Genomic DNA, 288,358 nt, shown 5'->3' with positions numbered 1-288,358 from the left:
AGCCCTTCTTCCTGGAGCTCAGCCTGCCTTACTCCATCGTCAGGGGAGAGACATTTGTTCTGAAGGCTACCGTCTTCAACTACCAGTCCAGCTGCATCATGGTTCGTTCGTTCTGCCTGCAGGATTTGAGGCTATAGGAGTAGATGTTTTTGTCACTTTGTATCCACAATGCCACATCATCGCCTAGCACGCTTTGCTTGTCTTATTTTGTCGTGATTTACTATATATTTATGGTTGTTATTTTAGCACTGAATGCTCATTGACTGCTGCTTCTCTTCATGGTTGTATTTTATCTTGGTTTTGTAAAGCACTTTGTATTCACTGAATAGCGCTTTGCAAATAAAATGTATTTGTATTTGTATTATTAATTATCCTCCACTCTTCCCTCAGGTGAGTGTGACTCCCAGCCCCTCATCAGATTACACTCTCTCAGCCATCCCTGATGAAGAGTACTCCTCCTGTGTCTGTGCCAACGGCCGCAAGACCTTCCGCTGGACTATGGATGCCTCTGTCCTGGGTGAGACCTGCGCTCTATGCCTTTATCTTGTACTACAGTTTGTCACATTCAAACCAATAGAATTATATAAGATGTTTATTACCCACACTCATGGAAACGTCGCCTTCGGGTTCGTGTGACACATAATCAACCCCCACATGACACAAGGACAGTAGTCTTCTAGTACTATTATTATTATTATTTCCTGACCCCTATCTGCATACTGTATTATCAGATATGCTGACTGTTGGTTGTGGATGTTTTCCAGAGGTTGTCAACGTGACTGTGAGCGCTGAGGCGGTGTCGTCCCACGCATCGTGTGACAACGAGATAGTCAGCGTGCCAGAGAGAGGCCGCATCGATGTCGTCACGCGCTCTCTGATCATCAAGGTATAGGCGGAAGTTGTGAAAGAACAAAACCCAAAGAAAAACCTAGAATTGTAATCAATGGCTCTGAAATTTGCCAGGTTCCACATACTAAATTCTAGACGAACATTTAAATTGGAAACAACATATTGATGCTGTATGTATGAAGTCTATGAAGATGCTTGGTATGTTGAGAAAAATCTGCCCTTTTGTTCTTCCTTCATGTCATTTAACACTCTATTATAGCTTAATTTTCCCTCATATTAATTACTGTAATATTGTCTGGGCTGCTACATATTCAACACATCTCACTAAATTACTGAGAATGATTTCACATTCAAATCGGTATGAGCCGTCTGCCCCGCTCTTTATTAAATATTCACTATTACCCATTGACAAAGTAAACGTTTTTCAGACCTGTTTATTTATGTTTAAATTAAAAAAATGCATACAAGACATTCCGTCTTCTTTTTACAATTTCTTCCGTGTTACTTCTGACATTCACTCCTACCCCACAAGGCAAAGAGATCATTTTGAATTACCATATTGTCGCACTTCCAAACATCAATCTTTCATCAAATTTAGAGGCCCTCATCTATGGAACTGCTTCACTTAAATCCTCATTATCCTTGCCAATATTCAAAAAACCTCTAAAGAAATATCTTATTTCTTCCTCTCTGTAGATTACATGTTTTACTTTGATGCGTTATATTTTCGTTTGTTGTTGTATTGTTTATTTCGTTTTTCGTGCAGTCTGTGTTTTTATTTATTTATTGCACAGCTGCCCCCCTTTGCCTTGTAGTCTTTTGTACTGTTCTGTATGAACTTTTAATCTGTTTAAACCAATGACCTCTTCCTACAGGAAAGGATTCCAAATAAGCCTGCTGGCTTCTTCCCTTCCTTGCATTGTATTTTTGTTCTTTGATATGTTATTGTCTATTTTTTGTACTACGTACGTGCTAAATAAATAAACCTAAATAAATAAACCTAAACCTTGTGACAGTTGTGAATGTGATTTATAATCTAGTTTTTTATTATAGGCTTAATTCCCTTTTTTCCCCTTCTTCTTCTTCTGAATGAACTGAAATCCTTTTCTGCCTTCCTCTCCTTGCAGGCAGAGGGAACAGAAGTGACTCAGACCTACAACTGGTTGCTGTGTCCAAAAGGTGAGTGTGGATCGAGTGTACAGTACATGAAGGGTAAGTACCATTTATGGTACAATCCAAAGTTTATGTGCCTAACGTGATTATTTCATATCTCTATATCCCTGTCTTAGGAGAGACTTTGACAGAGGAAACCCAGCTCCAACTCCCTGATAACGTGATCGTGGGATCTGCCCGTTGTTCTGTATCCGTCCTGGGTAAATAGACTTGTGTTTTCTGCTCTTTTGTATTCAGTGCATTTCCTCTTTAATGTCTTTATCACAAACTACAGTGCAAGGACGGGTTAGAGAAAGGAGATTACCAGCTATGACATAATTTACAAGCAAGATTCAAACCTCCCGTCATTGCAACTATAGGTCTCAGCTATTGTCTGTCCCTCCTATGCTGTCTCCCTTTCATCTGTCCTATTGTCTCTCCTACAGTGTCTCTTTCATATCTTCCTGCTGTCTGTCTCAACAAGTTGTCCTTATATATATATATATATATAGCATGTGTGTGTGTGTGTGTGTGTGTGTGTGTGTGTGTGTGTGTGTGTGCGCGCGTGCACGTGTGCGCGTGTGTGCGTGTGTGCGGTCTCTATACTGCCTCCCCCTGGAATAACATGTTTCTTCCACACTCTACATGTAGACAAAACGGGAAAGGGTGCACACCAGTGTTGGTGAGGTGCTGGCCTAAGACAGTAAATAAGTAAAAAAGAGAAAAAGGCTGCACACTCGTATAGCCACACTGCTGTATATTTATTATTATCCAACGTTTCGACCTTTCGGCCTTCTTCAGGCCTAAGGCCTGAAGTCTAAAATAATCAGTCTAACAGCCTCTCTCTCTCTCTCTCTCTCTCTCTGACGACAGGTGACATCCTGGGCCGTGCCATGAAGAACCTGGATGGACTGCTGAGGATGCCGTATGGATGTGGGGAACAGAATATGGCGCTCTTAGCTCCCAACATCTACATCCTGGAATACCTGAAGAACACAAACCAGCTGACAGCGGCCATCAAGGAGAAGGCCTTTCCCTTCCTGGTCAGCGGTGAGTCCAACTCTCCTTTATCTGGATTGTTTTCATTCGTTATGTCAACCAGAGCCATAGAGAAAGAAAGACAAGAGTTACGACATTGAGGGGGCAGAAAACCTGAGCGCTCGAGCGCTGTTCATGCAGCCCTGGAGAGTGACAAGCTGGAGTTTGAAATACATTGTTTTCAACGAGGGCGGCGCAAATATCAGCAAAATACTGTTTTAAAGTATTGTACAGTGATTGTACAGTGGGCTGTTGCCTGAGTCCAGTGCATTCTGCCAACTTCCGGACCAGGTCCAGGACATTGTCACTCTTCGCCATAACACTTCTCCAATTATGTAGAAGAGCGGCCATTGGACTGGCTGAAGGGAACGTAGCTCTGTGTTTCTCTACGGCTCTGATGTCAACTATCAACTTTACTTCCAGAGTGTGATGTCGGCAATCTATTCCCACAACAACAACATTCTGGAGATTATATATTTGTCTCTTATCATCACCCTTCTTCAGCACGGCATAGCTCGCCCACAATGTTGTGTATTTAACATGACTTTATATAATTGCCATGAAGTAAACTAAACCCAGGACTTTAACAATAACCATGAAGTAAACTACATGCAGGCTACCAGAGTTTGGCAACCGTTTCTAACCTACTTTGCGGTAGTATTTTCTACATAGTCATTGGCCATCCCCCCCCCCCCCCCCAGTTCAGTTATTGTTGATGTCATTAATGTACAATTTATTTTTTATTATTGTATTTCAGACTTTTATATTTTTTACATGGATGTTGAGTACTGGTGTTGTTGTTGTTGGTTTGTCCTGTGTCTGTCATGTATCTGTTGTCTGTCCTGTCTTATGTACAAAGAACTTCAATAAAAATACTTGAATAAACTACATGCAGGCTACCAGAGGCAACTAAACTACAAGCACCGTGGAGCCTACAGCACGTTTGGAACTGGACCAGGGAACACTTGGTGAGAACCCTGTATAATGAATGCCTGCTGGGTGTGTGGGTGGACCGTCAAATGCACATTTATGGACTCAAATGCCCAAATAGCACATATACAACTTGAGCATTACATAATGTAGTGAACGTGTGTTTGTCCATCATCAGGTTGACTGCATTTGTCCTGAGAGCTTTTGTCCAGGCGAAGTCTTTTGTCTTCATCGACCAGTCCAACATAGAGCAATCAAAGACCTGGCTGGAGAGTAAACAGCAGGACAACGGCTGTTTTGAACAATCTGGAAAACTCTTCAACAACAGAATGAAGGTACGAGTGAGGAGGGATTAGGTCTATGGTACACACAGCGTAAATAATTAGTGTATCACCTTCATAATGTCATATTAAGAGAAGAGGTATTGGGGAATAATATATCTCTGCTGCAGTGTCGGAAGAAATCACAAAACCTTTCAGGAAGTGAAACATATGCATTTTTCAGGAAATTAAGAAAACCTTTTATTTTGAAAACAAAGCAATACTGCCTCATCAAAGTTGCTATTGGTATAATATGACTTATATTATTATCAGTTACTTGCATGAGAGGGGGAGAGGTGGTGGAGTTAGCTGCTTTAGCAGACAGTTTGGTGTCCTCCTGACAGCAACCATATGTAAATGTGTGTTTTAATGCAGGGTGGAGTGTCGGATGAAGTGACTCTCAGTGCTTACATCACTGCTTCGTTCCTGGAGATGAATTCGTCACCTACAGTAAGTCATGTCATGCCTACACATACAGTAAGTCATGTCATGCCTACACATACAGTAAGTCATGTCATGCCTACACATACAGTAAGTCATGTCATGCCTACACATACAGTATGTTAATCTCATGCCTACACATACAGTAAGTCATGTCATGCCTACACATACAGTATGCTAATCTCATGCCTACACATACAGTAAGTCATGTCATGCCTACACATACAGTATGCTAATCTCATGCCTACACATACAGTAAATCATGTCATGCCTACACATACAGTAAGTCATGTCATGCCTACACATACAGTATGCTAATCTCATGCCTACACATACAGTAAATCATGTCATGCCTACACATACAGTATGTTAATCTCATGCCTACACATACAGTAACTCATCTCATGCCTACACATACAGTAAGTCATGTCATGCCTACACATACAGTAAGTCATGTCATGCCTACACATACAGTATGTTAATCTCATGCCTACACATACAGTAAGTCATGTCATGCCTACACATACAGTAACTCATCTCATGCCTACACATACAGTAAGTCATGTCATGCCTACACATACAGTAAGTCATGTCATGCCTACACATACAGTAAGTCATGTCATGCCTACACATACAGTATGTTAATCTCATGCCTACACATACAGTAAATCATGTCATGCCTACACATACAGTATGTTAATCTCATGCCTACACATACAGTATGTTAATCTCATGCCTACACATACAGTATGTTAATCTCATGCCTACACATACAGTATGTTAATCTCATGCCTACACATACAGTATGCTAATCTCAATTAGAACCCACGATGTCCCTCATGCTCAGCTGTGCTTCACATCCACATACGTCGTTGTATGACAGCGTCGTGCAAACGTTTTGAAAGGTTCACAATCTATCGCGAGTTGCTATTTTCACAAATTCTGCCCCTAAAAAGCAATACTTTGTATTTGTCTGTAATGCCTGTCTGTGTGTCTCTCTGTAGGATCCTGTGGTGAAAAGCCTGTCTTGTCTGAGGGAGGCCATCGGTGAGTCCATGAAGACCAACACCTACACCACAGCTCTGCTGGCCTACGTCTTCTCTCTGGCGGGGGAAACGGAGACGCGTGCACTGCTCCTACAACACCTGGACAAGATTGCATCACAAGATGGTGAGAGATAGAAAGACGATGCGTTTAAATGATTACTGCATTACTGCTGCATGTTGTCACTGTGCATTTACCAGTAAAGGTTGGTTTTGACGAATGCTTGTTTTGTTTGTTGGTTCCCCAGGAGGGTTCCTGCATTGGTCTCAGACCTCCGCCGAGACTTCGGCCTCTCTGTCCGTAGAGATCACCTCCTACGTGCTGCTGGCCAAGCTTGCCAGCCCTGAACCTAGCGCTGCAGACCTGGGTGATGCTGCTCGCATCGTGAGGTGGTTGGCCCGCCAGCAGAACTCCTACGGTGGCTTCTCCTCCACACAGGTTCGGCTCAAATAATAATATGTCCCACGATACAGTATCTGTCTTAGAAGTGTAAAAGACAGATACAGTATCTGTCTTAGAAGTTCCGGGCGTTTGCGGGGCACGGTGGCACAGTTGGTAGTGCTGTCGCCTCACAGCTAGAAGGTCCTGGGTTTGATTCCCGCTCGGGGCGCTGTGGGTGCTGGCAGCGTGTTTCCTCCTCCGCGTCATCAGTGCCCATACCCGAAGGTGGGGTTGGCGAAAGGGCCTTTCTGTGTGGAGTTTGCATGTTCTCCCCGTGTCCCCTAGGGTAGATACCCTCACAAAAACATGCAGTAATCCTGGTCTCTAAACTGCCTCCCCCTGGCCAGCCGGGGCGCCTGATGGAGGGGAAAGGAACTGGTTGGAATAACGTATTCCTTCCACGCGCTACGTCCAACCAGGGAAACTCCCCCCTGTTAGGTGTAAAGGAGCAACTTGGACACTCAAGCATGAAGGAAGCATGAGTTAAGTCCGTTGCTCTCCCCAGGTTGGCGGAGGGTGTGTAGAGCCCAGGATCACATTAGATGATTGACACAGGGGTGAAAAATGGGTTACAAAATCGTGGGATAAAAAATATATTTAAAAAAAATAAGTTCTGGGCGTTTCTGTAGATGGGTGCTGTGGTTAAAATGCTCACCTTTGAGTTTGAACCGCTCAAGGGCCCCTTACTGGTCTTTCTTTCTTTTCAAAATCTTTTTATTTTCGTTTTATAACAGTATGGGTGTCAAGTCACAGATTCATAGAAAAAAAAAAAATATATATATATCAGATTTTAGTATCAGTGACTGGGGTAAACAAACGTACTGTATGATCGTGGGCAGACATAATGAAAAGACTGTTATTATGCAAAACATGGCCCTTCAAGACAAAAGAAAAAAAAATTCTCCCCAATTTAGTATAGCCAATTCCCAATTCCCCGGACTCTCTACAAGTACTCCATCTCTGCTAACCCCCACAGTCAGTCATTGGGAGGGTGAAGAAACTTCATGTACTGTAACTCCTTTTCGTCCCTGTTATATAGTCTGCATGCTTTACTGGTCCGTCTAGATGTCATGTCATGCCCCCATGCTATATAAATAAAGTTTATTCATGGTTTGTGTGCTCTGTAGGACACCGTAGTGGCTCTGCAGGCTCTGGCTCGCTACTCCACTCTGGTCTTCAGCCCAGAGGGCTCCAGCACTGTGACGGTTAAATCCTCCCAGGTGGACCAAGTCTTCCAGGTGGATCAGAGCAACAGACTGCTTTACCAGGAGAGGGCGCTGCAGGACGTGACGGGGAAGTACAGCCTGGAGGTCAAGGGCACTGCGTGTGTCTCAGCGCAGGTCAGCTCACTATCTGTTCAAATGTCATAAGTAATAATGTCATTGTGACCTTGATAGACTACAGGCTTGTAATGGAATCACAGTTTGATAAACATACCGATGTGGGGGGGTGCATCTCTTTGGTCCGATGTACTAACAGTCCCCGACACGCAATAGTCCGACACCCTACCCCAATCCCTAACGGCACGTGGAAGCCATGGGTGAGTCTTAACCGGAGCCTTAGATATAGACAGAGTTACGCGAACTGCGTTCACTTCATGGGGCTTCAGTCCAATGGCGGCTCTTCTACATTGAGAATGCGGGGACAATCACCTGGGACCGGACCGGAAGTAGGCACACATGCATTGGACTCAGGGCAACAGCCCAGCTTTATTGATCTTAAATCCCTTTATTTTAGATAGTTTTGTAGTAATCGTACAACATAAACATTAAAGAGACTTTAGTTGTTACTGTGCAATGCTTTAAAACAGTTGTCATGTCGCACACGTTGCTTAAAATAGCTCTTATTTTGCGTTGAAAACAATTTATTTCCAGCTCCAGCTTTGTCTCACTTCAGGCGCTCGAGCGCTCGGCGTCTGCCCCCTCAATATTGTAACTCTTTTATTAGATGGCTCTGGTCTTAACCAGCCACGCATGTTGGACCACTGGTATGTCGGATCAACGGATGCCCTGTAACAATACTTTGTAGCAGCATAATACCACTGTCTACTGGATTGTGGTATACAGTATGCTATATGCTTTGGGTATAGAGCGTTTCAGAACAACGAGTGGCCCAGGAAATGAATCTCAATGCATTTTTCCCATAGGCATTTCTTAAAGTATTTATTTAAAGACGGTTACGCCGCGGACAAAGCCAACTCGCATCGTGACAAATCATGGGCCGATCAAATCATTAGAAAGAATAAAATAAAGGCAGGAGACAACCCTATTTGTTTTGTTTTTCTCCTTATAAATTATTTGATCGGCCCAAAACATTGTGTTCATTGTCATGATTTGTCACGATTGGAGTTGGCTTTGTCCGCGGCGTAACTGTCTTTAAATAAATACTTTAAGAAAAGCCTATGGGGAAAAATGCATTGAGATTCATTTCCTGGGCCACTCGTTGTTCTGAAAGGGGGAGGGACTGTGACGCTCTATATGCATAGACAGATAGATGCCTCCTGTGGCTCTGGGGCGTCTGTACTGTATATGTGATGCTGTACGGTATATGTGATGCTGTATATGTGACAAAATGTTCCGTCATGTTCCTTCCTTCGGACGGAACAAACAAATGCCACTTTACTCTTCGGATCTGATCGTACAAATGAAAACTCTATACTTCTGTTTCCTCAAGATGTCTCTTAACTACAACATCCCGACACCAGTTGAGGAAAGCAGTTTGTCCATCAAGGTCACACCCGAGGCCGAATGCAACAGCAACTCTCTGACACGGACGATGACTCTGAAACTACAAAGCCTGTAAGGATCACCTGTAGACACAGACAATACAGCCATGTCAATGACGCATGTTTTCATACACAACAAACGCACGCAAAAAAATAATAATAATCACACTAAATATGAAATAGTTCACGTTACAACAGAATATACCAAAAAAATGAGATTCTTGTAAAATACATTATCAAATATTTTATACCTACAGATATACTGGAAATGAAGCAACAACAAACATGGTGTTGGTTGATGTAACGATGCTTTCTGGATTCATCCCAGACCCAGAGTCTTTGAAAAAGGTGAGATATTGTAAACATTTAGTGAGAGAACCTTTTAACAGTATGTTGTACTGTACATGTTTCTATTTGAGTGCAGAGTTCACAGATAACCAGATCAATGTGATGGTTTCTTCACAGCTGAAGATGGCGCCGCTGGTGGATCGTGTGGAGCAGAAGGACGACCACGTCATTATGTATTTCAAAGAGGTGAGAGACCAGTTCACACCAACACATTATTGTTCAATACAAAACCCATTCTGACCTGAGATCAGATTCTAAAAGCTATGTTTCTATGTCGTCGTTCTTCGATTTTTCAAAAATTGCAAACCTACAAGCTCGTAGCGCGCCACTCGGTGCTTGTAGATCTGCTATTTTTCAATAGCTAAAGCATGACATAATGCACCAAAACGGGTTTCCGGTTAATTCCAAGGGTGAAAATCTAACCTTACAGGTAGGCTAATCTATAGGAACATACTCTTGATCATCTACTGTACATTTCTGCCAACAGTTAACACAAGGAATAGCCATCGACCACGTCTTAGAGCTCATACAGGAAGTCCCAGTTCAGAACCTGAAGCCAGCACTGGTCAAGATCTATGATTACTACCAGCCAAGTGAGTACATGTGTAACGCCCGGGATTCGAACTCGTGCCTCCCACGTGAAAGTCCAACATCTTAACCATTGGACCAAAGGGATATCCCTCTGGACTGGGGGAGATATTAGACTTTTGTGGCCATCAGGCAGAGGCTCTGTGCCACTCTGCTACACATGTACAGTACAGTACAGTACAGTACAGTACAGTACAGTACAGTACAGTACAGTACAGTACAGTACAGTACAGTACAGTACAGTACAGTACAGTACAGTACAGTACAGTACAGTGTTACACAACCTCTCCTGTGGCTATCTGCATAGACTACAACACTACACTACACAACAGTGCTCCTCCTTTTCTCATAGGATTCAATCTACAAAAATACACATTTAAGCATTTTTTTTTTAACTCTTTATTTTCTTGAATATGCAAGACGAGACACAAAAGACAAACAACTTGGCATGTAAATAAAACAAAAACATCAACAGAAAAAACAGAATAAAAAACAAAAACATCATGGGATGTACAGCAACAAGCAACAACAATACATATTACATTTAAGCATTTTAACAACACAAATCATGTCCCTGGCATGCATTTCTGATGTGGGTCCATGGTCAAATACGCATTCATTTGGGGGTCCTTGACATGAAAAGATTTGAAACCACATGCTGCATTATTATTATTATTTCAGTTTATAAGACTAATCAGTTTAGACTAATAACAGTCTAAGAAGTCCATAGTTTATTCTGACCCCTCCACATTTATACATGATGGATAAAGACTGTTATTCGTCTCAACTGCTCATATGTTCATGCTGAAACTGACTATAAACGAACATTGGACTAAAATGCAGTGGTGTTTTTGTATCACGCAGGTGACAACATGGAGACAGAATACAGCTATCCTTGTGATTCACAGTAATGGTCATGCGCGTCATAAGCCAGCCGTTCAGCAGGTATTGCATCATGTGAAGAATCTTACCATTTCATTGTGTTCCTGTTCTATACTGTATGTGCAGTGTGAGGTTTTGAGTGTATCTAAACTTATCTGATCAAAATGATCTAATTATCTGTACTTTTAAATGCTACAGTATATACAATCATATATTAACCCCCCACCCCCTTAAATAATTATATCTTAAAGGACCAATTCACCACTTTTCAACCTATCTTCATATAATAGGTCTTCACTAATAATTATGATAAAATGGCACAATTCTTTCCTCAGTCTGTGTCTCATAGGAGGGCTGTGGGCAGTTCAGAAACCCGTCCACCAGTGACATCATCAATGGGGAATCCAAGCTAATAGAAACTGCAGGCTTTCTAGTCCTGAAAAGTTGCAATGCGAAAATGGAAGACATTATTCTCACGATAATACAAATCTGACATTTTTTGTAAAGAAATCATCCTAACGATGATGTCACTGGTGGACGGGTTTCTGAACTGCCCACATCCCTTCTATGAGACACAGATCGATCTCAGGCTGTCGAAGTGTCCTTGAGCAAGACTCTGAACCCCTGTGTGTGTGTGTGTGTGTGTGTGTGTGTGTGTGTGTGTGTGTGTGTGTGTGTGTGTGTGTGTGTGTGTGTGTGTGTGTGTGTGTGTGTGTGTGTGTGTGTGTGTGTGTGTGTGTGTGTGTGTGTGTGTGTGTGTGTGTGTGTGTGTGTGTGTACAATCTATATGTAAAGCGCTTGGATACAAGCACTATATAAATGCACCATTTACTATATGTAAAATTACCCCTTTTGAATAAGAAAATACAAATGTAATGTATAGATTCAGAACTGACCTCAATGTTTAGTAGTTTCTTTTAAATATTCCCTTTCCCCCCCATCCAACAGATGTTTCAAAGAGAACCATCACCAGAACTCATTCTTCAGCCTCATTTGTTGAAAATACACCCGATTAGCATGGAAAATAATACATGTGTGTTCTTCGTGTATGTGTTTGTGTATATTTACATCACGTTTGCATAATGTATTGTGGGTCTCACTGTACTACGTCATATATAAACGGTTTAATAAGCACAGCATTTGTACAGTCTTTAGTGTAGGCCTATAATACAAGAAGTACTCCTGACTGCAATCTGAGGCAAGGCATGGTTGGTTTGACTTCAGCCCTGCCCATGGCATGCACCTTCTCACAAGCAGGACTTTAATTAATTAACTTTAATGAAACTGGGGGTCCTTGAAATATGTTTCGGAATCACTGCTGGAGCCGTAAAAATCCTCCCTTATCGGGGTCACTGGCATATGTTTTCAAATGGGGGGTCCGTGGCCTAATAAATGTTGATTTGGGGGTCCTTGACATGAAAACGTTTGGGAACCACTGCCCTAAGGAGGTCCTCGATGCACATCCAACTGGAAGGAGACCCCCGGGCAGACCAGGATCAGATGGAGGGATCACATATCTCCAAGATGGTCTGGGAACGCCTCAGGATCCCCCAGAAGTATAGTTACTAACGTTGGTGCTCTGGAGAGGGAAGTCTGGAGCTCTCTGGTGGAGCTGTTGCCCCCGCAACCCGACTATACGGATAATAAGCGGTTGATCATGGATGGGTTGTGATAATAAATCTTTTCAGTAATGTCAGCAATGTTAAACAACATTTCAGATGCAATACTGCAATATGCTATGTTTGAGTGGAAAAACTGTAGATGATTGCATAATATTTAAAAGTGCAGATAATTAACTCTCCACAAATATAAATATACACTTATTTATAGGCATGAGACTTCTAGTGATACATTTAGATTATATTCAGATACATTTATAGACATGCCAGCTATAGGGAGTCTAAATAAAACTCAAATAACAAATGCAGTCACGAGTTTGTAAAAGCATGCAGGTTCAACAGTCGGTAACTATATAAATGTAACTACATCCTTTTATGATTTTGATACCAATTTCAAATCTGTTTAACCCTCAACCTGGGTGATTTTCACCCGGACAATTATGTGGATGTGGTTTTTCATAATGTCACTGAGGTCTCAGAGATGGGTGGGTCACTGTGTAGCCTCAGTGACATTTGATTGATTGATAACAGTACAGCAGAATTACAGTACATTTCAAGTACAACTCAATACAAAAACAGTTAACTGTGAGTGGACGACACCATAAAGCATTACACTTGTTTACAATAGGGCACACCATTTTCTACCAGCACATATTTGGATAAATATCACCTGGGATTAGTGATGTATAGGATTAATACAAAGGAAAAGTATCCCAGCTCCATTATTTTTTAAGGAATATTTTTAATACCCACATTTCCCCCCCTTTATCATAGCCATATATAGGGCCTGTGATCTTTTTTCCGTTTTTTTCTGACATTTCATGTTTAAATATTAAAGAAGACTACCTCAAAATCAAATTGCCTTGTATTGCTAATTTGCTATACTTTAATATATTTTGAAATATTTGTTTTATGCACTACAATTACATTGGGTAAAATATACCAGGCTTTAGTGATGGTGTAACACAAGTTGGGTTTAATGTTCTATACAGTTAGGCCTATAGGATTTATATTTCATAGGCTATATTTAAAACAAGAAATTAGCAATACATTTTGTGAATGTATTTTATTATGTAGATTTTCTTTACATTCAATTGATTGATTGAAGTATTTATTGACAGTTTGCAGAATGACAGTACATTTCAAGTACAACTCAATACAAAGACTGTTAACTGTGAGTGGACGACACCATAAACCAAAGCATTACACAGTATGTTTACAATAGGCCCCACGTACCATTTTCAATTCATCAATGTTAGTATCCACGATAAATATATAAAACTATATTTATTTATTTAATTTTACTTTTTTATTTGTTTGTGGAGTCAGAGTCGTCTAGACCTAAACACATATTTGTGAATACTTGCAATACTCAATTCTTTAATTTCGAAACTGGTCTAATTACCGCCACCATCTGGCGAAGTCAGGTTAAGTCTCACAATGTGTCCCTGTTCTGTCAGAAGACGTTGAGGGGTGATTTCACCCTCCTGCCACAAAGCACAGCCAGCCCAGTCTAATTAATTTGACTCAGGTCAGGTGTGCACTCGTCTCAGGCAGCTTAAATCAGCGTTCACCTCCACCACAGGCATTGTTGCTCACTCACTGCTGTGTGAGTGTATGTAGCAGGCAGCAGTAGAGACAACTGATTCTGTATCCCTCAGTCATGGCTCTCTCTAGGATTCAGACATGGACATGGATTCTGTCTGCCTGTTTAACCTGGATTTGTATCAGTCAAGCAGCAGCAGGACCGTAAGTACATAGAGCTACACTCCACAGCTCATTTGAATGTCTGTTTGGTTATATTATTTTGTTCTTGAAAGTTGGAAGAGTACATTTTAGTTTACAGTTTAGGCTTTTAGCAAATATAACGATGTATGTATGAACATTTCCATGATTTTATAGGCAATACATGGTGACCATTCCTGCAGTCATCCAAGCCGGCTCTGAGACCATGTTCTGCGTGGATTTTATGAAGCCCAACGAAAATCTCAACATCACCATCTTTCTAGTTTACCCTAACTCGAACAAAACGATCTTCCAGAAGACTACAGACAAACCATTCCTCCACCGTGGTCTATTCCAGGTCACCTCTGGCACAGAATAAAGTTGATTTCACTTGGTTTTGTTGTTCCCATTTCAACATAATGCTAACTTTTCCTGTATCCACCACAGGCTTGTCCACTAGTGACGAATGAACTGGTGCTGAGTCTTGTTGTGGTGGTGGAAGGACCAACATTCCTATCCAGAGAAGTCAGGAAAATAATGATCAAATCCTACAAAAACATTACTTTCATCCAAACTGATAAACCAATCTACCTCCCTGGACAAACGGGTAAATGCTGTCTCATGAGATTTAACTACATTTGCACAATTTGAAAATGAAGTTGAGTAAGTTTTATAAACTACTAAGTTGGAGAAAGGAATGTCATCAGTTGTGAGTCGACAGCTGTCCCATTTAGCATTTATTCAATCAATTCCTTTGTAGATAATTTTATCCAATGTCATGTCTTTCAGTGAAATTCAGAATCTTTACCATGAATACCACGTTCGCGCCTGTCAATGAGCTGGTGAGTGGTTGCTACTTGTATTACAAACGTGTGTGTGTGTGTGTGTGCAGTTCAATATTTTCTGGAGAAAATGTAGGCTATATGAAAACTAGAAAAGGGCTCTGGAGTGCAGGTATTCTGTCCAATCGGCAGATGGCTGCTCAGATGGCTGACGAGACTACTCACAAGGGGGAAAATCAAAAATGCCATCTCCCCTCTGTACTAGCCTGGCTAATAAGCCAGACCGAATCAGCTGAAAAAAAGAAGTGTGATTTGAGTCTGGCTTATTAGCCAGGCTACCTCTGTTCTGTCTGCTATTAAGCTAATGTGGATATAAATGTACATTTGTGACGACTACAGTATATAAATGTTCAGAGTGTTTGATAGTGAGACTGATACAGATGATAGTTTCCTGTTTAACAGAATTGTCTCTTTTTTTCCTATCTTTCAGTACAAGATGGTAGAGATTGAGGTAAGACTCACTGCGTTTGACATATAACGACATGCACCGCATATAATTACCAAATCAGATGTCATACGACTACAGATGAGATTGTTTGTGAGATGATATGGTTGTCCGTTGCCTCTTCTCTCCACAACTCTCGTTTGACCAGGATGCTCATGGTAACCGCATTGCACAGTGGTTGAACCAAATGTCTAATGAGAGCATTGTGGAGCATTCTTACCCATTGAACCCTGAGGCCCACGAAGGACCCTACAGAGTCATTGTTCATGTTGACGGCATGGTACTGGATCATTATTTCAAGGTGGAGAAATACGGTAAGGGTTCATTTGTTGGTCTCTCTACACTACAGCACGCCCAAGCTGATCCGACGAGTGTTCACTTGGGTTGACGTCTGGACTCGTTTTATTTAGCTGTGTTGCTCAGTCCATGAATGTCTGGTCCTTACAAGCTGTACCTCATTGAAAAGGTGACTAATCAATGATAAAAATACAATAAGAATTGGTATTAAAGGGGAGAAATTATCTACCCAAAGTTAAACTTTCAGAACTTTTTGTGAAGAGTTTAATTCAAGAATCTAGAATTTCTATATTATGACAAGTCTCACCTATTATCTAAACATTAAGCATGCATGTGAAAATGGTTATCTCTTGTGCGGCATCTACTTTCATGTCATGACAAATGTGCAACAATTGTCCACAGTTTTGCCAAGATTTGAAGTCAAATTGGAAGTGGATGACAAGCTGAGCATTGAACAAAAAGAATTTACAGCTAAAGTTTGTGCAACGTAAGTAATCTTGGCTTTTATGTTCCTGTGGTCTTTGTCTACACTTAACACATTGTGGTTTCCCACAGAAAATAAACATGTCATTTAAACGTTATAATTTACAGCAAGCCTACTTTCCTGCATGGAAAAAACGCCTTAAAATGTTATGTCTGCTATGGGTGACTACCTTTTAGAGATTAGTTTGTACATCTCTTCATCAGGTACACCTATGGACAGCCTGTGCCTGCTACGATAGAAGTGGAGGTCTGCCGACCACTTGATCGATACAGTGTTCCTGTTCCTGGCATGACTGTGCCCTGTCATAAAGAGAGTAAACGGGTAAATATTATCTATTATAATGTGTGTGTGTGTGTGTGTATATATATATATATATATATATATATATATAAATTGTGCAGTGAAAAAATTTAACATTTTGCAACGCTGGTACTAGATTAAAGGCAATTGGTTTCTCAGTTGCCACTACTGACTGACTTCGTTCATTTGGATTACATATAAATCGGCATGGCTTCCTTGGAAGAATGTTATGCAGCTACACTCCCAAAAATTGACACACTTTACTAGTTTTGAGATGGTCAGGGTAGAAGACTGTGTTAAGCAGTTTGAGATGGCTCAGGGTAGAAGACTGTGTTAAGCAGTTTGAGATGGCTCAGGGTAGAAGACAGTGTTAAGCAAAGCAAATATCAATGAGATTGTATTTGAAGATGGCCAAAGAAACGGTGACCTCAATCCCCTCATACCTAGACTATTGTGTTATCCCTTTTAGCCTTAATGCACTAAAGTATCTTCAATACAAGGTTTGGCTGTGGCTACCAAAACATTTTACATATTGTACTAAATGTCTATGAACACTGTTTCACAAATTGCAGAATAGGTCTTGGCCAACGCTTTGCCTGGCTTTGGCTTTTGCTTTAATCCATGACGTTATGTGCCTAAATGCCCTCATCAACTTTATGGCAATCTATAACCATTGGCTTCTGAGGTCTATCTGGTGCACAAGAGGAATAGAAGGGGAGAATCTCAGTCAATCACACATTATGTATTTTCTTTTCCTCTTGTACACAGACGTCTGGGAAGGGCTGTGGAACTTTCACTTTCAATATGACAACTTTCACCACACCTGCCCAAAAGTCTCTTGATGATAAACTGCAACTCATTGCAAAAGTAGAGTCTCTTGATGATAAACTGCAACTCAATGCAAAAGTAGAGGAAGATGGAACAGGCAAGTCTTCATACTGTTGGAACCGTTTCAAGCAAAAATGAAGCCATGAGCTTATAGTAGCTCATCAATGTTTCTAACACTGAAATGACATGGGGTTTTCTCCACAGGTATTGCACTGTCTGCACAAGAAAAGGTGGTCGCTCTTGTTTATTGTGTTGGATCTCTTTCCTTCATTGACACACCCATGGTGTATAAGGACCAATCGGTGATTGCAGGAAAAGTAAGTCCAAATGCTTCATAGTTATAGTTGTACACATTTGGCCATATTATTATGCACTCTGTATAATCTGTTTATTTCCGACAGGTCAAAGCACGTTACTTGAATAACGCACCCATTCCTGACATGACGGTGTACCTGTTTGAGGGTCAAATGCGGTCAACGGCGCATACAATATTGACTGTCAAGACTGACCGCAGCGGTGAGGCCAGTTTCTCATTCAACACGACAGACTCCAAAGACCCTGCAGGACAGGACATCTTTCTCACAGTAAGTCAGCCTTGGTTATGTAATTTCCTGCACGAGAAGGTTGTCATTTTAGAAAGGTGAAGGCACAGACTGGCACTCAAAACTATGCGTGTATTGTGTACAGTATGAGCCTTAACCCAGTCTCCCAGGAGTCTACATTGAAGTCCATTTTTCACGTCACACCAAATCTATGAAAATGGCAGCTCCAAGGTTATGCTTGTCAGATCATAGGGAACAAGAGTTACAAAATGTTGCTGAAGCATCACCGGAAGTCTAAAAAGGGAACGTATACAAACTAATATTCTGGTTGACTGACTTTAATTTAACCTCTCTCATCAAGGCTAGTGCGACAACAGAGTTGCAGTACCATATGTACAGAGTGCCACACATTGAGGAGGGGAAACATCAGCTGTCCCTGGTCCAGGAAGGCACCGTTGACCCCAAAACCGTGAGCTCACTGGAGGTGAAGAGGACCTGGAACCCACTGATCTGCAATGGAGAAAACGACATCACCGTCCATTACACTGTAGTTGGAGAGACTGCAGGCCGCGTGGACCTGGTCTACCTGGTGAGTAGTACCACACTGCTTGGCTGGGCACGCCGGCGAACTCAATTAATTGGCATAAAGTTTACTGGAGACATTGGGGAAACCTGGGACTACGGTGTCTGTGGGTGAGGAACCATACCGCCTATAAAGTCCTGCAGCATACAATAAGCAGGTATCCGCTTTCTTAGAAAATCTTCGAGGTGCATTAACTGCCGAACGGAAGTTCTTACTGTCATTTTGTTCTCCAGAAATAATGCACCCTTTACAGGTTGTTTACATGGCTGTTTAGCAGAGCTGAACTAAGGTGCTATTTACACGAGGATGGTGTTCATATAAAACGTCAAAATAAAGTATCGTTTGCTGCTGTCATTTAGTCGAGAACCGTGTTCTCATGAGGTGAAAACGCAACAAAGTGAAACCACCTTCCAGAGTGGAAATCTGGTACAATGGTACACATTCAGTACTTCTATTAACTAAATGTGCAGTTGACTAAACGTATCTACGTGTATGTATCATCGGCATAACTCCATTTTGTCTCTAGATTTTATCCAGAGCAGCCATTCGCCACCAAGGACTAGTAACTATTGATGTGCTGTGTAGTTCAAGTAAGTCTACACAGGACGTAATTGCCCTTGTCTTTTGTTAAGCTTCCTGTGTTTCATTTGACATTAAACTGTAAATTTAGTTTGAGAGCTATAAGGTTATTAAAATTCAGAAAAATAAGCAGAAATGTTTATAAGCTGCAGCAGTAATATACATTCATATTCGATTAAGCTATACTGCAGCTACAGTTTACTACCAATTTCCTTACCTGCTGTGTTTCCAGTCAACGATGGCGAGATCTCCTTCAAGTTGGACGTCACCCCAGTAATGGCTCCATTGCTCCAGGTGCTTGTGTACGCCGTCCTCCCCAGTAAGACGGTCATTGCTCACAGCGCAGACTTCACCACAGAGAAATGCTTCCATAATAAGGTCAGTTTAAGTTTGGCCTCTGCTCTCTTTTGTGCCATGGTATCTGGGTAACCTTGTCTGGTCACTGTGGAGTCAGAAGACTCTTCAAATGTGAGTGGGGCTAACCTGGAGCTTGACACATTGCACGTGTCAAGGTCTGCATTCATGGTGATGTTTTGTTTTACAATCTAGGTGTTTCTGGAGTTCTCTCCATCCACGGCGATCCCCGGAGAGAAGAACACACTGCAGGTGTCGGCCACGTCAGGCTCGCTGTGTGGCGTCAGTGCCATCGACAAGAGTGTTCACATCAAGGCGCCAGGGAAGCGGCTGGATGCAGACAAGGTGAGACTTTCTTATTCCCTGACATAATCGTTTATGGCCTTTAATTTGTTTCTGATACAGTACCTATAGTAAAACACCATGGCAGTTTCTGTAAATGTATATAGTCTTTTCCTGTCTTCATTTATACGCTGTGCGTACAGCCTTGCTTGCGCATAGTACTGGGTCCAGTAATTTTGCATTGTTGTTGGACCTTGTTTGTTTACCCCAACCACCCTGTAGTTTACAAAAGACTCGGGTCATTTTCACCTCAACCTCTTTTCTTTTGAACAGATATTTGACCGGTTGCCGGTCAAGATGGCCTACTCTATTCCATTTGACCTTGACGATGCTGTGCAGCCTGTACAATGTTTGCCTGTGAGACAAAAAAGAAGTGTTTTTGGTCACGTTGGACGTGATGAAAGAAAGGATGCTTTCACAGTGTTTAAGGTATCTCTTTGTAATAATATCATTTCAAAATGTATAACTTTTACATTTCTAAAGGATAATGTGTACAGTATATATATATATATATTCTTTTGAGGTCTGTTGAAGGATGCACTCCCAATTTATTAAGTATTAATGTTTTTTTTTCTAGGACCTGGGACTGAAGATGGCAACAAATTTGCGTGTCAAAGCACATTCCTGTGTCCTCTTCAAGGGAAGAGAGTACTACAAACAAGTCCCAAGTAAATTTAACAACCGTGACATTAGTTGATTTCAGTGTGCTTGTGTTTGCATTCATGAATAGTGATTTATTTATTTCCCCCTCAGTGCCCATGATGAGGGGAACAGGCGCCTTTGCTAGTGGTGGTCTAGGATCTTCCATACAGACCATCCGCTCCTTCTTCCCAGAGACATGGATATGGGACCTGGTGGCAGTGGGGTGAGTGCACAGAGCTACAACACGAGCGTTAAACGGCCTATTCTTTGAAATGGAATTTGAGTAGTTCAAGATTCACTGTATTTATGAGGTTTGTGTCTTTACAATCCAACCTCATAATTACAGAGGGGGGAGAACTCGTTCTCATAAGCCAGTATGTGCTTGATGTCCAATAGTTTAATATTTGCCTGTCTGTCCTTCCATGCAGGACCTCGGGAAAAGCGGACGTGTCCCTCACTGTCCCAGACACCATCACCACATGGGAGACGGAGGCTTTCTGCTTGTCCTCCAGTGGCTTCGGTCTCGCTCCTCCCAAGGAGCTCAAAGTCTTCCAGCCCTTCTTCCTGGAGCTCAGCCTGCCTTACTCCATCGTCAGGGGAGAGACATTTGTTCTGAAGGCTACCGTCTTCAACTATCTGTCCAGCTGCATCATGGTACTTGTTGTTGTAAATGCCAGTACATTTGTGGCAACTTTTGGTACATTCTGTAACCTGTGTAGACCTATTTACAATAGTCATTGGTGGCTAACTCAGGCTGAAACATTGCCCAAATATTAAGTCTAAGTCATACTGTAGAAATCATATGAAAATTATAGGTTGGCCAGATGACTAGGAAGCTACACTGTAGTTGGAGCCCTGTCTTATATTTTAATGGAATACAAGTATGGTTGAATCATCTCATTTCACTTTGTTTTTTTATTCCATCAGGTGAGGGCGACTCCCAGCCGCTCATCAGATTACACTCTCTCAGCCATCCCTGGTGAAGAGTACTCCTCCTGTGTCTGTGCCAACGGACGCAAGACCTTCAACTGGACTATGGATGTCTATGTCCTAGGTGAGACCTGAACTCTAGCACAGTTTAAATCTTTCAATACCATGCAATAACGTTGTACCAACACTTGGCTTCCCTATGGGACAAGCTATGACACATAATCAAACGGCACATTGCCCACGGAAGGCGGCTTCCATTACTTCCAGTCCATTTTCAAGAGAACCTTCTGATCTCCATGTTATCAGAGATGTTTGTCATTGCTAATGTATGTTTCCAGGCGTTGTTAATGTGACTGTGACTGCTGAGGCAGTGGCGTCCACTGTATCGTGTAACAACGAGGCGGTCAGTGTACCCGAGAGAGGTCGCGTTGATGTCATCACTCGCTCTCTGATAATCAAGGTAGAGTTGTAACGGTCCTAAGATTTTAAACCCACAATCAATAGTTATTTGTTTATGCAACGATTTACAAAGAGTCACATGTCCAATCTGGTGTACCCTCTGCTCCAAATAACTTTAATAAAATTAATTGGAGTCCAACTTTTCTAAATTCACTTTAGTTATTGGCCCCACTAGGGGTGTCTGGCCAGTTATAGTCCAGCACTTTTGAAAGTGCAATTTGCTTTACTCGATGACCGATGTACATTTGGCCGATACTGGATTGAATTGTCTGCCTTTCTCCCTTTTCAGTCGGAAGGAACGGAAGTAAGACGGACCTACAATTGGTTGTTGTCTGCTAAAGGTGAGTACTGGCAGAACTAACACAGGGTGGATGGTTTCAAGGCAAAGATTATTAAAAAGATATATATATATATATATATACTTATGATATGACTAATGATATAAAACAGGACCACTGAAATCACTATTTATTTTTGACGGCGGCCATTGCTACGGTAGGCAACTCCTTGCTCAGAGCTCCCGGACACAGCCAAATTCACTTGTTTACGGGCAGACACTACTTTCTCTAAATCTACGATGCTCAACATGGTTTTGATCAGAACGCCGATGTTCTGTCCTAATTTCTGACTTAACCTGAGCATCTCGTTTGGTATATTAACACTTCTAAAGAGACCAGCGTGGGCTAGTAATCTTTTCACCTGCTGGGGTGGGGGGGGGGGGGGATGGAAAATTTCCCAGGCAAAAGTAGTGTTGACTGACTTTTTAAATGTACTTTGTTCCTGTTTAATATTGTGACATGGCCATTAACGACTTAAACCAACTAAACTAACCCTATCTCATTTTTGGGCATGCCATTATAGGCAAAATTGATTTTTTTTCAAAAGTATAGAATCCTGCAGTGCGACGTGCTGTGAAATGTTTGGTTCTTTAGGGGGTGGTTCAGTGGTTGACAACACCGGGCGGGACCTAATAATAATGCCCGTTTCCAGAGTCTTGTGACTGAGGTGAATGTTTCATTTCTGTTCCTCGAGTTCATGTTTTGTTCAAAGTTAAATCTTTTTCCTCTGTCTAGGATATGTCGGAGAGACTCTAACAGAGGACTTCCAGCTCCAACTCCCTGATAATGTGATTACGGGATCTGCCAGTTGTTCTATATCCGTCCTGGGTAAGGATGCCTGTTTTGTTTTTACTCAATTTCAAGGTTTTCTGTTTATGATGCGTAGCTTGCGGAGGCAGTTCAGTCAAAAACTCGCGTGGCTTCATGCTATGCTCGCGGGTCATACATGTACTGGAGGGGTTAATATGCTGCATTACTATGTGGGTGTATACAGTGTTTGCAACTAGACTCTCATTGAAAGGAAAGGGTAACTAGACTAAGCTTAAGAACTTGTTTACAGCCAGGCCCTGCTCATAGAACATTTCATGGTAGAAGTTCAATGCCTTGTCCAAGGGCACTTCAGCGGTGGTAATTTTAACGCGCCGGTCCGGGGATACGAACTAGCGACCTTCCGATATCAAGACCGCTCTGCAAACCGTTCGGCCACGGCTGCCTCAGCTGCTTGCTGATGTGGCAGTCAGCTGACCAATTGGGCGGGGTATATGGGGCTACATTTTCGTCACCGCTAAACCCCTTATCCCTACACTTGTCTTTTCTTTTTTTTTTTTACTATTTTGCAACGGAATTAATTCTGTACTGGCCATATAAGGAGCATGTCTTGAGTGTACAGCGTGTAAATTCACAATACATTTAGGTTAAATCTATTTGTGAGTTATCTGACTGAAATGACTTATTTCAAGGACTGTCTAATACCAAAAAATAAAATAATCTTCTGAACATTTGTATTACTCATTGACCGTTTATTAAACGAGCATAACCCAGACCCTTCCCTTAATTCATAACCTCACATTTTCTCTGGAACACATCATCTTGTTTCCATAGGTGATGAACATTTTAAAATATTAACTTGTACATACTGCCAGTAATTTACAAGAGATTTTTAGACTGATAGGCCAACATTGCTGTCCTTGGAGCCCCTTTGCTGTTACAGTTTCAATCTAGTATCTCTTTGACGACAGGTGACCTCCTGGGCCGTGCCATGAAGAACGTGGCTGGACTGCTGAGGATGCCGTATGGATGTGGGGAACAGAATATGGCGCTCTTAGCTCCCAACGTCTACGTCTTGCAATACCTGGAGAACACAAACCAGCTGACAGCGGCCATCAAGGAGAAGGCCCTGCCCTTCCTGGTCGGTGGTGAGTCAAGTGTCTGGATTGTCTTAATTTAGTAAACTAGCCCTTACCCGTTGTGAGATATTTGCCCCCCCCCCCCCCCCCCCCCCCCCCCTTGTGGCCGCGGGGGGTACTGCGCCCGGTTGTGTTTTCACACTTTTAATTCATTATTAATCATTAATATGTCAAATCGAAAAAAGGGCTTCGTTAAGACCTCCATATTATTATGGTCAATGCCTGTGGGAGCGCTTGGTGCAGGCAGTGAAGAGCTACGGCGGTGTTTCTGACACGCACACAGACACACGGACATTGACTGAATTATAGGCTTGGGCGATATTGATTTTTTGATATCGGTATTTATACCGTGAATAATATCGGTATTATCGATTATCAGCCTTTTTAATTTGTCTGGAACCCGAAATGCTGCAAAACATCAGTGTTTTTTTACGAACCAACTTGCTAGGACTTGTTACTCTCACCGGCGCCATGTTTTGTTTGCTTTCCTGGGCGGAGGCGGTTCCGACAATGCTGCTGTCGCCTCGTCACCGTAATTCAGCGTCGGTGCCAGTCAATGCATGGACACTACGTTTTTAAGCAAATTATAGTTGTTTAAAATGAATTACTTGTAAATTCATCACACAGACACACACATACAGTAATGTAGATGTTTATTTAAAAGAAAATCCATATTTACATGACGGTAAAATTACAATATTGGGTATTATCGGTATTAAATTACTATATTACGGTATTATCGGTATTCAATATTATTTATATACTCCACGATATTACCGATATTGATTTCAAATATCGCGATAAACGGTAATATCGATATATTGCCCAAGCCTACTGAATTATAGTATGATGATATGTTTTTCAAGGGCCAGCAATCGAGTGTCTCCCTCCCAACACACCTTTACCTCACCCACAATGCTGTGTTCCTCTGTATTTTTCATGACTTTATAATAATGAATAATCTAAATGCAGGCTACCACAGACAACTACTCTTCAAGCACAGCAATGGTGCCTACAGCACGTTTGTAAACGGTGAAGAGAACACTTGGTGAGAATATTATTAAATGTGTATAACAAATGCTACAGTATAATTTAGTTTGAGGTATGGGGATATAATCATTCCTCAACTAATGTCTTGATAACACACACGTGTGTAAATATCTTTGTCCAGGTTGACTGCATTTGTCCTGAGAACTTTGGTCCAAGCGAAGTCTTTCTACAACCCCCTCGACCAGTTGAACATACAGTCGACCATAGAACAAGCCAAGACCTGGCTGGATAGTAAAAGGAAACCCGATGGCTGTTTTGAACAATCTGGAAGACTCTTAAACAACAGACTGAAGGTACAGAGAGGACCAATTGGAGTCGGGTACACACTAGTGTTGTGTTCGTCGACTAAAACTAAGACTAAAAATGAATCTATGATGACTAAGACTAAATATACTGACAATTTCGTCAACGAATAAAAACTAGACTAAAATGTTAGGAAGGGACTAGTGGACAAGAGATCCAGTTTTATGCTGGGTTTCATGCTGAAAATAGCAGATATACAATCTCACGAGATTGTATATCTGCTATTTTCAGCATGCAACCAAAGTGTAAAATATGTCATTACAACGATATCAAGGCCTGTCAAAACACATTTTAGTCGACTAAATAAACTGTAGATTTAGTCGACTAAAATCATATGACATTTAGTCTAGTTTTAGTAGACTAAACACTAGAACATTCCAGGTGACTAAAATGTGACTAAAACTAAGTGAAAACTATTCAAGAGACAACGACTTAAACTAAAATAGAAATTTGCTGCCAAAAACAACACTGGTACACACTCTGTAAAGGAGTTTAGTGTAGCATGTTAATGTTTCTAAAATATATTTTGGAGTAAAAACTCTAAAATATATTTTAGAAACATAATGGGAGACTGTAACATGTCTTTGTATTATTGCTCTCCTCTGCAGGGTGGAGTGTCGGATGAAGTGACTCTCAGTGCTTACATCACTGCTACATTCCTAGAATTCGGTATCGATGTCAAGGTAACTGTCCTGGGAATTTTGAGTTTTGCTGCAATAAGATTCAGAGAATGCTGTGGTGCCATTATTCAAATGAAGCACATTTGCCTGGAGAAGGCTAGCTTATGTCACTGGTATAAGGCCTACTTGTCTCTCTGTAGGAACATGTGGGGAGTCTGTCTTGCCTGAAGGATGCCATCAATGTGTCCATGGAGACCAACACCTACACCACAGCTCTGCTGGCCTACGTCTTCTCTCTGGCGGGGGACACGACTGCAAGCTCACAGCTCCTTAATCGCCTGGACGAGATTGCATTGGAAAGCGATGGTGCGACTGAAAGCATTTAGATACGATTGTTATCAAACTGTATTTACTTGAGACTAAAATTTACTATATTCGCAGCCATAAAGCATTACTGTGTGTGTATATACATTAGAGGTTATGCGGGAGTGACAAAAAAGACTTTATGGCCATGACAACCCATAATGTACAGTACATTCAAACATTAGACTATGTTAAACTCTTCTACTCTGCACTCACTTTATTGTGCATTTACCAGTAAAGTTGATTGATTTTTGTGTCTTGGTGCTTCCCCAGGAGGTTTCCTGCATTGGTCTCAGACCTCCGACGACACTTCGGCCTCTCTGTCCGTAGAGATCACCTCCTACGTGCTGCTGGCCAAGCTTGCCAGCCCTGAAATTAGAGCTGCAGACTATACTCCCATCGCGAGGTGGTTGGCCCGCCAGCAGAACTCCTACGGTGGATTCTCCTCCACACAGGTTTCGGCTCAAATCTTTCTATCGGATGAAATGCTGCCTACTGAACGTCCACAGACTCCACACCTTGTTGCACTGTTTGCGAGAGTTCGTCTTTCTTAAGCTCTAAACGGCAGGTCCTTAGATCTCTGACACTTTCTTATGCTCTCCTTAGATCTCTGAAACCGCACCTCTTTGTAACTATGATGTTTCTCTGCCCTCCTATAGTCTCGCTTTCACGTAATACACGGTAGTAAAACATAAAAGCCATTGCAACATCTCTTATCTGTGATGCTGCAATATTATACATTGATTTTGGCCAGTGGCATGGGTAGGGAGGAGGTTCTATTGAAAAATAATACGGTGGTAATAATAATGAAGAGAATCAGACATTTATTTGACAACTTTGTTCAAAATTGTGAAATATGAAATGGTTCATTGTTGACACCCTTAACGCACAGAACAAAGTTCACCGTCCTTTCAATTGGTAACGCCCAGGACTATGTTTGCTCAAAAAGACAGAGTATTTATATCCAAACCCATCGCATCGCTCCACAGGCTGGGAGCGCCTGTTGCGCAACATTCAGTGGGACGTCATCTAAAATGTTCCCCTGCTTTTTTACACGAGACTGAGAATCGTAAATGTTAACTCTTGATCTAATTCTAAGAAAAGATGTCTTAGAAGGCCCACCGCGGTCCCGTCGCTAGTCGCGGTAGATTTAATCATAACTCCCGTTGTTGTCGATCGCCTCTAGAGTGTTTTGGCTACAGCCACATCTGGGATAACCTCAGGAACACTGAACTGATCAGCTTCTTGCATAATATGCCCTTGCTGGTGTATCCCTATGGCGACTTCCTCCCGCTTCCCCACTGTTCCGTTAGTCAGTAAACACAGATGGCGAAGATGTGGTGAATTAAACTGTTCCAGTCAAACGTAGAAGTAGGCTTGTAGACGGATCAATCCCACCACACGGCCTGTCTGGTGACTTGCATCAGAACATCACCAGACGAGCACTGTTCAGCTGGTCAGCAAGCTCTGTACGTGGCAGACTGATTTTCAGACGTGGTTTGTGTGCTTTGTAGGACACGGTAGTGGCTATTCAGGCCCTGGCTCGCTTCGCCGATCTGTACTTCAAAGCGTACTACGACCCTGAGGACTCCAGCACTCTGACGGTCAAATCCTCCAGCGGTGAAGAGGTCTTCAATGTGAACATGGCCAACAGACTGCTCTACCAGGAGAAGGCGCTGCACATTGTCAGGGGAGGAGTGTACAGCCTGGAGGTCAAGGGCACTGCATGCCTCGCAGTGCAGGTCAGCTCACTATCTATAAAGTTGTATATTAACCGTCCTATATGTAATTACAAATGGCCTTTTTCTTAAAAACAAGCCATGTAGAATTAAGCCATTTACTCTTCATGACTGTAGAAATGAAATTCCTCTTCCGTTTCCTCAGATGTCTCTCAAGTACAACATCCCGACACCCGTTGAGGAAAGCAGTTTGTCCATCAAGGTCACGCCTGAGGCCGACTGCAGCAGCCACTCTCTGACACCGACGATGACTCTGAAACTACAAAGCCTGTAAGGATCACCTGTAGAGACGGAACCACAACCATGTTAAATGTACCCATTATTGACGACAAAGAAATCCCCACTAAATATGAGAATTGTGAACCAATTAATATTATTGTATATTCAAACAGCCAAAAGCTTCCCAAAACCTCCCCCCAAAATGCTTGAATTAGAAATGATGTTTTAACGTGTTGTACCCACACAGATATACTGGAAATGAAACCACTTCCAACATGGTGTTGGTTGATGTAGCGATGCTTTCTGGATTCATCCCACACCCAGAGTCTTTGAAAAAGGTGAGTTATAAACATTTTTGTCTTGGTGAGAACTTTTAATTTGTAGATGTTAACGTTCCAACACATTGGTTATCATCCATAACCTCTGTATTGGTCGTCATATTTTACCTGTTTAATATGACTAGCCCTTACCCGTTGTGAGATATTTGACGGGGTACTGCGCCCGGGTGCGTTTTAATTCACTAATGCATTCATTATTAATCATTAATGTGTCAAATCGAAAAAAGGGCTCCGTTAAGACCTCCATATTCATATGGTCAATGCCTGTGTGAAAAGTGGGAGTGATTGGTGCAGGCAATGATGAGAGAACGCGCTGTTTCTGACACGCAGACAGACAGAGACTGAATTATAGTATGATTAGAATACAGAGGTAATGGATGCTTAATATGGTTTCTTCACAGCTGAAAATGGCTCTGCTGGTGGATCTTCTAGAGCAAAAGGACGACCACATCATTCTCTATCTAACAGAGGTGAGAGTTGGGGATAATTAAGGTCTAGGTGGTCACATTGTAGGGATAATTCAGACGGGGCGTTTATAACCACCGATGTAAAGCGTCACCCTGAAGGTGAATTATATCCTACAATGACCACCTAGGCAGACATTATTACACGGCTACTTAATACATTAATGAATTGTTGGAAAACGGCAGTAAATCAGCGGGGTGCAGCAGGTGCTCCCGAGGCTTTGATTAGACGTCGGCCTGTTATAGAGTGGAGCAACAGTCCTAGTGGTCCTGGTACAATGGAAAGACCAAGGAGGACTATTGGGAACCACTTGGCATGAGTATTACATTTATGACAATATATAGTGATGGTGTGGTATGGTGAACTACATTTCTGCCAACAGTTAACACGAGGCACACCTATCAACCACACCTTGGAGCTCATACAGAATGTCCCAGTTCTGAACCTGAAACCAGCACTGGTCAAGATCTACGATTACTACCATCCGAGTGAGTACATAATGTGTGACTAAACCCTGAGTGAGTACATGTGTGACTGAACCCTGAGTGAGTACATGTGTGACTATAAACCCTGAGTGAGTACATGTGTGACTGAACCCTGAGTGAGTACATGTGTGACTATAAACCCTGAGTGAGTACATGTGTGACTGAACCCTGAGTGAGTACATGTGTGACTGAACCCTGAGTGAGTACATGTGTGACTGAACCCTGAGTGAGTACATACATGTGTGACTGAACCCTGAGTGAGTACATGTGTGACTGAACCCTGAGTGAGTACATGTGTGACTGAACCCTGAGTGAGTACATGTGTGACTGAACCCTGAGTGAGTACATGTGTGACTATAAACCCTGAGTGAGTACATGTGTGACTATAAACCCTGAGTGAGTACATGTGTGACTATAAACCCTGAGTGAGTACATGTGTGACTGAACCCTGAGTGAGTACATGTGTGACTAAACCCTGAGTGAGTACATGTGTGACTGAACCCTGAGTGAGTACATGTGTGACTATAAACCCTGAGTGAGTACATGTGTGACTGAGATATAGGAGAGGTTTAACACTGTACTAGTATTTGAGGATGTGCATGCATTTTACAGTAGATTATTGTACTATTCTGACGGTGTTGTAGGCAAATTGACAATACATGCACTTTGCTTTTATGTGTGCCGCATACAAGTATATCGGCCATTTCCATATTTGGGCACGGTTTGAGCCGATACTTCCATTATGAATAACTAATAATAAAACCTGTGGAAGGAGGTCTGCAGGTACTACTGTATGTTGTCCTACTGGCACGACATTTATTTGGCAACGGCAGATTGCAAGATTAGCTCTGGGGCAAAGACACTCCTGGAGAAAATCAAATGGTTTGATTATAGTTGCATGCAGTTTATTATACATTTACATTGATTAAAATGGTGATTAAGCTGTTGGTCAATCTGCGTTTTGAGTTGTTCCAATATCTGATTAACGGACACCAAATGGAGGACTCTTCTGTCCTGTTGCTCTGAAGTAAACTCTCATGGTCTTGTTTTCACTCAGGTGACAACATGGAGACGGAATACAGCTATCCTTGTCATTGCCAGTAACCATGCATGATGTAGCCAGCAGGTACAGACTATTTTACTAATGATTCCTCAATGTGTGTTTACAGTAAGTGTACCTGTATCTTCTAAATGCATCCCTTTTTATATAATTTATTGACCAATGAGTATCAATGTACATGGCATGCTCTACAGTGCTTCCCAAAATGGGGTCTGGGGTCCTTGAGGCAGTTCCAGGGGGTCCCCAGCTAAATGTTTGGAACCAAATGGACCCTTATGGGGGTCCATTTCTATTTGTACACTCTCAGAGTTAAATTAACATCGATTTTACAATATAAATCGGGGGTCCGTAGCCTAATGCAGGTAAACTGGGGATCCTTGAAATTAACCGGGTTGAGAATCACTGCTGGAGACGTCAAAATCTGCGCTCATGGCTGGTCTATAATGTCAATGTGGGGGTCCTTGACAGGAAAAGGTTTGGGAACAACTTTGTAGTAGAGCAGTGGTTCCAGAACAGTTTTTGTTTTTACTCTTAAATCCATCAGATGTCCCGTCCCATGCCTATTTAAATACTGGGCAATTCTATGAACTTTTCCTCAAAATGTTCTTATTGCAGTACAGCACTGTATCGACAAAATGAGTAATGGATCATATGGTAGATGTTTGCTTAACCCCTTTTTATAAATGTCAATATTTAGAATTGCTCACAATGTCGTCTTATATATATATAATATATCAAATGTTTTAAATTTACAGGTGGAGTACTTGAAGAGAAACGTCGTCTCAACTTCAACCTATAATTGATACGTGTATAATTGGAAATGTATCAAAGATAATAAAGTTGTGTTAACATGGAAGGTAGTGAATGTCTCTTTGTGCATATATACAGTACCTCACGTCACGTGTACACAATTTGTACAGTAACACGTTTGCATTAAATTAAGTTGGTCTATGTAGTGTATAAATGCATGGCATATACAGTAGTTGGGATGAATTGCATGATGGCTTTTAAAAATTGCTGTGGCATTCCTTCAAACTGTCATCCATTTTCTCTAAATGTTAATCAGACATGAACGTTTAAGCTTACTGTAGAACTGCATTAGAAAGGAGGAAAAAAAGCATAGTCCTACATGAATTCTGCAGTTGGCCTAATTATATTCTAAAGTTCCATTCTCAGCCTCAAGTCTAATGTTTCTAACCCACATTGTGCATATGATATTTGTATAATAATGAACTTGACAAGACAAAACTTGACTTGGGTTTTGGTGACACAAATGCTTGAAAATAACTTCTAATGACAAACTGCATAGCCTGCCCTACAACTTTAATAGTTTAGTACTTCCACCTGCCCAGCTAACATGTCCATCTGGGCCCCACTTGGGTTTTGACATGGGCTATGGGCATGGGTTCCGAGTGGGCCGTGCACCCAGTTTTCACAAAGGGCCCACCCGTGTTAGCCCATATGGGCTTATGCAGGTTTCTAAGTGGGTCTTAGGTGGTATCCAAATGGGCCATTTTATTTCAGTTTGCCTATATGCGTTTGAACTGGGATCTGATTGGGCCTTAAGTGGGTACCAGCTGGGCGAATTATATGTGACCCATGTAGGCCACACTTGTGTCTGCCCTCATTGTCTTCCGTCCTGTTTCTGTTTTCCCCTGCTGTCGATTGTTCATTCCTACAGATAGGATGCAGTGTTTTCTGTAGTAGTTTCTTCAAGTGTTAAAACTTTATGACTGGATAGCACTTGATCTGTAGAGTCCTACATTACTATCTCCTACGATCAAGGGTTAGGGTTAGGGTACTGTAGCATGCTGTTTTTCATAATTTGAGGATTTGAAAAAAAGACAAATCACTCCGAGACCATGGCCTGTAAAAACGGGGATTTGTAAAAAAGACAAAATCACTTCATCATTTTTTACCATGGATTATAGCCGGGTTGGGTTTAGGGTTAGGTTCCACGGGCTAATAAAGTGTAAATCCTTGACAAGAGAGGGTTTGGGAACCACTGTTGTAGAGGGTAGCAGCCTCTCATAGAGCTTGTAGGTGATGCAAAGGAGGGACATGGGTCGGTAGCTCTTTGGGGATGATGGGTCTTTGCCAGGTTTGTGGATTGCAACCACTTTGGCCTTTTTCCAGACAGAAGGGATGGTTTACTGTGCCATGCATGTGTTCAGCATCCCCACGAGCCAGGTCTTTGCGTTAGGTTCCAGGTGCTGTATAATTTCTGCCAGTATGTCATCAATCCCTGCTGCTTTTCCGGGTTTCAACTTTCCCATTGCAATTCCGAGTTCTTCTAGGTCGAAGGGTTTGGTTTGAGGGTTGGCTGATTGTGGTTGGTCTGATACCACTGTGCGATGGTATTCTCCTGTGGGTCGGCGGCGGTGTTGGTTACGACTGTTGGCCACCAGTTGTGATGCAACAGAGTTCGCTGTGACCGTTGTGAACTATGGGTGGCTCCCAGAGGTCCTTGATCTCCATGGGGTCCAACAGTGGTCATTGAAGCGTGCACACACAAATGCACATATGGACCTACACACGCACAGGCGCACATGTGTATGCACACCTGGACCTGTAAATTAACAACACAAAAACTAAGGCACTGGTGTCGGACTTCTGGTTTACCGGAACGGGGTTCAACTCCCTGCAGTGCCCTGCTCAATGTGTTGTATTTACATGGTTCATTGGTCCATGGTCTCAGGTCATTGAGCGGCGCGCTATATAGACAACGCTATATACTGTTATTTTTCATGTTGGTGTTCTCTATATCTTTTCGTCCTGGGCATGACGTTAAACTGTTCCGTTCGAGAGGCGACCCTCGAATTTAAACAGCCACGAAAGGAGTTGTTATTTAGGGCTGTGTCGACCAATTTGGTGTGACGTGATCGGCTCCAGCTTGAGCAGGCATACTCTGCTGTAGAGAAATACAGGGCCATGGCAGTTGCACTGATTGTTTGTGGGTCTGCGTCCCACTTGGAGTTCACTAGTTTTCACAGGATGTTATTGTGGGTGTTGACCGTGGATTTTGTGTTCTCCAGGTGTTCTTTTTTGGAGAGTTTGTGATGCTCAGTTCTTTTTTTGCATACTATAGCACGCCGTTTTTCATCATTTTTGACGATTTGACAAAAATGACAAAATGAAAAAAAACGATGGGTTATAGCCCATGTTTTTTGAAATTTTGAAAAAAAAAAGTTATCCTCGTTTCTCATCATTTTGGACCATGGGCTATAGCCCATATGGTACGGCATACTATAGCACGCCGTTTTTCATCATTTTTGACAATTTGACAAAAATGACAAAATGAAAAAAAACGATGGGTTATAGCCCATGTTTTTTGAAATTTTGAAAAAAAAAAGTTATCCTCGTTTCTCATCATTTTGGACCATGGGCTATAGCCCATATGGTACGGCATACTATAGCACGCCGTTTTTCATCATTTTTGACGATTTGACAAAAATGACAAAATAAAAAAACCGATGGGTTATAGCCCATGTTTTTTGAAATTTTGAAAAAAAAAGTTATCCTCGTTTCTCATCATTTTGGACCATGGGCTATAGCCCATATGGTACGGCATACTATAGCACGCCGTTTTTCATCATTTTTGATGATTTGACAAAAATGAAAAAAAACGATGGGTTATAGCCCATGTTTTTTGAAATTTTGAAAAAAAAAGTTATCCTCGTTTCTCATCATTTTGGACCATGGGTTATAGCCCATATGGTACGGCATACTATAGCACGCCGTTTTTCATCATTTTTGACGATTTGATAAAAATGACAAAATGAAAAAAACGATGGGTTATAGCCCATGTTTTTTGAAATTTTGAAAAAAAAAGTTATCCTCGTTTCTCATCATTTTGGACCATGGGTTATAGCCCATATGGTACGGCATACTATAGCACGTCGTTTTTCATCATTTTTGACGATTTGACAAAAATGACAAAATGAAAAAAACGATGGGTTATAGCCCATGTTTTTTAAAATTTTGAAAAAAAAAGTTATCCTCGTTTCTCATCATTTTGGACCATGGGCTATAGCCCATATGGTACGGCATACTATAGCACGCCGTTTTTCATCATTTTTGATGATTTGACAAAAATGAAAAAAACGATGGGTTATAGCCCATGTTTTTTGAAATTTTGAAAAAAAGGTTATCCTCGTTTCTCATCATTTTGGACCATGGGCTATAGCCCATATGGTACGGCATACTATAGCATGCCGTTTTTCATCATTTTTGAGGATTTGACAAAAATGACAAAATGAAAAAAACGATGGGTTATAGCCCATGTTTTTTGAAATTTTGAAAAAAAAAAGTTATCCTCGTTTCTCATCATTTTGGACCATGGGCTATAGCCCATATGGTACGGCATACTATAGCACGCCGTTTTTCATCATTTTTGACGATTTGACAAAAATGACGAAATGAAAAAAACGATGGGTTATAGCCCATGTTTTTTGAAATTTTGAAAAAAAAAGTTATCCTCGTTTCTCATCATTTTGGACCATGGGTTATAGCCCATATGGTACGGCATACTATAGCACGCCGTTTTTCATCATTTTTGACGATTTGATAAAAATGACAAAATGAAAAAAACGATGGGTTATAGCCCATGTTTTTTGAAATTTTGAAAAAAAAAGTTATCCTCGTTTCTCATCATTTTGGACCATGGGTTATAGCCCATATGGTACGGCATACTATAGCACGCCGTTTTTCATCATTTTTGACGATTTGACAAAAATGACAAAATGAAAAAAACGATGGGTTATAGCCCATGTTTTTTAAAATTTTGAAAAAAAAAGTTATCCTCGTTTCTCATCATTTTGGACCATGGGTTATAGCCCATATGGTACGGCATACTATAGCACGCCGTTTTTCATCATTTTTGACGATTTGATAAAAATGACAAAATGAAAAAAACGATGGGTTATAGCCCATGTTTTTTGAAATTTTGAAAAAAAAAGTTATCCTCGTTTCTCATCATTTTGGACCATGGGTTATAGCCCATATGGTACGGCATACTATAGCACGCCGTTTTTCATCATTTTTGACGATTTGACAAAAATGACAAAATGAAAAAAACGATGGGTTATAGCCCATGTTTTTTAAAATTTTGAAAAAAAAAGTTATCCTCGTTTCTCATCATTTTGGACCATGGGCTATAGCCCATATGGTACGGCATACTATAGCACGCCGTTTTTCATCATTTTTGATGATTTGACAAAAATGAAAAAAACGATGGGTTATAGCCCATGTTTTTTGAAATTTTGAAAAAAAGGTTATCCTCGTTTCTCATCATTTTGGACCATGGGCTATAGCCCATATGGTACGGCATACTATAGCATGCCGTTTTTCATCATTTTTGAGGATTTGACAAAAATGACAAAATGAAAAAAACGATGGGTTATAGCCCATGTTTTTTGAAATTTTGAAAAAAAAAAGTTATCCTCGTTTCTCATCATTTTGGACCATGGGCTATAGCCCATATGGTACGGCATACTATAGCACGCCGTTTTTCATCATTTTTGACGATTTGACAAAAATGACGAAATGAAAAAAACGATGGGTTATAGCCCATGTTTTTTGAAATTTTGAAAAAAAAAGTTATCCTCGTTTCTCATCATTTTGGACCATGGGTTATAGCCCATATGGTACGGCATACTATAGCACGCCGTTTTTCATCATTTTTGACGATTTGATAAAAATGACAAAATGAAAAAAACGATGGGTTATAGCCCATGTTTTTTGAAATTTTGAAAAAAAAAGTTATCCTCGTTTCTCATCATTTTGGACCATGGGTTATAGCCCATATGGTACGGCATACTATAGCACGCCGTTTTTCATCATTTTTGACGATTTGACAAAAATGACAAAATGAAAAAAACGATGGGTTATAGCCCATGTTTTTTAAAATTTTGAAAAAAAAAGTTATCCTCGTTTCTCATCATTTTGGACCATGGGCTATAGCCCATATGGTACGGCATACTATAGCACGCCGTTTTTCATCATTTTTGATGATTTGACAAAAATGAAAAAAACGATGGGTTATAGCCCATGTTTTTTGAAATTTTGAAAAAAAGGTTATCCTCGTTTCTCATCATTTTGGACCATGGGCTTTAGCCCATATGGTACGGCATACTATAGCATGCCGTTTTTCATCATTTTTGACGATTTGACAAAAATGACAAAATGAAAAAAACGATGGGTTATAGCCCATGTTTTTTGAAATTTTGAAAAAAAAAAGTTATCCTCGTTTCTCATCATTTTGGACCATGGGCTATAGCCCATATGGTACGGCATACTATAGCACGCCGTTTTTCATCATTTTTGATGATTTGACAAAAATGAAAAAAACGATGGGTTATAGCCCATGTTTTTTGAAATTTTGAAAAAAAAGGTTATCCTCGTTTCTCATCATTTTGGACCATGGGCTATAGCCCATATGGTACGGCATACTATAGCATGCCGTTTTTCATCATTTTTGAGGATTTGACAAAAATGACAAAATGAAAAAAACCATGGGTTATAGCCCATGTTTTTTGAAATTTTGAAAAAAAAAAGTTATCCTCGTTTCTCATCATTTTGGACCATGGGTTATAGCCCATATGGTACGGCATACTATAGCACGCCGTTTTTCATCATTTTTGACGATTTGACAAAAATGACAAAATGAAAAAAACGATGGGTTATAGCCCATGTTTTTTGAAATTTTGAAAAAAAAGAGTTATCCTCGTTTCTCATCATTTTGGACCATGGGCTATAGCCCATATGGTACGGCATACTATAGCACGCCGTTTTTCATCATTTTTGACGATTTGACAAAAATGACAAAATGAAAAAAACGATGGGTTATAGCCCATGTTTTTTGAAATTTTGAAAAAAAAGGTTATCCTCGTTTCTCATCATTTTGGACCATGGGCTATAGCCCATATGGTACGGCATACTATAGCACGCCGTTTTTCATCATTTTTGAGGATTTGACAAAAATGACAAAATGAAAAAAACGATGGGTTATAGCCCATGTTTTTTGAAATTTTGAAAAAAAAAGTTATCCTCGTTTCTCATCATTTTGGACCATGGGCTATAGCCCATATGGTACGGCTGTGACAGCTGTTGGCTGTTTTGATTATGTTTGATTAATGATTATTTAATATATATAGAGCTGATGCTATCATATCTCTATATATTTATTAGTATGCTTGTTTAGCAGGTACTAGGTTATAGGAGGAGCGCCTATTATGTTGCCTGGTACTGGTTGTTGCTTCTGTCCCCTGCAGGTGCTGAGCATTATTGTCCCTAATGTGTTGCCGTCCTGAGGAGGGCCTGGCTTGGAGCCTGATCAGCCCTCGGATTGGTCCTGTGGCAGCTCAGGCCTTGCTTCCTGGACTATAAAACTCACTCTCTGTCTGGACTTCGGGGTGGGAACACTGCTGCGTGTGGTGTGGGAGCACTTCAGCGTGTGGCCTTCCCTCCAGCCGACTGCTTATGTGTTTCATGTCAGGTTTAGTTGTAGTTCCATTTGTCTGTGTGTTAGGTTGTGTCGTTTGTTCATCCATCATGCAAGTCATTCTATATATTCTACATTCTATTCTGTTTATCATTCTGTCCGCCATTTTGTCATGCACTAAGCCACTTTGTTATTTATTCTGAATTGAGTATTAAAGCCAATACTCTTTTATGAGCCGTGTTGTTCTTTCATACATGTTACGGGCAGTAAAACCCCTAGACTTGAACCGTTTCGTAACAACGGCATACTATAGCACGCCGTTTTTCATCATTTTTGACGATTTGACAAAAATGACAAAATGAAAAAAACGATGGGTTATAGCCCATGTTTTTTGAAATTTTGAAAATAAAGGTTATCCTCGTTTCTCATCATTTTGGACCATGGGCTATAGCCCATATCGTACGGCATACTGTAGCACATACGGCATACTATAGCACGCCGTTTTTCATCATTTTTGAGGATTTTAAAAATAATTTAAAAAATAAAAATAGCCCATGTTTTTTGAAATTTTGGAAAAAAATCCAGGCCCATTAGAGGATAAAGCTCACATGTTACCCAAATAGTTGAATACACAAAAGCTAAGGCACTGGTACTGGTACTTCTGGTTTACCGGAACGGGGTTCAACTCCCTGCAGTGCCCTGCTCAATGTGTTGTATTTACCGAAAAAATTTGCGGTGTTGCGGAGGATGAGAAACATTAGCAAATTGCGGAGTGTTTAAAAAAAGAAAAAATTGGTGGAGTATTGCGGAGGAGTTGCGGAGTGTTGCGGAGAAATTTCTTAGTATTCGGAAAAATTGCGGAAAAAACAATGGGTTATAGCCCATCTTTTTTTTGTTTTATTTTAAAAAATTGCGGAAAATTGCGGAGGAATTGCGGAATTATTGCGGGAAAATTGGAAATTGAAAATTGCGGAAATTGGAAATTGCGGAAATTGTGGAAATTGAAAATTGCGGAAATTGCGGAAATTGCGGAAATTGCGGAAATTTGAAATTGCGGAAATTGCTGAAATTTGAAATTGCTGAAATTTGAAATTGCGGAAATTTGGAAATTGAAAAAGCGGAAATTGCGGGAATTGCGGAAATTGCGGCAATTGAAAATTGCGGAAATTGCGGAAATTTGAAATTGCGGAAATTTGGAAATTGAAAATTGCGGAAATTGGAAATTTGCGGAAATTGTGGAAATTGAAAATTGCGGAAATTGTAAATTGCGGCAATTGAAAATTGCGGAAATTGCGGCAATTTGAAATTGCGGAAATTGGAAAGTAACGAGTGTGTGTTCTGGTCTTGTTGATTGAGCTGAGCAGGAGCCAGGTTTCTAGGTCCTGCTCGGCTCAATCAAGAGGACCAGAACACAGGTGCGGCTCCCAGGATCACATCCAGCCAGAGTTCTTACTAATGATCATACTATTAGGAATGGGACATTAAAGGAGGTGTTTTATTTTTATATATTCAACAGTTGGCTTGTATTTTTTTTTTACAAACGTTGAGTTTGTTCCAAAATACTTTTACATGTCCTGAAATTAATTCAGTTTACAAATAATATGCATTAAACGGCAATGTACTGGTTTCAGAAAATTAATCCAAAATTAACATTGATAACTCAAAAACACCAACACATGGGCTAAATAAAAGTTAGAATGACATTTCCAGAGGGTTGGATGGTTGATTGTCATAAATGTGATGTCATAAATGTTCACACCATGTGTTACAAATGTTATGTATGTAATGTTTATTTACATTTTTTCTTTATTTTTATTTTTTACAGTATCTGCTTTATATTTGGTCCTACTTGAACACTAGTTGAATGTCATCAATGCATAGTAAAATACTCAGTGTACGAATGGAACCAAATGGTAAAAGTCACTGTGTGGAGAAACGTGAGGCACTTTTCATAATCTCAGACTGACTGACAAGAGGATTTTTCACATGCTACAGTATATCCTTCACAAAAATGAAAACTTAAAAAGTAGCATATTGTCACAGCCAGCGTCTCCTGTGAGTAATGTTAGTAGTCAGAGGCGTAGTCCTTTACGCAGACACAAATCTTCTATTTCATAATGTCATTTTGGTTGCAAAATGACATCAATATAAGGCAATGTGCCAAACTGAGCAGTAACCTGTCACAGTGAATGTGTCTGGACAAAATCAAATATCACAAAAAAAAATTCTCGTTTTTTTAACAGATATGGTGACGATGACATTGAAGAATTTAAAGAACATAAAAAACGAAAATACCTTTTTTCAAGAACATAAAAAACATACCTTTCAAAAAGATCTAAAAACGACACATTGTGTGTAGATCTGCCATTTTTTGCTATTTTTGACCATTTCTGAAAATATAAAATGATTAAAACCAGGAAAAGACAACACTTACCATATCATCCCGGACCATATCTAGTCTCATATATAACGATGCTGATATTATTTCCGAGCCCTATCAGGGATCCAACTAAAATAACTAAAGTAACTCCTAATAAGGTAGCCTGTCATGTCTTGACTCATGTTCTGCATGAGCCAATAGTCTGTCTGCCTTATTATTATTCATCATCAAAAACAAAAACAAATACAAAAACATTGTCAGTCATAAAATTGTCCTTCAATACAAACAAATAAAATGACAACATTAATATAACCCTCGGGTATAAGGTCTTATACAAAAAATAAATAACAGCAACTACAGTGTCATACATAGACTTTCAACAAAAAAAAAAATTAGCCAAAAGTATTAAATGGATCAAACTATTAAAGAAAATAAAGAGTAGGCCTACTAACTTATCATTACTTAAGCCTATAACCTACAACAATACGGTAATCAATAACTTTTCAATAACTGTAGGCTAATAAGCTGAAAAAACACACTAACTGAAAGAATAATAAATCAAACAATCTATAATAGATCTATAAACAAAAAAACTAAGGAAAGTAAAAACTACTGAAACATTAGACAAACCAACAAACGGATCATATAACCTAAAACATATGCAGAAATGTACAATTGAAAGTAGTGAAAAAATTATACACCCCATCCACACATCTACATCTTAATGGAAAACTCTATCAAATAAATGTAAGCCAAGTAAGTCAAAACAGGCCTAAACTACAATACAACATTAAATAAATCGATTACACTTACACAATTGAATGAAAAGTAGCAAGATTGCTATTTGTAAGTTCTTCACTTTGTTTTCTGTGCTGTTTGTTTGCGCTCCTGCCTCCATTGACAAAACATAAATTGTAGACGTGGCAGACGGCCAGATTTATCTTCTTCCTTTGGGCATTGAAAATCATTGCAAGTGACAACCGACAGGGGCGCTGAGGTGCAGTTGAAACCGAAAGGCGGAAGTTGAAGGCAAAAACGGGCAAAACACAGAAATGACCGGACAAAAATACTTTTTATTAAAGAACGCGGAATGCAGCAGTGCTAGCGATTGGGCTGCTACTAGCTAACACCCGTGAGACAAAATGTGAGTACTTTATATTTGAAATCTGAATGTTTATATATACGGAAAGTTTGTAAATGCAGCAAGTGCCAAAAATAGGGTGAAGATTCGTCATGACTGTCATGATAATCATCATGGCAGTCATGTTTCAGGGCTAGCTAACTCACAGCTTGAAAAATTATAACAGCATGTAAAATGTACGTGTGCAGTATCACTGGATTTGATTTGAACGCGTGCTGACTTGGATATCTTGTTCTATAAGCGTAAATTGTAGCCTGCAGTAGGCTACTGCACGTCGTACATAGGTCCAGTCTTAAAACATTATACAGTAGACATGATACAAGCACTCATTTCATCCTCTCTCCATCCAACTACCAAACATGTCTGCCATGTTATTTTCCAAGTGTGGTCACCCCTGCCCACTTTGACAGGCTGGAATGGCTTAGGGTTGACGACTTGTATTGGTAACTTTGACTGTTGCTCTGATCCACAAAGGATCAGAGCAACAGACTGCTTCACCAGGAGAGGGCGCTGCCGCACTGCAGGACGTGACAGAAGTACAGCCTGCAAGTTAAGGGCACTGCATGTGTCTCAGCTCAGGTCAGCTCCTATCTGTTCTATAAATACAATTCAATTCAATTCAAAGGGCTTTATTGGCATGAGAAAACATACGTTTACATTGCCAAAGCACAATACATCAATACAATCAAAACAAAGATTATGTACATTTGAAAGTCAGAATCTTCAATAGATCAATTTCTATATGTACCAAGATCACTGGATGCAGGTACAGTGCAGGAATATACACAATGATTAGTGGTTGTGTTCCGTTTGATATCCTTCTCCTATCACAGCAACTCACGAATCTTGCTGCTGTGTTTGCACATTGTTGTACTTCGCCCAGCAGATATGGGAGTTTTTTGTCATTGGTCATGTTTTCAAAATCTCCGTGTGTGGTTGTAATCTGTGATGTATGTGTAATGTGTCTCTGATGTCTTGGTACAATGGACAGATGGTTGGGAAGTGTAGCTCGGACCGGTTTCCACTTCATGTTGTGTGCAGTGGGTAAATACAGTAGGCCTACTTACCCTGAACGTATTCGCCATGCCATGTAGTTGTAATGATGTAAGAAAAGGGCTCTTTACTCTTCATAATTGTAGAAATTAAATTCCTCTTCTGTTTCCTCAGATGTCTCTTAACTACAACATCCCGACACCAGTTGAGGAAATCAGTTTGTCCATCAAGGTCACACCACACAGGCTGCAGCAGCAACTCTCTGACACGGACAATGACTCTGAAACTACAAAGCCTGTAAGGATCACCTGTAGAGACAGACATGTGAATGACACAATAAACTCAATGTGCCGCACAGAAAAATGAAATCCACACTAAACATGAAAAAATAAATTAAATATATGCTACCAAATACCAACGATATTGGAAATAGCTTTTGTGAATTCTTGTAAATAATGTAAAATATATTTTCAGATATAAATGAATGATACTAGAAATGAAGCCACAACAAACATGGTGTTGGTTGATGTAACGATGCTTTCTGGATTCATCCCAGACCCAGAGTCTTTGAAAAGGGTGAGTTATTGTAAACATTTATTGCCCGAGTGAGAAACTTTTATTTTGTAGATTTGAGTTACAGAGTTCACAGATAACCAGATCAATTTGATGGTTTCTTCACAGAAAGGGGCGCTGGTGGTGGATCGTGTAGAGCAGAAGGATGACCACGTCATTATGTATTTCAAAGAGGTGAGAGACCAGTTCACACAACAACACATTATGTTTAATACAAATAAGACCACCTCACACGAAAAGATGAAATTATCTATAGGTTCCATCCTGGAGGCTAATCTTTCCGGTGATAAAATGGCCACCAACGTAATCAAAAATGTCAACCAAATAACAAGATTCCTGTTTACAGGATCTCCTCACTGGTCAACAAAAACACCTTGAAGACCCTATCCCTTGTACAAGGTTTCTTCGACTATGCATGCACCTCTTGGTACCACAGCACCTCAAAGGCCCTTAAAACAAGGCTCCAGACCTCCCAAAACAAACTGGTCAGGCTCCTACTTGGCCTCACCCCCCGAACCCACCTCACCCCTGCCCACTTTGACAGGCTGGAATGGCTTAGGGTCGACGACAGAGTACAGCATCTTGCAATGGGTCTGGTCCACACGATTCGATACACCACCAAGATACCCATGTACCTGTCTAAATGAATGTCAACGAAGTCCACACCCACAACACCAGAGGGAGTGCAACAAACCATGTGCAACCCATATTCGGCACAAACAAGGGACTAAATTATTTTCACTCCTATGCCACCAAAATGTGGAACGCCCTAACAACAGTCATTAAGACATGCAAATCCCATGACTACTTCAAAACAGCTCTCAAAGGGCACCTACGGAGTACGGACGGCTGCAAGTCGAAACTGGCCCCAGAGATTGTGCATTACATTCACCCATTCATTCACACACCGATGCCGGAGGAAACCATGCAGGGCAGTGAGGGCACCAACCAGCACATCGGGAGCAATTAGGGGTTCAGAGTCTTGCTCAAGGACACTTCGACGCTAACTCTGAGGGAGCCCACAGGGTTCGAACTGGGAACCTTGCAGTTGCCATCCGGTGACTCTATACCCCTGAGCCACAGGGTCAGTGATGTTACCCATGTTTTAAATGGAGAGTTTGTACTTCTGCCCTCTGGGAGAAGAAGGTACAAAGAACCAAAGTGGAAGTACATCAGGTTTAAAAAGTCGTCAACTAAAATGTTGAGCGAGGCTCTGAAACAGTAGTGTTAGAAACAGTAGAAAGGTCAGATTAACCACACGATGTACACTTGTGTAATGTTGTGTCTCTGTTATGTGTTTTTGTTTGTCACATGATGTTTTATGTGTGGCTGGCTGTCTGGCTGGCTGCAGCAGCAGGGGTGTAATATCTTGTGTTTGTGGGTTAGTTCAATGAGGCAACGTTCTTGAAAGAGTAGACGTTATTTACTTAAAGAATAATTATGAGGCAAGTTGCAAACCGGAGAACAACAGGTCCTGGCGGGCTCTGTATTGAGAATGCAAGAACAGCACCCTGGGAAAGCTGTGTGTAGTCTATAGGCATTACTAGGCAAACTCTGCAGTGATCAAGACGGATCAATACAACACAGACATGAATAGTCAATTAAGCAAATTTTCTCATATCATCACAGTCTCCATTTTACGCACGTTGACGCAATGCATAGACAGGAGTTTATTGCACCTTGTCCCTTCCCCCTGTGTGTGGGGGGAGGGGGGGGGGGGGCGGGTGTAACAGTATCTATTTAATAGAGATGATCACTGAGTCTGTCCCCCCTCAGTAGTCATGGCTTTCTCTAGCGTTAAGACGTGGACATGGATTTTAGCTGCCTGTTTAACCTGGATTTGTATCAGTCAAGTAGCAGCAGGACCGTAAGTATACATAGAGCTCCACTACTCATAGCTTTAAAACAATAACAGCCTGTTAAAATGTAGGTCTGCAGTATCACTGGGTTGGATATTCTTATTAAAAACAGTATGTATTAGCATTTATTTAACATTACAATTTAGGCATTTACTGTAACAGATAATCAGTAAATCCATGAACATGTTTGTATATAATATATATATATATAATATATATATATATATTTTTTTTTTTACAATTTTAGGCAATACATGGTAGCCATTCCTGCAGTAATGGAGGCGGGTTCTGAGGCCAAGTTCTGTGTGGATTTTAAAAAACCCAACGAGACTTCGACCATGACCATTGTGCTGGTCTCTCAGGAAACGAACAGAACAATCTTCCAGAAGACCTGCGACACACCGTTCTTCGAATGTGGACTATTCCAGGTCACTTTTGTTCAAAAATAAATGATAACTCTTTGTATAATGCATCACTTCTGCAATTTGTCACGTTTCAAATAGTTCAATATCGGTGGATTTTTGCAACGTGAGCGATGACTTCTCAGAGAGATTTTTGAGGTGTCAATCTTTATGTGACTTCTGTATCCATCACTGCAGGCTCCAGCAGAAGAGAATCGGATCTGGAGTGTGGAGGTGGTGGTGAAAGGACAAACATTCCTATCCAGAGAAGTCAGGAAAATCAGGTTCAAATCCTACAAACCCATGACCTTCATCCAGACAGATAAACCAATCTACCTCCCTGGACAAACGGGTAACACTGTCTTTGTTAATATGACATCTTTATTATTTATAACATGAATGAAAGGATAGGCTTAACATCAGTGTTGTTTTCGTTGACTAAAACTAAGACTAAATATACTGACAATTTCGTCGACAAATAAAAACTAGACAAAGAATGTTAGGAAGGGACTAGTGGACAAGAGATCCAGTATAAGTCATTTTACACTTGGTTGCATGCTGAAAATAGCTGATCTACAAGCTCACAACGCGCCGCGACGCAACGCGTTGTGAGCTTGTAGATCGGCTATTTTCAGCAAGTGTAAAAACACTCATTACGACGGCATCAAGACCCGCCAAAATACATTTTAGTCGACTAAATCAACTGTAGATTTAGTCGACTAAAATCGTATGACATTTAGTCGACTAAAACTAGACTAAACACTAGAACATTCCAGGTGACTAAAATGTGACTAAAACTAAGTGAAAACTATTCAAGAGACTATGACCAAAACTAAAATAGAAATTTGCTGCCAAAAACAACACTGCTTAACATTTAATTCAATGACAATCTTAGATGTCAAATAAATTAAATAATGGAAGGGTTACAGAAACCATCGGTTCTGAGTCGACAACAACAGTCAATTCCATTTATTAATGCCGTTCCTATTGATTCCTTAGTGTGTCGTAGATGATCTTTAACTAATCTAATTTATTTATTGCAGTGAAATTCAGAGTTGTTACCATGGACAGCAAGTTCACACCTGTCGATGCAGGGTTGGTGAGTCATATCTACTTAATATCCACAATATACCTAGAGAATACAGAGAAGAAATACATGTAATATGGTTCAATGTGTTTGAAAATAGATTTCCACAGTCAAATATGTTGTCGGATATACTTTTTCATTAGTTTTTGTTCATTTTTGGGTGAAATATATATTTTTCTTTTATCATGGAACAACACAAAGAAGATTATAGCCACTATTTGATTACGTTGGTACTGTAAATGTAACTTTATAGATGTTTGGAGTGGCTAAGACTCGGTGATCATAAAGCTGTGTTGTACGTTATGTGTTATGTTAGTGTTTTTATGTACTACGGTTATGTGGGAGCTCCAGAGAAATTTCGTTGTATGCTCAGTGTATGCTTTGTGTGCAATGACAAATAAAAGTCTATTCTATTCTATGATAACTTACAGTATAAGACAGTAATGGCAGATGAACCAAACCTGCAGCAGTGCATATGTGCTCTTTGACATGCCTCTTGTGTTTAACCAGGCTGGACAAACAGCTCAATGTGGAGCCTCTCTGTTGAAGGTCTTATACGTGTGCATAACATAAATGTTTTAGGGGTTTGTAGATGACAAAAAGGTGCTTTTAGTTTAAATATAGTCTACAACAAGCAAAGAAAAGTTACTATGAAACTTAATCAGTCAGACTGTGAATGTGGACTCCTTCATGTCCTTTGAGTGCTTTGGTTGTATATAGTGAGACTATGAATCAGAGAATGGTTTCCTGTTTAACAGATGTCCTTTTTGTTTGTTTTTTCTTCTTGCAGTACAATGTTGAACTGGAGGTAAGACTCACTGTATTGCGTACAGTAACACTATCTACAACACATTTAACTTGATGTTCAGATCCACACAGTGAATGAATAGTGAATGTTACAGCACGTTAAAGGCACCTGGGAATAGTTTTTTCTACAGTGTATTCAGACAATCTTAAATTTCCTCACAGAAAATAATTCAGATAATTCAGACAATCTTAAATTTCCTCACAGAAAATAATTCAGAGAATTCAGAGAATCTAACATTTCCTCACAGAAAATAATTCAGATAATTCAGAGAATCTTACATTTCCTCACAGAAAATAATTCAGAGATCAGACAATCTAACATTTCCACAAAGAAAATAATTCAGATAATTCAGACAATCTAACATTTCCTCACAGAAAATAATTCAGATAATTCAGACAATCTAACATTTCCTCACAGAAAATAATTCAGAGAATCTTACATTTCCTCACAGAAAATAATGTCCTGAGCAAATCACAGTTTGTCTTCCTACCAAACAGACCACATTTTCACTGTTCTCCTGCTTTGTCGACTTGAGGCATATGGAAAGTGGCATTGGGGGGAAACTCACATCATAAAATCAATGTACACAAACAACACACAGACTTCTTTCACCAAAGCCGAGGTGAAAAGAGTTAGGCGGGGATGCAGCCTGAGTCAAAGTGTCCAATTAACCCATAGAACGGTCAACAACACCAGGCATCCCGCTAGCGGACACAGAAGTCAAATGCCTATATACTGTTTGCAGATGAAGCTGGTGTAACTGTCTCCTACTAAAGAAGCACTTTGCACAAATGCTCACAGGCCTGCAGGGCCCTGACAGTAAATCTAGCCAAGACAAAAAATTGTGATTAAAAAAAGACACTCTCTTAATTGACTTAATCTTGGGGTTATGAACACCCTCCTCTCCTCTCCTCTCCTCTCCTCTCCTCTCCTCTCCTCTCCTCTCCAACATGTATGTTTGAACAGGATGCTAGTCACAACCGGATTGGACAGTGGGTGAACCAAACAGCCCATGGAAAGATTCTGCAGCTTTCTTACTCTCTGAACCCAGAGGCCCGTGAAGGAAACTACAAGGTTCTTCTGTTCTTCTGTGCTCCTCTGACGGCCTGTCATCAGCACGTTCGAGATAGCGACTGGGAAATATATCATCACTTCAAGGTGGAGAAATACGGTAAGATTTCTTATTCAGAGTGGCCAAACGGTATGCATGTACTGTATGCTACAACAATATTACAATTATTATCCAAGGGGACTGGCCAGGAGAAGAGATATGTTTTTTTTTTTACCCCGTATTTTAACATATTTCTAAATAAAAAATAACCACAGTAAAAGTAGATCATAAATCAGTCCTTCTTCCATAAATGACAACTGTAAATTGTTCCCAGTTTTGCCAAAATTTGATGTCAAAGTAGAAGCACCCGAGTTGATAGGCATCAATCAAGAGGAATTCACAGCTGAAGTGTGTGCAACGTAAGTATAGAATGACGCGTCAACTTCTCTTGATCATGTTTATATAGTATATAATAATAATATATAGTATATTATATAGTATGTACGTAAGTCTTGAGAGTTTTTGGTCATCAAACATTGAGTTATGGCCAATTTGGCCAAAGATATACGTATTTTGAGTAGTAAATGTTTTGTAGATTGTATTTTATTGTATGGGTAAAAAGGATGAAATAAATGGAGGAGACAAAGACATTTTCACATGTAGGCGCCTATATGCTCCTTATCCCATTCTGACCTGAGATCAGATTCTGAAAATGTCTTCTACATCCTGACAGTTTCTATGTCAGTCGTTCTTCGATTTTTCAAAGATAGCAGACCTACAAGCTCTGCTATTTTTTTTATAGCTAAAGCATAACATAATGCTAACACCAAAATGGGTTCCCGTCAAAAATGGGTTATGTTATCAGGTATACAGTGGACAGCCTGTGTCTTATTCTCTGTATGTTATCAGGTATACCTATGGACAGCCTGTGCCCGGCAAGGCAGAAGTGGAGCTGTGCCGACCTCTACAGAGTAACATCGGCATCCCCTTTAGTATCACCCCAGAACACCCAGCGGGTGTCGCTGACCTTGTTGCGCCCTGTCATAAAGAGAGTAAACAGGTGACGCATGGACATGATGTTAATTCATTAATGCACCAATTATGTACTGGCCATATATAGAGCGTGTCTTGAGTGTACAGGGTTTGATGAGGCCAGATCAACATATGGAATGTCAGAACAGGTCAGCTCCATATATGGAGATCTGAGGGTCACAGTGTAACACACCATTGTCCAGAACCAGCACAAACTCCTCTGGACAGGGCTCAAATCACAACCGACCACCCCTAGATCTCCTTATAGGGAGCTGGCCTGTTCTGACATCACAATGGTGTTCTGACATCTGCATAGACTCCATATTCATGGGCAATGGCATGCATGACAAAGAACTCCATATATGGGCATAAAATGGACACAGACATAATAACTGGCTGGATGCATTTCCATCGTTGCAACGGGCACTGGCCTACTTGGACAGTTTGTAATAGTAATTATAGTTTGTAATAAAATTCTAGTTTGTAATAATATACAATTCTAGTTTGTAATAATAAATAAATGTTGAATGATACAGGGGTCGAACTTTTCAACTTATCTTCATGTAATTGGTCCTCACTAATGTTCATGATAAAAAATAGCAAAACAAAAACAATCTACTCAGTCTGTGTCTCTTAGGAGGGCTGTGGGCAGTCGAGGAACACGTCCACCAGTGACATCATCGTTAGGCAGATTGTTATATTTAGAATTGTATTATCGTGAGAAGGATGACTTCCATTATCGTATTGCAACCTTTCAGGAATGGAAAGCCTGACGTTCGTATTGGCTTGGATTCCCCATCGATGATGTCACTGGTGGACGAGTTTCTGAACTGCCCCACAGCCCTCCTATGAGACACAGACCGAGTAGAAAAAAAAACTGTGCTATACTTTTATTTCAATATACCTCATCATTTTTGAGTGTTTTCTCTCTCTCTCTCTCTCTCTCTCTCTCTCTCTCTCTGTTGAACAGACGGACAAGACAGGCTGCGCCACCTTTACTTTCAAGATGTCAACCTTTACCAGGATTGCCCAAAAGGCTCTTACTGATATGCTGCATCTTAATGCCAAAGTAGAGGAAGATGGAACAGGCAAGTCTTACTGATATAATACTGCATGCATCTTGATGCTAAAGTAGAGGAAGATGGAACAGGCAAGTCTTACTGATATAATACTGCATCTTGATGCTAAAGTAGAGGAAGATGGAACAGGCAAGTCTTACTGATATAATACTGCATCTTGATGCCAAAGTAGAGGAAGATGGAACAGGCAAGTCTTACTGATATAATACTGCATCTTAATGCTAAAGTAGAGGAAGATGGAACAGGCAAGTCTTACTGATATAATACTGCATCTTGATGCTAAAGTAGAGGAAGATGGAACAGGCAAGTCTTACTGATATAATACTGCATCTTAATGCCAAAGTAGAGGAAGATGGAACAGGCAAGTCTTACTGATATAATACTGCATCTTGATGCTAAAGTAGAGGAAGATGGAACAGGCAAGTCTTTGATACGTTTCCAGAAATAACTATACGATTCAGTGGCTCATCATCGTTTAGTGTATAATGACATTTTTCTAACACTGAATTACTAACCATTTTGACCTGCATGGGAACGATTCTGCAAATGTCTTCTGAATCCTGACTGTTTTCTTGAATGTCAGTCGTTCTCAAACACTTTCATGTCACTTTTCACGATTCTTCAAAAATAGCAGACCTACAAGCTCGTAAGCGCGCCACTCGGTGGTGCGCTATGAGCTTGTAGATCTGCGATTTTTGAGTGGTGCAACCACTCCAAGGAACAGCAATGTCCGTGTTCACCTATGTGCCTATGTGACGTTAATGAGCACATGAGCACCAGTAAAAGACTGAGTACCAGTAGGGGGCGCTGTTTTGCCAGAAACAGAGAGAGGGAAAGTGCTGCACTGTTGCCTGCTAATGAGAGAGAGAGAGAGAGGGGGGGGGGGTGGGGGGGGAGTTGCACCACTCAGTTCACACGGGTGTGATTTTTCAATAGCTAAAGCATAACATGATGCTAACACCAAAAGGGGCTCCCGCCACCAAAATGGGTTAAATGACATGGACGTTCTTTTCTCCACAGGCACTACACAGAAACAAGGGAAAGGAATCTCTGTCTCATATGTTATTGGAAGACTTTCCTTTATTCAAACACCCAAGGTGTATGAGGCCCGATCAGTGATTGAAGGAAAAGTAAGTCCAAATAATAATGGTTTCACAATTAGCTGCTTCAGACTATAGTACAGTTCTATATATGCATCTGACCATAATGCATTCCGTATAATAATGTTACTTTGTATTTTTCCGACAGGTCAAAGCCGTGTACTTGAATGACACGGCCATTCCCGACACCATGTTGTACATGTTTGAAGGTAAAAGATGGTCACCGCGTAGCACAGTGAACGTCACCACTGACAGTGACGGCGTGGCCAGTTTCTCATTCGACACGTCGTCCACTTCCCGAGGAGAGATCTTTCTCAGAGTAAGTCTTGAGGGTTTCTTTTTGTTGTTTTTAACCACCTGCATGCATGGAGCATGCATTCACAATTAGTGAAGTACAAAGTACAAAACATTGGTTACCTTAACGAGCCAAAACGAGCCAAAAATTCAAAGGCGACCGGGCTTTCTCAGTAATTGCCCCCAAACTCTGGAATAGTCTCCCACTACATATCAAATCCAGCCCAACCATCGACAGTTTCAAATCCTCCCTAAAAACTCACCTTTTCTCCATTGCCTTCAGCTCCTAGTCCTGTGAATGTTTTAAACATTTTTGTTGTTATATTGTATTTTTCTTATACTATGAAGTATTGCTAAACGTTTATTTTAATTTTGTATTTTATGATGTAATTTTAATATGGAAAGCACTTTGGGTCAACTTCTGTTGTTTTTAAATGTGCTATATAAATAAAGGTGACTTGACTTGACTTGACTTGGTTATAATAAATCACATATTTTTCATTTTACCTTTTGCTGTGGTGATAAAGGCTAGCGTGCTACCAGCGATAGAACACCATGGACACAGAACACCGCACTATCAAAATGCGGAACATCAGATGTCCCTGGTCCAGGAGGCCACCGTCGACACCAAGACCGTGAGCTCACTGGAGGTGAAGAAGACGGAGAACCCACTGATCTGTAATGGAGAAAACCACATCACCGTCCACTACACTGTAGTTGGAGAGACTGCAGGGCCCGTGGACCTGATGTACCTGGTGAGACGCACGCACGCACGCACGCACGCACGCACGCACGCACGCACGCACACACACACACACACACACACACACACACACACACGCAGTGTCAACCTAACCTACGCCTACCTATTTAGATCTGATCTGGTGACCTCATTGTGTCCACTTTCATAATAATAATAAACTTTATTTGCATAGCACCTTTCATGTACATAAATGCAACTCAAAGTGCTTCAGGGCAGAACATAACATACATGCTGTTGTTTATTACTGGTTTCACTTGTAATTAATTGGCATGCCACAGTCTGCTGGAAAATTCAAATGAAGTCTGTTAATCCAATACCGTTTAATAACTTTTTGATAACCATATGTCTCTGTCTGTAGAATGTGCACCAGTCAACAAAAATATGTTCTGAGCCATATGTGCTGTATATCTATGTGTATAATGTAATTTATATTTGCACTGTGCTGATGTTATGAACCATAAGTCTACTGTACTAACTCAGCTATAGCTTTATGTTGTCTGAACAAACGTTAAAAATCACACCCGTGTGAAGTGAGGGGCGCTCTTATCATCTTACAACATGATGATCATGTAAACTCCCTTTATTGTCAATGACGTTTTTAAAACAAACATTAAACTTCCTTTATTGTCAATGACTTTTTTTAAACAAACATTAAACCTGTATATCAAAAAATGCCATTGACAATGAACGGAGAACTAATGTTTGTGTTGTCTGAACAAACATTAACATTGACAATGAACAAAGAATTTACGTCATATAGGGCTGTATTTTGTGTGTCTTAAGTACCAGGTCTTATTCCCTAACTTGAGTAAACTAAAGACCTGGAGGCGTGATCAATGCCATTTGGCTATTCTGAGTGGCCAAAGAGCATTGATCACGCCTCCAGGTCTTTAGTTTACTCAAGTTAGGGAATAAGACCTGGTACTTAAGACACGCAAAATACAGCCCATAGTGTCTGAGCAAATCGGCATATGCATGTCTGTGGGAACCCTTGGCCAATAAGGGACCACCATTCTTGATGATGTACAATGATTAGAGCGCCCCACACTTCACACGGGTGTTCTTTTTACAAAATATGCATATACTGTACATGACCATGTACATTTACATAAGAGAGCTTATTTCCATTCTCCTCTCCTCATTCTGTCCTTTCTGTGTCAATAGATTTTATCCAGAGCAGCTATTATAAAGGAAGGACTTGTAAGCGTTCAGGTGCTGGATTCTCCAGGTAAGTAATCAACAGCAACAAATACAACAAGCACTGATTATCTCTAATGTACCAATACATAACACTTAGATTAAAGGAATATAAATAAAACATTCTAGCTGATACATGGACAAACTTCTAACTGCTGTGTGTTTCCATGCAGTCACCGATGGCGAGATCTCCTTCAGGTTGGATGTCACCCCAGAAATGGCTCCATTGCTCCAGGTGCTTGTGTACACCGTCCTCCCCAGTGAGAGAGTCATTGCTCACAGCGCAGACTTCGCCACAGAGAAATGCTTCCGTAATAAGGTCAGTTCAGGTCTCTTTTGTGCCAATTAATGTTCATGTGATCTCAAGGGATCCCGGTAACCTTGTCTGGTCACTGTGGAGGATGAGGTGTCAGGAGAAGGGTTTTTTTGTGAGTGGGGCTAACATGATTTATTGCAGGTGTCGAGGTCTGTATTCAAGGAGATGTTTTGTTTTACATGTCAGGTGGTTCTGGAGTTCTCTCCATCCACGGCGATCCCCGGAGAGAAGAACACACTGCAGGTGTCGGCCATGCCAGGCTCGCTGTGTGGCGTCAGTGCCATCGACCAGAGTGTTCACATCAAGGAGCCAGGGAAGCGGCTGGGCGCAGACAAGGTAAGTACCTTCCATTCAATGCAGACAAGGTAGTTAAAAAGGTCCTTCTTCACACTTACTTCAAGGACCGGTGCGTATAGGAGCAGGCAGTCAATGCATGAACAGACTGGCTTTACTTACAGCAAGTATGTATTGACCAGTAAGACGCGCTGAAGGCGAGAAGCTGGAACAACAGGTCAGGCGCCGGGGCCTCCGTCCAGTTAGGGCCCAGGTACGGCCGGGCCTTAGTTTTCGTTCCTGTTCCTAGTTTTCGCTGGCTGCGATAATAACTGAACTCTGACCGGGGAGGGAGTCTAGGAGGTACAGTAGGTGGGTTATTTCCTGAATATTTCAAAAGAAGTTGAAAAAGGTTGTTTTATTTGTGGAAAATCTGAATCTGTTGGAAATATCAATGTGGTGTTAGATAAATGGCACACTATCAAGAAAATATTAACATGGCTGCTACGAACTGTTCTAAAGTCTACTAGGGGTTTTACTGCCCGTAACAGGTATGCAAGAACAACACGGCTCATAAAAGAGTTATCAATACTCAATTCACGATAACTTATAAAGTGCATAACGAATGATGAACAAAATGGCTCTGTGAGCCCAGAATGAATACGGAATGACTTACATTACATGAGGTTCAGGCATCTGTCTAACAAAAGAACCAACCTAAGACATAAGTAGACCGGCTGGAGGGAAGGCCACACGCAGCAGTGTTCCCACCCCAAAGTCCAAGCAAAGACTGAGCTTTATAGTCCAGGTAGCGAGGCCTGAGCTGCCACAGACAGGACCAATCCAGGGGCTGATCAGGCTCCAAGCCGGGCCCTCCTACTTCATGTCAAACAGGTCTACTGTATACCATCATGATTTTGGCTCTAAACTCTTGTCTTTGAACAGATTTTTGCCCTGTCGCGAGTCAAGAAATCATCCCCTATTCCACAAACACTTGAAGATGCTCAAGCATGTTTTCCTGTGAGATCAATAAGATACGTACTTGGACGTCACCGCGATAATGACAAGGACGCCTACACTGTGTTTAAGGTATACCGTATATATGTGCCTCAATTTAAAGTAAAATGGTCAAGGATACATTATTTCTGCTTTTAATTTCGTTATCGCTGAAATACATTGTATACGGCTACTTTCTACTTTACCGTGACATGTTTTTGTGTCAATTTAATCTAGAATCTGGGACTGTGGATGGCAACAAATTTGCTCACAAGAACACCTGCCTGCATCATGTTCAGAGGAAAAGAGTACTACAATCAGAGAAGTAAGATCCAGATACACATTATTATGTACAGTAAGAAGCATGAATTCAGCTGATTTCAGTGTGTTTGCTATCATTGTCTGAATTCTGGGTGAATTTTTGAAGCGCTTCCAAAGTTACAGATTCCAGACCACACCCATTGTAGCTGTCGCAGGTTAAATGGAATGTCCACGCGTCACACAGATGTCTAATTTGGTTTTATTTTGACATGCAACTCCTCCAAACAGTCACCAAAGACACTGTGAAAACTACAATAAAGAAACAAAGACATTTTGTTCAGTTGAGTCCATAGTACACATGAAGCAGAGAGTCCTCTAGTTAGTGAGACCAATTTAACAAACAAAGTCTGCAGTTACACAATAAACAATATATACCGTGTGTGCGCCTTTGAATGTGTGCAGATTAACTAAATATCGTCTCTCTCTGACGTTCCCAAAAAAATGCTAGGAACTCAGTTCAACCTCTGACCCTTACTGACAGGTGACGGTCTGGTCATGTGACTCACTCCTTTTGCCTTGTGATATAGCCTTTTAACATATTTATTGTCGTTTTTTAATTCTATTTATTACTTGCGCAAGCAGAGCGCGCAAGTAATCATTTCGCTTGGTCTCTTCGAAGTGAAGCCAAGTTTTCTTCAACCGTAAGTCTGTGCCTGGTTTGCTGGGACTAGTTACAAGTTACAACATTACGTCATATACACACCATGTACTCTGGTCCCAGTTCTCAACGATGACGTAATGTTGTAACTGGTCCCAGCAAACCAGGCACAGACTTACGGTTGAAAAAAACTTGGCTTCACTTTTTGGAACCAAGTAACCACAGTATACTGCTAATCAAATTACAACTACATACTCTGTATGTAGTTGTAATGTGATTTGTAATTTGTAAATCTGTGCCTGGTCTGCTGGGACCAGACTACACAGATGACTATATCTCTTACGTCATCACTGAGAGCTAGTCATACATATACCATGTACTCTGGTCCCAGTTCTCAACGATGACGTAATGTTGTAACTGGTCCCAGCAAACCAGGCACAGACTTACGGTTGAAAAAAACTTGGCTTCACTTTTTGGAACCAAGTAACCACAGTATACTGCTAATCAAATTACAACTACATACTCTGTATGTAGTTGTAATGTGATTTGTAATTTGTAAATCTGTGCCTGGTCTGCTGGGACCAGACTACACAGATGACCATATCTCTTACGTCATCACTGAGAGCTAGTCATACATATACACACCGTGTACTCTGGTCCCAGCTCTCAACGATGACGTAATGTGGTATCTGGTGGGACCAGATTACACAGATGACCATTTCTCTTACGTCATCACTGAGATACAAATCCAACTACAGATTTCGGAAGTATTTTAGATCATGTATATTTCAACAAATTTGAAAGTATTATTACAGAAATTGAAGTTAGAGACACATATTACTCTGATCATGATTTAGTATTAATATCACTATAGTACAAAATGAAATACATTTAAAACTAGAACTGCACTCTGCCGAGTGCATACTTGCTTGTTGCACACTAGTAGGCCATAAATGGCCTACTAGTGCGCAAGCAGAGCGCGCAAGTACTTTCGACCGCTGGAAACTATCACATCTCAGTATCTCTGTGAAGGAACGTTTGAAATGTATAATCATTACGTGTAACTATTTGCTACCTAACTACTTTTTTACAGAAAAATGAATCATTGATATGTGATGAAAAAAAAAAGGTATATAAACTGAATTAAAATATATTATACAGTATAATTATTTTATTACTTATTGTAAATTGTCAATTGTTTTAAATGTATTTCATTTTGTACTATAGTGATATTAATACTAAATCATGATCAGAGTAATATGTGTCTCTAACTTCAATTTCTGTAATAATACTTTCAAATTTGTTGAAATATACATGATCTAAAATACTTCCGAAATCTGTAGTTGGATTTGTATCTCAGTGATGACGTAAGAGAAATGGTCATCTGTGTAATCTGGTCCCACCAGATACCACATTACGTCATCGTTGAGAGCTGGGACCAGAGTACACGGTGTGTATATGTATGACTAGCTCTCAGTGATGACGTAAGAGATATGGTCATCTGTGTAGTCTGGTCCCAGCAGACCAGGCACATATTTACAAATTACAAATCACATTACAACTACATACAGAGTATGTAGTTGTAATTTGATTAGCAGTATACTGTGGTTACTTGGTTCCAAAAAGTGAAGCCAAGTTTTTTTCAACCGTAAATCTGTGCCTGGTTTGCTGGGACCAGTTACAACATTACGTCATCCTTGAGAACCGGGACCAGAGTACATGGTGTGTATATGACGTAATGTTGTAACTTGTAACTTGTAACTAGTCCCAGCAAACCAGGCACAGACTTACGGTTGAAGAAAACTTGGCTTCACTTCGAAGAGACCAAGCGAAATGATTACTTGCGCGCTCTGCTTGCGCAAGTAACAATTGACAATTTACAATAAGTAATAAAATAATTATACTGTATAATATATTTTAATTCAGTTTATATACCTTTTTTTTCATCACATATCAATGATTCATTTTTCTGTAAAAAAGTAGTTAGGTAGCAAATAGTTACACGTAATGATTATACATTTCAAACGTTCCTTCACAGAGATACTGAGATGTGATAATTTCCAGCGGTCGAAAGTACTTGCGCGCTCTGCTTGCGCACTAGTAGGCCATTTATGGCCTACTAGTGTGCAACAAGCAAGTATGCACTCGGCAGAGTGCAGTTCTAGTTCATAATGAAATGAACCCAAAATATGCATGAACTTACATAAGCAAATCCACCTTAATATTATTTATATTTATAACTGAAAACACTGTCTCTCTCTCTCTCTCTCTCTCTCTCTCTCTCTCGTTCTGGGACAGTTAGACCTAATAGACCCATGGCTAACTGTCTGTTATGCAGTCATGGTTACGAAGGAGAAGTATGGATGTCGATGCAGCTGGTGGTGGCTGGTGGTGCAGGCCGTGCTTCAGTTCCTCCGCCCATACAGACCATCCGCTCCTTCTTCCCAGAGACATGGATCTGGGACCTGGTGGAGGTGGGGTGAGTACAACATGAGCATTAGACATTCTCTTTTTTTCTTTCTTTTCTTTTCCTTTTTTTTATCCCACGATTTTGTAACTCATTTTTCACCCCTGTGTCAATCATCTAATGTGATCCTGGGGGACTAGGTTGGTGGAGGGTGTGTAACGGGGAGAGCAACGGACTTGAACTCATGCTTCCTTCATGCCTGAGTGTCCAAGTTGCTCCTTTTACACCTGACAGGGGGGAGTTTCCCTGGTTGGACGTAGCGCGTGGAAGGAACACGTTATTCCAACCAGTTCCTTTCCCCTCCATCAGGCACCCCGGCTGGCCAGGGGGAGGCAGTTTAGAGACCAGGATTACTGCATGTTTTTTGTGAGCGTACCTACTCTAGGTGACACGGGGGGAACATGTGAGGGTACCTACCCTAGGGGACACTGGGAGAACATGTGAGCGTACCTACCCTAGGGGACACGGGGAGAACATGTGAGCGTACCTACCCTAGGGGACACGGGGAGAACATGTGAGCGTACCTACCCTAGGGGACACGGGGAGAACATGTGAGGGTACCTACCCTAGGGGACACGAGGAGAACATGTGAGGGTACCTACCCTAGGGGACACGGGGAGAACATGTGAGGGTACCTACCCTAGGGGACACGGGGAGAACATGCAAACTCCACACAGAAAGGCCCTTTCGACATTCTCTTTTTTTACCCGTACTGGGCGGGAACCCCTTTTGGTGTTTTTAGCAATATGTTATGCTTTAGCTGTTGAAAAATAGCAGATCTAACAAGCTCATATAGCCCGTAGGTCTGCTATGTTTGAAAAATCGTGAAAATGAGGCGCAAATCATTGAATTATATTCTTTCAGAGCGAACTTTTTTTTTAAGATATTTTTTTGCGGCTTACGCCTTTTATTGATTTTTTTTAAGGGACAGACAGTAGGCTGACAGGAAACGGGAGAGAGCGAACGTTTTTAACTCAGATCTTTGCTTCTGGGGAGGTCCCTGAAAACAACATATTTTCAGATGGGGGGGGGGGGGGGGGGGGGGGGGGTCTGCAGCCAAATGCAGATAATTCTGGGGCTCCGTGACATGAAAAAGGTTGAGCACCACTGACATAGAAACATAGGTTTATCAGAAAACTGTCAGATACTAGAGGTTTTTAGGTACATAGGCCAGCTTGTAAATGGTGTGTCATTTGATACGCTAATCACAGAACAGGACGTTTGTAACACACAAAGTCCCTTCAATATATTGTGTTATATCTCTTATGGTTTTATTAGCTTTAGCTCTAGTCATTTTATTTCATGTTAATTTGAAGTAAAGATACTTTATCAGAAAGGAAAAAACCTATAGCACATGATCATCTTAAACAATAGTAACAGATTTTATTATTTACCTGTCTGTCTGTCTGTCCATCGTCCTTCCATGCAGGACCTCTGGAAAAGCGGACGTGTCCCTCACTGTCCCAGACACCATCACCACATGGGAGACGGAGGCTTTCTGCTTGTCCTCCAGCGGCTTCGGTCTCGCTCCTCCCAAGGAGCTCAAAGTCTTCCAGCCCTTCTTCCTGGAGCTCAGCCTGCCTTACTCCATCGTCAGGGGAGAGACATTTGTTCTGAAGGCTACCGTCTTCAACTACCAGTCCAGCTGCATCATGGTTCGTTCGTTCTGCCTGCAGGATTTGAGGCTATAGGAGTAGATGTTTTTGTCACTTTGTATCCACAATGCCACATCATCGCCTAGCACGCTTTGCTTGTCTTATTTTGTCGTGATTTACTATTTATGGTTGTTATTTTAGCACTGAATGCTCATTGACTGCTGCTTCTCTTCATGGTTGTATTTTATCTTGGTTTTGTAAAGCACTTTGTATTCACTGAAAAGCGCTTTGCAAATAAAATGTATTTGTATTATTAATTATCCTCCACTCTTCCCTCAGGTGAGTGTGACTCCCAGCCCCTCATCAGATTACACTCTCTCAGCCATCCCTGATGAAGAGTACTCCTCCTGTGTCTGTGCCAACGGACGCAAGACCTTCCGCTGGACTATGGATGCCTCTGTCCTGGGTGAGACCTGCACTCTATGCCTTTATCTTGTACTACAGTTTGTCACATTCAAACCAATAGAATTATATAAGATGTTTGTTACCCACACTCATGGAAACGTCGCCTTCGGGTTCGTGTGACACATAATCAACCCCCCACATGACACAAGGTCTTCTAGTACTATTATTATTATTATTGTTATTATTTCCTGAGCCCTATCTGCATACTGTATTATCAGATATGCTGACTGTTGGTTGTGGATGTTTTCCAGAGGTTGTCAACGTGACTGTGAGCGCTGAGGCGGTGTCGTCCCACGCATCGTGTGACAACGAGATAGTCAGCGTGCCAGAGAGAGGCCGCATCGATGTCGTCACGCGCTCTCTGATCATCAAGGTATAGGCGGAAGTTGTGAAAGAACAAAACCCAAAGAAAAACCTAGAATTGTAATCAATGGCTCTGAAATTTGCCAGGTTCCACATACTAAATTCTAGACGAACATTTAAATTGGAAACAACATATTGATGCTGTATGTATGAAGTCTATGAAGATGCTTGGTATGTTGAGAAAAATCTGCCCTTTTGTTCTTCCTTCATGTCATTTAACACTCTATTATAGCTTAATTTTCCCTCATATTAATTACTGTAATATTGTCTGGGCTGCTACATATTCAACACATCTCACTAAATTACTGATCATTTCTGAGAATGATTTCACATTCAAATCGGTATGAGCCGTCTGCCCTGCTCTTTATTAAATATTCACTATTACCCATTGACAAAGTAAACGTTTTTCAGACCTGTTTATTTATGTTTAAATTAAAAAAATGCATACAAGACATTCCGTCTTCTTTTTACAATTTCTTCCGTGTTACTTCTGACATTCACTCCTACCCCACAAGGCAAAGAGATCATTTTGAATTACCCTATTGTCGCACTTCCAAACATCAATCTTTCATCAAATTTAGAGGCCCTCATCTATGGAACTGCTTCACTTAAATCCTCATTATCCTTGCCAATATTCAAAAAACCTCTAAAGAAATATCTTATTTCTTCCACTTATTTCTTCCACTCTTCCACTATTTCCCTAACCCAGATTACATGTTTTACTTTTATGCGTTATATTTTCTTTTGTGTGTTTGTTGTTGTATTGTTTATTTCGTTTTTCGTGCAGTCTGTGTTTTTATTTATTTATTGCACAGCTGCCCCCCTTTGCCTTGTAGTCTTTTGTACTGTTCTGTATGAACTTTTAATCTGTTTAAACCAATGACCTCTTCCTACCGGAAAGGATTCCAAATAAGCCTGCTGGCTTCTTCCCTTCCTTGCATTGTATTTTTGTTATTGTTATTGTCTATTTTTTGTACTACGTGCTAAATAAATAAACCTAAATAAATAAACCTAAACCTTGTGACAGTTGTGAATGTGATTTATAATCTTTAAAAGTTTTTTATTATAGGCTTAATTCCATTTTTTCCCCTTCTTCTTCTTCTGAATGAACTGAAATCCTTTTCTGCCTTCCTCTCCTTGCAGGCAGAGGGAACAGAAGTGACTCAGACCTACAACTGGTTGCTGTGTCCAAAAGGTGAGTGTGGATCGAGTGTACAGTACATGAAGGGTAAGTACCATTTATGGTACAATCCAAAGTTTATGTGCCTAACGTGATTATTTCATATCTCTATATCCATGTCTTAGGAGAGACGTTGACAGAGGAAACCCAGCTCCAACTCCCTGATAACGTGATCGTGGGATCTGCCCGTTCTTCTGTATCCGTCCTGGGTAAATAGACTTGTGTTTTCTGCTCTTTTGTATTCAGTGCATTTCCTCTTTAATGTCTTTATCACAAACTACAGTGGGGAAGGACGGGTTAGAGAAAGGAGATTACCAGCTATGACATAATTTACAAGCAAGATTCAAACCTCCCGTCATTGCAACTATAGGTCTCAGCTATTGTCTGTCCCTCCTATGCTGTCTCCCTTTCATCTGTCCTATTGTCTCTCCTACAGTGTCTCTTTCATATCTTCCTGCTGTCTGTCTCAACAAGTTGTCCTTATATATATATATATATATATAGCGTGTGTGTGTGTGTGTGTGTGTGTGTGTGCGCGCGTGCACGTGTGCGCGTGTGTGCGTGCGTGCGTGCGGTCTCTATACTGCCTCCCCCTGGAATAACATGTTTCTTCCACACTCTACATGTAGACAAAACGGGAAAGGGTGCACACCAGTGTTGGTGAGGTGCTGGCCTAAGACAGTAAATAAGTAAAAAAGAGAAAAAGGCCGCACACTCGTATAGCCACACTGCTGTATATTTATTATTATCCAACGTTTCGACCTTTCGGCCTTCTTCAGGCCTTCTTCCCTGAAGAAGGCCTGAAGTCTAAAATAATCAGTCTAACAGCCTCTCTCTCTCTCTCTGACGACAGGCGACATCCTGGGCCGTGCCATGAAGAACCTGGATGGACTGCTGAGGATGCCGTATGGATGTGGGGAACAGAATATGGCGCTCTTAGCTCCCAACATCTACATCCTGGAATACCTGAAGAACACAAACCAGCTGACAGCGGCCATCAAGGAGAAGGCCTTTCCCTTCCTGGTCAGCGGTGAGTCCAACTCTCCTTTATCTGGATTGTTTTCATTCGTTATGTCAACCAGAGCCATAGAGAAAGAAAGACAAGAGTTACGACATTGAGGGGGCAGAAAACCTGAGCGCTCGAGCGCTGTTCATGCAGCCCTGGAGAGTGACAAGCTGGAGTTTGAAATACATTGTTTTCAACAAGGGCGGCGCAAATATCAGCAATTTTAGGCATGTGTGCAACATGACAACTGTTTTAAATTATTGTACAGTGATTGTACAGTGGGCTGTTGCCTGAGTCCAGTGCATTCTGCCAACTTCCGGACCAGGTGCAGGACATTGTCACTCTTCGCCATAACACTTCTCCAATTATGTAGAAGAGCGGCCATTGGACTGGCTGAAGGGAACGTAGCTCTGTGTTTCTCTACGGCTCTGATGTCAACTATCAACTTTACTTCCAGAGTGTGATGTCGGCAATCTATACCCACAACAACAACATTCTGGAGATTATATATTTGTCTCTTATCATCACCCTTCTTCAGCACGGCATAGCTCGCCCACAATGTTGTACTATTTAACATGACTTTATATAATTGCCATGAAGTAAACTAAACCCAGGACTTTAACAATAACCATGAAGTAAACTACATGCAGGCTACCAGAGTTTGGCAACCGTTTCTAACCTACTTTGCGGTAGTATTTTCTACATAGTCATTGGCCATCCCCCCCCCCCCCCAGTTCAGTTATTGTTGATGTCATTAATGTACAATTTATTTTTTATTATTGTATTTCAGACTTTTATATTTTTTACATGGATGTTGAGTACTGGTGTTGTTGTTGTTGGTTTGTCCTGTGTCTGTCATGTATCTGTTGTCTGTCCTGTCTTATGTACAAAGAACTTCAATAAAAATACTTGAATAAACTACATGCAGGCTACCAGAGGCAACTAAACTACAAGCACCGTGGAGCCTACAGCACGTTTGGAACTGGACCAGGGAACACTTGGTGAGAACCCTGTATAATGAATGCCTGCTGGGTGTGTGGGTGGACCGTCAAATGCACATTTATGGACTCAAATGCCCAAATAGCACATATACAACTTGAGCATTACATAATGTAGTGAACGTGTGTTTGTCCATCATCAGGTTGACTGCATTTGTCCTGAGAGCTTTTGTCCAGGCGAAGTCTTTCGTCTTCATCGACCAGTCCAACATAGAGCAATCAAAGACCTGGCTGGAGAGTAAACAGCAGGACAACGGCTGTTTTGAACAATCTGGAAAACTCTTCAACAACAGAATGAAGGTACGAGTGAGGAGGGATTAGGTCTATGGTACACACAGCGTTAATAATTAGTGTATCACCTTCATAATGTCATATTAAGAGAAGAGGTATTGGGGAATAATATATCTCTGCTGCAGTGTCGGAAGAAATCACAAAACCTTTCAGGAAGTGAAACATATGCATTTTTCAGGAAATTAAGAAAACCTTTTATTTTGAAAACAAAGCAATACTGCCTCATCAAAGTTGCTATTGGTATAATATGACTTATATTATTATCAGTTACTTGCATGAGAGGGGGAGAGGTGGTGGAGTTAGCTGCTTTAGCAGACAGTTTGGTGTCCTCCTGACAGCAACCATATGTAAATGTGTGTTTTAATGCAGGGTGGAGTGTCGGATGAAGTGACTCTCAGTGCTTACATCACTGCTTCGTTCCTGGAGATGAATTCGTCACATACAGTAAGTCATGTCATGCCTACACATACAGTAAGTCATGTCATGCCTACACATACAGTAAGTCATGTCATGCCTACACATACAGTAAATCATGTCATGCCTACACATACAGTATGCTAATCTCATGCTTGCCTACACATACAGTATGCTAATCTCATGCCTACACATACAGTAAGTCATGTCATGCCTACACATACAGTATGCTAATCTCATGCCTACACATACAGTAAGTCATGTCATGCCTACACATACAGTAAGTCATGTCATGCCTACACATACAGTATGCTAATCTCATGCCTACACATACAGTAAGTCATGTCATGCCTACACATACAGTATGCTAATCTCATGCCTACACATACAGTAAGTCATGTCATGCCTACACATACAGTATGCTAATCTCATGCCTACACATACAGTAAGTCATGTCATGCCTACACATACAGTATGCTAATCTCATGCCTACACATACAGTAAATCATGTCATGCCTACACATACAGTATGCTAATCTCATGCCTACACATACAGTAAATCATGTCATGCCTACACATACAGTATGCTAATCTCATGCCTACACATACAGTAAGTCATGTCATGCCTACACATACAGTAAATCATGTCATGCCTACACATACAGTATGTTAATCTCATGCCTACACATACAGTAAGTCATGTCATGCCTACACATACAGTATGCTAATCTCATGCCTACACATACAGTAAGTCATGTCATGCCTACACATACAGTATGTTAATCTCATGCCTACACATACAGTAAATCATGTCATGCCTACACATACAGTATGCTAATCTCATGCCTACACATACAGTAAGTCATGTCATGCCTACACATACAGTATGCTAATCTCATGCCTACACATACAGTATGCTAATCTCATGCCTACACATACAGTAAGTCATGTCATGCCTACACATACAGTATGCTAATCTCATGCCTACACATACAGTAACTCATCTCATGCCTACACATACAGTAAGTCATGTCATGCCTACACATACAGTAACTCATCTCATGCCTACACATACAGTAAGTCATCTCATGCCTACACATACAGTAACTCATCTCATGCCTACACATACAGTAAGTCATGTCATGCCTACACATACAGTATGTTAATCTCATGCCTACACATACAGTAACTCATCTCATGCCTACACATACAGTAAGTCATGTCATGCCTACACATACAGTATGTTAATCTCATGCCTACACATACAGTAAGTCATCTCATGCCTACACATACAGTATGCTAATCTCAATTAGAACCCACGATGTCCCTCATGCTCATCTGTGCTTCACATCCACATACGTCGTTGTATGACAGCGTCGTGCAAACGTTTTGAAAGGTTCACAATCTATCGCGAGTTGCTATTTTCACAAATTCTGCCCCTAAAAAGCAATACTTTGTATCTGTCTGTAATGCCTGTCTGTGTGTCTCTCTGTAGGATCCTGTGGTGAAAAGCCTGTCCTGTCTGAGGGAGGCCATCGGTGAGTCCATGAAGACCAACACCTACACCACAGCTCTGCTGGCCTACGTCTTCTCTCTGGCGGGGGAAACGGAGACGCGTGCACTGCTCCTACAACACCTGGACAAGATCGCATCACAAGATGGTGAGATAGAAAAAGACAGATGCATTTAGATCAGAAATTAGATAGTTAAAACAGTTTAAGTGCCATTAAACGTTAAGACGAGTTGAATCCAATTATGCACTGATTGCCATGGACGATAAGACGATTTTTTTTTTTTTTTATCCATATTTTGAACATTCCTCTAATTTGGTGTACAGGTGATGACACACATTATGCACATTACATGCATAATATAATTACATTTTCTTTCTTTTTTTTAATAATGGGCTGATTGGCAACCAAAGCCTAAACTGGTGACCACCAGTTGGCGCTGAAAGATATGACAAAACAAAATCCACTTTTTTAGCACGAATAAATGATTACTGCATTACTGCTGCATGTTGTCACTGTGCATTTACCAGTAAAGGTTGGTTTTGACGAATGCTTGTTTTGTTTTGTTTGTTGCTTCCCCAGGAGGGTTCCTGCATTGGTCTCAGACCTCCGCCGAGACTTCGGCCTCTCTGTCCGTAGAGATCACCTCCTACGTGCTGCTGGCCAAGCTTGCCAGCCCTGAACCTAGCGCTGCAGACCTGGGTGATGCTGCTCGCATCGTGAGGTGGTTGGCCCGCCAGCAGAACTCCTACGGTGGCTTCTCCTCCACACAGGTTCGGGCTCAAATAATATGTCCCACGATACAGTATCTGTCTTAGAAGTGTAAAAGACAGATACAGATACAGATACAGTATCTGTCTTAGAAGTTCCGGGCGTTTGCGGGGCACGGTGGCACAGTTGGTAGTGCTGTCGCCTCACAGCTAGAAGGTCCTGGGTTTGATTCCCGCTCGGGGCGCTGTGGGTGCTGGCGGCGTGTTTCCTCCTCCGCGTCATCAGTGCCCATACCCGAAGGTGGGGTTGGCGAAAGGGCCTTTCTGTGTGGAGTTTGCATGTTCTCCCCGTGTCCCCTAGGGTAGATACCCTCACAAAAACATGCAGTAATCCTGGTCTCTTAACTGCCTCCCCCTGGCCAGCCGGGGCGCCTGATGGAGGGGAAAGGAACTGGTTGGAATAACGTGTTCCTTCCACGCGCTACGTCCAACCAGGGAAACTCCCCCCTGTTAGGTGTAAAGGAGCAACTTGGACACTCAAGCATGAAGGAAGCATGAGTTAAGTCCGTTGCTCTCCCCAGGTTGGCGGAGGGTGTGTAGAGCCCAGGATCACATTAGATGATTGACACAAGGGTGAAAAATGGGTTACAAAATCGTGGGATAAAAAATGTATTTAAAAAAAAGAAGTTCCGGGCGTTTCTGTAGATGGGTGTTGTGGTTAAAATGCTCACCTTTGAGTTTGAACCGCTCAAGGGCCCCTTACTGGTCTTTCTTTCTTTTCAAAATCTTTTTATTTTCGTTTTATAACAGTATGGGTGTCAAGTCACAGATTCATAGAAAAAAAAAATATATATATATATCAGATTTTAGTATCAGTGACTGGGGTAAACAAACGTACTGTATGATCGTGGGCAGACATAATGAAAAGACTGTTATTATGCAAAACATGGCCCTTCAAGACAAAAGAAAAACATTTTCTCCCCAATTTAGTACAGCCAATTCCCAATTCCCCGGACTCTCTACAAGTACTCCATCTCTGCTAACCCCCACAGTCAGTCATTGGGAGGGTGAAGAAACTTCATGTACTGTAACTCCTTTTCGTCCCTGTTATATAGTCTGCATGCTTTACTGGTCCGTCTAGATGTCATGTCATGCCCCCATGCTATATAAATAAAGTTTATTCATGGTTTGTGTGCTCTGTAGGACACCGTAGTGGCTCTGCAGGCTCTGGCTCGCTACTCCACTCTGGTCTTCAGCCCAGAGGGCTCCAGCACTGTGACGGTTAAATCCTCCCAGGGGGACGGGGACCAAGTCTTCCAGGTGGATCAGAGCAACAGACTGCTTTACCAGGAGAGGGCGCTGCAGGACGTGACGGGGAAGTACAGCCTGGAGGTCAAGGGCACTGCGTGTGTCTCAGCGCAGGTCAGCTCACTATCTGTTCAAATGTCATAAGTAATAATGTCATTGTGACCTTGATAGACTACAGGGTTGTAATGGAATCACAGTTTGATAAACATACCGATGTGGAGGGGTGCATATCTTTGGTCCGATGTACTAACAGTCCCCGACACGCAATAGTCCGACACCCTACCCCAATCCCTAACGGCACGTGGAAGCCATGGGTGAGTCTTAACCGGAGCCTTAGATATAGACAGAGTTACGCGAACTGCGTTCACTTCATGGGGCTTCAGTCCAATGGCGGCTCTTCTACATTGAGAATGCGGGGACAATCACCTGGGACCGGACCGGAAGTAGGCACACATGCATTGGACTCAGGGCAACAGCTCAGCTTTATTGATCTTAAATCCCTTTATTTTAAATAGTTTTGTAGTAATCGTACAACATAAACATTAAAGAGACTTTAGTTGTTACTGTGCAATGCTTTAAAACAGTTGTCATGTCGCACACGTTGCTTAAAATAGCTCTTATTTTGCGCCGCCCTCGTTGAAAACAATTTATTTCCAGCTCCAGCTTTGTCTCACTTCAGGCGCTCGAGCGCTCGGCGTCTGCCCCCTCAATATCGTAACTCTTTTATTAGATGGCTCTGGTCTTAACCAGCCACGCATGTTGGACCACTGGTATGTCGGATCAACGGATGCCCTGTAACAATACTTTGTAGCAGCATAATACCACTGTCTACTGGATTGTGGTATACAGTATGCTATATGCTTTGGGTATAGAGCGTTTCAGAACAACGAGTGGCTCAGGAAATGAATCTCAATGCATTTTTCCCATAGGCATTTCTTAAAGTATTTATTTAAAGACGGTTACGCCGCGGACAAAGCCAACTCGCATCGTGACAAATCATGGGCCGATCAAATCATTAGAAAGAATAAAATAAAGGCAGGAGACAACCCTATTTGTTTTGTTTTTCTCCTTATAAATTATTTGATCGGCCCAAAACATTGTGTTCATTGTCATGATTTGTCACGATCGGAGTTGGCTTTGTCCGCGGCGTAACTGTCTTTAAATAAATACTTTAAGAAAAGCCTATGGGGAAAAATGCATTGAGATTCATTTCCTGGGCCACTCGTTGTTCTGAAAGGGGGAGGGACTGTGACGCTCTATATGCATAGACAGATAGATGCCTCCTGTGGCTCTGGGGCGTCTGTACTGTATATGTGATGCTGTACGGTATATGTGATGCTGTATATGTGACAAAATGTTCCGTCATGTTCCTTCCTTCGGACGGAACAAACAAATGCCACTTTACTCTTCGGATCTGATCGTACAAATGAAAACTCTATACTTCTGTTTCCTCAAGATGTCTCTTAACTACAACATCCCGACACCAGTTGAGGAAAGCAGTTTGTCCATCAAGGTCACACCCGAGGCCGAATGCAACAGCAACTCTCTGACACGGACGATGACTCTGAAACTACAAAGCCTGTAAGGATCACCTGTAGACACAGACAATACAGCCATGTCGACGCATGTTTTCATACACAACAAACACACGCAAAAAATAAATATGAAATAGTTCATGTTACAACAGAATATACCAAAAAATGAGATTCTTGTAAAATACATTATCAAATATTTTATACCTACAGATATACTGGAAATGAAGCAACAACAAACATGGTGTTGGTTGATGTAACGATGCTTTCTGGATTCATCCCAGACCCAGAGTCTTTGAAAAAGGTGAGATATTGTAAACATTTAGTGAGAAAACCTTTTAACAGTATGTTGTACTGTACATGTTTCTATTTGAGTGCAGAGTTCACAGATAACCAGATCAATGTGATGGTTTCTTCACAGCTGAAGATGGCACCGCTGGTGGATCGTGTGGAGCAGAAGGACGACCACGTCATTATGTATTTCAAAGAGGTGAGAGACCAGTTCACACCAACACATTATTGTTCAATACAAATCAGACCACCTTTAAAACCCATTCTGACCTGAGATCAGATTCTAAAAGCTATGTTTCTATGTCGGTCGTTCTTCGATTTTTCAAAGATTGCAAACCTACAAGCTCGTAGCGCGCCACTCGGTGCTTGTAGATCTGCTATTTTTCAATAGCTAAAGCATGACATAATGCTAACACCAAAACGGGTTCCGGTTAATTCCAAGGGTAAAAATCTAACCTTACAGGTAGGCTAATCTATAGGAACATACTCTTGATCATCTACTGTACATTTCTGCCAACAGTTGACACAAGGAATAGCCATCGACCACGTCTTAGAGCTCATACAGGAAGTCCCTGTTCAGAACCTGAAGCCAGCACTGGTCAAGATCTATGATTACTACCAGCCAAGTGAGTACATGTGTAACGCCCGGGATTCGAACTCGGGCCTCCCACGTGAAAGTCCAACATCTTAACCACTGGACCAAAGGGATATCCCTCTGGACTGGGGGAGATATTAGACTTTTGTGGCCATCAGGCAGAGGCTCTGTGCCACTCTGCTACACATGTACAGTACAGTACAGTACAGTACAGTACAGTACAGTACAGTACAGTACAGTACAGTACAGTACAGTACAGTACAGTACAGTACAGTGTTACACAACCTCTCCTGTGGCTATCTGCATAGACTACAACACTACACTACACAACAGTGCTCCTCCTTTTCTCATAGGATTCAATCTACAAAAATACACATTTAAGCATTTTCTTTTTTAACTCTTTATTTTTTTGAATATGCAAGACGAGACACAAAAGACAAACAACTTGGCATGTAAATAAAACAAAAACATCAACAGAAAAAACAGAATAAAAAACAAAAACATCATGGGATGTACAGCAACAAGCAACAACAATACATATTACATTTAAGCATGTTAACAACACAAATCATGTCACTGGCATGCATTTCTGATGTGGGTCCATGGTCAAATACGCATTCATTTGGGGGTCCTTGACATGAAAAGATTTGAAACCACATGCTGCATTATTATTATTATTTCAGTTTATAAGACTAATCAGTTTAGACTAATAACAGTCTAAGAAGTCCATAGTTTATTCTGACCCCTCCACATTTATACATGATGGATAAAGACTGTTATTCGTCTCAACTGCTCATATGTTCATGCTGAAACTGACTATAAACGAACATTGGACTAAAATGCAGTGGTGTTTTTGTATCACGCAGGTGACAACATGGAGACAGAATACAGCTATCCTTGTGATTCACAGTAATGGTCATGCGCGTCATAAGCCAGCCGTTCAGCAGGTATTGCATCATGTGAAGAATGTTACCATTTCATTGTGTTCCTGTTCTATACTGTATGTGCAGTGTGAGGTTTTGAGTGTATCTAAACTTATCTGATCAAAATGATCTAATTATCTGTACTTTTAAATGCTACAGTATATACAATCATATATTAACCCCCCACCCCCTTAAATAATTATAGCTTAAAGGACCAATTCACCACTTTTCAACCTATCTTCATATAATAGGTCTTCACTAATAATTATGATAAAATGGCACAATTCTTTCCTCAGTCTGTGTCTCATAGGAGGGCTGTGGGCAGTTCAGAAACCCGTCCACCAGTGACATCATCAATGGGGAATCCAAGCTAATAGAAACTGCAGGCTTTCTAGTCCTGAAAAGTTGCAATGCGAAAATGGAAGACATTATTCTCACGATAATACAAATCTGACATTTTTTGTAAAGAAATCATCCTAACGATGATGTCACTGGTGGACGGGTTTCTGAACTGCCCACATCCCTTCTATGAGACACCGATCGATCCCAGGCTGTCGAAGTGTCCTTGAGCAAGACTCAACCCCTGTGTGTGTGTGTGTGTGTGTGTGTGTGTGTGTGTGTGTGTGTGTGTGTGTGTGTGTGTGTGTGTGTGTGTGTGTGTGTGTGTGTGTGTGTGTGTGTGTGTGTGTGTGTGTGTGTACAATCTATATGTAAAGCGCTTGGATACAAGCACTATATAAATGCACCATTTACTATATGTAAAATTACCCCTTTTGAATAAGAAAATACAAATGTAATGTATAGATTCAGAACTGACCTCAATGTTTAGTAGTTTCTTTTAAATATTCCCTTTCCCCCCCCATCCAACAGATGTTTCAAAGAGAACCATCACCAGAACTCATTCTTCAGCCTCATTTGTTGAAAATACACCCGATTAGCATGGGAAATAATACATGTGTGTTCTTCGTGTATGTGTTTGTGTATATTTACATCACGTTTGCATAATGCATTGTGCATGGGTCTCACTGTACTACGTCATATATAAACGGTTTAATAAGCACAGCATTTGTACAGTCTTTAGTGTAGGGCAGGCCTATAATACAAGAAGTACTCCTGACTGCAATCTGAGGAAAGGCATGGTTGGTTTGACTTCAGCCCTGCACATGGCATGCACCTTCTCACAAGCAGGACTTTAATTAATTAACTTTAATGAAACTGGGGGTCCTTGAAATTAATATGTTTCGGAATCACTGCTGGAGCCGTAAAAATCCTCCCTTATCGGGGTCACTGGCATATGTTTTCAAATGGGGGGTCCGTGGCCTAATAAATGTTGATTTGGGGGTCCTTGACACGAAAACGTTTGGGAACCACTGCCCTAAGGAGGTCCTCGATGCACATCCAACTGGAAGGAGACCCCCGGGCAGACCAGGATCAGATGGAGGGATCACATATCTCCAAGATGGTCTGGGAACGCCTCAGGATCCCCCAGAAGTAGTTACTAACGTTGGTGCTCTGGAGAGGGAAGTCTGGAGCTCTCTGGTGGAGCTGTTGCCCCCGCAACCCGACTATACGGATAATAAGCGGTTGATCATGGATGGGTTGTGATAATAAATCTTTTCAGTAATGTCAGCAATGTTAAACAACATTTCAGATGCAATACTGCAATATGCTATGTTTGAGTGGAAAAACTGTAGATGATTGCATAATATTTAAAAGTGCAGATAATTAACTCTCCACAAATATAAATATACACTTATTTATAGGCATGAGACTTCTAGTGATACATTTAGATTAGATTCAGATACATTTATAGACATGCCAGCTATAGGGAGTCTAAATAAAACTCAAATAACAAATGCAGTCACGAGTTTGTAAAAGCATGCAGGTTCAACAGTCGGTAACTATATAAATGTAACTATATCCTTTTATGATTTTGATACCAATTTCAAATCTGTTTAACCCTCAACCTGGGTGATTTTCACCCGGACAATTACGTCGATGTGGTTTTCATAATGTCACTGAGGTCTCAGAGATGGGTGGGTCACTGTGTAGCCTCAGTGACATTTGATTGATTGATTGATAACAGTACAGCAGAATTACAGTACATTTCAAGTACAACTCAATACAAAAACAGTTAACTGTGAGTGGACGACACCATAAAGCATTACACTTGTTTACAACAGGGCACACCATTTTCTACCAGCACATATTTGGATAAATATCACCTGGGATTAGTGATGTATAGGATTAATACAAAGGAAAAGTATCCCAGCTCCATTATTTTTTAAGGAATATTTTTAATACCCACATTTCCCCCCCTTTATCATAGCCATATATAGGGCCTGTGATCTATTTTTCGTTTTTTTCTGACATTTCATGTTTAAATATTAAAGAAGACTACCTCAAAATCAAATTGCCTTGTATTGCTAATTTGCTATACTTTAATATATTTTGAAATATTTGTTTTATGCACTACAATTACATTGGGTAAAATATACCAGGCTTTAGTGATGGTGTAACAAAAGTTGGGTTTAATGTTCTATACAGTTAGGCCTATAGGATTTATATTTCATAGGCTATATTTAAAACAAGAAATTAGCAATACATTTTGTGAATGTATTTTATTATGTAGATTTTCTTTACATTCAATTGATTGATTGAAGTATTTATTGACAGTTTGCAGAATGACAGTACATTTCAAGTACAACTCAATACAAAGACTGTTAACTGTGAGTGGACGACACCATAAACCAAAGCATTACACCGTATGTTTACAATAGGCCCCACGTACCATTTTCAATTCATCAATGTTAGTATCCACGATAAATATATAAAACTATATTTATTTATTTAATTTTACTTTTTTAATTGTTTGTGGAGTCAGAGTCGTCTAGACCTAAACACATATTTGTGAATACTTGCAATACTCAATTCTTTAATTTCGAAACTGGTCTAATTACCGCCACCATCTGGCGAAGTCAGGTTAAGTCTCACAATGTGTCCCTGTTCTGTCAGAAGACGTTGAGGGGTGATTTCACCCTCCTGCCACAAAGCACAGCCAGCCCAGTCTAATTAATTTGACTCAGGTCAGGTGTGCACTCGTCTCAGGCAGCTTAAATCAGCGTTCACCTCCACCACAGGCATTGTTGCTCACTCACTGCTGTGTGAGTGTATGTAGCAGGCAGCAGTAGAGACAACTGATTCTGTATCCCTCAGTCATGGCTCTCTCTAGGATTCAGACATGGACATGGATTCTGTCTGCCTGTTTAACCTGGATTTGTATCAGTCAAGCAGCAGCAGGACCGTAAGTACATAGAGCTACACTCCACAGCTCATTTGAATGTCTGTTTGGTTGGATGATATTTTGTTCTTGAAAGTTGGAAGAGTACATTTTAGTTTACAGTTTAGGCTTTTAGCAAATATAACGATGTATGTAAACATTTCCATGATTTTATAGGCAATACATGGTGACCATTCCTGCAGTCATCCAAGCCGGCTCTGAGACCATGTTCTGCGTGGATTTTATGAAGCCCAATGAAAATGTCAACATCACCATCTTTCTAGTTTACCCTAACTCGAACAAAACTATCTTCCAGAAGACCACAGACAAACCATGCTGCATTCCTCCACCGTGGACTATTCCAGGTCACCTCTGGCACAGAATAAAGTTGATTTCACTTGGTTTTGTTGTTCCCATTTCAACATAATGCTAACTTTTCCTGTATCCACCACAGGCTTGTTCACTAGTGACGAATGAACTGGTGCTGAGTCTTGTTGTGGTGGTGGAAGGACCAACATTCCTATCCAGAGAAGTCAGGAAAATAATGATCAAATCCTACAAAAACATTACTTTCATCCAAACGGATAAACCAATCTACCTCCCTGGACAAACGGGTAAATGCTGTCTCATGAGATTTAACTACATTTGCACAATTTGAAAATGAAGTTGAGTAAGTTTTATAAACGACTAAGTTGGAGAAAGGAATGTCATCAGTTGTCAGTCGACGGCTGTCCCATTTAGCATTTATTCAATCAATTCCTTTGTAGATAATTTTATCCAATGTCATTTATTGCAGTGAAATTCAGAATCTTTACCATGAATACCACGTTCGCGCCTGTCAATGAGCTGGTGAGTGGTTGCTACTTGTATTACATGTAATTTACATCCGTGTGTGTGCAGTTAAATATTTTCTGGAGAAAATTTATATGAAAACTAGGGGGGGGGAGTGTGATTTGAGTCTGGCTTATTAGCCAGGCTACCTCTGTACTGTCTGTTTGCTATTAAGCTAATATATATGTATATATGGATATAAATGTACATTTGTGACAACTACAGTATATAAATGTTCAGAGTGTTTGATAATGAGACTGATACAGATGATAGTTTCCTGTTTAACAGAATTGTCTTTTTTTTTTTATATATCTTTCAGTACAAGATGGTAGAGATTGAGGTAAGACTCACTGCGTTTGACATATAACGACATGCACCGCATATAATTACCAAATCAGATGTCATACGACTACAGATGAGATTGTTTGTGAGATGATATGGTTGTCCGTTGCCTCTTCTCTCCACAACTCTCGTTTGACCAGGATGCTCATGGTAACCGCATTGCACAGTGGTTGAACCAAATGTCTAATGAGAGCATTGTGGAGCATTCTTACCCATTGAACCCTGAGGCCCACGAAGGACCCTACAGAGTCATTGTTCATGTTGACGGCATGGTACTGGATCATTATTTCAAGGTGGAGAAATACGGTAAGGGTTCATTTGTTGGTCGCTCTACACTACAGCACGCCCAAGCTGATCCGACGAGTGTTCACTTGGGTTGACGTCTGGACTCGTTTTATTTAGCTGTGTTGCTCAGTCCATGAATGTCTGGTCCTTACAAGCTGTACCTCATTGAAAAGGTGACTAATCAATGATAAAAATACAATAAGAATTGGTATTAAAGGGGAGAAATTATCTACCCAAAGTTAAAGTTTCAGAACCTTTTGTGAAGAGTTTAATTCAAGAATCTAAAATTTCTATATTATGAAAAGTCTCACCTATTATCTAAACATTAAGCATGCATGTGAAAATGGTTATCTCTTGTGCGGCATCTACTTTCATGTCATGACAAATGTGCAACAATTGTCCACAGTTTTGCCAAGATTTGAAGTCAAATTGGAAGTGGATGACAAGCTGAGCATTGAACAAAAAGAATTTACAGCTAAAGTTTGTGCAACGTAAGTAATATTGGCTTTTATGTTCCTGTGGTCTTTGTCTACACTTAACACATTGTGGTTTCCCACAGAAAATAAACATGTCATTTAAACGTTATAATTTACAGCAAGCCTACTTTCCTGCATGGAAAAAACGCCTTAAAATGTTATGTCTGCTATGGGTGACTACCTTTTAGAGATTAGTTTGTACGTCTCTTCATCAGGTACACCTATGGACAGCCTGTGCCTGCTACGATAGAAGTGGAGGTCTGCCGACCACTTGATCGATACAGTGTTCCTGTTCCTGGCATGACTGTGCCCTGTCATAAAGAGAGTAAACGGGTAATATGATCTATTATATATATATATATATAAATTGTGCAGTGAAAAAATTGAACATTTTGCAACGCTGGTACTAGATTAAAGGCAATTGGTTTCTCAGTTGCCACTACTGACTGACTTTGTTCATTTGGATTACATATAAGTCGGCATGGCTTCCTTGGAAGAATGTTATGCAGCTACACTCCCAAAAATTGACACACTTTGCTAGTTTTGAGATGGCTCAGGGTAGAAGACTGTGTTAAGCAGTTTGAGATGGCTCAGGGTAGAAGACTGTGTTAAGCAGTTTGAGATGGCTCAGGGTAGAAGACGGTGTTAAGCAAAGCAAATATAAATGAGATTGTATTTGAAGATGGCCAAAGAAACGGTGAACTCAATCCCCTCATACCTAGACTATTGTGTTATCCCTTTTAGCCTTAATGTCTTGCACTAAAGTATTCAATCAATGATCTTGGATATTTCATAAAAGCAACGGTCAAACTATCTTCAATAGCTATGGCTTCCAAAACATTTTACATATTGTACTAAATGTCTATGAACACTGTTTCACAAATTGCAGAATAGGTCTTGGCCAACGCTTTGCCTGGCTTTGGCTTTTGCTTTAATCCATGACGTTATGTGCCTAAATGCCCTCATCAACTTTATGGCAATCTATAACCATTGGCTTCTGAGGTCTATCTGGTGCACAAGAGGAATAGAAGGGGAGAATCTCAGTCAATCACACATTATGTATTTTCTTTTCCTCTTGTACACAGACGTCTGGGAAGGGCTGTGGAACTTTCACTTTCAATATGACAACTTTCACCACACCTGCCCAAAAGTCTCTTGATGATAAACTGCAACTCATTGCAAAAGTAGAGTCTCTTGATGATAAACTGCAACTCAATGCAAAAGTAGAGGAAGATGGAACAGGCAAGTCTTCATACTGTTGGAACCGTTTCAAGCAAAAATGAAGCCATGAGCTTATAGTAGCTCATCAATGTTTCTAACACTGAAATGACATGGGGTTTTCTCCACAGGTATTGCACTGTCTGCACAAGAAAAGGTGGTCGCTCTTGTTTATTGTGTTGGATCTCTTTCCTTCATTGACACACCCATGGTGTATAAGGACCAATCGGTGATTGCAGGAAAAGTAAGTCCAAATGCTTCATAGTTATAGTTGTACACATTTGGCCATATTATTATGCACTCTGTATAATCTGTTTATTTCCGACAGGTCAAAGCACGTTACTTGAATAACGCACCCATTCCTGACATGACGGTGTACCTGTTTGAGGGTCAAATGCGGTCAACGGCGCATACAATATTGACTGTCAAGACTGACCGCAGCGGTGAGGCCAGTTTCTCATTCAACACGACAGACTCCAAAGACCCTGCAGGACAGGACATCTTTCTCACAGTAAGTCAGCCTTGGTTATGTAATTTCCTGCACGAGAAGGTTGTCATTTTAGAAAGGTGAAGGCACAGACTGGCACTCAAAACTATGCGTGTGTGTGTGTGTGTGTGTGTGTGTATATATATATATATATATATGTACAGTATGAGCCTTAACCCAGTCCCCCAGGAGTCTACATTGAAGTCCATTTTTCACGTCGCACCAAATCTATGAAAATGGCAGCTCCAAGGTTATGTGTGTCAGATCATAGGGAACAAGAGTTCCAAAATGTTGCTGAAGCATCACCGGAAGTCTAAAAAGGGAACGTATAATACAAACTAATATTCTGGTTGACTGACTTTAATTTAACCTCTCTCATCAAGGCTAGTGCGACAACAGAGTTGCAGTACCATATGTACAGAGTGCCACACATTGAGGAAGGGAAACATCAGCTGTCCCTGGTCCAGGAAGGCACCGTTGACCCCAAGACCGTGAGCTCACTGGAGGTGAAGAGGACCTGGAACCCACTGATCTGCAATGGAGAAAACAACATCACCGTCCACTACACTGTAGTTGGAGAGACTGCAGGCCGCGTGGACCTGGTGTACCTGGTGAGTAGTACCACACTGCTTGGCTGGGCACGCCGGCGAACTCAATTAATTGGCATAAAGTTTACTGGAGAAATTGGGGGAAACCTGGGACTACGGTGTCTGTGGGTGAGAAACCAGACCGCCTATAAAGTCCTGCAGCATACAATAAATTGAGCAGGTGTCCAGTTTCTTAGAAAATCTTGGGGTTCATGAACTGCCGAACGGAAGTTCTTACTGTCATTTTGTTCTCCAGAAATAATGCACCCTTTACAGGTTGTTTACATGGCTGTTCAGCAGAGCTGAACTAAGAGGGAGCATCTTCTTCCCAATGAAACTCTTGTCTGCTATATAATGGTGGTGACGTGTGTATTAGAGGCCATGTGGTTGTCTACACCCTGACAATAGTACACATTCAGTACTTCTATTAACTAAATGTGCAGTTGACTAAACTTATCTACGTGTATGTATCGGCATATCTCCATTTTGTCTCTAGATTTTATCCAGAGCAGCCATTCGCCACCAAGGACTAGTAACTATTGATGTGCTGTGTAGTTCAAGTAAGTCTACACAGGACGTATTTGCCCTTGTCTTTTGTTAAGCTTACTGTGTTTCATTTGACATTAAACTGTACATTTAGTTTGAGAGCTATAAGGTTATTAAAATTCAGAAAAATAAGCAGAAATGTTTATAAGCTGCAGCAGTAATATACTTCATATTCGATTAAGCTATACTGCAGCTACAGTTTACTACCAATTTCCTTACCTGCTGTGTTTCCAGTCAACGATGGCGAGATCTCCTTCAAGTTGGATGTCACCCCAGTAATGGCTCCATTGCTCCAGGTGCTTGTGTACGCAGTCCTCCCCAGTAAGACGGTCATTGCTCACAGCGCAGACTTCACCACAGAGAAATGCTTCCATAATAAGGTCAGTTTAAGTTTGGCCTCTGCTCTCTTTTGTGCCATGGTATCTGGGTAACCTTGTCTGGTCACTGTGGAGTCAGAAGACTCTTCAAATGTGAGTGGGGCTAACCTGGGGCTTGACACATTGCACGTGTCAAGGTCTGCATTCATGGTGATGTTTTGTTTACAATCCAGGTGTTTCTGGAGTTCTCTCCATCCACGGCGATCCCCGGAGAGAAGAACACACTGCAGGTGTCGGCCACGGCAGGCTCGCTGTGTGGCGTCAGTGCCATCGACCAGAGTGTTCACATCAAGGCGCCAGGGAAGCGGCTGGACGCAGACAAGGTGAGACTTTCTTATTCCCTGACATAATCACTTATGGCCTTTAATTTGTTTCTGATACAGTACCTATAGTAAAACACCATGGCAGTTTCTGTAAATGTATATAGTCTTTTCCTGTCTTCATTTATACGCTGTGCGTACAGCCTTGCTTGCGCATAGTACTGGGTCCAGTAATTTTGCATTGTTGTTGGACCTTGTTTGTTTACCCCAACCACCCTGTATTTTACAAAAGACTCGGGTCATTTTCACCTCAACCTCTTTTCTTTTGAACAGATATTTGGCCGGTTGCCGGTCAAGATGGCCTACTCTATTCCATTTGACCTTGACGATGCTGTGCAGCCTGTACAATGTTTGCCTGTGAGACAAAAAAGAAGTGTTTTTGGTCACGTTGGACGTGATGAAAGAAAGGATGCTTTCACAGTGTTTAAGGTATCTCTTTGCAATAATATCATGTCAAAATGTATAACTTTTACATTTCTAAAGGATAATGTGTACAGTATATATATATATATATATATATATATTCTTTTGAAGTCTGTTGAAGGATGCACTCTCAATTTAGTATTAATTAAGTATAACAAGAGTATTAATGTTTTTTTTTCTAGGACCTGGGACTGAAGATGGCAACAAATTTGCGTGTCAAAGCACATTCCTGTGTCCTCTTCAAGGGAAGAGAGTACTACAAACAAGTCCCACGTAAATTTAACAACCGTGACATTAGTTGATTTCAGTGTGCTTGTGTTTGCATTCATGAATAGTGATTTATTTATTTCCCCCTCAGTGCACATGTTGAGGGGAACAGGCGCTATAGCCTTTCCTAGTGGTGGTCTAGGATCTTCCATACAGACCATCCGCTCCTTCTTCCCAGAGACATGGATATGGGACCTGGTGGCAGTGGGGTGAGTGCACAGAGCTACAACACGAGCGTTAAACAGCCTATTCTTTGAAATGGAATTTGAGTAGTTCAAGATTCACTGTATTTATGAGATTTGTATCTTTACAATCCAACCTCATAATTACAGAGGGGGGAGAACTCGTTCTCATAAGCCAGTATGTGCTTGATGTCCAATAGTTTAATATTTGCCTGTCTGTCCTTCCATGCAGGACCTCGGGAAAAGCGGACGTGTCCCTCACTGTCCCAGACACCATCACCACATGGGAGACGGAGGCTTTCTGCTTGTCCTCCAGTGGCTTCGGTCTCGCTCCTCCCAAGGAGCTCAAAGTCTTCCAGCCCTTCTTCCTGGAGCTCAGCCTGCCTTACTCCATCGTCAGGGGAGAGACATTTGTTCTGAAGGCTACCGTCTTCAACTATCTGTCCAGCTGCATCATGGTACTTGTTGTTGTAAATGCCAGTACATTTGTGGCAACTTTTGGTACATTCTGTAACCTGTGTAGACATATTTACAATAGTCATTGGTGGCTAACTCAGGCTGAAACATTGCCCAAATATTAAGTCTAAGTCATACTGTAGAAATCATATGAAAATTATAGGTTGGCCAGATGACTAGGAAGCTACACTGTAGTTGGAGCCCTGTCTTGTTATATTTTAATGGAATACAAGTACGGTTGAATCATCTCATTTCACTTTGTTTTTTTATTCCATCAGGTGAGGGCGACTCCCAGCCGCTCATCAGATTACACTCTCTCAGCCATCCCTGGTGAAGAGTACTCCTCCTGTGTCTGTGCCAACGGACGCAAGACCTTCAACTGGACTATGGATGTCTATGTCCTAGGTGAGACCTGAACTCTAGCACAGTTTAAATCTTTCAATACCATGCAATAACGTTGTACCAACACTTGGCTTCCCTATGGGACAAGCTATGACACATAATCAAACGGCACATTGCCCACGGAAGGCGGCTTCCATTACTTCCAGTCCATTTTCAAGAGAACCTTCTGATCTCCATGTTATCAGAGATGTTTGTCATTGCTAATGTATGTTTCCAGGCGTTGTTAATGTGACTGTGACTGCTGAGGCAGTGGCGTCCACTGTATCGTGTAACAACGAGGCGGTCAGTGTACCCGAGAGAGGTCGCGTTGATGTCATCACTCGCTCTCTGATAATCAAGGTAGAGTTGTAACGGTCCTAAGATTTTAAACCCACAATCTATAGTTATTATTTGTTTATGCAACGATTTACAAAGAGTCACATGTCCAATCTGGTGTACCCTCTGCTCCAAATAACTTCACTTTAGTTATTGGCCCCACTAGGGGTGTCTGGCCAGTTATAGTCCAGCACTTTTGAAAGTGCAATTTGCTTTACTCGATGACCGATGTACATTTGGCCGATACTGGATTGAATTGTCTGCCTTTCTCCCTTTTCAGTCGGAAGGAACGGAAGTAAGACGGACCTACAATTGGTTGTTGTCTGCTAAAGGTGAGTACTGGCAGAACTAACACAGGGTGGATGGTTTCAAGGCAAAGATTATTAAAAAGATATATATATATATATATATATACTTATGATGCTAAGGACGTGTGTACAAGTTTTCTATTTAATGATATAAAACAGGACCACTGAAATCACTATTTATTTTTGACGGCGGCCATTGCTACGGTAGGCAACTCCTTGCTCAGAGCTCCCGGACACAGCCAAATTCACTTGTTTACGGGCAGACACTACTTTCTCTAAATCTACGATGCTCAACATGGTTTTGATCAGAACGCCGATGTTCTGTCCTAATTTCTGACTTAACCTAAGCATCTCGTTTGGTATATTAACACTTCTAAAGAGACCAGCGTGGGCTAGTAATCTTTTCACCTGCTGGGGGGGAGGGGGAATGGAATAATTCCCAGGCAAAAGTAGTGTTGAATGACTTTTTAAATGTACTTTGTTCCTGTTTAATATTGTGACATGGCCATTAACGACTTAAACCAACTAAACTAACCCTATCTCATTTTTGGGCATTCCATTATAGGCAAAATTGAATTTTTCAAAAGTATAGAATCCTGCAGTGCGACGTGCTGTGAAATGTTTGGTTCTTTAGGGGGTGGTTCAGTGGTTGACAACACCGGGCGGGACCTAATAATAATGCCCGTTTCCAGAGTCTTGTGACTGAGGTGAATGTTTCATTTCTGTTCCTCGAGTTCATGTTTTGTTCAAAGTTAAATCTTTTTCCTCTGTCTAGGATATGTCGGAGAGACTCTAACAGAGGACTTCCAGCTCCAACTCCCTGATAATGTGATTACGGGATCTGCCAGTTGTTCTATATCCGTCCTGGGTAAGGATGCCTGTTTTGTTTTTACTCAATTTCAAGGTTTTCTGTTTATGATGCGTAGCTTGCGGAGGCAGTTCAGTCAAAAACTCGTGTGGCTTCATGCTATGCTCGCGGGTCATACATGTACTGGAGGGGTTAATATGCTGCATTACTATGTGGGTGTATACAGTGTTTGCAACTAGACTCTCATTGAAAGGAAAGGCTAACTAGACTAAGCTTAAGAACTTGTTTACAGCCATGCCCTGCTCATAGAACATTTCATGGTAGAGGTTCAATGCCTTGTCCAAGGGCACTTCAGCGGTGGTCATTTTAACGCGCCGGTCCGGGGATACGAACTAGCGACCTTCCGATATCAAGACCGCTCTGCAAACCGTTCGGCCACGGCTGCCTCAGCCGCTTGCTGATGTGGCAGTCAGCTGACCAATTGGGTGGGGTATATGGGGCTACATTTTCGTCACTGCTAAACCCCTTATCCCTACACTTGTCTTTTCTTTTTTTTTTTTTTTACTATTTTGCAACGGAATTAATTCTGTACTGGCCATATAAGGAGCATGTCTTGAGTGTACAGCGTGTAAATTCACAATACATTTAGGTTAAATCTATTTGTGAGTTATCTGACTGAAATGACTTATTTCAAGGACGGTCCAATACCAAAAAAAAAAAAAATCTTCTGAACATTTGTATTACTCATTGACCGTTTATTAAACGAGCACAACCCAGACCCTTCCCTTAATTCATAACCTCACATTTTCTCTGGAACACATCATCTTGTTTCCATAGGTGAAATATTAACTTGTACATACTGCTAGTAATTTACAAGAGATTTTTAGACTGATAGGCCAACATTGCTGTCCTTGGAGCCCCTTTGCTGTTACAGTTTCAATCTAGTATCTCTTTGACGACAGGTGACCTCCTGGGCCGTGCCATGAAGAACGTGGCTGGACTGCTGAGGATGCCGTATGGATGTGGGGAACAGAATATGGCGCTCTTAGCTCCCAACGTCTACGTCTTGCAATACCTGGAGAACACAAACCAGCTGACAGCGGCCATCAAGGAGAAGGCCCTGCCCTTCCTGGTCGGCGGTGAGTCAAGTGTCTGGATTGTCTTAATTTAGTAAACTAGCCCTTACCCGTTGTGAGATATTTGCCCCGCGTGGGGTACTGCGCCCGGTTGTGTTTTCACACTTTTAATTCATTAATATGTCAAATCGAAAAAAGGGCTTCGTTAAGACCTCCATATTATTATGGTCAATGCCTGTGGGAAACGTGGGAGCGCTTGGTGCAGGCAGTGAAGAGCTACGGCGGTGTTTCTGACACGCACACAGACACACGTACATTGACTGAATTATAGTATGATATGATGTTTTTCAAGGGCCAGCAATCGAGTGTCTCCCTCCCAACACACCTTTACCTCACCCACAATGCTGTGTTCCTCTGTATTTTTCATGACTTTATAATAATGAATAATCTAAATGCAGGCTACCACAGACAACTACTCTTCAAGCACAGCAATGGTGCCTACAGCACGTTTGTAAACGGTGAAGAGAACACTTGGTGAGAATATTATTAAATGTGTATAACAAATGCTACAGTATAATTTAGTTTGAGGTATGGGGATATAATCATTCCTCAACTAATGTCTTGATAACACACACGTGTGTAAATATCTTTGTCCAGGTTGACTGCATTTGTCCTGAGAACTTTGGTCCAAGCGAAGTCTTTCTACAACCCCCTCGACCAGTTGAACATACAGTCGACCATAGAACAAGCCAAGACCTGGCTGGATAGTAAAAGGAAACCCGATGGCTGTTTTGAACAATCTGGAAGACTCTTAAACAACAGACTGAAGGTACAGAGGACCAATTGGAGTCGGGTACACACCAGTGTTGTGTTCGTCGACTAAAACTAAGACGAAAAATGTTCATCGACTACCTTTTTCACTGACTAAAACTAAATAAAAACGAATCTATGATGACTAAATATACTGACAATTTCGTCAACGAATAAAAACTAGACTAAAATGTTAGGAAGGGACTAGTGGACAAGAGATCCAGTTGTATGCTGGGTTTCATGCTGAAAATAGCAGATATACAATCTCACAAGAGATTGTATATCTGCTATTTTCAGCATGCAACCAAAGTGTAAAATATGTCATTACAACGATATTAAGGCCTGTCAAAACACATTTTAGTCGACTAAATCAACTGTAGATTTAGTCGACTAAAACTAGACTAAACACTAGAACATTCCAGGTGACTAAAATGTGACTAAAACTATTCAAGAGACAACGACTAAAACTAAAATAGAAATTTGCTGCCAAAAACAACACTGGTACACACTCGGTAAAGGAGTTTAGTGTAGCATGTTAATGTTTCTAAAATATATTTTGGAGTAAAAACTCTAAAATATATTTTAGAAACATAATGGGAGATTGTAACATGTCTTTGTATTATTGCTCTCCTCTGCAGGGTGGAGTGTCGGATGAAGTGACTCTCAGTGCTTACATCACTGCTACATTCCTAGAATTCGGTATCGATGTCAAGGTAACTGTCCTGGGAATTTTGAGTTTTGCTGCAATAAGATTCAGAGAATGCTGTGGTGCTATTATTCAAATGAAGCACATTTGCCTGGAGAAGGCTAGCTTATGTCACTGGAGGTATAAGGCCTACTTGTCTCTCTGTAGGAACATGTGGGGAGTCTGTCTTGCCTGAAGGATGCCATCAATGTGTCCATGGAGACCAACACCTACACCACAGCTCTGCTGGCCTACGTCTTCTCTCTGGCGGGGGACACGACTGCAAGCTCACAGCTCCTTAATCGCCTGGACGAGATTGCATTGGAAAGCGATGGTGCGACTGAAAGCATTTAGATACGATTGTTATCAAACTGTATTTACTTGAGACTAAAATTTACTATATTCGCAGCCATAAAGCATTACTGTGTGTGTATATACATTAGAGGTTATGCGGGAGTGACAAAAAAGACTTTATGGCCATGACAACCCATAATGTACAGTACATTCAAACATTAGACTACGTTAAACTCTTCCACTCTGCACTCACTTTATTGTGCATTTACCAGTAAAGTTGATTGATTTTTGTGTCTTGGTGCTTCCCCAGGAGGTTTCCTGCATTGGTCTCAGACCTCCGACGACACTTCGGCCTCTCTGTCCGTAGAGATCACCTCCTACGTGCTGCTGGCCAAGCTTGCCAGCCCTGAAATTAGAGCTGCAGACTATACTCCCATCGCGAGGTGGTTGGCCCGCCAGCAGAACTCCTACGGTGGATTCTCCTCCACACAGGTTTCGTCTCAAATCTTTCTATCGGATGAAATGCTGCCTACTGAACGTCCACAGACTCCACACCTTGTTGCACTGTTTGCGAGAGTTCGTCTTTCTTAACCTCTAAACGGCAGGTCCTTAGATCTCTGACACTTTCTTATGCTCTCCTTAGATCTCTGAAACCGCACCTCTTTGTAACTATGATGTTTCTCTGCCCTCCTATAGTCTCGCTTTCACGTAATACACGGTAGTAAAACATGAAAGCCATTGCAACATCTCTTATCTGTGATGCTGCAATATTATACATTGATTTTGGCCAGTGGCATGGGTAGGGAGGAGGTTCTATTGAAAAATAATACGGTGGTAATAATAATGAAGAGAATCAGACATTTATTTTACAACTTTGTTCAAAATTGTGAAATATGAAATGGTTCATTGTTGACACCCTTAACGCACAGGACAAAGTTCACCGTCCTTTCAATTGGTAACACCCAGTGCCCAGGACTATGTTTGCTCAAAAAGACAGGTTATTTATATCCAAACCCATCGCATCGCTCCACAGGCTGGGAGCGCCTGTTGCGCAACATTCGGTGGGACGTCATCTAAAATGTTCCCCTGCTTTTTTACACGAGACTGAGAATCGTAAATGTTAACTCTTGATCTAATTCTAAGAAAAGATGTCTTAGAAGGCCCACGCGGTCCCGTCGCTAGTCGCGGTAAATTTAATCATAACTCCCGTTGTTGTCGATCGCCTCTAGAGTGTTTTGGCTAAATTTAGCTGCTACAGCCACATCTGGGATCACCTCAGGAACACTGAACTGAGCTTGGTGGTGTGAAATTACACTGATCAGCTTCTTGCATAATATGCCCTTGCTGGTGTATCCCTATGGCGACTTCCTCCTGCTTCCCCACTGTTCCGTTAGTCAGTAAACGCAGATGGTGAAATGTGGTGAATTAAACTGTTCCATTCAAACGTAGACGTAGGCTTGTAGACGGATCAATCCCACCACACGGCCTGTCTGGTGACTTGCATCAGAACATCACCAGACAAGCACTGTTCAGCTGGTCAACAAGCTCTGTACGTGGCAGACTGATTTTCAGACGTGGTTTGTGTGCTTTGTAGGACACGGTAGTGGCTATTCAGGCCCTGGCTCGCTTCGCCGATCTGTACTTCAAAGCGTACTACGACCCTGAGGACTCCAGCACTCTGACGGTCAAATCCTCCAGCGGTGAAGAGGTCTTCAACGTGAACATGGCCAACAGACTGCTCTACCAGGAGAAGGCGCTGCACATTGTCAGGGGAGGAGTGTACAGCCTGGAGGTCAAGGGCACTGCATGCCTCGCAGTGCAGGTGAGCTCACTATCTATAAAGTTGTATATTAACCGTCCTATACGTAATTACAAATGGCCTTTTTCTTAAAAACAAGCCATGTAGAATTAAGCCATTTACTCTTCATGACTGTAGAAATGAAATTCCTCTTCCGTTTCCTCAGATGTCTCTCAAGTACAACATCCCGACACCCGTTGAGGAAAGCAGTTTGTCCATCAAGGTCACGCCTGAGGCCGACTGCAGCAGCCACTCTCTGACACCGACGATGACTCTGAAACTACAAAGCCTGTAAGGATCACCTGTAGAGACGGAACCACAACCATGTTAAATGTACCCATTATTGACGACAAAGAAATCCCCACTAAATATGAGAATTGTGAACAAATTATAGGCAATATTATTGTATATTCAAACAGCCAAAAGCTTCCCAAAACCTCCCCCCAAAATGCTTGAATTAGAAATGATGTTTTAACGTGTTATACCCACACAGATATACTGGAAATGAAACTACTTCCAACATGGTGTTGGTTGATGTAGCGATGCTTTCTGGATTCATCCCACACCCAGAGTCTTTGAAAAAGGTGAGTTATAAACATTTTTGTCTTGGTGAGAACTTTTAATTTGTAGATGTTAACGTTCCAACACATTGGTTATCATCCATAACCTCTGTATTGGTCGTCATATTTTACCTGTTTAATATGACCAGCCCTTACCCGTTGTGAGATATTTGCCTCCCCCTTGTGGTCACGGGGGATACTGCGCCCGGGTGTGTTTTAATTCACTAATAAATTCATTATTAATCATTAATGTGTCAAATTGAAAAAAGGGCTCCGTTAAGACCTCCATATTCATATGGTCAATGCCTGTGTGAAAAGTGGGAGTGATTGGTGCAGGCAATGATGAGAGAACGCGCTGTTTCTGACACGCAGACAGACAGAGACTGAATTATAGTATGATTAGAATACAGAGGTAATGGATGCTTAATATGGTTTCTTCACAGCTGAAAAAGGCTCTGCTGGTGGATCTTCTAGAGCAAAAGGACGACCACATCATTCTCTATCTAACAGAGGTGAGAGTTGGGGATAATTAAGGTCTAGGTGGTCACATTGTAGGGATAATTCAGACGGGGCGTTTATAACCACCGATGTGAAGCGTCACCCTAAAGGTGAATTATATCCTACAATGACCACCTAGGCAGACATTATCCCACTTATTACACGGCTACTTAATACATTAATGAATTGTTGGAAAACGGCAGTAAATCAGCGGGGTGCAGCAGGTGCTCCCGAGGCTTTGATTAGACGTCGGCCTGTTATAGAGTGGAGCAACAGTCCTAGTGGTCCTGGTACAATGGAAAGACCAAGGAGGACTATTGGGAACCACTTGGCATGAGTATTACATTTATGACAATATATAGTGATGGTGTGGTATGGTGAACTACATTTCTGCCAACAGTTAACACGAGGCACACCTATCAACCACACCTTGGAGCTCATACAGAATGTCCCTGTTCTGAACCTGAAACCAGCACTGGTCAAGATCTACGATTACTACCATCCGAGTGAGTACATAATGTGTGACTAAACCCTGAGTGAGTACATGTGTGACTGAACCCTGAGTGAGTACATGTGTGACTAAACCCTGAGTGAGTACATGTGTGACTGAACCCTGAGTGAGTACATGTGTGACTATAAACCCTGAGTGAGTACATGTGTGACTATAAACCCTGAGTGAGTACATGTGTGACTATAAACCCTGAGTGAGTACATGTGTGACTATAAACCCTGAGTGAGTACATGTGTGACTATAAACCCTGAGTGAGTACATGTGTGACTATAAACCCTGAGTGAGTACATGTGTGACTATAAACCCTGAGTGAGTACATGTGTGACTGAAAAAGGAGATGTTTAACACTGTACTAGTATTTGAGGATGTGCATGCATTTTACAGTAGATTATTGTACTATTCTGACGGTGTTGTAGGCAAATTGACAATACATGCACTTTGCTTTTATGTGTGCCGCATACAAGTATATCGGCCATTTCCAGATTTGGGCACGGTTTGAGCCGATACTTCCATTATGAATAACTAATAATAAAACCTGTGGAAGGAGGTCTGCAGGTACTACTGTATGTTGTCCTACTGGCACGACATTTATTTGGCAACGGCAGATTGCAAGATTAGCTCTGGGGCAAAGACACTCCTGGAGAAAATCTAATGGTTTGATTATAGTTGCATGCAGTTTATTATACATTTACATTGATTAAAATGGTGATTAAGCTGTTGGTCAATCTGCGTATTGAGTTGTTCCAATATCTGATTAACGGACACCAAATGGAGGACTCTTCTGTCCTGTTGCTCTGAAGTAAACTCTCATGGTCTTGTTTTCACTCAGGTGACAACATGGAGACGGAATACAGCTATCCTTGTCATTGCCAGTAACCATGCATGATGTAGCCAGCAGGTACAGACTATTTTACTAATGATTCCTCAATGCGTGTTTACAGTAAGTGTACCTGTATCTTCTAAATGCATCCCTTTTTATATAATTTATTGACCAATGAGTATCAATGTACATGGCATGCTCTACAGTGCTTCCCAAAATGGGGTCTGGGGTCCTTGAGGCAGTTCCAGGGGGTCCCCAGCTAAATGTTTGGAACCAAATGGACCCTTATGGGGGTCCATTTCTATTTGTACACTCTCAGAGTTAAATTGACATCGATTTTACCATATAAATTGGGGGTCCGTAGCCTAATGCAGGTAAACTGGGGATCCTTGAAATTAACTGGGTTGAGAATCACTGCTGGAGACGTCAAAATCTGCGCTCATGGCTGGTCTATAATGTCAATGTGGGGGTCCTTGACAGGAAAAGGTTTGGGAACAACTTTGTAGTAGAGCAGTGGTTCCAGAACAGTTTTTGTTTTTACTCTTAAATCCATCAGATGTCCCGTCCCATGCCTATTTAAATACTGGGCAATTCTATGAACTTTTCCTCAAAATGTTCTTATTGCAGTACAGCACTGTATCGACAAAATGAGTAATGGATCATATGGTAGATGTTTGCTTAACCCCTTTTTATAAATGTCAATATTTAGAATTGCTCACAATGTCGTCTTATATATATATAATATATCAAATGTTTTAAATTTACAGGTGGAGTACTTGAAGAGAAACGTCGTCTCAACTTCAACCTATAATTGATACGTGTATAATTGGAAATGTATCAAAGATAATAAAGTTGTGTTAACATGGAAGGTAGTGAATGTCTCTTTGTGCATATATACAGTACCTCACGTCACGTGTACACAATTTGTACAGTAACACGTTTGCATTAAATTAAGTTGGTCTATGTAGTGTATAAATGCATGGCATATACAGTAGTTGGGATGAATTGCATGATGGCTTTTAAAAATTGCTGTGGCATTCCTTCAAACTGTCCATTTTCTCTAAATGTTAATCAGACATAAACGTTTAAGCTTACTGTAGAACTGCATTAGAAAGGAGGAAAAAAAGCATAAGTCTACATGAATTCTGCAGTTGGCCTAATTATATTCTAAAGTTCCATTCTCAGCCTCAAGTCTAATGTTTCTAACCCACATTGTGCATATGATATTTGTATAATGAACTTGACAAGACAAAACTTGACTTGGGTTTTGGTGACACAAATGCTTGAAAATAACTTCTAATGACAAACTGCATAGCCTGCCCTACAACTTTAATAGTTTAGTACTTCCACCTGCCCAGCTAACATGTCCATCTGGGCCCCACTTGGGTTTTGACATGGGATATGGGCATGGGTTCCGAGTGGGCCCTGCACCCAGTTTTCACAAAGGGCCCACCCGTGTTAGCCCATATGGGCTTATGCAGGTTTCTAAGTGGGTCTTAGGTGGTATCCAAATGGGCCATTTTATTTCAGAACCATGTGTGCGCCACCTGTGTTTGCCTATATGTGTTTGAACTGGGATCTGATTGGGCCTTAAGTGGGTACCAGCTGGGCGAATTATATGTGACCCATGTAGGCCACACTTGTGTCTGCCCTCATTGTCTTCTGTCCTGTTTCTGTTTTCCCCTGCTGTCGATTGTTCATTCCTACAGATAGGATGCAGTGTTTCCAGTTTTCTGTAGTAGTTTCTTCAAGTGTTCAAACTTTATGACTGGATAGCACTTGATCTGTAGAGTCCTACATTTCTATCTCCTACGATCAAGGGTTAGGGTTAGGGTACTGTAGCATGCTGTTTTTCATAATTTTTGAGGATTTGAAAAAAAGACAAATCACTCCGAGACCATGGCCTGTAAAAACGGGGATTTGTAAAAAAGACAAAATCACTTCATCATTTTTGACCATGGATTATAGCCGGGTTGGGTTTAGGGTTAGGTTCCACGGGCTAATAAAGTGTAAATCCTTGACAAGAGAGGGTTTGGGAACCACTGTTGTAGAGGGTAGCAGCCTCTCATAGAGCTTGTAGGTGATGCAAAGGAGGGACATGGGTCGGTAGCTCTTTGGGGATGATGGGTCTTTGCCAGGTTTGTGGATTGCAACCACTTTGGCCTTTTTCCAGACAGAAGGGATGGTTTTCTGTGCCATGCATGTGTTCAGCATCCCCACGAGCCAGGTCTTTGCGTTAGGTTCCAGGTGCTGTATAATTTCTGCCAGTATGTCATCAATCCCTGCTGCTTTTCCGGGTTTCAACTTTCCCATTGCAATTCCGAGTTCTTCTAGGTCGAAGGGTTTGGTTTGAGGGTTGGCTGATTGTGGTTGGTCTGATACCACTGTGCGATGGTATTCTCCTGTGGGTCGGCGGCGGTGTTGGTTACGACTGTTGGCCACCAGTTGTGATGCAACAGAGTTCGCTGTGACCGTTGTGAATTATGGGTGGCTCCCAGAGGTCCTTGATCCCCATGGGGTCCAACAGTGGTCATTGAAGCGTGCACACACAAATGCACATATGCATTATGCACCTACACACGCACAGGCGCACATGCGTATGCACACCTGGACCTGTAAATTAACAACACAAAAACTAAGGCACTGGTGTCGGACTTCTGGTTTACCGGAACGGGGTTCAACTCCCTGCAGTGCCCTGCTCAATGTGTTGTATTTACATGGTTCATTGGTCCATGGTCTCAGGTCATTGAGCGGCGCGCTATATAGACAATGCTATTGTTACTACTGTTATTTTTCATGTTGGTGTTCTCTATATCTTTTCGTCCTGGGCATGACGTTAAACTGTTCCGTTCGAGAGGACCGGCGACCCTCGAATTTAAACAGCCACGAAAGGAGTTGTTATTTAGGGCTGTGTCGACCAATTTGGTGTGACGTGATCGGCTCCAGCTTGAGCAGGCATACTCTGCTGTAGAGAAATACAGGGCCATGGCAGTTGCACTGATTGTTTGTAGGTCTGCGTCCCACTTGGAGTTCACTAGTTTTCACAGGATGTTATTGTGGGTGTTGACCGTGGATTTTGTGTTCTCCAGGTGTTCTTTTTTGGAGAGTTTGTGATGCTCAGTTCTTTTTTTTGCATACTATAGCACGCCGTTTTTCATCAATTTTGACGATTTGACAAAAATGACAAAATGAAAAAAACGATGGGTAATAGCCCATGTTTTTTGAAATTTTGAAAAAAAAAGTTATCCTCGTTTCTCATTTTGGACCATGGGCTATAGCCCATATGGTACGGCATACTATAGCACGCCGTTTTTCATCATTTTTGACGATTTGACAAAAATTACAAAATGAAAAAAACGATGGGTTATAGCCCATGTTTTTTGAATTTTTAAAAAAAAAAGTTATCCTCGTTTCTCATCATTTTGGACCATGGGCTATAGCCCATATGGTACGGCATACTATAGCACGCCGTTTTTCATCATTTTTGACAATTTGACAAAAATGACAAAATGAAAAAAACGATGGGTTATAGCCCATGTTTTTTGAAATTTTGAAAAAAAAAGTTATCCTCGTTTCTCATCATTTTGGACCATGGGCTATAGCCCATATGGTACGGCATACTATAGCACGCCGTTTTTCATCATTTTTGACAATTTGACAAAAATGACAAAATGAAAAAAACGATGGGTTATAGCCCATGTTTTTTGAAATTTTGAAAAAAAAAGTTATCCTCGTTTCTCATCATTTTGGACCATGGGCTATAGCCCATATGGTACGGCATACTATAGCACGCCGTTTTTCATCATTTTTGACGATTTGACAAAAATGACAAAATAAAAAAACCGATGGGTTATAGCCCATGTTTTTTGAAATTTTGAAAAAAAAAGTTATCCTCGTTTCTCATCATTTTGGACCATGGGCTATAGCCCATATGGTACGGCATACTATAGCACGCCGTTTTTCATCATTTTTGACGATTTGACAAAAATGACAAAATGAAAAAAACGATGGGTAATAGCCCATGTTTTTTGAAATTTTGAAAAAAAAAGTTATCCTCGTTTCTCATTTTGGACCATGGGCTATAGCCCATATGGTACGGCATACTATAGCACGCCGTTTTTCATCATTTTTGACGATTTGACAAAAATTACAAAATGAAAAAAACGATGGGTTATAGCCCATGTTTTTTGAAATTTTGAAAAAAAAAGTTATCCTCGTTTCTCATCATTTTGGACCATGGGCTATAGCCCATATGGTACGGCATACTATAGCACGCCGTTTTTCATCATTTTTGACAATTTGACAAAAATGACAAAATAAAAAAAACGATGGGTTATATCCCATGTTTTTTGAAATTTTGAAAAAAAAAGTTATCCTCGTTTCTCATCATTTTGGACCATGGGCTATAGCCCATATGGTACGGCATACTATAGCACGCCGTTTTTCATCATTTTTGACAATTTGACAAAAATGACAAAATGAAAAAAACGATGGGTTATAGCCCATGTTTTTTGAAATTTTGAAAAAAAAAGTTATCCTCGTTTCTCATCATTTTGGACCATGGGCTATAGCCCATATGGTACGGCATACTATAGCACGCCGTTTTTCATCATTTTTGACAATTTGACAAAAATGACAAAATGAAAAAAACGATGGGTTATAGCCCATGTTTTTTGAAATTTTGAAAAAAAAAGTTATCCTCGTTTCTCATCATTTTGGACCATGGGCTATAGCCCATATGGTACGGCATACTATAGCACGCCGTTTTTCATCATTTTTGACAATTTGACAAAAATGACAAAATGAAAAAAACGATGGGTTATAGCCCATGTTTTTTGAAATTTTGAAAAAAAAAGTTATCCTCGTTTCTCATCATTTTGGACCATGGGCAATAGCCCATATGGTACGGCATACTATAGCACGCCGTTTTTCATCATTTTTGACGATTTGACAAAAATGACAAAATAAAAAAACCGATGGGTTATAGCCCATGTTTTTTGAAATTTTGAAAAAAAAAGTTATCCTCGTTTCTCATCATTTTGGACCATGGGCTATAGCCCATATGGTACGGCATACTATAGCACGCCGTTTTTCATCATTTTTGACGATTTGACAAAAATGACAAAATGAAAAAAACGATGGGTAATAGCCCATGTTTTTTGAAATTTTGAAAAAAAAAGTTATCCTCGTTTCTCATTTTGGACCATGGGCTATAGCCCATATGGTACGGCATACTATAGCACGCCGTTTTTCATCATTTTTGACGATTTGACAAAATTTACAAAATGAAAAAAAACGATGGGTTATAGCCCATGTTTTTTGAAATTTTGAAAAAAAAAGTTATCCTCGTTTCTCATCATTTTGGACCATGGGCTATAGCCCATATGGTACGGCATACTATAGCACGCCGTTTTTCATCATTTTTGACAATTTGACAAAAATGACAAAATAAAAAAAACGATGGGTTATAGCCCATGTTTTTTGAAATTTTGAAAAAAAAAGTTATCCTCGTTTCTCATCATTTTGGACCATGGGCTATAGCCCATATGGTACGGCATACTATAGCACGCCGTTTTTCATCATTTTTGACAATTTGACAAAAATGACAAAATGAAAAAAAAACGATGGGTTATAGCCCATGTTTTTTGAAATTTTGAAAAAAAAAGTTATCCTCGTTTCTCATTTTGGACCATGGGCTATAGCCCATATGGTACGGCATACTATAGCACGCCGTTTTTCATCATTTTTGACGATTTGACAAAAATGACAAAATAAAAAAAACGATGGGTTATAGCCCATGTTTTTTGAAATTTTGAAAAAAAAAGTTATCCTCGTTTCTCATCATTTTGGACCATGGGCTATAGCCCATATGGTACGGCATACTATAGCACGCCGTTTTTCATCATTTTTGACGATTTGACAAAAATGACAAAATAAAAAAACCGATGGGTTATAGCCCATGTTTTTTGAAATTTTGAAAAAAAAAGTTATCCTCGTTTCTCATCATTTTGGACCATGGGCTATAGCCCATAGTGTACGGCATACTATAGCACGCCGTTTTTCATCATTTTTGACGATTTGACAAAAATGACAAAATGAAAAAAACGATGGGTAATAGCCCATGTTTTTTGAAATTTTGAAAAAAAAAGTTATCCTCGTTTCTCATTTTGGACCATGGGCTATAGCCCATATGGTACGGCATACTATAGCACACCGTTTTTCATCATTTTTGACGATTTGACAAAAATTACAAAATGAAAAAAACGATGGGTTATAGCCCATGTTTTTTGAAATTTTGAAAAAAAAAGTTATCCTCGTTTCTCATCATTTTGGACCATGGGCTATAGCCCATATGGTACGGCATACTATAGCACGCCGTTTTTCATCATTTTTGACAATTTGACAAAAATGACAAAATAAAAAAAACGATGGGTTATATCCCATGTTTTTTGAAATTTTGAAAAAAAAAGTTATCCTCGTTTCTCATCATTTTGGACCATGGGCTATAGCCCATATGGTACGGCATACTATAGCACGCCGTTTTTCATCATTTTTGACAATTTGACAAAAATGACAAAATGAAAAAAACGATGGGTTATAGCCCATGTTTTTTGAAATTTTGAAAAAAAAAGTTATCCTCGTTTCTCATCATTTTGGACCATGGGCTATAGCCCATATGGTACGGCATACTATAGCACGCCGTTTTTCATCATTTTTGACAATTTGACAAAAATGACAAAATGAAAAAAACGATGGGTTATAGCCCATGTTTTTTGAAATTTTGAAAAAAAAAGTTATCCTCGTTTCTCATCATTTTGGACCATGGGCTATAGCCCATATGGTACGGCATACTATAGCACGCCGTTTTTCATCATTTTTGACAATTTGACAAAAATGACAAAATGAAAAAAACGATGGGTTATAGCCCATGTTTTTTGAAATTTTGAAAAAAAAAGTTATCCTCGTTTCTCATCATTTTGGACCATGGGCAATAGCCCATATGGTACGGCATACTATAGCACGCCGTTTTTCATCATTTTTGACGATTTGACAAAAATGACAAAATAAAAAAACCGATGGGTTATAGCCCATGTTTTTTGAAATTTTGAAAAAAAAAGTTATCCTCGTTTCTCATCATTTTGGACCATGGGCTATAGCCCATATGGTACGGCATACTATAGCACGCCGTTTTTCATCATTTTTGACGATTTGACAAAAATGACAAAATGAAAAAAACGATGGGTAATAGCCCATGTTTTTTGAAATTTTGAAAAAAAAAGTTATCCTCGTTTCTCATTTTGGACCATGGGCTATAGCCCATATGGTACGGCATACTATAGCACGCCGTTTTTCATCATTTTTGACGATTTGACAAAATTTACAAAATGAAAAAAACGATGGGTTATAGCCCATGTTTTTTGAAATTTTGAAAAAAAAAGTTATCCTCGTTTCTCATCATTTTGGACCATGGGCTATAGCCCATATGGTACGGCATACTATAGCACGCCGTTTTTCATCATTTTTGACAATTTGACAAAAATGACAAAATAAAAAAAACGATGGGTTATAGCCCATGTTTTTTGAAATTTTGAAAAAAAAAGTTATCCTCGTTTCTCATCATTTTGGACCATGGGCTATAGCCCATATGGTACGGCATACTATAGCACGCCGTTTTTCATCATTTTTGACAATTTGACAAAAATGACAAAATGAAAAAAAAACGATGGGTTATAGCCCATGTTTTTTGAAATTTTGAAAAAAAAAGTTATCCTCGTTTCTCATTTTGGACCATGGGCTATAGCCCATATGGTACGGCATACTATAGCACGCCGTTTTTCATCATTTTTGACGATTTGACAAAAATGACAAAATAAAAAAAACGATGGGTTATAGCCCATGTTTTTTGAAATTTTGAAAAAAAAAGTTATCCTCGTTTCTCATCATTTTGGACCATGGGCTATAGCCCATATGGTACGGCATACTATAGCACGCCGTTTTTCATCATTTTTGACGATTTGACAAAAATGACAAAATGAAAAAAACGATGGGTAATAGCCCATGTTTTTTGAAATTTTGAAAAAAAAAGTTATCCTCGTTTCTCATTTTGGACCATGGGCTATAGCCCATATGGTACGGCATACTATAGCACGCCGTTTTTCATCATTTTTGACGATTTGACAAAAATTACAAAATGAAAAAAACGATGGGTTATAGCCCATGTTTTTTGAAATTTTGAAAAAAAAAGTTATCCTCGTTTCTCATCATTTTGGACCATGGGCTATAGCCCATATGGTACGGCATACTATAGCACGCCGTTTTTCATCATTTTTGACAATTTGACAAAAATGACAAAATGAAAAAAACGATGGGTTATAGCCCATGTTTTTTGAAATTTTGAAAAAAAAAGTTATCCTCGTTTCTCATCATTTTGGACCATGGGCTATAGCCCAATTATGGTACGGCATACTATAGCACGCCGTTTTTCATCATTTTTGACAATTTGACAAAAATGACAAAATGAAAAAAACGATGGGTTATAGCCCATGTTTTTTGAAATTTTGAAAAACAAAGTTATCCTCGTTTCTCATCATTTTGGACCATGGGCTATAGCCCATATGGTACGGCATACTATAGCACGCCGTTTTTCATCATTTTTGACGATTTGACAAAAATGACAAAATGAAAAAAACGATGGGTTATAGCCCATGTTTTTTGAAATTTTGAAAAAAAATAGTTATCTGTCATGGTCTGTCTCCCTACAGACCATGTTTCCTTGTCAGCCACTCCCACATTACATGCTTCTCTCAGTCCTTGCCACACACCTGCTCACACTCTCATTATCCCCACAGTGATTATGGTAAACTGTTTTGGACATTACTACCTTGGCCTCGTGTAAGGTTTGCTTTTTGAACTGTTTTGCACCCCTGCTTTGAGTGAACAGTTTAGCGTTTGTGTCCCTGAGTTCTGCTTGCAACTTGTTGTATTTTTGTGTAAGCTTACCTTTTTTTGGAATTAATAAAGAGTTTATTTGAACTTCTCTGCTTGTGGCTCTGCGCTTGGGTTCTGTCTCCTGCCGATCGTGACGGAATGTACTGGCCACATTGAACCCAGCAGAGCCAAGCTTTTTCTTAGATCTCACCAGTCTGAACCCAGTGCTTAGTTTAGTTTTTGGACTTTGAAGCTAGTTTGAACTGGAGAGGCCAGCCATGGCACATTATACCTGCTTTCCTTTTTCTTGGGAGGATTTTGGAGTCACTAGGGAAGATTTTTACGAGGACCCAGTGTTTCTTAATTCCCTAGCCATTTATTGGAAGAAGGACCCTGAGTTTGCCAGACTGGTGGCAAAGACAAGATGGGAATATAATGTTGGCCGCCCTCCTAAATCTGCTCCTCGTCAACCCACTTGCACCCAGCCTGCTTTCCAGCCTGCTCACAAGCCTGATATCCAGTCAATCAGGCTTGGGTTTGTTGGCCTCCAGCCTGTCGGTCCAACATCACCCTCCTCTGATGACCTCACGTTCCCTGAGCCAGCCTACGCTGACAGAGCTTCAGCCCTAGACCCGTATTTTGGGTCTCGCTTGGCAATCTTCAGTGGGAACAGGTCGAGGGGGCGTCATCGCCATGGCTTCCAACAACGCCAACGCCTGCCCGGCCCTCCGCCGCCCAGCCTGCCTGGCTCTCTGCTGCCCGGCTTTCCGCCGCCCAGCCTGCCTGGCTCTCCGCCGCCCAGCCTGCCCGGCCCTCCGCCGCCCAGCCTGCCCGGCCCTCCGCTGCCCAGCACTCCTCCGCCTGCAGCCCCGGCTCCTCGACCTGCAGCCCCGTCTGCAGCCCCAGCTCCTCGACCTGCAGCCCCGTCTGCAGCCCCGGCTCCTCGACCTGCAGCCCCGTCTGCAGCCACGGCTCCTCGACCTGCAGCCCCGTCTGCAGCCCCGGCTCCTCGACCTGCAGCCCCGTCTGCAACCCCACGTCCTGAGCCTGCAGCCCCGTCTGCAGCCCCACGTCCTGAGCCTGCAGCCCCACCTCCTGAGTCTGCAGCTCCACCTGCAGCCCCACCTTCTGAGCCTGCAGCTCCACCTGCAGCCCCACCTCCTGAGTCTGCAGCTCCACCTGCAGCTCCACCTCCTGAGCCTGCAGCCCCACCTCCTGAGCCTGCAGCTCCGCCTGCAGCCCCACCTCCTGAGTCTGCAGCTCCACCTCCTGAGCCTGCAGCCCCACCTCCTGAGTCTGAAGCTCCACCTGCAGCCCCACCTCCTGAGTCTGCAGCTCCACCTGCAGCCCCAGCTTCTGAGCCTGCAGCTCCACCTGCAGCCCCACCTCCTGAGCCTGCAGCCCCACCTCCTGTGTCTACAGCTCCGCCTCTGTCTGAGGCATCCCCGGCGTCTCCTCCAAGGTCCTACGCATGGTCCCAGCTCCACGACCATCCTGCAGACCGCGTGTCCTCTGCCTCGTCCCGCCCACCAGATGACTCATCGGCTCAGCCCCCAGGCCGTCTGCCTAACGCCTGGCATCAGCGTCCTGGCCGCCCACCTGACGTCACCTGCTCAGCTTCAGTCTCCCTCCTCCAGCTCCCCTCCGCCCACCCTGCTCTGTGTTCCGGGCCAGCGTGGTGGGACGTCTGGAAGCCGTCCCTTAAGAGGGAGGTACTGTCATGGTCTGTCTCCCTACAGACCATGTTTCCTTGTCAGCCACTCCCACATTACATGCTTCTCTCAGTCCTTGCCACACACCTGCTCACACTCTCATTATCCCCACAGTGCCATGCCCCTTTCACACCTGAGGACACTTCTCCAATCATCCTGCTCCCCATAAGACTGGACTCATTCCACACAAACATTGCCAGTACATACATTCTGTTCCAGTACATACACTCTGTTCCTGAGGTGTTCCGTGCAGTCCTGCCCTCTTCGTGTGTCTCTGTGAGATTATGGTAAACTGTTTTGGACATTACTACCTTGGCCTCGTGTAAGGTTTGCTTTTTGAACTGTTTTGCACCCCTGCTTTGAGTGTGAACAGTTTAGCGTTTGTGTCCCTGAGTTCTGCTTGCAACTTGTTGTATTTTTGTGTAAGCTTACCTTTTTTTGGAATTAATAAAGAGTTTATTTGAACTTCTCTGCTTGTGGCTCTGCGCTTGGGTTCTGTCTCCTGCCGATCGTGACAGTTATCCTCGTTTCTCATCATTTTGGACCATGGGCTATAGCCCATATGGTACGGCATACTATAGCACGCCGTTTTTCATCATTTTTGAGGATTTGAATTTTTTTTTTAAACGATGGGTTATAATTATAGCCCATGTTTTTTGAAATTTTGGAAAAAAATCCAGGCCCATGAATTAGAGGATAAAGCTCACATGTTACCCAAATAGTTGAATACACAAAAGCTAAGGCACTGGTACTGGTACTTCTGGTTTACCGGAACGGGGTTCAACTCCCTGCAGTGCCCTGCTCAATGTGTTGTATTTACCGAAAATTTGAGGTGTTGCGGAGGATGAGAAACATTAGCAAATTGCGGAGTGTTTAAAAAAAGAAAAAAGTATTGCGGAGGAGTTGCGGAGGAATTTCTTAGTGTTCGGAAAAATTGCGGAAAAAACAATGGGTTATAGCCCATCGTTTTTTTATTTTTTTTTGGAAAAATTGCGGAAAATTGCGGAGGAATTGCGTATTGTTGCGGGAAAATTGCGGAATTGCGGAAATTGCGGAAATTGTGGAAATTGCGGAAATTGTGGAAATTGCGGAAATTGAAAATTGCGGAAATTGGAAATTGCGGAAATTGTGGAAATTGAAAATTGCGGAAATTGGAAATTGCGGAAATTGTGGAAATTGGAAATTGCGGCAATTGAAAATTGCGGAAATTGCGGAAATTTGAAATTGTGGAAATTGCGGAAATTTGGGAATTGAAAATTGCGGAAATTGCGGAAATTGCGGAAATTGGAAATTGCGGCAATTGAAAATTGCGGAAATTGCGGAAATTTGAAATTGCGGAAATTGAAAATTGCGGAAATAGGAAATTGCGGAAATTGTGGAAATTGCGGAAATTGGAAATTGCGGAAATTGCGGCAATTGAAAATTGCGGAAATTGCGGAAATTTGAAATTGCGGAAATTTTAAAGTAACGAGTGTGTGTTCTGGTCTTGTTGATTGAGCTGAGCCAGGTTTCTAGGTCCTGCTCGGCTCAATCAAGAGGACCAGAACACAGGTGCGGCTCCCAGGATCACATCCAGCCAGAGTTCTTACTAATGATCATACTATTAGGAATGGGACATTAAAGGAGGTGTTTTATTTTTATATATTCAACAGTTGGCTTGTATTTTTTTTTTACAAACGTTGAGTTTGTTCCAAAATACTTTTACATGTCCTGAAATTAATTCAGTTAACAAATAATATGCATTAAACGGCAATGTACTGGTTTCAGAAAATTAATCCAAAATTAACATTGATAACTCAAAAACACCAAAACATGGGCTAAATAAAAGTTAGAATGACATTTCCAGAACAGAACATGCGGGTTGGATGGTTGATTGTCATAAATGTGATGTCATAAATGTTCACACCATGTGTTACAAATGTTATGTATGTAATGTTTATTTACATTTTTTCTTTATTTTTACAGTATCTGCTTTATATTTGGTCCTACTGAACACTAGTTGAATGTCATCAATGCATAGTAAAATACTTAGTGTACGAATGGAACCAAAGGGACCTGTAGGTAAAGTTACTGTGTGGAGAAACGTGAGGCACTTTTCATAATCTCAGACTGACTGACAAGAGGATTTTTCACATGCTACAGTATATCCTTCACAAAAATGAAAACTTAAAAAGTAGCATATTGTCACAGCCAGCGTCTCCTGTGAGTAATGTTAGTAGTCAGAGGAGTAGTCCTTTACGCAGACACAAATCTTCTATTTCATAATGTCATTTTGGTTGCAAAATGACATCAATATAAGGCAATGTGCCAAACTGAGCAGTAACCTGTCACAGTGAATGTGTCTGGACAAAATCAAATATCACAAAAAAAAAATCTCGTTTTTTTAACAGATATGGTGACGATGACATTAAAGAATTTAAAGAACATAAAAAACGAAAATACCTTTTTTCAAGAACATAAAAAACATACCTTTCAAAAAGATCTAAAAACGACACATTGTGTGTAGATCTGCCATTTTTTGCTATTTTTGACCATTTCTGAAAATATAAAATGATTAAAACCAGGCAAAGACAACACTTACCATATCATCCCGGACCATATCTAGTCTCATATATAACGATGCTGATATTATTTCCCAGCCCTATCAGGGATCCAACTAAAATAACTAAAGCAACATGTATCACTCCTAATAAGGTAGCCTGTCATGTCTTGACTCATGTTCTGCATGAGCCAATAGTCTGTCTGCCTTATTATTATTCATCATCAAAAACAAAAACAAATACAAAAACATTGTCAGTCATAAAATTGCCCTTCAACAAAACGTTTTGTTTCACATACAGTCAAAAGCAACAACAAAACTACTGTTTCACAAAACAACACAAATACATAAAATAATAATTACAAATAAATCAGTGCACATGGAAGTTACAATTCTTTGGGACAAAGGGGTTTCCCTAATTCTTAAAACTGAATTCATAAGGCTACCTGTACATGAAACTAGAGTGGTGGCGATGCTCTACCTGATTATGTATATGCTACAGTACAGTATGTTGAATCTTGTGGATGACAGAAGAAAGAAAATGATTAGATATAAAGTATGACTTCAAGAAACAATAAGTCCTTCTAAACTAACAAAAAGGCAACCGTGAATACGCAATTCACTATTCTACTCTAGAATAGTCTACAGAAATGACCATTCCACAAAATAATCTTTATTTCCCATAATAATAACAAAAGCTAGGGTCAGGTACTGAATGAGCATTTTGTATGAACGGATAAAGAAAACCTACCAGTATCAGCAAAAAATATGATTTTTTCAAACAAAACATCAGAAGCAGGTGATTGGGCTGCAGGAGGCAGTATTCCCCTACAGGGGGCAGCAGACTCCCAGGGTTACAGTGTATACAGACTTAAGCCTCATCTAAACTTTGATATGGTGTTACTCACTGAAAATCAGCGATCTTTGGTGTAAATTAGTCTTTAGGCAAAGCAGAAACCACGACTGACCAAAGCACAAGGGTTTGGGCACAATAGCTAAGTATCTTGCTCTGTAAAGAGCACTGGAACAAAAACCCTCTATAGTCTGACCTTGTATTTACTTTCTTTCTTTTTTTTTAGGTTATTTTAAATAAAGACAAATATGGTATGTATATATACAAAGAATAGAATATATGTACATAATAAATAGCCATTTAAGGCCACTCTTCAGTGATCGGTGTGCCTGAGGTGGCAGTTGATTGGCTATAAAAACAGTCCCTGGTCAGAGTTAAGCTTAATATATCGAACCTACTCCATCGCACGATGGTGTCGATACCCGACAAGAACAGATCTACAAGCTACAAACACGTCACAACGAGACGCATTGTTAGCTTGTAGATTTATTCATGTCGTACTACGGAGTATAAATTATGCTTATAATTAAGTGACATTATGGTTCTATGGATGATCAGCAGTTTACGGGGCTCGCATGTTAAGTCCTTGGAGCTGTGACGGAGGTCGGTGCGGCAGAGTTATGTCATGAAGCGCTCAAATCCTTTCTCACACAATGTCCATGGAGCTCGAGTTGCATAGCAACGAAAATATGTTCCAGGATATACAATAAGTAAGCCAAAGCTGAAATAGGGAAGGGTGCTATTGTTGTTGGTGGTGTTGTTGTTTTGGTTTGACTAGTTGAGAGCCATTAAATAACAGAAAACCAAGGCTGTCCATGACATAATTCCACATTCAAACATAAAATAAAAATGTCTCTAGAGGTGGGCTTGAACGCATCGTCAGGCCTGAGCCTGAAAACAGACAGAGAACAGACAGGACAGGAAGTGATGGGACAGGAACAGGACGTGTCTGTCTGTCTGTCTGTCTGTATAGCTGTCCAGTCTTCGTCCACAGCCTCTGCATGTACTCACTTCTGCACGTCCAGATATTCATTACTCTTTACTCCAGAGGTAAAACAAAAACATACAAACGGGAAAGAGAGGAAGGGAAAGAAGAGATATAACGGGAGAAGAGGGGGAGTGGGAAAGAGAGGGAGGGATGGGGGGGGGGGGGGGTTAATGATACTGGATCAGTGGACATTAAGCACACACATGGTTTCCACATTGATATTGTCAGCTAATCAGCTAATGTCTCACACATTGAGGTTTTTTTTGTGTGCCGTTTCATGCTCTCACACCTTGAGTAAAATGAATTCCTGCAGGTCCTACATACTGGCAATATAGTGACACTGACATGATACTGACCAGATACTGACATGATCCCGAACATGATGATACTGACCATGATACTGATAAGATACTGACCATGATACTGATAATATACTGACCATGATACTGATAGGATACTGACATAATACTGACACAATACCGACCATGATACTGACACAATACCGACCATGATAGTGACATCCTATTGTCCTTGATACTGACATTGTTACTGCCATGATACTGACCATGATACTGACATAATACTGACCATGATACTAGCATTTCAAAGAGTCCTTTTCAGGCAAACATGTCCATGTCCAACAGAGCTTTTTCAGCATCACCTGAGCATCACCCCGAAGTTATCCTCGTTTCTCATCATTTTGGACCATATGGTACGGCATACTATAGCACGCCGTTTTTCATCATTTTTGACGATTTGACAAAAATGACAAAATGAAAAAAACGATGGGTTATAGCCCATGTTTTTTGAAATTTTGAAAAACAAAGTTATCCTCGTTTCTCATCATTTTGGACCATGGGCTATAGCCCATATGGTACGGCATACTATAGCACGCCGTTTTTCATCATTTTTGACGATTTGACAAAAATGACAAAATGAAAAATACGATGGGTTATAGCCCATGTTTTTTGAAATTTTGAAAAAAAAAAGTTATCCTCGTTTCTCATCATTTTGGACCATGGGCTATAGCCCATATGGTACGGCATACTATAGCACGCCGTTTTTCATCATTTTTGACGATTTGACAAAAATGACAAAATGAAAAATACGATGGGTTATAGCCCATGTTTTTTGAAATTTTGAAAAAAAAAGTTATCCTCGTTTCTCATCATTTTGGACCATGGGCTATAGCCCATATGGTACGGCATACTATAGCACGCCGTTTTTAATCATTTTTGACGATTTGACAAAAATGACAAAATGAAAAAAACGATGGGTTATAGCCCATGTTTTTTGAAATTTTGAAAAACAAAGTTATCCTCGTTTCTCATCATTTTGGACCATGGGCTATAGCCCATATGGTACGGCATACTATAGCACGCCGTTTTTCATCATTTTTGACGATTTGACAAAAATGACAAAATGAAAAATACGATGGGTTATAGCCCATGTTTTTTGAAATTTTGAAAAAAAAAAGTTATCCTCATTTCTCATCATTTTGGACCATGGGCTATAGCCCATATGGTACGGCATACTATAGCACGCCGTTTTTCATCATTTTTGACGATTTGACAAAAATGACAAAATGAAAAATACGATGGGTTATAGCCCATGTTTTTTGAAATTTTGAAAAAAAAAGTTATCCTCGTTTCTCATCATTTTGGACCATGGGCTATAGCCCATATGGTACGGCATACTATAGCACGCCGTTTTTCATCATTTTTGACGATTTGACAAAAATGACAAAATGAAAAAAACGATGGGTTATAGCCCATGTTTTTTGAAATTTTGAAAAACAAAGTTATCCTCGTTTCTCATCATTTTGGACCATGGGCTATAGCCCATATGGTACGGCATACTATAGCACGCCGTTTTTCATCATTTTTGACGATTTGACAAAAATGACAAAATGAAAAAAACGATGGGTTATAGCCCATGTTTTTTGAAATTTTGAAAAACAAAGTTATCCTCGTTTCTCATCATTTTGGACCATGGGCTATAGCCCATATGGTACGGCATACTATAGCACGCCGTTTTTCATCATTTTTGACGATTTGACAAAAATGACAAAATGAAAAATACGATGGGTTATAGCCCATGTTTTTTGAAATTTTGAAAAAAAAAAGTTATCCTCGTTTCTCATCATTTTGGACCATGGGCTATAGCCCATATGGTACGGCATACTATAGCACGCCGTTTTTCATCATTTTTGACGATTTGACAAAAATGACAAAATGAAAAATACGATGGGTTATAGCCCATGTTTTTTGAAATTTTGAAAAAAAAAAGTTATCCTCGTTTCTCATCATTTTGGACCATGGGCTATAGCCCATATGGTACGGCATACTATAGCACGCCGTTTTTCATCATTTTTGACGATTTGACAAAAATGACAAAATGAAAAATACGATGGGTTATAGCCCATGTTTTTTGAAATTTTGAAAAAAAAAGTTATCCTCGTTTCTCATCATTTTGGACCATGGGCTATAGCCCATATGGTACGGCATACTATAGCACGCCGTTTTTCATCATTTTTGACGATTTGACAAAAATGACAAAATGAAAAATACGATGGGTTATAGCCCATGTTTTTTGAAATTTTGAAAAAAAAAGTTATCCTCGTTTCTCATCATTTTGGACCATGGGCTATAGCCCATATGGTACGGCATACTATAGCACGCCGTTTTTCATCATTTTTGACGATTTGACAAAAATGACAAAATGAAAAAAACGATGGGTTATAGCCCATGTTTTTTGAAATTTTGAAAAACAAAGTTATCCTCGTTTCTCATCATTTTGGACCATGGGCTATAGCCCATATGGTACGGCATACTATAGCACGCCGTTTTTCATCATTTTTGACGATTTGACAAAAATGACAAAATGAAAAAAACGATGGGTTATAGCCCATGTTTTTTGAAATTTTGAAAAACAAAGTTATCCTCGTTTCTCATCATTTTGGACCATGGGCTATAGCCCATATGGTACGGCATACTATAGCACGCCGTTTTTCATCATTTTTGACGATTTGACAAAAATGACAAAATGAAAAATACGATGGGTTATAGCCCATGTTTTTTGAAATTTTGAAAAAAAAAAGTTATCCTCGTTTCTCATCATTTTGGACCATGGGCTATAGCCCATATGGTACGGCATACTATAGCACGCCGTTTTTCATCATTTTTGACGATTTGACAAAAATGACAAAATGAAAAATACGATGGGTTATAGCCCATGTTTTTTGAAATTTTGAAAAAAAAAAGTTATCCTCGTTTCTCATCATTTTGGACCATGGGCTATAGCCCATATGGTACGGCATACTATAGCACGCCGTTTTTCATCATTTTTGACGATTTGACAAAAATGACAAAATGAAAAATACGATGGGTTATAGCCCATGTTTTTTGAAATTTTGAAAAAAAAAGTTATCCTCGTTTCTCATCATTTTGGACCATGGGCTATAGCCCATATGGTACGGCATACTATAGCACGCCGTTTTTCATCATTTTTGACGATTTGACAAAAATGACAAAATGAAAAAAACGATGGGTTATAGCCCATGTTTTTTGAAATTTTGAAAAACAAAGTTATCCTCGTTTCTCATCATTTTGGACCATGGGCTATAGCCCATATGGTACGGCATACTATAGCACGCCGTTTTTCATCATTTTTGACGATTTGACAAAAATGACAAAATGAAAAATACGATGGGTTATAGCCCATGTTTTTTGAAATTTTGGAAAAAAAAAGTTATCCTCGTTTCTCATCATTTTGGACCATGGGCTATAGCCCATATGGTACGGCATACTATAGCACGCCGTTTTTCATCATTTTTGACGATTTGACAAAAATGACAAAATGAAAAAAACGATGGGTTATAGCCCATGTTTTTTGAAATTTTGAAAAACAAAGTTATCCTCGTTTCTCATCATTTTGGACCATGGGCTATAGCCCATATGGTACGGCATACTATAGCACGCTGTTTTTCATCATTTTTGACGATTTGACAAAAATGACAAAATGAAAAATACGATGGGTTATAGCCCATGTTTTTTGAAATTTTGAAAAAACAAAGTTATCCTCGTTTCTCATCATTTTGGACCATGGGCTATAGCCCATATGGTACGGCATACTATAGCACGCCGTTTTTCATCATTTTTGACGATTTGACAAAAATGACAAAATGAAAAATACGATGGGTTATAGCCCATGTTTTTTGAAATTTTGAAAAACAAAGTTATCCTCGTTTCTCATCATTTTGGACCATGGGCTATAGCCCATATGGTACGGCATACTATAGCACGCCGTTTTTCATCATTTTTGACGATTTGACAAAAATGACAAAATGAAAAATACGATGGGTTATAGCCCATGTTTTTTGAAATTTTGAAAAAAAAAGTTATCCTCGTTTCTCATCATTTTGGACCATGGGCTATAGCCCATATGGTACGGCATACTATAGCACGCCGTTTTTCATCATTTTTGACGATTTGACAAAAATGACAAAATGAAAAATACGATGGGTTATAGCCCATGTTTTTTGAAATTTTGAAAAAAAAAGTTATCCTCGTTTCTCATCATTTTGGACCATGGGCTATAGCCCATATGGTACGGCATACTATAGCACGCCGTTTTTCATCATTTTTGACGATTTGACAAAAATGACAAAATGAAAAATACGATGGGTTATAGCCCATGTTTTTTGAAATTTTGAAAAACAAAGTTATCCTCGTTTCTCATCATTTTGGACCATGGGCTATAGCCCATATGGTACAGCATACTATAGCACGCCGTTTTTCATCATTTTTGACGATTTGACAAAAATGACAAAATGAAAAATACGATGGGTTATAGCCCATGTTTTTTGAAATTTTGAAAAAAAAAGTTATCCTCGTTTCTCATCATTTTGGACCATGGGCTATAGCCCATATGGTACGGCATACTATAGCACGCCGTTTTTCATCATTTTTGACGATTTGACAAAAATGACAAAATGAAAAAAACGATGGGTTATAGCCCATGTTTTTTGAAATTTTGAAAAACAAAGTTATCCTCGTTTCTCATCATTTTGGACCATGGGCTATAGCCCATATGGTACGGCATACTATAGCACGCCGTTTTTCATCATTTTTGACGAGTTGACAAAAATGACAAAATGAAAAAAACGATGGGTTATAGCCCATGTTTTTTGAAATTTTGAAAAACAAAGTTATCCTCGTTTCTCATCATTTTGGACCATGGGCTATAGCCCATATGGTACGGCATACTATAGCACGCCGTTTTTCATCATTTTTGACGATTTGACAAAAATGACAAAATGAAAAATACGATGGGTTATAGCCCATGTTTTTTGAAATTTTGAAAAAAAAAGTTATCCTCGTTTCTCATCATTTTGGACCATGGGCTATAGCCCATATGGTACGGCATACTATAGTACGCCGTTTTTCATCATTTTTGACGATTTGACAAAAATGACAAAATGAAAAATACGATGGGTTATAGCCCATGTTTTTTGAAATTTTGAAAAAAAAAGTTATCCTCGTTTCTCATCATTTTGGACCATGGGCTATAGCCCATATGGTACGGCATACTATAGTACGCCGTTTTTCATCATTTTTGACGATTTGACAAAAATGACAAAATGAAAAAAACGATGGGTTATAGCCCATGTTTTTTGAAATTTTGAAAAACAAAGTTATCCTCGTTTCTCATCATTTTGGACCATGGGCTATAGCCCATATGGTACGGCATACTATAGCACGCAGTTTTTCATCATTTTTGACGATTTGACAAAAATGACAAAATGAAAAATACGATGGGTTATAGCCCATGTTTTTTGAAACTTTGAAAAAAAAAGTTATCCTCGTTTCTCATCATTTTGGACCATGGGCTATAGCCCATATGGTACAGCATACTATAGCACGCCGTTTTTCATCATTTTTGACGATTTGACAAAAATGACAAAATGAAAAAAACGATGGGTTATAGCCCATGTTTTTTGAAATTTTGAAAAACAAAGTTATCCTCGTTTCTCATCATTTTGGACCATGGCCTATAGCCCATATGGTACGGCATACTATAGCACGCCGTTTTTCATCATTTTTGACGATTTGACAAAAATGACAAAATGAAAAAAACGATGGGTTATAGCCCATGTTTTTTGAAATTTTGAAAAACAAAGTTATCCTCGTTTCTCATCATTTTGGACCATGGGCTATAGCCCATATGGTACGGCATACTATAGCACGCCGTTTTTCATCATTTTTGACGATTTGACAAAAATGACAAAATGAAAAAAACGATGGGTTATAGCCCATGTTTTTTGAAATTTTGAAAAACAAAGTTATCCTCGTTTCTCATCATTTTGGACCATGGGCTATAGCCCATATGGTACGGCATACTATAGCACGCCGTTTTTCATCATTTTTGACGATTTGACAAAAATGACAAAATGAAAAAAACGATGGGTTATAGCCCATGTTTTTTGAAATTTTGAAAAACAAAGTTATCCTCGTTTCTCATCATTTTGGACCATGGGCTATAGCCCATATGGTACGGCATACTATAGCACGCCGTTTTTCATCATTTTTGACGATTTGACAAAAATGACAAAATGAAAAATACGATGGGTTATAGCCCATGTTTTTTGAAATTTTGAAAAAAAAAGTTATCCTCGTTTCTCATCATTTTGGACCATGGGCTATAGCCCATATGGTACGGCATACTATAGCACGCCGTTTTTCATCATTTTTGACGAGTTGACAAAAATGACAAAATGAAAAAAACGATGGGTTATAGCCCATGTTTTTTGAAATTTTGAAAAACAAAGTTATCCTCGTTTCTCATCATATTGGACCATGGGCTATAGCCCATATGGTACGGCATACTATAGCACGCCGTTTTTCATCATTTTTGACGAGTTGACAAAAATGACAAAATGAAAAAAATGATGGGTTATAGGCTTATAGCCCATGTTTTTTGAAATTTTGAAAAAAAAAGTTATCCTCGTTTCTCATCATTTTGGACCATGGGCTATAGCCCATATGGTACGGCATACTATAGCACGCCGTTTTTCATCATTTTTGACGATTTGACAAAAATGACAAAATGAAAAAAACGATGGGTTATAGCCCATGTTTTTTGAAATTTTGAAAAACAAAGTTATCCTCGTTTCTCATCATTTTGGACCATGGGCTATAGCCCATATGGTAAGGCATACTATAGCACGCCGTTTTTCATCATTTTTGACGATTTGACAAAAATGACAAAATGAAAAAAACGATGGGTTATAGCCAGAGTTGGGGTCCGTTACTCATAAAAGTAAGGCACTACATATTACATATTACTTTTGAAAAAAGTAATGCCTTACATTACTTTATTACTCCCTGGAGAAAGTAACTAGTTACATTACTCGTTACATTACTTTTGCGTTACTCCATAAAATCGCCTGAGATGCATTGTCAAATAATTTGCACTGAACTCAACTGCCACACAACAATATAATATTTAGTTTGGGGTCTGTGAGGCCAAATCTCATCAAATGGTGGTCCATGGCTAAAATGCAGAATACATACTGGACCTTGATATGAAAATGGTTGAAAACCACTGTACCACGTGGTTCTAGGCAAATATTTCCCAACAATATATATTCAAATAAAATAATGAGACTGAGATAAATCAGTAGACTATAATTATGTTCAAAGTGCTTTAGGATCCCTTTCTTTATGATGTGGAGTCCCTTGCTCCATTGCTCATTAAATGTAGTTTTTCATTTCGGCATATTTGGTTTATTTATCTCTACATTAACTAACTAGTGATTGTGAGAGCACACGTTCTACAACAAACAAACAGACCCTCCCATTGGCAGTGTTGCCAGGTTTTAGAAGAGAAATAAGCAGCCATGTCTATGAAAACAGCCCAAAAGAAGCCTGACTGGGCTATCATAAAACAAGCCCAAAGTCGCTTGTAATAAGCGGACATGGCAACACCCCAACGCCTGCTCTGTCTCTGTGACAGTGGGGAGACTGGGAGCTTTCTGTGCAGCGGAAAAGTGCTACGGAGATTTTAATACAGAGACGACTTAAATGACAGTTATGACACAAGCACTGTAGGCTATATCACAAAAAAACGGACAATGATGTGTCCGGCCAGAGGTTGAGTTGGGAGGAGGAAAGGTGGGTCTAAAACCGGACGTCTGGCCACCCTACGAGTCCACGACAGTAACGAAAAATGCCGTGCTGCTGATGATCTGACACCGGTTTGACATGTTCTAGTCCGTACTGCGTACTGCGTTGCCAGCGCACCATTAGTGTTCATGTTCAACTCATCTCCGTTGTGTGCATTATTCTCTAAAGCAGCACTGCTGAAAGCAGCCACATGACGCAAGTAGCGAGTAACGGCAGCGCTAAAGCGACCAGTAACTGTAGTGTGATTATCAATTTTGGAGGAGTAGTGTCGTTATATTACTCGCTACCGACCAAAGTAGTGTCGTTACAGTAACGATATTTTCCGTTACTCGTTACACCCAACTCTGGTTATAGCCCATGTTTTTTGAAATTTTGAAAAACAAAGTTATCCTCGTTTCTCATCATTTTGGACCATGGGCTATAGCCCATATGGTACGGCATACTATAGCACGCCGTTTTTCATCATTTTTGACGATTTGACAAAAATGACAAAATGAAAAAAACGATGGGTTATAGCCCATGTTTTTTGAAATTTTGAAAAACAAAGTTATCCTCGTTTCTCATCATTTTGGACCATGGGCTATAGCCCATATCGTACGGCATACTATAGCACGCCGTTTTTCATCATTTTTGACGATTTGACAAAAATGACAAAATGAAAAATACGATGGGTTATAGCCCATGTTTTTTGAAATTTTGAAAAAAAAAGTTATCCTCGTTTCTCATCATTTTGGACCATGGGCTATAGCCCATATGGTACGGCATACTATAGCACGCCGTTTTTCATCTTTTTTGACGAGTTGACAAAAATGACAAAATGAAAAAAACGATGGGTTATAGCCCATGTTTTTTGAAATTTTGAAAAAAAAAGTTATCCTCGTTTCTCATCATTTTGGACCATGGGCTATAGCCCATATGGTACGGCATACTATAGCACGCCGTTTTTCATCATTTTTGACGATTTGACAAAAATGACAAAATGAAAAATACGATGGGTTATAGCCCATGTTTTTTGAAATTTTGAAAAACAAAGTTATCCTCGTTTCTCATCATTTTGGACCATGGGCTATAGCCCATATGGTACGGCATACTATAGCACGCCGTTTTTCATCATTTTTGACGATTTGACAAAAATGACAAAATGAAAAATACGATGGGTTATAGCCCATGTTTTTTGAAATTTTGAAAAAAAAAGTTATCCTCGTTTCTCATCATTTTGGACCATGGGCTATAGCCCATATGGTACGGCATACTATAGCACGCCGTTTTTCATCATTTTTGACGATTTGACAAAAATGACAAAATGAAAAAAACGATGGGTTATAGCCCATGTTTTTTGAAATTTTGAAAATAAAAGTTATCCTCGTTTCTCATCATTTTGGACCATGGGCTATAGCCCATATCGTACGGCATACTATAGCACATACGGCATACTATAGCACGCCGTTTTTCATCATTTTTGAGGATTAAAAAAAAATTAAAATGGGTTCATGATACTGACCATGATACTAATCATGATACTGACCATGATACTGACCATGATACTGAAAAGATACTGACCATGATACTGACAAGATATTGACCATGATGCTGGCACGATATTGACCATGGTACTGACCATGATAGGAAACCAACATTACAAAAAAAACATAATTTAAACATTTAATTTGTCAACTTTCCAACCCCATCTCGTCACTGACCCTTATTTACCTGAAATGGTTATATGAGTGGGTTTTAATAAAGTGTATAGGTACAGTAGGCTATATCTACCTGCAGTGGTAACAGTGTATGAGTTTAAAAAGTGAGTTGGTAAGTGAGTTAGTAAAGAGTACATATCTACCTGGTAACAGGGGAGTGAGTTGATAAGTGAGTTAGTAAAGAGTACATATCTACCTGGTAACTGGGGAGTGAGTTGGTATGTGAGTCAGTAAAGAGTACATATCTACTGTACCTGGTCACTGGGGAGTGAGTTGGTAAGTGAGTTAGTAGAGTACATATCTACCTGGTCACTGGGGAGTGAGTTGGTAAGTGAGTTAGTAAAGAGTACATATCTACCTGGTCACTGGGGAGTTTCTTGTCACCGTTGACTCCTAGGAGCACGGCCTCCTCTGTGTTGTCACTCTTCATCTCCACTACGATGTTGTCCTTGTTGTTCTTCTCCTTGGTGCTACAAAGACAGGACGAGGTGAGGTCACAGTGAGTGACATCAAGCCGTACATTACACACAATATGAGTAAACTGTCCGGACATGACGACAATCATGACCTTTATACTATCATACAGTAATAATAATGACTGTTCTCTTGATCAATTTCAAACTGGCATATGCATTTTGTGCACGTCAGTATAGGCAAGATGTTATTGGTGGGGGATAATTTTTTTTAACCTTTTTGTTTGTTGTGACCAGTGCTTGTTCATTGTTTTATAAAAGCTTTAACCTCAATCAATCAATCAATCAAGTTTTATTGTCACATCCACAATACACACTATAGGCAGGTGAGCAAAATACGGTTCTTAACTCATGGTGCTTCACATTGAAAAACAATGTGTGTTCAGGGTTCTGATGGTTTGGGGGGGGGGAAAGCTGTTGGACGAGAGATTGCAGGAGAGTTCAAACAGATCAAAGATGTGCACTTACAGGTCCTGCTTGCCAGAGCGGCCACATATCTTGCCCTTCTTGTAGAGGAAGTAGAGGACGCTGCCCAGGATTGCCAGGAGCAGGATACAAATGATGATGACCGCGATGATCACACCACTGCCCTCTGGTGGGAGAGAAGTACAAGCACAGCCACAGGTTATTAACTTGACTCCCAAACAGGACTGAACTTGCAGGCTAAGGGAGGAGGACTGGTGCACAGCAGAGTGTAGAAGACAGGCAGCAGGAGAGAAGAGATGTTTTCACTGACACTGACTACATTGTGACTATGTGTCCCTGACTGTGGTGCTCTGGCATGCCAGATACTCTGACAAGCAGCCAGCCAGACATACAGTGTCAACGTTTTATTCATGTGTTAATATATCAAATTATTAATTAATTAATTAATTAATTCACTCACTCACTCACTCACTCAGTAATTATTTCATTTTTTATTTTTACTAGAAACATTAAAGACGTGATCACGATCATTTACTCTAGGAAAGACAAAGCACACAATATATAAATTACATATGTGTGGTGGGTAGTAGTGTACACATGTGCTGTATGGCTACTGTACTGTATGTCAATTTGAATATTAAGTGACAAAGGATTTTTCAGACATTTTATTTAATTTCAGAAATTCAGACCATTATTTTTTACCATCTAAAATATGCCATGTTTATATGAATATGTTCCAACCGTTTTCTTGAAATCCTTTACATTTTAAAGGGCTTAGAGCAAATACTGAACAATTTATACAAGTTTTCTTGTGTGCTTTGTAACTCCCAAGGGCAACAAGAGGAACGTGGACATTTCTAATAAAGACAAACAAACAAATAAAACGTTGACAATGTCCCCTAATGACTTGCCATAAGTCGCAGCTGGCTTCTCTCTCAACCGTCTGCTGACTGGAGTTGCCACAGACGGCATTAGGCAACACCGAGCGTCGCCATGTGGTCAGTGTTGCAACAAGATTTCGTCTTTCCTCTCATACAGGCTGCGAGCAGCAGGGTTGTGCAGTGCATTGGTGCGTGTGGTGGTGCAAACAGATCATTAACTTAGACTGTCAATAGCACCGTGAAGAAAGGAAAAGTATGCAGTGAAAAGCGTGATTTATAATCCACTGCACGATGGTGTAACTTGTAGAATTGACACTGTCGTGCAATGGAGTATTATACTGTAATAAATCCAGTCTTCTACAGGAGAATAGCGTACTGTAATAGCGTGACATGCACATAATGATGATGATGAGCAGGAACGGTGGGCGGGGCAGAAGGAGGGGGGGGGGGTGCTGTGGAGAGAAAGAAGGTGCGGCCGTGCTTTTGTCTTCGACAGGAAACGGAGAGATTTTCAACGGCTCAACAAACCTTTCTTGACCTTTTTCGGCAAAACGGTTGGCGTTTTGACTGAAACGGTGGGCGTTTTGACTGAAACGGTCGGCGATTTTACCGAGACTGTTGGCGATGTGACTGAGACTGTTGGCGACGATGTGACTGAGAAAAACCACAGAATTACACTGTCAGTGAGCCAGCAGGGATATTTAATGACTCAAATGTATTGAGGCATAATTTATATGGATAATAAAAAAAAAACACATAAAAAAAAAACAGCCACAGAAACTCTATACTGATCTGACCTCCCAGGGCGCTATACAGCTGGTCCGCTCCATTTCTCCACACTACACAAAATCATCTTAGCCAAAAAACAAACAATCTGCAAGATCACAACGTCTTGTGTGGTGCGGCGTGGTGAGCTTGCAGATCTGCTATTATTGCTGAACCCCAGAATAGGGACACTATAGGGTGCAGGTGTTTTTTGTTTGTTTGTTTTTTAATGAGCTTAATCGTAGTCTTTTAGGATACAATCTAATCAGTGATTGGAGTGTAATGGTTCAAGATGCTGGCCAGTAACACCATGGTCATTTCCAGGAGCAGGCCAACCGACTGAGCCCGTATAATCTCATTGGGAAGAAACAACAACCTCAAATGTGTGTGTGTGTGTGTGTGTGTGTGTGTGTGTGTGTGTGTGTGTGAGAGAGAGAGAGAGAGAGAGAGAGAGAGAGAGAGAGAGAGAGCACTGGCCGTAATGGGAGTCAGGAGACTTTCTGTGAGTGCATTTTAAACGTCAGCTGCCTTCTACAGTTTCACTCATATACGTGTGTGTGTGTGTGTGTGTGTGTGTGTGTGTGTGTGTGTGTGTGTGTGCTCTCATTCCATTGCATTATCGGTAAATCATAACACTCTCCTCTGAACTCGCAGGAAGGAACACAAACAACATGAGAGGCAACATGTTGTAGTGTTGCCCTTCATTCATTCTACTCATTTCTTCTATTTAGTCACTTATTGTCTCCTCCAGGCAATAATAATGCAGCTGCTATGGAATGAGAGCACACGCACGCACACACGCACGCACACACGACGAATCTCTTTTTGGCAAAGACACTTTAGTGTAGAGGGCCAATCTTCAACCCATCTTCATATAACTTATATGCCCATTTCTGTCTACTCACTCTGAGGAGGGAAAGTTCAGAAACGTGCCTACCAGTGACATCATCAATGGGGATTTCAAACGAATGGAGACAACAATCTCCCTTTAACGGCAGGTTGAAATAGAAGCCATTGTCATGGCTGACCAAAAAAGCCTAATCTCTCCCCTGGCCATGGGGGAATTCCCCTTTAGGCTAGTGGGTAAGCTGTCGGCTTTCCATGCGGGAGACCCGTCTTTGAACTCCCACTGTTAACAGACCTCGATCATCAACACAACACCTAACAGCTACTGTATACAACTTACAAGACATTGTCACTGGAAACCCAGCTGCACATGTGTTGGTTTCAATTAGTCTAAAGCTCAGCCACAGCGTAATGTCCTTTCAATGATGTCACAATCATAATTGCTTAAGCCAGCTGGGTTATTCTCTCAGCCATTCTTTCAGCTTGACTCATAGAAAAACACAGCAAGTGGATACATTGAAGGCTTTAAATCACCTAATAAGGGTGCTATGGTTAAGCTTAATGAACAGCATTATCCATTTCCCACTAGTCAGAACTAAGGCTACTGCACTTTGTGTTTCCTGGGATTTAAATTATTTGTTCACCTTTCATTTGTGTGTTTCGAACATAGACTGTAAAAAATATGGACAAAGCGTTCCCCGGGTCTAACATGAACATAAAATGAAGCCTGTCAGTCCTTGCAATGGAAGTCGCCATCTTTCTAGATCGGTTTTGGTCCAGCTGGCCATTGGCTGGCCCAGACAACGAGGCGGGACTTCCCCCCTTCTTCTCCGTTGGTTTTTATTTTGACTCGAGTGGGAGGGGAATCCCTATCATAGACTGTAACGGTAGCCACGCCCCTCAGAACATACAAGACTTTATGGTCATTTTTTAAATTAATGGGACCATCATTTTCCAAAAAGAATATTATGACATTAGAAATGAGACTTTAAACTAGTGACTGGAAGAAGAAAGTATTCATGACCATGTTTATTAAGGTAATACAGTCTAGGTGAAGTTGGGCCCAAATGCATGGACTTCTATGGGGCTATGGGTTTTTCTGGGTCCAATGACAGCGCCACAACAGGCCATTATATGAACTTTCATTTCCTTAGTGGCTTCACAAAATATCTGTCCGACTGCCCACCCCTGGTTTCGAAATAAGTTCATTAACAATGTAAGTTGTAATTTCATATAATCCTTTGGTTGATTTTCATGCATATGCCATGGACCTGCCCGTCCAATTCTCAAAATAGCGAAATACGAAATTGTGTGTTTGCATATTATGTGATTCCATGGCCACAGGGCCAGACCTCTAAACACATTTAGCATCGATAAACAACTCAACCCACTGACTGATCTAAAATGTGAGCATTACATTAAAAACATCTACAGTTAAAATAGCAACATTTAATGTTGGGCCGCAAAGGGTCAACAGTGCTACAGACAACATGCAGGCACTTGACGTTGCACTACATTCCACATCACCTCTGTGGCATAAGGTTCCTTATTTCCCTGAGACGCATTACAAGGCAGCACTTGTGCAGTTTCAGTTTGCAACCATTTTAACACAGCGCCTGCTTCCAAGCATCACCAAAAGGGTAAAAAAGCACCATGCATGGACTGGACATAGCCCAAGATTTAGACTCTCGCAGATGTACGGTATTTTATCGATACTGACATTTTCAATCTCCGAGAGTCTAACCCTTAGACTCTCGGATATTTCCTGTCTACCGAACTATGGGGCGAGAGACCTTAGACTCTAAGGTCTCTCGTCCCATAGCGGGTAGACAGAAAATACACTAGAATAGAGCCCTGAGGGACTCCTCGGGATCAACCACAATGGTTAAGTTGAATTGCCCATGATTAGATAGCTCAAAAAACCTCTAACTTGTTTTCTCTGTCAGACTGTTGTTATTGTACTCTGTGCCAGCTTGTGTAACCTTGTTCTGTAACACACTGTGTAGCAGTGCAACACAAATTAACTCATTGTCATTGAATTCATTATAACGTATTCTACGGTGTATGTGTACCGTGTATATATATATATATATATAAGCGAGGACATGCAGGCTGGCAGCGCAGGGCGATAAGGGGCCTTACCTGTGGCGGTGGAGGTGCTGCTGGTTGTACTAGTAGTGGTAGTGGACGCTGGTTTGGTGGTAAGTTTAACTATGAATGGGTAGAGGGAAAACAACACAAAAAGGACACGGGGAACTTCATGTTAGGAACACGAGGGTTGGTACAGTAGGGGAACTTCATGTTAGGAACACCAGGGTTGGTACAGTAGGGGAACTTCATGTTAGGAACACCAGGGTTGGTACAGTGGGGGCAGAGTAATATAGTAAGAGAGTGCTGACTCCCATTGTAATAATGGAATGAGGAAGTGCTCAATGGGATAGTTCCAGCCATAGGAGCAATGTTTGGAACTATAGCCCATAGGCTCAACGCTTTGCAGCGAGATCAAAGTGTGTCGCTACTCTCCTACTCTACACGCTGAGTAGGGGAACACCAGGGGTGGTACAGTGAAACGCCATTCTCACATCATTCATTCTCATACGTCCAGAGGAGTGGTTCCCCAACCGATATACATGGGTCATTATTGGTCATTGCAGTTTATTGTGCAAATTAGTGAAAAATAGTCAAAGCTTTTTTTTTTTTTTTACTATTTGCTAAAGTACGGTATATAGGTCTCGTGGTGGTGGTTATTTGTTTGAAAAAAGTGTCTGTGTGTGTGTGTCTCTGTTCATGCGTGCGCTCAAGTTTGTGCGCACATGCACGTGTGGGGGGGCCACTCTCAGGGGGGTTGGGAACCACTGCTTTTAGAGAAGTATTTTAGTGCAGATCTCTATAGATAAAGATGAGAGGGAAAGGAAGGGAGATGAAGACAGGCACGCACGCACACACACACACACACACACACACACACACACACACACAGGAAGAGCATACAGGAACTCACTGGCTTTGATGCTGAAGGAAACGGCTTCAGAGCCGTGGTCGTTGGAGGCGTTGCAGAATGCTGTGATGTCAGACGTGACCTTGACACTGACCACGCTGTGGATGGCGTCCTCCGTCGCCTTGTGGGACACCGACTTGAGGACCTGACACATTCACACGCACACGCACACGCACACACACACACACACACACACACACACACACACACACAGTTACAAAACCATAATGTCTAGGGGTAAAAGGCAATGCAACATATGGAGGAGAAACGGAAAACCAAGGTCTTAATACAAGAATTTATTCAGAAGTATGATGAATAAATTAAGATAATCGACAAGTTTACAAATGAATGGCTCTTAACTCAAAAGGAAATACAATAAACGGATCTCAAAACAAAATTCCTTTCCGAAGGGAAATAACGTCTCTAAACAAATGTTCAACTTCACAAAATAAGGCAAAACTGTTGGATGCGACAGTAGTACGACGGATGGGGGAAAGACCCTGGAAGATGTTTCCCCAGTGCCTGTCTGGGGGTGAATGGGCTTAGTAGTGTGATAGCTACGGCCGTTAGCTCCCTCACGTGACCGTCAGCCAATCAGAGAGGATGATCAGGCCTCCACTGTCATGGCCAACAGGAGTACCCCAGACACACAGCTGATGACAATCATTCTGTCTGATTCATTCACTCTGCATGGGAGGAGAGGTAGTCTAATACAGGTTCATAACGTAACTGCTGCTCAGGTATATATATATATATATATATATATACTATAACAATACCACCATATATATATATATAATATTAGCAATAAACATATAATCCAAAATAACACTCATAATTAATCATAGCCACACACGACCATAGTCGTGACAACACATACACACGATATAAGCGGCTTCTTCATTCATTGATTCATTTGGGCTTTGTTGTTGTCCGACTGACGGAGCTGTGGAGTGCTGCTGTGCAGACGTGCAGCAGCCTATTCAGAAACACGCCCAGTGAGAAACGTTCCACGGTTAAAACTAAGGTGCGATTAAATGCGTAATTCTTTTTAGCTTTTCTTTAGCTAGTGCTAAAGGTATTGCTAGAAGACAACCAATAAGTTGTCAAAGTGAGGTCCAGGGACCCTCAGGGCTCCTTGACCGGGGTTCCAAATGGACCCTTACAGGTCTGTAACTCAGAGGGTTATGGGGGTCCAAGGTTTGAGAAGCGTGGGCTGCTATAGAGCTGTACCTGTGCATCAGAGGAGCTCCAGGAGATGCTGGGGACAGGGTAACCCCTGGCATGGCAGCTCAGGTTCACCGTCTTCTCCAAATGCTCCTCGATGGGCGTGTTCTGTGGCTCCCTGATCTCTGGAGGACCTGGAGGGAGGAGGCAGGAGAGAGGAGTTAGCGAGAGACCCTACGGTTGTGCCCTTTGTGAGCACTGACCAGCTTGTAATTATCTGAAAACCCCTTACTTGTATTGTAAATAAGATAAGCTGATTGACCCTACGAGGGTGCTGTTTGTGGAACAGGCTTCTAAATGATCTGAAACCATTAAAACAGTTTGACTGGTTTAAACGCGTAACCCACATTTTAATCAACTACCCTACGCTGCCGAGATTGTTGTATTACCTTTAGAGCATACGCTGAATTATTTGGGCTTTTAATCTGTGAAAATCCAGCGAAAACAGGTTCCTCGGTTTGTTATGATCCGATCGCACCATCCACCATCTTGGTGCACCCGGAAGACGCACACAAGACCCGTCTCCATGAGGCGTTGTACCCATTCATTTGCATTGGCCTCAATTTCCCAGAAGCCCTAGCAGCCCACAGCATGTGACGATTTCCGGTTTCGTCATCAAAACGAAACCATCTAGTCTCTATCTCCGCGGCAAAGGCAGAGTTTCTTTTTATTTATTACGCTCAAACTTTCTTCTTTCCTTTCTATTATTTTTCTTGGAAAAAGAACGGGAACAATATGCACATACATTTCACCCACTTTTTTACATGTAAAACTGTATTGTGACAATAAAGAAGATTCAGATTTTGATTAGCAAAGGTGAGAGGGTTGTCAGGGAGGGAGGCTGTTTTAACTACAGTACTGACGTTCTACTTTACACTTTCAAAAATTGCAAAAGTAGCTAACAATGCATTGCGTTGTGTCGTGTTGGGAGCTTTTAAGCCCTGACCACACCAAAGGGTCGAGACGGTTTCACCGTTGTCCCTGCGGTGTGATATGTCCTGTTGCACGTTGACGCACGTTGACCCACGTCGTCCCGAGCGATTCAACGCATGGAATTCAATGGCCCCAAACCGCACCGAAGGGTCAACATGCAACTCCTCGCAAATCGTTTGGACCCAAGGTGTTGCATGGCGTGGTCAGGGCTTCAGATCTGCTATTTTGACTCCTCACACGCAGCGGTCCTCAAGCCAGTTTTATAGAGAAAAATGAAATAAAAACGAACAAAGGAACACACAGATATTGTGCATGAAAACTCACCCTGTACAAACACACGGAGGGTCCCACTGGTCTCCATGCTCTCCATGCTGGAGACAGTGATCACACACACATAGGTCCCTGCGGTGTCAAACATGGCGTTCTTCAGTGTCAGAGTGTGGCCTTTGTGAACCTGCTGTCCATTCTACACACACACACACACACACACACACAAAATCACATTTTACATTTAATACATAATACGTCTGGAAACGATTGGAACCGAGAGGTGCCTTCGACGTCTATGGACGTCCTAGCGACGTCCAAACGACGCGGGGCGAGATAATAATATTCAGAATTATTCCTATTTCAGTCAACTTTTTTAAGAAAGTATTTCCGGTTCATGGCTTTCAAAATAAAAGCGACTACTCTGGCGCAAGCAGCGCCTTTATTTTGATGCAGTTCCGGTACTAAATGTGTTAAAGATGGCCTGCCGTGGGGGGGTTTTTCACCCTAAAACATGATCATCAAGTATTATTATTATATAAGTAGGGGAAAAGTGTACAGTATTTGTTAACATTTTGTTTTTATGTGGACACGCCCACCAGTTCATTATGCCTGGGTTGCCTGGTGGGTGGTGATGGGCGATGATCCACCTGAACTGAAGCAGCACCCACAGCTGTGGTTGTATGATGAAGGGGGATGGGTTAGGGGAGGGGATGATATTGTGATGTCACTATATCACAGTTTTTTCATTGGCACGTTTGACTGGCACATAACAACCACACCAAGAGGTCTAATGAAGTACTGTCACCTCATAAACACATGCAAAACCGAAGAAAGAAAATACAAAAATCACTGCACTATCAATCTTTAACATTTGAGGTTGAGAAAAACAAATGCCTTTTCCGACTGGCAAAGTAATTGTTTTTCAACGAGAGGCGAGCGGACGAGATATCTCGTCATTTATTTTCCATCGATTACGTTAGATCGAAAATCAGCATCCGTGCGCTTATGCTTGCACGTCTGGTATAGGTTTCAAAACAAGAGAACAAGTGAATGTAAACCTGGAGATGTCACCCAGTGTGTGTGTGTGTGTGTGTGTGTGTGTGTGTGTGTGTGTGTGTGTGTGTGTGTGTGTGTGTGTGTGTGGTCACTAACCTTAAACCAGGCAGTTTTAGTATGCAGAGAGGAGAGGGCGTTACAGGTTGCCGTCATCCCCTCACCCAGGGACAACGTGCGAACTTCAGGATCCACCACAGCAGGATCCAAATCTATACATTATACATGTAAACAAGAGAGAGAGAGAGAGAGAGAGAGAGAGAGAGAGAGAGAGAGAGAGAGAGAGAGACAGACACTCGAGTAAAAAAAAAAAGCTTGCGCCACGTTGTGCACTTGTAGATTGCTATTTTCACTAGTTTGAGTCTCGGGCAAAATTTGTCTAATCTCTCTTTTGGGTTTCGATATGAACAGCTTGGGAACCACTGGTCTAAATGGCGGATAGGGAGACCATCTCCACCCACTGCCTTGCTAGTGCAAGTGGGTGGACCCAAAACAGTGGGTCGGGGGGGACCCACCACTTTATTTTTCGTTTCCTATACATTTAGTTTTTAATCATTGTTTAATCATGTTCATTTAAAAAAAACATGCCCAAAAAAAGCAAAATCGTTCAGTCATTTTGTGGAGAAATCAAAGAAAAGTCAAACAAATTCCATACATTTGTAGTGAAAGTAGTGAAAATCGATCTATCTACAGATAACTATCTATTTTCACTAGTTCGGGCCCCGGGCCTAAACGTCTAATCTCTTTTTTGGGTCTCGACCTGAAACGTTTAGGAACCACTGTGCTAGTAGCCTCGGAAACCCAGACGTTTTTATTTCCAGGGAGAAAGAAAAAGTCTGGGTCTGAGTCCACTTCAATTCGGCATAGAGTAGCGCAAACATTGCTCACTCTCTGCTGATTTCTGATTGTCTGCACCTTTGTAAAATTGACATACACACGCACACATGTACACACACAAACACACGCTCCTCTCTCTCTCTCTGTCGCTCTAAGTAATTAGTCTCATGTCGCGCAGCTGCGCATATATTCTCCCGGCGGATCCTGCCGGGAGCTGCCTATGCCATAAAAAGCATAGGTGAGTTCCAGGCTACTGTGCTAGTGACTACACTAGTTATATTGTATTAACGTAGTGCTTTATTCATTCAAATAAGTCCCAGTTTGTAGCTTTAATTAACTGTATGTAGATTAAAAGGCGTATAAGCAACAGTCCTTACAGTTGACCATCAGCGTGGTGTTTCCCATGGTCTGGACGTCGGTGTCGAAATCCCACGACTCACACTTGTAGGTGCCGCTGTCTGCTCTGGACGCGCCCTTCAACACCAGGACGCCGTTAGAGTCCGCCGTCTTCTCCTCCTAAAAAGTGACCCGTGACAAACAAGCAGGCCTTGTTTAGTCTTTGAACATACAATATCGTCACTGGAATGTGACATTGCTGTTCCTTGGAGTGGTTGCACCACTCAATAAATACAACTATTGTAACACAATGTTATTTTTGTTTACTTTTCCTTGTTTCGATGACTTTTTTTCCCCCTCCCCCTGTAGAGAGGGAACACCCATTAAGACCTGAGGCCGATTCTACAGATGCCTTCTAAATAAGTAGTTCTCCCACTTTATAGCAAAAATAGAGCAGATGTACAAGCTTGCAGCACGGCACGAAGTGACACGCTGTGAGCGTGTAGATCTGGTATAGCCACCGCATAAATCTAAAATGGCACGGATGCGGTTCGTTTTGTAGCTTTGTAATTGCAAGTGTGAAGTTGAAGTCAGCTCAATTAGATTTTGTAGCTTTTTGTACGCCAGTGTGTATCTTCATGTAGCTGGCTTCTATTGAAATGTAAATTGTAGCTTGAACACAGCATAAAAGTGTGTTAATTGATTTGTTTACAGAGTGCCATGAGCTGGGGGGGAAGGGGACACACAGAACAATACAATCGATAATAAATACATTCATACACTTTCCAACATACAAGGCAAAGGAAATAGAAAAAGCCAGCACGGGCACTGCTAATGAAACCTGCTACAACTCAACTACCCAACTGCTCAACTACCCAAATGCTCAACTACCCAACAGCCGTATAACGGTGTCGCTCAGCGAATACAGCCGATCTACGGCGTGTCACAGATGTGGCAGATGCTACAAGCAGTAGGCTTATACTAGCATCTGCAGTAGGCTTTGTAGCGTCAAAACGGGCTTTAACCCATTATAGGCTTGAGACCGGGATAGCATCTGTGTCATTTCTCAGATATTTTATACTTCTACAGATCTACAAGATCTTGTACAATGAGCTATAGTATATCTGCAATTATTGCAAATCTTTACTTCTGGGCGGGGGTGGGGGGAGTGTGTTCATTTTGGTGGCGTACTTGACGAGAAACGGTTGTGAGGACCAGTGATACAGCAACATACATTTTTCACGCGCACACGCGCACACGCCCACACACACACACACACACACACACACACACACACACACACACACGCGCACACACACACGTCTTACGTCTCCATGATAGAAGGACAGGGGGGGCTGGGGGTTCCCGTCACCGCGACACTGAAGCTCCACCGTGTCACCTTCTTTGACGTCCCCTTTGGGGGACTCCACCCACACGCTGATGGACGTAGTGGGAACTGTATATATAATATATGGTCAAATAGCACACGGTTACGGTTTCATAGTGTTCAGTGATATGCATACAAGACACAGTATACAGACAAATGTACAGTATATAGACTGACGCTTTGTATGATGTTGTAATATTAAAGACTCAAAGTACACAGTGATGTTTATGTTACTGTATGTTGTAATGTAAAGACTGAGTGTATACACAATGGTGTTAATACAAATTAAAATAATACTTTTTAATACAATTATTGATTTTCTTTTCTTTCTTTCTTTCTTTCTTTCTAAAGTTTAAAAAACAATTAAATATATTAAAATAACTGATCTACAAACAAACAAACAAACAAACATTTAAATAATACATTTTAATACAATTATTGATTTTCTTTTCTTTCTTTCTTTATTTCTAAAGTTTAAAAAACAATTAAATATATATATATATATATATATATATATATATATATATATATATATATATTAAAATAACTGATCTACAAACTCGTGGAGCTTATAGATTATAGGTATTATTCACACTTTTGTACGATGAAATACGCTTAAATGATTCATCTGACCAGGCACAACTATCCAAGAATGCCTTTTGCTGGTGTTTGTTGGTGTCCATGTCGATTCAATGATAAATGACAGTTGCAGCCCTATCACAGTACACAGTGATGTAGTAATGTAAAATGGTAAATGGTGCATTTATATGGCGCTTTTATGTACCTCTTGAGCCACAGTCGCCCCACAAAGACTCACAGTACACAGTGATGTAGTAACATAGACTCACAGTACACAGTGATGTAGTAACATAGACTCACAGTACACAGTGATGTAGTAACATAGACTCACAGTACACAGTGATGTAGTAACATAGACTCACAGTACACAGTGATGTAGTAACATAGACTCACAGTACACAGTGATGTAGTAACATAGACTCACAGTACACAGTGATGTAGTAATGTAAAGACTCACAGTACACAGTGATGTAGTAATGTAAAGACTCACAGTACACAGTGATGTAGTAATGTAAAGACTCACAGTACACAGTGATGTAGTAATGTAAAGACTCACAGTACACAGTGATGTAGTAACGTAAAGACTCACAGTACACAGTGATGTAGTAACATAGACTCACAGTACACAGTGATGTAGTAACATAGACTAACAGTGCACAGTGATGTAGTAACATAGACTCACAGTACACAGTGATGTAGTAATATACTCACAGTACACAGTGATGTAGTAACGTATAGACTCACAGTACACAGTGATGTAGTAACGTAAAGACTCACAGTACACAGTGATGTAGTAACGTAAAGACTCACAGTACACAGTGATGTAGTAACGTAAAGACTCACAGTACACAGTGATGTAGTAACGTATAGACTCACAGTACACAGTGATGTAGTAACGTAAAGACTCACAGTACACAGTGATGTAGTAACGTAAAGACTCACAGTACACAGTGATGTAGTAACGTAAAGACTCACAGTACACAGTGATGTAGTAACGTAAAGACTCACAGTACACAGTGATGTAGTAACATAGACTCACAGTACACAGTGATGTAGTAATGTAAAGACTCACAGTACACAGTGATGTAGTAATGTAAAGACTCACAGTACACAGTGATGTAGTAATGTAAAGACTCACAGTACACAGTGATGTAGTAATGTAAAGACTCACAGTACACAGTGATGTAGTAACGTAAAGACTCACAGTACACAGTGATGTAGTAACATAGACTCACAGTACACAGTGATGTAGTAACATAGACTAACAGTGCACAGTGATGTAGTAACATAGACTCACAGTACACAGTGATGTAGTAATATACTCACAGTACACAGTGATGTAGTAACGTATAGACTCACAGTACACAGTGATGTAGTAACGTAAAGACTCACAGTACACAGTGATGTAGTAACGTAAAGACTCACAGTACACAGTGATGTAGTAACGTAAAGACTCACAGTACACAGTGATGTAGTAACGTATAGACTCACAGTACACAGTGATGTAGTAACGTAAAGACTCACAGTACACAGTGATGTAGTAACGTAAAGACTCACAGTACACAGTGATGTAGTAACGTAAAGACTCACAGTACACAGTGATGTAGTAACGTAAAGACTCACAGTACACAGTGATGTAGTAACGTAAAGACTCACAGTACACAGTGATGTAGTAACGTAAAGACTCACAGTACACAGTGATGTTGATGCGGGGGGTCTCCGTCATGCGGGTGCCTCCAGGGACCAGGTAGGTAACCTCGCAGTAGAACTCTGAGTCCTTGTCCTCCTTGGTCACCATCATGCTCAGGTCACTCTTCACAGAGTACATACCGCTGGCCTCCATCGTGACCAAGGAAAGCATGTTCACCTCTGGGAGACACACACACACACACACACACACACGTTTTTGTATTAATATTACCAGTAAGACGCCTGAGGGCGAGAAGCGACCTCGCCCCCACGTGCACGCATCTGCCTCGTTGACGGCAGACTGCTGGGCGAGTGCTGGCGCTTTGGCATGGGGGGGCGGATCAACATGGAATGAATTCTGTACTGGCCATATAAGGAGCATGTCTTGAGTGTACAGGCAGGGTTTGATGAGGTCAGATCAACATATGGAATGTCAGAACAGGTCAGCTCCATACAGTATACGGAGATCTAAGGGTGGTAGCGGGGGACATTCTCTTGAGTGTACATGGTTTGACGAGGGCCCAGGTAGGGCCGGGCCTTAATTTTCGGGCCTGTTGAGAACTCTAGTTTCCGCCGGCTGCCGGGCGCGGCTGCACTCATAACTTTGGGGCAGACCCGTCACCCGTCTAGAGTTTGAATGGACAGGTGGGCCTGTTGAGAACTCTAGTTTCCGCCGGCTGCCAGGCGCGGCTGCACTAATAACTTTGGGGCAGACCCGTCACCCGTCTAGAGTTTGAATGGACAGGTGGGCCTGGTGAGATCTCTAGTTTTCGCCGGCTGCCGTAATATCTTCACACTGTGGAACTACAGCCTTCATCATCCTCATCCATCATGTTTATATGCATGCCATTCATTCATCATCAATCAGTGATCACGCCATAAACCCACGCTCAAATTTAAGGCAGAATTTACACTCCATTGATACATGTCTCTCTTTTTATGCGGCCATGGCATAAGTGTGATAGTGCATGAGGAGGACAACTCCTCATGCATTATTATCACTTACTCATCTGAACACAAACAGTGTCAGTCTGTTTCATTCATGCTGTGGTTTTACCATTTGCAATGTTCTGCAGCGGAGTGTTGTCTCTGTACCAAGTGATGTTGGGTCTGGGGAAACCATTCTTAGCCTCACAGCTTCCAATCTGAGGAGAGGAGAGGAGAGGAGAGAAATAAATACATAAAACAACTGTAATTATTGTGTGTATATATATATATTATATATAATATATACATACACACACACACACACACACACACACACACACACACACACACACACACACACACACACACACACACACACACACAAATGATGCCACAACTGTGAAGAGACTTCAAGTGTTTACCTTTGAAGGGAACTCGTTCGTGACGGAGATGCCCGTGTGAACCCGCTCGATGGAAGGAAAAGCCGGCGTCTCTGTGAAAGAACCACTGTGTCAGCTACATCTCACATGTTCTACAGCATGTCTACTACATTATTAAAGAACCACTGTGTCAGCTACATCTACAGCACATGTTCTACAGCATGTCTACTACATTATCCATTACTATTTAGTTACATAATGTGATAACTGTCCATTGCAGATGGCGCACATTCACTATGTACACATGCCAGTGAGTTTAACACTACAAAGGGTAACCCTTCCATAACCTGTGACCATTATGGGTCCATTTGGTTCCATTTGTGCACTCTCTGCCTAATGCAGTACACTCTCTGAGTCTATGGGGGTTCGTAGCCTAATGCAGTACACTCTCTGAGTCTATGGGGGTTCGTAGCCTAATGCAGTACACTCTCTGAGTCTAGGGGGGTTCGTAGCCTAATGCAGTACACTCTCTGAGTATATGGGGGTTCGTAGCCTAATGCAGTACACTCTCTGAGTCTATGGGGGTTCGTTGCCTAATGCAGTACACTCTCTAAGTCTATGGGGGTTCGTAGCCTAATGCAGTACACTCTGAGTCTATGGGGGTTCGTAGCCTAATGCAGTACACTCTCTGAGTCTATGGGGGTTCGTAGCCTAATGCAGTACACTCTGAGTCTATGGGGGTTCGTAGCCTAATGCAGTACACTCTCTGAGTCTATGGGGGTTCGTAGCCTAATGCAGTACACTCTCTGAGTCTATGGGGGTTCGTAGCCTAATGCAGTGCTTTTCAAAAGCCTGCCATGTTAAAGTGGTCAGACGTGCGGGTGGCGTGCATTTTCAGAACATGTTTCTTTAATGAATACTATATGAACGTATACTATGTTCAGTGGAACGCAGTATTGGTAAAACCATGAAAACAAACCATGAAATGTCTTTAAACATACATCAGCTATTTTCACTACATCTTCATTTCTATTAATATTTTATGCTTTTCTTCGATTGTCTGTTTTAGAATTCATAAAATTCTTTATTTTTATTTCAATGGAAGTTGCTCAGTGGCGTTTTGAAGCACCCGGAAGAACACTCCTTTTTGACACCAAAATGAGGAAGTGGTCTGTGTTAATCCATTCCAGACGGGAACCCCTTTTGGTGTTTTAACTAATCATTATGTTATACTTTAGCCATTGAAAAATAGCAGATCTACAAGCTCATAGCGCGCCACCGAGTGGCGCGCTAAGAGCTTTAGATGCTAGTCTGCTATTTTTTAAACCCAGTTTAACCCAAATGGGTTAAACCCAAATGGGTTAAACTGGGTTACTCGGTTTACCAACCCACTGTTGGGCCTAATAATGCACACTAAAAACTGGGGCGTCCAACACATGTACAGCACAGTGTTTGAGAAGCAGCGTCTCTTACCGAACACCTTGAGCTGTGTCAGTGTTTGAGAAGAAGCGTCTCTTACCGAACACCTTGAGCTGTGTCAGTGTTTGAGGAGCAGCGTCTCTTACCGAACACCTTGAGCTATGTCAGTGTTTGAGGAGCAGCATCTCTTACCGAACACCTTGAGCTGTGTCAGTGTCTGAGAAGCAGCGTCTCTTACCGAACACCTTGAGCTGTGTCAGTGTTTGAGAAGAAGCGTCTCTTACCGAACACCTTGAGCTGTGTCAGTGTTTGAGAAGTAGCGTCTCTTACCGAACACCTTGAGCTGTGTCAGTGTTTGAGGAGCAGCGTCTCTTACCGAACACCTTGAGCTGTGTCAGTGTTTGAGGAGCAGCATCTCTTACCGAACACCTTGAGCTGTGTCAGTGTTTGAGAAGGAGCGTCTCTTACCGAACACCTTGAGCTGTGTCAGTGTTTGAGAAGGAGCGTCTCTTACCGAACACCTTGAGCTGTGTCAGTGTTTGAGAAGGAGCGTCTCTTACCGAACACCTTGAGCTGTGTCAGTGTTTGAGGAGCAGCGTCTCTTACCGAACACCTTGAGCTGTGTCAGTGTTTGAGAAGCGGCGTCTCTTACCGAACACCTTGAGCTGTGTCAGTGTTTGAGAGGCAGCGTCTCTTACCGAACACCTTGAGCTGTGTCAGTGTTTGAGGAGCAGGGTCTCTTACCGAACACCTTGAGCTGTGTCAGTGTTTGAGGAGCAGCGTCTCTTACCGAACACCTTGAGCTGTGTCAGTGTTTGAGAGGCAGCGTCTCTTACCGAACACCTTGAGCTGTGTCAGTGTTTGAGAAGGAGCGTCTCTTACCGAACACCTTGAGCTGTGTCAGTGTTTGAGAAGCAAGCGTCTCTTACCGAACACCTTGAGCTGTGTCAGTGTTTGAGAAGCGGCGTCTCTTACCGAACACCTTGAGCTGTGTCAGTGTTTGAGGAGCAGCGTCTCTTACCGAACACCTTGAGCTGTGTCAGTCCCTCGTCAGCGTCTCTTACCGAACACCTTGAGCTGTGTCAGTCCCTCGTCAGCGTCTCTTACCGAACACCTTGAGCTGCGTCAGTCCCTCGTCGGTGCCGTCCGTCAGGCCCTGGACGACGCAGATGAAGTCCAGCGCGTCGCTCAGCTGCACGTCTCTGACGGTCAACACCAGCTCCCCCGTGGCGCCCGTACCGTTCACCGAGATGCGCTCCGAGAACGGCGTGCCCTTCTCCACGATGTGCATGGTGGAGTCCTGGTAGTAGATTCTGTGCCTCTCCGTCGACGGCGGCGGCGCTACCTACACCCACCACGGAAACGCACGCGCATCATCATCAGAAATCAAATCAAATCAAATCAAACTTTATTTATACAGCGCATTTACATCGACCAAGGTCGAACCAAAGCGCTTCACATTTGCAACGCATAATTACAAACACAAGCAAACAGAAAAAGGGATAAAATAAAGCAATAATTTCAAAGAGAGAGCAAAATGTAAAATGCAATTGGCAGTCCATAGGAACATAGCTCGTGGGCAGACTTAAATTAAATTGAATTAAAAGCGATAAGAGTAAGAATGAGTCTTTAATAAGGATTTAAAAACCGTCAAAGACCGAGCAGCGCGAACATGGAGCGGCAGGGCGTTCCAGAGGTTGGGACCAGCCACGGCGAACGCGCGATCTCCTCTGGTCCTGAATTCTGTGTCAGGCACAATCAGGAGAGACAGATTGGCCGATCTCAGGGCTCTTGCTGGTACATAGGGAGTGATCAATTCAGCTAAATATGGGGGGGACAGGTCATTTTGGGCTTTAAAGACAAAAATGATGATATCATCCTGATAAATCTGATTATTATTATTATTATTATAATAGCTCCGATATTATATTGTATGATGTATTCTTTCTTTTTATGAAGATTACCGTATATTTGTTTTCATATGCTTGCAGTTCTGCTAAATGACTACCGGTATTTGTTTTACCTGGTGATTGTTTGTATCTGCTGACAAAGCACCCAGAGGGATTTGCTTCGGCCAAAGCCATCTTAAAATGTACCGTTGCTCACTAGTACATGGCCTTTTCTCTATACAGTGTTGGGAAAGTTCATTTATTTTATGAACTAGTTCAGTTCACAGTTCATAATTCAACATTTTGAACTAAAGTTCATGGTTCCAAAAAATGATTTGCGCACCAGTTGAGAGACAGGGATTTAGAGAATGCTGACAGGCACTCAAATGAGATGTTAACGTCCTGTAAGTAGATGTGTAAATAAAACTAGTGTTGACTAATCAATACAAGTGGCTCTTATTTTTATGAGGCAGTTTCTGCACAGGAAGTCCGTTTCACTTGTAAACAAGCTACGATGGATGAGCTCTCAAAGTACTAGTCGCTAAACCACGTTAGCGACCATATTTACAATATCAAGACTGGAACCTGCAGGCAGCATTAGGCGAGTAATTCATTGTATACTGTATGTGTTGGACGTTCGTGGTTGTGCTAATGATAAACGGACAGCTGCTGCTGCGGCTAATCCTAAGAGAAAAAGTGACGTTCACACACGCCAGAAATGAATGTGTTCACAATGACGTTCATCAGGCAGAAATACAGTACGTTCAGCCCAAATGAGAACGCGTTCGTGAACTATCGTTCTTTGGGTACAACACTGCCTATATATTATTTATTATCGGAGCAGTATGGGTTGGCGCCCCAGCCTGTGTCTTCCGTGAGGAAGAAGCCCAACAAAGCCACGGTGAGCCTCAAGCGGAGCCTGCGGCACCACCAAGGGCAAGGTGGAGCCTGCGGAACCGTTGCGGCTCGAGAATCCACCATTCCTGAATAAAGTGCCGGGTGCTGGGAGTCTGGTGCAACGCACAGGGGCTGGACTTGGTGAGAGCAGGACTGGACCTGGTGAGACGTAGGAGGGGACCGGACAGGAGTCAACCCACAGAGCCTATAGTCCTTCCACGCACCAGAATGGTACCTCCCAGTCCCGGCAGAGTAGTTCAGGAGGAACGGATTGTGTGGCCCTGGTTTTTCCCTAATGGGACTGATCGAGGGTAGCTACTGGGACGTAAGTCGGGACTTGATGAGGATACGTCCCAGGTGCATCCATGTATGTATGTATTTTGTTTTATTATCGGTTATTAGTATCGGTATCGATCTTGAGGAGCAGGAAGTTATCGATATCACTATCAGAATAAAGAAATCGATATCGTGCATCCCTACATTTATATGTTGTATTCTTAGCATAATACAGTGCATGGGATGCAATCAGTGAATGAGTAGAGGCTGTTTGTGTGTGTCGGCATTGCATTGCTCCACCACTATACATATTTAGATGTGTGTCTGTGCGCGCAAGTGTGTGTGTGTGTGTGTGTGTGTGTGTGTGTGTGTGTATGTGTGTGCGCGTGCGTGCGTGTGTACGTGCGTGTGTGTGTGTGTGTGTGTGCCATAACACTTACATAAAGCCACTGTATCATGACGCCCCCTAACCCATCAGCGGACTTGAAGATGCAGGTGATCTGAGCGGTGTCTTTCCTGAACACCTCCACCCTGTCCTCCATGTTCACCTCCATCACGGCCCAGGCTGAGGGGAGAGAGAGAGAGAGAGAAAGAGAGATGTGAGTCTGTAGTCTGTACGAGATGTGAAACTGTACGTCACAGTTCGCTGTAGGAAAAGCAAACTGACATTTCACATTATTTCACAGCGTGGCTGGCTTGTGGGTTGGCTAATATTTTCCCTACATTTTAGTTAACAGGTAATTGAATGTATTAAATTGTGATATTATCAAACATAAACATCAAGCATATCAGACGGTCTACATTTCCCCAAAAGGAAGCACATGTATTTAATCTGGTCTGACCAGAAGCAGGGATAAAACATATAAGATATATATAGCCATAATAATAATACTATAATACTATTATAATTCATACTGATATGGGACAGAAACTGCCTGCCTGTCTATATATATATATATATATATATATATATATATATATACAGTACTGTGGACGCCCAGTCACCGGGGAACGATGGCACACAAGGAAAGGAAAAGAGGCAGAAGATTTGTAAGGGGTCAAAGCGATGAGGGAGATGCTATGAGTGGAATGAGAGAGCCCACCCATGTCCACAGCAATGTGCCGCATTCCACCATGTCACCCTCTCTCTCTCTCTCGCAGGAAGAAAGGCTCAATTTACAGGCCGCATAGTAGCCGCACTGTTCCCTCTCTTATAGGAATGAGTAGTTTCTCCCCCCTTCGGAGGGTCTCCCAGCGTGACGCAGACTCCAGTGGGACGGGACGGGACAAGGAAACCCCCCCCCCATGTTTAGGTGTGAACTGAATCCAATTCATTGGACTTAAAGAGTCACCAATCAGCCAAAACGGAACAATTGCACATAAAAACAAAGTGCTACGCAGTCTCTCATCATTTTTTTCTGCTGCATACAGTATTCCAGATTATGTACCGTTACTGTACACAGTAGAAAATAAAAGCAGCATTCTATCTTCGCCTTTTTTAATTAAATGTTTTCAAAAGGCAGCAAACAAAACTTGAGTAATATACTATTTTTTTTATATATAGTAATAATATTACAGTTGTTGGTCAAGTACCCGCTTACACTACCCGTTACTGGGTAAAATAATAATATTACAGTAATATATTAAATGTAACTCGTTACTGCCCACCACTGGTGACACATGCATACATGCATGGTCGCTGATGGCCAGAGGGCCGGGAAGTTAGACTTGCCATTCTAATGCAGGTCAATTCATGACGCGTGAACGTGAAGGAGTTTGAACACAATGCAATGACAGGGAGCAGTGTTGGAGAGTAGCTAAGTACATTTACTTAAGTACTGTACTTAAGTACATTTTTGAGGTATTTGTACTTTACTTGAGTATTAATACTTTTACTTCTACTCCACTACATCTCAGAGGCAAATATTGTACTTTTTCTCCACTACATTTATTTGAAAAGTTTAGTTAGCCTATACTATAGTTACTTTGATTATCATTACAAAACATACATTAAACACTTCAACACCATATACATTTTGTCCGTTTGAAAATAGCCGATATACAAGCTTGCGACGCATCGTGAGCTTGTAGGTATATTTTCCTTGCTTATCTTCTGTCCAACCTGCGTCTCCTGCATGTGCTCCTCTTGTGTTGCTGTTTACCACTGCCTAATGGACCTGGACGGATCCTTTCCTATTAAGAAATCCAATTACCCCCCCCCCCCCCGACAAAGACATTTCCTGGCCATTATCTATGACAGCGCAACGCTGACTCACTCCCAGCTTCCACCTACACTCCTCCACCACCCGTTCACCATATCCATGCGCACGCGAGCAGCCATTTTTCTCTTATGTGTCACGCTCCAGGGTGGGAAAAAAACACCATCCTGAGTATATGACGCAGGGAGGTGATAAAATGAATGGCCGGGTTAAGGGGATATGGCTGGGGATTTAAGATATTTACAGTATATTGTAACGTTTAGGGTCTGGGGGATGTTAGTGGGACTTTTTAGACTCTTAAACCAGTTCCCAAGCGGCCGCGCTATACCTCCTGAGTCACTGCCGCTTAATCATTTAATGTCAAAATGTCCGTGAGCAGGAGACGGACTGAAGCCGGTGCCGTTCCATAACGGCACAACCTCGGCTCCTAATAGTTAGGATGGTTAAATGCAGATGACGACTTCTAGATTATGTGCAAATGTATACTTGACCAATACACTAACTAAAGGGGACACGTTTATTTCACCCAAAGTAGTACCCAATTATTTTTGCCCCCCTTTATCTCCCAATGTAGTCATTATCTGCCAGTTTACCTCTGTGTTGCCACTGCCCTTATACTGTTTCACCCTGCCAGTGAGGAGCCACGTAGATACTACTGTTGTCATTCAACACCCAGACCATACTGTAGGAGTCACTACTACTAGCGACAAAGATCACCCTCCTAGCCTGGCATCCATTCACACCGAACATTATATGGTCAATTAGATGCGGCTCAGCCAACTGGACACACCGTGCATGGTGGATTCAACAGGTGCTTTAACTCCGCGCCACCACGATTGTCAAAGGGGATTCATTTTGTATTCATTATAACGATCCATTTCAGAACATCTGGCTGTTTGACAGGTGTGAATCTACTGTGATAAGGCGCATTGCAGACGATTATTGCGAACTTTTACCTCGATTATGATTAATGAAAGATATTTATTTGTACGCACCACACGCATGAAAGCAGATATTAATTAGTCTGTACGTGTGCTGCATTCACAGCGCTATGGGTCTCTGGCTTTATGTCCTGCCTTTAGCACACTAGTACATTTTCCCCTGGAGAGTGTGAGCTTGACCCCCCCTGCATGCTGTGTTTGTGTTTTCCCAGAAAGGGGAATTTGTTTCTCCCACTGTACTAACTGTACTTAGTAAATATTCCGGCTCCTCGGCGCCTTGGTATGCAAGAGAGGAAAAGAGAGATCGAGGGCAGAGGCATATAATTCAAAGCATATGGAGTCTTGTCAAATTGGTAAAATGGGGTCATTAGTGGGCCTCGATGGTGCTACTGCAGTAATGGGGAAGTCAAGGCTGAATGTGTGCACGCACGTGTACGTGTGTGTGTGTGTGTGTGTGTGTGTGTGCGTGCGTGCCTGCGTGCGTGCGAGTGTTATGACTTGATGTGATGTGTATAATGAGTGAGTGAAAGAGTGTAAAGAGTGTAAAACAAGCCTCTTAGAAAAGAGGTTTAGAAAAGACCCTCCCTGGAGGTGAACTGTATCACAAATCACAACAAAACAGGGGGACTCTCAGCAATGTCAACGACCAAACCATGTGTAACAGAAGGAACGAGCATGACAGACAGACAGACAGAGAGAGAGAGCGAGAGAGAGAGAGAGGTGGGGAGGGAGTAAATGCAGTATGGTTGAAGGTTGCAGGAAACAGAAAACAGAAAAGGGAAAGGGATGGCTTTAAAGAGATTAACAGCTAATTGAGGATGACGCATACGTGCACACGTACACAAACACGCACGGATTACAGATCTCAATTAGTCTGACAACACTATAGCTACAGCTGCAATAATAAGGCAGCCATTATTGCCATGTTAACGCAATGTAACTATAGTACATCTGTATGGTAGAGTATGTTAATACAATATAACTAGTACAGCTTGGTACCGGGTATAAGATGCCTACCAGTTGAAATGATCAATAAAGCAGATCTGGCGCATCAGAGACTTTAAAACGCTCGGATTGTAGCTTTTATTGGAAACGATAAGGCACAGTCCAGGTGTTCATTTTACAACACGAGGTGCACTGTGACGGTTGGCGATAAAAATAGGTCCCCCCCCCCCCCCCCCCGCCCCGTGACAGAGAGAGGAAGCGACGCTGTGGAAGGCTGAGGTCATATCAAAGGGCATTGTTTGTATCCTGTCAAAAGGCTTTCATGTCACAGGTATAGACAAAACAGACACTGTGTGAGATGTCACCGTCTCGTTGTGATAGGTCCGGCTCAACAAGCTATACTGGCCTACAGTGGTTCTCAAACCCCCACATATTATGAATTTATGTATATGTATTTAGCTATTTCAAAAGGTTTTATGCTGCAGGGATCCCAATAAAATGGGCATTTTATGAATATTAAAAGACCGAGAGCGCCCCGTTAAGCGCCCCCTTTATAGTTTAGGGTTTCCTACGTTTGGTTTTTAATTTATTATTATTTCAAAACGTTTTTCCACAAATGCAAAATGTTTCATGAATTAATAACAAGATCCAATGATTTTTTGTTTTCAGTATAATGTCATGAAGAAATGAAAGACAAACCTATAAGAAATTCACAACGGCGCGAAGCCATTCTTTTTTTTTCTTTCTTTTTTTTGTGTGATATCCTTCTGGACCAAGTGTTTGACTGTACTGTACTCTTTTACATTTCTGCAAAAAAAAGTATTCAATTAATCAATCAAACCGTAACAACGCTGATTTGCGCAAAACATTCACTACTGGCATTCAAGCCCAGTACTGTCAGACTCCTTTCGTCAATTATTAAACCACACTTTGTAATCAATAATTGCCCTTTTTAGGTGGATTCAACTGACGCTGCACCCGAGAAGACAGACTAATTGTGACCTTATAAAACATTTAGGACTCCTTTTTATTCTTACACAGTGAATGGAGATCAAAGCAATGGCATAATATAGTAAAAAGCACACACAGCAACAGCAATGGCGGTGGCTCTGTTCCTGAACACATTTATCTGTGTGTGTGATCTGCTTTGTTTGCAGTTCAGAATGCTCTTATGTAATCAATGTAATCCCTTCCCCCTCGTATCAATATTTACATACCGAAGGATTCCCCCGCTCAAACAGCCATTCATGTTTAATTTACACACTGCCCATGTTCTCTAAACTAAAGGCCTGATAGATGAGAGCATTAGCATTATTATTACATTAAAGATACTGTATAGAGAACGGCAGCGTGCGTGCGTGCGTGCGAGAGGTTGTGTGAGAGAGAGAGAGAGCTTGTATGGATGATTTTGCATGTGCAACATCTGGTCGTGGCCCTAGTTTTAACCACTTAAAGCCTATATACTGTACTTTGTTGAACAGAAAATAGCGAACATAGTTTATCTGTGAACTTGTGAACATTTTGCTGAATGTTTTCCTGTTTTCGCAGAATGTTCGCACACTTTCCCAGAATGTCTATGACAGAATAGGGACACTAGGGTGCATGTGGTTAATGATTTGCTAATTAGCTAATTGCATAATTAGCTCATCCTGTGGTGAGCGCACCCTTGAGAAATTCAGCGAGAGCACGGGCACAGCTAAAGCAGACGCAGAGGGGACTCCCTCAATTTGGTCCGACTTATGTACTAGTCGACCTGCAGTCATGAGTCCGACCCAAAACCCAACCCTAAATCTTACCTCACAGGAAGCCACGGGTCAGTTTTAACCTGCCACGGGTTCGTTTTAACCTGCCACGCATGTCAGGAGCCACATGTTATAGTTTTAACCTGCCAGGGGTTAGTTTTAACCTGCCACACATGTCGGGAGCCACGGATGAGTTTTAAAACGGGTTAGTTGTAACCGGCCACGCATAGTATGTCTAACAAACTCCACTTAACACTGGGAAAAAGAGACTCTCCCAGACACAAAGTGGGCCCTATAAAATTGGCCTTACATAAAAAGCCACAATCATAATTGTGCTCAATTAGTTCCGGCATCCCCCACGGCGCATTACTCGGGCCTCCTCTGCAGTAATATTTCCATCCATGCGTCATGGCAGAACGAACAGTGCCCTGTTTTCCAGACCTGTCACATCTAAGAATAACATTGGCCTATCAAGTGTGTTTGCTTACGTGATATGGCAGAATTACTGCGCAGTGCAGCACATTGAACCGACAGACACCAGGAATAGCGGCGTGTCGTCGGGACCGAGTGGTGGTGAAACACAGAGCCTGGGAAAACAGTGTCTGTTATAGGGCTGCTCTTTGGTACAGGCCATGTGAAGGCCTGACAACAGGCTGGGTGTATACAGTTAACACCACACAACTCAGATAAAAGAACAACGGGCTGGGTGTACAGTCAACACCACACAACTCAGATAAAAGAACAACAGGCTGGGTGTGCAGTTAACACCACACAACTCAGATAAAAGAGGAGTGAGACAGGAGAGAAGAAAGAAAAACGGAAAGAAAGAAAGAAAGAAGTCAAGTTGGGTAAAGGAGAGAAAGATGGGGTGCGAGGAGAAGAGGAGGGCACTTGGGTTAGTTAGTGTGTGTGTGTGTGTGTGTGTGTGTGTGTGTGTGTGCTTGTGTGCTTGCGTGTGCTTGCGCAGTACAATTTCCCACGTCCTCTCAAGAGAAAATGGTTGTTTTCATGGTCAGAAAAAGATTGTTATAGACATACAGTTAAGAGTAGTCGGCTTACAATTACAGTAGGAAATGATTCAGGTTAAGGGTTAGGCCGTTAGGGGATTTAAAAGTAGGCATTTGGGGGTTAGGTTTAGGGGGTTAAGTTTTATAGTTGTACACCGGTGTCATGCACGCACTGGAAAGGTATGATTGCTTATGATTTGTGACTCCACAGCCACAGCTGCACAAATCAGCCACAAGGCCACAAGCAGCCACAGCCGGCACCGGCTGTAGGCTGCACCTCCAGACAGATCAGGGTTGTAAATGATCAAACGAGAGTAGAAAATACAATGTGTGTGTCTGAATGTACAGAATGTGAGTCTGTGTTGTATGTGGAGTACAGATTGCTGCCAGTGAGAGGTACTGTATCGTCTGACATTTACAGCACAGCTATCTGGCACGCAGACAAAACACTACAGTACCTATCTGATAGATAACAGCTGTCACTCCATGTCTGACACCGAGACACGCTCACTACAGTACAGTATAGAGAGGGTATGCGCGTGACATCATCATCAAACCAGGAAGTTATGCAGGAATTCCTAATGAGAGGCAAAAAACTACTTTCTGGCCCATATGCATCCAAACAGAAAAGTCATATCTAATTGCATTAAACGACATTAAACAATGTTAAACTCAATTTGCCTGTCACTTTGCCACTCGATTTGCCATTCACTTTATGCATGCGCATACCCTCTATAGCGTCTCTTTGACTCTGTTGGGTGGAAACGTCATTATGTCCAAAACCTTTCAGGATTCAAATTAAAAAAATAACATTAGTAGCACATCTACAAGCTCGAAACGTGGCGCGAAAAGTGCATCTGCTATACTTTAGAAGCTTTTGTTTGACAAAACAGCCCGACAGCGACAGTACGGTCATAATGTGTCCACACAAACTGTTACTAAACTGTTGTATGGTACCAACATAAAACAGTCTATGGTCCGAGTGTCAGATTGTTTACAATAGGCATGATATCTGCCCGTTTGTTATTATTTCAACCGTCTCTACTGGCCGAGTTCAGACACACGGCAGGTCTACTAGGCAGAGAGACCACACCAGAACAGTAGCACTATAGCTGAGCTCAGCTTTGGCCTGGCTAAACAGCGTGAAAGAATCTTTAAGAGGCATTCCAAAGAGAAATAAACACTGAAGGCCTTGTCAGACGTCCATCTATCATATTAGTTCTGAGACGAGACGCAGGCCCGAAGCATTTCAGGCTCTCGCCACCACCACCAATGCCACATGGCTTCAATCAGGCCCTCAGCTACCATCAAAGAACCAGAGACCTCGCTGACCCGTACTATACAGGGCTTATGAATTCCACCACACATCATCGTCACGTCCACATAACATACAGTCAACATACATCACGTAACTGAACATAATGTTTATCATGCTTACACCATCTGAATTGCAAAAGCATGTTCCGTGTTCAGCAACAGAGATCTCAGTGATCCTTGGTTATGATTTGATTTCTAATGTGTTGTTGTGGCTGCATGTGCTGCTATAAAAAGATGGGCGGCTGTCTTTGATGTCAGGTATATGTGACGGCCCCTTTTGTGCCCATATATGGAGCTGAGTGATTGCTGATGCAACACACTCCATATTTGGATAGCGGGACAGACATACAGACAGACAGACACACACACACACACAGACAGACATGATCTGCTAGGTCTCATAGTAAGTGCTCACTGCGTTCGCAATTAGGCATTATATGTGGGAAGTGTGGGAGATCTTATATTTTTGGCTAAAACACAACGTCTCGGAATCCCCCATGAGGAAGTCACTAATGTTGCTCTGGAGAGGGAAGTCTGGAGCACTCTGGCGGAGCTGTTGCCCCCGCGACCCCACTACGGATAAGCGGTTGAAGATGGATGGATGGTATAATAGTGGCCAATTATTATTATATTTGGTTATCTAATATCTATACAATATACTTCTAAGTTCTGAGCCCATTTGAAATGAATAAATACTAGTTAAAATCTACCAGCTCATGGCACTTGGCAATGTGATGCACAACGACTCTAGATGTGAGGCGTGTAGATCGCCTGCACCACCTACTGCATTTTAAATCATTTTTAAAATAATAATAAAAAATAAACGGTTTCCACTTACAACAACAACTTATGTTATGACGTGCCCAAAATAGGGCTGCCACTTTAAAAAGCGAATAAACATGACTGGACTTTGTATTATCCCACTGAATTAGGTCAGGACAGCTCTCTGACCCTTTTCATTTATAATCGAGGACTCTTGAGACCCAATTACAGCCAACAAAATAAAGAGACGGGGATCATAAACTAATCTGGGAACGCAGATTAGCTTTCCTGTTAAATCCTGTTCAAGCAGAACTAGGTAACTTCTTTTTAATGAATTAAATGTAATTTTGTCATTTCTGTATGGTAGAGAATGTTAAACAATATAACTTATACACATGACGTGGTATTATCTTGTCTCCCTGCTCTTCTATTGAGACATTTAGATCGTGTCAAAGGTCATGTCTCACCTAGACACAGGATCTGACACAAATTTTGACCTGATGGTCAAGACACAATTTATCCCCTGAGCAAGCAGGCAGACTCTATTAGCTCAAAGCACTTGTGCAGGAAACCAAATATACTAAATCTTTTCACCTATTCTAATTTGTACAGAAAGTTCACCTATCATGCCATGCTCAGAATAGGGATGCTAGGGTTCTTGTGGTCAACTATGACAGAGTTAAAATCGACAGACCCTAATTGACAAGGCTGACCATAAAAAAAGGACCTTTAATCACTTAAAACCTGGAAATAGCCTATTCAGAAACTCACAATGCTTGAAAGCGGATTCGTTCAGGTGATTGTCAAGCTGTGTGTTGGAGACAATACGATGGACAGGGGCAGCTGCAGTCAAACGTGCATTCCCAGATTTCCCACCATGGCTGAGAGACGGCAAGGTCGTCTGACCTGCCAGGCCCTTATCCTCTCTCTCTCTCTCTCACACGCACGCACGCAGGCGGGGTGCATATGTTCGTTAGACATACAGTACTAACAGTCCAACAGGTATTAGTCCGACAACACTGTGGCACCCGACATGCGTGTCCGGTTACAAGCTCATACATAGTCTGTAGTAGTAGTTTCGGTGGTTAGGTGACCACCGAACTACAACATGGCGTCACAAGCCGCGGTGAAGAGCAAACCACCGCCACCGCTCCAGCCCTTCTCTCTGTTTTTACTCACCACCGCTCAACGTTATTTCAGCTCCGGTGGTCAGCGCACCACCGGAGCGGTGGTCACCTCACCACCGAAAATCCAGACTATGAATAGGCCTTAACCCGTGACCGGGTTAAAACTCACCCGTGGCTCCCGACATGCGTGGCAGGTTAAAACTAACCCGTGACCGGGTTAAAACTCACCCGTGGCTCCCGACATGCGTGGCAGGTTAAAACTAACCCGTGGTGGCTTCCTGTGAGGTTCCAGGTTTAGTTAGTTTGGGTTTTGGGTATAGGACTAATGCCTGTCTGACTGTTTAATAGTACACATCGGACCAAACACATGCACCCCATGCAGGCACACACACTCCATCACCCAGGGTGCCGGTGCCAGATGCACCGTGTACCCATAATCAACATGCCATCACAAACTAATGATTTACACTCGCAGGGAGGATAACAAAGTAAACGACCTTACAGGCAAAGGCTCACCTTATGTAACTTAGATAGCATTTTATGTAGACATAGCACTATATAGTAATATGCATAGTTTCATTATATTCCACTGTTATGTTCGTAGCTTACATATGATTCATGATAACTATAGTCTTTATGTGATAATTGTGATGTATCGCCGTGTTTTGTTCTTGCTTAATGTAAGTCACTCTGGATTAAGAGCGTCTGCTAAATGCCTAAATTGTAAATTGTAATTGTAATTGTAATTGTACATAGTTATGGGGGGATCGCACCGGACCCCACACACAACAATTGGGAGAACGAGGAAGGAAGGGAGTCGCACTATGCTCCGCTTTCACTGGGCGAAACCAAACTCCCGTTACTGTATTTCCTTTCAGAGGGACACCTGTTGCAGACATCACTGCTGCTGTGATCCTCTGCAGACTGCAGTCCATAACTCCATGTACACTAGATGCTTTAAATCATCACCACTGGAATAACAATGAATGCCTCTGTCTCTGGGTCGTTTCTCATGGTTTGTAATGAGCTGTAATAACAAAAACACCTGCATTCTTTTCTCCAGGGAGGGGAGTTGGACTTGGATGATATACTTCTGGTATAGAAATGGAAAAACTGAATAAAACAGAAGAGGTCATGGGATGTACAGTAACAACTAACAAGCAACAACAATACATGTATTACAGCATTTTGGAATTCTTAAATGCATTGACAACAGGAAAGACACAGCCCACATTCACTCCATATCCGCCCCCCAGCTAAATATATCCATTTCTCCCATCTTCTTTCACCCAGCTCTTTTTGAAGTCCTAAATAATAGGTCATCTGTTCTAGGAGATGCAGTTGTTTCACAATGTTGATGAATAGGTCAGCAGTAGGACACTTCTTTTGTAACCAGTTTCCTGTAATATCTTTTTTTGCTTGCTACCAGTAAAATCTCAAGTAAGTAGGAATCATCCTGATTTAGCCCATCTAGGTACAAAGATGTGAATGTATCATCTATTCCAAAAGCCATACTGTTTGAGGTAAGCGTTGTCAGCTGCAATACAGGAGTTATTATTTGAATGCATATAATGATATAATATCTTGCCTTTAGTTTGAACCTCTTACTAGGCTGGGATGACCAGATCTTATGCATGTCATTGCAGGCCGACCAGGCCGTGTTGTTAAGTGTTTTGATAACGTGGTTATTGTTGGATTTTCAGTAAAGACCAACACAGTTGGAGGCCTGCTCAAGAGACTGAAGGAGAGCCTGAGCGTATAGTCCAAGGATTGACTGATGGCTATTTAGAAATAGCAGATATAAGCTCACAGCAGGTCTCTTCGTACCAAGCCGCAAGCTTGTACATCTGCTATTTTTGACTCCCTTACGGAGCTATGTGTGTGGCTGGCTGCCTGGGTCTGAGCACTATGTGTGTGGCTGGCTGGCTGGCTGGCTGCCTGGGTCTGAGCACGAAAACAGCATGGTTGTTTTTCACCAACTGTGCGCAACCTAACACACTAACACACACACAAACACACACGCATATATTAACTGTATATATGATGATTTCGGGTGTGCCAGTACAGTAGTGACAGTACACTACAGTAGAGGGTACAGTATTAGGACCCCCACACGGTAACTCTCTCATTTCTCAACCGTTTCGGACGCAGGGCGGCTCACCCTGGGTGCGTTCCTGTGGGTCACCACCATCGTGTGGGGAGTTGCACCACTCACTTCACACAGGTGTGATTTATTTATTTATTTAATTTATTGATTTTTAAAAGTGTTGAATAATTTAAAATTGTTAAAACACAAATCTTCTCTTTTCTCTTTTGGGGGTCCCTGGCACAAACAATTTTCAGATTTTTTGTCCTCCTTTCATTGGACTTACATACTTTCAAATTGTAGTTGGACCAGCATCAAACAGCCTTTGAGCTGTCCGAGACTCCAGCTGTGAAGATCAGACCCCAGGTCTTCAGCTGTGAAGATCAGACCCCAGGTCTTCAGCTGTGAAGATCAGACCCCAGGTCTTCAGCTGTGAAGGTCACCTGAGGTTGACCCAGTGACTAGAGCATCTTTGATAATGATGCTCTTTGGTCTATTGTCAGCAAATTCTCCACTGCCTTTGATCAACAAGTTCCCACTCTTTAAACTTTTACTCCAAAGTTTCCAGTGCCAGCTGTTTTGATATACCCCCATCTACTCTTCCCCCCCCCCCCCCCCCCTCCATTCTGCATGAAATATGTGTCGTACATGATCTCCTGACTTTCCGTGGGCTGTGTGGTCATGTTCCCATGTCCAACTGATCTGACTCCTTCCATTTTAAAACAACACAATTAAGTGACAAGCAAATGGTATTGGCTGACTTCATAGGACTGGATGCATGCGCATTGGCTTATATATGTCTTTGAGCGCGCGCGCGTGTGTGTGTGTGTGTGTGTCAGGGCTCTGCGTGGGTCTCAGAAGGCCTCTCTCTCATGCCTGCTCCCACGGTGGTACAAACTTAACTTCCCCTGCGCCTCATGGTTCCCACGTCCCTGGTGATGTGGAGGCTGACCTCCACATCAGCCTCTATGCATGCAGGCAGGCAGGGAGGAAATAGCAGAGGGTCCTCAGAAGTATGGGAAAGGCCAACGGGGACCATATTCTGGTACTGCGAGGATTGCGATGATAGAGAGACCGAGCAGCGGGGGGGGGGAGACAGAGACAGAGAGAGAGAGAGAGAGAGAGTGAGAGAGAGTGAGAGAGAGAGACAAAGAGACAGAGACAAACAGACCAAAAGAGAGAGGGAAACAGAGAGACAGTGAGAAAGACAAACAGATAGAGAGAGAGAGGTCTCATGACAAGGCGCTCCAAGTATGAGATGTGCGTTGCTCGCTCCTGGCCGAGTTGAGCTAAAGATAGACACGCACGCATGCACGCATGCACACACACACACACACACACACACACACACACGCACACAGACACACAGACACACTCGCACAATATAGGATACAGTATCAGCAATGAGCAGAAGCTCTCTCCTTTTTTGGTGCAACCTGAAAGTGTTTATGAATGAATCATAAAGCGCTGCCGTCCTGTGCTGTATGATGTGTATGTACAGATGTGATGCTGACTGTGTCAGGGTTGACGTCACGCCTACCTAGTTGTGACGTCATCCACTCCTTATATATAAGGCATCTTGCGAGAACCGTTCTCTGTCGGATTATAAACTTCAATCAAGTCTGTATGAGAATCTAAACCTAAGCCTTACAACTTAAGCTTTTCTTAACTTGTCCATAAAGATAAAGATATCGCCAAGACCTAACTTCGCAAAAGAGTTCCAGCTGGTCAGCACTTTCCGCTCTTGTGATCAAGAACATTCTCAACCCTTACAGTACCAGTAAGACGCGCAAACGCGGGAAGCGAACGCAGCTCGTACATATTTGGTTATGTCACCATGACTCAGCCATAACCATATAAGGAGTCCCCAAAGCAGCTCCATATATGGGCACAAGTTGGACCACGCCATCACACTCATGTCCATGACTCAGCATTGCAGCAATAACCATATAAGGAGTCCCCAAAGCAGCTCCATATATGGGCACAAAAGCGTGACACACGGACAGACAGACAGACAGACAGACATGATCTGCTAGGTCTCATAGTAAGTGCTCACTGCGTTCGCAATCACTGCGTTCGCAATAATCCGACCGAGAACGGTTCTGGCATGGACGACATCTTCTCTCACATCTTTGGAGGAGGATTTGGGTTTGGATTCATGGGGGGGGGGGGCAGGGAAGAGGTGGACGACCGTGGGCAACGGAGGCAGGAGGAGAGGGGGAAGATAAGGTGCGCGCTCTGGAGGTTTCCTTTGAGGATCTCTACATTGGCAGAGCCACCTGCCACCACCTGCAGCTCATTAAGGATGTCCTGTGTGGTTCCTGTAAATGGTGAGGGAGGTAAGGCCGGAGCAGTCCAGAAGTGTGTATAGCATGCAAAGGACACGGTACGAGAATCGTGATCAGACGGTTGGGACCTGGCATGCATCAACCGATGCAGTCGGTCTGCACAGACTGCAACGGAAAGGGCGAGTTCATAAAGGAGAAGGACCGCTGTAAGAAGTGTGAGGGTCGTAAAGTATGCAAGGAGATCAAACTTCTGGAGGTGAATGTGGACAAAGAAGTATGAAACATGGCCAGAAGATCACCTTCTCTGGGGAGGCTGATCAAGCACCAGGGACTGAACCAGGAGACATAGTCCTGGTACTGCAGGAGAAAGAACATGAGGACTTTCGTCGCGATGGCAATGACCCAGCGCATTGGGCTGCCAGTTCCCACCTGATGTTGTGTGGGAGTACTGAATAACTGCTAGCTTGCATAATGTCTTGAGGCTAGTACTTAAGTCTAAGACATACAGGTCACCTGGTCTGTTGTCTGCTCCAAAGATGATGACACGATCTCCCAGCATGCAACAGCACATATTCCTCATCCCATGTGGGATTTTCCCCTTGGGCTCATCCTTCTTCCAGGAGAAGGTTTCTGGGTTGAATGTCCACAGATTATTGAAGTTATGGTCATTGTTATAATTACTGCCACCAAATATGTACAGCTCTCCATTGTAGGTAAAGGCTGAATGAGCCCAGCGTAATTCTGGACGAAGCTGTGTAGAAGGAGGTGTGTTCATCCAGGCGTTGGTCTCTGTGTCAAACACTGTGATGGTTTTGTAGTTGTACCGAAACCACATCCAGCCCCCAAATACAAACATCTTTGTCCCGATGATGGTGGCAGAGTGACAGTATGAAGCAGGAGGTGGAGTTCCTCTGGTGTTGATTAAATACCAGACCATTGTGGTGGTGTCCAACTTGTAGATGTCATTAGTGTGTCGAGTCATCTGGGTCCATCCTCCAAGGATAAATATGACCTTCCCCAAGACACAGGCTGAGTGGTTGAACCTCCCCTCTGGAACGGTCCCAGAAACCTGTGGTTTGAACCATCTGTGGGCATCGACATCAAATGCATAAAGATGGTTGTAGTACTCATTTCTATAGTTTTTGAAGGCATAACCTCCCCAGAGGTAGACCGTACATTCTATCAGCACAGCTGTGTGGTCCTCACGCCTGGAGGGAACCTCAGGGTGAGGTTCTCCTGTTCCAGGGGTCACTGGGGTCAACTTCCTCCAACATAAAGACGCTGTGTTGAAGACGTGTACTTCAATGTGATCTCGTCTCTGGTTTAAGTCTCCTCCAAAGCAGTAGATCTGGTGTCCGACCACCACAGCAGCAGCGTGGTCCTTCCTATGTTCTCCTTCCAGATGTATCGTCCAGTGAAACATTTCACACAGCAGCTCCACCGACAATGAGCGTTGACAACTAACTTACAGACTACCTTGTTAGGATGAAGGCAGCTCAGGTTACCTTGTTGAAAATCACCAAACTGATGTTTAGTGCATCGCCCTGTTATTTATAAAGAACAATGATATGGTTGTGATGTCATTCCATGATTACGTCATATTGCAGGATAGCTATTAGCTAAAGACAATACTGCTGTCAATACTATGACGTCATTCCTCCATATTTGGGCATGGAGATGAATTGACAGGCAACATCCGGAACCGGACTGTTTGTGAGGAAGTGGACTGGCATGAATAGGAAGCGCCTCAAGTGGGGGGAGACACTGGGGAGGCACTGGGGAGGCACTGGGGAGACATTGGAGAGGCACTCAGGGGGACACTGGGGAGGCACTCAGGGGGACACTGGGGAGGCACTCAGGGGGACACTGGGGAGGCACTCAGGGGACACTGCAGGGGAGGTACTGGGGAGCCACTGAGCAGACACTGGGGTGGCACTGGGGGAGGCACTGGGGAGGTACTGGACATTTCATAACACACACACCATGATTCACTATATTTCATTTGCAGCTTGGCATGGCGCGATTTATTTCAAGCATGGTGCAGCGCCATGCCAACAACATTGTGCAGGAAACCCTGCATACCCGTCCAATCCCATTGCATACTCCCCCCAGTCAAGACTTGACACACACACACACACACACACACACACAGTACATGTACATTTCTCTCCTTTCCCAGTTCCCATGGTGAGGAGAGAGAGAGAGACACACACACACTTCATACACGTAAAGTCACTTTGTACAGCTCCAGTCTGTGCCATAGACTGTAAAAAATATGGACAAAGCGTCCCGCGGGTCTAACGTGAACGTAAAATGAAGCCTGTCAGTCCTTGCAATGGAAGTCGCCATCTTTCTAGATCCGTTTTGGCCCAGTTCAGGCCAGCTGGCCCATTGGCTGGCCCAGACAACGAGGCGGGACTTCCCCCTTCTTCTTCGTTGGTTTTTATTTTGACTCGAGTGGGTGGGGGATCCCGTTCATAGACTGTAACGGTAGCCACGCCCCTCAGAACATGCGCGACTTTATGGTCATTTTTCTAATAAATGGGACCATAATTTTCCAAAAAGAATATTATGACATTAGAAATGAGACTTTAAACTAGTGACTGGAAGCAAAAAGTATTCATGACCATGTTTATTAAGGTAATACAGTCTAGGTGAAGTTGGGCCCAAATACATGGACTTCTATGGGGCTATGGGTTTTTTTGAGCCCAATGAGAGCGCCACAACAGGCCATTATATGAACTTTCATTTCCTTAGTGGCTTCACAAAATATCCGTCTGACTGCCCCCCTGGTCTGTGCCCATGAAGTCAGCGAGCTGCTGGATGTGCCACCAGTTTGTGTCTTATGGACCGTACTAATCATCCAGCAAGAAAGTAACCCTGCTCTCCGAGGATTCGAGCTCTCCACCAGACTCCAACTTCCCCATACTCATCCCAAGCTTTTACCTTTCATCGTGGGAACATACCAGTCTAGTGTATAAAATGCAAATATTATTATTATAGATTATCTTGTATAAGGTGTTTAGTCTATCACACATGAGCGCATGCGGCTTCTTGCCGAAGAACTCAGTGTCAAACATCATAGATCCAGAGCAGGACATCATGGAAAGTGGTGCCTCCCAAACTGTGTGCGTACCTCAGTGTTCCTGCTATCAAAAGTGCCCTGCGGTCATTAAGAACTGACCTGAATTCAGCCCTTAACCCTGCAAGACCCGGATATATTTCTACTTGCAAAAAGGAGATTTCAACCGTACTACTACTTTGTACTAGGACTTTTGTGTGTGTGTGTGTGTGTGTGTGTGTGTGTACTGATCTTGTACAGAGTACAGCTGTTTTGGTTACACTCAGAGTGTGAGCAAAAAAAAAGAGGGGGCACGGTGGCTGGTTCGATTCCCGCCGGGGACGTTGTGGCCGCTGGGGGTGTGTTCTCTCCTCTGCGTCATCAGTGCCTATACCCGAGGCGGGGTTGGCGAAAGGGCCTTTCTTCTTCTCCTATAATTTTGCAACCTATTCTTTTCACCCAGTGTCAATTATCTAATTGGGTGCTACATTTCCTCTGCCAGCCTGGGGGGGCAGCGGACTGACCTCATGCTTCCTTCTATGCCTGAGGAGTCCAAGCTGCTCCTTTTCACCTGACAGGGGGGAATTTCCCCGGACGGATGTAGTGCGTGGAAGGAAGTTAAGGAACACGTTATTCCGACCAGTTCCTTCCCCCTCCATCCCCTCACCTCCCCCTGACTGGCCAGGGGGAGGTGAGAGGGCCTTTCTGTGTGGAGTTTGCTTGTTCTCCCCATGTCCCCTAGGGTAGGTACCCTAGGGGACATGGGGAGGCCAGCGCCTGATGGAAGGGAAAGGAACTGGTAGGAATAACATGTTCCTTCCACAAGCTACGTCCAACCGGGGAAACTCAGTAACTCACCCATCAGGTGATACGAAGTGGCCTGCTCACTCCTCATGCATTGAAGGAAGCATGAGCTGAGTTTGGTACTCTCCCCAGGTTGGCAGAGAGTAGGGCCCAGGATTACTTAAGCAATGGGGTATACTGTATGCACACAGAATAACTTTCTAATTCCCGGCCGCTTCCCTATACTTGCTTCACAGGTGTTACCGATGATACTAATTAAGGCTCTGTTCCATTTAGTGTGCAGTCGTTCTCAAACTTTTTTTTATTTAAAGGACCCCCAGAACTCTGAGAGTGTACAATTGGAACCAAATGGTCCCTTGCGGGTCAATTTGGTTCCATTCGTACACCCTCAGAGTTACACACCCGTACGGCGCTATTTGGAACCGACTCAAGGACACTTTGATACCCACTGGTGTAGCAGAGTGTTTCCAGTGGGCCAACATAGGGTAACATGTCATGAACCCTAACCTCACAGGAAGCCACAGATGATTGTTAACCCGCGGCACGGATTAGTTGTAACCCACCAGGCCAACACGCATGTCGGGAGCCTAATGGGTGACAGCACGGGTGAGTCTTAACCGGCCACGCAGGTCTGACTAACGGGATGTCAGCAACCAGAATGGAACAGCTCCTTCATTAGAATCAGCGGTAACAACTGTGAAGGAAGTAGTGAAGGAGCACATGTTCTTTCCAAAATGGCGTGTGTGCCCATTGCCACTGAGTAGAAAATGGGTTACAAAAATCGTGGGAACAAAACATTTAGAAAAAAAAAGAGTTGTTCTCAAACATCGTCATGACCGGACTTTGAAGAACCACTGCCTTAAAGCATACCGGGAAGTCAAACTGAAGTGACCACAGGTATTTAGCTGGGAAGACCACAGGTATTCAGCAGGGAAGGAAGGTTCTTCGACCCAGTGTCCCCCCCACACACACACACACACACACACACTATAATACTATAAATAATTGGGGACCCCCTGGAGCCCCGTCAAGGACCCCTGGAGGCCCCCGGACCGGCACGTTGATAACCAGCGCTGTATACTGTACATGACCATGCACATGACCAGTCAAGGGCATGCTGGTATTAAGTACACTAGGCAGGTATCTGCACATGCTAGCGTTTGGAATGCATGGCCTTTGTTCTGGAAGACATGTGTTATAGATATCAGGAGTATGCACTATGCAGGAGGATGGTGGGAGTAATTTCCATTGTGTATAGTTATGTTCTGCCTCCTGTTGCTTCTGTATATGCAAACCGGCTGGCAATATGTAAGTCCGTGCTGCGCTGTACTGTAATCATTATAGACATTGCTGACAGTATGAGGGAGCAGTACATGATATGCTGTACTATAGCAGTAAATGTATGTAATGTTTATGGACTAAATCAAATCAAATGTTTTTTTTACCAAATACCTCGATATACCTCGTTATTGTGAAGATAATATTGTATAGGCCTACCATCTTCAAAAATAGGTGATCTATTATGTGGCTCACAACACAACCTCTGTGGGCTAGGTAGAGATAAAGCGACGTTCTACTGTTGGAACAAAACTGACTGTATTTTATTATACAGTAATATGTTACCGTGTAAAAAAGACTGTGTAAAAATGCCATTATGTTGATTGATGCTTTCTTTTCCCAAGTTGGATTGCAAAATATAGTTAAACATTGTAAAATGTTACTGTACATTTCTATTGTAGAAATTACAGCAATCAGTTACAGTGTAGATCTGCTTGACAATATCTTGTTTAAAACCAGGAAAAGAAAAGGAAATCCCAGACAATATCTCATATCACAAATATCAAAATATGGATATAATATTGATATATCGCCCATCCTATACTGTACTGTACCATATAACCTCGGAGGATAACTGCGGGTCATATCATTTGGTTTCAGTTGGCCCCTAAGGTCCACACAAATACAACCATTGTTAGGGGGGTTTCAAACAGCAGTGGTCCTGTTGTCTTGACGAGTGGAACTATTGACAATACAGATTGAATTAAATGAGCGTGACACTCCGGTCGTAACATTACAATGTTCCCACTTCCCAACACACAACAATGCAACAGTTCAGTTCCAAATAGTTCCAACAAACAGACTGCCATAGAATGTCCCGCTTTCTTTAGATAACACGCCTGTCATACACTAACTCAATCAAGCCCTTATAGAGGGAACAGGGCTATAAGTTAAGAATCATAACTCAATCAAGACATTAGAAAAGAGAGAAAAATAGAATTGTGAACGGACCGCGACAGCACACTATTATTGCCTGATTTATATACATGCTTGGCAAGTACTGGAAAGTGGAAATAGCTGATTTTGCAAGCTCACACCAGATTGTGCTGCGACTTGTTGTGAACTTGTAGATCTGCTATTTTGTGGTTGCACCACACTATAGGAAGATTCCCTGAGCCAAATTCTCTCAAATGTATACATGCACTGCGTGCGTGCACTGTGCAGTCCATGTGTTGGTTTATATTTATGGGCCTCAGGCTACAGGGGGATTAAAAGGAATCTGAAGTGTTGTGAATCTATAGGGTCTATAAAGATGTTAAACCCGAGTTGAAGCTCAGTGTTCAGGGCATCAGTCCTCTGGGAGCTTGTCTGAGCGGTTTGGGCCGAGCGGAGAAGAGAACCACACTGAGTTCGGCTCTTACAGAATCTCGCTCTATGCAGTGGTTCTCAAAGTGGTGTCAGTGTGGACCCCCAGGTGTCCTCGCATCACGATCATTTAACCACTTTATCCATTTGTATACGGCTATTTATACAGCTATTCAAAGATAGCACAATCCCCCGGGTGGCTGGCGTAGCTATAGGCTGCTAATTCAGCCTGACAGCGTGTTGCCGGTTCCAATTCCCGATCTCGACGGGGCTTTGCTGTGTGTCAATCACCCCTGCCCCCCCCCCCCATCTCTCTCTCCATTTCCTGCTAGCCTATTTTCAATCTATCAATAAAGACCCCTCCCCCCAAAAAAGCTGAATATGCTAGATTGGAATAATAATAATAACTAGAACTGCACTCTGTCGAGTGCCTACTTGCTTAGGCCATAAATGGCCTACTAGTGCGCAAGCAGAGTGCGCAAGTACTGTCGACCGCTACAAACTGTCAAATCACAGCTTCTCTGTGAAAGAACGTTTGAAATATTGAATTGTTACGTATAGTTTTTGGAGGCAAAAAAGTAGTATTGTGAAGTATGGTAAAAGTTTCTATCTATAAAAGAAATTGTGCAATATCAAGCACAAGTAGTCATTACTCATACGCATGAGTGACGGCTTTCGATGGTGACGTATATGTCGATCGGTGTCGGGTGGATTAAAGGAAATGCCTCTATGTATATGTATATGTAATTTGTAAGTTGTTTAGCAGTATACTGTGGTTACTTTGGGATTGGGTATAGGCCCCGTTTGATGAGTCTGTATCGTAGTAGCATATGACGTCAGGGTATAACTGGTACAACTAGCTCTCAATGATGACGTAATAAAGATGTGGATTAAAGGACCCAATGCCAGGGTGTAATTGGTTTTCGATGGTGACGTACTAATGACGATATGTTTTAGTGTCGGGAGAATTAAAGGTAATGCCCCTATGTATACATGTATGTAATCTGACACCACTGCCATATCAAGCACAAGTAGTCATTACGTCATACGCTGGCACGGCGCATACACATCAAACGGCGACATACGCATCGAAGCACTGGACGAAAACTATTACTTGCACGCTCTGCTTGCGCAAGTAATAATAATAATAATAATAAATAACACAAATCATTTGTTTTGGGGGTCCCTCCCTGGCACAAGGCATTTCCAGATGGGGGTCCGCGACCACCATGAATATAAATGTAGGGGTCGTTGACATGAAAAGGTTTGAGAACCACTGCTGTACTTGTGTCTAGTCCAGGTTCAGCACCCTGCTTAATAATGGATGTTGTTTTCCTGAACTAATGCACATTAGTACCCTTTTAACCTAATGCACTCTGCAGGCACAGGCACACACACACACACACACACACACCTTACTGGCAACACACAGGAGACAATTATTGTCGCCGAGTGGTGGAAACCTTGTATGAGCACTTTTGTATCATCATTTCAAAACTATTTAGAAATCGTGGAAAATAGCCCATCTACAAGCTCACAGTGTGTCACTTTGAGACGCACTGTGAGCTTGTAGATCTGCTATTCTCAGTCACAACTTTAGTGTGACACTCTTGTGTCCCCTCACTTCACACCCATGTGAAGTGAGGGGCGCTCTTATCATCGTACATCATCATGATGTAACAATAACAGTCTATTTGCTCAGACACTATGACGTAAATTCTCCATTCATTGTCAATGGGAATTCAATGTTTGTGTAAGACGAAAATCTACACCAATAGCTGAATATAGGAGGGGCTAGCGCCCCTCAAAAAATAAATAAATATGGAGAGAAGAGGGTTCTGCCCGAGAACTACGATATATTTGGATGCTAGGGTCGTCTATCGTGGAAAATGAAGGAAAAGAATGACATAGTTCAACAGCACGGATTCATACAGATGAACGGTAACGGCGATTATACAAAATAATTGCAATTATCGCAAATAATCACGATCAGCCGATTATGATGTAATAGCGGTGACAGGCCTAGTGGATCCCATTGGCCAGTGAGCTGCTATGGTGTGTTTTGTAGTACTGAACTCCATCCCATTGGCCAGTGAGCTGCTATGTGTCTGGCGGCTCTGGCCTGATCGCTATTCATGGCCCATGACTAAGGAAGCCCTGTCATAGCTCTTGGCTATACAACACAGCATGGAAGACGTATTTCTGTTTGTTCTTTTTATTTATCCAACCTCTGTCGAACACTCCACGCTTCTGGCTAGGAGAACAAAAATGAGATACAAACTTAGATCACATTAGGAGGGGGGGGAGAAAACCAGGATGAAAAAGCCTTTCATCCTGGTGAGAATGAGAACTAAAGCTTGTTTTCAATAGGCTACTTTTAAAAGATTCAGATGACATGCAGCCAAGGCTGCATGGACGGGACAACTACCGCCCTGTGGCCCTTCTACCCCAGTCGTTATGAAATGCTTCGAGAGGCTGGTCATGGAACGCATTAAAGGAGGCCTCAGTGCCGACCTGGACCCATACTGTTCGCTTATAGACCAAACCGGTCTACAGAGGATGCTACTCACTCTGTCGCATCTGGAAAAGGCAGACACCTATGCCAGGATCCTTTAGCTCTGCCTTTCAACACTATCATACCACAGCAGCTGGTGGAGACACTGGTGGAGGTATTGACACCTGCAATTGGATCCTGGATTTCCTGACACAGAGGAGGCAAACATTCAAAGTATATAGGCTACAAAACATCCAAAGCGAACACAGGATCTCCTCAGGGATGCGTTCTGAGTCACCCTATTGTTCACTCTACTCACACATGACTGCAAGCTAGCTGGCCAGGTTCAAAAGCAACTATAACCACATAATAAAGTTTTGCCGATGACACCACCGTGGTCGGCCTCATAACCAAGGGGGGGTGAAGGTGCCTCCAGAGAGGAGGTCGAACAGTTGGCAGCTTGGTGTAATTATTAATTAAGGCGCACAATCTTTCCCTCAACACTAAAAAGACCAAGGAAATGATTGTCGACTTCAGGACGAGAACCAAGGCCACAACACCATCCTATGACCAGTAAGACGCGCAAACGCGGGAAGCGAACGCAGCTCGTACATATTTGGGTTTTTTTTAGATTTATATAAGGAGTCCCCAAAGCAGCTCCATATATGGGACCACAAGTTGGACCACGCCATCACAGTCATGTCACCATGACTCAGCCATAACCATATAAGGAGTCCCCAAAGCAGCTCCATATATGGGCACAAAAGTGTGACACACAGACAGACAGACAGACCGACAGACAGACAGACATGATCTGCTAGGTCTCATAGTAAGTGCTCACTGCGTTCGCAACCATCGATGGCTCAGTCGTAGAGAGGGTAGCAAGCACAACATTCTGGCCGCGAGCAGCAACACCACTGACATCATTAAAAATGATGTCAGCATGCAGCGTCTCTCCGTCAGCTGAAGAGAGTCGACCTGCATGTCCTCCCTGCAGCCCTGACCATGTTTTATAGAGGCACTATTGAGAGCATTCTGACCTGCTGCTTTGCCTCCTGGTATGGAAACAGCACAGCGGAGAGAACAGCTAGCAAGATCATCGGTACCCCGCTGCCCTCCCTGGCAGACATAATACCAGCAGAGATGCATGAGGAGAGCAACTGGCATCATTGAGGATGCCACCCCACCCCTCTCACAGCCTGATCTCCCTTATGCCATCTGGGAAACAAAACAGTACAGGAGCATCAGTGCCAGGACGGAAAGGATGCAGAGAAGTTTCTTTCTCCCCAGGCGATCAGACTTTTGAACTCTATAGTCTCCCTGGCAGATAGGAAATTAACTGATGACATGATGATAAATGTTTTTTTTATTCTATTTATCTGGCTGTGCTTTGTATATGGATTCCTGTAGTTTTTTAGAACTTATTTATATTCAGAGTATTGTCTTGCACTTGATATATTTATTCTTGTATGAGCCTGTCTCATTCTCACCAGGATAAAGCTGCTGCAGTTGGAAAGAATGACAAATAAAGCAATCTTGAAACTTTATTCATCCCAAAGGGCAATTCATTTGGCAACATGGCAGATCGGTTTCTCATAATGTTAACTTGCAAATTCTTCAAATTGTTTGCACGGGGGCATCAAACCTGATTGGTTTATACAAACTGTTCATATGCATGTACACATGCATGAGTGCACGCGCACACACACACAGAAACACACACACACACACACACACACACACGCACGCACGCACGCACGCACGCACGCACGCACGCACGCACGCACGCGCGCACATCGCACATGCAGGTTCAAAGTCCAACAACCTGACAATTAACCGTAGCTGTAAATAAGGTATATTTCTGTGTGTTACTGCATGACAGTCAGACAAACTGTGGGTTGCAGTAACTGGAAGACATATAAATAACGGTTATGGGTCACACACACCAAGACTGCATTTCAGTCATTTATTATTGCATTTAGGACAGGAGCGTAACAACACACACACACACATCAGCACAAAAGGTGTCACTCTTGAATAACTGCTACATGTAACCATAGTTATGAATCTGATTCATGGCAAATACAACTAAGTAAGTCTGTGTACTGAACTTGAGATACAGTGTACTTCATGAGTTACAGTGCAGCTTGCATTGAGCTTGACAGTGAGATGTTTCTCTGTCTGCATTGTACCGTCTTGATATGTGAGGCATTCTGCTAGGTGGCACCCATAAGATCAGCCTGGCATGCCGACAGTAAGGCTCGCCTTGTACACCGTGAGGTCAACCTTGCACATCATCATGCCACGTTCCTATGTCGCGCATCTTCATATCTTACTGTCTGTTTCTTTGATCCAGCACTATTCCCTGTCTGTCTAATACACTTTGTGAATCTATGGTGTGATACTGCCTGTATGTGTCTCATCATTGGTTCTCCCGGGGCCGTCTCCGTACCAAAAGAGGTACTTCAACTGGATCGTCACACAACACCCAGCCTACACACACTACCTGCCGGGCAGAGTCAGACCGAGGTTCCATAATAGAGATCAGTACAACCATTAACAGTCCCAATACAACAGAGTGGAGATTATAGTGCATGTATGTTGAGAGGCCGATTCTAAAAACGCCTCTAAATCCTGACCTAAGGTTTCTGAAAAACCTCAAATATTTATATAGCAGCATCAAAATGTTTACATTTTTGAATACTGTACATACTGTACAGAACCCAAATATGGGTTCCCGGCCTGAGGGGGTAAGATACCAATAGGGGTTCCCGCCCAGAATGGGTTAAAGCAGAGATTCCAAAACCTTTTCATTTTAAGGGACCCCCATTTTAGTACGCATTGGGGCTAGGCTACGGACCTCCATAACTCCCAACCTCTTTATTTCTTTAAATGGCCAAAGTATGAAATATGGTTAAAAGTGGTTACAATGAGTGTGACACTATATCATTGTCAAATTTTCTGGGGACCCTCTTGTGATGGTGCGGTGGGGGAGAGGAGAGTGGGCTTAGTGTCCCATTGGCCGTGGGGCGTACTGTCCCAAATTGGCCGTATAGGCCTATAGTCTCCCATTAACTTAAGAGGCCAGCCGTGCCAATCGTGAAAATCTTGAACACTACATCACTACTATAGCACTTTTATGTTTCTTCTCCTTTTATATATCAGCTCTGCAAGCCGATATAAAAGGAGATAAGAAACATAAAAAGTTGAAAGATGGAGATGCAGTACACAGTGTCTGACGGTATAAATGTCCACTCCATCCACAGCTCCACACATCATCCACTGTGACAGCCATCACAGCCCACAGTGCTGCCAGCCAGCCAGCGTTATTATCCTCAGGGGACCAGTACAGGAGACACTGGGCCGCATCTACAGACATGATTATTATTGATATCACTTTCACTTGGCAGTGGGACAGCCAGCAGCTCTGGAGTCTGTACAGACATGCCGTGGTGTCTGTCTAGTCCAAACTTTTTAGCTCAAGAAAGACCCAAAAGATAAATTAAGACGTTTGCCACAGGACCCAAACTGGTAGTGAACATAGCAGATCTACAAACTCTAAACATTTGTTTTCTAATTTATGGATACTATTTTTCTTAGTAGGCCTACATGTTTTACGACATGGCTCTGGAACATCTTTCAGAGGGTCTGTCACACATGCCACACATGTCTTTCTGGAGACTATAATAATATCATAAAAATCTTGAATTTGAATCTTGCGATTCTCAAAAATGTGGGTAAGGATTACGCCATCGGTTATAGAGGAAGTGACTGGCATTCAGGCTGGGATGAATCCATGTCCAAATATGGTGCCATACCACATTATAAACTGGCGACATAAAGTCTGACATCCACACGAAACCCAGCCTTGTTTGGGTTTTTTCACAGCCATTTAAATGGCCAGAGGCTATTTGGGGGTCCTCGCCATGGAGAGGTTTGGGAACCCCTGCTCTAGTAGAGTCTCCTCTCATCCTCTCAGTGAAGTATTCACATGTTTTACTCAAGTAAAAGCATCAACACCCTATTGTAGCAATATACCACTGTTACAGTACAAGTCCGGTATTCAAAATGTACTTGAGTAAAAGTACAAAAGTATTGGCATCAAAATATACCAAAAGTACTCATTATTTGTTGGCATGGGGTTTTTTTTGCCTTTATTGACAGTGAACAGTAGACAGACAGGAAAGGGGGAGAGAGACAGGGAGTGACACGTGGCAAAGGCCACCGGGCTCGGGAGTCGAACCCGCGGCACGCCTTCCGGCTGGCTGGCTTGGCAGCCTAGGTGCCCAGACGGTTGAGCTACCCGTCCAGGCCGTAAAAGTACTCATTATGCAGGACATTTACATATACATTTCAAATGTATAAAATGTACTTCCTTCTAAATAGCAGCTCTACGGGGCTCACAACATGTCGCTTTGTGTCGCGTTGTGAGCTTTATTGCGAATGCAGTGAGCACTTACTATGAGACCTAGCAGATCATGTCTGTGTGTCCGTGTGTCTGTGTGTCTGTGTGTCACGCTTTTGTGCCCATATATGGAGCTGCTTTGGGGACTCCTTAGTCCTTATATGGTTATGGCTGAGTCATGGTGCGTTCGCTTCCCGCGTCTTACTTGTGTATGTATTTAAGTACAGTACTTGAGTAAATGTACTTAGTTTACTTTCCACCGCTGTCTACTATACTTCACACCAAGGAGTGAATACACAGAGTAATGATGGAGGAGGAGGAGTAGGAGGAGGAGAGAGGAGGAGGAGAGGAAGGGTGGTTCCCAGCCAACAGAAGTGAGTTGTTGTCTCACATCGTCAATCCTTTTACCCAGCGGACAGAGAGGGCTCTGTGTGTGTTTGACCTCTGGGGAAGAGGTCAGGAGGTCGAGGAGCATGTATTGTAAATCACAGTCGCAGGACACAAACATGAGAGCATCCATGCTATGGACATGAGGGCTTTCCTCCTCCCAACACGAGGAGGAAGTCACTGCTTGATGAATGGACTCACGTATACGTTCATAGGTGACATAATCACTCATCCACACCACTGTTACTAATGATAATCACCTGTTCACGGATGACTCGGCACTGCTGCGGTCTCAGACAGAAACAAACGGGCCGATCTACAAGCAGGTTGAAAAGGCCCTCAGCTCTGAACACGGTAGAATCTGCACCTGGTTTGCTGATAACAAACTATCTTTATACCTGGGGAAAAACTGAACGCATTCTCTTTGGATCAAATAGTAATCTCAGTTAAAGTGGGTGACAATAATATCACACGAAAAGATCTATCCTGGAGGCAAATCTTTCCTGTGATAAAATGGCCACCAACAACCCTCTCTCTCTCTTATTAGCAGGCAACAGTGCAGGACTATCTCTCTCTCTCTCTCTCTCTCTCTGTTTCTGGCACAACAGCGCCACTTTTGCCCCTACTAGTACTCATAGTCACATAGGTTAACACGGACATTGCTGTTCCTTGGAGTGGGCTTCACCACTCAAAAAGTCAACCAAAGAACAAAATTCCCGTACAGGATCTCCTCACTGGTCAACAAAAACACCTTGAAGACCGTAACAGGAGCCCTTGTACACAGCACCTCAAAAGGCCCCTAAAACAAGGCTCCAGACTTCCCAAAACAAACTGGTCAGGCTACTATACTTCGCCTTGAGGGTTGACAACAGAGTACAGCAACTTGCAATGGGCCTGGTCTACAAGATTCGCTACACCGAAGATACCCATGTACCTGTCAAAATACTTCCTTAATGTCAACAAAGTCTGCCCCTCACAACACCAGGGTGTGTTCAACAAACCACGTGCAACCCAGATTCGGCTCAAACAAGGGATTAAATTAATTTTGCTCCTATGCCACTAAAATGTGGAACACCCTACCAATAGCCATTACGAAATGTGAATCCCTAGACTTCTTCCAAACTGCTCTCAAAGAGCACCTATACGGACGGCTGCAATTTGAAACTGGCCCTTGTAAAAAAAAAAGTCAGTGTCATCGTCCACTCTTTTTTCCCCTTACTGTACATGTTTTTCCCTTCTTTAGGACCCTGATGTAAACAAGTCTTAGTGCTTTTCATGGTTTCTCCTCGTAGCAGTTTTTGTATTGACTTGTGCTTTTGTTTGAAATGTACCCATTCTACATACTGTGAATACAATTTTCAATCAATCAATCAGGGCCCGGAACGGCTGCCGTAGCCGTTTGTATAACTTTGTCACCGTTTTTTTTTTTGCTAGTTTACCATACCATGGTTATATTGTTGTTTTATGCATGTTTACCTGGTATTGTAGTTTATTTGAGGCACAACATTGTTCTCTCTGCACTCTATTTATGGACTATTTGTCGTTTGCTGACTCAGGCTCATGCTTAACTCTGCTTACGCACTTGTAAGTCGTTAAGTCGGATAAAGAGTGTCTGTTAAATGCCAATTGTAACTGTAATTGCATTTATTCTAGTCTCTCTTTAGGAATTTAGATTTCCCCAGACATGTCAGTATAGGCAAAAATCGTCTGGCATTTTCTACTGTGACAATAAAGACTACGCTTGTAGCGGATTTATTCGCCATATAAAACTCAAGAGAAACATGAATACTGAATAGGATTGCAGGTGATGTGGAATTCTGAACACGGAGCTTGAAACAAAACAGGAGCTCAAAGGGAGTGAAATTGCACCCTCTGCTCTGGAAGCCTGTTTTCATGTTGACGTGCAGTTCTACCTCACAAATCTAATTTCGCACGCATCATTACGCCATTGACCTGGGCTGACGACTCCCTGTGTGCGTCATGTCAAAACTAATGGTTGAGAATGTCGACAGAAGGCACACACACACACGCACTAAATCAGACCCACCTTTACCAGCTGCAACATTAAAGTGATGTACTTTTACGTTTGCTACTGTAAGTGAATTTAGTTTTTTTTCCTTTTTTTTACAGTAGGCTACTGTCTTTGTACATTCTCAATTTAACCACTTAAACACCAGCATCAGTATTCTGAGAGAACTTTCTCAGAAAAGAACCCACAACAAGCACACAGTGTTGGTAGGTTAATAGGTTGGTAGGTTATTTTCAGTGATATTTAATGTAGAGCAAAAATAGAAAATACATTAGTATAGAGCCCTGAGGGACTCCGCTCGACAACGAATCTGTAGAGCCACATTACTGCTCTATATAGGCTTTTATTTTGATTTAATTTTTTTATACCCGGTGCCAATTGCCTATAGGCTAAACTGTAATCCTGGGCAGTGGGCAGGCACTACTCTGCCTTTGCCAACCTGGGGAGAGCCCCGAACTGAGCTCATGCTTCCTTCAATGGACGCTTATAGCAATGATTGCTATCAGAATATAGAGCTTTAACTTCTTAACAGAACACTTTGTTAAAAAATTTAAATAAATACAAAATGAATAAAACCACTTCCGCCTCCACTGTCCAGGTATAGTTCATATTGACAGAGACTCTTGTGTCTCTAATCTGGTATGCGTCATGCAGTAGATCCTGTTTGATAGGCTACTGGCCAGCCATATCACCGGCTACTCTTGTGCTTGTATTTCACAGCCCTGTGGGGAAGCTTCCTTTTCCGATAAGATTGAAGTGATAAAGGTTCTAAATGGCTAAAAGCAGCCCTTCTGCGCTTGAGCCACCTGGCACTGATGTGCAACAGCAATGTGTGCACTGAAATCAGACCGCATAGCTAATGGTGAGAGACATTGGGGTTTTGGTGCTGTCGCTGCCACTAAGAGGCCTATAAAACATTTCTGAAAATCGAGTCCAGGATGAATGTGAGTGTGTGTGTGTGTGTGTGTGTGTGTGTGTGTGTGTGTGTGTGTGTGTGTGTGTGTGTGTGTGTGTGTGTGTGCGTGCGTGCGTGCGTGTTAGGCTGCGCAACAGTGACACTTGGTGGTGAAAATATGCTATTTCCGTGCTCAGACCCAGGGACACACATAGCTGGGCAATGGAGTGGTTGCACCACTCAAAAAAAGAAATTCATGCATCAAAAGCAGATGCATGAATCCCCCCCCCCCCCACACCTCCCCCCAGCAAAGGTCTCCATCACCCTAAAGACAGTGTGACGCCCTGGACTGCACTGTGCACTCTCACATGTATACATTAGCGTTTGCGTTAGTGTATACATTAGTGTTCACGTTAGTGTTAACACCCACATTCCTGTTTGTGTCGCCACTCAAGCGCGATCTCCATTAAACACAACTGTGGAGTGCCACAATGCATTGTGGGAAAGAGCAGGGTTGTATTTACAGTTTCCCGCCAGACCACAGAGAGTGTTGCCAACAGTGGTGCTGTGTCACCTCAAACTCTACAGGGACGAGGGGGAAGCATTTAGCTGACGTAACGCCTCATCATCCTAGAAAGATTAGACAGTATCTATATCGTTACTGCTATTGAAGAAAATGTAATTGATTCAATTGGATTCAAAGCCCCAGATTCAAGATTTGAGAGGTTTAATTATTCATTCAGATGATTTAGATGTATTCATCACATGCTCACGTGTATATGCGCAAAGGCAGTTAAATGTTGACAGACACTGTCAACAAATTCTGCCCTCACAACACCAGGGTGTGTTCAACAAACCATGTGCAACCCAGATTCGGCTCAAACAAGGGATTAAAGGAGAAAAACCTTTTTTCAAAATGAGTTAATAGCACAGGCAGACGCTTCACATACTAGAGCATGTCTGAAATAAGTGTCAGAGCTGAAATCGACATGTAAATATGAAAGAAATGCTTAAACATGTAGCTAGGTGCAATGTTAGAGACCACAGTGTGAACCTTTCAAGTCCGTTTTCTCAACTCGCTGTTTTCTGCAAGACATTACTCTATAAGCCATATCTCCAAAACTGGTGGGTCAAACTGAACAACCAATATATCAATTTGAAGCTATGATTCCCTGCTTTCATATGGCATGAATACAATGGCAGTCCCTCAGTCAAATTTAGTCACATATAATAACATAAGAATGTGGGCACGGTTTCAGCCCCTGATCTGAACCCTGCTGACTTCCATCATAAACTTAAAGTGAGATTGATATGTATTTTTTAATACAGGGACTTTATGTAATAATGGATATTATTACCAAATGCAAGAATGCAAGTAATTCAAGTAAATACTCTAGGACCATTTCGGCATACAAACTTAAGCCATAAATCATTTAGATAGCCTTTGAATTAGGAGAACATCAATTTAGCCGGGACTCGGGAGAGATACGTTGTAAAAATGTAATAGAGTAAAAGTACTCAAGTCCAAATGTACCTTGTATCTTTAGGAGAAAACCTTTATCTTTAATGGTATAATGTTAATGTTATAGAAACATGTAATACTATATATTAATAAACCTTTTAAGGAAATAAATAGTTTAGAGGAAAACTACAATACTAAAAATGAGAGAATAGGAAGAGTAAAATTATACCAGAGTACCTAGTAGTAAAAGAGAAGTCCACAACCGTGGCATAGGGTTTTTAAGATGATATATTCCAGTTCAAAGTTTCTCCCACTGACACCTTGTCAGTGAAAACAAAATATAATGCATTATTCAAAACAAACCTTTGATACCGGGAAGTATTATACATTTTGGGTTCAGAGGTTAACAAAAAGTGAACAATGGCCCACACCTGTGGCTGGGAGGTTTACTAATGGTTACAATGAGAGACGTGGCACTCATGTTTCCTATAGGATCCCGGAAGAATGACTGTATGGGAAATGTAGTTCTCTAAGCGTCCACAGCTGAAGGCCGTGAAACGAATAGTGTTTGAGAGTCTGGATGTCTGCCTCGGTACCACACCATGGTCAAATAATAATAATGTTTTCACAAAGGGGCAGATAATGTATAGGGCGCCACGGAATGTGGCTAAATATCTAACTGGGCAGAGAGGGCAATGATGCGGGACACAGGGCACATGATGCGACTCACAAACAACAATGCACCGAAAATACCCATCAGAGATATTTCAAAAAAGATAAAACATACGTGAAAGAAATGGCATGGAGGAATAATAAGTTGGCAGTGGGTCTATTCATCTATTGGCACTGTGGTAGAGTGGGACAGAGCTCCAGACATCGCACATGCAGCCACTAAAAAAAACAAGGTATAATGCAAATAGGTAATAATGTTTATAAAGTGGTAATATGTAATACATTTTAAAGGGTGTCAAGAGTACAAAATGTAAATAAACGTATATAGACATGGTCTGGAGAATGACCCACATCTAACATAATGCAGGTTATAACTGTGCTGTGCAACCGTTTGCATACCAGTGAGAGATGTTTTAACCATAATGTTTATTTGCTGTGGCTCCAAACAGCCGACAAGCCTTTGAATGATTATCTCCTTCTAAGGTATGATGGCATTCACAGTAGAACGGCAACGACAGGCCACGTGACGAATAAAACACAGATAATCTCACAGGCTATATAGTAATAAATGTCAACAAACTGAGAATGATCAAAAGATGGAGAAAACATGGTTCTCCTGCAGCGCACCAGTGGTTCCTTGAAGTGCATTCTGCCTGCAGACAGAAAGCACCGCACACACCTCCGTACGGACCGACTCCCATGAGTAACAGCCCAGGAATGTAGGCCAAATGTTTGCAAATGGAATCTAGGAATTTCACGGTATAATGGGACATGAAATCAATTCTTCTGATAATCCCACAGGGCCTCTACAATGGCAGAGCATGTGAGCCATGACAATGACACCCTCAGTTAACCCATTCTGACCTGAGATCAGATTCATACGAGGTTTCCACTGGACACACACTGGTCTGATTAACCAATTCTGACCTGAGATCAGATTCTAAAAAATGTCAGTCGTTCTTCGATTTTTCAAAAATAGCAGACCTACAAGCTCGTAGCGCGCCACTCGGTGGCGCGCTATGAGCTTGTAGATCTGCTATTTTTCAATAGCTAAAGCATAACATAGTGCTAACACCAAAATGGGTGCCCGCCCAGAATGGGTTAAAAGGTTTTTCTTCTTCTAAATGTTGCTTTTGTTTTCACTTATGCATGCATGGCGCCTGTGACAGTTTTAAAACAGACAATCCGTGAATCCTGCACAAATCCATATCTGTATATAGTTGTGAATTGCACAGATTACACCATCGCGCCCCACACCCTTTGGACATGCTGAGAATGCACCATGTATTCCCTAAAGTCACGAAACCTCAACGCACCAAGCACTCATCATGACACTGGAGTCAGTGAGACTGACGGGGTCGGACAGCTGGCTGGAACGGGGCCAGTAAATAACCTATAATGCACCAGAAGCAAAGAGAAAGCACATAACTGAAATACTTTTCAATCAATGCCTGCATGATCTCAAAATGATGACACCGATTCCTGTGGGGGTTGTCTCGTAAATAAGGGCCTTTAGCACTGTTATCTCCCAAACTGTTCCAAGTGATGGGAAATTACATCATGCAGGCAACTTTTTAAAGATGAATGCCTTGAATCACCCTCTAAGCAGCACTCTGAACACTGAAATCACAGTTTTCAGATCCTAAAGCAGTGCTGTACTGTCATCTCAAGTACACAGAACTCATTTGGTTTGATGTTCTCAATGAAATAAATGGTCTTTGTTTAGGATAGAAATGTCACTTGTGATGTCATATATTTGACATTTCCCATTGCAACATTACAGAAAACTGCATTTTGCTCTCTGGTAATTAGGGTTTTATGGGGAATGTTGCTATTGTACGTCATTCTTGAGAAATGTCTGTATATATTGTTGCTTTGCTGTGAATAAAATTTGAGCATTTTAATTAAAGTGAGTTGCAAGCCCCCATCTTGTTTTTTATGACTCCGTTTTTGTAGTTTGGCTGGGTTCAGAACCAATAATTGATTGATTGATTGATTGATTGATTCAGACGATGAACAGAACGTTAATGGTATTGTCTCTGGCTTCTCTTCACATCAACCCCACATGAACAACAGAAAAGGCAAAGGGTTCACGTCTGGATCAGTTTAGAACTTATTTTTGTCAAAAACCAGCTATAGGCTACAAATGCTTTGCAAACTCCAATGCCCATTTAAATGATTTTAGTCTTGAAATACATGCACATTTGGCTTCTAGGAAAAAAATACAATCCAAGGTGGTTCAAATCCTCAGTGTTAATTAGAGATGTCCCAATACTGTATATCGGTATCGGTGAAAAGTATCGGATCGACCCTTATTTGTCATATTGGGTCATATCGGTATCGGCGAATATGCCAGTCTAACCACAGATCCGACACAGGGGTAAGGGGGTTGACACTATGGCAGGTAAATAACATGTTGGGACATGTGGAGTTTGCTTTGGAGTTGCCCAAACTGCAAGTGCACATTTGAGTGAGGAGTCTGCTATAAACACAACACGAGATATATAGCTAGATAGATAGATAGGTACCTGACATCGGTACATCCCTAGTGTTAATTAATCTCAGAGAATGTACAGATTTGTTTCCATGTGTACACTTTCTGTCAACTATATGATGGATTTGGAGCAGAACCGACAAGCGATATTTGACAATCTGAGTAAAAAAAATAAGATCCAAAAAGTAGAGTTGCAGTTATGCAAGCAGGACAACCGTCAAGCTTTCAGACACCAACGTTTTGGTCACATTTGGCCACTAAAGACCAGAAAGATTTTAGTCTGAATCTTAAGGGGTATTAAAGACTTAAGTTATAAATCTCACATGCTGTTCACTTTGTCTCTAAAATGACCTCCGAGTCTTAAAACAGCAGCTAGTGCTCGAGGAATAATTAGGGTTCCATTCCTAACACTGCTTCTGTCCTCTCCACAAAATTGCCTCGTGGATGTTTGGTGTCTGGACTTTTGCCACACTCTGGTAGCCAGACGTAATTAATTGCGGTTGAATTGTGTGACTGTGTGTGTGGAATGGACCGTTTGACTTTTTTTATAGGACTCTAAACTGTCAGTTAGACAGGTCAGTTTGTTTGTGCTATATTTGAATGAGAAAACTGAAAATTAATTTTATATAGCCTATATATATATATATATATTCTATTGGCAGTAATAAGTAATAAGGCAGGTACTGTTACAGTCTTGGTCGTAGTGTTTAATGGGCCCAACCCGCAGGAGGTAAGCAGCAGCTTTGCAAACAAACCCTTAGCAGACCAGCAGCTTGTTATGTCTATGGCAGGTTTATGAGCATGGGCAGGATTGCACTTAAAAAAACAGCTGCCTGTTGTGATATACAATAGATATGTAGTTGTGTATACTGTAGTATATCTGTAGTATACTGTATATGAAGTATATTGTGGTTTCATGATAATGACAGCTGTAATTACAATATGTAAAGCCATATAGGGACAAGAAAGAGGTTGAAATTAGCAGTGGCTCTAAACTCACTTTGCAGCACAGTTTAATTCTCTGTACTGTCTGGGACACTATATGTTCACACACTAATAAAACAGCTGAAAGCTCCCTAGACCTCACTCTTTTTTTTCCCCCCACCGAAAAGCCCAGAAGGGGATTCATAAAATCGTATCAATTCCCATCCCTACGCGTGGCTATCACCTCATCGAGCAGCAGAATGGGGTCTTTACATGCCATGCTGTGGTCGAGAAGGGATGGTGGGTTCACAGCAGACGGCGCTAGCAACACGTAGGCAGAACAATAATGCCTACAGCTACATATCGCGCATTCTTCACTCGCCAATTAAGCCCATCACATGAATGCCATGGATATATATGGTCCTATATACAGTCAGTATAACACAAGCATGTATCAGTAGAGCCACTGCCACACTGTGAAGTTCTGTGTCCGCTTCACTGGAGCTGAGATAATCGCGATATACAAGCCCTATGGGGACAACCTGAACCGTGATGACAAGAGGTCGTTAAGAAGTTGAGAGGGAGAAGGTGACATGGCCGGGAGAAAGGAAAGGGGCCAGTGGCAGAGTCGAGCCGTCGTTAACTGAGACTCGTGCAGGGGTGACGCCGTCTGTGTGTCTGTGTGTGTGTGTGTGTGTGTGTGTGTGTGTGTGTGCGCACGTGCCTGAAAGTGCGCGATAATAAAAATGCGGGGTAATGTGATCCCTGTCTGAGGTTGTGTGGGAGCTGGGAGGGAGAGATGGCGGGAGTGTGTGTTACTTGGAGCGTGAAGACGAGGGCACCAGGTGTACACAGCTGTCCATCTGTTCAGGGAAACATCAAAGGCCTGACGAGGAGACTTTAAGTGGTAACAGTCAGTGTAGAGTTGACTCTGAGAGGCAGGGAGAGAGAGAGAGAGGCACCATGCCAGCATCTATAGGTGATCTCTAAAGTCTAATGGCTGAGTTTTACTACACCCACAGTATAGCAGATGTATAGGCTACGAGCCCACAGACAGGTGATCTCTGAAGTCCAAAGCCTGAGTTACACTATACCGAGAGTATCTGATCTATACAAGCTCACAAATAGGTGATCTTTGAAGTCTAAAAGCCGAGTTACACTATAGCGAAAGTATAGCTGATCTGTACAAGCCTAGCACAGCATGACTCGCTGTGAGCGTGTAGATCAGCTATTTTGGGTGCGCGATACCGGCACGCAACCAAGTATAAATCAGGCACAAGCCTCCTGATGCTGTATGAAAGGATTTTGCCCTGCAGGTCGGAGCCAAATGCAGAGCAGTACATCACACAGTGCAGCGAGGGCATCCAATGTGCTTTGAGGTCTCCTAATATGTCTTACCCTCATGGAATGCATCAGTGCACATCTGCAGACAAGGCTGATATTTGGTTAAGGCTTATACTTCATCCTTGGTGATGTGTCTTTCACTTTTTTTATACTGTATATATATATGAAACTCCTCCAAAACAATAATATAACTGACAACAGCTTCCTTTTTATCATTTGCAGACCTCTAAAAAGGTCATCATCCATGCTTTCGTTATTTCATGCTTAAGACTACTGTAACTCACTGTCAGTAAAAAAAAAGGCTATCTCCTGTATTCAACTGGTGCAAAGTTCAGCTGCAAGATTATTCTAAGAAATTTAGCTGGTCACCACCAGTGAGTTATAGAATTGATTTTAAGATTATATGGATGACGTTTAAAGCCCTGCAAGGCCATGTTCCTGCAATATAATGTAGTGTAATTACATTTTTGGAATGTATATGCTGGTCTTCTATGAGCCTGAGCGCAGCTGGAGATTCTTCGATAGGGCCCTCTTGGTTCTTCCTAAAACTCGCCTCATCACCTGGAACGAGCAGGCTTTTGTGGCTTTTGGAACGCCCTGTCTGAGGATCTAAGGCTATAGCAAAGTCAGTGATGTCTTTCAAATCAAGGTGTAGTGAAATGAAAAATATGTTTTTCACACTTTTAGACCACATCCGTGGTAGTCATCATATGAGCATACCTAACAATGGATGCTAAAAAAATGGGTAAATCTTAATTTGTGTATTTCCTTATCAAAAGTCCATAAAAATCTAATTTAAATGACTTCCTGAAAACGAAAACGTACTGCGTGGTGATGACGTGTCGAGGCCCACATCGATAAAAGCCAATAAACATGAAGCATAAACCCGTTTGATTCCCCATATCTGCGCGTCCGTCCGACACAGCTGCTACTGATTACAGAAATCCTCCGTTTTTTATTCCAGTTCAAGATAACATCCAGACATTGTATTACTCGGTTTATCATCACGCTAAAATATGCATCTGAAAACATTATAGGGTAGAAATAAGCCAAATAACAGTAAACTGGTACAGCTGGCCGACTATATCTGACTTGTAAACAAACACACTCCATGCGTCCTGCGTATAGCATAGCTACCGTCCCTATAGCTACTGTCCCATCACCTGAAGGGATGCGACGCTCAGAAACTTCAGAGCCAGCGTTTGAAGCTGAAACGTCAAAATAAAATGCCCATCGTTTCCGTTTCACTACACCTTTAAATCACTTCTGAAAACCTAATTTCATAGTTTGTATTGCCACTTTTGTCCATGATAATTTGACAATTATATTATTGATGCGCCATTGATGTACATTTTTCCTTTTGATATTTTTAAGAAGAAGGTGTGTTTTACGTCATTTCCGAGTTTTTAAGACAGCTGGTGGATGGAAAAGATAAGCTCCACCTCCGCGGCTGACTTCAATGTTGTCGGTTTCCTTATTCTATTTTATCTTGCTACTATACTGCACAGAAGTTTGTGACCCTGTTTTGAAAAGTGCTTCATAAATCAAATTCATTATCATTATCATAACAGCTGAAGTTACAAGCAAATCTGAACTACGTCGTCGGGGCACATGCAGAAAACCATTAGCAAACCACAGACCTTTATCTCTGCTGTCGGGAGGAAACCTCATAACTCCATTTTTCAGGAAATTAAAAATATAACATTTTCAGGAAATAAAGAAAACCTTATATTTTTGTAAACAAAGCAATACAGCCTCATCGAAGTTGGTGTTGTAACTTTATATATTGTCAATTACTTCCACGAGAGGCTTTAGCAGACATGTTGAGGGTTTTGTAAGAGGTTTTGCCCAATGCGTTTTTTTACTACCTTCCATTGGTTCGAAACAACATACGTAAAGGGTGTTCAATAGCGCTGATTTAAGTCAAAAATTGAGTTATGAGGTTTCCTCCTGACAGCAACGATATCAGACTGTTAGTGTTGAAAAGCATCAAGATTTGATTTAGTGTACAGTGTGCCTTTTTAACAAAAAAAATGGGACGGAAACTTTTGACAAGCTGCAATCACTCATCTTATCTGATCAAAAAGAACAAAAACCAGTGGAAACACCGCAACGTCATTTCTTCCTTCCATTGAGTACACAATGCACAATGCACGGGCAATGCATCGAAAAGAGCACTGATGTTAGAGATACAATTCAAAACAAACCTTGATTGCTTGCACTGCATTGCACAAACAACCACTGTTGGGGCTGAACGCACACCCAATCCCTCTGGGGCCCACACTTTAGAAGAAGGTGTGTTTTACGTCATTTCCGAGTTTTTAAGACAGCTGGTGGATGGAAAAGAAGCTCCACCTCCGCGGCTGACTGCCGCGACGGACAGATTCCCCGGAAACGCTCTCCTCCGCGGCAGTCAGCCACAGGGGTGGAGCTTAATTACTATCCACCAGCTGTCTAAAAACTCGGAAATGACGTAGAACGCTCTTCTTCTGTCCACGGCTGTCCACTAATTAGACTAATTAGACACACTAACTAGTGTGCCCATGCAGAGGGTGTGTGCTCCTGATGTCAACAGAGCTAGTGTTCATTTTGACAGCAAGCTCGTTTGATTTAGTTTTAGTCATAGCCTTTCGAATTACATTTAGTTTTGTGTAAAATCAAGGTAATTCATTACAAAAAGTTTAAAACGCCAAAATGTGACATTGGACCTAGTACAATATAGTCCTTAGTCTACTAAAACAACTATACTGTAACTATACTGTCTGTAACTATACTTTTTTTAAAGATTTGTTTTGGGGCTTTTTATGCCTTTATTGATAGTTAAAGGGACACTTCACCCTTTTTGCAAAAAAATATATGTTAATGACGTTTAGAAGCTTTAGAACACTTTCCTGGGGGTCTTTATGTGTGTAATATGTGGTTTTAGATATTTTAGATTGTAGCAGTGAGCCTGTTGTCTCTGATGTCATGGACACTGGGCTCACTTCATTCCTGGACTACATGTTGTCTCAGTAAGACAGCTCTCCCCCCTATCCACAAGGAGGAGCAGTGCAGTGAGTGCACCAAAGAATTATGGGAATTGTAGTCCAGGAAGGTAGTGAGACCAGTGTCCATGACATCAGAGACAACAGGCTCACTGCTACAATCTAAAATATCTAAAACCACATATTACACACAAATACCCCCAGGAAAGTGATCTAAAGCTTCTAAACGTCATTAACATATATTTTTTTGCAAAAAGGGTGAAGTGTCCCTTTAACAGGAAAGGGGGAGAGAGATGGGGAGTGACACGTTGAGGCAAAGGCCGTGGGGCTCGGGAGTCGAACCCGCGGCATGCCGTCCGGCTGGCTTGGCAGCCAAGGTGCCCAGACGGTTGAGCTATAACCATCCGGGCCAGATTTGTTTATTAAATACAGTATAGTTAATGTAGTAGACTAAACAGTATTTTAGCGGGCCTCATTTCTTTTTACCACAACACAACATGTTGTGAGCTTGTAGATCAGGTATTTTCGATGCATGCGTGCATGACAGCGGCGAGCAATTAGGTATGCAATAACAGCTGCTTTCCCTCTTCTTTTCCCTCTGATGCTGATCTGGCATATTGACCCACGTAATGGTGGTAATGGATGTTATTCGAGTCCACAGGGACATCAAAAAGTAACATTCCGGCCCGTCGAGTGCACGGTTGAATCCCATTACAATGTCCAGCTGCCAAAGAGTCGTGCGATAGCCTCCATTAGTCCTCCTCTAAAATGTAGCACGCAGACACACATTTGTTGAAAGGGAAGGGTGTCCCTGCCTCTGCTTTTGATATGCCCCCTTTCTAGCCATTCATTTTTGAACAGGTCAAGGCAGTAAAAACAAACACATTGAAATAAATAAGACTATATCCCTGCTCTGTGATTGGCTAGTTCGTTGTTAGGCCTGCTGGCCAACCAATGATGTAACACCTTCACTAAGTGACTGACTGGCGGGACATGAGCATAGGGATGAAAGTTTAACTGCATGAAAGTCAATCCAAGAAATCACAAACAAAAAGTTGTTTAAAGTAACTTCTGGAACTGTGACATTTTCAGTTTCAACAACAAACAATGTTCATCTTTTGATCCGTGTGTTTGTATACGTGTGTGTGTGTGTGTGTGTGTGTGTGTGTGTGTGTGTGTGTGTGTGTGTGTGTGTGTGTGTGCTGTGTGTGCTGTGTTAGAAAGAGAGAGATAGTTAAATAGATTAGGGTAAATAAGGACACTGTTTTTACTGACTCTGTGGTACAGTCAGACACACACACACACACACACACACACACACACACACACATACACACACACACAGACACATGCACCCCCCCCACCCCCCTAAAATGTCCCTTAGTTAGAGCCACACACACATTCCATCAATGAAGCAGTCAGGAGTGAGGACAGGTCATCTACGACGTGGACATATCTCATCGGTCATATGACCAGACCACCTCTCAATTAGTCCTGGTTATGCTAATGTAATGGCTGATCGAAGGAACTCGATCAGCCACGAACTGCACAACTCATGCAAACCATGACCTACTACTGAAAAGCTCTATCTATGCCAGACAGTGGTTGTTGTTGTCAGCCCTGTGCCTTTCCTGATCAGGGCCCACTTGAACATCTCAAAAGCGTCTCCATATAGCCCACCCATCTGTGGCCGTGTGATTTGTTTTTTTTTCACCTACATTTTTGAGGGCCGATAGCCGATAGCCCCTCCCTTCTATTTCCAGCTTTTGGTGTGTGTGTGTGTGTGTGTAACCCACATTTTGTCCTATACAAACATTTCATATTATTGCATTTATTGGAGACACTTGCAGATAAGGTTCATGAAATGATTAACTAATGCTTAACTGATACATTTTAATAGTTAAGCATTAGTTAATCATTTTTCTAATGCTGTAACATAAATGCCATTGACAATGAATGGACAATTTTGAGTGTTTGTGTAAACACAAACATTGCGTAAAACACAAACATTGAAGTCGAAGGTGAGGACGCAAATTCTGACTGGGCGGAATGAGATGATGTACGATGATACGTGCGAGCGCCCCTCACTTTGTGAATGTCATTATATATATATATATATATATATATATACACACACACACACACACACACACACACACACACACACACACACACACACAGATGTCTAGAAAAATCTGCTTCTCCACCATGGCTATTCTGGTGTTATTCATCGTTAATCTCCAACTACCGCCGTCACATTGTTCCTTCTCATCCTGATATTCCACTGATCTCCATCTTTCCAACAAACAGCTGTGACACAGTATGCCCCGGTACTGTTTCCTGTTGGCGTTCCGCCGCCAGCGGGACCTGGACAACGTCTCAACAACCTTAAACAGCAGCATGAACGTACCGTCGCTCGCTGTCGGGGTGGAAACCTTGTATGTCCAAAACCGTTATAGCGTTCAGGAAATGGAAGAAAAAAAAGAACCCGTGTTCCAACGGATCGCACTGTAGTTATTATTTAGTTTAAAGGATTATTTTTTTCACTTTCAGTTTTCAAGTTGCTCTGTTCAGTATTTTAGATATTTGATATTCATTTTAGCTGCCTCGCCCCATTCCTAATTCCTATACTATTCCTATGGAATTTGATGTTACAATGGCTTTGCTATTTGCCTCCAGTGGTTGCCACCATCGGTGAATGTGGGAAGTGAGGACGCTGGCGTTGACTGTTCGCCGCTTCACCTCCCAAGAATGAATGGACCATTGTAAAGCGCTTGAGGAGCATGAGTTAAGTCCGTTGCTCTCCCCAGGTTGGCGGAGGGTGTGTAGAGCCCAGGATCACAGTAGATAATTGACACAGGGGTGAAAAATGGGTTACAAAGTAAGCACGTATAGCGCATAGAAAAGTGCTATAAAAATGCAATCAGTTATAATTATTTATTATTATAAGAAGGGGACGGGGCAATTACAATGAGTATCAAATATCTAAAATACTGAATCAACCAACTTAAAAATTGTCGTGGGTGTTCACAAAAGCCTGAGTAGACGATGAAATTACCCTAAATTGAAAGTGAAATAAAACTATGTAACTACAGTATGTTCCTGTGTCCAATAAATACATTTTTACCAATCATTTCCCTCTATACCAGCAGTTAATTCCAATGAATTACACTGACCTCTCACTGTAATTTGGTGCACCAAACACCAAACACCAAACACTGGGCAATGTGTTTCTGCAGGTAAACGCCACCAAATTGCCACATTCACTGAGAGAAATGTCAAAGGAATAGCAAGAAAAAGCAGATCTACAAGCTCAGATCTGCTATTTTTGCCACTTGTGTGTGACACCGTAATATGACAAAGTATAGGACGTTCATTTATGGAAAATGAAAACTGAAAAAGTTTAAATATGGACATACAAGCTTTCTGCCTGACGGCAGCGGTATACACACATCCAGATGGATGTAGCACTGTCAAACACTCCCTGCACCGGTCTGGTGCCATGGGAACACATAAACAATGTGCTCCTGCTCAGATAACTGAGGGCTTTATTTTAAAACAGAGATAAGAAGCCATGTGTCGGAACAGGACAGACTCTCCTAGAGGTACAGTATACAAAAGGCCTGCCTGGACTGGGGGACATTGGGTGGGGCCAGTGTGTTCTCTCTCACCGAGTGGGAGACCACAAATGCAGATGTCTGAAAGACTCGGACCAAATAAAATGAATGCCGAGTAACAAGAACGTGATTTTCAAGCCAATAACTGTTAGTTGACATGACACTGACAGAGACATGTTACGTGTTTCTTAGCTATTTTTAAGGGGCGCTAGCCACTCCAACGTCTGACCTTTTGTTGTGACGTCTTTAAGCAGGGCCAAGTCTATGGACTTTAAATGTTTGCTTTAAGCAGGGCCCCACTCGTGACGCCATGTGGCAGCCAAGCCTACGGACTTTTAATGTATGCTTTAAGCAGCCCCCCCCCCCCCCCTGTTTTCAGCATGCCTGCCAGCATGTTTTTAGAAGAGGCCTTGAAAGAACAAGATCCTGGGCGGGTACCAGCAGCCAAAATGAGTTTTCTCAGGAGGGTGCAGGCTGACCTCCCTCCATCTCTCTTAGGCATTATAGTAAGAAGCTCAGTCAACTGGAAGTAGAGCTGCTGATACTTTACGTGGAAAGGAGCCAGAGGTTTTCCAGGCACGGGGCCAAGGACCAGGTGGGCAGCGTATCTCTACACTGGCCTATAGCTAAAGTCTATTACCTCTGCTCTGGTCTGTGACCCTACTCAAGAGAAGAAGATGGATGGATGGACGGACGGACGGACGAAGGCTTAAAGGTTAGAGAGACTTGTGCCTTTTGTGACTGGAAGGATGCCGGTTTGATACCCGGCACTGGCAGGACAAACATGGGTGATGAAATGACTCAACAACACCCTGGATAACCACTGTTGAAGTGACCTTGAACATGACAGACACATAACCGCAACTGCTGCTCACTCAGTGGCCAAATACTGTGGTTGTACTGTAGACGCGCGTGCGCGCATGCATGCGCAACGCGCGAGCGCGTGCGTGAGTGTGTGCGCGTGCGTGTCATACGAGGAAAAGTAAAAATAGTGAATCTACAAGCTGACGAAGCTTCACATCATGACGCCTTGTGATTTTTTTCTTTTATTTTTACAGTTGGAGACATTTTCTATATTAAATGACGCCAATTTCTATACATTGGGACACCATGTTGAAAGACGTTTAAGAAGCAGAAAGCCTTCACACTGTGATGTAACTTAACTGCCACGTCCAACATACATTACAGCCAAACCAGTGAATATAGTACTAATCCAACCATAACACAACTTCCTTAACCACTTGAACACGTCCCTATTCTGAGGCGAACAATGGCCGCAAATAGCTCATCTACAAGTTCACAGTGCTCGCTTGTAGATCAGCTGCCTATTTTTGGTGAATATATTTAGAGTAGAGCGAAAACAGGAAGGGGCCTAGTGGCCCATTTAGAACTGGGGCAGTCTCTAAAAAATGCCCTCTAAATCCTAATTTAAAGAATGTCACATTTATGTTGCTATAGCAATATCTAAAAAGGCATACGGTAGATGATGAGAGGTGATAACAACGTATAGGTTCAACAGGTCTAGACCAGCACTATAGAGCTCTTGGGAATCCTTTCAACATTGATAATGCCACCCGCCACTCGACTTCTAACTTTAGTTTTTATCTATAATTTAGTTTTTCTTTCTTATACACTATTAATTCATGTTATCATTGTCTTGTATTGCTGTGTTCGCACAGTCTTTGCAGAACCTATGTCCTACCAACATTTGGCTGCTTGCTTGTACCCGATAACATGACAACATGTAAGTACAACCGAACCAGTCACTTTGTCGCGGGCACTGAAAGTAAAGCATTCCTCACTGTGTTCCAGGAAGGAAAAAAAAAAGGCAGAATTTAGCCCCACTTCCGCTGCTCTGCTGATCCTGTGCCAGATCGCTCAACCTCATAATCTTCCGCTTAGCGGTCGGACGAGAACAAAGACATTGGTTGTCAGTGAAGTCTTTCTCTTATTCTGAAGAACAGGAGCTGTCTTCAGAGGGCTGAACGGAGCCACCGCCCCTCCGTGGAAGGGCTGTCACCATCACCACTGTGACTGGAGTTTTTTGTACTTTTCCCGTTTTCTATATGGACTACAATTCCCATAATTCTTTGGTGCACTGCTCCTCCTTGTGGATAGGGGGGAGAGCTGTCTTACTGTAGTCCAGGAAGGAAGTGAGCCCAGTGTCCATGACATCAGAGACAACAGGCTCACTGCTACAATCTAAAATATCTAAAACCACATATTACACACATAAATACCCCCAGGAAAGTGTTCTAAAGCTCCTAAACGTCATTAACATATATTCTTTTGCAAAAAGGGTGAAGTGTCCCTTTAACATTACTCTAATAGACCCCCAGGTGTGGTTAGAATATTGAAATGCATCTTCCCTGTGTATTTTTGTTTTCTCAAAAGGCCCAATCGAGGCCCAGGTCAAAAGACTCAATCGAAATGACAGCGATAGTGACATCACAATATCATCCCCTAACCCCTCATCCTTTATCATACAACTATACAGCTGTGGGTGCGGCTTCAGTTGAGGTGGATCACCACCCATCACCACCCACCAGGCAAACCAGGCATATACTTAATGAACCTGTGGGTGTGGCCACATAAAAAAATAATGCGTCGCGCCTGTCACAGACATGCGCAAAGCGAGTTCAGTCAGAAAACTCAGTGCAGTTGCTGGCGGCTGTCCATTAGGCCACCTCAACAGTCCATTCTCAGACCGCTCCATTTAATCTGGAGGTTTGCATTGCTCATTCCTGCTTGCGTTTCTACTATCATGCTGCTGCTATACTCTCACCACTGCTCAGACACTTCTGCTCACCACCTGTTGTTTTGGATCTGCTGTTTATGTACGGAGTCCCCATGTTTGGGACTTTATCAGAGTACATACAAAGCAGATCCAATTTATTGCCAAACCATAATAAATATATTCCTTTTATAATCAATAAAAATATATTATATCTAGTTGTCCTGACTGAAACATCACAAGTTCACCCGCAATCAATCACCCTCCCCACTCCGACATCTCACCTGTGAACGCGGCCAAGCCGGAGTCACCCCTGCAGGAATCGAACCCTAATCTAAAAGAACTTTGATCTTTATGGGTATTAACAAGACCAATTACAATCTTTAAATAAACATTTCCGGCCATGATGGAGAAAGACAGTGTTGGTAAAAAGATTATCTAATGCAGTGATTTTCAACAACAATTTCAGTCATTTCAGTTTTATATGCAACAGCCCACGGACCCCCACAATTTCCTGGGACACCAATTGTAAAGTATTCAGCGTCAATTTAAAGGTAAATTACGGATTAACTGTTTTCTTACCTTAATCCGATTATTATATCCAAGAAAGAGTGGTACATGTTACATAATTACATAACATCCAGAGCGCACCGCAGCTCTGACCGTGCATGGCGGATTTATTGCTAAATCCCTTTTTTTGGATCCGTCCGGGTCCATTTTGGACCCGCGGTGGTCCCTGAACCCGACATTGAGAACCATGCAGTCATCTAATGTTCTGGCTCAACAGCTTGTGCTTAATTGCCTGCTTTAATACTGCCTTTTAGAGGTGTTGTAAATGTACCTTGTTGTGATCCACCTGACTGAGTTGTCTGTATATTTTATGCTGACTGAATTTCAGCAGGGTTGAGTATCTGGACAGCAGCAGGGTCCTTGTACAGGTTGTTGCTGTCGGATGGAAACCTTGTATGTCTCAACCAATCGTTTTAACGAAAAAAACACAAAAAGTTGAAATAAGGAGAATTTGGAGATACAAGGTTTCTGCCCGACGGCAATTAAGTGATTTTTAATGATGAACAGGAGAACTTTGATAGGATTATTTAACTTGAACCATATTATACTTTGTTGTCTGGGTTTCCCCAGGGGGTCTGTACTCGGCTCCCTCCTGTTTTCCCCAATACACCAAATCTCTTGCCGGCTCCCTCTGTGTTAGTGTTGAAGTGTCCTTGAGAAAGACACTTAAACCCTTATTCTCAATGAGCACTAGGTCGGTGCCTTACCCTCCCACGTGTTAACGTGTGAATAAACGGGTGAACGATGTAATGCACATTGTAAAGAAAACTCTGCCAAGGACGGGGATTTGCTACCCCGCCCCGTAAAAACACCAGCAAGAGATCAACAAGACATTCAACACCTTAGCCCAGCCCAGGGAAAAGTGGGGTCTTCCATACCAAGACCATGAAGATGACCTGGAGCCAGTAGCAGAGAACAGCTCGAGACAGAGATGCCTATAGAGATGGCTTGTCGGTGGCCTATACACAAGTAACATTGTGAAGTTGCTAAATAAATGCACCATTTATGTGGTGAAACACTACTACTCCACAGCACCGGCGATAACGTTATTAAATGACATGATGCGTTTGTCGTCTCTCATGCCATCGCAGCGATGTGGTTCTGTTAACTATTCGTTGCGGCTCTCTCCAAACATTCCAGGAGCATTCCTTTGATCATGGGTGAGACAGAGAGGGCTACCGGGATGAGAGGGACCACAGAGGAGGTAGGTGGGGAGTTTTCTGGGGGGGGGGGTTGGGGTATTACAAGTTGTGAGTAGTTCAGGCTTGACCGAGGCAGGTATAGGATAACGACGTCACTGTGGGGTGGAAATCCTTGTATGTCCAAAACCGCCATATTTCAGGAAATGGAAAAAATAACCTGTGTTCCAATGGAGCCAAGTTGTACTAATTATTTAGTAGTCACAAGCTCAAGTTCTTGTTAATACTTTTCATTGGTCATTGCCATACAACAACGTATGGCATTAATTTAAGAAGAAAAACACGAAATGTGAAATTAAATATGCCCGACCGCAACGATATAAACAAAGCTGAATACAGGGGAGGAAGAGGAAGAGGATGAGGATGAGGATGAGGAGGATGAGGAAAAAGGCATCAGAGACAAAAGGCGGCGCCTGAACTAAACAGGAGATCAGCACAATACAGGAATACAGGGAGGAGGGAGGAAATGCTTCACATGGGGGGGGGGGGGGGGGGGCAAGTGAGCAAGATGGAGGGAGGACACACACACAGATGACCATTGGAGACAGGAGGGGCATGGTGAGGAGGGGGTCAGGGGACACGGAGAGGAAGGGTGGTGGGGACTCACAATCACAAACTGACATGCTGCCATACAAACATACCAGTGTGCGGTTTAAAAAGGTGATCACTTGAAATATCAACGTTGCAATGCTTGAATAGCTGATACCACACCCCTCTTGCCCTGAGTGCAAATAAAGGCAGGCACACACACACACACACACTTCTAAAAATACATCTCTGCCTCACGAATGAATAAGCAATAAGCATGCATCCCGCCATCTGTCTCCCAACTTTGTCATCAGTGTCATATAATGATTCAAGCACTAATTTAGCCACATTAACAAGTTTTAAATGTCAGGTGCTATAGGCTATAGGCCCAACGCTCAAGTGTATTGCAGACAGATTTCCTTCCTAAATATCAAAAGTCAACATACAAATATGCTCTAGTTTGAACGGACACAAATCGACTGCGGGTGCTGGTCAGGAGTCATCCTTATCATAAGAGTCCATCTGTAGACAGTGTAGGCTATACTGTGGCCACAAGCTTCCTAAAAAACACTTCCAGTAGCAGGGTCTGACTGTCTCATCAAAGCAACGGGAGCCTGACACAGTCAAGTGCTATACCTGTGTGCTGTATATTGATCCAAAACACAGCTCAAAAACATCACACTGTGTGCGCGTGTGCCTGTGTTACAAACATGGTTGCATGCCAAAAGACCTGCCAGTGTAGGTCTGTCGGGAACAGATCCCCACTGACAGAAAGCAGGACTGAGCTGGTTCCTGAGTCCTGACTACAGTGGATCCGTTTGGACTGCAGCCACCCACAAGAAATAACTAAACATGGAAACCATCAGACATCGCCGTTACTTATGTCTCAAAAACCGGAGAAAACTGACAACTGCAATTAGCCTAAGCGTCATGACATCTCATCATGGTAATTTTTTAACTGAACGTAAGGCCTACAAATTATACGCTCTTCCGAAGATTCATTCATTCAGACATTTACTAGTTAGACAGAAAAACAGGAAAGGAAAAGGAGAAAATGATTTTTCATTCCTCAAGTCCAGTCACAACAGCAGCATACCCTACCACTTATTGTCTTATTCAAACTTATATCCATTCAAATCCCGTTAAAAATAAACATAACACGCTCCAAAGTCTTAAGCCATGTATGCTGCTTATTAAGTTAAAGCGCAGTAGGCTCGATGAGATCATGTAAAAGGTCAGTTGATGGCATCATCCACCAAAACTCTTTTTAATTAGACTATGAAATTATAATATAATTCACAATAATATTCCAAGACTTCACTTCAAGAGATGAAAGAATATGTTGGTATAGAGAGCCTAAATGCTTGAATTCCATTCAATTTGAATGTGAGAATTTCTTACTTTTTTTCTTTTTTTGTACATGAAAGTCTGAACAAGGAGCCGAGTGTGCATCACATGTTTGCAGTTTGCACCAGGCTGAAACCAAAGAGCAACCGGGGGCACATAAACACCACAGAAAACTTTATTCTGCACTACAGTAGCGTATAGCATTGATACGCAAGCTTACATCAGACAGCATGTAAAATTAGTAATTACAGTAAAAACGCTATCGTTTCACAACCCCCACCACCACCACTCACTCACCTCCCCAGGTACAAGTATTCAACACCATGAAAAGTCCCACGAACGCCTTCTTTAGTAAAGCCATGGTGCGTGTGGTGCTTGTTGTTTGGGTTGTTGCCTGCTGCTGAGTGCTGCTCCTGTCCTGCCGAGTGTGTGTGAGGGGGAGTGAGAGAGAGAAGAGAGGCGTGAAAGAGAGAGAGAGAGAGAGAGAGAGACGGAGGCGGCTGGCTCGTCCCTCCTGGCAAGATGAAGAGGAGCGAGCGACGCGACGGTGCGTAAAAAGGAGGAAGATGTACAGTGGAGTGGAGTCAGTGGACTGGAGAGGCAGAGATAGATAGAAAATAAATGCAGAATGGTCTGTTGGTAGGTGGAACTTCCCTGCTTAGACCAGAGCGTGAGGACGGGGAGGAGTTGCCTGTTGCCTAGCCTAGTGTTTAATGTAAATATAATAGGCTATACTGACTCCATCCATCCACGACCGATGGTGTCACTTGCTGACAAAAGCAGATAAAGCTCCACAGCACCACTTTGACGACAACACTTAATTGTGTGGCTGCTGCGCAGTGCGTCTTGTGCGCAATTGTTGGCTGACTTAATTATCTCTAATGAGTGACAGCTTGACCGTATAGGCTACATGTTCTAATTTATAACGATTATCACGCAGAAGCTTGTGATAGTTTAGTTTCACTGAATGATACGATGATGATGATGATCAGGAGATTTAAAGAATTAGTGCCGGACGTCATGGCCATGATTGTAAATCAAGTTTGGCAAGGTTTTTTCACACATTAACCTTGAATAGACCTACACACTTTTGTGTGTGTGTGTGTGTGTGTGTGTGTGTGTGTGTGTGCGCGCGTGCCTTTTTGTAGGTCTGTTTCTGCATTTGTTGCTATAGTGTGGGAGATGAGGGGGCAAGTATAGCTCCTGGTGGAGTTGATTTTGCTGATTGAAATACTGTAACCCGGCCCTCCAACTGTATACCCATTTTCAACAGTTTTTGAGCGGTGCCTAACCAATTACACAGCAATCTGTCTCTGTGTCTATCTGTATGTCTGTCTGTCTGTACAGTATATTATACTGTCTGAGCACAGACAGCTGCAACACTAAAGTGGCCAGTAGAGTACAGCACAGAGTATAGTGGCCCGAGTACACTATAGTACGAGCCCTGGGCCATTCCTAGGGCTCTGGATGTTCCGGGGACCCCTGGGGACCCCCACCACGGACCCCCATATGGAACTCTGTCATTTCTCAACCGTTTTGGACACAGGGTGACACGCCGGAACCAGGCTGGCCCCCGGGCGGAGTGGGCGTGTTCCTGGGGGTCTGGATGTTCCGGGGATCCCCTGGCGACCCCCACACAGAAATTCTGTCATTTCTCGACCGTTTCAGATGGCTCGCCGGAACCGGGCAGACACCCTGGGCGCGTTCATGTGGGTCTGGAAGTTTCCAGTTTCCGGGACACCCACACGGAGTTAGACCACCAATCACGGGTGTGGTTTTTTATTTTGACACTTTCTTAATTCTGCTCAATCTTTTTTGGACTGATTGCTGCTTGACCATTAGCAAGGAAGTCCCCTTTGAGATCTGTAGCCTGTTTGCCACATGAATTGAATTGAATTGAATTGAATTGAATTGAATTGAATTGAATTGAATTGAATTGAAGGCTGCTCAGATGGTCATGAATGATGAACGCTCAGGGGAGTGGCTGTTAAGTGTCCTGATCAGAGACACTTAGGAACATAAAGGTCTTTTCAGACGGGGAGCGAGTGACGCAGGTGTTGTCGTCTGGATCAGCGACAGGTCTGCTCATGAGGGGCGTGAAAATACGTTTGCGTAATCGCCCCTCAACCTCAATCGCCCCCCGTCTGAAAAAGCCTTAAGACCTGGGGGTGAACCGGTGAACTTCCATTTAGCAGACAGCCCCTCGATCAGTCATGTACAGCCTCCCCTTGTACACTGGCACTTGGCACTGTTATGACGACTGCTCACAGCTGCTGCTGCAGACAGCAATTAGGGATGTTATGTCCTGTTAGCCATGTGGAGCATGATGACATTTGAAATGTGTCTTCCTAGTAACAGAGTTCTATTCTGTACACAGTACAGGTGTAAGGAAAACAACAACACTGCATATCATCAGAATCAAAAGTCGGTTTTGTGCATAGTTCAGACCGTGTAATATAATTTAAAAAAAAGATGGTCTAAGAAAGTCAGCCTAACGGCATTGCTTGTCATCGACATTATCAGGTCGCTGGGCAACACTCATGCCTTGCATGTTGACAGACTCATGCCATGCCTCAGCAACCTGACGGCTGTCGGGTGGAAACTGTTCCTTAGCCTGGTGGTGCTGCTCTTGATACTGCTTGTAACAGAGTTCTACACAGCTAGGTATAAGGAAAACAACAAGCCTGCATACACTACTATACAGTGCCACGTGCTTTCTATCTGTGTAAAACTGTTCCAGTGGCTATAGGTTGTGCCATGCAGTGACAGTATTTGTTCACCTGCAGAGAGCACACACAGGGCTGCCCACACACACACACACACACACACACACACACACACACACACAAGAACATACAAACACACACTGACACACACGCACACGCACGCACGAACGTGCGCACGCACGCGGCAGAAAGTACTATCTCGTTTTGATTGCAGGAGAACTGAGAAACAGCTCATAGTTCACATACGTTACTGAGCACTGTTAGCAGTACCTGAACTGTCCTGCTTCATGTTCCCTGTTAGCTGACCTGTGTTACAATGGGAGCTCATCCAGCACGCCACAGAGTGACACATGGAGAGTCACTTTGTCTTGGCAGTACATGAAATGGAACAGATGTGACACACACGCACGCACATATGCATGCACACGCGCACGCATGAACACACACACACACACACACGGAAAAGATGACAGACTATTCTCCAAAGCTGAAGATAATGATTGCACGCACTGTTCAAACTAAAAACAAGTGTCCTTTGAGCGTTTGGTTGTATTTTTGCCCCCCCACGACATCACGACGTGCACGTGTCGATTTATAGGAGTTTATATATATATAAGCTCACAACACATGGCATTGTGAGCTTGTACAATGGCTATTCTTGAAAAACGTTTGAACATTTTCGCACCAAGGTTAAAGTGATTAATATTGGATAGTTCATGGAAAAACTGGTCACGCTTAATCTTCCATTTCAAGCTAATTTGATTTCATAAAGTTTATATAGCAAATGTGGGATTTGCTCCAATGTGTTCCCTGCTGCTCTTTCTATTTCAAGCCTCCAGATATGTTTTATTTATTTATTTACATTTTGGTGGTAACCGAATAGGCCGTGAGAGAGAGAGAGCTCCAGAACCCCCCCCCCCCCCCCCCCCAACCCCCCTTCCTTCCAGAGTGAACTAAAAAGCCCTGTGAGGTAAGGATGGGTATCTTCTATATAAACAAGATTAACACTCAACAAGGCTTGGAAAGAGTGGTGACAATTCCATTCCTACAAAATTATGTCTGCCAATTCCCCCCCCCCCGTCTGTGGTCAGAGGCAGACTGGGTGTTAAACACACACATGATGCCACAAACACATGACACACACACACACACACACGTCACGATGTCGATGTTTTTTAACGTTAGGAGTATGAACAAACTATTACACACAGATACTAAATGTAATATCTTTATTGTATAGGAAGTATAGGAACCTTGCACACAGCACCTTCAAGGAAGTTTGCTAGGACAAACTTTGTTATGGTCTTACTTTTGCTGCTTTTCTTTGATTACTGCGGTATTCCTTTTTTAGTTGTTTCTGTTTATTATTATTGCTGCTCCAATGTCTGAGGAACCAGCACAAAATGATCGTACGTAGATATTAACAATAAAAAAATCTTTAATCTGTGAACTATCTCAGGAGATTGTGGAAGGGAGCATTGGTGTGAACATTCTTTTTGCATTCACCAGACATCAGTGCTACTCTATTTTCCTACCCCTCCTAAAGGCCGTCAGAGGAGGGATCTGTTTGTGGAGACACAGACACTGGTGTTCTGTTTTGGTGGAAATATGTGGCCAATACTGATAAAGCACCACAGCACACAGTACAGCCGTTCACAGTCTCTCACTCTCTGTCTCTCTGTCTTTCACTTCCTCTCTCTCTCTCTCTCTCTCTCTCTCTTTATCTCTCCAGCCCCCCATCTCTCTTTTATAGTGTTCTGTAACTAATCCATTGGGTCAGAAAGTCTCAATGTACTGGTACCACAGATAGACAGTAAACAATGTACTGGTACCACAGATAGTAAACAATGATTGAGGTTTATACTGATAAACAAAAGTGATTTACGTGATACGTTGTAGGGTATAGGCTATGGCACTTTTCCTGGTAGCCATCAAGCCATGGATTAGAGTTGTGACTTGTAGATTTCCTATTTATATTATCGTGTGCAGTCGGTTTACGGTGCTTATACTCTGTTTATAAAAACAGAGGCTTCTGGAGTGACAGTATGACACAGTAACCACCCATTATAGTTGCTTCCATTGTGGCTTCATGCTCAGCAAAGTAAGTAAATAAGCTCAGCAAAAAACACTGAAAAATAAATACCACCTTTGAAAGTAAACAAGAATGTTGATATTTCACTTCCATTTGAGCACGACTAAAGTCCTCGTGGTCACCAGCCGTGGCTGTCTCCAAAATAATTATCTACTCAAAGTCAGTAAATGACATAGAACTATAGTCTATTTCACAGCTGCTGTGTGGCATAGACGTACTGTTCATATACATACTCTGGACTGGTGGTGGTTGGGTGTGGGGGCGGGTGTGTGTGTGTGTGTGTGTGTGTGGGGGGGGGGTCTGAGGGGGGCTTCAAATTGCCTTCTCAAAATTCTCTGTGGACATATTGTAAGAATGTCTGCTTTTAAACGTTCATATGATCCATCCTGAACAGGGACTTTGGGAATATCGGAGGCAGCTGGTATGCGAGTGAGACGATGAAAAAGGAAAACAGTAGAGCAGGAAAAGCATGCATGGGACCCTCCGGACCCCTCCCCCATCGAGTTCCCACTTCCCAGGGATCGCCGAGGGCCCCTAAAACACACTCCGCTGATGTAACCACCTGGATATGAACCCTGGTCTTCAGCGTGGGAAACCAAAAAGGGGACAAGGGAGATATTAGGTTTCTGGTATCCAGGCGGGGCTATGCCCCAATAATCCCAATCCCAATAATCGAATCCCAATGGAATCAAACCCTAGCTGCTCTCTGCCGTGGAAAACCACTCTTCCGAAAGGGAATCACTCCTTGCCAAGGGAGTTAGTATAGGTGATATGAGGAAAAATACTAATACATCTCTCACAGATCCTGAATCTATAATTAAATAAGGATGTTAAGTGAAGTTTTTTTTTCATTTTAACCACATAATTCCCCATTCTGGGGGTGAACCTTCGGCCAAAAATAGAGGAATAGCTGATCTACAAGTTCACAACGCATTGCGAGTAATGTAGATGTAGTATTTTCCACAGAGACATTTGGTGTAGAGGGGGAGAAAAGGAGGCGGCCTATATACGGCCTGGGTGACTCTGGTCAACACAGCATAATATAGGATTTAAGTGGCTAAGCATTTGGCCTTTATTGTTTCGAGGCAACGCATTAAAGTTTTACCATTGTTCTTGGCTCTGTTAATGTCCTCCCCTGACGCACTGGCCAGCATATATGTCCCTGTGTTCCATACCACTCCTGTGTTCCATATACCACTCTGATTGATGATTACTTCACAGCTTCTGTTTATCTCCACGCCATGTTCTAAGAAGAGCCAGGAGGAGGAAGGAAAGAGAGGAAAATAAGTCATTCTTTCCAAGCCACCGTTCAAGGCCAGACGTAGAGAGCAAGTTGTTTTGGGGGGGGGGGGGGCGCCTGGCCGGAATGAGAGACGGCCATTGTCCAGCATACCCCAATGGATTGTGGGGGGTGGGGGTGGGGTCTAGCGTGCGCTAGGATGGCGAGGGGACTCGGGGGCCGAGTCGAGTGGGAGAGAAATTTGAATTTCTGCAAGGCTCCGTCACAATAACGGGGCTTGTGACAAAGACACACTTTGATATGTCCCGTGGGTCAAGAACTGAACATTGTTGTCTCCATGGTGATTATACAGTATACAGTAATAGTGGGTATTAATCATAAAGAATCCTCCTACTGACATGTCTCACAGACAGCTGTTGGGAGTTACGTATAGAAGAGGAGCTGAAAGATGCATTTTATTGTGCGTTTTATCCCTTCCTGAAGCAGGCTTTATAACACAATTTACCATTGGCAAATTGCTTGATTAGATAAAAGAGGAGATAACATCCTTTAAAAGGGAACGGTTGTCCATGAGTCTTTCTTTTGATTACTGCGATGAAAGTCTTGATATAATATAATCATGATACAATATTAATATAATGATAATGGCCTCAAGACAGCCACTGAGGCACTTTTCATTGCACAGTTAAAAGAGTATGCGATTTGAATGGACTCCACTGTGTGTGTGTGTGTGTGTGTGTGTGTGTGTGTGTGTGTGTGTGTGTGTGTGTGTGTGTGTGTGTGTGTGTGTGTGGGCACATACATGCGAGGGGGGGTCGGGTAGATGCAGTGATATCACACAGGACATTGTACACAGTTACGAGCCAGTGAGGAAGTAGAACCCCTGAAACACTGAGGGAGACCCTGTGCAGCAGCCAGCTGCCAGTGGCAGGTCCTGGGAAGGCGACTTTCACAGAACTCACGTGACGTCACCCCGGGCTGCATGGGGGACTTCCACAGTGAGACCTGACCTCTGAACACCCTCCGACAGCCTGGAAGCAAAGTTCACCAGCCATGTCTGTCTGTCTGTCTGTACGTACAGTAGCCATAGCACGTCTCATATAGCAGAGGGGGAGTGCATTCCATACACCATGAGGGAACCTTAGGCAACCTTCTGCACGGGTGCCAACATTGGCACAGGGGCGGGTGAATGGGTGATCACAGGCACACTGGCATATGTGTATTTTTTTATGGAGGGACAGACAGTATAGGCCGACAGGAAATGGGGAGAGAGATGGGGGGGGGGGGGGGGGGGGGGGAAGACATACAATAAAGGCTGTTGCGATCGGGAGTCGAACCCGTCTCGTGACACATCACGCCACCATATGGCCGTCTCCATATATGAAGATCACAACACTGAACTCATCAAACCCTGGATAGCCATACATGGAGAACTCTGGACCTCCTAGATCTGCATATATGGACCAGCAACTGACCTCAAACACTTAGATCTCCATATATGGAGCTGACCTGTTCTGATATTCCATAAGTTGATCCCTCCCCATCCATCCTTCCTCTTCGATGTCTCCCTTTTGGCTGATACATGTCCATTCAAACTCTAGACAGGCCCGCCCCAAAGTTATTAGTAGAGTTCTCAACAGGCCCGAAAATTAAGGCCAGGCCCTACATGGGCCCTCATCAAACCCTGTACACTCAAGACACTGCCCCCGCTGCCACCCTTGGATCTCCATATATGGAGCCGACCTGTTCCGACATTCCATATGTTGATCTGACCTCATCAAACCCTGTACACTCAAGACACTGCCCTCGCTGCCACCCTTAGATCTCCATATATGGAGCCGACACACTCCATATATATGGCCAGTACAGAATTCATTCCATATCTTGATCTGACCCCCATCCCAAAGCGACAGTGCTTGCCCAGCAGTCTGCCAGGCCCATCACCCAGGCGGATGCGTGCATGAGACATCGTAAGGTCGCTTCTTGCCCTCAGGGCTTCTTACTGGTACAGTATACTGTATATGTGGCTGGTATAGAGATGTCAGACATTGCGCAACACTCAAGAGATAATACTTGGACCTCTTAAGCTATACGCCCGTGGCTGTTGTATATACGATAAGAGGATTGGCTGATTTGGGCCTTTTGTGAAATTGGCTTTAGCTTTTTGTGAAATTGTGATTGGCCAGAATGAGACGATATATGACGACGTATATGATGACAAAACCTTTTGTCAGTTATACATTAAGTCAGCTCACATCTATATACAAATTAATCCTGCACATCATTCTACGTTCATTCATATACTACCAAATTTGAATGGGGAGAGAGTCTGGAAGATGTGGGTTATTGTCGAGTCTAAAGTTCATTACATCCTGATGTGGAAAAAAAAAAAAATAGTTGGTGTAGGGGATAAGCGCTTATCTAACCCCTACACCAACTTTATTTGTATTGACGACGTCAGGCGATGATTCAACCATGTACAGGACTAGAGGCATGGCAGGCAACAAGCCACATACCCACAGTCGAGTCAACTGATCCTTATCTTGCCTCACCACTGTCACCATCAATGGCATCTCAGTTCTGTGGGGCAGCACCACCGCACCACAGATATAGCTGATGATGGTGTTGTGCTGCAACACCTCGTGAGCTTGTAGATCAGCTATTTTTGCGTGCAACCAGATATAAATCAGGCGGAACTATTTGCGTCAAACCAGAGAGAGAGCGCAAACCAGGTGAAAGCTTTCCCTATAGGCTACCATCGCCTATCATTAAACTTGTGTGTGTGCGTGTGCGAGTGAGCTTGTGTGTGTGTGTGTGTGTGTGTGTGTGTGTGTGTGACACTGTGTGCACACGTGTGCGTGCGTGCATGTGGCACCAGCTAAAAACACCAAAGCACTAAAAATATATATATACACATTTACCAATCAAATACAAGTGATAAAGTGCAGGGGGAATTAGTGGGTGAGTCCATCAGGCTTCTACTTCATTCTGTCGACACTGTAACACACGAGGGCAGCAACCAGTTCATCCGTTCCACAATCATTTACTCTAGTGATTCTAGATAGGTTCTACGTTGGCATTTGGCAACACTACAGAGCACTGAGAGCAGGTACTTACCCTGGGCCCTTCTGATGATGGCGTTTAGTGTTGCGGCCTCTCTACTCTCTCCTCCGTCCCCCCCTGAACTTGAACAAACTCTGAGGAGTCATCTCGTCTCATCCTCTCGCCTCTGGTGGTCACTCTCGTGGTCGTGGCGCTTATAGAGTCGAGCATGGCTACCACTGGCCCCCCACGGGGGTCGTGGTCGTGGCACTAGCCCTTCTATTGTCGACGTCATGGCTGCGTCTTGGCCCCCAGTGATGGTCACTTCCCTCTTCTCACCTTCCTTCAACCTTCCTTCTGGTTCTGCAGTCCTCTTCCCTGCTTGTCTCTCTCCAAACACTCTGAGTCTGTTAGGGCTCCTCATCACTGAGTAGACACACACATACACACAAGGTGCAAGTCATCAGCTGCAGGTCCTCATTACTCAGTGGGATATTTAGCCAGTCAATGGAAAGAAAATCATGCAACTCAACACAAAGGAAAATATTAAGCAAACAACTAAAATCACTCGACAATAATCAATAATGCAAAATATACAAAACACAGCTAACACAAAATCACAAAAACCAAAACACAACACATCGAAATGTCCGCTGGCTGACATGCACGTGCGTGCGTGAGAGGGCTGAGGCCATGCACACAGTCAAATCGTCAGTTGTTAGTTTATCCATTTATGTCTCAAAGAATGCACAAATGTCACCAGAACGGACCAGAACGGACCCGTACCGTAACTGTGGAGAGGGTCAGTACGTGGGGGTAGGATGTGAGACCTGTGGGGTCAGACATTCGACGTGGCCCCTGTAAAACCCGGAGCAGGAACACAGGGGGTTTATGGACTCTCCAGATGGCCTCGGTTAAGACCTCACATCTGAACTTTACACACATGTGTTGTCATGTACAGTATATATATGGACAATCAAAAGCAGTTGGAAACTTGGAATTGTTTCATTTTAATGTTGATGTGGCACACATGTGGCTATAATCAAGAACATGAAAACATGACAGTTCATATCAAAAAGGTTGTTATAGTCACTCAAGTGACTTCTGCTGCCTAGATCTGTCTGTCTGTCTGTCTGTCTGTCTGTCTCACACGCACGCACGCACGCTTCCAAATTTGTCACTTCTGTCTATGATCTAGGCTTAGTTATATTATCCCACCCTCAATGTCTTCACATATTATTCAGGCACATTTCAGCCACCTCTTTTGCCCATTATGGCCCACTCTATGCAACCACCTATGGTAACATCATTCTAATCTACAGGCCACAGGTTAATGTCTACTGTTAAAGCAGACATAACAATTCCCAAACGTCCCCTCCACCCTGACAAAGATCTTCCTCGCACACCTGGCTGACGATGATGGAAGCTTTAAATAACTTTAACCCCAGCATCCACATTGTGGGGAACGTTTCGCTGAAAATAGCCAATATTGACAAGCTCAGTTGTGATTGTGATCTGATATTTTCAGCAAAAGTGTTCCCCACAATAACTGAAAAGACACTAGTATAGAATAGAGCCCTGAGGGACTCCGCTCAACCATATGGGGTTTATACGTGCTTAATGAATTAATCATGGCTCTACAGGTTCTCAAACACGAAGAACATGTAAGCTCCAGGCCTCATAGTCAGGTTCAAAACACACAACCTTCTTTTTGTGGAGAATTGATGCAAAAATAATGAGTGAACCACCATGGCCGGGGGTGGAGGTGTGGCTATACTGCCACCAACAGCTCAGGTCAGAGGGGAGGAGGTCAAAACAGCGGCAATGTTAAGAGAAAGCTGGAAGCGTTTGAGACAGTGGGGGAGTTTAGAGAATACAGGGGAAGAAATAGTGAGGTAAGTCCCTCCTATACATATGATAAAGTATTCAAGATGGTGATGAAAGTGGGAGGGAGAGAGAGAGGGGAGAGACGAAAGAGACGGAGGAGCAGGACGGAGCAGAAAGGGATGATGGTGGGCCTTCACAAACACAGCCCTCTAGACTCGGCCCTTAAAACAAATTAATGCCGTTGTCATAGCCTTCTTCATCCATGCCCTCATCTCCTCCCGCCTAGATTTTTGCCAAATACATATCATTTTGATATGAAAGGTTTGCTTTGCGTAGCGTTAGTCCGACGTCCCAATAATCCAACACCCATAAATACCCAATTGCACCACTACCCAAAATTCTGGCATACTATTTGTATATATATTTTTTGTTCCCCAACCCCTGGCCCACACATGTAAAGCGTCTTTGAGTGTCATGAAAAGCTCTATATAAATCCCAGATATTATTATTATTATTACTAACCCTAACCCTAAAACCTAACCCTAACCGCATGTGGAAGCCACGGGTGAGTCTTAACCAGCCACGTAGTCGGACTGAAGGGATGTCGGACTAGCGCTCGTACGCCCCCCCCCCGTTTTTCAGTTAATGGTTCTATCTGAACTTCTACATTGATCCCATAAAGGTGCCAAAAACATTACAGCATTATTGTGAAATTCATATTCAACAAGGTTAAATAAATTACACCTTTGTATAGTTCAAGATCACAGTTCAAATGTACATGAACACATGCACAGCCAGGTGATGCTGTCTCGGTGACCAGCCCTCACTTCCAGAATCACTATCATGCACTCATGGATGGATGGAAGAGTATAGGAAGGAATGTGTGTTTAGGTGAGATTACTTCATTTCTCTATATGGGAAACGTGCTGCAAACGAGTCCTTAGTGGCTCCTTAGGAAATGCGTCAAGGCCAGGGCTTTTCTTGTTTTACCCTCTCACGTCCATCCTGCTCAAATTGCTCCCACTTCCCAAGTGCCCTGGCTCTGGTGGTGTCTAGGGTCTGTTTTTGTTTTGTTTCTTTGTATTTTTTCTCTCCATTTGTTTGTTTTAACTGAGCAGCTCTGAAGAGAGAGTTTGTATTGGTGGCTTGTATAGAACCTCTCATCACTGACAAATAACGGTGACTTGGGAACTGTTGTTTGTTGCTGTTGCAGGGGGTTGGTGGGTGGTGCCGACTGTCCAGTCATGAAGACAACTTCTACAGTAGCTGCATATGATATTTCACTTTAGATGAGTATAATATACAGTAGGCCTATGTATGTCAATGAAAATATATTTCTTTCTTAATAATTAAGATATGATAAATGAATTCAACCCCCTACTCTGCAATTTAAAATGTAGCCATTTAGCTGATTCTCATAATTTGCGAGTAAATGGCATCAACAACCGACAACGTGAATGAATACATTATCACATAAGTAGAGAACATCAAAGACAACAATTTCAGACTGCCGTGGGAAATGGGGATTATGTCTGCAGTCCTGAATTGGGGGGGGGGGGGTGAAGGGGAGACTGGACATCATTCCACAGTCCACACCTTGGGAACCAGGAGAGAGAAGCGTCTATAGGACATGTGGAACATTGGCCAGGGTGTTTTAGGGAAGGTTTGAACAGACTTCCTGTGTTAGTTAGCAGATCTAAGAAAGCGGCAAGGGGTGTGGGGTTGAATCATGTCCTGAAGGTACAGGGGTGCCATGCCCTTGATTTCCTCGCAGGCCATCGGCGCCAGTGTTTTGTATACTAGCCGCTGGGAGCCAGCGAAGGGAAGAAGGGAACGCAAAAGGAGGGAGACGTGAGAATTTGGGGAGGTTGAAGACCAGGTGTGCTGCAACATTCATGCCGCAACTCAAGGCCAGTGAGGAGGGAGTTGCACGGTTACGCCTGGAGAACACTCAGGCACTTGATTGATAATGGTCATATTATGTAGCCTACAACTAAATGCTCTGCATTAATTTAACTCTTTAAGACATTAGTGAACTCAATATTTGACAGCATTGTCAACCAGTGGATTTGAACCAAGGACCTTTCGAACTACAGGGCAGGTAACTAGACCACTGTAGGCTTACCATTAGAAGGGGTTTAGGGTTTGAGGTAGGTTGTCGGTCTAATGACTGTCGTACCAATAATAGTGTCGGAAACCACGACATGCTTCATCAGGCATCAGCAGCTAGGTATACCAGACAGAGTTACGACAACTCTGTTCACTTCATGGGGCCAGGCTCTTCCACATGGACTTCTATTGGTTTGTCACATTAAAAAAGGGACAACCGGACGTTTACGGAATGCATGGCTTTTTCTCTGCATGATGTAGGCCTACCTCTAGTCTACAGTGTTGCTTCGCTTGCTGCCAAGAAATTAGTAACGCGTTTTTTTTGTCAGCAAGCAACACAACCTCTGTGCTCTGGCTGTTTCTGGCCAGGGACATCAGCGAGGGGGTATACATGAAGGAAACATGATGAATTCATGTATGTTGAGGCTGGGTCATTCAGGACTCGCGCCTCACGGCATCTCAACAATGAAGAGGAAGGATTTTCGTCTGCCCAGAAAACAAACAGAGGAAGTTGACTATACAGACTTTCCGCTGGAGCCTGGCTAGAATGCTAGATGCTACCATAAAAGGAAAAGGCTGAGAAGTTTACCGACAAAAGCAACACACAACACCCTTTGTACATTCTTCTTCCACTGCTCCAATCCATCCCTGGTGTGTCATTAAACGCTTCAACAAATGTTGTTTTTAAAACATCCAACAACTTGGAATAGGATTTCCCGCCATGATTCATATCAGGCATATAGTTCCTTTTTGGCAGTGGCGGAAGTAGCACTCAGATTTGTTTTAATTTGAGCTGGAATCCGGAACTTATTTTAATGATTCAATGTCATTTTAAACAATGTGTATAGGCCAATGGTAGATACAATACAACTAGCACATCTGCAGTGGTTGGAGGAGGTCATTGCCCTACACTTCTAGCCTGGCATGGAAGATTTATTTCCAAGGGGCGGTTACAAACAGATTCCAAAATCACAGCAAAACATGTCTCACTTTGAATAGTGGGCTCACCCAATTGGTCACCCAAAAGTCTGGGGTGAGCGAAATGTAATTCAAACTTGCCAGATCAATCTCCCTGGGGACCTTTTCCGCTGTGTCTGGTTTCCAGGCTACTACACTTCCATTGAGACATTTATGACCCTGCATGGTGTCAGGAAGGACACCTATACTGGTTGACAACAAGTAGTATTGCCTGAAGCTTATAAGCCCAATATTTCCCCTGTACTGGCCAATGGCGATTCCCTCTTGGATGTTAATGTCTCTCATGTCATGTGAGAGATACAAGTCCCTGATAGGACATTCAACTTAGCACTAAGACAATGTTAGTTACAAGTAAAACATTTTACTTGAGTGAATATTTATAGTAGCCTACTCACAGTAGCCTAACACAAACATGGATTAAAGCAAAATAAAATCTCAAAACAAAATAAATTTGTGTTAGTCTTAATCTGCAATTTGAGAAACTGCGTTAAAGGAGCCCCCACACTAATTCAAACAATTTGCACAATATGTATGTACGTACAATAATAATGTTTTGGTAGCCATACAGCCAACCAGTTTGGGGATTGAGTTTTCATTTAACAGTTTTATTTATATTTTTTTATATCCAAGATCCAAGGTTTCCTTTTCGGGAAGATTGAACGTGCATTTTATTTATTTATGTCACTTAAAATACTCTCTAATCTTATACTAATAATCAAAAATAGGCTACAAGCTTACAACACGTCGCAGTTTGTATAAAAAAAAATACAAATACTCCTAGGCTACCAATAGGCTCTCAGTTCAGCTGTGGAGGATGAGACTCGAAGCCGAGGAAGGAAACTCGGTGTCAGAGTTATTGTTCTGTTTTAAGTGTTTTCATTGTTATTCAAGTACATGAGGTAATGGGAACCTGCAAGATGGTTCAACACATTAAATAGTGTTCATTCCAATGGAAAGGGTTATACTACAGTTATTGGAAAGGATGATTGCACGATTAGGCAGAATTCTCTCTCTCTCCCCTCTCCCCTCTCTCCCCCTAATGTAATCCTGGGCGCTACACTTCCTCTGCCAACCTGTCCTGGGGAGAGCAATGGACTGACCTCATGCTTCCTTTGCATGTGTTGCTACGAGGAGTCCAAGCCGCTTCTTATCACCTGACAGGTGCAGTTTAATTCCCCGGTTGGACGTATAGTGTGTGTGGATGGAACACGTTATTCTAACCAGTTCCTTACTTCCTTTCCCCTCCATCAGGCTGGCTGGGGGTGGCAGCTTAGAGCAGTGGTTCCCAAAGTGGGGTCCGGGGAGTCCCCAGCTAAATTATATTGGAACCGGATGGACCCTTGTGGGTCTGTAACTCTGAGAGTGTACGAATAGAAACAAATGGACGCTACGGGTTCATACACTCTCAGTTAAATTAACATTGATTTTACAATATAATTTGTGGGTCTCAGAGATAGAAATGTCATTAAATGGGGGTCCGTAGCGTAGCCTGTTGCATATCAAACTGGGGGTCCTTGAAATGAAAATAGTCACTGCTAGAGCTGTAAAAGTCTTCTCTTATGGCATATATTTTCAAATGGGGGGTCCGCAGGCTAATGAGTCCCCCCCCCCCCCACTGACACACAACAGTATAAATCATGTTTAACTCTAATTCCAACTCCGGCAAGACCTAAAAGTCTAATCCTAGCCTGAATATAACAGTATAAACCCATCTATAAAACAATATTTTTTCAACCATAAAACTGCTTCTCAAATTCTACTATACTTGTGGGGACATAAGGTCTTCAAAAGTATAGAGGGTATGCGTGTGACATCATCATCAAACCCGGAAGTTATGTGGGAGCGCCTACTGAGTGGCAAAAAAACTACTTTCTGGCCTCGACAGCCCAGACATCCAAACAGAAAAGTCCCATTTGATTGCATTAAACGACGTTAAACCATGTTAAACTCACTTTGCCACTCGATTTGCCATTCACTTTATGCTTGCGTGTAGCGAACCAGGCTGGATAAAGAGGTTGGAGGCCAACTGATGATGTGAAGTTTCTTTAATAGATCAACGTGAAAACTAAAAACAAGACCAAAACATATAATCAACACAGGCAGACACATCCAATAATATCCATTCATAACATCCAGTCATATAAACAAATGTGTTTACAAATAACTAATAAAAAGGTATGTATATCAAACCATAATACCATATAAACAAACCAATAAAAGGTACATATCAAACCATAAAACCACATGAGCAAAATACCAACTAAACAAAATCCCATTTTTCACCTTGTTCCCTCTCCAGCTAGGTGCTAACTTGTTACCAGGTGTCCCAATATCATGATGTCACTCGACCATGTCATTCTCCAGGAAAGTCACTAAAACCAATAAATCAATAATTGAAATCTGGCAGTTCCATTTCCATTTCATTTGTTATTTCATTTGTCTGCACTCACTTGATCCTTTTGGTGTTCCATTTCATCCTGTTGGTGAGGTTAGGCTTAGCTTTCAATGATCATGGTTTGGAGCACATGAGGAACAAACATTGGGCAAACATCTCTGACTGATTCTGGGCTGTCTTTATCAGTCAGTATGACTCTGGTGAGTGAGCAAGCTTCCTGTTTGCCCACATAGCCTTTCAAAATAAAAGCCTTTCGTCCATTTCATTCCGGGGTCCGTTACACTCCCACCAAATCATTAGTGCTTTAAAAACAGGTTGCATGAATCAAAAATGATTTTACATGAAATTACGTGACCCCATACTCATTTAAAAATTAAAAATAATCGTCAGGAATGGGTCCTGCAGTCTTTCTCCCACCTTAAGTGGGCCACCCTCGTCAAAGAAGGCCTTGAGGGGACATGGGTTGTAGGGTATCTATGTAATAAAAACACACACATGATGATCATAAAGAATGCTTTACATTTCTGGCTAATTTAAAGGACCACTTCACCAATTTTCAACCTGTCTTCATATACATGGTCCTCACTAATATTCATGATAAAATGGCACCATTTTTTTCTACTCAGTCTGTGTCTCACAGCTGTGGCATCATCGTTAGGCAGATTATTTTTAAACAAGAAGAACAATGGCTTCCATTTCCAGGACTAGAAAGCCTGCAGTTTCTATTAGCTTGGATTTCCCATCAATGATGTCACTGGTGGACGGGTTTCTGAATTGCCCATAGTGAGGACCTATTATATGATGATAGGTTGAAAAGTGGTGAAGTGGTCCTTTAATAGTAGGCCTATATAGCACTTTATGAAAACAAAGTAGCTATTAAAAAAGTCAAATCGAAATCGTACACTGCTTCTATGAAGGTTGAAATATTTCATTTTGGGGGGAAAGGGGAAAAAAGAAAGAAAAATAATAAGCTAATTCAGCTAAAACAGCTGTGGTTCTCAGTCAGGACCCCCCAATTAACACAGTAGGCCTATAGTTCTCAAACTTCTTCATGTCAAAGACCGCCAAAATGATATGCATTTGGCTGTGGAGCCCCATCAGAAAGAAAGAAAGAAAGAAAGAAAGAATACATAGCTCAATTGTAGATGAAAGGAAGAGAAATATGTGAATTAGGCTTTGTATAACCTCGCCCACCAGGCTAGGCTTTGTATAAATTATTTTTATGAATAGAATTGATTCAATCACCGCATGAATCGCCATCGGTGATGATGTTGCGGGAAAGGCACGCAGACGCAGTTCACGAATCCAATGACTAATATTGCGCAACCATGCGCGCAGTTGTGATCCTCGGGAAGCGCACACGGGTCAGCTGACTCCAATCAAATCAAACCGAATCGGAACAACAAGCATGGCGTCCACCACACAACAACAGCTAACATCTCGTCATTTCAACGCCACGTTTGACCATCATCACAAACACACTAGCATGGAATAGTGTACCGGTGTGTGTATGGATGCGGTATGGAGGTAATGGGACCTTTTAAGCTCCACGATGTGAAGAAACGAAGCGGAACGGTTTGCAGCCAGGACGACTTACATTTGAACGTAAACATCCGTTGAGTAACGTTACCGTTCAACCGCACGGTGCTAAGTTTAAACTGACCTGCTGCTGCTTGTGTGAGGATTAATGAATAATAACTGTGCATGATGATGATAATGATATTTCAGAGCTCATTCACTTTACCTTGGCATCTGTGTGACTCTGATCTGCCCCTGGCTTGTTATTGAAACGTGACATGCACGTTGCCACGGGCATCCCGCCGTAAGTTTGGCTTTGCTTAAACGACTGTAAAGCAACGAGCAGAGTCGACGTCCGAGTCATCATGGGTTTGGTGAACTTGGTTATTTCCTCCATAGGGAAATGCGTCGACTTGGTCTCCTTCCTGTTGGACCTAAATTTCGCCATTGTCCACACGTTGATACGGTCCGTCATAGCGCTGATGACGTTCATCAACAACCTGCCCATGCTGACGCTCCACTGTCTGCTCGAGCTGTGGAACTTGCTCCTCGTCGGCCTGATGCTGGCGGGCTCGGCCGCGTCCAACCTGGCCCACGGCGCTCTGGCCGTGCTGGGCAGCTGCACGCTGGCTCTGGGAGGGCTGGTGGAGACCCTGAAGATGGCGGGCTACCTGTCCACGCACCTGTTCCTCCGCGGGAAGGAGCACCTGTGCCGCGCGCTGCTCTCCGTGCTGGAGGGCTGCGACATCGCCGTGAGCCTGGCCGTCTACCTCGTCAACACGGTGGTCAACTTCGTGCTCATCGCCGCGCAGAACCTGTGCTCGGCGCTGAGCGGCGTGTGGCAGGCCGTGTCCAGCCCGCTCCAGAAGGTCCTGGAACTGGCGCTGACCCTCCTGACCTTCCTGTACAGCAGCGTGGTGGGCACCACCAGCGTCCTGTACGCCCCCTGCACCTTGCTGCTGGACCTCCTGGCCTCGCTGACGCACATCTTCGTCAGCGTCTTCGTCCTGAACGGCTACGGCCTCCTGCTCGCCGCCGGCATCGCCGCCGCCGCCACCGCCTACCTGAACCCGGCGGCGAGCCGCCAGGCGGCGCGGCGCGTGGCGGACTACGTCGACTCGGTGCCCGCCCTGCGCCGGGCGTCCGTGGCGCTGCGGCGGGACCTGCGGGACGCGCTGCGGCGCTTGCCCGTCGCCGCGCGGCAGCTCCAGCGGCTCCTCCGTCGCCTCTACCTGCTGGAGAGAGGCCTGTGGCGGCGCCTGTCCCACCAGAGCAGCCGCCTGGGCCTGACCATGAGGACCTGGCTCCACGGCCAGGGGGAGGGGGAGGAGGAGGAGGGGGAGGAGGGGGGCCACGACAGAGTGGGCGGGGACGGCCACCCGGGAGGAGAAGGTAGGCCGGTTGCAATAGTAGTTACAGAATCGTGAATTGTCTAAAGAACGCAATTATTTGAGAATGACTTTATCATAATCGTTTCCATGGCGAAAAATGTTCATACATTAAAAAAAACACGCTGAAAATGAAATGGCTGATCTACAAGCTTGCAACGCGTTACGAAAGTGATGCGTTTTTAAGCTTGTACATCACACATTGTGAGCTTGTAATCTATTTTGTTTTCCTTTTATTTATTTATTTAAGTATAAAAATAATGAATATGTCAGTAACTTCTTCATTTATTTCAGGTATTTATCAATCGAAATGTATTGTGTATTGTCCATGTTCCAATGTTCAATGCCAAAAACACAATTAAATAGTTAATCATCGCAATCACCTGTGCGACAATTAACCCTCAAATGTGTAATTGTGCCAGCACTAGGAGACGGGCCCAGGAGGGACCCCCCGGACGGCAGGGCGGGGGATGGTCATGGTCATGGCCGCCGGGGGGAGCAGTTGGCCGCCGTCCTCCCCAGCTCCAGCACAGACAGGCCCTTAAAGAAGCTGTCCAAGTCGTCGGGCAAAGACGGCGGCGGCGCCGCGCTCCCCAACGCCGACAGCCTGCTGAGCCTGCTGAAGGAGCAGGAGGAGAGGAAGAAGTGCGTGATCTGCCAGGACTGCACCAAGACGGTGGTGCTGCTGCCATGCAGACACCTGTGTCTGTGCCGAGACTGCACCAACATAGTGCTGAGGCAGCCCCTCTACCAACAGAACTGTCCCCTCTGCCGGCACATGATCCTCAACACTATGGACGTGTACCTCTGAGCCGACAAAGAAGGCCAGCGCAAAGCTCATGAACCTGAATGTATATGTAAGGATCACCGCGGTTCCAGACTATACCGCCGTTCTAGTGTCATCCTTGCTAGCCGTTTTTTATCTCATACCCGAAATGTTGCGTCTCTGATGCGGTTTGGCTTTAACCACTTTTTCACCCAGGCGTCCTCCCTATTTTTGGGCATGTCATTATGTTGTCAAAAATAGAAAATCTACAAGTCATGACATGGAGCTTGTAGATTTGTGATTTTTGCTATTTGTCATATGATTCATTTTATAGGGCTTAAGCGGTTAAGTGAGGGATAATATCTGGCTTGTCGGGAGATAATTCACAGACAGGGAGTTTAAGCACCAGAGTTTAACCAACCATCCCGACAATGGCCACCTAGCCAGATATTATAGCCCGCTTATTACATAGCTACCTACCATGAATTAATAAACGCAACAAAAAAGGTTTTCCATAAGCAGCTGGGTAGACGCTGGCTGCGTTTACCCAGCTGCAGGGATTGAGCAGTCGGGGGGGGGGGGGGAAAACAAGGAAGTGAGTTGATCAAATAGAATCCATTTTCGGGTACTGCTTTTTCTATTTCTCGCTCAAATGTTTTCAAAAACATTTTTGAGAGCAATGTTTAGCTGTGAATTACATTGTGTGTCACAGTGTGTGTGTGTGTTTACATGGCTGTCATGTTGGAAACGGCAGTAATTCAGCGGGGCCCAGCAGGTAGCTCAGAGGGTTTGATTACAGGCAGCGGTCTGTTATAGAGCAGAGCGGTCTGTTATCAAGAAATAACACACTACTGAATTCAGCGATTGACCAATCAGAATCAAGCACTCAACCAAGCCATGCAATAAAGGGGGATAAAATCCTTGCTTTGTTTTTGTAGTTTGCTTCCAGTTTGGGTTCAAAAACCACTACAGGGTAAAAGCATGGAAGACTGCATGAGATTGACCTTACAGAAGTTACAGTACACTGTGGTCAACAGTGGGTATGTTAAGATTTAAGTGTATTAATATGCAATGTTTGACCAGTGGCATATAATGGACCATGGATATAATCTCACACACCCATTTTAATAATTGTATTATCTGTAGTTGTGTAGCTTACATCACTCTAAGTTCAGTCTTATGCAGCCTGCCATGTTTTACCCTGCCATAGTTTTTAACCTAAACTGCTAAACAAAATGGAAAATCAGTTTCATTTCGCTTTAAGGTTCTGGTTGACAAGGGATGTAATGTATGCAGTCCACACACACAGTCGGCTGATTGGATCAACGCCAAAGAGTGCTTGATCCAATCAGCCCCCTTCACAGTAGACGGGTGCATTTTGTCTTTAAAAAAAGAAATGCCTGGTCACTTAGTTAAAGAAGCATACAAGTCCTGTCCCGGATGCTGAAATGTTTACTGCAGCCACCGTATGTCTTAAGATACTTTGCCATCAGTGGGCCAAGCGAAACGTAATGTCTCTGTCGAGTGGAAACCTCATACGTCATGTCCTACTGTTCAGAATTCAAATTCAAAAGCAGCAGAAAAGCTCAAAGGTTTGTAGACCAGTGTCCTGTGCTTTTGTGTGACACAGTAATATGATTAAGTAGGGAGTTGATTTATGAAAACGACAAAAAGCAAGTTCAAATATGGAGATAGGTTTCTGCCCAAGAGCAACGATAAGATTCATGTCACTCAGCGCTCACATTGACATCTTTCAGTGCAAAGTACGGAACTGTCAAACGACTATTTTGTCAAAGCGTAAATTAAGCGTGACACTTTTTTTAATAATGTTCCTATACATAGAAGATGCCTGCATGTCCATTGTAAAGCACAATGCCTTGACAAGTAATCGACACAATCAATTCAGCTATGTAACATTGTAACAAAAGTGCATTTCATGAATTTGTCTAAAAAGCAATCCCAAAGGGACTGGAACCTCTTGTAAATGCTGTTTCTTAACGACCTTTTTTTTCTCCTTTCTTTTAATAGTGACCACTTGACCTTCTCTGCTTAGAGCTTTTCATGTGGAAGCATGTCGGGAACAAAACATTAAATATATTTAGTCTTTAGGGAAAGTGGTCAATATTTGGCCAGTTATAGTTGGTGTCCGTAAGTTTATCAGTTCTGTTGAAAGGGCTAATTCTAATATTCCACTACTGACGTATGACAGTCACTACCCAAGGCATTAAAACAAATGGTTGCGTTTTACAATAATTGTAATACGTTTTTTTGGCAATGTAAAATGACATTTCCATATGTTTGGGGCTAAATGTTCATTGATCAATGTTTACAGCACATCATTTGCATCATTACTCATAATAGTATACAGTGGGCGTGTTGGAGAATCATTTCTTCAGAAAATGAAAGTGCCATATTTGATATTATGTTCTATTCTATTTACCAGTTTTTTACAAATGTTGGAATGAGTGAAGAAGGGATTTTGAGTTGTAGCTTGTGCTATTTCTTTTTAGAATATCCTTTATTCAAATAGTCCCCTATTACTTGTCTTTAGGTTATCACACTATCCACTTGAAGACAAGTGATCGATTCTCTATAGATGTATATTGGCAGAGAATCCAAACCAAAGGTGAAGTGTTTCATCTACCCCAACTAACTACTGCTTTTATCCTCATATGCCCTGTATCACGGTGTAAGTTTGTATTGGCAATGCTCTGAATCTTCTTTTTTTTTCTTTTCTTCTTTTTTTTTTAAAGGTTTTGTTTTTGAATGATATTGTTATAGAGACCAGACTGTTTCCAGACCTATTTTCCTCAGGTAATCTTAAAGCCTTTCAGAAAATGTTAGTGGCATTCTGAACTGAAGATGCCAGTGGATTGTTGGCATTGCTGAAGAGCCAAGAAAGACTGAGTGACTAATGACTATACAATTGTTTGAAACTATACAATTGTTTGAAATGGTGATGGAAATCACAAAATGTCAGGAATGTGTTTTTGTAAAAACAAAAAATGAAAGAAGTGTGCTGACCAATCTAAGCACCTAATAAATGATGTTTCATGAATTACTCTTGCATGGGTTGATGTAGCAAATGGATACCATGTGGCACAATACACCTTTTTCCCATTTCGTGTATCAGCAGTAGCAGATCTACAAGCTCACAACGCATCGCAGATTCAAAGTGCATCATGTTGTGAGCTTGTAGATCTGCTATTTTCAGTCAAGTATAAATCAGCCGTCATGATAATTTAGAACCTTTGGCCTTTTATTTGATTTCACGTCTTCTTATCCCACAAAGATAACATTAAAGCTGCACTATGTAACTTTCCACTTCTACCCCAGATTTGAACCCGGTGCTGACATTATTTTAAGCTATTAGAACCTGCCTGCTTGCTCAGGGGATAAATTTAATCTTGTCCATCACGTCCATTCAAGTCAGATCCTCTGTCTAGGTGAGACATGACCATTGACACCATCTAAATTATGTCTCAATAGAAGATCAGGGAGACAAAACCACCCCAATTGCACAAGTTACATTAACACCACCATAAAATGGACACATTTACATTTGATTAAATTAAACTGTCATAGGGCTGCTTTAATATGAACAGTCCCAGACAAAAATGTCAAGAGAAAATTGATAACCAAATCATGAAGATTATGCATGAATTAATTAATTCATATTGGGGGCAATAACTGAGGCATGGCCGTATGTGCTTTGTATGTGTGTAGCATTGCATTATCTTCAGCCTGAGCCTCAAGTTGCATTCTTTCCAAGCTTTGCCATCTCCTCTTTGACCAAATTTGGTTTCATTTCTATATCTTCCCATTTCTGACGTACGTATGAGATTATTTATCATGTGGATGAAGATTTATTTATTTCTTTAGCAGTTCCTGGACTGTAAATGCAGGAATATGAACCAAGGTACAGATCCCTCATCTGGAAGGAGGGCAGAGAGTTTACATCGACAAAATTCAGTGTGTGTGTGTGTGTGTGTGTGTGTGTGTGTGTGTGTGTGTGTGTGTGTGTGTGCGTGCGTGCGTGCGCGTGTGTGTCTGAGTGAGAGAGACACAGGGTCAGGACTGGGACCCTAACGTCCACATGGGACCACTTCAACCTGACTATTCACAGAAGCTTCGTGGTTTACAGTTCCAGAACGGCCAACCCTTTTCCCAATGCGCACATTAAAATAACCTCAATTTAGCTTGGCTTGTCAACTGCTACAATGAAAGAATGCAGTGACTAGCATTACTAGATTATGACCGTTTTGTTTAGAGAATTTAAGACTTTGAGGCTGATTTGAATTTGAGTAAGGAGGACACATCCTGTTTGATCCTATCCCTTGTCCTTTATGAAGACTTGTCACTCTATTGTCACTTAAATGCTTAAGTCCTATCTCCTATTTTACAATTTGGCTATTCGAAATAGCCGATCTACAAACTCACAACACATTGCATCATGATCACATGATGGGAGCTTGTAGATCTGCTGTTTTGGAACATGAAATTCAGAGAGTAGCCGGTTTTATGATAACACAGAGTAAATGGTCCAGCCGGCCCGGGAATCGAACATGGGACTTGCTGATCAGGCATTTCACAACCTGCCTATGCGGCTAAAGTTTTGAAAGATTTTGAAAAACTTAATGTGGCAGATTCAGCTCTCTGTGAAAAAGATAGAAGAGCCTTGGTGCTCGAATCTCCGTCATTTGAACCTGACCCTACCTACATTTGTGTCTTTTGCATTTCTCTCATAATTCAGCTCCTTGGACATCTCCCTAAGATCAAAGGCCAAGGGTCATCATCATCATCATCCATATAGCCACAACAACTCACACATCTCACCATGTTTCACACTATGAGGTGTTCACAGGTTTGCACTAACCTAAAGACCACAAAGGCCACACTGGCTCTGTCAGAGACATCAAAGAACAAAGGATGCTGTGAGTGATTGTGGCTTGCTGACCCCGTCAGCCTCAGTCCCAGCGTGGCTGTTTACGTGGCAGGACGTTAATGGGGACTGTGTTAAGTGAAAAGAGGAAGTTGGATGTCGGGAAAAGCAGACCAGAGTAAACGAAGAAGACTTTAATACCTCCTGGGAGCCGACCCTGTCGTTTTGACCCCCCCCCACCCAACCATTCTGCCCCAAAGCACTGTGGGAAAAAATGTCTCAAACCACAGTCCAACAACGAGGTTCACCCCTGGCTCTCTCTGTTACTGTTTCTACTCCCTTCCTCCTCATTCCAGCTATTATGTTACTCTGTATTGCATTTTTCCACATATACAGAGATATTTATAGTGGAAAAAAATACAAATACTGTAACTTTCTTAATAAAAACTTCATGAAATACAATCAAATGAAGCTGCCGAAAGTAGCCTACGGCAGAAAATAAAATAAACAAAAAAGGGTTTTGCCAGTCAGCAAGGTATGGCCTAAAATCCATACCAAAGTGCAAATTCATATACCTTCTACACGGTTTTCTATATTGTTCATGTTTATATTATATATGTTTATATATCACCCACCCTTTCCCCATTCTGATTATGATACTCTCTCTGTTAATTCTTCTTTCTCTATATCACTCTGTTTCATCCAGTTTGCTTCAGTAATGCTCCTGTTCCTGATAACTGGACATCACACGGCTGACCCGGCGTAACATGTCGTTGCCCCCATAGTTAACTCAGCAGCATCCTGATAACCCCACAGTTCACACCAGATAGAAGGTGATGAGAAGAAAGACATACTGAAGTGATGTGAGGAGGAAAGGAGATTTAGGGTATACCGTTCTTAGCTGACACGGAACACCGGGTCTTAAACCTTTCAGCTCAAAAGGGCCCAAAAGCTATACATTTGGTTTCTCCCCCGGGGACTCTTATACAAACTTGACAACACATGATCGGCTATGTTCACTATTACGTAAAAGTAGTCATGTTTTCTATTTTTTTGCATTTCTGAGTGGGTCCCGGACTCCCGGCCCATTGTTTGCGAAACACTGACATAGGAGATTATTACCAGTGACCCCAAGCCGGCACTGATATGCTTGAATAAAGCCTGTGTGTCGCCTGTGTGCTGGGCTGATGATTAAAGCCGGTGCCTCCTGATGATGGCTCCAACAAAATGGGATGATAGCCATCGGGGTCAGAGGTCACAGGTCATGTTAATGGCTCCTTGGTACTTGACCCTTCACCCTCCAGTCTGAGGGGGGGAGGGGAGGGGGGGGGGTAAAAGGTCTGGCATGAAACGTACCACTGTTCCTGCACAAAAGAAAGTGTCATCTTCGGAATGTGGTCGCTGTGACACTGCTGTGCGAACCCCACTGCTCGACCATGGAGGAGCCGAGGAGGGAGAAGACAATTAAAAGTTCAAACAATGCCTGGGACTGGCCCCCCCCACAGGAAGTATGTGTCATGCACAGATACATTCTTGTCAAATTTCCCCCCAGATATATAAACTTATACAGTATGTGGTCACATCCTCCTGTATAAACATAAGAGTTGCAGAGAGGAGGGAAATCAGACATGGTTCCAAATATGAACAGTCCCCAGAGTGAGTGAGTGTGAGTGTGTGTGTGTGTGTGTGTGTGTGTGTGTGTGTGTGCGCTCATGCGTGTGTGCGTGAGAGCTGTGGGCGGCCTCAAACCACGAGTGGTGGACGTGACAAAGCCAATGTTGACAAGTTGTTGCTGTCACAGTCAAGCTGTGAAGAATGAGCGAGCCCTTCTCACAGCTACTCCATCCAGCTCTATACTCAGAAGAGGGAATGAATGTTTGCATAATTTCATTCACATTTCACACACTGTCTGATCAATCTGTTGCTAACGAGTCTGACTGCCCGGAGTCTACTGGAGGTCATTATGTGGCTAAAATCCATAAGTGTTTTAGTCAATAAAAATCACTAATGGATGATCAAGATGTACATCTATTTTGTTTCAGAGGAGTAGTTAAGTATAATATCAGATTATCTAATCTATCCATCTATCCATTGATCCATCCGTCCATCCGTCTGTCTGTCTGTCAGTCAGTCTGCCTGTTTGTCTATCTCCCAACCTGATGATATTGCATCATTGGCTAAACACTAATATTTTAATGATGTTGAGTGATTTTTGTGGGAACAAAACTTACTTACTTACGCCTATTACCCCCTCTGGGGTTTAGGCCGTCAACAAGAGTTCTCCAAGCATCTCCATCCTCAGCCAACACTTCCAGCTGTCCCCAAGTGAGGCCCATAGTTTTCGCATCGGCCTCCAGGTCTCTGCGCCAGGCCGACCTCTCTTTTTTTCCCTTGGGGGTTCCACTTGAGGGACTGCCTTGTGGTGTTTGAGGCTGGTTTTCGGAGAGTATGGCCTATCCATCTCCAACGCCTTTTGAGGATCAAAAGAGAAGAAACAAATGACATTGTGGCTTGACAAATGTATTTCTATTGTGATACAGATAAATAGGAACACTATTACTAAATATGAATTATTAACATGGAAAATGGTCCCCAGATAATCATAAGTTTAACCACAAACAACTGTACAACTGCAGTCTAATGTCTACACAAGACAACTCATTTGTAATTTGACGTTCATATCTGAAGTGATGCAATGCTGCCCTCTTGTGGATAAAGTAACAATTCAAAGTTATGAGCCACATGAGAATTTGGGCGTCCCTTTATTTTAGAGTCTAGACAGTAGACACTTACCTACTACTTACTTACATAACAGTAGACCTAGAATGGCTGTGATATTACATACATTTCAGGTATCCTGATCGTAGATCACCGCATGCTCTCCCAGGTACTCTTATTGCGTGTTGGGTGAAATCAACCCACCTTGGGGTCAGCTAACTGGATGTTCTTACCGGGGCGGTACACATAAAATGTAGTTTTGTTTTCATGTCTTTGTAAATCAAGTAAGTATACAATTCTGTTTTAATAGCCTTATACTCCAAATAAAACCAACGCAAACCAAAAAGCTCCTGGATATAAAACATTTATTGCATGTTTTATTCAACCATTCAGCATTCAACAAAGGCAATTCGCCTTAAAAAAACAAAACAATAACAAATGGATGAAGAAGTGCTTAAGGACTTTTTGCTGTACCGTTTAAGAATAACATCAGTACTGCAGTGAAGGGCCTGAAACAGGTCTGGATTCAGTTCCCTTCGGGATTTTCTTCTCAATGTAAATACTGACAACCAACCCATGTGGCTCCAAACCAAATTCACGTTTGGCTTCGTATTCAGCAGTTTGAAAGCTTTGGGATTGTGTGTCCTTTACAAACCCTATATTTGACACAGCCTCACCTTGCTTCATTATCTGTACATAACATTGCATAGCAATAATGCTCTTATGTTAATTGACCAAACATTGTTGAGAGTAGACTAGAAACGTCCATCTATCTACGTCCCTCCCCCCCATAAGTGCCCTTTTTTATATTTGTTCATAATTTATGACAGTGTCAAAGAAAATAGCACATCTACAAACTCAATGCGTTGCATTACGGCATTTTTGCCCAAGAGGGACCCTAAGCTGAAAATGGTTCAATCGTCTGTGGTTCTTATATATATAACCAATTAACAATATAAACAAGAGCTTGTGACTAAATAACTAGGATCCATTGGAATACAGTTCCCCCCCCTCCCCATTTCCTGTTTTGGACATACAAGGTTTCTACCCCACAGTGAAGAAATTAAGTTTTAGAATTTAGAACCAGTAGCGGTAAAACCCTCTGGCATCCAAGCGAACCTTGGTTTACGGTTTGTATCATTTGTGTTTTTTTTAACTTCAGCAATACATTTAATGGCAACGCTATAGTTACAGCTGAGGATCTCCAGACTAGTGGCCAATATTTATGGTAGATCCGTTCATGAACCCCGGAGGTCAATTTATGGTTTGCGCAAATGTCTTTTGACGTTGAAATGAAATGAAATTGAGGTCAAAACCACGGAGAACTTCTCAGAGGGTGTACCTCTTGAAAGGTATCCTCTTCCTTGTTTAAAATGTGTAGTGATGTCGATGAATCGCGGACAATATGAACGCTCAAAACATTGTGAGAGATGTAGTGTAATCATGCGCCATTTGACAGTTGTCGCTTAAAGCATAAATTGACCTTTTACAGAGATATGTATGCAAAAAAATAATAATCCTATGTTCCACATGGATCTAAACCATCACCTATCAGAGTATCATCCTGACTCCCAACCTGGGGCTCTGGACCCCCACAGGGGCCCTCCAGAGTGAGGACAGGAGCCTCTAAATGATTGCTCCTATTGTACCAGTAGGAGCAAGACACCAACACTTCATGGGTTGGGGGTTCTAATTCCTGTGTATAGCTGGCGATGTGAGCGTCTTGCTCTAGCCATGATGCCCCCCACGGGGGAATAGAACCCACAACCCTGGCGGTGTTGGTGCAGGAGGAAGGTGCAGGTGAGGGTTCAGATACAGCGTTCTGTTGATGCAAAGGAGCAGAGAGGAGGAGGAGACGTACTCCTTTACTCTCCCAACTCCAGCTCCTCCAGCTCCTTCAACAGCTGCTCCTCTTTCTGCATCTTCTCCAGCTGGGGAGGAAGAAACCACATGGATTAAAGCAAAAATAAATACATTCTCACAACTGACTTTTTGTTAGCTCAAGTCCTAATGTGCGATTTGTATAATGGTACGAAAGGATCTCTATGAGCACTGCGACGTGTTGCAAGCTTGCAGTGATTTATTATTGATGATTACTGAAATCAGTTGACTGAGAAGTTTAATCCGTAAAAACCCATTGGACATGAGAGGAAACTGACCCTCAGAATATTCAGGTCGTTTTTCCACACAAGCACACACTGACCTGGTTTAGCTGCAGGGGTTTACCAGAGGCCTTCAACTCCTTCAACTCCTCAATGGCTCTCAGCTTCTGCAAGTCACAAAACAGAAGACATGTACTGTAGGTAGGGCTTGGCAATTGATAGAATTGTCCATTCAATTCCAATTTTGGCTTTGAATATCACAGTGGAGATTAAGCGACTATTGTGGGCGAAGCTGGATTTCGTATCACTCTCGTGATGTTTTGTATTATGAATCCAGTGCAGCACTTACCTTGACAGCAGGGTGCGTTCTCGCCCATCACTACAGACCTACTCACTCGCTCCTGTTCTGACATGCAGTACTGTAGGTGGAGGGCATACAGCAAAAGGCCACAAAAAGGCCATTTGTTTCCATCTCAAGCCCGACACACACCGGGTGCGCATAGAACAGTGGTGTATCGGAGCGTCAGGCGAGGCGTGAACGCGCGTCGGACGCCGCCGGTGTGCGATAGGTTCATTGAAAATCACGGAGGAGGCTGTTTTGACGCGCGGCGTTCGCAGACGGTGTGTGCAGCCCTTAACCTGACATGCTGCAGGGTATACAGCGACACGAGAAAGAAAACGTGATAGAAAGGGGCATTTGTTTCTGTCCAAGCACCTGGTACAGTCTTCATTACTGCTCATTTGTTTCTGTCCAAGCACCTGGTACAGTCTTCATTACTGCTCATTTGTTTCTGTCCAAGCACCTGGTACAGTCTTCATTACTGCTCATTTGTTTCTGTCCAACCACCTGGTACAGTCTTCATTACCGTTTCTGTCCAACCACCTGGTACAGTCTTCATTACTGCTCACCTTCTTTACGCTCTTAATCTTCTTGTCTGTCTCCGGGTCACCAGACGTGGGTGCTGCTGATTGGCTGTTTGTGACGGCGGGGGTGGAGTCAGACGGAGGCTCTGGGGCTTCCAGCTTTGCGTCCTAAAACATTAAACATAATTTTAAAGCTATGCCTACATAGTCATCATTTCTTTAGCACATATACCCAGAGGAAGACCTGTCTAGTGTGTATGCCGTATGTCGCTTAGTTATTCCAGTCTCAGTTCAGGGTTCCCACCAGGGGGGCAGTCAGACAGATATTTTGTGAAGCCACTGAGGAAATCGTGATTTCCTAAAAGTTCATATAATGGCCTGTTGTGGCGCTGTCCCATAGCCCCATAGAAGTGTATTGTATTTGGGCCCAACTTCACCTAGACTGTATTACCTTAATAAACATGGTCATGAATACTTTCTGCTTCCAGTCACTAGTTTAAAGTCTCATTTCTAATGCCATAATATTCTTTTTGAAAAATTAGGGTCCCATTTATTAAAAAAATTACCATAAAGTAGCGTATGTTCTGAGGGGCGTGGCTACCGTTACAGTCTATGATCGGGATTCCCCTCCCACTCGTGTCAAAATAAAAACCAACGGAGAAGAAGGGGGGGAAGTCCCGCCTCGTTGTCTGGGCCAGCCAATGGCCAGCTGGGCCAAAACGGATGTAGAAAGATGGCGACTTACAATACAAGGACTGACAGGCTTCATTTTACGTTCATGTTAGACCCGGAGAGCGCTTTGTCCATATTTGTTACAGTCTATGGTTCCCACACATTTTTACCAATTCATTTTCAAAACCTTTCTAGAATATTTAACCCAATTTGGGCCTATATAACAACCATTCAGCACAATAATGAGTCTCTTACCCCTATGTGCAATGCCCAAAGACAGGCAATGTGGCAATAATAAAGCATAGAATTATAGAATAGCTATAATTCCATTCCAAATTTTGTGCCAAATGTTTTGCTACACCACCTATCCTAGGGCATAGGATCACGCTGCAGCACGTTGTGAGCTTGTAGATCTGTTATTTTTGTCATGTTCAGTACACATTAGGCTGCAATCACACTTCCCGTTTGGCAAATAATTTACATATTTCGTGCAATGTTGTTTTTTAATTATCCAAATCAATAGCTAAAAACAACGTATAACAATTTTTCCAGGACCCTTGATGAATTCAAAACATTTTCCGGTACTGGAAAATGGTTTTTTTCTAATTTCAAAATACTTTATGACGGTGGGAACCCTGCCAGTTGTGTGTATACTGTATGTCATGTGTGTATAGTACTGTATAATTGAGTGTGACCTGTCGAGCAGCTTTCCTGGCCTCTCGTTTCTTCTGGTTCTTCAGAGCAGCTTTGGAAGGTTGGTTGTCTCCAGCCGCTCCACCACGCATGTTCTGAGGGGGCTCCTCCTCATGCTGACACACACACACACACACACACACACACACACACACACACACACACACACACACACACACACAAAATGTTGTTGTTTGAGGGACAACAGGGTGTAGGATACTGGACAAACATTGTGGGCCCTATCTTGCCCTGGCCTTTTGAGTAGTGCAACAACTCCAAGGAACAGCAATGTCCGTGTTAAACTGTTAACCTGTGTGTGACTATGAGTAGCAGTAGGGGCAAAAGTGGCGCTGTTGTGCCAGAAACAGAGAGAGAGAGAGATAGTGCTGCACTATTGCCTGCTAACGAGAGACAGATAGAGAGAGAGAGGGGGGGGGGGGGGGGGGAGTTGCACCACTCAGTTCACACGGGTGTGATTTTTTACTATTTTGAAAAACCTTTTAAAATAGTTCAACTAGCCGATCTACATCGACACGTTGTGAGCTAGTAGATCAGCTATTTTAACTATTTTAAAAGGTTTTTCAAAATAGTGAAAAATGTCAAATAGGTTTAGGGATAAGGCGTAAGGGGGTGGCGTAAGATATAGCCCAAAGTGTATAGGATGTGATCAGGCCATGTTGTGGGAAAGGGCATGCACACGCTTCCAGAGGTCTAGCTTTGTGTGGGGGGAAAATGCCACAAATTGGGTTTAAAATTAAGTTTTACTGGACCGTTATTTGCACAGTTGTCATTTTCAATAAAGTATATATAAAAAGGAAAGAGCACACACGTGCGGTGTTATAGACCGACCAACACAACACAGCCTATCCCATTATGCTCCTCCTCACCAGTTTGGAGCTGGCTGTGACTGGTTGGTTGCGTAGCGCTGGTGGCCTGTAGGCCTGTGCTGGCTTGGCCTCCGTGCTGCCCAGCTCACTGGGGGCGGCTGTGTACTTGACCGGTCGCTCGGGGAACACGTTGTCTGGGAAGGACTGCCACAGGACCTGCCACAGCTCCGCACCTTGTGGGGTTTCCTGGAAAACGCCACAAAAACCTCCTGTTACACAGAATCCTTCAACTGATCTACAAATGAACATGAAAACCTTTGGCACAAAGAGTTAAAACACTGCTCAACACCCTCCGCTCCATTGTTCAAGACGGAAATTAACATACATTGGGGAGAAAACTAAAATGCATTGGAAACCTGTCGTTGCATACATTTAAAAGGTATTATTATTCAACATATTACCGATTCCATGGCACCATTGACCCCGGCACTGTGTGGCCAGTGCCAACAGAATGCATGAAAAAAGAACCGGAAGTAGTAAATTGGCCATTTTCGAGCCACCGTGGATCCCTTTCTCTAGCGTTAGAAAGGCTAATATGCTAACCGGGGGGGGTTGCGCTAATATTTTATTGAGCTCCTAACATCGTCCCACCACCAATCTGAGCCTCGAATCGATACCAAGAAAACGCTGGTAAGATTGTGCGTGTAATCTATGTGGATTAATATTCATTTAACATTTCTCGTGTTCTCACGTTTGGCACTGGAAGCTTTAATACCAAAACACGAGATTTCTCGAGCATAGATTGTGTTATGTTCAGTTTTGAGGCACCGCTCAAAAATGTGTGTGACGTGTCCCTATGTATGTATGTGCATGCCTCCCCGTACGGCATACGCGTCCCAGCACGGAAAGCTGCACCACGATAACTCCGTCATTTCTCGGCCGTTTCGGACGTGGGGCAGCTCGCCGGAACCGCGACGGCCCCCTGGGCGCGTTCCTGGGGGTCTGGGTGTTGCGGAGAACCCCCGGAGACCACCACACGGTACAGTTGCACTGCTCACTTCACACAGGTGTGTGTTTTAGCGTTATCATTACCTGCTGGTAGAGAACAGAGCCGGTGTAGTGCCAGATCTTGTACCCATTAGACACGCGTAACCGTGGAGCGCAGGTTGCCGTGACAACGTGCTCGCCGTCTGGACACCAGGAGAAGAAGGTACAGTCTGGAGTCTGGGGCTTACAAACCTGCGTACAGCAATACATACATGACATTACTGCACATGTTAATACATACAGACAGTACAATGAAAACCAGACTTGTATATACAGAACATTAATATGTACAAATTGTACATGACATGTGGTGATGTCATGTACATCACCACATCTGGTTAGGAATTACTGCATATATCCATACATACATAATACTGCATACATAAATACATACAGTACATGATATAATATTACTGCATCACTTTTCGACCGGGACACAGCCCCCTCATCTAGAGTGAGTGGCAAAACATTCAGTAGTTTGGGAGCTTTGGAGTTTGGAAGCGCTCATTGGAAATCACTCAAGCGTCCTGCGTGCCACCTCGTTTCTAAATTGCACATAATGCAGGCGGCAGCAGGACGTTTCGATATTTAAAACGAGTGCTTCCAAACTCTTGACACTTACAAAAAATAAGCACCTGCACTGAATTTCTTGACAGAAAGTAGTTCATATGTCTATGGTGGATTTTTATTAAACAAAAACTTTGCAGATAGAAAGAGGATAATTGAAGCCTTCCGTACAGCTGCAATGTTGGTGAATTTAATGTTGTTAATAATACAATCAGAAAGGACTTCTGTGTTTGGATGTATATGGGCTGTCAAGAGAGAAAGTTGAGGTAACATCCGGGTACGGTGAAGTCACGTGCAGAGCCTCTATGTATAAATGCATACAGTACATATTACTGCGGTGCAAACATACATGACTACTATAGAAACCTGCATGCATCAATACATACATGATATTAAGACAGGTTGTCTGTACTTTGTCACCTGTTTGTATTTCTTCACATCCCAAACCTCCATCTGTCCTCTCAAGTTCCCAAACCCAGCTAACACCAAGATATGACCCTGAGGACTGGACAGAATCAACAACACCTTCAATAGTAAGAATTAGAATGAAGACGACACAAAAAAAAAAGAAGACGAAGAGGAGGCAGCGTTTCATTTCCTCACCTGTAGTAGGCAGCGTTTCTGGACCCGGTGCCGAAGTCAAACACGGGGTCACATTTGAGGTTAAAGACGGTGGCCTTGGCCGGCATGAAGCCATAAACCACACAGAACTCTGACGAGTTTGGATTCCACACCACGTCGTATATAGGACCGTTCTTAGCTGTAACATAGAGAGACACATACCACACCAGGTCATATATATAGGACCGTTCTTAGCTGTAAGATAGAGAGACACATACCACACCAGGTCATATATACAGTAGGACCGTTCTTAGCTGTAAGATGGAGAGATACATGACACACCACGTCAAATACATAGGACTGTTCTTAGCTGGAAGAAACACATATACTCAGACCCCACCACGTCATATACAGTATAGGACCGTTCTTAGCTGGAAGATGGAGAGACACATTTTTTCTCATGCGACAATCTCGCGAACACAGAGCGAACGGCACATACATATTCTGTGACTACATAAAAGGTAAGGACAAACTAAACTAAATAATCATTTACTCTTGGCAGTGAAAGTGGTTAACGTGCAGCAGTGTGTGTGTACTAACGTAGTTGGACCACAGCACTCTCTCCATTGACAGCCACGTAGTGCAGACCCTGCTCTCCGTAGTATGACGCTCCGGTCTTATCGACCTCGGTGCTCGTTGACACCAACACCGCTGATGCTGCAACACACACACACACACACACACACACACACACACACACACACACACACACACACACACACACACACACACACACACACACACACACACACACACACACACACACACACACACACACACACACACACACACACACACACACACACAGTCTTTGTGTGAATTTCTTTTTTTGAACTTGTTTATTGCCATTATAAAATAATTTACAGGCAATTTCATTTCATATTACAGAACATTTTCTCTCCGTTCTTTTTTCTTTTTTTAAGTGTACAAGTAAAATAAATGACATTACAAGAAAAAGAAAGAAAACAAAACAAAATAGTATAGTATTGTTTGCCTTGAGAGTGCCTTGGGGATAATTACATAATTACTTTACTTTTCACTGTGATATGGGAGGTTTTTATTTTAGGGTATCTATATTTTTAATTTAATTTAGTGTATTAATTTAATTAATTTAGTGTATCTGGGCAGCGTCATTTGTAGATTCTGCTTCCAGATATTCTGCCACTAACTCCCATCTCTTTTTGAAGTAAGGTAGCTTCATTTGAAGCTGGGCTGTCATGTATTCCATCTTACATATTTATTTATTTTTGTGTGTGAATTTCTAAAACGATATCTATATTTATAGTTATAGTGCTTGGTGTGACTGACCGGCCCTTTGTAATGCCATAATTATATCTCGAATACAAATTGTATAGCAGTGAAACTATTCCTCGTACTGGAGTTCTAGGTTTGTGCCGGAGCAATCATGTGTGGATACTAGTGACTAATCTTTTAAACACAAACCTTTTTTGTTCCACAGCATGGACACTCTGTCTCCTTTGAAGAAGCTCTTGTTGGCCAGGGCTGCAGACGGACCTCCAAAATTGGGGTACTGATAGAGACGCACGAAGGACGGGGACCCCTTCACACCTGGAACATACACCGCCACCTACAGGACGCAACACCACATTACATCACGGTTACAATGAGGGCTGTCATGAGTCCACGACTGATTGCCATGCAAATATTTGCTACTAGCCAAGAGATTATAATGTGATAATTGTGACAGGCCTAGTTACAATGCATGTTGTCCTACCTTACTGGGATGTCCTCCTGGTGACAGCACAAAGTCTGACACCTTCTGCATGTGAAGCTTGTTGGCGATGGTGTCTGAGAACACAGGTAGTAACAGTTACCGTTACAATACTAGTACAATGGGATATAAAGCCGGTATTTTAATTAAATGGATCATCACAATTTAGGCATTTAGCAGAAACTTTTAAATTATATGTAAATAATCACATAAATAGAGTAGAGAGGAACTATAGTGGATATAGTGGCCCTCATTTATCAATGGAATGTAGCTTATTTTTTAGTGGGATTTATCAAGCAATCCTATACAGCAAATCCTAGCGTACATTTGGTCTGAGCTTTGATAAATCTTACGGTTGAAACAGACAGTCAAATACCACACCCTTAACCCAATCCAAGGAACGACAGGTACGTTTTAAGGAGTATAAGTATAACCCCCTGTTTTTGTTTTCCTTTTTTCTTTTTAAAACTTTTTTTTTTTTACAATAGAAACGCTGGCCACTGGTCTGCGTTTTTATTGTAGTTAGTCTGGCATGGATTGTGTTAATGCTGCTCGCATGTCTACGATAGAACAACAAGTCAGAATGTCACACTAGTGGAATGATAAATTCAGACAATTGTGGTGATCTTGCCGTACGACCATTATTTGTCTACTACACCACTTCGATAAATGAATTTGTCTAAACCACATGCCATCTAAATAACATTATGTGCCTTGTAACTATATGCCACCAGGTAAACAGTAGGCTAGGCTCCGCCTATGCTTTCTATGGCATAGGCTGGATTGATTGATTGAAATATGTATTAACAGTTTGCAGAATTACAGTACATTTCAAGCACAAACTCAATACAAAGACTGTTAACTGTGAGTGGACGACCAAATTAAGCCTTACACTTGTTTACAACAGGGTCCACATTGTTCAATTCATCAAAACATTTAGAGACAAACAAATAGACAGGAATTCATCATATAGGAAGCAAAAAGGGAAAAAATACATATACAGTGAGGGGAAAAGGGGGGTAAAAGAAAAAGAAAGACAGAGTGTAGGGCGCCTGCACACAACACCATGCGTTGATGCCATGTGCGCACATGTGCAGGCACCCATCACCACGTCCATACAAAAACATAGTACAACAGATAAAAGAAGGACAAAGTGCAGGGCGCCTGCACACAACACCATGCGTTGATGCCATATGTGCATATGTGCAGGCACCCAACACCACGTCCATACAAAAACATAGTACAATACAGATAAAAATTCAGCTTTTACAGAGGCCAGTTTCGAATTGCAGCCATCCGTAGGTGCCCTTTGAGAGCAGTTTTGAAGGAGTCAAGGGATTCACATGTCTTAACACATCTAGTACAGGAAGTGCATCAAAATAGACGCTCCGGGGTGCCAGAGTAGTCGCCAGAGTAGTGATCGCTTTTACTCTGAAAGCCATGAACCGGAAATACTTTCTTAAAAAAATTGACTTGACAAAGTGAGCTCATAATCCCCGATCATCTTAATATATTTATATAAACTCCAAAAAGCGTTCATATTTTGCGGGAGAGACGGATGAGGAGCAGAAATGCAGCGCCAGCATATCGATCCATTCATCACCACGGAGAGCGCCCTGGATGAGGAGATACGAGTCATTCTTTCCGCCGCGCTAACATGGGAGTCAATGACAAGCTAATATTTGCACAGAGCGTTAGCATACGGCAAGCGAAAAGCGAAATGCCAAAAAAAAAATGAATAATTCTGAATATTATTATCTCGCCCCGCGTCGTTTGGACGTCGCTAGGACGTCCACAGACGTCTAAGGTACCACTCGGTTCTGATCCTTATGACGTTTCCAGACGTGTTTTGTACAGAATGTGTTAATGACTGTTGGTAGGGCGTTCCACATTTTGGTGGCATAGGAGCGAAAATAATTTAGTCCCTTGTTTGTGCCGAATCTGGGTTGTACATGGTTTGTTGCACTCCCTCTGGTGTTTTGGGTGTGGACTTCGTTTACATTAAGGAAGTATTTAGACAGGTACATGGGTATCTTGGTGGTGTATCGAATCTTGTGGACCAGACCCATTGCAAGATGCTGTACTCTGTCGTCGACCCTAAGCCATCCCAGCCTGTCAAAGTGGGCAGGGGTGAGGTGGGTTCGGGGGGTGAGGCCAAGTAGGAGCCTGACCAGTTTGTTTTGGGAGGTCTGGAGCCTTGTTTTAAGGGCCTTTGAGGTGCTGTGGTACGAAGAGGTACGAGGGCTCCTGTTAAGGTCTTCAAGGTGTTTTTGTTGACCACAGGGCTTAAAGCCAAAAACAATCCCAAGACTGAAAATGCTTTTTTTGCAAATCTGCACTGATCTCATTAAACGACCCCTATGAGATCCTCAGGACTGAAATCAGTCCCCAGGACTGAGAACTTTAAGCCCTGTGACCAGTGAGGAGATCCTGTAAAGGAATCTTGTTCTTTGATTACGTTATCACCGGAAAGATCCTTCCGTGTGATAATATTGTCACCCACTCTAACCAAGAAGCCATCTGCCCTTTTGAGATTACTATTTGATCCGAAGAGAATGGATTCAGTTTTTCCCAGGTGTAAGGATAGTTTGTTATCAGCGAGCCAGGTGCAGATTCTACCGAGTTCAGAGCTGAGGGTCTTTTCAACCTGCAGTTTGTTCCTGTCCGAGACCAGCAGTGCTGAGTCATCTGCGAACAGGAACAAGTTGCAGTCACAACTAGGAGGTAGCTCCGAGGTAGCTCCCATCCTGCCGAATCTAGACGCAGCTGCACGACATGAGAATAATTAATTAGAGCGACAGAGAGTGTGTGTTTGTGTACGGGTGTGCGTCAATTTGACAAAGGTGCAGACGATCAGAAATCATCAGAGAGTGATCGAAGTTGGCGCTACTGTATGCTGTATTGAAGTGGACTTGGTCCCAGACTTTCTTTTTTCTCTCTGGAAATAAAAACGTCTGGGTTTCCGAGGCTAGGTAAAGAGTGACTCAAGCATCCGTCTTGTAAATAATATGCTATCTAAATCACAATCTTAACACGGTTATTTTATTTCCAGTATATAATAATATTTGATATAGTTCTATAGTCTTTTCTATGACCCTATAGTCCTGTAATAGGTATATATCAATACAACACTAGGTTGTCCCTTACTGAAGTCGTTGTTCTCATAGAAGTGGAGTTCATTGTTGACGCTCCGCACAGCAATTTTCTCGTCATCTGACCAACTGGGACACCTGAGAAAATAACACACCATACAATAACACACTGTACAATAACATAACATAACAGATCATAAAATAACACTCTCCTTAAAAACAACATACAGTGAGACACCATACAGTAATAACACACATACAATAACAACACCATTATGATAACATCCCATTATTAAAATAACATACAATAGCACATCATGCAATTGCATAAGGTCTCTGTCAGGTGGAAACCTCATATGTCCAAAACAGTTACTTTTCAGGATTCAAATTAAAAAAATAGCAAAAGTATAGCAGATTGACTAGCACAATTGCAAGCTTGTGGATCTACGACTACAACTTTTGATGCATTTGTGACGCTGTTGTATGATCAAGTAGGGTGTTAAGAGTAACAAACACAATATGGAGATAAGAGTATTTTCTCTTTCTTTTTTATCTCCGCTATTTGAACATCTTCAGAAAGGCTTTCCGAACTACAGTTCTGACAGAGAGTCAGGACATCTAGAGGTGCACGGATTTCAGAGGATTATGTTCTGGCCCGTCATCTACAGTAAATCATGACTTACAAAGAAACTGGCCCACGGTCAAATTGACTTGCACACCCCTACCATAGTATACACACCATACACAAAACACACAACACAACACAAGTGACATCACCGTCAACAATAGCAGTGTTCTCACCATAAATCAACCTTCTTCTGAAAAAGAGCCTTGAGGTTGCTGCCTGTCTCTAGGTCCCACAGCTGAAGGTTAGGGTCCCCCTGTGCACTCTCCTGGCTCTCTGAGAGAGAGAGAGAGAGAGAGAGACACACACACACAGACACACAATTTTGGCATTTAGCAGACGCTCTTAATCTAGAGCGATTTACAATAAGCAATAACAAAAAAGCATGGCAATACATCACAATAGAAAGTAGTTATCATGACACATGCGTAAGCTAAGAACATAACAGTGGAATATCTATATAATGAAAAACTATACATATAAACTATACATAATATGAAGTGCTATGACTACACAAAATGCAATTCTAGTGCCGTCTAGGTAACATGCTATAACTCTGTATAAAATGCTATCTTTAGTCCACACACAACACACATACACACACACATACACAGTATGACACCACAAACCAACAGTGTCTACTGTTTTTGATCATTGACCAGTAGGTCAATGACCAGAAGAGAAACCACAAACGCAGTAGCCCGCCGTGTACCAAAGTAATTGTGACGTGCACAGGTACGGTACGGAACGAAACAGTGCACACGAATGCACACTAGAGCACGTCCCCCTAGATTTAAGACAATCTAGGGGGACCTAACCTTGTGTCACCACCAGACTTTCCAAGATGCACCAAGTACCCAGTGCTGAGTGGTCTAGGTTTACTGGCGATCACCATTACACCACTGGTTAGGAATAAGTTAAGCTTACCAGTCATTAGTCCTTCAACTACAAGTTACAACCTATCTTAAACCCTCACCCTAACCTCCCACGGGGCAGCACACCTAAACCTAACCCATGTCTAACCAATGACTAGTCTAAACTAAGTATGCACCCCATTTACTGAGGTTACGTTAAGGAATAAGGTTTGGTTTAGGGAAATCATAGTTTTACTGAGGTTATTTTTAATCGTTTTTTTCCCTCTAGGGGAACGGTATTTTAATGACGTCACATACACACGCACATAATGAATATGACTAATATTAATTTTACTTAGGTTTATAGGTGTATAAATAGTAGTAAGAAACATGTTTGTATAGGAATAGACTATTCTTTGTAAATCTTCTCAAGGAATGCCTTGAATTATACTAAAAGATTGTTTAAAATGCTGTGTTGCTTACCGTGTATGTGAGGTGTGACGATACATTTGCACACCTGTTATGAAAAGTAGCCATTTGGGGTTCCCATTTACTTGAATCGAGGGGGGATACACGTTTGCGTGCGCATCCGTAACATACCTGTGCATGGCTGCATGCGAGTGAAAAAGTAGTACTGAAACGCTGTGTGCCCTGCATAGCGACCAAAACACCACTGGTCATGTTTAGGGATAAGGTTAGATTTAGGCATAGTTTTACTCAGGTTACGTTTTGGAATACCTGGTGGCGACTGTTCCGAGGCCACTGGATTTGACCCGGGACGAGCGTTCTTGTATTCAGTGTCTACTGGTATATACTTACTGGTGTAGGGTTGCCAGGTAGCTAGGATGGCATTGAGGGGGGAGAACTCCAGTTGGGATGTTTTAGGCAGGTCAAAGGTCGAAACCACTGACCCATCAGACACCTTCACCACATTTACCCTGGCAACACAGACATAAAACTGTTTATTGTCGTTTATGCGGTCTTGACAAGGTGTCATTTGGAAAAGATGGTGCTGCTAAGTGATATTGTATTACGTGTTGCATAGCTCTACTGTATTCTTATAATAATCATCTCTGAACATATAACCATACTGGATAAAAGGAAAAAGGAAAATCTGTTTGAAAATAATAATTAGTTAAATAAATGAAATGACGTGGCTAAAACCAGACAGGGGTTGTAGGTCAGTTACTTGTCTCCGTTGCACCATCCAAACAAGGAGCCGTCTTTACTGAAGGTCACATGTCTGCTCTTTCTGTCGTCCCTGGAAACAACACAATCACACCCGTGTGAAGTGAGGGGCGCTCTTATCATCATACATCATCATGGCGTAACATGGCGATTTTCTCAAACACATATGACGTATATTCTCCTATCATTGTCATTTGCCAATGGCAAATGTGACACAAGTTATGACAATTCTAAAGTATAGACATACATGTATGTTGTTTAAAAAATTGGTTTTAAAAGTTTTTAATTAGTGCACTAAAAAATTCTGAACAGACTATATTCACTTCAATATGTCTGGGTCCCCACCCACTCACTCAGGGTTGACGTGTCACACCTGTAGTGATGGGAGGGGCACCAAAATGTGGTGTTTGATTGGGTAATGGGGGCACTCCCTTAAATAAAGGGTAATGGGGGCACTCCCTTAAATAAAGAACGTCTTATCTTTACCTGTGGTGTGCGGGCTCCATCCTATCTACATGAAGTTTCTTTTAGCCCAGCACCCAGCCTGTCGATGTGCGTATTCTACGTCTGCTCTATTCACAATACACAAACATACCATGACTAATAAAATAAATACAAATACATATATATTCTACGATATCTATCGATATGTGTACCACCCATCCATCCACATTCATGCAAGCAGTTTGTGATGCATTTGATTATATGAAAAAGTGATAGATAGATAGATAGATAGATAGATAGATAGATAGATAGATAGATAGATAGATAGATAGATAGATAGGGCACACAGAAAGAAACATTAATGGATGGATTCAATCAATGACATGGAGCGACATACTAGTAATGCAAAATGTGTTAATGCAGCATCACAATCATTTTAACCACTATCTATTTATGTTGGCTATTAAGAATAGCAGATTTACAAGCTCACATCGCATCATTTCGTGCCGTGCTGCGAGATTCTACATTGGCTATTTTTGATAAACAAATATTGAAAAAAATATTTTGAATTCTGTTATTGGGGGTCCGTGACCAAATATATATCAATTGACATTACAAGGTTTGAGAACAATATAGACTATAGAGAACATAACATGTATAGTCTAATAGTGACAGTCTAGTGCACTTGACAGCATTTCCTGCATTACTTGAATCCTGTATTATTTGAAAGCAATGCTGCACCTTATGCACAAGTTACTTTAGTTACAAATCCATATCGGTCTTTAAAAAACGCTGCTAAATTATATAGATGCACTTTACACCTTTGTACTTTCCTTGTGTATGTATGTTTTTTTCCTAATGTAAGGTACTGTTTGCTTGTTTTGTTTTACCGTATGTGGGGACTGAGGATGAAAATTAGCATTTTTGCTAAATCCAGTGTACTGTATTTACATTGCATTTATGTAATGCTATTAACATACATTGTAATGTCCATTAATATGCATTGTCCCGTCTAAATAAACAAATAAAGTAAAGTAAATAAGAAGACAACATGGTCAACACATGGTTCTGTTTATCAAACCTCTGGAAGGTGGGACACTCCTCACAGAGTGGTGGTCCGCAGAGCAATGTGGTCCCATTTGAACCACGCACTGTTGACAGACAGAGACAGAAACACACACACACACACACACACACAGAGAGAGAGAGAGAGAGAGAGACCCAATAAAAGACAGGAATATTAATTTAATACTACTTAAAATCGTATGGTTGCTACTTGAACCGACTTATTAATATATTTCAAACTACGTTGACGGATATGAGTTCAGTTATAGTTGGCATATGTACATGATGAAGCCATTCACCAGGCACCAGCATAACAACACCAATTTTGAAACATTTTAATAACGTGATTCCTGCACTACAATCGCAATGTGAACGGGGTAAATTACTATGCGACATAAGTGCGATAAAATGTGCTTCTTGGTAGAATTAAAATGCAGCACCTGCAAGAAGGGGAGTGGGAGGCGCCATCTTGGATGTTCCCGGAAGCAGAAGGCCGGCAGAGAACGGATGTGACGGGGAAAAGGGCGGGGCGGGCGTGTTCTTCAATGCCACATCAGCACATGATAGTATTAAATGTTGTTATTCTGTACATTATCACATAATAAACATTATACCGTATTTTAAATGTTGCTATTTTATTATCACATAATATCGTGACGTGTAAAATGTCTTTTAGAAATACAAATAATAGTTTATGCCTTAATTGCCGTTATAATCAACTACTTATACTGTGCAATGTATCGATGCTCCACGTTCAAAATATACAGCACTAGGACTATTAAACTATTACAACCTATAACACTGTAGAATTGTGATAAAAGAATGTTGCACGCCAGTGACGCCACTATTAAACAAATATAATGTGTGCAAAAAAAAGAAGGGTAAAAAATTACCTTATGTCTCGTAGTGACACGCCGCAGCTCCGAGCGGGGGAGGAGTTCTAGTTTAGCTTTAAACCTAAAATCGCAGATCTACAAGCTCACACCGCGCCGTGCCGCAACGCGGTGTGAGCTTGTAGATCTGCGATATTCGGCGAATCGACTTTTTTGTGCGTACGTAGCCTATGCGTGGGGAGGAGCCTACATTAGTGTGTACGTAGACAAGTCTGCTGGTCTCTCCCTCAGTCCCTCTTCAGACCTGCAGCCTCTTTGAGAGCCAGACGACGCTTCAATTATCCATCTAAAAACTTTAATTTAACTTCATTAAAGCAAACTACATCTAAATCTACAGCAGCAAAGATGGTGGCTAAACAGAGGATACGCATGGCCAACGAGAAGATGGCCAAGAACATCACCCAGAGAGGGAACGTGACTAGATCCGCTGTAAGTTGCTCAAATGTAGTTTTTTTTTTCATTAACTGACATATTTTTAATGCCAGTCAGTATTGTTTAAAAACTACAATGTTGGTTTGTTTTAAATAGAGCATGAGACTTCTGTATAATAAGTATCTTGGAGTAGATATAAAGCTATAGAATCTGAGTTTAAAGTTTGGTAATAAGATTACGAAAACGAAACGAAAATCATGGAAATCAAATTTCCAGTATATTATGTGATGGTATATATTCATTCAACTAATGATTCTTCATGTGTTTTCCATGGCAGAGAACCCTGGGAGATGACAAGGGAGTGGGTCCATGGCTCCTGGCTCTGTTCATATTTGTTGTCTGTGGTTCAGGTAAATATTGAATACGGATTCCTTCTTGTCTTCTATAAATCAAGTTAGATGTTGAGTGTTTTGTATTTACAAAAAGGCATATACACACATGATCATAATTAATAATTATCGTCTCTGTCGGATTAAAACATTTTCAGGATTCACTTCAAAAGTAGATCTACAAGCTCAAAGCAGTTGCTTGTGGATCTGCTATTTTTTACACTTGTGTGATGCTGTAGTATGATCAAGGTTAAGGATAAGGTGTTAATTTATGGGGAGGAAAAACACAAAACGTTATGGACATAAGAGGTTTCTGCCCAATATCAACACACACAGTAACTAGTCTAAACTAAAGCATAAAAACACTAACAAGCTTGAGACTTCATACCCTTTGAGTCCTGGAAGGTCTGTGTCAGTGTCTCACTGTAAAAATCCTCAGTTTTAATTCTTAGACCATCATTCCTGCATTATATATAAATGTATATTTTGAGTGGCTATTGAGGACTTCAACGTTATGTAATTGTACGTCAAAATGCAGATGTTGAGGGACCAACTGAAGTATCAAAGTCCATATGTTATCATCCGCCAGCCAGGACCATGATAATCTTTGGTCTCTGTCTCCTCTGAGTGGAATTAGAGATTATATTTCTACCTCTACTGTCTGTGTGTGTGTGCTCATCAACTGTCTAAACACATACTGTACGCACTTGAGTGTGTTTGTGCTTGTAGCGTAGGCTACTTTATACTGTACGTGGTGTGAGGGCCAAATGTCCCCACAAATATAGTAGTAGAATTTGAGAAGTAGACATTGTCAGGGAAAAGTTTCCTGGTCCTCACAAGATAAATGGTTGTTTTATGGTTAAAATAGATTTTCAGAGTTGTGCTCCAATTACAGTAAAACAAGATCTGCGGGCAACTAAGCATTTCTCAGGGTTGGGGTCCCACACTCCATGCTGTAACTTTAATGAGGATGTTTCAGCCTTCTGGCAAATTTCAACTCATTTGTTGATTTTGAAGAAGGCCAGAGGCCAAAAAGTCATCTAAATCAACACATTTTGTTAATTTTTAAGAAGGCCTGAAGGCCCGAAACTTCATCATTAACCACTTAAACCCCAGCATCCGTATTCCGGGGGAAGATTTTAGCTGAAAATAGCAGTTCTTACAAGCTCACAATGAATCGCAACGCTTGTAGATCGGCTATTGTCATGAGCAAAAATAGAAAAGGCACTTAGTATAGAGCCCTGGGGGTCTCCGGTCATTCAAGTAAAGGAATTAAGTGGTTAAAGTTACTGCATATGGAGCCAGAGTGTGTAACACTTTCTTCCTTTTTAAAGTTTATTCCCAGCACCTCACCACAGCCTTTGGTGTGCATTACTGGCGTTCCTAAAATTATTTCCTCACAATAATAGTCATACGTGTGTGTGTGTGTGTGTGTGTGTGTGTGTTATCAGCTATCTTCCAGATCATCCAGAGCATCAGGATGGGCATGTAAACGTGACATCATCATCATGGGATGAAGAAAAAGAGACCATCCATTGCTCCACCGACAAGATTACAGCAAACGCCTTGGACCACTGCCATCTTTACACACACAAACGCACCACCAAATTCCCAGCTACCCCTCTCCACCCTCCTCCCCTGCCCCAGGCAAACCATTCCTCCTTTGTAAACTTTCCTTCATGCAGGGGTTTTCATTGCGTTTGAACCAGGGCCAGGTTTGTTTCCCAGCCTTTCTAACCTTCAGATCAAAAAAAAACCACTAAAGCCTTTCTGAGGCCACGAAGATGATGATGACCCAGAAATTAAGGTCCGCGTTCGTTTAGGTTATTTTTGTCCTTTTATATGCTTCCTACAGCTACACACAACTGCCTCAGATTGAGTCTCTCTCTACCAGAGAGGAACCGTACCTATATCTACCACACCTCGTCTTATCTAGCCAGTGGTTCTCAACATGGGGTGTGGGGACCCCCAGGGGTCCTTTAGTGGGGGGGCTTAAACAAACTGGAAGTCTCGAATTAAAAAGGTTGAGAATCACTGGTCCAGGATATGTTTCTCCACACATTTGAGGTGCAGCACAAGTTTCAGTCACCTTTAGAGAATTCCTTAACTTCCACAGCATGTGGTTTCTCCACCACGCTCGTGGGAGTTTTTCTGGTTTGACTTCCACGCTTTCCAAAAAAATCCAGGAAACTTGTATTTGATCAATTCTCTTTCATACCCGGAGGACAAAAGCTACGGTTTCTTTGAGTTGAACTCGTTACATTCCTATTGTTGTGTCATTTTTAAGGTGTTTCCTAAGAACACCCAGCCACACCCAGCTCTATTGTCCCCCTTGTTTTTCATTAATGCTGAGATGTTCACACAGCAGTGTGACCATGTTAGTCTCATGTTGTTTGTTGACACTCATTGCTATCTCTGTCTGTGAGTTTGTCAATGAGGAGGAGGACATAAGAATTTGTCTTTATCTGTCACAGACTGTCGTCTATCGCTAATCTCCATCTCTTTGTGTTGCTATGAGTTGTCAAGCCTGATTTCATTATGTGTCAGTGTCGCACACTAAAATAGCGGATCTACAAGCTGCTACAATCTGAAAATAGATAAAGTGCTTATCAGCACTTCATTACAGCATTACTGCTGTTATTACTGATGCTCACATTGTTCTACCTAACATATGAGCTGCCTGCAGGTAATAAAATAAACAAAAGCATTTTATAGTCTATCATGACATGGTGAAAGTTACTTGACTAACAAAAACACTGTTTCCATTCACAAGAGCTAGTAGATCGGCTATTCCCGGTGTGCAATGCAATGCACAACCAAGTATAAATTAAGGGTCAGTTTCTCCACATCTCTCTTTCTCTATGAGATGTAATTCTCTTCATCCACACTGGACTGCAGCCTTTATGACCAGGACAGTATTCATACAATAATCTGCTTCCATTTCACCTCCAGTCAGTGTTCCAACACAGAAGTTGTTCTCTGGATGTCAGTTTAAATATTTTATTCAAAGTGCCTAAACTGTCAATCAGTTCCTCCAGCAATGTTTATTCCAAACTATATAGTCTTGTGCTTTAAAATGGTTGTAAGACCCCAGTATCTGGTGTTTACACCTCTCTATATCTCTTTTGTCTACACAGTAGCCTATATTTGTTTGTGTTGTATCTTACTTGACAGAATTCATGTCTCTTGCGAACGGGAGGATTTGAATGTAGGGAGGTGGCAGACTGCACTGTGTGTGGTCTCTCCACCTGTCTGTCAAAATAAACATGTTTACATAATGAAATAAATGCTTGTTGAAGAATTATCGTTGTGTATGATTGTCTGTTACTGAAAAATAATCATAAGTGAATTATATACTGAAGAAACATTAGGTCATGGATATGAAGGAGCTTTATGCATGCATAATAAAACAGATAAATAGATTATTAATGGTTTGTTCACTAGTGATGGTGCAGGTAGAAGCTAAAACTCACACTATAATAATAGCTGTGTTTGTACACTAGGTGGCGACATAGACCAAACGTACTTAGACTCCTTCAAAACCGCTCTCAAAGAGCATCTACAGGCGGCTGCACTGGCCCCCATAATAAAGTCAAAGTAGTAGCCCCTCCTATATCCAGCTTTTGGTGTGAGAGATGGGCAGTATTTGAAATACATGTATTTTAAATACTTTTTTGTATTTTGTAATTTGTATTTCGCTGGGATGGAAGAAATGAGATGTATTTTGTATCTAAATACTTTCAGATTGAGTATTTTCTGTATTTCAAATACATAAAATACTTTTTTTGTTTTAATGTAATTTTATTCTCAAATGGACAAATGTTAAAACATTTACACTGCCTCAGGTTTAAACTGTAGGGGCAAAACACACGCACCCACCCATACACACAACACAACACAATGTGTGATGTCACTTCTATTCCGCCTTCTGATTAATCAATCAGATTGATTGATTGAAATATTTATTAACAGTTTGCAGAATTACAGTACATTTCAAGCACAAACTCAATACAAAGACTGTTAACTATGAGTAGACGACCCAATTAATCATTACACTTGTTTACACAGGGTCCACCATGTTCAATTCATCAAAACATTTAGAGACGTACAAATAGACACTTCTATATAGTTAAAGAACAGAACAGGAATTCATTATAAAGGAAGGGAAAAGGGAAAAGAAACATGCAGTGAGGGGAAAAAGGGGGGGGCGGTGGGGATTCAGATTTTATGGGGCCAGTTTCGAATTGCAGCTGTTCACATGTCTTAATGGCTGTTGGTAGGGCGTTCCACATTTTGGTGGCATAGGAGCGAAAATAATTTAGTGTACAGGTTCAGACCTGTACATAGGACATGTTTTCTGTTGGAGAGAGACCGACCTTTACACAACTCCGTCTGATAAAAAGGGGGAGAGAGATTAATTCATCAATGATTTAATTGCGAACGCAGTGAGCACTTACTATGAGACCTAGCAGATCATGTCTGTCTGTCTGTCTGTCCCGCTTTTGTGCCCATATATGGAGCTGAGTGATTTGTGTCACCATGACTCAGCCATAACCATATAAGGAGTCCCCAAAGCAGCTATACGTCCAAAACCCAAATATGTACGAGCTGCGTTCGCTTCCCGCGTTTGCGCGTCTTACTGGTTAATAAACTCAGTTTATTAATTAAATAGACCTTTAATTAACAAACACAAGGATGTTTCCATTGTTTCCAGAGCAAAAGAGGAAACTCACCAACTGGATCTACAAAGTCAACATGGTCCACAAAGTCTCTCTTGGCCACGTGGACTGCAACCTGAAGCAGAGGAGAGATTATATACAGCTCACACACACATCTAAAACAGTGTGATTAGATAAAGGAATTTACTTTTGTGTGACATTGTATAGTATGATCAAGTATAGGCATTCATTCCGCCTTTAAATGGAGTTTACTGCAGCCTGAAGCCTAAACACACATCCAACGTTCCATAGACTGGTCATTTCAAAAGGGAGGGACTAGCGCCCCTCAAAAAAACGCAAAAAAGTAAAATATGCAGTTAAGAGGTTTCTGCCTGACAGCAACGATATACTGTAACAGTAATGTAACATTGTGTCTTCAGTGTTGACTCACCGACTTGTCTTTGGAGACCTTCTTAAAAACAACTTGTTTATCAGTCATGGCTGGTGGTCTGCACGCACGCACACACACACACACACACACACACACACACACACACGATAGTTCACAACAATGAGGCCCATAGGGCCATAGAAGCAACCATGAGGCCAATAGGGCCATAGATTGCCCGAATTTATTCCAGAGAAATATTCCTTATAAACTCAGTCATGTGGGTCATGTGTTTTGAGTTATGACGCAATAGCTGTAACGCAGTCCAGTTTTCAAGTCACAGCCTGGAAACTCACAGACTGAGAGACATGGTCTATAGCAAAGGAACTAGGACTAGCAACTAGTCATGTAAAAAGCCCAGTCCACTCCAAAGTCATTATTCGTGCCTTGCAAACAGTTATGTCTGGACTGACCAGTTGCAAACCGCTGCCATTTAGGGATAATGCTTGCAACTTGCAAGTCGTTGCAAGTAGTTGGTTGCATTGGTGTGGACTGGCTAAATGGACTGATTAAATGTAGGCCTACTCATTTGCTCACATATAAGCATTTGTGTCTAATCATGGACATACATACAGTATCCACTGCATGGGACCAAAAGGGGCTAAAGGTTTGGATTTGGATTGCCAGTTGGGATGAGAGCTTATAGGCGGCGGGTGGATTTTACCTTTGGGTAGGCTAGAATTGCGTGGGGGGGACGCACCGCAGATTTATTTTTATTTCCCCCAGATGGTCTAGGCAGCGTCAGGTTACTAAAAATGAGTTACTTTGACCAAATTTGCTCACGAAAGCAACACCCTTGACCCAATTATAGCCACTGCATATAACTTTTAATTAAAGTTCCCCGAGCAATGTTTTGGCCGATATGGGTATTTTTCTCGAGTCAGTGTGGAGATTACCCGGCGGTGTTGCTGCCCCTCCCGGCTCATGGCTCTTCACAGACGGCACAGAGACAGCAGCCACTCCGCTGAACGTGTCAGTGTTGCTGCAGTCAGTGCAGTGGTGTGGACTGTGAACCGTGCGGACGGTCACTGGTGGTGCTGCTGACTGCTGAGTGCTGACAGCTGCCCCACTGGGCGTGTCTGCGTCGCGTCAGCGTCACCGTCACAGAATGTTCCCTTTTTAATCAATGAAGGGTGGCTCCACTGCCCGCGTTGTGCGTGCGTGCCGCGACGCAGACGCGCCCAGTGGAGCCCTGGCGTAAGCCTTCCCTAGCCTTACATACCCGCCGCCTATAACTCACTCAGTGATGATGTTTAAGCCCTGATAGACTGTAGTGTATAGGCTACATGTCTTACCCCTATAGACTGGTGTCATAGCATCCACTTTAAGCCCTGATAGACTGTAGTGTATAGGCTGCATGTCTTAATGGCTGTTAACGTTCCACATTTTGGTGGCATATATAGGACTACTAGAGTTTTTTATACATAATGTTTTATTTCCTTTTTTTTTTATTCACTTAATTATTGTCATTTTCCCATGTTGATCACTAGATGGCACTAAACTCCAATGCATCTTGCACCAGCTGTTATTGTCCGTTTTGCATTTTGTCCTTTAGGTAAATGAACGTCACAGCTGTGTAACTGTAAATCTATAGGAGGCATTTGACATGCATGGAACACTTTATGGGATAACATCAGGTATAATAGCTACAACAAAACAATAAGTATTCCATAATAATATAAAAAGTAACACTACAACCCTGTAGTGCAGGCCCTGTACTGTATATGTTAATTCATTCATGTCAAATGATGTAACTTCCATCCATCCAGCCATCTCCAACTGCTTATCCTGATGGTTCAACTTTAACCATCTTGATAGATAACATTTGTATATGTGGATTATCCAATATGTAATATCAATATCTCAGGAATATTAATATATCTTGATAGGACCAGGCGTTTAATCCAACCATGAATCATTAAGATACTCTTTGACCAGAAGAATGTATAGTGGAACCATTCATTTAGCTGTAGGAAGACACCATGTAACCAGATGTAAAAATGTAATACAGTAGATTTACTCTCAAACCAAAAATCATAGGCGTTCAAAGTCTTAATATCCCTAATCAGCCACGTCGAGTCTGTGGGGGCTATGGGGCTATAGCCCCCATGAATAATTATATATTAGGGACCCTAATATATAATTATTAACTTTAATATGATCCAGTATGAATACCTTTTTGCTTGACTGTTTAAAGTTAGCCTTAGCTAGGATTCTAGGAATATCTTTGTAAGAGTTGCCGAGCGGTCAAGGCTCCAAGAATAGACGCAGTTCAAGAATGTAGATCTTTTGTTGTATTTATTAATATGACGGATTGTCACAGCCCGGGTCTGAGGCAAAACAAAATACTAAAAAATAATACTGTCCACAATACACTTTCAAAAACCAAAAGTCTTGTTAGGTTGTGTTTACATTAGAGTTGTAGTCTTGTTAGGTTGTGTTTACATTTGCGCCGTGGCAGTTCTTCAATATGTCATAAGTCTTGCGTTGAACCCGCCTCTAGCGGCCTCATACAGCCTCATATCGCTCCTCTAGCGGCCTCATACAGCCTCATATTGCTCTTCTAGCGGCCTCATACAGCCTCATATCGCTCCTCTAGCGGCCTCATATCGCTCCTCTAGCGGCCTCATACAGCCTCATATTGCTCTTCTAGCGGCCTCATACAGCCTCATATCGCTCCTCTAGCGGCCTCATACAGCCTCATATCGCTCCTCTAGCGGCCTCATACAGCCTCATATCGCTCCTCTAGCGGCCTCATACAGCCTCATATCGCTCCTCTAGCGGCCCAATATCGCTCCTCTAGCGGCCTCATACAGCCTCATATCGCTCCTCTAGCGGCCTCATACAGCCTCATATCGCTCCTCTAGCGGCCTCATACAGCCTCATATCGCTCCTCTAGCGGCCTCATATCGCTCCTCTAGCAGCCTCATATCGCTCCGGCCAGAATTGGTCCGAATACATCATCTCTGCCTGAGAGATCCCAGACTCACCCAGCTGGCAGAATGCAAATGTTGTCCAGCAGGGGGAGTGGTTCCACCAGGCTATGTTATTGTAACACAGGTCCAGAAAATGGGCTAAATCACCCTTAACAATAAATAGATAAATACAATGGATTCAAATGGGCTAAATCATTCTTCAATATGAATAGATAAATAACTGTTAAAAAGTCCTCAAGTGACAATTAATTAATTCAGTCATATCCCTCATTACACTAAAACTATACACAGATTCTACGGGGGCAGTTTGGAATTGCAGCCATCCGTAGGTGCCCTTTGAGAGGTTGACATGTAAACATGAGCGAAGTCCCAGCTCTGCTGGAGACTGTTTAGTTTGTTCAATGAAGAATTGAGTAATGCAACTGTAATTTAAGTTTGTTTGGTGTTCAGCTAAAAACGTTTTTTTGCACTCAAGTGTTGTAACTGCTCCTAAACCCTCTTATCTGTGGCAGAAATATGACAACGATCCAACTGATATCGATAGGGGTTTTAATTTTCCTCATACGACAACCGTGAAAAACTGTAAAGAAATCACATAATATACTTTTAAATACAATGAAACAATTAAATATGAATGTCCTTGTTGAGTTTCACAGCTGTAACACTGCGTGTTGTACCAGAAATATAAAGTGAAGAAATATAGACGGAGGAATAACACTGAAGAGTAAATAAATAACACACCAGGAGGCATCAGCTATGTGTTGCTGGGTCAGTAGTATGCACATCTCTGACAGGTTTATTTACACCGGGTTATATACACATAGTTAACAAGCACTTCCTGTCTGGTGTTAGGTACTTCACAATAAGAGTAATATCAATAATAAAATATATATACAATTCAGATCATTATTCCAACACCCCCACTTGATCTCACATTGGTTATATTTTCTTTTTCATACATTTCTCTTATATACACATTATATTCTCCCCTCTCTTCTTTCCACAATATAATACAAAATGCATATGTCTCTTCAAACAAATCTTTAACACTTCTGTAACACACTCAAGTTAAACCTTTGACATCCGTCATCATGTTCAATGTTGTCATTACTGGTTTCAATAATAAAGTTAAATACACATGTTACTCTTCTTCAAATGCATATTTTCTTCTCCATATACTCAATAATAAATAGCAGATTAAATAAATCACAAAATCAGATCACTCAAACACAAATGAACATTTCTTTCTCTTTGGTTTCTTTTGTGTTCTCTTCTTCTTTTGCATAGCTGGGTTTTGAGTACTAGTGTGATTTTTAGTCCAATAATCATGCACCATCCCGTTTCTGTCCCCCACTGCTTTCTTGCTTGCTTCCCCCACTGTTTTCTTGCCCTCTGGCTGTCTGACTTGTAACCTGTAGCTGTAGGAATAGTCCATGTTCTTCAGGACCTTTTCTGCACTGACAGTTACATAGTCACTCAAATAGGCTGGCTTCATCCTCACTCTGGAAGGGTAACGTGTCTGCTGTTTAGCCTCATCTTTAGCCTCGCCCTCATCTGACTGGTTTGCCTGAGGTATAGCTACTACCGTCTCGTGCACTTGCTGCTGAACCTGCACAGTCTGGTTTGTCTGAGGTGTAGCTACTATAGCCTCGTGCACTTGCTGCTGAACCTGCCCTCGTGGTAGGAGTGGAGTATTTATCTTAGACCTACCCCTCCATCTCGGCACATATAAATCATCATCATCATCATCATCATCATTAACAGTCTGGCGCTCTACAATGGGTGGGATCACATACTTCAACCTGTGCGTCTGCACTTTACCATTAGCATTAGCCATACATTTCTGGTCGTTCACTGTGTTCAAATAATACATTCTGTTGTACAAATATATTTTGAACCTGGTATCTCTGCACTTCAGAACATTGTTACCTTTCTGGAAAATAACAGTGGCACCTCTGGTGGTTGCTGCTTGCACCGAAAACATGTCCTGTGGATATGTAGGAATGTATAATGCCCGTCTCAGGGTAGTTGTGTGGCGCTGCCCCCTGCTGTCGATCAGGATCACCTTTGCATCTCCTCTGCGCTCCGCCACTCCCCGACATCTCGTACCGTCAGCCAACTCCATACAGTGTTCTTTAGGCTGGAAACTGCCGTCGAAACTTGTGAACTTTGTGATGTCCGTGATGACATGGGAAGTCGCTCTTGTGTCGACCATCAGACCCGTCTGTCTCTCACGATCACGATGTCCTCTTTCGGCTCTCACTTGTTGAACTTCGGCATCACAGTCTCTCACCCCGAATGAGTACTCGTGCTCGCTGTTCTTCTTCTCCGACACTCTCCGTGCCTCATCTCGCCGCTGTTGTCTCCTCCTTCTGCAGACCGCGTACCGGTGTGTAGAACGTTGACAGTATTCACACCACTCCAGGCGTTCGCACATTTTGGCGATGTGGCCTCTCACGCCGCATCTGTAGCACATCCTACCGTCACCAACGCTCACCGTCCCTCGCTGGTCATCATCAGGACTTTCATGTAGCATAGACATAGACGGCTGCGGCACTCGGATCTGGGCGCTCATGACACCGTCATTTCCTGATGCTGCTGCAGCCGGCTCTTTGACTGTATAAAAGGCTCTCAAGATCTTTAGTGCCTTGCGTCCATCATCCGTCGCTGCTCGTGTAATCAGCGACAGGCTCTTGCTGTCCAAAAACTGGACCAGCTCTCCATATGCCATAGCGTTCTTGTCTTCGTAGGGCACATCAACTTCTTCACCCTGAACGGGTGGCTCGAGATCTTTTAGGACGATATCCTTCAACCCCTGTAGTCTCAAATGTCCCAACATCCTCGTCTCCCACAGTATATATCTCTCAGCATCTCCGTCGAAACACAATCTTGACCAATGAGTCTGACCACTCGAATCAGCCCGCATGGTTCCGTTCTTCTGTTGTTAGCCTAACTCGAGACTAGTTTGGCAAAGCACGCCGACAACAAACTTTTCACCTCGTAAATAAATCCGGTCTCTCTGGGCCCATAACCTGTTGAGTTTCACAGCTGTAACACTGCGTGTTGTACCAGAAATATAAAGTGAAGAAATATAGACGGAGGAATAACACTGCTGAAGTAAATAAATACCACACCAGGAGGCATCAGCTATGTGTTGCTGGGTCAGTAGTATGCACATCTCTGACAGGTTTATTTACACCGGGTTATATACACATAGTTAACAAGCACTTCCTGTCTGGTGTTAGGTACTTCACAATAAGAGTAATATCAATAATAAAATATATATACAATTCAGATCATTATTCCAACAGTCCTGGTCAGCTAATCATGATGTCCTTATTATCTAAACAAACACAATAAAATGTACACAAACAATAAACACAAACAATAAACACAAACAATTAAACGATACAATGGCAATCAAACTTTTACAGACAAACAAAACAACTGGGAACATACCGTATGCGCCTTCTGCACAGATTATTTAGGAGTTCAGTTAAGTTCTTTCATATTATTTTCTTTCTTGTCTTTGTCATGTCAGAGTCTCTGACATGAGAGCGCTCCTCTCTGCAGCTCTGCTCTGTTTGTTCTGCTCTGACCTGCCCAAGACCCAACAGGTGCTTTAAATGAGGTGATTAGGATGAGGTGATTAGAGCAGGTGAGCCTAATTCAACCTGCCCATGAACCAGACAGACCACCAAAACAGAGCACAGTAGATGGCACTATATCACCATGCATTTATATGTACCCAAATAAACCTACATAATGTTCACATATACATTTTCAGAAAGGTGAGCAATAAAATAGAATAGAAACTAGAAATAGAAAAATAGAAATAGAAAAGTACAAAATACCCATTGCTGGGTATTAAGTGTATTATACTTTATTTTGGTAAAAATAATGTGTTCTCAATCAATGTTACTCATTTTTATTTGTAGTGTCTCACTCACAATTGCTGGACCCTGCAGTTCATTTATAAGGAATACACCACCATCGGTGAGAGGAAGATTTATTTTATTTTGTTTCGTTTGGACTACTGTTGAATTTAATTGTAATCGTTACATTATTTGTGAATTTGAATGGTTTAATGTATCTATTTCCAAAAGTATTTGAAGTGAAACCTATACAGAATTGTGTTTATGAAGCTATTGTTTTAGACATTAACACAGAGATGCCTCTGGCCTTGCTTTATGCAGGTCAGGTTTTTTGGTTTGGATCAGTTCTGTTCTGATTCAGCCCGACTCGGTCCAAGGATGGCGAGCTGCCGGTGATTGGAAGAACCCAGACCGTGTTGAATTCTCCTTGGGACAGACCCAGCCCCGAAGCCTTGTTGTTCCCCCCAGTGTGGTAGGAAATTGTCACACATACACTGCCCTGCAAGGAGCAGTGCAGTATTGGGCGGTGATACACACAGACTACACACACTAGAACTGGACATTGTCTCACGTATATAATCCACACACCCTCTGCCCTGCAAGGAGCAGTGCAGTATTGGACAATTAAGAATAGCACACACACACCCTCTGCCCTGTGAGGAACAGTGCAGGACTGGATAATTAAGAATAGCACACACACACCCTCTGCCCTGTGAGGAGCAGTGCAGGACTGGACAATTAAGAATAGCACACACACACCCTCTGCCCTGTGAGGAACAGTGCAGGCTGTAACAGCCAACACTTACACACGCTCACTAAGGTGTAGGCACTTTGTGTCTTTGGGACTATTTCATATAGCCACTTAGTGGTGTAAGGGTTTATTGTTTGTATTTATTGTCCTCATGGTTATTGCAGCATGTGAAGTGCTTATATTTGGATTAAAATCCTAATTGAGGAATTGATTTTGAAATGCATTTAATACTAAACTGTACTGGTTTCAACACTGCAACAGTTGCACAAGGTGTCAATCAGTCAGTGTAGTTGGGTGCACCCACAGATTTAAAAACCCCTGAGGTTTAAAAACCTAAGATTCATCTATTGATATCAAGGTATACCTATTTCATTTGTTGTTTACTGTCATGCTGTATGTTTGTGCGTAATGTTTTAGTTTAGTTTTTTCCTATTTCAATTTATATAAATTATTTGAAACTTGCATCTGGTCTCATTATTTACCCTCTGGCTCCAGTAGACCAACCTAAGTAGTCCTACGTCTAACCCTTGATTGTAACTTAGTAACTGTTCTACACTATCTATTCTATACGACACAGGTGTTACATTATATTGTTTTTAAGTGTGTACTTTTAATTGCTTTTTTACTTGTATACTTATAACCTACAGTTTTATATTAACATTTTACGAGCCGGGCGCACGCCAAAGTTCAAGTTCACGCTGGAATGATGAATGCCGGAAATTGCTGTCATTCCGGCGTACGCCCATATTTGTGTTTGTGTGTGTGTGTGTGTGTGTGTGTGTGTGTGTGTGTGTGTGTGTGTGTGTGTTTAGTGAGCAATACTTTACTATAGCAGTTCCTTAAAGGACCACTTCGCCACTTTCAACTTATTTATATGAAGATAATAAGGTCCTGACTAATGTTCTAATGTTAATGATAAAAACCACAATCCCTTAGATAGCACTTTTTGTAGACTTACATTAGCATTTGATACAGACTTATACCATGCTATCATTGTTATGTAGACAGCACTAGAATGGTATTGTATGTAGTCATAGCACTTCATAGTATATGTATAGCATAGTATAGTATATATAGATATTCCACTGTTACGTTCTTAGCTTACGCATGTTTCATGATAACTACTTTTTATGTATGTGATGTATTGCCAAGATTTTTGTTCTTGCTTAATGTAAATCGCTCTGGATTAAGAGCGTCTGCTAAATGCCTAAATTGTAATCCCTGTGTCCAAGTGTCCTTGAGCAAGACTCTGAACCATTGATTGCTCCTGATGTGCTGGTTGGTACCTTGCATGGTTTCCTCCGCCATCAGTGTGTGAATGGGTGAATGTAACGCAGTCTATATGTAAAGGTGTGTGAATGTGTGTGAATTGATGCACAATCTATGTAAAGCGCCTTGGATAATGGCGCTATACATAAATAGCTCCATTTACCATTTGTATTTACCATTTGAAGAACACCATGGGAACAATATTTATATTACTATAATAGTTATATTATTTATAATTTTAGAACACCAGGAACAATATTTATATTACTAGAATAGTTATATTATTTATAATTTTAGAACACCAGGAACAATATTTCACAACAATATTTTCATAAGAAGAAACTGTGAGGAACAACCTGGAGGACATTTGCACGCCTTTTATTGATTCGTTTTTTTAAGAGTTAAGTTTTACAGAAAGTAATCAAAAAAAGAAGGGAGAGAAACCAACTTTGCTTCTCGTTATTCACCAATTAACAGTTTTTACTGCCCTTAGCATTATTTAGCATAATTGATTGATTGTTTGATTATATTAAACAGAAAAGAAAAATCATCTCATTAAACAGAAAGTACAATAAAAGTGTACATAAGGACAAATTAACCTATCTGCTACCATTAATCAACTTATCTAAACAAATGCTAACTAGTAGAACAATTTCAGTTCTACTAGTGACCCTTACACAATAACAACACAGTGGACAATAACCCTTACACAATAACACAACACAGGCTGTGTTCTGCCCATCAAACACAAATGTTTGGTCAAACCATGTGACTCCCGTTGGAATTGCATTGTGGCAAGACACAGAGCATGTGTTCTGAATGTGTGTATGGGGCCTTACAAAACATTTCAACTTTAACAACATACTTATCATAAAAGTAACAGGTCTATAATCTGTTATTCTTCACTTAAATTCTTCACTTCATTCATAATCTAAATGATTACCAACTGCATGTACTTGTAAAATGTTTATCAAAGCAGTTTTGTTTAATCAGAACAATTAATCCATTGATTTAAATGTATGATCTCATCTTTAAAATCTTTTTTATTTATTTATATATATATATTTTATCCCACGATTTTGTAACCCATTTTTCACCCCTGTGTCAATCATCTAATGTGATCCTGGGCTCTACACACCCTCCACCAACCTAGTCCCCATATATGGGAGAGAGCAACGGACTTGAACTCATGCTTCCTTCATGCCTGACTTGCCTGAGTATCCAAGTTGCTACATTCTTGCCCATTCTGACCTGAGATCAGATTCTAAAAATGTCAGTCGTTCTTTGATTTTTGAAAAATAGCAGACCTAAAAGCTCGTAACGCGCCACTCGGTGGCACGCTATGAGCTTGTAGATCTGCTATTTTTCAAAAGCTAAAGCATAACATGATGCTAACACCAAAATGGGTTCCCGTTCAGAATGGGTTAAGGTTAGGAATAAGGTTAGGTTTAGACATAGTTTTACTGAGGTTAAGGTTAGGAATAAGGTTAGGTTTAGACATAGACATAGTTAGACACATTCGCGGGACATCTTACATAGCGGTTTTTCACTTCCTGTCTCTCAGTTTCCTGCTTAAACCGCTTTTCAAATTAAGACGCTCTAATGTTGAAGTGAACGGCTGGCGATCTGTAAGTTCCTTTTCAACCACTAGATGGCAGTGTTGGAGGTAAATGAGTTAAAGGGACACTTCACCTTATTTTATTGCCATATAACCATATCTTTATTTTAATTATGTTTGGGAGACAAGAAACATTTTCCTGGGGGGTTTTATGTGGGTAATAATTAATACAATATTTAGAATGTTTTTAGATATTTTAGTATTTCAAAGTGTCGGTGATGTCATGGACACTGGGCTCACTCCCTTCCTGGACTACATGTCTCAGTAAGACAGCATCTCCCCCTATCCACAAGGAGGAGCAGTGCACCAAAGCATTATGGGAATTGTAGTGCAGGAAGGTAGTGAGCTCAGTGTCCATGACATCATGGACATTATGAAATACTAACATATCTAAAAACTCATCATTATTATCCACATAGAAACCCCAGGACGGTGTTTCTAGTCTCCCAAACATCATTAAAATAAGATCTGGTTACAAAAGGGGTGAATTGTCCCTTTAATGTAATGCTAGCAGGACCAGTGGAGGAAGAAGTACTCACATTTGTATTGGAGTGCATAATGGGTACCTACGTACTCATTATGCACTATTTCACTTTCTGTCAAAATCTTTCACAAATAGCAGATTCACAAGATCATAGCATGGTGCATTGCAGCACATTGTGAGCTTGTAGATCTGCAGTTTTGAAAGAAACAAAGTAGTAAATTGTGCTTAAACGGTTAATGCATGTTACAGAGGATAGAGTATGTGAGTAAATGTACTCAGTGAGTCTCCATCAGTGTTACAGAGCATAGAGTATGTGAGTGAATGTACTCAGTGAGTCTCCATCAGTGTTACAGAGGATAGAGTATGTGAGTAAATGTACTCAGTGAATTTCCATCAGTGTTACAGAGCATAGAGTATGTGAGTAAATGTACTCAGTGAGTTTCCATCAGTGTTACAGAGCATAGAGCAGGAAACCACTGAAGGTGTTGTGGTTGTTTGAGTTATCATAGAGCATGTAGTTACTATCACCATGTAACCTCATGTCTACTGTGTCTCCCTGCTCCATCTCCACCACCACTGCATTAGACATGTATTCTACCGCTGCATGATTATTTTCTCCATAGTTAGCAATGAGTTGCTCATTATTTTTATACATGTAGATCACCATAGCCTGTGATGATCCAGATGATACACGGGTAGCTGCAGTGAATCTGAAGTAATAAACACCTCTGAATGGAGCGTGAAAAAAGCCTGCAACACACACACAGGGGTCATGTTGGGGTCATGTTCGCACACACACACACACACACACACACACACACAGGGGTCATGTTGGGGTCATGTTCGCACGCACACACACAGGACACAGGGGTCATGTTGGGGTCATGTTCGCACGCACGCGCACACACACACACACAGGGGTCATGTTCGCACACACGCACGCACACACACACACACACACACACACACACACACACACACACACACACACACACACACACACACACACACACACACACACACACACACACACACACACACACACACACACACAGGGGTCATGTTGGGGTCATGTTCGCACGCACGCGCGCACACACACACACACACACACACACACAGGGGTCATGTTGGGGTCATGTTCGCACGCACGCGCGCACACACACACACACACACACACACAGGGGTCATGTTCGCACACACACACACACACACACACAGGGGTCATGTTGAGGTCATGTTCGCACGCACGCACACACACACACACACACACACACACACACACACACACACACACACACACACACACACACAGGTCAAGGGTCATAAAGCTCATTAATCACCTTAATCACTTAATGTAAATCTCATTAACATAATGAAGTTAATCACCACCTACCTGTAGCTGTATTGTAGGCGTTGCCGATGTTACTGAAGACTCTCTGATAAACCAGAGTGGTGTGAGAACTATATGGTCCAATATATCCATCACCCACATAATGAGCAAAGAAGGCCACCTTTGGTTGGTCTGTCAACACAAGAGATTATCACATTATTCATATGATTATAAAAACATTCATTAGATTATTAGAGAGAGAGAGAATGAGAGAGAGAGCTAAAAGAGAGAGAGAGCGAGAGAGCTAAAAGAGAGAGAGATAGAGAGAGAGAGATAAATAATAATAATAATAATAGCTCAGATTTATATAGCGCTTTTCTGAATACCCAAAGCGCTTTACAGGGAACACTAAGAACAGACTTTATTAAGAGAAAAAAGACAAAATAAAACATAACAGATACAGGGTTAAAAAGATAAAAGGATAAACGAGACGTCAACTGGGGAAAGCTATTTTGAAGAGGTGGGTTTTGAGTGAGGTTTTGAAAGAGGGGAGAGAGGGGGCAGCTCTGAGGTGGTGAGATAAAAGAGAGAGCGCTAAAAGAGAGAGAGAGAATGAGAGAGAGAGCTAAAAGAGAGAGAGAGAGAGAGAGAGAGAGAGGGGGGGGCAGCTCATTCTATGATATTTGTGAAGGATTTTGACAGAAAGTGAAATATTACATAATGTTTTCATGACAACACTGTTTTACTTTTACAGGCCTGTATCCTGTAACAGTATTGTGAGAGAGTTTCTTCATCTTGTTTAAATACATACAACGTTCTAAAGTAAACAAACATGTGGGTGGTTCATGTTGCGCGTAACGAGACGCGCAATAGCTCGAAATAGGCGAGCATGGGACCTTCAGCACGTTTGAGAAGAGGGTGCGCTGTGAGTGGCCAGTCTGGGGTCATCCCTATGTTCCCCAGGTCCTATGTTCCCCAGGTTCTATGTTCCCCAGGTTCTATGTTCCCCAGGTTCTATGTTCTGTCAGGTTGTATGTTCCCCAGGTTCTATGTTCCCCAAGTTCTATGTTTCCCACTCACACACACACAAATGTTCTCGGCTATATTCATATAATCCTTAATCCCCATGTACTAATTTAGACGGAAGTTAAAGGAGAATTCCATGCTAGAATGCTTTCTTAACTTTTTTACCTTTCTTTGTAGTCGTTACGTCCCCACCAAAGAGGTTCAGGTGTTTTTTTGTGCAAAAACTCCTTATTGGCTATTTCCCCTACCATAAGCCCTCAATGAATTGCATTGAATGGGAATTGAATGGGGCTATGGGGTGCTGTGCTAATTCGCTTATTTGCATCTAAATAAGTAGTAAAGTGTGCCGCTTGGGATATTATTTACATTATGAATAGAGGATATATACAAAGAAATTATAATTTTGAGCAAAGGAAATAAGCGAAATAGCACAACACCCCATAGCCCCATTCAATTCCCATTCAATTCAATGCAATTCATTTAGGGCTTATGGTAGGGGAAATAGCCAATAAGGAGCTTTTGCACAAAATAACACCTGGACCTCTTTGGTGGGGATGTAACAACTACAAAGGAAGGTAAGAAAGCCTTTTAGTATGTAATTCTCCTTTAAAGTGGGTCATGTTTGCAATTCTAACAGCTGAAATCAATAATAGCCAGTATCAGTATTCCGATATTAACCTGCAGGCCGCATGTGGCTCCCGAGCCACTTGTAAACCAAGTACTACCTCTCCAGGCACCACCATTATAACTTAATGTTAAAATTAGGGTGTTCCTAATTAGCAGCAGCCATTTTGCTGCTGCATTCTGGGAAGTGTAGCGTTGGCCACATTATGGAAGATGCCTACTCCTGAGTTTTGACTCAACACCTACAGTCCTACTTGAGCTCCTGGTTTTCCAAACCAGCGAGGTCACAGGAGTCCTTCACTCCTGGTTGCTCTTCAGATTCACTCCTGCTCACCAGTGACATCATTGTCAGGCTCCCCCCCCCCCCCCCCTTTTCCTCATAATAACATGTTCACTTCTGAACTGTCTACACTCTAAAGCCTCCATGCTCCGTGCCGGTTGAGTGGGGGAAATATAACCTTTTATAGAACCGTTTCTTTAGTTTTTGAGTGGGGGACATAGAACCTGGGGAACATAGAACCTGGGGAACATAGAACCTGGGGAACATAGGGATGACCCCATGTGGACATTTCAGAAGTCCACATGGGCATATAGGCAACGCACCCCGTTGCCTATAGATCCGTCAGCGCAGCCATTGGCTCCAACCGGCTCCAACCGGCTCCAACACCTGAGTCCACCTCTACTCTCTCTCTGAGTCCACACAGTATTCATTGAAGGTACATCATTTTTTTCCTAAATGTGAAGGTAATTACCTGCATTCTCTACGCTGGAAGGCTGAGCAAGGTTGGCTGAAATCATAACAATATTAACATTAAATCACTCATTTAGGGAGGAGAGGAGAGGAGAGGAGAGGAGAGGAGAGGAGAGGAGAGGAGAGGAGAGGAGAGGAGAGGAGAGGGGAGTGATGTCATTCCAGTACAGAGACAGAGTGGGGATAGGAAGAATCTTTAGAATTTGAAATCTGAAATCAGAACAATATTAACATTAAATCAATAAATAATAAATGCAGTTTGATTAAAACACCACTAGTGATTTTAGTTAATCTGATTCGACATTAAAATATGATTTTTAAAACCTTAGCTCTTGAATTATATGAATCAAATGTGACCGAGTACAGTGGTTTGATAAACAAGGAGGCCATAGTCATTTTTCAGTTTTTTACATAATTATTATAAAACTAAATAATGTAAGCTTTCATATGATGTATTGTTAATTGAACTTGGAAAAATAATGTAGAAGATATGACCATCTGAAACTTGTTGAACCGGAAACCCAAAAGTAGAGAATTTGCCCTGCAAAGATTACAGTAGTTAAGCTTCAAAAGACGGAACTGCCGTCCTGGGCAGTTAACGTATAAAAGACGTCTTTACGGCCCTGGCTAACGATGCATAGTTGGATTAAAGACGGAATAACGTCCCTGGCGCTTAAACTATAAGTGTTTAGAAGCTTGGGTTTAGGGTGGAAAGAAATAATAACAAATCCCGTTGAGCGTTGACGATTATAAAAACATTACGTCTCTGCACGCACGCACACAGTATTCATTGTAGGTATACATAATTTTTTTTCTAAATGTGAAGGTAATTACCTGCATTCTCACTGGCCAGCTGAGCAAGGTTGGCTGAAATCATATAACAATATTAACATTAAATCAATCATTAATTAATGCAGTTTGATTAAAACACCAGTAGTGCTTATAGTTAAATAATGTTTCTGAATTCTATTAATCAAATATGGTTGAGGGAGAGATTTCTGTTGACCCTGAATTTATCCTGAAGATCATGTATTTTAATACAATCCGCCTGTTAAGAAAGGTCTTAATTTTTTTAATTTTTTTTAATTTATTTCATAGTTTTTTATTTTATTTATTTTACAATGAAGGGTCATTTTGACCCAGCCAGTATGGTTAGGTTTTAAAACACTTCTGGGGTATAGTTTATCTACTCTGTCTTCGGTGTTTCACCCCAGACATTTGATGTTGCAAATTCATGTCTTACGACATCCTGAAAATCCATTTTAACCATGTTAGACTAATTGAAAACACACGTCTCTGTTTCTGGTGAATGATATTGGCCCGGTAGATTTCAGGATTCCAAAAAATACGACCTGCTTTCATTACTTCAGTCTAAATTAGTAGCTTAATGAGTAGTATTACAATGTTAGTCTTTTTAATATCCAATGTTTTTGTATTTAAAGGGATAGTTCAGATGTTTTTTACTTAAGCTGTATGAAATAATTTCCATTAATATAGTGGTTGCAACTGTATTAATTGATTGCCCGAGTCCCGTGGTGGGAGTTCTGCTCTGGTCCTGATTGGTTGAGTCCCGTGGTGGGAGTTCTGCTCTGGTTTTTGACCCATTTCTAAAATATTAGCGCAACTTTCATTCAACTGACCCCTCTATCACATGGAACAATTATTTTGGGCGTAGTAATATGGACACAAAAAACATAATTCTGTGTAATAGAGGAGTAAAAAATGAATGTTTTGAGATGCAGCTGTGTAGTGTCTCTCTCCATCTCCCCTGAATGAATATTGTAATGTTTTGAGATGCAGCTGTGTAGTGTCTCTCTCTCCATATCCCCTGAATGAATATTGTAATGTTTTGAGATGCAGCTGTGTAGTGTCCCTCTCTCCATCTCCCCTGAATGAATATTGTAATGTTTTGAGATGCAGCTGTGTACTGTCGCTCTTCATTATAAACCTTCATGCTGTTGGTTTGCTTCTTCACTTGCAGCCAGCCTGGTTTCCATGGCTGTCAGTTTAACAAGAAGGGCTGAAAACACAAGAGCATAACATTCAGTCAATTATAAATACTAAATAGTTTCATTTAAAAACACATCTATCTGTAAGCGTGTGACATCTTCATCAAACCCGGAAGATATGCTGCAATTCCTACTGTGGCATAAATACTACTTCCTGGCCTTTACATCCACACAGAAAGGTCCTATCTGATTGACAGCCCTTACATCCACACAGGATAGAGGAGGGAGGAGAGGAGAGAGGGGAGAGGAGAGGAGAGGGGAGAGGAGGGGAGGGGAGGGGAGGGGAGGGGAGGAGGGGAGGGTAGAGAGAGGAGAGGAGAGGAGAGGAGAGGGGAGGGGGGAGGGGAGGGGAGTGGGGAGGAGAGGAGAGGAGAGGAGAGGAGAGGAGAGGAGAGGAGAGGAGAGGAGAGGAGAGGAGAGGAGAGGGGAGTGATGTCATTCCAGTAGAATATTACACTCCCATCTTCATGTCATTCCAGCTGTTTAAACAGATAGAGACCACCATACAGAGACACTCCCGGAGTGGGGATAGGAAGAATCGTTAGAATTTTTTTCTAAATGTGAAGGTAATTACCTGCATTCTCTCTGGCCAGCTGAGCAAGGTTGGCTGAAATCAGAACAATATTAACATTAAATCAATAATTAATTAATGCAGTTTGATTAAAACACCACTAGTGATTTTAGTTATCTGATTCGACATTAAAATATGATTTTTAAAACCTTAGCTCTTGAATTATATGAATCAAATGTGACCGAGTACAGTGGTTTGATAAACAAGGAGGCCATAGTCATTTTTCAGTTTTTTACATAATTATTATAAAACTAAATAATGTAAGCTTTCATATGATGTATTGTTAATTGAACTTGGAAAAATAATGTAGAAGATATGACCATCTGAAACTTGTTGAACCGGAAACCCAAAAGTAGAGAATTTGCCCTGCAAAGATTACAGTAGTTAAGCTTCAAAAGACGGAACTGCCGTCCTGGGCAGTTAACGTATAAAAGACGTCTTTACGGCCCTGGCTAACGATGCATAGTTGGATTAAAGACGGAATAACGTCCCTGGCGCTTAAACTATAAGTGTTTAGAAGCTTGGGTTTAGGGTGGAAAGAAATAATAAAAAATCCCGTTGAGCGTTGACGATTATAAAAACATTACGTCTCTGCACGCACGCACACAGTATTCATTGTAGGTATACATAATTTTTTTTCTAAATGTGAAGGTAATTACCTGCATTCTCACTGGCCAGCTGAGCAAGGTTGGCTGAAATCATATAACAATATTAACATTAAATCAATCATTAATTAATGCAGTTTGATTAAAACACCAGTAGTGCTTATAGTTAAATAATGTTTCTGAATTCTATTAATCAAATATGGTTGAGGGAGAGATTTCTGTTGACCCTGAATTTATCCTGAAGATCATGTATTTTAATACAATCCGCCTGTTAAGAAAGGTCTTAATTTTTTTATTTTTTTTAAATTTATTTCATAGTTTTTTATTTTATTTATTTTACAATGAAGGGTCATTTTGACCCAGCCAGTATGGTTAGGTTTTAAAACACTTCTGGGGTATAGTTTATCTACTCTGTCTTCGGTGTTTCACCCCAGACATTTGATGTTGCAAATTCATGTCTTACGACATCCTGAAAATCCATTTTAACCATGTTAGACTAATTGAAAACACACGTCTCTGTTTCTGGTGAATGATATTGGCCCGGTAGATTTCAGGATTCCAAAAAATACGACCTGCTTTCATTACTTCAGTCTAAATTAGTAGCTTAATGAGTAGTATTACAATGTTAGTCTTTTTAATATCCAATGTTTTTGTATTTAAAGGGATAGTTCAGATGTTTTTTTACTTAAGCTGTATGAAATAATTTCCATTAATATAGTGGTTGCAACTGTATTAATTGATTGCCCGAGTCCCGTGGTGGGAGTTCTGCTCTGGTCCTGATTGGTTGAGTCCCGTGGTGGGAGTTCTGCTCTGGTTTTTGACCCATTTCTAAAATATTAGCGCAACTTTCATTCAACTGACCCCTCTATCACATGGAACAATTATTTTGGGCGTAGTAATATGGACACAAAAAACATAATTCTGTGTAATAGAGGAGTAAAAAATGAATGTTTTGAGATGCAGCTGTGTAGTGTCTCTCTCCATCTCCCCTGAATGAATATTGTAATGTTTTGAGATGCAGCTGTGTAGTGTCTCTCTCTCCATATCCCCTGAATGAATATTGTAATGTTTTGAGATGCAGCTGTGTAGTGTCCCTCTCTCCATCTCCCCTGAATGAATATTGTAATGTTTTGAGATGCAGCGGTGTACTGTCGCTCTTCATTATAAACCTTCATGCTGTTGGTTTGCTTCTTCACTTGCAGCCAGCCTGGTTTCCATGGCTGTCAGTTTAACAAGAAGGGCTGAAAACACAAGAGCATAACATTCAGTCAATTATAAATACTAAATAGTTTCAATTAAAAACACATCTATCTGTAAGCGTGTGACATCTTCATCAAACCCGGAAGATATGCTGCAATTCCTACTGTGGCATAAATACTACTTCCTGGCCTTTACATCCACACAGAAAGGTCCTATCTGATTGACAGCCCTTACATCCACACAGGATAGAGGAGGGAGGAGAGGAGAGAGGGGAGAGGAGAGGAGAGGAGAGGAGAGGAGAGGGGAGAGGAGGGGAGGGGAGGGTAGAGAGAGGAGAGGAGAGGGGAGGGGGGAGGGGAGTGGGGAGGAGGGGAGGGGAGAGGAGAGGAGAGGAGAGGAGAGGAGAGGAGAGGAGAGGAGAGGAGAGGAGAGGAGAGGAGAGGAGAGGAGAGGAGAGGAGAGGGGAGTGATGTCATTCCAGTAGAATATTACACTCCCATCTTCATGTCATTCCAGCTGTTTAAACAGATAGAGACCACCATACAGAGACACTCCCGGAGTGGGGATAGGAAGAATCTTTAGAATTTTTTTCTAAATGTGAAGGTAATTACCTGCATTCTCTCTGGCCAGCTGAGCAAGGTTGGCTGAAATCAGAACAATATTAACATTAAATCAATAATTAATTAATGCAGTTTGATTAAAACACCACTAGTGATTTTAGTTATCTGATTCGACATTAAAATATGATTTTTAAAACCTTAGCTCTTGAATTATATGAATCAAATGTGACCGAGTACAGTGGTTTGATAAACAAGGAGGCCATAGTCATTTTTCAGTTTTTTACATAATTATTATAAAACTAAATAATGTAAGCTTTCATATGATGTATTGTTAATTGAACTTGGAAAAATAATGTAGAAGATATGACCATCTGAAACTTGTTGAACCGGAAACCCAAAAGTAGAGAATTTGCCCTGCAAAGATTACAGTAGTTAAGCTTCAAAAGACGGAACTGCCGTCCTGGGCAGTTAACGTGTTCGTCTTTACGGCCCTGGCTAACGATGCATAGTTGGATTAAAGACGGGATAACGTCCCTGGCGCTTAAACTATAAGTGTTTAGAAGCTTGGGTTTAGGGTGGAAAGAAATAATAAAAAAATCCCGTTGACGATTATAAAAACATTACGTCTCTGCACGCACGCAGACAGTATTCATTGTAGGTATACATACATTTTTTTCTAAATGTGAAGGTAATTACCTGCATTCTCACTGGCCAGCTGAGCAAGGTTGGCTGAAATCATAACAATATTAACATTAAATCACTCATTTAGGGGGGAGGGGAGGGGGGGAGGAGAGAGAGAGGAGAGGAGAGGGGAGGGGAGGGGAGGGGAGAGGAGAGGAGAGGAGAGGAGAGGAGAGGAGAGGGGAGTGATGTCATTCCAGTAGAATATTACACTCCCATCTTCATGTCATTCCAGCTGTTTAAACAGATAGAGACCACCATACAGAGACACTCCCGGAGTGGGGATAGGAAGAATCTTTAGAATTCTTTTCTAAATGTGAAGGTAATTACCTGCATTCTCTCTGGCCAGCTGAGCAAGGTTGGCTGAAATCAGAACAATATTAACATTAAATCAAAAATTAATTAATGCAGTTTGATTAAAACACCACTAGTGATTTTAGTTAATCTGATTCGACATTAAAATATGATTTTTAAAACCTTAGCTCTTGAATTCTATGAATCAGTCTAAATTAGTAGCTTAATGAGTAGTATTACAATGTTAGTCTTTTTAATATCCAATGTTTTTGTATTTAAAGGGATAGTTCAGATGTTTTTTACTTAAGCTGTATGAAATAATTTCCATTAATATAGTGGTTGCAACTGTATTAATTGATTGCCCGAGTCCCGTGGTGGGAGTTCTGCTCTGGTTCTGATTGGTTGAGTCCCGTGGTGGGAGTTCTGCTCTGGTCCTGATTGGTTGAGTCCCGTGGTGGGAGTTCTGCTCTGGTTTTTGACCCATTTCTAAAATATTAGCGCAACTTTCATTCAACTGACCCCTCTATCACATGGAACAATTATTTTGGGCGTAGTAATATGGACACAAAAAACATAATTCTGTGTAATAGAGGAGTAAAAAATGAATGTTTTGAGATGCAGCTGTGTAGTGTCTCTCTCCATCTCCCCTGAATGAATATTGTAATGTTTTGAGATGCAGCTGTGTAGTGTCTCTCTCTCCATATCCCCTGAATGAATATTGTAATGTTTTGAGATGCAGCTGTGTAGTGTCCCTCTCTCCATCTCCCCTGAATGAATATTGTAATGTTTTGAGATGCAGCTGTGTACTGTCGCTCTCCATTATAAACCTTCATGCTGTTGGTTTGCTTCTTCACTTGCAGCCAGCCTGGTTTCCATGGCTGTCAGTTTAACAAGAAGGGCTGAAAACACAAGAGCATAACATTCAGTCAATTATAAATACTAAATAGTTTCATTTAAAAACACATCTATCTGTAAGCGTGTGACATCTTCATCAAACCCGGAAGATATGCTGCAATTCCTACTGTGGCATAAATACTACTTCCTGGCCTTTACATCCACACAGAAAGGTCCTATCTGATTGACAGCCCTTACATCCACACAGGATAGAGGAGGGAGGAGAGGAGAGAGGGGAGAGGAGAGGAGAGGAGAGGGGAGAGGAGGGGAGGGGAGGGGAGGAGGGGAGGGTAGAGAGAGGAGAGGAGAGGAGAGGGGAGGGGGGAGGGGAGTGGGGAGGAGGGGAGGGGAGAGAGAGAGGAGAGGAGAGGAGAGGAGAGGAGAGGAGAGGAGAGGGGAGTGATGTCATTCCAGTAGAATATTACACTCCCATCTTCATGTCATTCCAGCTGTTTAAACAGATAGAGACCACCATACAGAGACACTCCCGGAGTGGGGATAGGAAGAATCTTTAGAATTTTTTTCTAAATGTGAAGGTAATTACCTGCATTCTCTCTGGCCAGCTGAGCAAGGTTGGCTGAAATCAGAACAATATTAACATTAAATCAATAATTAATTAATGCAGTTTGATTAAAACACCACTAGTGATTTTAGTTATCTGATTCGACATTAAAATATGATTTTTAAAACCTTAGCTCTTGAATTATATGAATCAAATGTGACCGAGTACAGTGGTTTGATAAACAAGGAGGCCATAGTCATTTTTCAGTTTTTTACATAATTATTATAAAACTAAATAATGTAAGCTTTCATATGATGTATTGTTAATTGAACTTGGAAAAATAATGTAGAAGATATGACCATCTGAAACTTGTTGAACCGGAAACCCAAAAGTAGAGAATTTGCCCTGCAAAGATTACAGTAGTTAAGCTTCAAAAGACGGAACTGCCGTCCTGGGCAGTTAACGTGTTCGTCTTTACGGCCCTGGCTAACGATGCATAGTTGGATTAAAGACGGGATAACGTCCCTGGCGCTTAAACTATAAGTGTTTAGAAGCTTGGGTTTAGGGTGGAAAGAAATAATAAAAAAATCCCGTTGACGATTATAAAAACATTACGTCTCTGCACGCACGCAGACAGTATTCATTGTAGGTATACATACATTTTTTTCTAAATGTGAAGGTAATTACCTGCATTCTCACTGGCCAGCTGAGCAAGGTTGGCTGAAATCATAACAATATTAACATTAAATCACTCATTTAGGGGGGAGGGGAGGGGGGGAGGAGAGAGAGAGGAGAGGAGAGGAGAGGGGAGAGGAGAGGAGAGGAGAGGAGAGGAGAGGAGAGGAGAGGAGAGGAGAGGAGAGGAGAAGAGAGGGGAGTGATGTCATTCCAGTAGAATATTACACTCCCATCTTCATGTCATTCCAGCTGTTTAAACAGATAGAGACCACCATACAGAGACACTCCCGGAGTGGGGATAGGAAGAATCTTTAGAATTCTTTTCTAAATGTGAAGGTAATTACCTGCATTCTCTCTGGCCAGCTGAGCAAGGTTGGCTGAAATCAGAACAATATTAACATTAAATCAATAATTAATTAATGCAGTTTGATTAAAACACCACTAGTGATTTTAGTTAATCTGATTCGACATTAAAATATGATTTTTAAAACCTTAGCTCTTGAATTCTATGAATCAAATGTGACCGAGTACAGTGGTTTGATAAACAAGGAGGCCATAGTCATTTTTCAGTTTTTTACATAATTATTATAAAACTAAATAATGTAAGCTTTCATATGATGTATTGTTAATTGAACTTGGAAAAATAATGTAGAAGATATGACCATCTGAAACTTGTTGAACCGGAAACCCAAAAGTAGAGAATTTGCCCTACAAAAATTACAGTAGTTAAGCTTCAAAAGACGGAACTGCCGTCCTGGGCAGTTAACGTATAAAGACGTCTTTACGGCCCTGGCTAACGATGCATAGTTGGATTAAAGACGGGATAACGTCCCTGGCGCTTAAACTACAAGTGTTTAGAAGCTTGGGTTTAGGGTGGAAAGAAATAATAAAAAATCCCGTTGACGATTATAAAAACATTACGTCTCTGCACGCACGCACACAGTATTCATTGTAGGTATACATACATTTTTTTCTAAATGTGAAGGTAATTACCTGCATTCTCACTGGCCAGCTGAGCAAGGTTGGCTGAAATCATATAACAATATTAACATTAAATCAATCATTAATTAATGCAGTTTGATTAAAACACCAGTAGTCATGCCCGGCGCCACGGGGGTGCCTGAGGGGGCATAGCACCCTCAGTTGCAAAATGTGCACCCTCAGTTTATGTTCTATGTAAAGTTATGACAATATCAAAAATAACAAAATTATATTCAGAATATTATAATTGTCATAGAGATAACAATAACAGTATCAAAACACGAAGTTTTACCCAGTAATATTATATAGCCACAGCCAGCCTATCAATTGCTCGTTGTCGTTGCAGCGCAGCGCCAGTCTAATTCCCCAATTTTCAATTACCTGCCTGCGCAGGCAGTAGCCTGTTATTCAGCAGTGGCACCGTGACCACGGACAGTTTAGTGATTTTAATTTTCACCCTTTCACCTCGTCCTGACTCCTGTTGTGTTTTGTTGTGGAAAGTAAAAGCGTGCAAAACAAATTAAAACAAAGTGATTCAAAGACCGAAGATCTGCCCTCTCCTGGCTCTAGCTGTGGAAGAACTCCACCTCGGTAAGCCTAAACTAAGCTTGCCATCACACCACACACCCACCGCCGGTTGATTTGGGGACAGAGAAGCCAGGAGCTACAATCCTACCCAACTCGAATATTTTTCAATAAAACAGCTAATTTAGCATTAGCTGGTTTGGGAGGCTGGTGCTGCCTTTTGCTTTGCATGTCGGACATTTCCTAATTATTGGTAGGCTGCAATCTACCGACTGGTTCAGTTGGAATTTAGCTGGCATATTTTGTTCTGCTGGTTTTATTTGTCATGTCTGTCTGAAACAGGCTATTTTAGGCTATGCTATAGGCTTAATTATTTTTCACTATTCTATTTTTTGTATCATTGTAGCAGTAGCAACATAATGGTGAAGGAATGGCTGTCTTTTTGAACGAGCGAGATGCTCGCGCCTCGATCTCTCTCTCTCTCTCTCTCTCTCTCTCTCTCTCTCTCTCTTTCTCTTCCTCTTCCCCCCCCCCACACACTAGCTGCTGAGCTGTGCGAGTCAGCGCCACCATGGCCACATTGACAGATGTATAATCTTGAACTTATGTTGGTTTAGAAAATGTTGTCCTGGGTCCTGGCTCACTGGCTGGGCTGGAGTTCAGGCGATCCATTTATTACAGTGCCGGCCCTTACAATTTGGTGCCCTAGGCAGGATTTTTGGTGTCCCCCGGGGTGGGGAGCCAATTTGGTGCCCTAGGCAGGATTTTTGGTGTCCCCCGGGGTGGGGGGCACCGAACACATGAACTGACATGAGGGATGTCAGTTCAGTCAGAGGGTGTGTTGTGATGCCCCAAACTTAGATTTGTCAAAACTTAAAAATTTGAAGGAGCTTTTTCAATTAATGATATAAAAATATGTATATATGAGTTAAAAAAATAATGCATGGTTGGTTGTTGCCCCCCTCCTCTCATGGCACCTAGGCAACTGCCTGTTCTGCCTATTCTTGCACAGTGCTTTATGCTTTAGAAAATGTGTCCGACCTGGCTGTGACTGCAGTTCAGACAATTTTTTTTGATTGATTGAATACTTTATAACAGCAATTGCATGCAGTAGCATGCATGTAGGCTACACTTAATTAAATAAATGCTGCTGCGGCTGCAGTAGAAACAGACGGAAACTCAGGTTTTTGATTGATTGATTGAATACTGTATAAAGAGTTTGCAGATTGTAGCTATACCACACTTAAATAAAATAAATGCTGCCTATTTAACAGCAGTAAATATTTCAGCATTCAGCTATGCATTGTTAAATCATTCAACATGGCAACAGGCTGATACAAGTTTTACTAAATGTGCAGTGCAGGGCTGCGGTCACAGACAATCCATTCTTATTCTGTAACAACCGTCCTACACTTCTCCAAACCCCTACAGTCCACAGCGCCCTCTGGAGGCACTTGTACAGTTATCACCCCGTTTGATTTAACAACGCTATAGTTGTATGTTGAAATATAATAACACTATTTCCTGTGCACCCTAAGAATTTTCATCTGCACCCTTAGTCATTTCATCCTGCAGCCGGCCCTGCCAGTAGTGCTTATAGTTAAATAATGTTTCTGAATTCTATTAATCAAATATGGTTGAGGGAGAGATTTCTGTTGACCCTGAATTTATCCTGAAGATCATGTATTTTAATACAATCCGCCTGTTAAGAAAGGTCTTCATTTTTTATGTTTTTTTTTAATTCATAGTTTTTTATTTTATTTATTTTACACTGAAGGGTCATTTTGACCCAGCCAGTATGGTTAGGTTTTAAAACACTTCTGGGGTATAGTTTATCTACTCTGTCTTCGGTGTTTCACCCCAGACATTTGATGTTGCAAATTCATGTCTTACGACATCCTGAAAATCCATTTTAACCATGTTAGACTAATTGAAAACACACGTCTCTGTTTCTGGTGAATGATATTGGCCCGGTAGATTTCAGGATTCCAAAAAATACGACCTGCTTTAATTACTTCAGTCTAAATTAGTAGCTTAATGAGTAGTATTACAATGTTAGTCTTTTTAATATCCAATGTTTTTGTATTTAAAGGGATAGTTCAGATGTTTTTTACTTAAGCTGTATGAAATAATTTCCATTAATATAGTGGTTGCAACTGTATTAATTGATTGCCCGAGTCCCGTGGTGGGAGTTCTGCTCTGGTTCTGATTGGTTGAGTCCCGTGGTGGGAGTTCTGCTCTGGTCCTGATTGGTTGAGTCCCGTGGTGGGAGTTCTGCTCTGGTTTTTGACCCATTTCTAAAATATTAGCGCAACTTTCATTCAACTGACCCCTCTATCACATGGAACAATTATTTTGGGCGTAGTAATATGGACACAAAAAACATAATTCTGTGTAATAGAGGAGTAAAAAATTAATGTTTTGAGATGCAGCTGTGTAGTGTCTCTCTCCATCTCCCCTGAATGAATATTGTAATGTTTTGAGATGCAGCTGTGTAATGTCTCTCTCTCCATATCCCCTGAATGAATATTGTAATGTTTTGAGATGCAGCTGTGTAGTGTCCCTCTCTCCATCTCCCCTGAATGAATATTGTAATGTTTTGAGATGCAGCTGTGTACTGTCCCTCTCCATTATAAACCTTCATGCTGTTGGTTTGCTTCTTCACTTGCAGTCAGCCTGGTTTCCATGGCTGTCAGTTTAACAAGATCAAGGGCTGAAAACACAAGAGCATAACATTCAGTCAATTATAAATACTAAATAGTTTCATTTAAAAACACATCTATCTGTAAGCGTGTGACATCTTCATCAAACCCGGAAGATATGCTGCAATTCCTACTGTGGCATAAATACTACTTCCTGGCCTTTACATCCACACAGAAAGGTCCTATCTGATTGACAGCCCTTACATCCACACAGGACAGAGGAGGGAGGAGAGGAGAGAGGGGAGAGGAGAGGAGAGGAGAGGGGAGAGGAGGGGAGGGGAGGGGAGGAGGAGAGGGGAGAGAGAGGAGAGGAGAGGGGAGGGGAGGGGAGGGGAAAGGTCTGTTAAGAAAGGTCTTAATTTTTAATGTTTTTTTTAATTTCATAGTTTTTTATTTTATTTATTTTACACTGAAGGGTCATTTTGACCCAGCCAGTATGGTTATGTTTTAAAACACTTCTGGGGTATAGTTTATCTACTCTGTCTTCGGTGTTTCACCCCAGACATTTGATGTTGCAAATTCATGTCTTACGACATCCTGAAAATCCATTTTAACCATGTTAGACTAATTGAAAACACACGTCTCTGTTTCTGGTGAATGATATTGGCCCGGTAGATTTCAGGATTCCAAAAAATACGACCTGCTTTAATTACTTCAGTCTAAATTAGTAGCTTAATGAGTAGTATTACAATGTTAGTCTTTTTAATATCCAATGTTTTTGTATTTAAAGGGATAGTTCAGATGTTTTTTACTTAAGCTGTATGAAATAATTTCCATTAATATAGTGGTTGCAACTGTATTAATTGATTGCCCGAGTCCCGTGGTGGGAGTTCTGCTCTGGTTCTGATTGGTTGAGTCCCGTGGTGGGAGTTCTGCTCTGGTCCTGATTGGTTGAGTCCCGTGGTGGGAGTTCTGCTCTGGTTTATGACCCATTTCTAAAATATTAGCGCAACTTTCATTCAACTGACCCCTCTATCACATGGAACAATTATTTTGGGCATAGTAATATGGACACAAAAAACATAATTCTGTGTAATAGAGGAGTAAAAAATGAATGTTTTGAGATGCAGCTGTGTAGTGTCTCTCTCCATCTCCCCTGACTGAATATTGTAATGTTTTGAGATGCAGCTGTGTAGTGTCTCTCTCTCCATATCCCCTGAATAAATATTGTAATGTTTTGAGATGCAGCTGTGTAGTGTCCCTCTCTCCATCTCCCCTGAATGAATATTGTAATGTTTTGAGATGCAGCTGTGTACTGTCCCTCTCCATTATAAACCTTCATGCTGTTGGTTTGCTTCTTCACTTGCAGCCAGCCTGGTTTCCATGGCTGTCAGTTTAACAAGAAGGGCTGAAAACACAAGAGCATAACATTCAGTCAATTATAAATACTAAATAGTTTCATTTAAAAACACATCTATCTGTAAGCGTGTGACATCTTCATCAAACCCGGAAGATATGCTGCAATTCCTACTGTGGCATAAATACTACTTCCTGGCCTTTACATCCACACAGAAAGGTCCTATCTGATTGACAGCCCTTACATCCACACAGGATAGAGGAGGGAGGAGAGGAGAGGAGAGGAGAGGGGAGAGGAGGGGAGGGGAGGAGGGGAGGGGAGGGTAGAGAGAGGAGAGGAGGGGGGGGAGGGGAGAGAGAGGAGGGGAGGGGAGGGGAGAGAGAGGAGGGGAGGGGAGGGGAGGGGAGGGGAGAGAGAGGAGGGGAGGGGAGGGGAGGGGGGTAGAGAGAGGAGAGGGGAGAGGAGAGGAGAGGAGAGGAGAGGAGAGGAGAGGAGAGGAGAGGAGAGGTGAGGAGAGGAGAGGAGAGGAGAGGAGAGGAGAAGAGAGGGGAGTGATGTCATTCCAGTAGAATATTACACTCCCATCTTCATGTCATTCCAGCTGTTTAAACAGATAGAGACCACCATACAGAGACACTCCCGGAGTGGGGATAGGAAGAATCTTTAGAATTTTTTTCTAAATGTGAAGGTAATTACCTGCATTCTCTCTGGCCAGCTGAGCAAGGTTGGCTGAAATCAGAACAATATTAACATTAAATCAATAATTAATTAATGCAGTTTGATTAAAACACCACTAGTGATTTTAGTTAATCTGATTCGACATTAAAATATGATTTTTAAAACCTTAGCTCTTGAATTATATGAATCAAATGTGACCGAGTACAGTGGTTTGATAAACAAGGAGGCCATAGTAATTTTTCAGTTTTTTACATAATTATTATAAAACTAAATAATGTAAGCTTTCATATGATGTATTGTTAATTGAACTTGGAAAAATAATGTAGAAGATATGACCATCTGAAACTTGTTGAACCGGAAACCCAAAAGTAGAGAATTTGCCCTGCAAAGATTACAGTAGTTAAGCTTCAAAAGACGGAACTGCCGTCCTGGGCAGTTAACGTTAAGAAAGGTCTTAATTTTTTATGTTTTTTTTTATTTCATAGTTTTTTATTTTATTTATTTTACACTGAAGGGTCATTTTGACCCAGCCAGTATGGTTAGGTTTTAAAACACTTCTGGGGTATAGTTTATCTACTCTGTCTTCGGTGTTTCACCCCAGACATTTGATGTTGCAAATTCATGTCTTACGACATCCTGAAAATCCATTTTAACCATGTTAGACTAATTGAAAACACACGGCTCTGTTTCTGGTGAATGATATTGGCCCGGTAGATTTCAGGATTCCAAAAAATACGACCTGCTTTAATTACTTCAGTCTAAATTAGTAGCTTAATGAGTAGTATTACAATGTTAGTCTTTTTAATATCCAATGTTTTTGTATTTAAAGGGATAGTTCAGATGTTTTTTACTTAAGCTGTATGAAATAATTTCCATTAATATAGTTGTTGCAACTGTATTAATTGATTGCCCGAGTCCCGTGGTGGGAGTTCTGCTCTGGTTCTGATTGGTTGAGTCCCGTGGTGGGAGTTCCTCTCTGGTCCTGATTGGTTGAGTCCCGTGGTGGGAGTTCTGCTCTGGTTTTTGACCCATTTCTAAAATATTAGCGCAACTTTCATTCAACTGACCCCTCTATCACATGGAACAATTATTTTGGGCGTAGTAATATGGACACAAAAAACATAATTCTGTGTAATAGAGGAGTAAAAAATGAATGTTTTGAGATGCAGCTGTGTAAGTGTCTCTCTCCATCTCCCCTGAATGAATATTGTAATGTTTTGAGATGCAGCTGTGTAGTGTCTCTCTCTCCATATCCCCTGAATGAATATTGTAATGTTTTGAGATGCAGCTGTGTAGTGTCCCTCTCTCCATCTCCCCTGAATGAATATTGTAATGTTTTGAGATGCAGCTGTGTACTATCCCTCTCCATTATAAACCTTCATGCTGTTGGTTTGCTTCTTCACTTGCAGCCAGCCTGGTTTCCATGGCTGTCAGTTTAACAAGATCAAGGGCTGAAAACACAAGAGCATAACATTCAGTCAATTATAAATACTAAATAGTTTCATTTAAAAACACATCTATCTGTAAGCGTGTGACATCTTCATCAAACCCGGAAGATATGCTGCAATTCCTACTGTGGCATAAATACTACTTCCTGGCCTTTACATCCACACAGAAAGGTCATATCTGATTGACAGCCCTTACATCCACACAGGATAGAGGAGGGAGGAGAGGAGAGAGGGGAGAGGAGAGGAGAGGAGAGGAGAGGGGAGAGGAGGGGAGGGGAGGAGGAGAGGGTAGAGAGAGGAGAGGAGAGGAGAGGGGAGGGGAGGGGGGAGGGGGGGAGGAGGGGAGGGGAGGGGAGGGGAGGGGAGGGGATGGGAGGGGAGGGGAGAGAGAGGAGAGGAGAGGGGAGGGGAGGGGAGGGGAGGGGAAAGGTCTGTTAAGAAAGGTCTTAATTTTTTATGTTTTTTTTTATTTCATAGTTTTTTATTTTATTTATTTTACACTGAAGGGTCATTTTGACCCAGCCAGTATGGTTATGTTTTAAAACACTTCTGGGGTATAGTTTATCTACTCTGTCTTCGGTGTTTCACCCCAGACATTTGATGTTGCAAATTCATGTCTTACGACATCCTGAAAATCCATTTTAACCATGTTAGACTAATTGAAAACACACGTCTCTGTTTCTGGTGAATGATATTGGCCCGGTAGATTTCAGGATTCCAAAAAATACGACCTGCTTTAATTACTTCAGTCTAAATTAGTAGCTTAATGAGTAGTATTACAATGTTAGTCTTTTTAATATCCAATGTTTTTGTATTTAAAGGGATAGTTCAGATGTTTTTTACTTAAGCTGTATGAAATAATTCCCATTAATATAGTGGTTGCAACTGTATTAATTGATTGCCCGAGTCTCGTGGTGGGAGTTCTGCTCTGGTTCTGATTGGTTGAGTCCCGTGGTGGGAGTTCTGCTCTGGTCCTGATTGGTTGAGTCCTGTGGTGGGAGTTCTGCTCTGGTTTTTGACCCATTTCTAAAATATTAGCGCAACTTTCATTCAACTGACCCCTCTATCACATGGAACAATTATTTTGGGCGTAGTAATATGGACACAAAAAACATAATTCTGTGTAATAGAGGAGTAAAAAATGAATGTTTTGAGATGCAGCTGTGTAGTGTCTCTCTCCATCTCCCCTGAATGAATACTGTAATGTTTTGAGATGCAGCTGTGTAGTGTCTCTCTCTCCATATCCCCTGAATGAATATTGTAATGTTTTGAGATGCAGCTGTGTAGTGTCCCTCTCTCCATCTCCCCTGAATGAATATTGTAATGTTTTGAGATGCAGCTGTGTACTGTCCCTCTCCATTATAAACCTTCATGCTGTTGGTTTGCTTCTTCACTTGCAGCCAGCCTGGTTTCCATGGCTGTCAGTTTAACAAGAAGGGCTGAAAACACAAGAGCATAACATTCAGTCAATTATAAATACTAAATAGTTTCATTTAAAAACACATCTATCTGTAAGCGTGTGATATCTTCATCAAACCCGGAAGATATGCTGCAATTCCTACTGTGGCATAAATACTACTTCCTGGCCTTTACATTCACACAGAAAGGTCCTATCTGATTGACAGCCCTTACATCCACACAGGATAGAGGAGGGAGGAGAGGAGAGAGGGGAGAGGAGAGGAGAGGAGAGGGGAGAGGAGGGGAGGGGAGGGGAGGGGATGAGGGGAGGGTAGAGAGAGGAGAGGAGAGGGGAGGGGGGAGGGGAGGGGAGGGGGGGAGGAGGGGAGGGTAGGGGAGGGGAGGGGAGGGGAGGGGAGGGGAGGGGAGGGGAGGGGAAAGGTCTGTTAAGAAAGGTCTTAATTTTTTATGTTTTTTTTTATTTCATAGTTTTTTATTTTATTTATTTTACACTGAAGGGTCATTTTGACCCAGCCAGTATGGTTAGGTTTTAAAACACTTCTGGGGTATAGTTTATCTACTCTGTCTTCGGTGTTTCACCCCAGACATTTGATGTTGCAAATTCATGTCTTACGACATCCTGAAAATCCATTTTAACCATGTTAGACTAATTGAAAACACACGTCTCTGTTTCTGGTGAATGATATTGGCCCGGTAGATTTCAGGATTCCAAAAAATACGACCTGCTTTAATTACTTCAGTCTAAATTAGTAGCTTAATGAGTAGTATTACAATGTTAGTCTTTTTAATATCCAATGTTTTTGTATTTAAAGGGATAGTTCAGATGTTTTTTACTTAAGCTGTATGAAATAATTTCCATTAATATAGTGGTTGCAACTGTATTAATTGATTGCCCGAGTCCCGTGGTGGGAGTTCTGCTCTGGTTCTGATTGGTTGAGTCCCGTGGTGGGAGTTCTGCTCTGGTCCTGATTGGTTGAGTCCCGTGGTGGGAGTTCTGCTCTGGTTTTTGACCCATTTCTAAAATATTAGCGCAACTTTCATTCAACTGACCCCTCTATCACATGGAATAATTATTTTGGGCGTAGTAATATGGACACAAAAAACATAATTCTGTGTAATAGAGGAGTAAAAAATGAATGTTTTGAGATGCAGCTGTGTAGTGTCTCTCTCCATCTCCCCTGAATGAATATTGTAATGTTTTGAGATGCAGCTGTGTATAGTGTCTCTCTCTCCATATCCCCTGAATGAATATTGTAATGTTTTGAGATGCAGCTGTGTAGTGTCCCTCTCTCCATCTCCCCTGAATGAATATTGTAATGTTTTGAGATGCAGCTGTGTAGTGTCCCTCTCTCCATCTCCCCTGAATGAATATTGTAATGTTTTGAGATGCAGCTGTGTACTGTCCCTCTCCATTATAAACCTTCATGCTGTTGGTTTGCTTCTTCACTTGCAGCCAGCCTGGTTTCCATGGCTGTCAGTTTAACAAGAAGGGCTGAAAACACAAGAGCATAACATTCAGTCAATTATAAATACTAAATAGTTTCATTTAAAAACATCTATCTGTAAGCGTGTGACATCTTCATCAAACCCGGAAGATATGCTGCAATTCCTACTGTGGCATAAATACTACTTCCTGGCCTTTACATCCACACAGAAAGGTCCTATCTGATTGACAGCCCTTACATCCACACAGGATAGAGGAGGGAGGAGAGGAGAGAGGGGAGAGGAGAGGAGAGGAGAGGAGAGGGGAGAGGAGGGGAGGGTAGAGAGAGGAGAGGAGAGGAGAGGGGTTGGGGAGGGGAGGAGGGGAGGGGAGGGGAGGGGAGGGGAGGAGGGGAGGGTAGAGAGAGGAGATGAGAGGAGAGGATAGGGGAGAGGAGGGGAGGGGAGGGGAGGAGGGGAGGGTAGAGAGAGGAGAGGAGAGGAGAGGAGAGGGGGGAGGGGAGGGGAGGGGAGGGGAGGGGAGGGGGGGAGTGAAGGAGAGGAGAGGAGAGGAGAGGAGAGGAGAAGGGTGTAATACAGTAGTAGAGTCTGCTCACAGACACACAGCTGGTATCAGGGACCGGACCACTCGGAAAGTTAGAATATATGGAGATTAGAGGTTTCTGCCCGACAGCAGCAATATTGTTTTAAATATTCTCCCTCGATTATTATTATAAAAAAAGTAATCGATAGCATAATCCCTAACAACAAGCCCTACATCACCAAGGAGGTAAAAGCCTGTATTAACAGCAAGAAAGTGGCTTTTAAAAGTGGGGACAGGGGGGGGGGGGGGGGGGCATGGCTGTGGACCAAAGGGAGCTAAATGGGATGCTGTCCCAAAAGAAACCACCGAGCTGCACTAGAAGAGAGTGTCCACTAGAGGCACCATGAACACTAAGGGTCTATGGGATCATATGAACACTAAGGGCTGTATTTTGCGTGTCTTAAGTACCAGGTCTTATTACCTAACTTGAGTAAACTAAAGACCTGGAGGCGTGTTCAATGCCATTTGGCTATTCTGAGTGGCCAAAGAGCATTGATCACAATCTTTAGTTTACTCAAGTTAGGTAATAAGACCTGGTACTTAAGACACGCAAAATACAGCCCTAAGGGTCTATGGGATCATATGAACACTAAGGGTCTATGGGATCATATGAACACTAAGGGTCTATGGGATCATATGAACACTAAGGGTCTATGGGATCACATGAACACTAAGGGTCTATGGGATCATATGAACTAGAACTAGAACTCTCAGAGTCTCACATTGATTTTACGATATAAATAAAAAATATATAAATTGAGGTCCCTTGTGTAAATGGCATTAAATGGGGGGTCAGTAGCATAATGCATGTCAAACTGGGTGTCCTTGAAATAAAAATGAGAATCACTGCTAGAGCCCTGGCATATATTTTCAAATGAGGGTCTGTGGGCTAACAATTTGGGGTCCTTGCTCCTTGACATGGAAAAGTTTTGAGGCCAACTGACCGGACACACACAGACATTCACAGACATTATATTGTTGTTTTTATTAATTAAAAAAAATTCACACCTGTGTGAAGTGAGGGGCACTCTTATCATCATACGTCATCTGGCCAATCACAATTTGCTCTGGGACTCCCAATTTATATTGTAAAATCAATGTTATTTTTACTCTGAGAGTGTACAACTGGAAATGTTCCATTTGTACACTCTCATAATTACAGACCCATAAGGGTCCATTTGGTTCCTAACTATATAATTTAGCTGGGGACCCCCTGGAACTCCCTCAGGTACCCCTGGGGGTCCCCGAACCCCACTTTGGGAACCACTGATATAGCCTACTATACTGTAATTGCTTAGGTCAAAGCTGTGTTACATGTACCGTTACTCACTAGTATGTATTTTTTATTCATGTCTATATATTTTTATTATCGGTTATCGTATCGGTATCGGTCTTGAGAAGCAAGAAGTTCTCGATATCGGTATCGGTTTCAAAAAATCAATATCGTGCACCCCTGATATGAACACTAAGGGTCTATGGGATCATATGAACACTAAGGGTCTATGCCATAGACCCTTAGTGTTCATATGATCCCATAGACTCTATGGGATCATATGAAACGAACATGAACACAGACCGAAATCCCATTGCTACACTGGATGAACCAGCAAAAGCCAATGAATTTAATTACTTTTTCCTCCGTCATGACACTGACTCCTCAGAGCAGGAGTCTGTGGAGTTTAATATTGATTATATCATGTGTAATGCTTCTGATCGACTTCTCATTGATCCTAAACAGGTCCAGAGTGTCTTTAGCAGCAGGGTATGCAACAAAAAAAACTATGGGGCCTGATGGTTTGCCTGCCTTGTTGTTAAAAAAAGTGCTCTGAAGAGCTTACAGCTGCCCGGTGCCCTATTTTCCAACAGTCTGTAGACAAACGCATGGTTCCTGATATCTGGAAAAAGTTCCCAAAGTATCTTGTCCCTCTGTGAACAAAGATTATAGACCTATTGCTTTAACTTGTGGGGTTATGAAATGTTTTGAGAGAATTATCGTGAACTCACTTAAGTCTCAGGTGGCTTCCATTATGGATACAATTAGCTTACAGGGCTGGGCGCAGCACGGAGGATGCTGTAGTCAGTATAACCCATTTAATTACACCTTACAGGGCCGGGCGCAGCACGGAGGATGCTGTAGTCAGTATAACCCATTTAATTACACCTTACAGGGCTAAGCGCAGCACGGAGGATGCTGTAGTCAGTATAAGTATAACCCATTTAATTAGCAAGCACTTGGAGGAGCCAAAGGCGTATGCTCGTGTCCTTTTTGCAGACTTCAGTTATGCTTTTGATACTGTAAGCCCTCTGTTACTTGTCAAAAAGCTAAATAACATGAATGTAAATACATTCATCATTAGATGGCTCCACTTCATGTTAACAAACAGATCTCAACAGGTAAAGGTGAACTCAGTACTCTCAAGCTCTAAATTGTGTAGCACAGGTGTGCCACAAGGGGGGGTGAGTTCACCATTTCTTTTCACTGCCTACACAAATGACTGCAGAAGCAGCCAGCCAAACAACTTCATCTTGACATTTTCTGAGACACTGTAATAGTCAGCCTGTTGAGGGGTGTTGAACACCCGGTGGTTATCAGTGAGATCAATAACTTTAAAGACTGGTGTGATAATAGCCACCTTATGTTAAACACCACAAAAACCAAAGAGATGATCTTCAATCCAAAAGGTGTCCACATCCATGACCCAGTGGTCATGGGGGGCACGCGAATTGAGCAGGTTGTATCATACAAGTACCTGGGGATCCAAATGGACAACCAGCTCAAATGGAACGTCCATGTGGACTATCTGTGTGCCAAATTGGCACAACGCTTGCACTTTCTCTGCAGGCTCAGGCTCTTTGGTGTGAGCAAGGGAGTCATGTCAACCTTCTATGATGCAGTGCTAGGTAGCATTATTAGATATGGAGTCATGTCAACCTTCTATGATGCAGTGCTAGGTAGCATTATTAGATATGGAGTCATGTCAACCTTCTATGATGCAGTGCTAGGTAGCATTATTAGATAATCATGTCAGCTTGGTTTGGGACACTCTCTGTCCAGCTCAAATCTAGAATAGCTAAAATGGAAAAAACAGCCATGAAGGTAATAATTGGTAGGAAAGATTCTCCATCTCTTCAGACAATCTTTGAGAAAACGGTGCTCAGTCTGTCAAATAGAGTGTTGTCTGATCCTTCACATTATATTATCTTCAGAGTATGAGCCGTTGCCCTCTGGTGGACGCTACAGAGCGTGTCAGAGCAACCGTTTCTTGACGTTCATCAGTTATTTATTGCACTTTACTGTGATTGTGTACTATAAACTGTGAATACTCTAGCACTTTTTTATATTACATACCTTCTCTTATTGCAATTTGCACTTCTCTTGTGATACTCTTGTGACTTGTACTTTGCTGCTACTGTGTATTGTCTGTTTTAAAAAGCGTTGATGTACAACTGCACTTTTGCCCAAGACAAAATTCCCCTCGTGGGACAATAAAGTATATCACATCATCTCATCTCATAATCGCCAAGAAAACAATAGATCGTTGTAGATCTCCTGTCTCCGCCCTGGGTTTCCTGACTATCATGTCTACTACCTGCTATCTGAAATGAAACGTAATAGTAAAAATAATGAAATTCTGAGTTCTACTGCTGTCTCTGTCTGCCTGTTGTCTTCTCTATTCTATTCTATACATGTAGACATGAGTTCTACTGCTGTCTCTGTCTGCCCGTTGTCTTCTATAATTATGCTATTCTATATATGTAGACATGCACGCACGAGCACACACGCTCAGACACACACACACACACACACACACACACACACACACACACACACACACACACACACACACACACACACACCCAATGTGGACTAAAGGCTCTGGCAGGAGTGCTGCTTCTTAATAAAACACACTGTCATCAATCACAGGTGGGCTGTTCGCCCTGGGGTGTGTGTGGGGGTGTGTGTGTGTGTGTGTGTGTGTGTGTGTGTGTGTGTGCGTGTGTGTGTGGGGGGGGGGGGGTGGGAGAGAGAGGAGCAAGAGAGAGAGAGACAAAATGAAATTCAATTCAGTCAAACCCATTCTGACCTGAGATCAGATTCATACGAGGTTTCCACTGGACACACTGGTCTGATCAACCCATTCTGACCTGAGATCAGATTCATACGAGGTTTCCACTGGACACACACTGGTCTGATCAACCCATTCTGACCTGAGATCAGATTCATACGAGGTTTCCACTGGACACACACTGGTCTTGATCAACCCATTCTGACCTGAGATCAGATTCTAAAAATGTCAGTCGTTCTTCGATTTTTCAAAAATAGCAGATCTACAAGCTCATAGCGCGCCACCGAGTGGCGCGCTATGAGCTTGTAGATCTGCTATTTTTCAATAGCTAAAGCATAACATGATGCGAACACCAAAACGGGGTCTCGTTCAGAATGGGTTAAGGAGAACAGTGTCTCTCTCTCACACACACACACACACACACACACACACACACACACACACACACACAATTATCATCCTACAGTATATACTGTGGCATGTCGCTAGGCAACACGCCGCCAGGTAAGCATGGGACCCGAGAGAGCCAGTGGGAAGCCGGCAGAGTGCAGCTGAGAAGGCCCCGCCTACCACTCGGCCAGCTGGTAGACGGCCGCTACGTCCCCGCCTACATATTGTCTCAAGTTCACGAGTACCAATCAAGACCACCTGCGGAGCCAGACAGACAGACAATATGTAGGCGAGGCTGCCTCTGCCCTCACTTCTCACATGACACTCGGAGAGACGGGCCATGCACTGGCGGTAAGCGACTCACACACACACACACACACACACACACGCAACCAGCATTATGTATGTGAAGACAAGACAAGCAGTGCACTAACTGAACCCTCTCTTTTACAGGCAACACGCTCCCGTCATTAACACAGATTAACTCCGCTGGCGAGGTTGAGGCGGGGAAGGGAATACCCCCGCCAGTGTGCCTCGGCCAGGAGGAGCATTATCACCAAAATCACACGTTCCCCGTGAGGACCTGGTTAGGGAAAGAGCCGGCCAGCGCCACCCCTAGGGAAAGAGGGGAAAGCCTGGAGCTCCCACCAGTGACTCTTTTTGTTGTTTTGATCATATCTGATATTCTGATTTACCTTTTCAAGCCCAACCCCACGGGTCTGTTTATACAAATAAAGACGCCTGTAGGCGAGATTCTGTAATAATCTGTACCACTGAGTGTCTCGGTTCTGTTCAGTTCCCACAAGTGGTGGAGAATAGTGGGCTTTTTACGAACTGAACCGCACCGACCTCTCTGGGACAGATGGATAGGGACCCAGCGATCGAAGCGCTCCTCCAGAGCCAAAACAATTTACAAGCCTCTGTCCATGAGTTAGTGCGCCACTTCCATAGGGAGGCTAACGTTGCGCGCAACCCAGCCGAAGTACTCACTAAACTCACGCCAGAAGATGACATCGAGACGTATATCGACTTGTTTGAGCGCACCGCGGCTCGAGAGCGTTGGCCAGTGGTTGACTGGGCCAGCATCCTGGCGCCGTTCCTCACCGGGGAACCACAACGGGCGTGGGGAGATTTGTCCCTCGCTGATTCCCGAGACTACCAACGGCTAAAAATCGCAATACTCGCTCGCCAGGGCCTCAGCTTACCGGCACGCGCACAGCGCTTCCACGACTGGACCTTCCATCTCTCCCAACCACCACGCGCACAAATAGCGGCCCTGGGCCGTTTGACTCATAGCTGGCTAACGACAGCAGGCGACTTACCCGCCGTAGATAGAGTAATGATCGATAAGTGTATCAGAATGTTGCCGCCAGAGGCCCGACAGTATGTAGCCCAGGTCGCCCCCGGCTCGGTGGACGAGCTGGTGAACCTAGTAGAGAATTACACAGTGACCCTGGACGTCATGAGAGGAACCAGGAGCGAAGCAGCGAAACCCAAACAGGAGGAGCGCACAGGACGGGATAGGAGGGGACGCTCGCCGCCCCGACAGCGCACCAGCAAACAGGAGAAGAGCCCTCGGAACCAGGACCAGGCCCGCCGCTGCTACGTGTGCGGCCAGGCTGACCACCTGTCCTGGTCCTGCCCGGACCGCCACGGCGGCGATGTCCCGATGCCCTCTGCGAACAGCACCGACGCCGGCAGACGCTGCCTGCACACGGGCACCGACCTCCGCGGCCACACCAACCTCCCGGTGAGGATTAACGGCGTAGACACTGAGGCCCTCCTGGACTCGGGCAGCGCCGTGACGTTGGTCCACGCCGACTATGCCGGGCCTGTGAGTGACACCATCATGCCCGTCAGCTGTGTGCATGGAAACAAGCGCGACTACCCAGTATGCGAAATACATATCCAAACCACCCGCGGCACCACACTGGTGTCAGCGGGCGTGGTACCGACCCTGCCAGTCCCCCTGCTGATTGGATACGACTGCCCCCTGTTCGAACGCCACTGGCGACCCGGCGTGGAGAGGCCACCAGGGAGGCGATCAGGCCGCCGCCGCCGAAGAAGACCACGGCCACCCCGCGGGACGCGACCCGCATGCCCAGCATTTGGAGCTCCGTCTGACGCCTCGGGAAGTGACAGCTCCCACAGCCCTGACGACCCAGGCACCGAAGGGGACGCCGGACCGCCCTGCACCCCAGGAGCGGACCCCTTTGCGGAGTTCCCCAACGCAGACACCCCCTCCTCTCCGAGGGTAGGGGAATTCGCTACAGCACAGTGGAGCGACACCAACTTGGAGATGGCGCGGCAGCGCGTGGACGTCATCAACGGACAGAAGCAGAGCGGGGTGAGTGTACTTGTTTTCCCCTACTTCATGTGTAAAGCTGGACTGTTATACCGGGTGGTTAGGGACAAACGAGAAGAGGAAGTAGAGCAGCTCCTAGTCCCAAAACAGTATGTCACTCGGGTGCTGTATCTTGCGCACACGCATCAGTCCTCTTCTCTATTCGAGAGGTCCCCCAGGCGTCGACAGGTTTCTCTCCCTTTGAATTGGTGTATGGGAGGAGACCCCGGGGACTGTTGGACATAGCAAAGGAGACGTGGGAAACGCAGCCGTCCCCGCACAGAAGTGTGATAGAGCATGTTGACAGGCTACAGGAGAGAGCGCGCAAAATCTGGCCCATGGTGCGCGAACACATGGAACGTGCACAGCGGGATCAAGCGCGCATCTACAACCGGGGGGCACGCGTGAGAGAGTTCAAGGTGGGCGAGCAGGTACTCGTACTCGTGCCAACCAGCGAGTGCAAGTTCCTTGCCAAGTGGCAGGGGCCATACGAGGTGGAGACGCGCATCGGCCCGGTCAACTACAGAGTGGGACAGCCAGGCAGGCGAAAGCCACATCAGATATACCACGTTAACATTCTTAAAAAGTGGCACCCGCCTAGCACTGTTCCCCACCGTCCCTCTCTCACCACCTTCCCCCCCGCCCCCACCTGTCCCCATAGGAGAAGACCTATCGCCGACGCAGCGGCAGGACGTGCAGGAGCTGCTTAGCCAGTGCGCGGATGTGTTTTCGGAACGGCCAGGACGCACGCATGTCATCGAACATGATATCGAAACCACCCCCGGTAAGGTGGTCCGTCAACGGCCGTACCGTATACCCGAGGCGCGCCGCATAGCGATCAAGGACGAGGTAAAACAAATGCTCGAACTAGGCGTGATAGAGGAATCCTACAGCCCCTGGGCCAGTCCCATAGTAATAGTGCCCAAGCCAGATGGCTCATTGCGTTTTTGCAACGATTTTCGGAAGTTGAATGAAGTGTCAACTTTTGACGCGTATCCGATGGCCCGCACGGACGAGTTGATCGAGCGGCTAGGCCCCGCCCGGTTCGTCAGTACCCTAGACCTCACAAAAGGGTACTGGCAAGTCCCATTATCGGCACGGGCCAAGCCAAAAACTGCCTTCTCCACCCCGGAGGGCCTTTTTCAGTATACCGTCCTCCCGTTCGGTGTCCATGGAGCACCCGCCACGTTTCAGCGGCTAATGGACCGGGTCCTGAGACCCCACAGGGACTTTGCCGGAGCATATCTGGACGACATCGTGGTCCACAGCGCCACCTGGCGGGCACACCTACAACACCTAGAGGCAGTGCTCGGGGCGCTGCGTAAGGCCGGGCTGGTAGCCAACGCTAAAAAATGCCGCATCGGCCTGACGGAGACGGACTATCTAGGCTTCACGGTGGGACGAGGCTGTGTCAAGCCACAGCGGAAGAAGGTGGAAAGGCTGAGGGATTGGCCCCGACCGATCACCAAGAAGCAGGTGAAATCATTTATGGGACTCATAGCCTACTACCAAAAATTTATTAAAGACTTTGCCACTCTTGCAGCGCCACTATATGACCTGACCAAGAAGAGCCTGCCCCACCACGTAGGTTGGACCCCCGAGGCGGAGGAGGCTTTCCACACACTGAAAGCGGCTATATGTGAGGAACCGGTACTCATTGCCCCGAATTTCAGCCAACCTTTCGTCCTTCACACCGACGCCTCGGGAACGGGGGTAGGAGCCGTGCTCTCGCAGGTCATAGACGGAGAGGAACACCCAGTAACGTATGTCAGTCGAAAACTACTCAAGCACGAGCGCAACTATGCCACGGTGGAGAAGGAATGCCTCGCCATCAAATGGGCTATTCATCACCTTCGATACTACCTCTGGGGGAGGCAGTTCACCGTCATCACGGATCACGCCCCCTTGAAGTGGATGTCCCGCAACAAAGACAGGAATGACCGCGTCACCAGATGGTTCCTCGAGCTGCAGAACTATAAGTTCGCCGTACAACACCGGCCCGGGAAGGACATAGCGCACGCAGACGCGCTCTCCAGGAGGTATGAAGAAGAGACTGAAGCTTCCGGAGCCACCGGCAAGCTTGGAGGGAGGATGTGTGGCATGTCGCTAGGCAACACGCCGCCAGGTAAGCATGGGACCCGAGAGAGCCAGTGGGAAGCCGGCAGAGTGCAGCTGAGAAGGCCCCGCCTACCACTCGGCCAGCTGGTAGACGGCCGCTACGTCCCCGCCTACATATTGTCTCAAGTTCACGAGTACCAATCAAGACCACCTGCGGAGCCAGACAGACAGACAATATGTAGGCGAGGCTGCCTCTGCCCTCACTTCTCACATGACACTCGGAGAGACGGGCCATGCACTGGCGGTAAGCGACTCACACACACACACACACACACGCAACCAGCATTATGTATGTGAAGACAAGACAAGCAGTGCACTAACTGAACCCTCTCTTTTACAGGCAACACGCTCCCGTCATTAACACAGATTAACTCCGCTGGCGAGGTTGAGGCGGGGAAGGGAATACCCCCGCCAGTGTGCCTCGGCCAGGAGGAGCATTATCACCAAAATCACACGTTCCCCGTGAGGACCTGGTTAGGGAAAGAGCCGGCCAGCGCCACCCCTAGGGAAAGAGGGGAAAGCCTGGAGCTCCCACCAGTGACTCTTTTTGTTGTTTTGATCATATCTGATATTCTGATTTACCTTTTCAAGCCCAACCCCACGGGTCTGTTTATACAAATAAAGACGCCTGTAGGCGAGATTCTGTAATAATCTGTACCACTGAGTGTCTCGGTTCTGTTCAGTTCCCACAATACGTTTACAGCCAGAAGCACTCCGGCATGCACAATCAGTGTCGCTACATGTTCGTTACAATGCAGAGGAACCAGAAACCTCAAACATATCCCACAAATTATGGGATGTATAACTAATGGAACCTGCAGTCTTCACTTACAGACACACATACATATAGAGCGTCGCAATCCCTCCCCCTTTCAGAACCACGAGTGGCCCAGGAAATGAAATGCAATGCATTTCTCCTATAGGATTTTCTTTAAGTATTTATTTAAAGACAGTTACGCCGCGGACAAAGCCAACTCGGATCGTGACAAATCATGACAATGAACACAATATTTTGGGGCCGATCAAATCATTAGAAAGAAGAAAATAAAGGCAGGAAAGACAACACTATTTGTTTTGTTTTTCTTCTTATAAATTATTTGATCGGCTCCAAAACAGAGGAATGACAGTGTATGTGGTGTATGTGGGCGTGACCACAGCGTTGTTCTCCACAACTAATTACAGGCTGTGTGCTTTGTTCTCCAGACAATAGGCACACATGCACGAGGGAAACGGCAGCATGTGTGTGTGTGTGTGTGTTAGAATGTGTGGCGTGTGTCTGCGCATACATTCCACATGCTTACACTGTGTCTAACATTCATGCACTACTGCCGTGTGTGTGTGTGTGTGTGTGTGTGTGTGTGTGTGTGGGCGCGTGCTTACTCTTAAGTCTGTATATATACGGACGTGGACGATAGGTGGCGCCATATCCCAGGTCCTACTCCGTCTATATAATGGTTGAGGCCTATGGAAGCTTTTAACCCATTCTGACCTGAGATCAGATTCATACGAGGTTTCCACTGGACACACACTGGTCTGATTAACCCATTCTGACCTGAGATCAGATTCTAAAAATGTCAGTCGTTTTTCGATCTTTCAAAAATAGCAAACCTGCAAGCTCGTATGAGCTTGTAGATCTGCTATTTTTCAATAGCTAAAGCATATAACATGATGCCAACACCAAAATGGGTTCCCGTTCAGAATGGGTTAACAGTGGTCCGGTTCCTATAAACCATACGTCGGATTATAAGTCCTTGGTGGATTTTCTGCCATCCACATTTCGGATTTAATTTGTAGGCCGTGTTGGGACCCCAGAAAAAGTGTCAAGAAAATTAATTTCGTTCCCGCGTCTTGGGCACTACTCATTCAATGCATTTTTTCATAGATAATACCCTTCTGGACTTTGGGTTAAAAGTTCTACTCATAATATCCTGCAGTATTTTGTCACAGGCCAGAAATGTATATAAAAGTATATACCGTAACCAAAAAACGAAAATCCTGTGCTGCTGTTTTTGCTTGTAAAATGTGTTATATTGATTATATATTATTATATATTGAACACAAAATCTTTATGTCATAAATACATATACCTAACATCTGAAACAAGTACTGGTGCCTTAGTTTACTCATACGTTAATCTAGATCATGAAATGTAGAAAATTTGTTAAAAAAATAAACGCTTCAACTAACGTTATTGGCACCCAGCACACTGAAACATACACATAGTAAATTGAGCCAAAAGCTTATGTTTCATACATTAAAAAATTCACAACCTATACTTTGTAATGATGGGTAGAAAAGAAAAGCAGCGCACCTTGGCCCAAAATGGCTGGTCTATGAAAATGTTACCACGCCCCCCTAATTTGGAATAATGCAAACTAACTAACAAAAACTAAATGCAATGAAGGTCAGAGTTATTTCAACATATTGTATGCAACATTTATTAAAGTACCACAAATTATCACAGCATCTGACATTTCAGCAAGGTCGCCAGCTGTACATTAATGTCAGATGCTGTGACACTTTGTGATACTTGAATAAATGTTTCATACCATATGTTGTAATAATTCTGACCTTTATTGCATTTGTCTTTGCCAATCACTTAAGTTGAAGCATTTTATTTAACAAATTTGCTACATTTCATGATCTAGATTCACATATGAGTAAACTAAGGCACCAGTACTTGTTTCAGATTTTAGGTATATGTATTTATGGCTTGAAAAAACACAATTTACAAGCAAAAACAGCAGCACAAGATTTTCGTTTTTTGATTATATACTTTTATATACATTTCTGGCCTGTGACAAAATACTGCAGGATATTATGAGTAGAACTTTTAACCCAAAGTCCAGAAGGGTATTATCTATGAAAAAATAATTTTCTACTGTTGGAATCAATGCGCCGGTGAGGTTATAATTAATCCATCCATTGTAGAACTCTGGGGGGTTTACAAAAATGCACACATGCACACACACACACACACACACACACACACACACACACAGACACATGCACATGCACACACACAGGCACATGCATGCATGCATGCAAACGCACCAGAAAGAGAGAACCAATGCACTGTGGGGAGTCATACAGAATGCCCAGCAGTGAGAGGGAATTAATGTACTGTGTGCACACGTTAAAAAGAGAGAGAGAGAGAGAGAGAGAGAGAGAGAGAGAGCAGGAAAAATGAATCACAAATGTATTGTTAAAACAGTCATAGAGTCGTAAAAACACAGCTAATGGAGAGAGAGAGAGAGAGAGAGAGAGAGTGTGAGTGAGTGACTCATTGGAGGCAATGCAGGGTTCTGTGTCTTTGCCCAAGGACACTTTGACATGTGGACAGGAGGAGGAGCCGGGATTCAAACCACCGATCCAGGGATCATTGGACGACCTGCACTGCCTCCTGAGCCGCACCAGGGGGAGCATGTGGGCACACCATTGCTCCAATGCCTATCAAACTATACAAAACACTATTCAGGGTCATGAGAATACCCAAAGCAAACCAGGGGGCCGGTCAGGGACCCGATAACACTTCAAGTGGCCATAACAGTGAGTGACCATTGCTCTGATCAGCACATTATAGGTCTGCTATATAGTGGCCTGAATATCTAGTCCAGATATAACCCGTTGATAGTTTCTTTAATATTATATATTGGTAAATATTAGATCGGTCTGTTAAAAAAGTACTGTATTTGAAGGCCCTAGTAAAATACACTGGTTCTGTTCAGAATTTATTGTCTCCTGTCTTTCCACAAAATAATAAAAATGCTCCATAGTGAGCTCGATAAGAACCCGGCTCGATAAGCCTGATAAACTGACAGTTTTCTGAAAAAGCTATGTTTCTATGTCAGTCGTTCTTCGATTTTTCAAAAATAGCAGACCTACAAGCTCGTAGCACGCCACTCGATGGCGCGCTATGCGCTTGTAGATCTGCTATTTTTCAATAGCTAAAGCATAACATAATGCTAACACCAAAAGGGGTTCCCACCCAAAATGGGTTAAATATTTCCATCCATCTTCAACTGCTTATCCGTAGTCGGGTCACGGGGGGGGCAACAGCTCCACCAATGCTCCAGACTTCCCATCTCCAGAGCAACATTAGTGACTTCCTCCTGGGGGATTCCGAGACGTTCCAAGGCCAGTGAGTATTTCCTCCAACTGCGCCTTGGTCTGCCCCGGGGTCTCCTCCCAGTGGGACGTGCGTTGAGGACCTCCCTAGGGAGGCGCCCGAGAGGCAAATTTAATGATAATAATAAATAAATATAGCAACGGCAATAAAGAATATATCTCTAACCAGGTGGATCGGCAGTGAAGGAAGCAGGTGGATCGGTAGTGAAGGAAGGCTGTAGTAAGAAGCCGGTGAAGGTGTTCAGTGAAGCCTCGTCCTTAATGCTCATGTATTCTTTCAGGACCACTTTCACCAGGTCACCCTTGGCCAGGTCCAGGATCACCGCGTTGCCGGCGCTGTCGCCGTAGTCAGCCCCGGCGATCTGCTCGATGCTCTTGACCTTCTGAACGTCGTTGACGTGAAGCTCGAGGCCAGCGGCGGTGCCGTACCTCTTGTTTGTCGTGTGAAAGAAGAACGTGAAGTAGTACAAGCCTGGTGTGTCCACCGTAAAGATGCCTGTTGATGATGATCGAACACATTGTTAAGGCCTAATCATACTAGGTGATAAGGTCACCACTTAAAGATGGAGTGCCAGTTTTTTTTCAGTTTTGTATGTGTCTATGAGGTGACAGTACTTCATTAGACACCCTGGAGTCGCTTTTATGTGCAATGGTGTATTAACTTTGTATTTAGGGTTTCTTCCTGGAGGCTGAACCCTTGACAGTCAAACGGGCCAATGAAATAAACAGTGATATAGTGACATCACAATATCAGCCCCTCCCCTAACCCCTCCCCCTTTATCATACAACTACAGCTGTGGGTGCGGCTTCAGTTCAGGTGGATCACCACCCATCACCACCCACCAGGCAAACTTAATGAACTGGTGGGCATGCCCACATAAAAACATGATTTTAACAAATACTGTACACTTTTTGGATAGATTTAGATTATAATAATACCTGATGATCATGTTTTAGGGTGGAAAAAAATCATGGCACTCCATCTTTAAAGCTACAACTGAAGGCCTATTCATAGTCTGGATTTTCAGTGGTGAGGTGACCACCGCTCCGGTGGTGAGCTGACCACCGGAGCTGAAATAACGTTGAGCGGTAGTGAGTAAAAACAGAGAGAAGGGCTGGAGCAGTGGCGGTGGTTTGCTCTTCACCGCGGCTCGTGCCGTCATGTTGTAATTCGGTGGTCACCTCAGTGACATCATGTTGTAGTTCGGTGGTCACCCCACCAGCGTAAATCCACACTATGTATGAGCCTTGAGAACTGAGTTACTGATCCGCGGTGGCGGTGGTAGTGACTCACCCCTCACGCCTCACCCAAACACATCTCTGTTTTTACTAACCACCGTTTTTGGTGGTCACCTTATCACCTTAAAACTGCAGTATGAATTGATGACACTTGCTTTGGCAATGTAAACGTATGTTTTCTCATGCCAATAATGATCCTTTGAATTTAATTGTTAGCAAAGAAAACACATGCCATTCAAACTACAACGTTTATTACCAGATCTGCTAAATGTTTGGGAATCACGTTATCTGTCCCATGTCAAATGATAGGCCTATTTTACAAAATATATATGCAGACATATCTATATGGCAGATAGGCCTATGTGACAACATATGCAGACTGACTTATATTTAGCAATTTTAAGAAGAAATTAAAAGAGGGGTCCAATTACTTTTCCATTCCATATCGCAACACTTGGTTGCGATATGATTAATTGGCAATGACATTACCTGTAGCTGTATCGTAGTCATCGCCAATGTTGGTGAGAACCGTTCCATACTTGAGCGCGACATCAACGTCACCGGCTCCGGTAGGCGTCGGGTCGGTTACACTGAATGCAACTGTTGAGAAAGAAAACATTCATGTCAGGTTGCTTTGACCAATTTATACCACAAAATAATAAAAATAATAAAAATGCTCCATAGTGGGCTCGATAAGAACCCGGCTCGATAAGCCTGATCGGTAAGGTGCTCGTTATCGATACAAATTAACGAGCTCCATCCCTAAACCTCATATGTCCAAAACTGTTACTCTTCAGGATTCTATTTTTATTTTTAAATAGCAAAAGTAGCACATCGACAAGCTCGGAACGCTGTCGCGGAACAGCAAATCTTTATGCTTTTGTGTGAGACGCAATAGTTTGATCAAGTATGGGCGTTAATTATGCACAAAAAAGATATGGGTCAAAGTGACATAAACATGTGAAAACGTTTCTCTCTACAAGGAATTGTACATGTTTCTGACTCAATAAAGTAATAATAAAACGGGGATATGGACATGTGAGGTTTCAGCCTGACAGCAACAAAGAACATCTTTGTTTCAAACAACACCTCACCTCGCGTCGTCCCACCTGGAGACTCCACCAGTTTTTCCAGAGGTTGCGTTCTTTCAATCAGTTGGAAAAACGTGTCCAGCACTTCGTCGACCGACAGCTTCCACACCGCGTTCCTGTCCAGTATTTGTTGTTTGGTTAACTCTGTTTGGTCTTCATCAGGCGGTACGGGTTGCACCAAAGTTAGTCCACAAGACAGCAGCGCGATGAGATAGAATGAAGGATTCATCTTGCAATTTGTATTGCAAGATGATTTGATCACTTTCTGAGATCCGTGCAAGCTCTCTCTCGCTCTTATATCAAGTGAGTTGACATTTAGGCAGCCCTGCAGATTGTTGCTGACTTTTGCCTGTGAGGATCAATACTGGCTTATCTTATCAATGACGTGTCATTCTGGCACTGATATCAGGACAAACCTTTTATTTTATTTCAATATTATTTTTTTTGGTGTGGGATTGTGGTGGAAAAAGGTTTCAATCAGCTTGATTAGAAAAACCAAGCAGAATAGATAAAATCACACCTGTGTGAACTGAGTGGTGCAATCCCCCCCCCCCCCCCACCCACCCCTCTCTCTCTCTCTCTCTCTCTCTCTCTCATTAGCAGCACTATCCCTCTCTCTGTTTATGGCGCCCCCTACTGGTACTAATAAGTCATATACTCGTGCTCATGGCCACATAGTTAGGTAGGTAGACACATAGGTAGACACGGACATGGCTGGTTGTAGCACCACTCAAAATAATTTCACATAATGTGGATTGAACTGACAAACAAGCAGCAGTGGTGAAAAGTGCTTAAATAAAATGAGGTACTTTTTACTTTTTTTCTTGCAAACTTTCTGGATCTAAATCATCTACAGAATTGGTTGAAATTGTCGTCCCACAATAACCTAAAATAAAGTAAATAATGAAAACAAACAAATTATTGATATGTTATTAATATATATATATATATATATATATATATAAAATTATTGTTAAATATCTGCATTACTTGAGTTAATATACAAGAAGTCTACACAATTAGAGAATGTAATCTCTCCTATGGTATACCTAACATCAATACAGC

General features: G+C 42.3%; 6 protein-coding genes across 11 annotated transcripts in view; 4 read left to right on the top strand and 2 right to left on the bottom strand.

Annotated features, from left to right (window-relative positions):
• The window catches only part of LOC308321882 (murinoglobulin-2-like), a gene marked incomplete at both ends in the record, with an annotated part of 44,827 nt that extends 16,504 nt beyond the window's left edge, over window positions 1–28,323 (top strand). The window contains 36 exons of the mRNA XM_080772978.1: window positions 1–101; window positions 391–517; window positions 765–886; window positions 1,977–2,028; window positions 2,139–2,222; window positions 2,875–3,051; window positions 3,935–4,007; window positions 4,148–4,304; window positions 4,665–4,739; window positions 5,735–5,900; window positions 6,022–6,212; window positions 7,343–7,555; window positions 8,889–9,013; window positions 9,198–9,288; window positions 9,406–9,474; window positions 15,375–15,395; window positions 15,538–15,703; window positions 17,503–17,615; window positions 17,700–17,882; window positions 18,202–18,429; window positions 18,950–19,013; window positions 19,235–19,380; window positions 19,552–19,701; window positions 20,276–20,366; window positions 20,452–20,563; window positions 20,769–20,994; window positions 21,268–21,394; window positions 22,803–22,895; window positions 23,807–23,983; window positions 24,947–25,022; window positions 25,146–25,317; window positions 25,936–26,010; window positions 26,148–26,313; window positions 26,584–26,765; window positions 27,825–28,052; window positions 28,195–28,323. The exon at window positions 1–101 is cut by the window's left edge and continues 125 nt beyond it. Coding sequence (XP_080629104.1) covers window positions 1–101; window positions 391–517; window positions 765–886; window positions 1,977–2,028; window positions 2,139–2,222; window positions 2,875–3,051; window positions 3,935–4,007; window positions 4,148–4,304; window positions 4,665–4,739; window positions 5,735–5,900; window positions 6,022–6,212; window positions 7,343–7,555; window positions 8,889–9,013; window positions 9,198–9,288; window positions 9,406–9,474; window positions 15,375–15,395; window positions 15,538–15,703; window positions 17,503–17,615; window positions 17,700–17,882; window positions 18,202–18,429; window positions 18,950–19,013; window positions 19,235–19,380; window positions 19,552–19,701; window positions 20,276–20,366; window positions 20,452–20,563; window positions 20,769–20,994; window positions 21,268–21,394; window positions 22,803–22,895; window positions 23,807–23,983; window positions 24,947–25,022; window positions 25,146–25,317; window positions 25,936–26,010; window positions 26,148–26,313; window positions 26,584–26,765; window positions 27,825–28,052; window positions 28,195–28,323 — 4,748 coding nt within the window. The remainder of the gene's footprint in view (window positions 102–390; window positions 518–764; window positions 887–1,976; window positions 2,029–2,138; window positions 2,223–2,874; window positions 3,052–3,934; window positions 4,008–4,147; window positions 4,305–4,664; window positions 4,740–5,734; window positions 5,901–6,021; window positions 6,213–7,342; window positions 7,556–8,888; window positions 9,014–9,197; window positions 9,289–9,405; window positions 9,475–15,374; window positions 15,396–15,537; window positions 15,704–17,502; window positions 17,616–17,699; window positions 17,883–18,201; window positions 18,430–18,949; window positions 19,014–19,234; window positions 19,381–19,551; window positions 19,702–20,275; window positions 20,367–20,451; window positions 20,564–20,768; window positions 20,995–21,267; window positions 21,395–22,802; window positions 22,896–23,806; window positions 23,984–24,946; window positions 25,023–25,145; window positions 25,318–25,935; window positions 26,011–26,147; window positions 26,314–26,583; window positions 26,766–27,824; window positions 28,053–28,194) is intronic.
• A 690-nt stretch (window positions 28,324–29,013) lies between these two features.
• LOC308321881 (alpha-2-macroglobulin-like) lies at window positions 29,014–71,141 on the top strand (the record flags this gene model as incomplete). The annotated part of the gene is made up of 33 exons (XM_080772977.1): window positions 29,014–29,076; window positions 29,454–29,559; window positions 42,053–42,114; window positions 42,746–42,868; window positions 43,253–43,318; window positions 45,603–45,756; window positions 46,448–46,503; window positions 47,282–47,299; window positions 48,266–48,470; window positions 49,260–49,402; window positions 51,710–51,880; window positions 52,452–52,610; window positions 53,783–53,846; window positions 53,989–54,134; window positions 54,318–54,467; window positions 55,638–55,750; window positions 58,658–58,798; window positions 60,216–60,441; window positions 60,721–60,847; window positions 61,098–61,219; window positions 62,353–62,404; window positions 62,515–62,598; window positions 63,243–63,419; window positions 64,324–64,396; window positions 64,537–64,693; window positions 65,054–65,128; window positions 66,594–66,759; window positions 67,192–67,382; window positions 68,523–68,741; window positions 70,084–70,208; window positions 70,373–70,463; window positions 70,581–70,649; window positions 70,971–71,141. 33 exons carry the CDS (start codon window positions 29,014–29,016, stop codon window positions 71,139–71,141), a joined length of 4,065 nt encoding a protein of 1,354 aa, XP_080629103.1.
• A 32,802-nt stretch (window positions 71,142–103,943) lies between these two features.
• Window positions 103,944–187,801, bottom strand: LOC308321169 (cell surface glycoprotein MUC18-like). 4 transcript variants are annotated; one of them, XM_080772005.1, is made up of 17 exons: window positions 187,646–187,801; window positions 136,762–136,886; window positions 134,367–134,604; window positions 131,883–131,953; window positions 131,591–131,678; window positions 130,534–130,713; window positions 128,207–128,334; window positions 126,920–127,058; window positions 125,805–125,917; window positions 124,707–124,848; window positions 123,456–123,583; window positions 122,226–122,367; window positions 121,367–121,435; window positions 118,142–118,267; window positions 116,775–116,898; window positions 116,192–116,303; window positions 103,944–106,004 (listed from the first exon to the last, which is right to left on the bottom strand). In XM_080772005.1, the coding sequence occupies exons 1-17, from the start codon at window positions 187,707–187,709 to the stop codon at window positions 106,002–106,004; spliced, it is 1,992 nt and encodes a 663-aa protein (XP_080628131.1). In that variant the 5' UTR covers window positions 187,710–187,801; the 3' UTR covers window positions 103,944–106,001. The 4 variants fall into 4 exon arrangements, with proteins under 4 accessions (XP_080628131.1, XP_080628130.1, XP_080628132.1 ...); XM_080772004.1 differs by having other exon boundaries at window positions 103,944–105,999; XM_080772006.1 differs by lacking the exon at window positions 118,142–118,267 and having other exon boundaries at window positions 103,944–105,999.
• Window positions 187,802–205,181: 17,380 nt separating this feature from the next.
• LOC308322004 (E3 ubiquitin-protein ligase RNF26-like) lies at window positions 205,182–210,456 on the top strand. Of its 2 annotated transcripts, XM_080773178.1 has the most exons (3): window positions 205,182–206,667; window positions 207,086–207,520; window positions 209,458–210,456. In XM_080773178.1, exons 1-2 carry the CDS (start codon window positions 205,641–205,643, stop codon window positions 207,472–207,474), a joined length of 1,416 nt encoding a protein of 471 aa, XP_080629304.1. In that variant the 5' UTR covers window positions 205,182–205,640; the 3' UTR covers window positions 207,475–207,520; window positions 209,458–210,456. The 2 variants fall into 2 exon arrangements, with proteins under 2 accessions (XP_080629304.1, XP_080629303.1); XM_080773177.1 differs by lacking the exon at window positions 209,458–210,456 and having other exon boundaries at window positions 207,086–209,023.
• Window positions 210,457–215,798: 5,342 nt separating this feature from the next.
• Window positions 215,799–231,914, bottom strand: LOC308321372 (eukaryotic translation initiation factor 2A-like). Of its 2 annotated transcripts, XM_080772230.1 has the most exons (17): window positions 231,863–231,914; window positions 231,439–231,508; window positions 229,915–229,986; window positions 229,545–229,663; window positions 228,048–228,147; window positions 227,302–227,384; window positions 224,158–224,231; window positions 223,866–224,010; window positions 222,963–223,079; window positions 222,405–222,561; window positions 222,222–222,306; window positions 221,280–221,426; window positions 220,248–220,433; window positions 219,363–219,476; window positions 218,041–218,163; window positions 217,233–217,298; window positions 215,799–216,960 (listed from the first exon to the last, which is right to left on the bottom strand). In XM_080772230.1, the coding sequence occupies exons 1-17, from the start codon at window positions 231,888–231,890 to the stop codon at window positions 216,895–216,897; spliced, it is 1,752 nt and encodes a 583-aa protein (XP_080628356.1). In that variant the 5' UTR covers window positions 231,891–231,914; the 3' UTR covers window positions 215,799–216,894. The 2 variants fall into 2 exon arrangements, with proteins under 2 accessions (XP_080628356.1, XP_080628357.1); XM_080772231.1 differs by lacking the exons at window positions 215,799–216,960; window positions 217,233–217,298 and adding an exon at window positions 217,893–217,934 and having other exon boundaries at window positions 218,015–218,163.
• Window positions 231,915–232,530: 616 nt separating this feature from the next.
• Window positions 232,531–235,771, top strand: LOC308321186 (stress-associated endoplasmic reticulum protein 1-like). Its single transcript, XM_080772023.1, has 3 exons — window positions 232,531–232,744; window positions 233,025–233,097; window positions 234,528–235,771. The coding sequence occupies exons 1-3, from the start codon at window positions 232,661–232,663 to the stop codon at window positions 234,566–234,568; spliced, it is 198 nt and encodes a 65-aa protein (XP_080628149.1). The 5' UTR covers window positions 232,531–232,660; the 3' UTR covers window positions 234,569–235,771.
• The last annotated feature ends 52,587 nt before the right edge of the window (window positions 235,772–288,358 follow it).

The sequence above is a fragment of the Protomyctophum bolini genome, assembly GCF_963924005.1.
Source record: "Protomyctophum bolini genome assembly, chromosome: 9".
NCBI lineage: Eukaryota > Metazoa > Chordata > Actinopteri > Myctophiformes > Myctophidae > Protomyctophum > Protomyctophum bolini.
Note: the sequence above shows the minus strand (reverse complement) of the source record. Positions and strands in the feature narration are given on the sequence as shown.

What these genes read in the sequence shown, in the direction of transcription:
- LOC308321169 (XM_080772004.1), bottom strand. Translation starts at nt 187,709, where the DNA reads ATGGCTTTACTAAAGAAGGCGTTCGTGGGACTTTTCATGGTGTTGAAT. An exon ending in GGAGCTCCTCTGATGCACAG is followed by an intron (nt 122,368 to 123,455) that starts GTACAGCTCTAT and finishes TGAATGTGTCAG; the next exon opens with GTCCTCAAGTCGGTGTCCCA. An exon ending in TTCCTTCAGCATCAAAGCCA is followed by an intron (nt 121,436 to 122,225) that starts GTGAGTTCCTGT and finishes ACCCATTCATAG; the next exon opens with TTAAACTTACCACCAAACCA.
- LOC308322004 (XM_080773178.1), top strand. Translation starts at nt 205,641, where the DNA reads ATGGGTTTGGTGAACTTGGTTATTTCCTCCATAGGGAAATGCGTCGAC. An exon ending in CGGCCACCCGGGAGGAGAAG is followed by an intron (nt 206,668 to 207,085) that starts GTAGGCCGGTTG and finishes TAATTGTGCCAG; the next exon opens with CACTAGGAGACGGGCCCAGG.
- LOC308321372 (XM_080772230.1), bottom strand. Translation starts at nt 231,890, where the DNA reads ATGGCGCCTCCCACTCCCCTTCTTGCAG. An exon ending in TCCCACTCCCCTTCTTGCAG is followed by an intron (nt 231,509 to 231,862) that starts GTGCTGCATTTT and finishes GTCTGTCAACAG; the next exon opens with TGCGTGGTTCAAATGGGACC. An exon ending in AGATTAAGAGCGTAAAGAAG is followed by an intron (nt 217,299 to 218,040) that starts GTGAGCAGTAAT and finishes TGTGACTTGCAG; the next exon opens with AAGCTGAGAGCCATTGAGGA.
- LOC308321186 (XM_080772023.1), top strand. Translation starts at nt 232,661, where the DNA reads ATGGTGGCTAAACAGAGGATACGCATGGCCAACGAGAAGATGGCCAAG. An exon ending in GGAACGTGACTAGATCCGCT is followed by an intron (nt 232,745 to 233,024) that starts GTAAGTTGCTCA and finishes TTTCCATGGCAG; the next exon opens with AGAACCCTGGGAGATGACAA. An exon ending in ATTTGTTGTCTGTGGTTCAG is followed by an intron (nt 233,098 to 234,527) that starts GTAAATATTGAA and finishes GTGTGTTATCAG; the next exon opens with CTATCTTCCAGATCATCCAG.